Genomic DNA, 265224 nt, shown 5'->3' with positions numbered 1-265224 from the left:
ATATTTTAAGTATAAATATATAAAAAGGAATATCCTTAATTAAATATAAAAATAATTATATAAATATATAAATTTCTTAATAATACTAGCTTAATGTAACGGCTTAGGTTCCTAAGGGATAAACTAGTTATAGTTTATATTAGCAGAACAACTAGGGCAGTTAATTTAAGCAGTTAAGTATTACATTAGTAATAGGTTATAGACCATAACTAAGTAATTAAAGTCAGAGAGTTATAAGTAAAGCTTAGTTAATATAATAATTTATATTAAAAGCTAAGAAGCTAAAGTCTATTTATAAAGTAAATTTAGGGGTCTTTATATATTATAATTACTAGTTATTATAAAGGTAAGTATCCTTAATACTTACTTTTAAATACTAATAAGTATTATATATACTTACTTATAATAATTAAGTATCCTCCTTATTAATCTTATTATACTAACTAATATTCTATGGCTATTATGCCTATGCTGCCTAGCAGCTCCATATAGCTGGCCTAACCTATAGCTTATATACTAGGTTATAACATAATATCCCCTCTCCTATAGTCTTATCCTTAAGACCTAGGCCTTATTTTATAAGTAGTTCTTTTACTCTTTTCTTTTATTAGTAAGTTCTTCTTTCTTTTTATCTTTTATGATGTCCTTTTAACGCTATATCTAGTCATACTATTATCCCTTATACTTAAAAGCAAAAAGATCCCTTATTAAAGGCTCCTTTTACCTTATAAAATAATTATTTAGTTAATTTTATTAAATTATTTAGTTATAATATTATATTATGTTCTTTTTATTTTACCTATGGTTTTTATTATAAGATAATTAAGTATTCCTTTAAGTGCAGGGAATATATATAATAGGGGCGTTCCTGTAATACTTTTAGTATTATAATTAGCTTATATAGGTGTCCTTTTTATATGTTATTATTTTTTACTAATAAGTATCTTTATAGTTAGTCATATTATTTTTAAATTAAAATGTTTAAATTAAGAGGAAAAGAAAGTAAAAAAGTAAATACTTAAGGCTTAGGCTAAGTTAAATAAAGCACTGGCTTATCTAGCATAATTACGCTATTAAAAGTAGTAATTAGTTACTAAGGGTTAATAAATAACTTACTTAGGTCTATAATTACTAGATAAGTTAAAGGAGAAAGAGCATTATAAATCTAAGGCTATTATTAATATATAATCTCTAAGTGCTATTAATATATTAAATTAGAATACTATATTTAAGGATACCTTATTAAATACTACTAGTAATACTACCATAATAGGTACTAGTAATTCTTTAAGTACTTTATAGGTTCCTATATATTTTCCTTATCTTTATAGCTTTTCTATTTAATAAGATATTAATATGTTTTATTTCTTATCCTTATATCTAAGATCTATTCTATTTTATATTTTATTTTATTTATAACTTTAATATCTTCTTTTACTAGTATATTATTTAATGCTTTCTTAAGAAGTAAAATATATACTATAAAATAATTCCTTATAGTCTTTAATAATAAAAGTTCGTAGTTATTTATTAATATTCTTTTCTTAATAATAAATAATCTTAATTTTTTATAGTTTAATTTATTACTTAATTATATTATTTTAATATTTTATTAGAGTAAGTAAACCATATCTCCCTCCTTAAAGATTAATCCCTTTAATCTTTTTTAATTATAATATTATATTATTCTTTTTTATATAAATTCTAATTTATATTACATTTCTTTATATAATTTTTTTAGTTTATTTACTTATAATATTACTTATTCTATTTATAGTCTTTTATATTATATTTAAAATACTTTAGGATTAAATCCGTAATTAATATAGGCTAGTATTTACTTTATTAATTCTAATATTAAGCTATTATAAGCTAATTACGCTATAAGTAACTATTTTACCTAATTATCTTATTAATAATTAATATAGTATCATAGATATTATTTAAGCGTTTAGTTTAATCTTTTTATTTATTTATTTATTTATGAATAATATATAATACTTAACTTATGGTTTATTTTAAGTTATATTATAAGTGCTTACTAAAACTTAGAGGTAAATATACTTCTTTTATCTAATATGATTTCTTTTAGTAGCCTATGATTACTTATTATTATTTATAAGAACATATATATAAGTTCTTTTATATTACTTACTTCTTTATATAGTAAAAAGTATTTATACTTTATAAGTCTATTTATAACCATAAATATACTATTATATTTTATATTAGTTATTAGTTCTTTTAATATTAATAACTTTATAATATAATTAAAAGCTATTAATTTTTATGATTATATTAGTACTAGTAATGGTTATAATTCTTTATATGGCTTATATTATAAAGCCTTACTTTTTTTATATTATATATATTTATTAATAACCTTTTTAATTATTTTCTTAATTCCTAAGAAATCATATTATTATTATATCTTATCTAGTATCTTACGGATTCCTTAATGTCTATAAACTAAATATTTATGTATTTCTTTAATATATTCTTCTTATAACTCTAGTAGTATTTAGATTTTCTCTCTGTGGTACTTTAGGATAATTCTAGGTTCTATAAGATATTCTTTTAGTATATCTATAAACCTAACTTTTTTCTTTGCTTATTATTAGATTTTCTTATATACTAGGTCTTTATCTTATACCTTTAGTATAGCATTTAGTTATTTCTACTAAAAATTACTATCTTTATTAATCTTAAGGAGTTATCTTATTACTATAAGTACTCTTATATTATAATCACTTCTTTGACTTAGAGCGTCTACTTATTTGTTTTTAGATTCTTTTTAATAAATAATCTTATAATTAAATTCTAAAAGATATTTAGCCTATTAAATTTATTATTTATTTAATTATTATATTATTATAAAATAAGAGATATTCTTATGATTAGTATATACCTTAACTTTATATTTACTTTTTATAAGATAATATCTAAATTCCTTAAAAGTATTAATAATTACTAGGAATTCTTTATTATAAATAAGGTAATTAAGTTTTACTTTATAAAGTTTCTTTAAGTAAAATATAATAAGGTATAATTTCTTATTATTATCTTATTATTTAACTTATACTCTTAGAGTAAAGTCTAATAAGTTAGTTTTTAATTCTATTTCCTTTTTTAGGTTAAAGGTTTTTAAAATAGGTTTAAATATAATAAGTTCTTTAATCTTATTAAAGGTATATTACGCTTTATTATTTTAATTTTATTACTTATCCTTCTTAGTAAGTTTATTTAAGGGTGCTACGATTTTATTATAGCTTTTAATAAATCTCTTATAGTAATTTATAAAGCCTTTAAAGCTTTATATATCCTTAATATTCTTTAGTATTAGCTAGTTCCTTATTACCTTAATCTTTATCTTTTTTATTTATATTTTATTTAATTATATTATATATTCTAGGAAGTTTACTTCTTATATATAAAACTTATATTTTATTAGTTTAAGTAATAGTTTAACATCTTATAGCGTTTTTAGTACTATATATATATGTTTTTTATGGTCTTTTAGGGTTTTTAAGAAGATTAATATATTATTAAGATATACTACCATAAAATTATTTAAATATTCTTATAATACACTATTAATTATTCTCTAAAATATTACTAGTATATTAATAAGCCCTATTAGTATTACTAAGTATTTAAATAGTCTAAACTTTATTCTAAAGGCTATTATTTATTTATAACCCTCCTTTATTTAAATTAAGTTATATACTCCTTTTAGGTCTACTGCGGTAAACTAATTTATACCGTGTAATTAGTCCTGTAGTTCTAATATTAATAGTAATAGTATTTTATCTTTTATAGTAATCACGTTTAATTACTAATAATCTATTATTAACCGTAATTTTTTATTTTTCTTTAAAATAAATATAACTAGGTATTTAACTTTTAATATAAATACTATGATATAGCCTTTTACTAATATCTTATTAATATACTTTTATAGTGTTTTAAGTTCTTTTATATTTAAATTATAGATCTTATAGAATATTATTAACTTTTTATTTATTAATTTAATTTTATGATCTTATTAATTATGTTTAAGTAATCTAGTTTTTAATTCTTTTATAAATAATTTTTTATATTTTTAGTATTCCTTAGGGATATTCTTAAGTCTTTTTTTTTTTATTATTAGGCTTTTATTATTTTTATTATTCTTATTTTTCTTCTTTTTTTTAAGTTTCTTATTTATATTTATAAGGTCTTTCCTTAAGGTAGTAATAACCTTTTAAATCTTAGCTTTTATCTTTTTATTATTTATTATTATTTATATTCTGGTTTATAGCGCTATTAAGGTTATTATAGTAGATCTAATCATTCTCTTCTTTATATTTATTATTTTTATATTATTTATTTATTATTATTAGTCCTTAAATAACTTACTTAAAGGTTCCTTTTCTTTAGAACTCTATTTATAAGCTAAGTTATAATAAAATTTTATTCTTTCTTCTAAATTTTATTAATTATATTAGCTTAAAGTCTTATTTTACTTTAATTAGCCTATCCTTTAGTTAATTAATAGGTTACTCTCCTATAACTATAGGTACCTTAACACTAAGTCGTGTTCTAATACGTTTATAATATTAAGTTAAATCACTTTTAAATAACCTTAAATCTATACTTTAAGATAATTAATCTCTTAGTTAATAATTTTATTATTATAAGTAAAAAGTTTTCCTTTAATATTAATTAACTTATATAGTACCTCTTTATGTTTCTATAGTAGTTAGTAATAATTAATAACTCTAGGTAAGATATAATTACTTATTACACCACTATCTATAAGTATATAAACGTAATATCCTATAACTTTAGCGTCTAATACCATCTTATTACTTTATTTGTCCTAGATTATATTAAGGGTTATTAGCATCTTTCTTTTTATACCAGCTTATAGCCCTTTTATAAATAATATGCCTTATTTTTTAAGTTTTTTAAAATAGATTCTTCTACGATTTATTATTTTATTTCTTAGTACTATTTTATAGGTCTAGTTTTATTTTATAGGTACTTAAAGTAAAACCTATTATTAAATATTTAATATAAGCGGTTATAAATTTAGTCTTTTATTTCTTTATACTTCTTATATTTTAGGTTATTATAGTTTACTATATATTTCTTATTATATCTAAGGTTAAACTTCTATTTATTATACCACTTATTTAGTTTTTATTTACTATAATATATTAATTCTATAATTCCCCTAGGGTCTTTATATTTAAGTATATTTAATACTTATTATATCTGTTTATATACTGCTAGTATCCCATATTACTACTTATACTATTCTCTAGCCTTATCTACCATATATTCTAAGTAATTTAGTAGTAGGCATATTATATGGTCTTTTATTTTATATTAAGGTGACTTAAGTAGTAACTCTCTTTTATATATTAAGATCTTTCCCTTATATATATACTAATACTATTACTTATTCTTTATATATATATATAATTAATATATGTCTAATTCATATATATCTATAAGATCTATATAAGCTTAGTATTTAATAGGTATATTTAAATTAGGTTCTAAGATTATTATTTAATTATTATTAATTATTTTTACTCTTTATTTTAAGAGTGTAACGGCTAAGGTTCCCAAGGGATAAACTAGTCGTAGTTTATGTTGGCAGAGCCACTAGGGCAGTCAATCTGAGCAGTTGGGTGTTACGTTGGTAATAGGTCGTAGACCGTAACCAAGTGATCAGAGTCAAAGAGTTGTAAGCGAGGCTTATTCAATGTAATGATCTGTGTTGAAAGCTAAGGAGCTAGAGGCTATCTATGAAGCGAATTTGGGGGTCCCTATATACTACGGTTGCTAGTTATCGCGGAGGTGAGCATCCTCGATGCTCACTTCCAAACACTGGTGAGCGTTGTGCATGCTCACTTATAATAACTGAGCGTCCTTCCCATTGGTCCTGTCGTGCCGACCAATGTTCCGTGGCCCGTCATGCCTGTGCCGCCCGGCGGCTCCATGCAGCCGGCCCATCCTGCAGCCTACGTGCTGGGTCGTAACACGATGTCCCCTCTCCCATGGTCTTGTCCTCAAGACCTAGGCCTTGTTTCATAAGTAGTTCCTCTGCCCTTTTCTTTTCGTTGGTAAGTTCCTCTTTCTTTTCATCCTTTGTGATGTCCTTCTGACGCCATGTCCAGTCGTACCGTCGTTCCTCGTACCCGAAAGCGAAAAGATCCCTCGTTGAAGGCTCCTTCTACCTTACGGAACGATCGCTTGGCTGATTCCATTGAATCGTTTGGTTACGACGTCATGCCGTGTTCCTTTTGTTCCGCCCGTGGTCTTCGTTGCAAGATGATTGAGCGTTCCTCCAAGTGCGGGGAATGCGTGCGGCGGGGGCGTTCCTGTGATGCTTCTGGTGTCGCGATTAGCTCGCGTAGGTGTCCTTTTTGTGTGTCACTGTTTTTTGCTAATGAGTGTCCTTGTAGTTGGTCGCATTATTTCCGAATCGAAACGTTTGGATCAGGAGGAAGAGAGAGCGGAAGAGCAAATGCTCAAGGCTCAGGCTGAGTTGAATGAAGCGCTGGCCCGTCTAGCGCGACTGCGCCGCCAAAAGCGGCAGTTGGTTACCAAGGGTCAACAAATGACTCGCTTGGGTCTGCAATCGCTGGATGAGTTGGAGGAGGAGGAGCGTCGCGAATCCGAGGCTGTTATCGATGCGCAATCTCTAGGCGCTATTGACGTGTTGGATTGGAACGCTGTGTTTGGGGATGCCTTGTTGAATGCTGCTGGTGATACTGCCGTAATAGGTGCTGGCAATTCTTCAGGTGCTCCGTAGGTTCCCATGTGTTTTCCTCGTCTCCATAGCTTTTCCATTTAATGAGATATTGGCGTGTTTTGTTTCTTGTCCTCATGTCTAAGATCCGTTCTACTTCATATTCCGTTTCGTTCATGACTTCGATGTCTTCTTCTGCTGGTGCATTGTTTGGTGCTTTCTCAAGAAGTGAAATGTGTACTATAGGATGATTCCTCATAGTCTTTGGTAATGAAAGTTCGTAGTTGTTTGTCGATATTCTTTTCTTGATAGCGAATGGTCCTAATTTTTTGTAGTCCAATTTGTCGCTTGGTCGCGTTGTTTTGATGTTTCGTCGGAGTAGGTAGACCATGTCTCCCTCCCCAAAGATTGGTCCCTTCGATCTTTTACGATTATGGTATTGTGCCATTCTGTTTCGTACGAATTCCAATTCGTGTCGCATTTCTTCGTGCAATCTCTTCAGTTCATCTGCTTGCAGCATCGCTCGTTCTGCTTGCGGTCCTTCGCGCTGTGTTCGAAATACTTCGGGATTAAATCCGTAATTGGCGTAGGCTGGTGTTTGCTTTGTCGATTCTGATATCGAGCTATTGTAAGCCAATTGCGCTGTAGGTAACCATTTAACCCAATCGTCCTGTTGATGATTGATGTAACATCGTAGATACTGTTCAAGCGTCTGGTTCAATCTTTCCGTCTGTCCATCTGTCTGTGGATGGTATGCGGTGCTTAACTTGTGATTCGTTCCAAGTTGTGCCATAAGTGCTTGCCAAAACTTAGAAGTAAATGTACTTCCTCTGTCCGATATGATTTCTTCTGGCAGTCCATGGTTACTTGCTATTGTTCGTAAGAACACATATGCAAGTTCTTCTGCATTGCTTGCTTCTCTGTACGGTAAAAAGTATCCGTATTTTGTGAGTCTATCCGTGACCACGAATATGCTGTCATATTCCACGTTGGTCATTGGTTCTTTTGACATTGGTAGCTTCGTAATATGATCGAAAGCTATCGATTCCCATGGTCGTGTTGGTACTGGTAATGGTTGCAGTTCTCCGTATGGCTTATGTCGTGAAGCCTTACTTTTTCCGCATTGTATGCATTCGTTGACAACCTTTTCGACCATTTTCTTGATTCCTGAGAAATCGTATTGTCGTCGTATCTTATCCAGTGTCTTGCGGATTCCTTGATGTCCGTAGACTGGATGTTCATGCATTTCTTTGATGCATTCTTCTTGTAATTCTGGTGGTATCCAGATTTTCTCTCCATACATTGGTACTCCTCCTGGGTGGCATGTGCATCCCGTCGGTACGTCCCCAATGTGTTGTATATTGTCTGTTGCCCATTGGTGTATTTTGCCGTATACTGGGTCTTCTTTCTGTACTTTCAATATGGCATTCAGTTGTTTCTGCTGGAAATTGCCATTTTTATTGATCTCAAGGAGTGGTCCTGTTGCTGTAGGTACTCCTGTATCGTAGTCGCTTCTTCGACTTAGAGCGTCTGCTCGTCCGTTCTCGGATCCTTTTCGATGGATGATTTCGTAGTCGAATTCTGAAAGATATTCGGCCCATCGAATTTGTCGTCCATTCAATTGTTGCGTCGTCGCAAAATGAGAGATGTTCTTATGATCGGTATACACCTTAACTTTGTGTTTGCTTCCCATGAGATAGTGTCTAAATTCCTTGAAAGCATTGATGATTGCTAGGAATTCTTTGTCGTAGATGGGGTAGTTGAGTTCTGCTCCATGAAGTTTCTTCGAGTAGAACGCAATAGGGTGTAGTTTTCCGTCATCGTCTCTTTGTCCAACTTGTGCTCCTAGAGCAAAGTCTGATGAGTCGGTTTCTAGTTCCGTTTCTTTTTCTGGGTCGAAGGTTCTCAAAACAGGTTCGGATGTGATGAGTTCTTTGATCTTGTCAAAGGCACATTGCGCCTCATCGTTCCAATTCCACTGCTTATCCTTCTTGGTGAGTTCATCCAAGGGTGCTGCGATTTCGCCGTAGCTCTTGATGAATCTCCTGTAATAGTTCGCAAAGCCTCTAAAGCTTTGTATGTCCTTGACATTCTTCGGTGTTGGCCAGTTCCTTACTGCCTCAATCTTTGTCTTTTCCATTCGTATCTCGTTTGGTCGTATCGTGTGTCCTAGGAAGTCTACTTCCTGGGTATGGAATTTGCTTTTTGCTGGTTCCACTAGTAACTTCGCGTCTTGTAGCGCTTGTAGTACCTTGTGTACATGTCTTTTGTGGTCTTCCAGGGTTTTTGAGAAGATCAGTATATCGTCCAGATACACTACCACAAAATTGTCCAAATATTTTCGTAGTACGCTGTTGATCATTCGTTGGAATGTCGCTGGTGCGTTGGTAAGCCCGAATGGCATTACCAGGTATTCGAATAGTCCGAACTTCGTTCTAAAGGCTGTCTTCCATTCATGGCCTTTCTTTATTCGAATCAAATTGTATGCTCCCTTCAGGTCCAAAGCGGTGAACCAATTCATTCCGTGCAATCGGTCCCGTAGTTCCGATATTAGTGGCAACGGTGTTCGATCCTTCATGGTAATCGCGTTCAATCGCCGATAGTCCACTACTAACCGCAGTTTCCCGTTTTTCTTTGGAACAAACATAACTGGGTATCCAGCTTCTGATGTGGATGCTCTGATGTAGCCTTTCGCTAACATCTCGTCGATGTACTCCCGTAGTGTTTCGAGTTCTCTTGCGTTTAAGTTGTAAATCTTATGGAATGTTGTCGACTTTCCGTCTATCAATTCAATCTGATGATCCCATTGGCTGTGTTCTGGTAATCCGGTTTCTAATTCTTCTGCGAATAATTTTTCGTATTTCCGGTATTCCTTAGGGATATTCTTGAGTCTTTCTTCTTTCGTTATTGGGCTTTTGTCGTCTTTATCGTTCTCGTTCCTCTTTTCTCCTTCGAGTTTCTTGTTTGTGTTCGCGAGGTCTTTCCTTAAGGTGGCAATAACCTTTCGGATCTTGGCTTTTGTCTTCTTGTTGCTTATTGTTGTTCGTATCCCGGTTTGTAGCGCCGTCGAGGTCGTTACGGTGGATCCAATTGTTTTGACTGCTTTTCTGCCGCTTGTTTGTTGTCGTTGGTCCTTGGATAACTTGCTTGAAGGTTCTTTTTCTTCAGAACTCTGTTCATGAGCTAAGTTATGACGAAATTTCGTTCTTTCTTCCGAATTCTGCTGATTCTGTTGGCCTGAAGTCTCGTTCCACTTCAGTTGGCCTGTCCTCCAGTTGATCAGTGGGTTACTCTCCCATAACCATGGGTACCCTAACACTAGGTCGTGTTCCGATACGTCCATAACATCGAGTTGAATCACTTCTGAATGACTTTGAATCTGTACTTCGAGATGATCAGTCTCTTGGTTAATGATTCCGTCATTATAGGCAAAAAGTTTTCCTTCGATATCAGTTAACTCGTATGGTGCCTCTTTGTGTTTCCACGGTAGTTGGTAACGATTCACAACTCTGGGTGAGATATAGTTGCCCATCGCGCCACTGTCCACAAGTATGCGAACGCGATGTCCCATGACTTCGGCGTCTAATACCATTTTGTCGCTTCGTCCGTTCTGGGTTGCGTTGAGGGTCATTAGCGTCTTTCTTTTCATGCCAGCCTGTAGCCCTTTTACAGATGGCGTGCCTCGTTTTTTGAGTTTTCCGGAATAGATTCTTCTGCGATTTGTCGTTTCATTTCTTGGTACCATTCTGTAGGTCCAGTTCCGTTTTGCGGGTGCTTGAAGCAAAACCCATCGTCAAACATTTGACATAGGCGATTGTAAATTTGGTTTTTCATTTCTCCGTGTTTTTCGCATCTTGGGTTGTCGCAGTTTACCGCATATTTCCTGTTGCATCTGGGGTTGAACTTCTGTTCGTTGTACCACTTATCCAACTGTTGTTCACTGTGGTATGTTGATTCTGTGGTTCCCCTGGGGTCTTTCTGTTCGAGTATGTCTAATGCTCGCTGTGTCCGTTTGTATGCTGCTGGTGTTCCACATTGCCACTTGTGCCATTCCCTGGCCTTATCTACCATATGTTCTGAACAATTAGGTAGTGGGCATACCATGTGGTCTTTTGTTTCACATCGAGGTGACTTGAGTAGTAACTCCCTTCTGTGTGTTGGGATTTTTCCCTCATACACATACTGATGCCACTGCCTGTTCTTCGTATGTACATGTAACTGGCATGTGTCTGATTCACATACGTCCGTAGGATCTGTATGAGCTCGGCATTTGATGGGTGTGTTTGAATCGGGTTCCAAGATCATCGTTTGATCGTTATTGATTATCTTCACTCTCCATTCTAGGAGTTCCCATCTGAAGTATGGTGCTTTGATCGGATATCCTTTCATCCTGATCGGAAACGCATCCAATCGTGCCTTGGTTTGAAAGTGTGCCTGGCACATTGCAAACGCGCATGATGCCCATGCTAAACGTGTATGTTCCGCGTGTCTTGGTGAGAGTCTAGGATCGTCTTCCTTCTCTCCTTCCGGAAACCATAGTGTCTGGTTTTCCATTGCCGTGGTGGTGTCCACTGCTAGAATAGGAATTGCGAAATGTTTTCCTGTTGGTGCGGGGAAATATCGCTGTACAGCTTGTTCTTGTGTGGCTGTCAGCCTTGCAGGCGTTTCTTCCTCGCTTCGTTCGTCTTCGGACGCTTCTGGAGTATCTAGGATTGCGTTGTCGTCATCGACGCTCATTTCCCTTACTCTATCTTCCGGTTCGTCGAAGGTGGTGAGGATTTGTGCGTCTTGCTCCTCCCTATATTGTTGTTCCCTTCGATTCTTCCTTGCTTCTGCTTGTTGTCGCACCCAATCGAGAATTTCTTGGTGCGAGTCTTCGTCCAAATATTCTGGCGATTTTGGTTCATGGAGTTCCTTTCGTCCCGTCATTGCAAGCGTTCTCTTTTCCATTGATTGTTCGTCCAGGTCTTCTTGTACCAGTTGTTTGGCTACTTGCAGTCCGTTTCCTATGAAGTTCATAATTTTCTTCTTTGGTTTTCTTGGTTCTTTTGGAAACCATCCTCTTTCTTGTTTGCTGCTCATGTGAACGTAGCAGTTGTCGTCATAGCAGAAGGTCCAGTTGAGGTTCTTATGTTCCACCTCTGATTCGGTAACTTCGATTTTCTGTTGGTTAGTAGAATTGAGTTGTTTCTTACCTCCTTCTGGTACTGGCTTCCATTCTTTCCTGGGTTTCTTGCATTTATTGGCGAAATGTCCTGGTTTTCCGCAGTTGTAGCATTTCTTTTCCTTTTTGTCGTCTTTCTTGGTAGCGTCAAGCTCCATTCGTCCAGGGTTAAGAGTGTGACCATAGGCAATAGGTTCGTCACGCTTTCTGCGTTGATTGGCTTGGTAACTCTTCCCTTTGGCAGGGCTCCAGGTTCCTTTACCCTGTTTCTTCTGTATGCGTCGCTGATACTGTCTGTCGTCGATTCGTACCGCCATAGCGATGTAGTCCGATAAGTTGTCTGGTCTGTTCTCCCTGTAGAGTTCATCTTTGACTTCTTCCTTAAGTCCTTTATAGAAAGCTGACATAAGAGGTTCGTCCTCCCAGTCAAGCTGAGATGCAAGTTGTCTGAAGCGAGCGGCATAATCGGATGCCGATCCCTTCTGCTTGAGCCCGTCGATGTAGTACTCAGCAGCCCTAGCTTCGTCAACTGTTCCAAAGGCCTTTTTGATAGCTTTTTCGAATTCATCGTAACTTTCGAAAATGGTGTTGGTTTCTTCTTCGCGGTCGTCTTTTTCTTTGTTAAGGTAGTCCCTCATAATGGGTTCAAACCATGCGAGTGCCACTCCCGTCATACACCCTCCTGCGTGCAGTACCTTGGCAGAGGATTCTTCCATTTTGGTCGGGAATTGTCGGTGGTAAGCCCTGAGTTGAGTGAGGAATCCTTGAAGCGCACCCGGGGATCCGTCGTACGGTCCTGGTGCCCTGGGTCTAAGGATTTCTCCCAAGTCCTTTTTAATTGTGGCCGCAGTCGTGGCTTGTTCCTGCCGTTCTTCTTCCATCTGTTGGACCCGTTCCCGAAGGCGTATGATCTCAGCAAGCATGTCGTGAGCAGAGATGGTGGTTGGTCCCTCTCGGGTTTCATTGGATCCAGATGCGGTGGTAGTCTCGCGTGGTGCCATGTTGACAGTTATCAGGTATTGCTCAGAGTGACGCGGTAGTAGTCTGAACAAGAGCTTTCAACGTGTAACGGCTAAGGTTCCCAAGGGATAAACTAGTCGTAGTTTATGTTGGCAGAGCCACTAGGGCAGTCAATCTGAGCAGTTGGGTGTTACGTTGGTAATAGGTCGTAGACCGTAACCAAGTGATCAGAGTCAAAGAGTTGTAAGCGAGGCTTATTCAATGTAATGATCTGTGTTGAAAGCTAAGGAGCTAGAGGCTATCTATGAAGCGAATTTGGGGGTCCCTATATACTACGGTTGCTAGTTATCGCGGAGGTGAGCATCCTCGATGCTCACTTCCAAACACTGGTGAGCGTTGTGCATGCTCACTTATAATAACTGAGCGTCCTTCCCATTGGTCCTGTCGTGCCGACCAATGTTCCGTGGCCCGTCATGCCTGTGCCGCCCGGCGGCTCCATGCAGCCGGCCCATCCTGCAGCCTACGTGCTGGGTCGTAACAAAGAGTTCTTATCTAAAGTATAATACTTTAATTAAATATCCTTTTATCTTAATCAAAAATATATCTAGTTATGCCTTAGTTATAAAATATACCTAGCATATTATAAATATATATAATACCTATACTAATTGTATATAGTCCTTATATCTTAGTAAGAGTCTAGGGTTATCCCCTTTTTCCCTCTCTAGGTACTATAGTATTAGGTTTCTTAATATTATGGTAGTATTTATTATAATAATAGGAATTATAAAATATTTTCTTATTAATATAAGGAAATATTATTATATAACTTACTCTTATATAGTTATTAGCCTTATAGGCGTTTCTCCCTTACTTTATTTATCTTTAGATACTTCTAAAGTATTTAAGATTATATTATTATTATTAATACTTATATTCCTTACTTTATCTTCTAGTTTATTAAAGGTAGTAAGGATTTATATGTTTTACTCCTCCTTATATTATTATTCCCTTTAAATCTTCCTTACTTTTACTTATTATTACACTTAATTAAGGATTTCTTAGTATAAGTCTTTATTTAAATATTTTAATAACTTTAGTTTATAAAGTTCTTTTTATCTTATTATTATAAGAGTTCTTTTTTTTATTAATTATTTATTTAGGTCTTCTTATACCAGTTATTTAGCTATTTATAGCCCATTTCCCATAAAGTTTATAATTTTCTTCCTTAGTTTTCTTAGCTCTTTTAAAAACTATCCTCTTTTTTATTTACTGCTTATATAAACGTAGTAGTTATTATTATAGTAAAAGGTCTAATTAAGGTTTTTATATTCTACCTCTGATTTAATAACTTTAATTTTCTATTAGTTAATAAAATTAAGTTATTTCTTACCTCCTTTTAGTACTAGCTTTTATTCTTTCTTAGGTTTCTTATATTTATTAATAAAATATCCTAGTTTTCTGTAATTATAGCATTTCTTTTCCTTTTTATTATCTTTTTTAATAGTATTAAGCTCTATTTATCTAGAGTTAAGAGTATAACTATAAGTAATAAGTTCTTCTTATCTCCTCTTTTAGTTTACTTACTATCCTCTTCTTCTTATAGGGTTTTAAGTTCCCTTCCCTTATTACTTTTATATGCGTTATTAATACTATTTATTATTAATTTAAACTACTATTACTACATAGTCTAAGAAGTTATTTAGCATATCTTCTTTGTATAGTTTATCCTTAATTTCTTCTTTTAATCCTTTAAAGAAGGCTAATATAAGTGGCTTATTATCCCAGTCTAATACTAAGGTAACTTATCTAAAACGTGCTATATAATCTAATATAGATCCTTTTTATCTAAGTTAATCCATATAAATAATTACGGTTCTTACTTTATTAATTAATCTAAATATTTTTTTAATTACTTTTTTAAATTTCTTATAATTAATAAATATTTCTTTTATTTTATCTTCTTAATTATCTCCTATATTAATAAGATAGTCTTATATAATTAGTTTAAACCATATAAGTATAATACCTATTATATATCCTTTAGTATATAATACTTTTACTTATATATTAGTTAACTTATTTAAGTAGAATTAATAGTACACCCTAAGCTAGGTTAAGAATCCTTAAAGTATTCTTAGGTTATTATTATAAGGTCTTAGTGCCCTAGGCTTAATAATCTCTCTTAAGTCTTTTTATCTTAATATAAGTATTTAATATTTAAGGCTAAGTTACTTAACTTATTAGCGTAATTATATAAGTTTATTTATAATATCTTAGGGTCTAAGGCTTTAAGGCTCCTAAGGTGCTAGTGATGTAGTTGCCTTAGACAAAGTAGGTATTATAGGTGCTATTTTAATAATTATTAGATATTACTTAGAGTAACGTAATGGTTATCTAAATAAGAGCTTTTAATATATAATAGCTTAGGTTCCTAAGGAATAAACTAGTCGTAGTTTATGTTAGTAGAACAACTAAGGCAGTTAATCTAAGTAATTAAGTATTATATTAATAATAGGTTATAAACCATAACTAAGTAATTAGAGTTAAAGAGTTATAAGTAAAGCTTAATTAATATAATAATTTATATTAAAAGCTAAAAAGCTAAAGTCTATTTATAAAGTAAATTTAAGGGTCCTTATATATTATGATTACTAGTTATTATAAAGGTAAGTATTCTTAATACTTACTTTTAAATACTAATAAGTATTATATATATTTACTTATAATAACTAAGCGTCCTCCCCATTAGTCCTATTATACTAACTAATATTCCGTGGCCGTTATGCCTATGCCGCCTGGCGGCTCTATATAGCCGGCCTAACCTACAGCCTACGTGCTAGGTCGTAACACTTAAGTAAGCCTTAAATTACTTAAAAACATAATTTTTAATGTTTTTATTAAAATATATATTTTTAAGATAGATTTTTTAGTTATTTTAGCTATTTAAGCGCCTTAATTACTTATCTAAATATATCTATTAACTATAATAATAATAATAATATTATAAGAATAAATTCCTTAATTTAAAAGAAGCCTTATCTTTAAGTTAATACCTTTTACTTATTATTTATATTATAATTTAATTATTATAATAATAATAGTAATTATTACCTATAGTATTAATTCCTTATAGCTATATTAAGCTTAGCTTATATATAATCTCTTTAAATACTTAATATAAAAGGCCTTTAAAATAACTAACTTAGTTATTAATACTTATTTTAATATATAAATTAGTATTAAATATCTTTTTTATTTATTATTACCTTTTACTAATAATTTAAGATAAGTATAAGGTTATAAATTTAAAGGTATAAGTCATTAAGGGTTTAAAGGTTAAAATTAGTTATATTTTTTATAATAATAAGCAGGAAATTTAATCAGGGCTTTACTAAGAGCTTTTATAGCTACTAATAGCAATTAATTTCATACTTTTTTAGTAATATAAGCTTAAGGGCTATTTTCTTCTTTAAAATATAATAAGTATAAAAAAGACTAAATTACTTAATAAAAAAGCTTATATAAGGTTATAGCTTACGTTTTTTAGCTTTATAAGCTTAAATAAGCTTATATTACTTAATTAAAAGATTAATAGCTTTAAAGGAAATTTATATAGGTAGCTTACTAAGCTATTCTTTATAATTAATTAGGTATTATTATTTAACTTTATTATCTATTATATAAGTATAATAATTATATTCTTAGTTATTAAGTATTTACTTAATTTTATTTAAAAGTAATAAAAAGTTACTTATTCCTATAAATAGGTATAATTTTAATAGTTTATAAAAGACCTTTATAAAACTATTTACCTTTTTACTAAAAGTTTAATAATCTTTTATAAAATAATAAGCCTATTATTACTTAACCTTAAGGTATATCTCTTTTATATAATAAAGAATCGTAGATTATTATAATTTATATATATTAATTATTTAGATCTAAGTAGACTTAAAATCATTAATTATATTTATAAATAATAGCTTTTAAAATACTAAAAAAGCTCTTATTAGGCTATTATTAAAAGCTTTAGCTATTAACTTATTATTTTTATTATTATTATTATTTTTATTAATAGCTTTAATAGCTTTAATCTACTTTTTATAAAAGTTATTCTTAATATTTAATAGAATATACTAGATATAAAGCATTTATTATATCTCTAGCTAAATAACTTTAAGAGCGTTTTTTAATACTTTTTTAAAGTCTATTATAATAACCTTAAAAGTAAAAACCTAAACCTTAATATAAATTTCCTTTAATAAGGCTAATATCTAGTAATAGCCCTTTTCTTTTTTAGTTCTAGTAAAGCTAAATATAATATTTATAATTAATTTTTAATTTATAATAATAATTATATTTAAAAAAAAAAAACCCTAATAGTTAGTTTTATAGGTATAATTTATATTAATAAATTCTAAGAAAACCTTTTATTTTTTAATATAAAAAGAATAGGTTTAAATAACACTTTTAAGGCGCTTTTCTTTATTAAATTTCTTTTTATAAGATAGGCCTTTCTCTTTTAAATACTTAATAAATTATTATAAAAATATATAACTAATTAATTTATTTTAATAAGCTTTTTAGTATTAATTATAAATATTTTTAAGTAAAAAATAAAGCTTATCTTCTTTATTATTATAAATTATTATACTAATACTTTAAGGCTAAAGGCTTATATACTTTAAAAAGCATAAAATTTATTACTTTTATTACTTTATAAATTTCTAGTAAATTATATATCTAAAAAAATTACTTAATTTCTTATAATTATAATAGCTTTACTTCTTATAATATTATACCTAATAATTAGAATTATTAATAAATATTACCTTAAGCTAGTAATTATAATTAGTCTTATAAGTATATATTTATTAAATTCTAGCGCCTTTAAAAGCCCTTTAATAGCTATTATAATCATAATTAAGCTAGCTAAAATAAGGCTATTAAATACTATTAATTAAGGTCTTTAAGGTAATAATACTTTTAATAAAAGCTATATTATTTTATTTATTAAATACTTATATAATATTATAAAGGTTATTAAAGCTATTATAGCCTAGTAAAAGTAATAAATTTAAGGGTAGATTTAAGGGGTTTAAGGGGCCTTTATTAGCTATTATAATATATATTATTAAAGGAGGAAAAATACTATTACTTATTAAAAAATTTATATAATTATAACCTTATTAAAAAATCTATTAATTTTTATTAAAGCTTTTTAATATTAAATAAAACTACCATATATTTATACCTAAAATATATTATAGGGCTTAATAGTAAGCTTAACCACCTAAAAATTAAGGCGTGGTAGGGATCCTGCGCACCTAGCAAAAAGTTGCTGCGCCCCGAGCAATTCACACGCCAGGCGACTGGGCAATCGAGATGAGAAGCAGACTTTTTTCCCACCGTCGCCTGCTTGGCGGGCAAGCCGAATACAGTCAAGTTTGGGCACCTCAAAGTTAGCTCAGCCGCCTGGCCTGCAGGACTCAACTACAACTGAGTCGCTGACTCACTGGTAGGGCGGTTGCATGACGCAGGGGGCCGATGAGTTTACGCACTGCGCCGCTGTATGTACGGTGCTGCATGTGTCTCAGGCTTCGTACTTGGCCAAAAGCGGACGCCAGAGAGTGGGGCTGGCCGCCAACATCAAGCCATGCATCACCAAGGTACGGGGTAGCGTCACCTCATCCAGAGGCCATTTGGCGTCAAAAGCTCAACTCCGGCATTGTTCCAGCCGGCAATGTCCTCCAGAGGTGCCTATATATAGCTGGGCACATAGGTAGGTGCACTTAGGGGCTTTGTCAGGTATAAAGATACTGAGGGATTTCTCGTTGTCAAGCACATTAACGTAGTCCAAGGCTCGTCAATGTATCCGAGTGCTAAGAGTAAAGGCACCGTTGCGAGTCGTTCCTTCCACAGTGCAGTGGAACGCCAATTGTTGAGTGCCTCCCGTTGGACAGGAAAAGGAAACACCCCTCTTCGTTGAAGTGCCTACCCCACGCTGGTATATGGCTTGAGCCGAACAATCTTTCGCCATTCCCATGACAAGAACACGATGTTTGTGTTCAAGGTCAATCAGCTGCAGTGAGACCATGAAGCTGCCCGGGCCGACCACGAACCGAAGCACCATCTCCACGGGAGGACTCCTCAAACCGTCCCGATGCTGGGTCTTTGCTGCCGGTGCGTTATGCCGACGCCGGAGGCGCGCCTCGGATACACTACCAAGTCAATCGCGAATTCGCCTATTACTCATCACCTCCGCATTACCTCACGGAAGCTCACGCCGTCTCAGTTCCACTGTGAATAAGCCGCTCTACTGATACCGGACGTAGTCTTGTGAAATGGCACGAAGTCTCTGATATTATTTGACATTTAAAAAAATCAACATCTCAGATTTCCTGACACCATCTGCTTCGTTTCTATTAAGAATACCCAGAACACCTCGACCTCGGCACTAGACACACACACTCCCACAATTTATCATACTCTACCTAAACTCTCAGCTCCTCGGCATCCTTCTGGAGTTAAATACATCTCCCCCCGTCCGCCGCGGCCACCCATGACATCTACTCCCCCTCTCCTGCCTGAGCTTGCTGCTCTCACCAGCGACGACTCAATGCTCACTAGACGTTTTGGCAAGGAAGTCATCAACTACTATGCTGGTAGTCGACTTAACCGCTACTCATTCCTCCGGTCAGATGCCGCCTTTCTTAACAAAGCTGCTACAAGCTCCTCTGCGCGCTTTGTCGCATTGACGGACTTGAACCCTCTTGTGGTCGAGAAGCGAAAGCTTGCGCTGTTAACATACGACGATGTCAAGCCGCTTATCGAGGAACCATTCAAGCTAGCTGATGCACAGAGGACTAAGAACTACGATTCCACGGCGGGACCCTCCGCGCTGATTGTGTTCCTGGGCACAGTGGATGGTGATGATGTGATCTTTGAAACTTCAGAGCACGGAGAGGTCAAGGGCCGGCCGTTTTTCGCACTTGATATAACACCCAAGGGCCAGCGCAAGGACCTAGCAGAGACGTGGCTGAAGACACAGGAGGAAAAGGGGCTGTGGATAGCAACAAACCCAAGAAGCCTGTCTTTGCATTCAGAAGATGGTATGTCATTTCCTACGGCATTACTATTGCCTACGCTAACTCCGGCAACAGCCGCCATGTTTGCCCAAGCCCGCTCAATAATCGACTGGAACGTCCGTAACGTCTTCTGCGCTGGCTGCGGCAACCCCAACCTATCCATTGAGGCGGGCTACAAACGCATCTGTCCGCCGACCGATCTCAAGGGAAGCTCTGAAGCAATCGAACTCCCAGATTGTCCAACACGCCACGGAGTATCCAACGTCTGCTTCCCCCGAACAGATCCAACCATGATTGCAGCTGTGGTGTCCGCTGATGGCCAACGTATCCTCCTGGGTCGGCAAACCCGCTGGCCTCCCTACTGGCACAGCACACTTGCGGGATTTCTGGAACCCGGTGAATCCATTGAGGAGGCTGTGCGTCGGGAAGTGTGGGAAGAAGCTGGTGTGCGTGTAGGTCGGGTGGTCGTGCATTCTACACAACCATGGCCATATCCATCTAGTTTGATGATTGGCGCTATCGCGCAGGCTCTGCCAGGCGATGGGGAGAAAATCAATTTGAACGACAAAGAACTGGAGAGCGCAAGGTGGTTCACCGTGGAAGAGGTCAGGACAGCGCTCGCGCAGACCGCTGGTGCTCTCGGCGCACCTCCTCCAAAGGACTACACGGAAGGTGATTTGAGGGTGCCGCCGCCTCAAGCTATTGCGAATAGATTGATGACGGCCGTGGTGGAGGGGTACTTGTTGGGCAACTCCAAGATTTGATACGTGCGATCCATAGAGAAGCGGACCAGAGTTTATATAACCTTGTTTTTTTACTTTTGTCAACCATGACTTTAGGACCGAGGTAGTTGCTCCATCTCTACAAAGTGAAAACCGTCCACTACCGGCGTAGGTAGCAATTCTTCCCTCCCCTTCTCGTACCTCACCAGCCACACCGCATCTGCATTAATAACTTCCAAAGCCTCCCTCACTTCCTTGTTACTCTCCATTACGTCCGCCAATAAATCCAGAATATCATCAAACATCACCTCGTCAACACGGACGTATTCCACTAATGCAGTGAGCAACGCCACGACCGCTTCCCACGTCTTCACCGGTGAAGCGTGCTGCCCCAAACTTCCAGACGAAGTGTTAGATCCCGACTCTACCGGTTTACCTTTAATTTGTAGCCCGTCTCCGGAGCGAATGGGGATCATGATGCTTTGCCCCTTTTCAGGAATACGCGGGAGACTGTGGGCTTTGCGTCCTTCAGCGTTAGCTTTCGTCTTTCGACACCAGTCGCGAAGCCATTCGCCCCACTCGGTCTTGAATCTCGTGCTGAGAAAGTCTCCTGCTGCGCGGCAGAGACCGACCAGTGCATGGCAAGCCTCGATGCTGATGAAGGGCTCGGGGTCGCGGAGACGTTCAATGACCACCGGCCAGATGGAGTTTATGAGTGGCAGGAAGGAGTCCTCGTCGCCAGCGAGGATGGTTGATGCGGTGGTTAGGAGTTCGAGGAGGGAGCGGCGGAGTCGGGCCGTCGGGGAGGTGAGGTAGTGTTGTGTTAGGGAGGCGATTCTCAAAAGGAGCTGGTACGTTGGTGAGTTGGGTGGCTTTTCAGGCTCAGGAGGTGGACGACCGTCATCGTCGTCTTCTTCTTGTTTGGTTTTGGAACTCCATGGTTCTTTGGGGTGGCCTTTTATTTGGGCAAATGATTTCGCTTCCTCCTCGTCTCGAATGCGTCTTGCCTCTCGCTTATCTAGGTCGTCGAGGAGGGCGTCGAGGCCGAGGATTGGACGTGGTTTTTTCTTGTGGTTTATCATGGTTTTCTCGCCATCGGTTAACAACCGCTCATTGATGACGGATGCTTGGTTAACGATTTCCTTCAAGACGGTGAACAAATTTTCCGCGAGGAGAACATATCCGTGGTAGTTTTCTAGTGCAGCAAAAATGGATTCGACGACATCGTTTAGGTATGGGATTAATCTGGGCCCCGAGAGTCGGATCATCATCGTTAGAACTTGCATTGATGCGGGCGAAATGTCGAGCGAGTTGAGGCGGAGGGCGACGGAGTTGACCATATAGTCGACGTTGTCTATTATTAATTCTGACACGCTGGAGTATTCGCATGCTAGTGCGATGCTGTTTAGAGAGGCTATTGCGTGTTGTTGCAGCAGTGGGTTCTCCGACCCTAAGAACGTCGCAACGGGGAAGAGGACGTCCATCAGGTCAGGTCGGAATGATACGCCACGTCTCTGTGCGGTGTAGGTTGCTACTTCTAGTGAAATGGCTTCCAGGCGCCAATCAACAGGATCTGAATCAGCGTGAGACTCAAGAATTTGGACAGAGTAAGAGTATAGGTCCTCGAAAATGGGCTCCAGGTCATCTGATGAGCCGCCCAGAGCAGAAAGGTCCAGGAATGCATCTGAGCCTGCATTCAAGGCATCGGAAGCCTTGACTAACTCATAACAGAGCCACAGAGATGCGACCTGGTCTGTTGAGTCTGACTCTCGGGCATGGTCCATCATGCTAGCGGCGATGTTGGAGTGTACCGAAGTTGAGGCAATGCGACTTATCAAGTTTGTGACTTCTTGTCTCAGCGTCCGTTGACTTTCGTTTGCCATAAGTACTGGCTCGAATGGCTGTTCGTTGGCTGATTCTCGCTGGTTTTGCGATCCCTCTAGTAATTGCAAATGGATTGCTGGTTGTGCTTGCTTTGAAGATTGGATGAGAGAAACAATACTGTCTCGCAATGCGCCGCCAATTGTGTCCTCCAGAGTCGAAGACTCTATTCCTAAACTTTCAAATAATTCGATTCCTTTGGATAAGTTATGCACCGCGGTTTTCTTGGCCTCTTCTTCTCCGGCTTGCATTATGCGGGCCAGGCTTGACATCCAGCTATATACGGCTGTCTTTATAGCATCACCAAGCTCAGGGTAGATGATGACTAGATGTCGTAAACTAGTCTGCGTGGACAAAGAAGGTGTTGGAGCACTCTCTCCTTTATCCAGCACAATAGCTGTCTCGACCAGTAGTGTGGTGCAATTAGACAGAGAGTTGTGGCACTCGTCCAGGAGTGAAACGCAGAGTCTCTCGAGAGCATCTAGAACGTTTTGCGAAGAATGTGTGCGAAGCTTCATCATATTTGACAATGCCACTTTGACCTGATCTGCTGTTGCCCTAAGCCATGCAGCAGTCAACAGTTTGTCCGTGTCGGAGGACGCCGACTGTTTCTCATCCTCCTTACCGCCTTTCGCTAGGATCGACCGTGTTCGCATATCTCCTAACACCCTGGTGAGGACTGTCTGTACAACGTTCAGACTCTCCGCTAATACCGTGGATTTATGCCTATTTGGAGATGACAGCAACTTGGTTAAAGAAGAAACGGTTCCTGGGAGAAAGCTTGCTAGGGCTGCTTGATCCCGCAAGGAGGTATAAAGTGCGTTCAGTACGCGTAAGGCTTCGAGTTGGATTTGTGGTGTAATACCGTCTACAGCGCCACCGAGCATAACAGTAACCCCATGACCCAACGCCGGCATACTATCTCCTTCTGTCAGCCCAGTCATGGCGCTGGCAGATTGACCTGCCGTGGTAAGCAGAGCCAACTGCGTTCTGAAAGCTTCCAGCTGCAGTTCTTCTGGAACATCCCGGTCTCTTTTCTTCAATCCAGGAACGTCATCGATGATGAAAATAAGGAAGCTGAATATTTGTTGGACCAGCTGGGGCGAAATCCTAGTCTTCCAACCATGTGTGATGAGCAACTGAAGACATTTGACACAGTTCTCGATAAGGCGAGCAGGATAATGTTCCAATTGACGAAAGATGTGGTATAGTGGGAAGAAGACATATTCGGCCAACTTCTCATCAAGGGCCGATGGGTTCTTTTGAATCTGGGTATTCAGAATATCCAGGACTTGAGCAGTTAGATCTAGGAGCTCACGAGCGGCGTCGGCTGAGTCGGACTCCTGGATAGCCAGTTGGCTAATCTTGACGCAAAATGGTTTAAGCTGCGATCCGTCAGCCCACACGCACAGGGTTCATTCAATTTGATGATCGAGGCAGTCAGTGCAGCCCATACCTTTTGGAATACGTCATGCCGTTCCTTGTTTGCGGTTTGCTCTGCCATGTTGTCCACGAGGACCCTAAACGGAATTTCCTCAAAATACCTCGTCACTGTACCATGTCCACGAGCTTTAGGTTTGCAGATTACTTCAAAAACAATTCAGGAAACAAGAACATGTATTGTCTTTGGCGAGGCTGTTCGGCCAAAACTCGGGTGCGTACATGCATGTTGCAGTAGATCCACCACCACAGAACACATTGACACCTTTTTGCTGGCTGCCAGCTGATTCCAGGTTGGCTCGCCATACTGTCTGTCAGCACCACCACACACTGTCTCCGCAAGTGCAGGCATCATGTCGCGGGGCAAACCTCCCCACTGCGCTCTATTTCGCACTTCGCTTTGCTGAGGGCATGTGCATTGCGCCGAATTTCGCACTGTATGGTTGGCCCACGTAAACAGACCAGGCAGTGCAGTTTCGAAATGCGGGCAATGTCGTGGTTGTAATAGTAGTTAATCTCTCAGTGCTTCATTTTTTTTAGAAGACATAACCGGACTTAACAGATTTGTTTCATCTTTGCCATCATGGTTTCGCACAGCTCATTCTCCGTGATTGTACATCCTCACCCATCGCCTAATCGAGGCGCCTGCGCGTATGAGCTCGGATATCCGAACTCCAAAAACGCGCTGGTTTTCATCGGCGGCCTTGGAGATGGGCCTCACACGGTACCTTATATTAGGACCGTGGCCAAGCATTTGGAAACTACAGGTAAAGATCTTGAGTTTTCTGTTTTCGAGCTTCGATTAAGGAGCTCATTCATTGGATTTGGGACCTCGAGTTTAAGCAACGACGTGGATGACATCGCCGCTTTGGTGAAGTATTTGAGGGGTTTGGGCCGAGAGAAAATCGTCCTGTTTGGCCATTCAACAGGCTGTCAAGTAAGTCTGAATTGCTTCGAACTTATGTATGACCATTGCTGATTAGGCTTAGGATTGTATGGAGTACAGCAACTACGTCAAGCACGGCAACCCACCAGTCGATGGCTTCATCATGCAGGGTCCAGTCTCGGATCGTGAGGCGATGGATGGCATTTTCCCCAGTGTTAAAGAAAGCATCGAGTTAGCAGACACATGGATCGCCGCTGGCCGGGCTGGTGACTGTCTCCCCGGCGATAAAGTCCCCACGGTTCTGGCTGCACCAATCTCCGCTTATCGCTTGAAGTCGCTTGTAGCAAAAGGGTAGGTCACTGATGCCTGCCTCCCGTCTTGACGTACTGAAGAACAGGTGTTGACTTTCACTCCCTCCCTCTACCTTTATTTTAGCGGAGATGATGACTACTTTTCGTCTGACTTGGACGATGCGACTGTGGCCAAGTTTTGGAGCCGGTTCAATAAACCGGTGCTGGTATTGCACTCGGGCCAAGACGAATTTGTTCCAGACCACGTGAACCAGGAGGCTCAGAATCAGAGATACCAAAAAGCAAGTCCTTTTGTTAGCTCATTGTCAGGACTCATACCGGATGCTGGGCATACTGTCAAGGAAGAGGCTGCGAGAGAGTGGCTAGGCGAGAGAGTGGTCGGCTTTTTGCGGACGCTTGGGAACTGAGCGCGTGAACCAGCCTGAACAGCAACAGACGCAGCCTGCGAATTCCGTACGAATCACAATGGTCATGCCAGACGTGGTGGACGTGGTGAACACATCAGAATAGACTTGAAGAATACTAGTAGACAGAAAGATAATTATGCTGTGGATGGCGTAAGGTCTTGTGGCGGCTTATTAATAATTACGCCAAATGTGCTCCATACGTACAGACGAGGCGGAAAGTCGGTGAAGATGGTGGTGGCTGACGAGTTTCAGTGTGATAATAAATGATACAGCTTGGAAACAGGTCCGTTAGATGCACAACGGGAGTAAGGCCTACAGGCCCGATAAGCCCGGGTGGTAATTCATGCATACGACAAGACCATGTGAATGGAGGGATGATTTGCTTGCGCGGGTTTACATGGCAAATTCATAGACAGAAGGATTGGCGACTGTTCTTGGCGCCTAATTGCAGCACCGGTCCCACCAGCAGTTTTGTTGTAATTCTTATTGGCATTAAAGACTATTATCCCTTTCCTATTAAGTCTGTTTCTTAGGGCCAAAACTATATTTATAAGAGGCGAAATGTGTTCGGCCAGAATCTGGTAGTGCCTTGCTATCCCGCCCGATACTGCAATGCATCGCAGTACTCCGTACATTAGTGTATAATTCTGGATAGGCAGATAGATTCTGCAATAGACGGTGCCTACCGAGGTACCTAGCAGGTAAGTTACTTATGTAGGGCGAAAGTTGTTCAAGCAGGGAAGTGCCTGGGATGCGCACCCACACTCATCACCATCCGCACTACTGTTAGTAATCCGCAGCGCCTGGCTCGTTGCAGGACCCTTCAAAAGCAGTCGTCATGCACGCTGCCTTGGAGCTGGCCGGACCGTCGCTGCTTCGGCACCATGGTGGTGTTGGAAAGTTTCGTTTGCTACGGTGATCATTTTTGTTTGGACAATTAGATGCATGGTTCCATGTCGGTCCCCCGGTTGTCCAGGCCCCTCCAAGTTCCAAGAGTGGGGTGGCGTTGCCTTGCCCTGCCCTGTCATACCAAGCCCCCCAGCAAACTTAGCGCCGTCGCTGACAAACGCTTGGCTGCAAATTCTACCAAGTACATGGTTACCACGATTCGACGACTCTACACTTCCATATCGTTCGGGTCTCGGATTTAATAATGTGGCATGTTATGTATCTTTTTTATCCTTTTTTTCTTCTTTCGTGCTTCTTCCTCCTCCTCCTTGGCTGACAACTTTTTTTACCTGCAGGGACCCTCCTCGTCCATCGCTGCTCTCTACCCTTCCGACAACAACCACCTCCACCGGTCTCTGATCCATCATCCCTGTTGCTCGGATTGTACTCGGCAAAGACGTCACTGGCTCGCTGGACCCATAGTTTTGATCGAGGCTCGCCGGCGCCGACCACGGAAACGCGCCAACCTCAACTTTCAATCGCAACCTTTACACCTTTGTTCCGCGCCGACGACCCGATTCGGTTCCTTCGCCTGAGCATGTGGTGATTTGCTTCGACCTCACCCTCCTCGCTCTCTCGCCTCACCTAGGACCATGGATCCTCTGGACCTTATGGACCCTTACAGCGAGCAGCAGGTCCGCCTGCTTTCCGGCTCCTTCACCGGCCTGCGCCCGCTGCAGCGCCTCGGCGGTAATTACTTTTCTGTCTCGGCCTTCCAGCAACCGCTCTGCGGCAACGAAGAGGGCTGGGGCCCAATTAGCAAGTACAGATACGACTTTACGCCGTGCTTCATCGATGTTTGGTTGGCAACCGTGTCCGTATATGCCCTCGTCTTGGGACCAGTGGCCCTGTGGTGGCTGCTGACGAAAAAAAAGCCCATGGAAGAGGGCGCCTCCAAGAATGCTCACTTTTACATCAAACAGGTGGGTTCACGGCGTCACCGATGCTCTTTGTGCTAAACAGCTTCCGTTTGCCCATGTTTGATAGCTGACCCGTGTCTCACAGTCCCTTCTCGTCTTTCTCATCGCCGACGTCGTCGTTCAACTCGTCATTCAAATCCTTGGCATGCCCGGCATTTGGTATGGGGACTTTCGCGTGCTGACAACTCTTCTTACCATTCTTTCCTTGTTTGTCATCTTTTCAATTCAATGGATTGAGCACTCCCGCCTGCGGCACGCCAATGGAGTCGTCCTCTTCTACTGGCTCCTCCTCCTCATCTCGCTCACCGTCAAGCTTCGATCTTTGATTTCACAACAAGTATATGAAGGGAACCTGCCTTACTTTATTGCTTACTGCATTGGATTCGGATTTGCGGTTGTTGAATTCCTGGTCGAGTGGCTGTGGCCTCGTCAGCATGTTCCAAGTGGCTACGAAGCCATCTTCGAGGATGAGGAATGCCCCGTGGAATACGCCACTGTCTTTTCTCGTCTAACATTTTCCTGGATGACGCCCATGATGCAATATGGCTACAAGGTCTTTTTGACTGAAAATGATCTGTGGGGCCTGGCCAAACCAGACCAGACCAAGACCACTGGTGCAGCCTTCGAGAAGGCCTGGGCTCATGAGTTGAGCCACCGTCCCAAGTCCCCGTCACTTTGGTTGGCCATGTTTCGTGCCTACGGTGGCCCCTATGCAGTTGCTGCGTTATTCAAGATCGGTAACGACATCGCGCAGTATATCCAGCCGCAGCTACTTCGTCTGTTGCTTACCTGGGTCAAATCATACAACCCTGAGTACGGTGTGATTGCCGAACCGGTTATCAAGGGAGCGGCGATTGCATTGGCGATGTTTTCTTGTGCTGTATTCCAAACTACGATGGTGGTATGTAATTATTTCTGGCTCAGACTTGTTTCTCGGCTATCGTCTGTTCTGGTCGTTTGTAGAGTCTTGCTAACCGTTCCGTACAGCATCAATATTTCCAATTGTCCTTCGTAACTGGTATGCGGATCAAGGGTGGCCTCGCCTCCACCATCTACCGAAAGTCTTTGAGGTTGTCCAACGAGGGGAGATCAACAAAAACCACGGGAGACATTGTGAATTACATGGCTGTTGATGCCCAGCGTCTCCAGGACTTGACTCAGTTTTTGCAGCAAGCCTGGTCGGCCCCCTTCCAAATTATCATCTGCATGATTTCGCTCTATAACCTTGTTGGGTGGTCAATGATGGCCGGTATTGTCGTAATGATTATTATGATGCCAGCTCAGGGATGGGTCGCCAGGATCATGAAGAACTTGCAAAAAGACCAGATGAAGAACAAGGATGCCAGGAGCAGACTCATCAATGAAATTATTACTAACATGAAGAGCATCAAGCTTTATGCGTGGGGTGCTGCTTTCATGAACAAGCTCAACTACGTCCGAAATGAGCAAGAGCTCAAGAATCTGCGACGAATTGGTGCCACCCAAGCATTTGCCAACTTCACTTGGAACACAGCGCCGTTTTTCGTGTCATGTTCGACTTTTACCGTCTTTGTTCTCACACAAGATAGACCGCTTACAACGGACATTATCTTCCCTGCTCTGGCCCTTTTCAACCTGTTGACCTTCCCATTGGCTGTTTTGCCCATGGTCATTACGTCCATCGTTGAAGCGTCAGTTGCTATCGGCCGTTTGACCGATTTCCTAACCGCCGAAGAACTTCAGTCTGACTCTGTCACTGTCAAGCCTGCTCCCAAAGAGATGGGTGAAGAAACAGTGCTCATTCGCAACGGCACCTTCTCCTGGAACCGTCATGAGCCTAAGGAGGTCCTCAAAGACATCGACTTCACCGCCTATAAGGGCGAACTGACGTGTGTCGTTGGCCGCGTGGGCGCTGGCAAATCTTCCTTCTTGCAGAGTATTCTTGGTGATCTTTGGAAAGTCAAGGGTTCTGCTGAGGTTAGAGGCACAGTGGCCTATGCATCTCAACAGACCTGGATTTTGAACGCAACCGTCAAAGAAAATATCGTCTTTGGATACAAATACGACTCTGAATTTTACGAGAAAACGATTAAAGCTTGCGCCCTACTGGATGACTTTGCTCAGCTGCCTGATGGCGACGAGACCGTTGTCGGCGAGAGAGGCATCTCTCTCAGTGGTGGACAGAAGGCCCGAGTGTCTCTTGCGCGTTCTGTTTACGCTAGAGCCGATATTTACCTTTTGGATGATGTTTTGTCTGCCGTGGACTCACATGTTGGTCGTCACATCATCGACAGTGTCCTTGGCCCTCGCGGTTTGCTTTCGACAAAGACTAGAATCCTTGCAACCAACTCTATCCCCGTTCTCAAGCAAGCCAGCTTTATTACTATGCTGAAGGATGGTGAAGTTGCTGAGAAGGGAACTTACTCGCAGCTGATTGCCAAGAAAGGACTGGTTGCCGATCTGCTGAGGACTGCCGGTCAGGACTCGAATAACGGCTCAGGTAGCTCCAGCCCTCCTTCTAGCGAGACCTCAACTATTATTGAGGGTGAACCTAGCTTTACCCAGAACAAGGAAGAAGTTGAAGAGGCTCTAGAAGACGTTCCAGAGATGGAACCAATCAAGGGTGCTACACCTATGGGTAAGAAAACCCGATCAAGCAGCATGGCCACTCTACGCCGTGCTAGTACAGCGAGCTTCAGGGGCCCTCGAGGCAAGCTTACCGACGAAGAGCTTGCCAGCGCCTCGCGGACCAAGCAAACGAAGGAATTCGTTGAACAAGGCAAAGTCAAGTGGTCTGTGTACGGTGAATATGCAAAGGAAAACAATCTAGTCGCTGTTGGAATCTACATTTTTGCCCTCTTGGCTTCCCAATCTGCCAGCATTGGCGGCTCTGTCTGGCTAAAAGAATGGTCCGAACACAACGAAAAGACGGGTTCCAACGATAGCATCGGCAAGTACATCGGCATCTACTTTGCGTTCGGTATCGGCTCATCTTTACTCACGGTCGGCCAAACTCTGATTCTGTGGATCTTCTGTTCTATCGAGGCCTCTCGTAAGCTCCATGAGCGCATGGCCAATGCGATTTTCAGGTCTCCAATGTCCTTCTTTGACACTACGCCTGCCGGGCGCATTCTGAACCGATTCTCCAGCGATATTTACCGAGTTGACGAAGTTCTGGCGCGTGTGTTCAACATGTTGTTTGTCAACGTTGCAAGATCGTGCTTTACTCTGGGTGTCATATCTTTCTCCACGCCCGCTTTCATTGCTTTGATTGTCCCCTTGGCGCTTACTTACTACTGGATTCAGCGATACTATCTCCGCACATCTCGAGAACTCAAGAGACTCGATAGTGTCACCCGCAGTCCTGTGTACGCCCACTTCCAGGAGTCCTTGGGTGGCATTACCACCATTCGTGCTTTCCGTCAACAACAGCGATTTGAACTCGAGAATGAATGGCGTGTGGATGCTAATTTGCGCGCCTACTTCCCATCAATCAGTGCCAATCGTTGGTTAGCTGTCCGTCTTGAGTTTATTGGTGCCGTTGTGATTTTGGCTGCCGCTGGCCTTGCCATCATCTCTGTCTCGAATCACAATGGCTTGACTGAAGGCACTGTTGGTCTAGCAATGTCGTATGCCCTTCAAATTACGACATCGCTCAACTGGATCGTTCGTCAAACTGTCGAGGTCGAGACCAATATTGTCTCTGTTGAGCGTGTTCTGGAATATGCCAGGCTGCCCAGCGAAGCGCCCGAGATTATTCCTGAGAACCGACCTCCGATTGCTTGGCCAGCAAAGGGCGAGGTAGACTTTAAGAATTACAGCACTAGATACCGTGAGGGTCTGGACTTGGTTCTTAAGAATGTCAACCTAGACATTAAATCCCACGAGAAGATTGGCGTTGTCGGTCGAACAGGAGCCGGCAAATCCTCCTTAACACTTGCACTCTTCCGTTTGATTGAGCCAGCTACTGGTCACATTGGCATAGATAATCTCAACACGTCGACGATTGGCTTGCTAGATCTTCGACGCAGACTTGCCATTATTCCTCAAGATGCCGCGCTTTTCGAGGGTACAGTTCGTGACAACCTTGACCCTGGCCACGTTCACGACGACACTGAGCTCTGGAGTGTTCTTGGTAAGTTCATGCCCGGCAATTACAGTGAAATTGCATCACCATTAACTGTATTTAGACCATGCCCGCCTCAAGGAACAAGTAGCAAACATGGATGGCGGTCTCGAAGCCAAGATTAATGAAGGGGGTAAGTCATCACGGCTGGCACTCTCCTCATTTCCCATTCCGTGTGTATTATGTGTAAATTCTGACATGATTAGGCTCGAATCTGTCTCAAGGCCAGCGTCAACTCGTCTCCCTCGCCCGCGCCATGCTTACGCCCTCCAACATCCTCGTGCTCGACGAAGCCACCGCTGCCGTAGATGTGGAAACTGACGCCATGCTCCAAGCTACCCTGCGCTCACCCCTGTTCTCCAACCGCACCATTATCACGGTTGCACACCGTCTCAACACTATCCTTGACAGCGATCGCGTCGTCGTCCTGGATAAGGGTGAGGTGGTGGAGTTTGATACGCCAGGTGAGCTATTCAAGAAGCAGGGTGTATTTTATGGCTTGATGAAGCAGGCTGGCTTGGAAATTGAATGAATCAAAAGAGGAAGATGTACAGAATAAAAAGTGTTTTTATTTTAGCCTTGGCGATTATATCATGTATGTACGTTGGAATAAGAGTTGGGAGGGTGTACATTTGTAGGTCAGCATTATAAATTGTCAATGGGTATACCAAAAAGGATGTCCGTTGGGCATGAATGCTACACGATGATGGAAAATGACTTTAGCTACAATATTTCATTGTGTGACCTAGGACTGTGTGCATGATGCTTGCGCCGCGGACTGAGAAGCAGCTGGGTAAAATGGCGGGCAATGCTAGAGAACGAGGTTGAGATGGGAAGGGGGTTCAGGATGAGGAAATGGCCGTGACGGCGGGCATGGTACAGTGTTGCAACGAATTGCATTTACAATAGACACTTGACCAGATGCACGCCGTGACAAAGGCCGGCGCGACTGTACCGTTTCTAGTTATTTGCAGTCACTGATGACACAGACACGGTGTATATTGTCCCCATAGGCTCTCTACCACGTCGCCTTGAATGCGGAGCGTACAGAGCACAGGAGGGCATCTGCGGGCAAATATCTCAATTAGAACAACTTTTATTGACCGCATCACTGATGTAATGCCGTCTCTGTAAGACCCTTCTTTCTGTCCCTACATGCTTGAGGGAAGCTGACGCACAATACACATCACTCGGCATCGAGATGGTAGCATTCCCGCACAAGGGGAGGAACGCATGGGGGATACCAAGATTACGAGGACGCCTTTTGCTCTGGACTGGCACGCGGCTTGCCGTGATTTACTCTTGTGCCACCCACGACTTTGGTGACGACGCACCCGTCTTCGGAAATTGTCGCCCCGACTTGCCCATCAGATAAGCTTCTTTGTGTGATGGTGCCACGGCGCGCGGTGGGCAGGCGAGACACGCCCGATGTCGTTTTGGTTTTTGTTCATCTCCGCCTACAGCCTGCCCACCTGGTGACCATGGCGCAGTGGGCATGCAGCTTACCGGGCCAGAGGGACAAATGAGAAAGAGAGAGAGAGAGAGAAAAAAGCATTGACGAGACTATGGCTCGGACGGTACGGGGAAGAAGGGGGCCAAGGGGGGATTCACAGGCCGCTCCGTGGCCCCTGTTGGAATCCTCACCGGGCAGCGCCTGGGCCATCGTCTTGGAATCATTGTCCCCACTGACACGGGTATGCCAGCAGGAAAAAGGAACATTGAAAGCAGGAGGTTTCCTCGTGGCGGAGCCTGTACATGTGTACTGGATCTCCTGCATGAAGGCGGAACAAAGATGCAGGTAAGGACTTTCCTTGACAGGGACAAAAGACAGGGAGGAGAGAAAAAAAAAAGAAAGAAAAGAAAAGAAGATGGAGTGAAAACAGAGCCAGCATAAAAGTCGGTACTACAGACAGCGAGTGTGTGGCTTTTGCTTTCCGCGGCGGGCTTGTCGGCTTTGCAGAAGCAGTTTCTTCAGTCCATGTCGCCAAGGGTTCGTCTCCCCACGTTGTGCTTCGCAAGTGCCAAGGATATACATACGCATTCTCTCCATGTTGGTCGCTGGCCGGCATGTCCTCTTCTTGCTTAGCACTTCCTCTGGGCAGAGGCCCAACAAATCTACTGCCCACTCTGCCACTGTTTATTGACCGACCAGGACTGACCGAGGCGTCCGGCTGCCTGGATTGGACTGCTATCCAAGCCTCATGGGGATCAGAAATTCGTTTTTTGACTGTGCCCGCCTTGTCTGAATAGCCGGATCACCGAACCGGCTCCGTCCCGTCCCCCGTCTCATGGCCCGAAACGTGGCTTGTGGTATTTTGGTCTTGTTTTCGACCTCGTGCTGCGGAGTACGGAGTACTCTGTACATAGCGTCGTACTATCCTTGCTTGATGCTGGGGTGAGAGTGAGCACCATGGCCTCGGCCTCAGCCAACGTGACCCTCACGACTTCACTGTTGCCTTTTGCAGGCCAAGATGTTCCACTGGCAGTAACCAACGTCAGCGGCCTTAAATGCAATAGGCTCCGAGTCCGATTTTGTGCGTTTGGGCCATCTGGGGCCCCCTTCATCTGACAATAGAACCGGAGCATCGGGTTTTAATCCACTGACATGCGTTTCTCCAACTTCATATGGGTCCAGATGTTTGAAAGTGGTGTCCTCACGGCAACGCCCTGAGGGAGGGGAATGGGGGCCTTTCCTGGGGGCCTTCCCCCCCCTCCCCTTACCTCCGTTGTTTTGTGCCCCGAGTGCGTGCATGAGACATGGCTGTTCTGCAATTTTGCCAGAAGGGTGCTGTAGAGCGGTGTTTGGCCAGACAAGTGCCACGGAAATGCTGCTATGCACAATGAAAGTGGATATACAAAACCCAGCCATGACAACTAAAATTGTAGATAAAAGAGGTGAACTAAAGAATCGCTGTCCTGTTGGGCGGATGTCATGAGCCTGGCCATGTTGTGCATCGGACTGAGTTATCCGACTTGGTTTGGCCGGTTGTACGGAGTACACATGCAGTCGCTGCGGAACGTCCATGGTACATAGTATGTGCGGACCACGATAATCACAGAGTGGCTCTAAATCCACAAGCGTGAGTATGCATAACAGCGCACTGAATCGTCATTTTGTCCGTGGTAAAATCAGCCCAAAGAACGATGCCACGACTTCAACTTGGACCAGCCGACGCTCCACAACAGATGCTTGTTGGTAATTCCAAGAACGGTGAGGCTTCGAAATTATGATACGGAATACTAGCAGTACCGAGTTACCACTCTGCTTTGACTGGTGAGTCCCATTTGAAGGGGGGTGTTCAGCGAAGGAGCCAAGCCGCAGTGGCCAACCTGTGCCCTTTTGATCCAGTTTGGTACGTGCTGGAAACGAGATGATAGCTTTGTCTCTCATCATTTGAAACGAGTGCTGGCCGATGAGTGAATAATTAGACGTAGACCGAACCATACTCAGTAGAGTTGGTCAAGCCGCCTACATACAATTCCCCGCGGGTAGTATGGTGATGTGAATGCCTGAAGAACAAACGCAAGTACATTGAGCCATCCTCACTGCAGAAGGATGGGGTTTGGCAGCATATACGACTGGTATTACGCAACACAGCCATAGCCAAAGTCTGGAATAACTGTCGCAGGCGGTTCTATGTGTGACAGCCCAGACCAGCCCAAGCAGCGAGTAATGGAGCTGATTGCAGAACGGGCATAGGCGTTGCGCATGGAGTACTAGTCCTCCGCAGTCCGTGGTTGTTGTTGTTGTTGTTGTTGTTGTTGTTGTTGTTGTTGTTGTTGTTGTTGTTGTTGTTGTTGTTGTTGTTGTTGTTGTTGTTGTTGTTGTTGTTGTTGTTGTTGTTGTCATCAAGGCGTTGCAGTTTCTCAGCACGAGCCTCATATTAAGCTCTCGGGAAATTGCAGTGGTCTGCCCGTTATAAAAAGTCCACAGATGGCGAAAAATTGTAAGAATCTACGGGTATGGCTGCAGTATTCATCTCCAGCCTTACACGAAGTATATTCCGTATTCATGGCAAAGGGGCACCTGCAGTTGTCATTTGCCCAATGTCATTTCCGCAAATCCCTGCCCAAGCTTGTCCATGGCAGTTTTAAAATGCCCGACTTCTGGATGCTCACGCACCATTCTTCATGTAGGTAATCCTTGTTGAAGTTGAAGTAGTATTCGCGAATACTCCGTACTACAAGAGTGAAATGCCCTACATAGCCTTGTCTCCATAGACAAATTAGTTATATGTATGTCAGCTGAAACATATTTCGGGGGGCTTCTTTGTGACAGCAATCAAACCGCCATTGCCTATGACGAACACCTGGTCCCGCGGCCAAAAGGCATTGCCGTCCTGGCTGATTTTTTTTTCTTCTTCTTCTTTCTTTTTCATGTACGGAGTAGTATGTATTTACTCCCTCTATCGCAGTCGGTTGAGCGCCTCCTCTCAGCCCAAGATCTCCTTGCATATCGTGGGGCTTCAGAAGCCGCTCCGACTGGTCATAAACCCACGGCCAGGATGAGCCTGGCTATCAATCACGCTTTTGGTTTGACATTGCGAGCTGATTACTCCGTACAGGCTAATAGCTCTGTCATTACCCAAAGCGCATGACTAGATCTGAGATGTGGGAGTCCCATGCAGTCTTTTATCAACCAGTTCCATCATTCAAATCCCTGATCGTCATGGGTCCGTTGGCTGAAAGGCGTTCCGCAGCCACAATGGAGGTGCGGAAATGGCCTGCATTGGAGCCATGGGGGGGCTATGTACAGTAGTGAATTCAAGCACTCTTCTGGCTTGCATCGGACTGAGTAGTGCAGTTTCCCCGAGAAATCTATAATTTCTTATTTTGTTGTAGCTTCTGAGTGAGACATCCCAATTTGCAAATTCATGTCCGCTTCCAACAGCCCGAGGCCACTTCCGCAATTTCTGAAGAGACGAAATGCGTATTCATTAGCCACTGGAGACATATAAGGGCTTTACCTGAATGTGCAATGCGCATTTCGGGCTGGTAGATTGTGAACGGAAGTGGATGACATGGCAACTCGGATTTTCCAACGCCTTGACTCCAATTGTGTGAGAGTCTTGGTAGCAAGGTTTCTGATCCCACATGATGCTTTCCAGCCATGTCAAGTGTTTGACCAGCATCTACGGGTGCACCTTGCTCGCGAGTCTCGTTCGTTGCACCGAGGACAGGAGTACTCCATAAGGTAGAATGAGCATTGAATCGCTGCTGTGCATCTTGGAAATGTACCCTCGTGAAATGTCCTTCCACAGTTGACATTGTTCGCAATCGGGCTGCCAAGTAGATAAAATTAGATCTTGTGGGCGTCATCTGACGCCGCATTGCAGGTTGGTTGATGGGATCTAATACATAGAACTGGGTGGTGTTAGCACCGTCTCGCCATCCCCGACACACCTCCATCACCACACCGTGCTGAACCAATCGACATGGCCGTGGCACGGTGTTCTGAAGTATAGAGTACCTGGTGGTCCCGAAGATCCAGCTCCATACAGTACGTCCCAATGTGGCTGCACTGAGCTCTTGTTGACGAACGGATGAACAATCTGGTCCGTTCAAGCCGGAATAATGAAATTGCCGACCTTACCTTGTGGACCTGTCCTTGCACATTGATGGACCTGCTGCCCTCAGCATCCCAGTGGTATGGGGACATTACGCCAGGCTAGCACTCCGAGCCGTTCCGCGTCCGACAACATTTTAGCCCAAGATTGATTGGAGCAAGTGGCCCGGGTGCAAACTCGGAAATCTGGTTGGCCGGCTATGCAACGGGCCAAGTACATACTACATGTACTATGTAGAAACACCACCCTGGCTCTCGACACTAAACTGCTCCTAACCTCTCCGGCGGAGCTGGATTGTTTGTCCACTGATGGGGCATGAAAAGCCTTTGAGCTAATGGCGCTATTGCGGGTGTTTGCAGCTTGTGCGCTACTAGTATCGATGAGAGGTGTAAGTGGTAATTGGTCTGGTCCCGGTCTCGACTTTGTTGTTACAATGGATACCCGTTGGCAACTAAGTGGACTAGCCGCTTTCTTAGTCGCTGACGGGTAGCTGAATTATGGATATCTGTGTATTATTACTATCGAGTAGAGAGAGCATAGGTGTGCGTGCACTTACTTAGACCTAGTGTTTTTGCAACAATATCTCGAATTCTTGTGGTAGCTAGAACCTATCTTATTTTGTTGCATAGAGATGACAGAACTTACCATATTTGGTTGGCAGGTTGTGGAACTAAACTCTGTGCTCACGTGAGTGAAGATATTAACTTTCCGGACGCATACACAGGTCAACGCCATCGCCCTTAAACCGCAGCAGGGATCAGTATTGCCGATAACACTGATAAAGCATCATTCCATATCTGTAGCCAAACGTATCCTGCAGAGACCAATAGTTAGATAGCCTTTATCATCCGACTATTGGTCCGCCTAGGGAGCTGGCTGCTTGTAGATTTGATGGATTTCCCCCCCTTCCCTTGCCACCTCGCCCATGCTGGTTTCGGGGACAGGTATGAATATCAGGCAACAGTAGAAGCCGGCAGTGATGGGTCCAGTGTTGAAAGTGAGAAACATAGTCGCTATTAATAGAGCATATGTCGCTATATTAGTATCAAATCCTTGGCGAGAAGGTTTTCTTTGTGGTGCGCAACCTGACATCGTACAGTGGCAGAGTTCGCGAGCCGTTGTGAAATATGAACATGCCGTGGTATGCTCAAGGCATGAATGGAGCGCATCCTGACGTTCATTATGTGAGAATCCGTAGGCGACCAAACTAGAAGTGAAGGCGAAGATGATGATGATCCCGTATTGTATATCAACTCTGGGCAGGGCTTTGTCTCACTCGCGACCTGGCAAAGTCTCTTCGCCGTCCGCGATTGTCCATCTTGGAACAAAATGGTAGCAGCAGCGAAACAACGAGCATGGTCAAGCACATGAGATGTCACATATTTTGTAGTCTGGTAATCAGTGACCAGGCCGAGCTATAGAGTGAGACATCATATTAACACAAGAGCTTGAATTTCTGAGAGCTGGAAGAGTGAGAGACGAAGAGGAACGAACGGGATTCAACGGGAAGGGGAAGATAGAAACAAAGATGCGAGTTACGATTCGCAAGACTTTCAGGTATTACCATCATGAGGGCATAGAGTGAGCTATGACTGTTTCCACAGGTGCTTGTTCCTCCAGCTGAGCAGCAACTTGAGGCTTGGTAGGGAAACTGCGAGTGCTCCGTAAAGAAGACCGCTACTACGGAGCACTTCGCACTGAATATTCTTATCCTGAGCACAACAATGAAGAATAGGTGATGTGTGTTCGAATATGTGTGCCGCCAGTTTGGAGTTGGGGTGGCCAATGGGCCTTAGAGCCTTAAGCCCTAGATATCTGAACAACGACACTATTTGCGCATCATATTCCTTTTCCTGCATCGCGATGATCTCGTTCTTTGTATCTTCACTTACTCCGGACAATATGTATGTAGTATACGGAATATTGGTCTTCGATCGAAGTTGTATAAACACAGACTGGGGTGTCCGCTTATGATTGGACCCAAGTTGTTTCTTGACTTGATGATGACAGCCCCCGCTTGCATTGTAAATGCAGGTATGCAGTTAGTGCCTATCTCGCGGACAGACCCCGGCTCATTCCCGATGCCTTGGATACCTCCAATCCAACACCAATTGCCGAGTTGCAGGGGCATGGACAAAGTGGTAAGTAAGCCTGAGAGAAACTTGGTGGGCGCGTTCCAGTGGAACGGACGGGCTATGAGCGAAGACGCCGTAACGGGCCCGTTTGATGCAACCCTCTTGTGTTGGCTGCATGGTGAGGCTGTTTGTTGTCTCCAAAGCTGTGATCACGGGGCGTTCCGAGAGAATTGGTTCTAACTTCTGGCGGACTTTTTGCCTGTGTCTGCAACTCTCGGTTGACTGTTGGAGCCCTAGCCGCTGTTTCGCAACCGACGAAGAGTGCTTCATAGCACTCCGTATCCATGCTGCCATTCATGGCTCATACATAGTCCCCAGACAGGCCCTGGTAACCGGGGCGGGGAAGCGGTTATGATGCCCGGTTGACTCTCCTTGGCTGAATCTGGACCAACGAAGGAAGAAAACGAGGTATTTTCCTGCATATGTGCATACCATATGCACTGCCCCGAAGACCTCACGTACATCTGGTGGGCAGCATCGAGTTCAACATCAACACGCGAATGCTAGTGCAGGCATGCAGGCCTGCGTGGCTTGTATGTGTGGCCTGTGGTGTTTAATCACCGTCAGGGTCCTCCGTAGCATTGTCGCTGGGTCGGATCTAGTTCAATTGGAGGCGTGACGCATGGTAAATGGATTTTTGGGATGCATGTCGAAGACTGCACCGGCTATCCTGGTCCCAGAGAGTGATCGAGGCGGAAGAGGTGCAAAAGTGGAGAGGGGAAGAAATGCAATGGAAAGGGATGAGACTTGGAGCCATGGATGAGTAGGCGCAAAAACAGGGAAGGAGCGATGGTAAAATCAGCAAAGGCATCAGATCGTGCAGATCCTGGTCCCTCGCGGCATACTTCTGCAACGTCTGGCTTGAGCATCTAGTACTTCGTATCGCAGATGGAAGTGGCCGCATCATTTTGGGACATCTGAACATTGAACCTAGCAATACTGGCCAAACTTGGTGCACCGTAATCGTCATCGCTACTGTCCCACCCCACTGCAATGGGTACGATCCGGAGTATACTCCGCCTTGACTGACAGACTGGATATACTAAGCATCATCTTTTTTTCGAGATTCATCTTTCTCGGCCAAGCAAGGTTCGTGCAGCGAGTATCCCTTCTAGACAATTCATCTGACACTTGGGCCAGGCACTTGAGATTTGGTCCCGCGGTCACAAACTATGATTGTTTGTATTCTCCGGCTGGTATCTTGTTCACCGTCTCCTCTTTCCTGTGAAAGGCATGCGGCCTGATATATGGTTGTTAGTCCGCTTTGGTCTTGTTTGCCTGAACCCAAAACGCTTAACCTTGCCGGCACCTATTCGGCCCATGTGCATATCGAAGAGGCTCATCGTGCGATTCGACGTATCAATGGTACTCTTGGAGAGACTGCAGAATACTCAGTATATTCCTCATCATTGGGTATGCCGCGCTCGGTATGCGGCCATTCATCACAATCACAACCATCTGACAACGCAGAAGTATTCTATTCGAATCCTAGTATCAATGCGGGCTACTTCGTGGATCAGTTCACATCATCTACTTATTGGCCGTACTCGTGAATACAACTCTGTCTACATACCGCGCAGACTTGGTTGTCCTCTCAGAGCCGTCTACTTCGATCTCACTGTGGGAATTGCCCCCATCACGTTGCAAAAATGTTGCCTGGACATTAACATACGACGCTTGGTCGACAACTTCCTTTTCTCCCGGCCTGGTTAGGTGTCTTTTATCAATCACGGAAACAACTACTCAGTGTTCATCCGCCTGCTGGGCATTTTTCTCCGTCGCTTCTCAAGGGACAGTTGCATATACCACAAATGTGTTCTTCATGACATAGTATCCCACACGGAAAGGCCCTCCGCCATGTTACAATATCTAAACGTTTACCGTTGCCGCTAGTGCTGGTGCGTATGCTGGTCACCGGCAGTTGGCATTGGCAAGTCGGGATCAAATGCATACGGCACCATTCGCCATCCGAGACTTCTTAATGATGGCAGGATATATTGTAATTCGTAAGGAGCACCAACAGTCTGCATCAGCAAGGAACATCACTGGCCAATTCCTCCATCGACGGGCGTTGCGGCCGCTTGCCGCCTCTCACCAGCAGGACGCCAACACAAAGCCACCCACGCCTGGCGACGTCGTCTTGGTCCCTTTCACAATCGGCGCCTTGTCCCATGTCCGCTAGCCGTTGGTCCCAAAACAGACAGATCTCCAAACAGCTCCAGCTCTTCGAGGAGCTTGTCTTACCACACCCCCTCCGTCTTCACGGTGCTGCCACCCTGGCCCCATCCTCCCCTCCATTCCTAGGTAGGCTTGAGCGTCTTGGACGGATGTGGCCAGGGCTGTTGACAGGGTCCTTGCCGCATACCTTGTCTGGGTGTCCGGTCTCCCCTCGCCCTACACCCCAAAAGAATGCTCTCTCGACTGGCTCGTCCCGCACCACACCACCTCCCTGAGCTATAGTACACAGACCTTGGCGGTGCGGTGCGATGCCGTTCAGATGCCGTTACTGGATGCTGGTCAAGCTTGCGCCATTCACAGCTCACTCCTGTTTCCCGGTCCTGTGGAAGTAGCCCTGTTCAAGGTGGCTTGTGCCAGGGCCGTAATACATGATGTATACGGAGTACGGAGTACACTTCACTGTGCTCTGTACTCCGTATGAAGCACAGTACTGGGCATGTATTCGCTCTCAATACATCTCTCAGGGCTCTCTGCCACACCCTCGCCTCTCTTCGCCCATTCTGTTCAGCGCCTCCACCAGGGCAGCATAACAGGGGTTCGCTACCTGTGAGAACCCTGGCACCCATCATACTTGGTGTACGTTATTGGTCCTCGCCGTGATCATAACCCAAGGGTGCCACCCACAGTTGTTCAAACGAAGAAAGATTGTTCCAGCTCTAGGTGTCGCGTACCAGTTGGCTACCCTCTACCTGTCCCCCGGTTTAGCTATATTGAACGCACAAGGGTTGGTCGGTGCCACCGCTTCACTCGATCGTTCTCCCCCAAATTTCTCCCCAACTTACTTACTCCGTACTCCGTACTCCTCTGCCATATTGAATGCTTTCTTGAGCTTGTTGCGGAAAACTTCTAGCTCCTCGCCCACCAGTGGCAGGCCTCCTCGCTCCCAAGTTGTCCGTAATTGGCCTTGGCAAGGCATTGTGACGGAAACTATCAGTCAGAATTGTCAGTGAGTAGGAGAGCTGGAAGAGAGCAGAGACATTTTCCAGTGCGGGGGGTCTCATCGTTTATTCATTGCACACTCCCAGCTCAGGGCCAACCCATATTGTACGAATACCGGCTCTCTGGTCCTAACCCACCCTTCTACCACCCATCTCGTTATCAGCCATTCCACCCCAAACTTTACTCGACACTCCTTCCTCTCCCTTCTCACTTATTTCACTTGATCGTCTTGGTCGAGCCCGTGCTGCTCTGTTTACCTGGTCCTCACATTCAACAAGCAGGATCCGCCTACCACAAGTCCATCTCAAACGTCCTGGATATTCATGTCATATCAACGACGTACGGAACTTTTGTCACGTTGCCGAGAAACTACCTCTAATCGCGAGCGTTCTATCTAAACACAAGGATACCTTGAAACTCCTTCCTATCTGCGCCACATAGAGCCTCAGGTTGTGATAGTGACTGCATCGACATCGTGAACCCCGACCTGCAGGTCAGCTCACACCGACTACTCATTTCGAAACCCTTGCTGCCATTTGTTCTACAGCCCTTTCACCCAAACGGCAAAGATTGTCTTATACGAGTCTTCCCGATCATCTGGATCACATCTACAGTGCCGCTCCTCTTCGGACAATCGCCATTGCTGTCTGATCAGACTAAACTGAGCATCACGCCCAGACGCAACGTTCAGGTCCCTCTATATCGCCGGGTTTCAAACGATCATGAAATATTGAAGTCATCATATTCAAGCGAGGCGGTCGTTCTATAACTCGAGGCACTAGTTGTTTTCAGACAACAGACTCTGAGGTATCAGGCACGATCAAAATCGTCTTCACGCGGCATTACCCAGACAGAACAACGGCCTGTCCAACCCTCAATACTACCTGCTTCTCTGGTACTCTCACTGGCCTTCATGTCGAGTTAATTCTTGTCAAATGTTACACGACATTTACTGAACACGACTGGCATCCTTGGTCGTCGACACGACAAATACTTCAATCACATTGAGCTTAGGACCCGAACATCACGCCAACCTTTGCACGACATGCGATAAATGGGTCTGCCAGTACCCTGTCCAATTATTGTGTACTGTCAAAGACACTGAGCTCTTAAACTTGTTGTTGGTTTCGGGGTACAATTGACAGCCATCCATCGCGTCGCCGGATTGTTCTCTGCCATCGTTGCACCAAACATGTAAGGCGAACACTGTTCGACGTGTCGTAACTACATTAATCGTCGCGCCGCTAACTCCTTAACATAGAGCGGCCATTTATCAGTTACTCCTGTGGTTTATCGCTGACGTACCAAGGCTGGCTGATTTGTTGTGACGACTGCTCAGTTTTACTGACGGCTCGAGCCCCTCTGCCGGACTCCCATTCATTACCCAACCATGGTTCGACCCCTCCCGCGGGATGAGTTCCCACGCCAGCCGTCGTTCCAGCCATGTTTTCCTCCTACCACAAGGCATGCCTCGTTCTCGCAGGAGAGATATGTTGCCGATGCAGTACAACGACCTGATTCTTTCCTCCAAGACCGCTACGGCGTCGATCCAGGGGACAGTCGCTATCAAGAGCCGTATGACTTGCACCGACGTCAACCCCCAATGGTGAGGCCCCTGTAGAATATTCCCTGGAGTCGTGAATATCGCTAACATGACGACTTGAATCTATACAGGCAATTCCCGAGGCGCTCCGTTCACTGTGTGGGATTGCTGGAAAGCAATACTTCGTTGCCGTTATGAGTGAAGATGGAGAGCCGATAACATATCTCAGTCCACCTCAGAAGCTAGACGCAATCACGATTGGCCAGTTTTTTGACAAAAGCAAATTTCAACAGGTCATGGCTCGAGTTAATTCTGGTAAGATGAAAATATATGCTACCTGGCAAAAGTTGAGGGATGCGCCACACTGGCTTGATGCTGATCATACACCATCCTCTTTTTGTGTAGGCGCTGATCCCATATTGGATAATGGACTGCAACTCGAGGATGCCTCTTTCAGCAGAAGTGGTAGTTTTGGACGTATGCGACCCTCGGATCGACGTCGCAGTTCTATTTTTGATGATTTGGAAGGGCCTACACGATCTGGACGCAAGCGACCTCGACCCCGCCACCCAATCAACGAAGACGACGATGTGCCGATGACGGTATCATCACGAAAAGGAATCAAAGTTGGTGATGGTGATGCAGTATGGAACTTCTACGAACAACGGTTCAAGAACTGTCAACAGACTGCGTGCAAGTTGATAGCCAAGGCATGGGTTAAGGCTGTAGAGCCCAAGAAACAATCAACACATCCATACACAGGCAGCGACGAAAAGGCCCCAGATTGGTGGCCAAAGCCATGGGGCCCTACAAAAGACGACAAGGTCAGGCACAAGGAGCCGGATCATTTATATAAACGAGGTGTGTTCTGTATTTCGTCCTTGACCAGCAAGGCAAATTTCATTAAAAGCTCACATGGCTATAGAACGAGTCCATCTACTGGCGCATATATTGAGGCTTGTAATTGAGCCCAATGGCAGACAGCATAACGATATTCAAAAACTTGGCCTCAATGTGAAGAAGTTAGAAGAAACAACTGCTGAAGCCCTGTCATCATTCTTCATGGACAACGACACCAACGCCAAGAAAAAACCGTATTTAACTGAGATTTTCAAGATGGCCAGACAAGAAGAACGTTTCAAGAACGGCGAGATTGGTAAGCCAACTAACAGTGCCCGCAGCGCTATGAGCAGTTCCAGTTGTCATTTGTATTGAGCCAGGCATTAACACAATCCCTAGACGGATCCACCGAAGTGTATGTGATGGCGGAAGATAAGCTTCCTGAGAACTATGCCTCCGAAAACGAAGACGGAAATTTTCTCAAGGATGAGGAGGATCATGAATTGCAGCGTCCCAAGGCCAACACGCAGCATCACTGCGCGGTCCAAACGCCAACGACTGGTCCTGGCTCAGCACAAACATTGCACGGTGGCCATGGCCCGTTCACCGGTGAACTACCCGTCCGAGGGCATTCCTTCAATCCCAGCATGTTACCCGCAGACATACCGTCTCAGCCACACACCTTCATGGACAGCAACGGCATCACCGTCACAGATCAAACCTCGGTCACTGCCCCTAGCGGGCCCTTAGCCCTGGACATGGTGACCAGCCCCCACGATACCAGCCGACGGCCGTCGGTCTTCAGCGAATACGCTAGCCCAGGGGGTAGCAGCATGTATGCTCAGCAATGGCAACAGCCTCAGCCTGGGTCAACTGGCCCAGGGCAAGGTTCAATGTATGCATACACCCCTACTCAGGGCAATCCTCAGCAACCCCCCTATATAGGCCAAGGAGTTCCCATGAATCCCAATACGCCATTTATAGGGGGCTCATTTGAAGGATCTCCACGACCAGACTATGAGGCAAATGGGCCCCCGATATTCCGAACAGGAGATATGCCTCATGCCCCGGTTAATCAATCCCAAGGGTACTATGTTCCTAACGACGGTAGAAGCGGGCTGCGAGTCATCACCCAAGTGGTAGACGGTGTTTCCAGAAACCAAATGCAATAATATGAGCAAGATATGGCAACTTCATACCACTATGCCAAAGGCATCAGGCATATACACTACGGCGGACACAAATAAAACAAGAAGTGCCAAAAAGAGTTTCGTTCAGCGCAATCATGAAGCGATTGCCCTTTTATTAGGCATCCTACCACAGCAATTGTCACCCAACCTCGAGCAAGATAATTTTGCAGGTGAAGAACTACTATTGCATAAAGCAGCCCATCTAGTACGTGGACCGTGGAGTGAGGGTTGAGCCGGCATGATTCAAGCCATAGGATTACTACCACTACTACTATCCCTTGGCGAGCAAGTTTTACCTCTGGATATTCCCCGGCGCTTTTCGAGGAATATGGATCGTTGTTACTGGAGTGACGTGGTTTGACGGCGAATGCTCTAGTAACTTCGATTGGGTACGATGTGTTGATGTATAAGGGGCTGTGATATACCACAAGAAAAAAAGGTTGGCGATAGGCATTTTGGTCATTTGGTTTTAATTTTGAAGAATATGGCACAATTTTATTTTTACTTCCTGAGAAGAAGAGAATTCACAGCAGCGCAATTGGTATCTTTGTTGCCTTGGGCCATGGCGTTTGAATGGATACATGATTCCGTTTCGGACGGATATTGGGCTCAGGCACGTTTGTTACACGGTAATGATTTACCTGTTGTTGCACCCTGATGACTTGGCGCGAGGAGAAAAAGGCGCCAAAGCTAGTTGCCAATAGTATCCGTTCCGAAGACGGAGGGGCGTGGCAGTCTGTTTAGCGCAACAAGCGGTTCTTTCTCCGGCGCAGCGTGTTTAGCAACTGTTTTTGATTCCTTTGCGTCTACGGCTCATGGTATTTGTCCTTGGAGAAGATTGTAAGCGTTTCTTACGGCTAGCGAGTGTCTGGACAGAGGCCAAGGGCGAGTGCCTGACGAGTCTACGAGACGGGACTTTCATAACGCTCCCTCGCCAGCAACTGTCTGCCATGGGTTGTATGGTCTCAAGACAGAATGCAGTTCCAATACATTTCATGGGCTCATGCATAACCCTGGCATGAACGTTGCATGGTCCTCAGTCGGGGCTTGAGTTACGGACTTGAGTTACATTGCCTCCTTGTTACCTGTCTTGCACTCCTGGATGTATATAAGTGATACGGTGTTATTGTGGGTGGAGTGGTTTTTTGGTTTCTTACGGGCATTTCTTACGCTACCATGACTGAACGTCCTACTGTTTTTATGTTTATGCGAGGCGCATCGGGACTTGTGAGCTTAGCGCGTGGTACCTTGGGAGAGATCCTTGGAAACAAAGGGGCGTGCAAAGACAACTAGGTGGGAAGCTGTCAAGTCAACAAGACTTGGACAGTGGGGGGCTGTAATCTAGGTTGGGATGGCACAGGCGCGTCCCAAGGCAGAATCTCAGACGAGAGGAGCGGGATTTGGATGACGTTTGGATGAGCCGAGCTGAAGGTGAGAGATGAGGGAGGAAGGCGAATATACAGTGCTCCGTATTTACTATTCCACGAGACGAGACGAGACAATGATGCTCGTATCCCGACCAGTCAGCACGAGGGTCTGGGTTGGCTCGGGCCAAGGGAGCAGAGCTGTTTGGGCTGTTGGCAGGAGTGTCGGAAGAACAAGACTAGGATAGGATTTAATGGTGAGCACTGACATATTTGTTGCGGAGCAATGCCCCCAACTCTGTGGTTTCGCTGTGATGATGGACGCCCGGAGCGAATGAGTGAGCGAGGACAAGGCGGCCAAGCAAGGCAGTAGTATACAACACATATATACTGCTATGCAAGGCGATGCTGTGCGAGTTGTCCCTGTTCATCAAGAAGCAGGAAGGACAAGTATAAAGGGCGAGAGAAGGAGAGACGAATCGAGAGAGGAAGATTGCGGTCCACCACGGCCATCTCAGCAACGATACGCAATAGCCAAGTCTTCCCATTCTACACATACCATGCCCTGCCAGTCCTGTGGCGGACCAAGATGCTCATTGACGTGTCACCGGTACTAGTAGGAGAAGCACATGTTGGTCGAGGTGGAGCAGATTCTGAGACGACAATGAACAAGACGCGGCCTCAGCGTCTATGGTTCCAAGCAGTAGGTAGTATTACAACACGGAGTACGGCAACATGGATGAGGAGGAAAGTACCGGGACGGTCCGGATATGAGTTGTGTATGTACATGCGTTTATTGCAGCAGCCGGCCCCCAGGGACGGGTATTCCAAGGCGGATGCGGAGTGCGGAGCATATAATCTACAACTACGTCCTCGTACTACTACATTAGTACCAAGAAGAATGCAATAAACAGCCCCGGCCCGCCTTCCTTGTTGGGTCAAGATTGACCAACGGCAGCAGCCCGGCATATACATGGCAATATCCAAGAGCCCATGGGTTCGTGGCAGAAGCTGGCCTTGCACGGGGTGTGGACTCTGGAGCTGACTGACGAGGAACATAGATAAGACGAGAGAGAGTATAACCCCGGATCCCCGCGACAGCCGCCGCAGGAACGTCCTTCTGGCACGGGCGCGGCGTGCGGACAATTTGTAGGCTGAGCGGCTGATTCCTCGACTATGCGCCGCGGTTGTGACGCCCGGCGGCGGCGAGGGCCTCGCAGATCAAAGATGGGCCGCCGGCGGTCTGGAACCCTCAAGCAAGCATGCAGTCTTGGTCGCTTGGCCGATTGGCATTGGGATACGATTGGGGAGGCACGGGGAGGCGCATGGGGAGGGCATTTGCTGCGCAGCGTGGCCATCTGGGAGGATCTTTTTTTTTTTGTCTTTTCTTTTTCTTTTCCGGCCGGGGGTGTTGATTCCTTACGTTTTGGCCGGATACGGAACATGTATAAAGGACCCAAGGACATAAAAAATGGTGAGACACTGTGGCGAGAGGGGGGCGTTTTGATGGACGCGTGGTGTCGACGCAGGGCCATGATTTGCGACGGACTGTGCAGAACCTTTCTATATGTAGACCTGGAATTGCTCGCCCAAACAACTGCCTGCGGAGCAACACTTGGGATTATCTACACCATCGGTTGGGCTGTGTGTCTCGAATGCTTAGACACGACGAACCAACAAGGCAAGACAATAGTTCCTCAAAGCTCCGGTTTCCATGCTGGACCTGGGAGCAACCCGTTTCTGGCCAAAGCCAAGGTCCGCTGCTCTCCCAACACAGAGCATGTTGGTCAGGTCGAGAGTCGAGACATTCAATCTCCATTGGCCTCCCCTGGCCCCCGAGGGCAAGGTTCAAGGATCGAGGTTGGACCTGGTGTCGGCCGGAACCTTTCTGGCCCACCCTTGAGCAGAGCAAATACATACATACAGAGTACATACATACTACCAGTACTCCGTACTCCGTATGTACAGATGTACATATATATGGTTGACGTTGAGTCTGTGCGGTGGCAAGGCTGGACATGACTTCCTGTTTGGAAGAACAAGGACCAAGACGACGTATCCGAACCGCGTTGCCTGGTGGTTCCGCCCATGCAGGGCAGACATGCTCAGACGTCGTGATACGCGAAAGATGCACATGCGGTTTTTTGTCCCTTTCTTGTTCGTTTGTTTTTTTGGCATGCCTCGCGGTCGCATGCCATGTCGTGTACCTACATCTATCTGGTGCTATTCGACACACCAATGCCACACACCCCCCTCGGCCTGCAACCCAACCGTACTCCTACCCGTACGTACAATCCCGCGGTACGACCAACACGTCATGTACGGATTATGTACGACTGCATTTGCCATACGACCGGGATCAAAGCTTGTCCTGCTGTGTAGCGTGGCCGGACAAGATCCGGGCCTATCGAGCGGCACCAGTGACGCACATGGCTCGCGCGGCCAGGCGGACGACTTCGTACAGTGTAGAGCATCTGCCGAGCATGTACGGAGTACAGAATGCAGTCGTGCTCTGCCGCGGTTTTTGCTCTCCCTCTCTCTCTCTGCAAAGTTGCGGATTTGCGCATTCGGCAGCAAATGCCGTGCAACAACGCAACGTAGTCACCAACAATTTACCATGGCACGAGTCGCGCCATATGTGTATACCATGCGTCACGTCTCACGCAAAAAACGTAACCGGGCTTCAACCTTCAACATCCCTCTGCTGCCGATCCACAGCAACGATTCAGCTGCGGGCGGGAGCGCGGGACTCGTCTTGGCACGTATCGCCAGTGCAACTATCCATCGCCCTTGGGCCACCCCCGTCGGCATCTCCATGCCTCTGAGGAGCATCTGAGGTGTGTCGCTGGGGAATAAAGAGGGGATAGGCAACGGGGGGGGTGCGGAGCAATGCGCACACATATGCAGTCGGCCTCCGATTGAGTTTGGCTAGTCGATGTCTTTTTCTTTCTTTCTTTTTGCCTAAAGGGATCATCAGAACCGTCGAGGGCCACATGAGAAGATTGCTTGTATGTATACTCTGTGCGCCTCACTCTGCGTACAATTGCAATTGGACAGCAGCTGGCTATAGTCGAACAGCCACCGAGTCACACGAGGCGTCTGCTCGGGCGGCCAGGCTTTGCGACGACGACACGGCCACTGGCACTAAGCAATAGTCATGGCACAGAGAGTACGGGTACGGAGTATACATGATGCCATTGATCGACTTGCCAGGGGAGGAGGAAAACGCCCCGAGTTGGTTGGAGTTGGCGCCGTTGTGAGAAACGGAAACCAACTCGGTCCTTCCCCCGCTAAAGTCCAGCGTGGAACTAGCGCGTGTCAACACAGGGTGACGACTTGCGATTGGCCGGAAAGAGCCCTGGATAAAATGGCAACCGAGCTAGTGTCACCAAGAACTACATAATTCAGCTCTTGGTGAATCCGCCCAGAGACATGATTGGGACACGGGCAGCCGGCTAGCAAGCAAGCTATCGCAATACCGAGTATCGACGCCGAGGAGGCGTAGGTTTTTGCCGAAAACGGACAACGGAGAGATACTAGCCGCCTTCTGCCAAAAAAGACAAAATGTGACAGAGTTTCACGCCGCAGCTACAACACGTCCGATCTTTTGATCTCATGCCAGATCAGATTTTGGGGTCGACTATGCCGACAGACCATTGCCCTTGCCCTTGCCCGCCTTCTGCCAGGGGCGGGCGTCTGAACTCTATTTCGTCTCGGCTCGATTTTGATACTGGCAGCCATTCATCCCCTCTGCCGAGTTCCGTTGCATGCAGCCTGGCGCACGCTACAAAGACGGCGGGATTCGCGGCATGTCACTGCGCACGACATATACCCTCCTTGCTGGCATGGTGTTTTGGCAGGGCAGATGCCTTCTTGTCATATATGATACGTGATACATGGTGGTTGATTGCGAATGTACGCCGTAGCGAGTACAGTCTCAAAGTTTAATCTACGACACGTGTCTTTCATCTGAGACTATACTGCGCCCGTACGCGCAAAACCGGGGAGTCGGGGCAATTGTCATGCCTGGCAGACCGGCAAGCCCCATGCCCATCATGCGTATGAAGCATTCTTGGCCATGGACGAGTCGCACATGCCCCGGATGCGTGGTGTTGAGTCAATGAGCTGCGGAAACTCTAGCAGTGGGTGGAATGCGCATGCCGTCGTCTTCATTCCCGCCTGCTGGACTGTTGTGAGATGCAATGCTGGCCATGTATATGTATCTGGCGTTGGCGGGCGTTTTGGGCCATCAGCACACTTTGTCGCTGTGGAACACGAAATACATGTCAACTCCCGTCCTGGTTCATGCTTTCTCCATGACGGCCCTTGGAAACATTGTTGAACAGGCACACTCTTTTCAGGTGTAATGCATAGCAAGGATCTCGTTTCGGAAAATAGGCAACATGGTTCATGGAAGAACCCTACAAGTACGGAGTAGGATAGACAGGGAATGCTGCAGACGCTAAAATTATATCCTCTCCGTGATATGTGATTATCAACTAGAAGGTTAATGGTCCTACATACTGATAATTATCCAAGCCACCGGTCCTCTCCAAGTAGATATCCCTCGAAATGAGAAAAGACAAAATATAGTCCAATACCTCGTTTTGTCGACATCACCCTGGAACTTATATATCAAGTTCCCAAGCTAAACAACTCGCTTGTTTCATACAAACTCTTCAGCTTTAGACAATTTATAAACAGTGACAATGTTCCTCTAACGGCGAGTCTCGTTCCACTCCAAGTCGGCATCTACCCCTGGTCTGTTGTGATACTTTCAAGAACCATTTCATCACATAGCCTGTTACGAGATTTTAAAAGGCGGCCAGCATTGTACCACCGCCATTGTAGAAAGGAGCCTGTGAAAAGGGAAACAAAACCCTACCCACATCCTCCTCACCTAGACTCCCTAAACTACCACCCGTTCTATAAGTTGTCTAGACGTTCTCTAATCGACATCGCATCCTTCCATCTACTCTCATAAAAGGGGTTAGCGAGGCCCCAATACCAGATTGAACTTGTCCTCTGTTCACTTACTCAATCCCTCGCGGCACAAGTGCAAGTCAAGTCGGACCCAACGAAACCATTTGAACCTACACCATCCTGTCCTCCTTACACCTTTCAAGGCTTCTAATTCAGATGACGCCTCGAAGCACAGAAACCCAAAACACCCGTTGTGCTTGCCATCAAAGGCTGAAAACAAAGCCCAGTCTGATTGTCTCCCTTGACGCTTCGCAAAGACCCAAAGTCGCGCGTGACCATGCTATCACGAAATTATTTCGTGCCTACTAAACGTGAATACTATCGGGTGTCTGTCGGTGACGCCAGGGATGTGTAAAGACACGAAAGGCACAGCAAATATTCCAATTGAAATGTGTCCAGGGTCGCCGCGAGAAAGACTTGACCAAAGAAACTAGGACATGGGCTCATCTGTGAATGGCACGCCAAGTCCTCCGAAACGAAGTAATGGGCTATTTACCGCCGTTTTCGTGGGACGTCATCCAGCGATCCTTTTAATGTATTTCCAGGAGAGCCTAAAGCTTGAAAGCTTGGTGACAGACCTTACTCGAGAAGAGAATTCTCAAAATATAGGGAATTGGCTCCTGTCGTTGTGGTTGCCACCAAATCGTCGCATAACAGCGTTCAAGTCTAGGAAGGTGGCGTGGCAAAACGCACCTCGTCATGCTTGCAGCTTAACATGGCCTCTGGATAGAGTATAGACTGCCAGAAAAGCTGAGAAGACCCGTTTCTTTGCTCATTGTCGATTCACATCACTGTTGCTGCCCAAGTCTAATCGTTGTCTTGATGCCCGTTGCTAGAGAGCCGTCGCCGATCACGAAACGTATGGCCACTTCAGTACTCAGTCAGTCAACGAAATGGGAAGCAAATAATAGCAGCCCCTAGCAGCCATTGCAAGACGAGACAGCTACCAAGCATCTGCCCAGAGTCTAGGCCTTCTATGCAAGCTGTGAGGGGGGAGGATTTCCTCTGAGATGTTCCTATGGGTGACTGGAATCTCAAGTCCAGAGTATTCACATTAGACATCAATAGATATGTTCTTTATTCGATTCCCGCTATTGCTGTGTCATTCATCTTCTCCTTAAACTAGGATTACTTTACGCTAAACACTACTAAATTGGCTGCTTTCTTTGTTTCGTCACTCAATATTGCTTATGGGCTTGACTCCTCCTCTGGCTGAGGAGGCTCCAAGCCAGCATTCTGCGCCACGCGCTTCCAAATCTCCAGTTCTCTAAACACCCGTTGGCATTCTTCCTTGAGCTTGGTGTTGCAAGTACTCAGCTCAGTAATGGCCTGATCTGTGAGAAGCTTCTGCAGAGTCCACTTTTCGACATTCTGCTCTTCGTTCTCCCGAAGTTGTGTAATAAAGCTGACCGCACGCTGCAGAATTGACCCCTTATTCTTCTCACAGCCTGGAACGATTTTGGCCAATTCATTGATGCCTTCATTGATAGTCTCGCGCCGTCTTCGTTCAACTTTGAAGATGGTTAGCCAGAGACCTAGCTTGAGCGTTCAGAAGAATATCCAGGGTGCACCACTTGCCTTCTTTGTGATTGTCCTTTCGCATCTTATGCCATTCCTCAGAGCCCACAGTAGGCTTGGGGTTCGACGGGGCCGATGATGTAGAGTATCGATGAGCCGGAGGCTGACCTCCGTTTGCCGGGGTTTGCTGGGTAACTGCGGAGGGATCCATCATATCAGGCTGGGCAATTTCAGCATTGAATGCCGCTTCGGACTGATGATCGCCCTCGGCGGCTACCTGAGCCGCAAACTGCTCCTCTGTCGAAGGAGGGACATGAAGAGTAGGATACATGCCAAGTGCTGCCTGGGCCGTGCTAGTAGCATTCGCAGGATCAGACGCATCGGTGTGGTCAGCAGCCGCGGCCTGCTGCAAGGCATTGAAGTCGGCGACGTTCACGCCATTCGCCGCAGCGGCGTGGGTTGCCTCAATGGCATTCTCGATGAAGGCAGCGGTTTCAGCTGTCATGGCTGCAGGAGGAGCAGCGCGCTTAGCACGTTGGGAGCCGGGACTGTCCAGTTCACGCTTTCTCTTAGAGCCAGGAGAGCTGGTGAGACTGGACAAATCAGCAGGTTCAGTAGCAACCGAATCGGACATGATGTCGAAAAGGCCGACGATGGTGTAGATTGAAGGCCTGGGCCCTTGTGGTAATCAGCGTTGCGGGCTGTTTGAGTCAAGGGCCTCCGAACTGTTGCATAAGAAAATGTTAGCATGTGTTCACCAAGCAGAGACGAATCATGGCGTTCAACATGACGAGGAGGCAGACAGCTCAATTTGGACTATGATGAGTAGGGCCATCTCCGTTGTCGATTCTATAGGCAACAACAAGCCTTCGCCTCGCTCCATGTCAATTCTTGATGAGATGAGAGACGAAGGGCAATCAGGGCTATTCGAATCGAAGAGCGCTGAAGAAACAAAAGGAAATGGATGGATGAAGCGCTTGCTTGACAGAAATGAATTGTTCATGTCGTTCGCTCCTATTTTGGCGCCAAACGCGGTATGTATTGAGAGGAAGGGTGTGTCATATGAGACGTAGTCACGCAAAGAAAGGTCATGGGATCGCGACGGGTAAGAAGTCGCACTCATCCTGTTCCTCACGACCGCAGTGACGATGCGTTGCGACGACATTGGACAACAATCCGCATCATTGCACATCGTCGAGCGATTGTCAATACGTCGCAGCTGTTACCAGCCGCATCTCCGTCATCTCACGATGCATGTAAGTCGTCACTAGACGATTTGGCGCGACGATGAGACGGAATCCATGGCCAAGGAGGATGGTGGCGACGGTGAGTAAAATTCCCTCGCAACGTGTCTGCCTCGCCAAAACGACTCAGAGAACCGAGATTTCCATCAAAAACACCAAGAAAACCATCAAATCGACTTTGTGAACAGGGACGAGCAGGCGCATAGAACAGACATACCTCGCAGATCATGTGCTCTGGAGACTGCCAGATCACGGGTTTTCCAACTCACGTGTTTTGGTCAAAATCTCGTGATATCGCGCCGACCGGGCGTCGAAAATGTAAGTCGCGGCAGACCCGCAGCTTGATTGCACAAAGACACAAAGCGTAACAGTACCGCAGGGCAAAATAAAATGCGAAGAACTGATGCGGGCGACGGGATAATACTCGAAGTGAAGTGGTAGTTCTAAGATGAGAGATTCTTATGTTTTTATTTATAAGAGGCGAGAATCCGAGTAGGACCAGGTTGAGCAGGTCGCGCCTGGGACCAGAGGATCAGAGACAGCTCAGGAAGGGCGAGGCAAGGCACGGCCGGGGTGGTGCTTCGAGTTTGGGTCGCTCACTCGTTCGCTCGTCTCGCTCGTCTGGCGAACAGGCAAGAGTGGGTGGGTGGGCGGGCGGCTGGTCGACTGGCTGGGTCACGCGGCGGAGAAGGATGTGGAACACGTGCAGCGGGAGACGCTGAGTGATGAATAATGAGGGCGGCCAGATGGCGCTTTGCCTCAGGTGGGTAGACTTGCCTGCCTCAGGCATTCAGAACTGTCAGCCAATCACTTGACATAGTTTGACACAATGGGGACAGTACAGCCAATAGGAAATCGTGGCGAATGGGCCCTGGCTGCTCGCAACGACTAGACAGAAGAAGAAAGAGCTGCTTGCCTGCCTGCTTGCAACATCTTGTCGAACCTTGGAAGTAAAGGAAGCTCTCATGGTACCTAGGTACCTAGGCGCTTTGGCAGGCGGGTGCTCAGAATTGGAGTACTTGGGTCTGGCATATAAGCCCTTTACCTAGGTACGCTTGTATTCCACACCTGGCTGCTCGAGAACCGGCACTAGAGAAGGTGCCCCCTCCTCCAGCTCAACCATCTGTCACGGGCAATCACGGCCATCAAGTGTTGGCCTTGTGTCCAACTTCGTCACATCACAGGACGGCACCCGTGCTCAGCCATAAACACCCATTCCTGGAAAGAAATGCGATGGTAATTCCATTTGTTGTGTGCTTGCTGGGCTCTCAAATCCTCACTGCACGTGCCTCTCATGGGTAAGCGTGACGTGCTTGTCTTTCCTGTTTGATGTGGCAGGCAAATAAGGAAGCAGCCATGTCAATAGACCTCCATCTTGCTGCCTGTCAGGTACGGCACTGCCCAATGCCCAATCCGTGCAACCCCCTCCCGGCTTGCATCTTTCAACTAGTATGGAGTATCGTGAAGCTTGGCGAGCTAGGGACAGGTCAAGGTCGATGCCACAGCTCGAGATCCAAGTCATTCAAGGTCCACCTAGTATGTAGAGACTGCTATCAGCACATCACTCGACGGTAGGTGGTAGAGCGCGGTGTGAATCACGCTATTAATTAATTTTTGATTGTTTCGCTCTGTAGTCAAATAAAATTACACACACAATATAAGTATCGTACAATCATAAAATCTAAAACAGTATTAGGCTGTACCAGGCCAAGGACAGTAAGAGACTAGAAAAGTAGACCGTCTATACACGCATCGTAACGCGTCAGACGTACCAGCGCAATTATATGTAGTGCCACGCCACGGCCGCTAGCCAAGGCCATCTCGCGATAGCCTCAGCCGCCATCATAGAGGTAAACCTCGCGCCCGTGACTCACGCCGAGTCACGCCAAAAACCTAAAATGCCCACACACGCAGTATATCTGCGAGGTCTCGCCGGCATTCGAAGTCGATCCTGGTGAAACACGCTATTTCGGGAATCATGTGTTACAATCCAATGGTTTGTCCATGGCGCTTTTATCAAAGCCATAGATGCATGTCTCAACAACGGTAACACGGAAACGATGGTGTGTGCCCGCCTTGGTTGAGTGACAGCCGGTGAATCAAAGTGCAGCTTGTATCGTACGCAGGTATACTATTTTCATAGTATTATTGGTAAGCAGCGTCGAAACCTTTATCTTCCAGTGTATTCATCGGTTTCGTCTCGATCCGTCTGCCCATGGGCGCATTCAGGCATCAGACATGTCAACAAACCCTACACAGTACGGAGCACTCCCTACCATGCCACCAAGGTGCGGTGATGCAACAGATAGAAATAGTTTAACGGACCGCAGCAGCTAATGCAGGTTCGATGTTTTAGTCTTTGATGTTGCGTTTCAGTATAATAAAATCGGTGTTTGCAGTCGTGAGTCACTGTCAGTGCCTCTCTGACGTGCAGAGTTTGTTCTAGGCTTTCGCCGGCGCGTGAGGTCATGAATCACCTCTTGAGCTAGTGGGTCCCGGTGATTAGCTAGTCTTTTTTTTTTTTTTTTTTTTTTTTAATAATAATTTAATAAAATCGGTGTTTAATAAGAGTTCACGTCTGAGTTGGTCGGGGAGGCTAGCTAATGAAGCATATTAGCTACTCGTTGATTAAGCTTTCAAATGTTCACATCTGCATCCTATCCCCTACGCGACCAGAAGCCAGAAAATGAAAACATGTCAAGAAGGAAGACCAACCCAAAGGAAACAAAGCCGCATTAAAACGTGTATATTTTTTGAATAGCAGCTCCAAAATACTTCGCTGCCAAAGTTCCCGTCCCATTCAGGGTAAGCCTCCGGCTCGCCACTGAAGCCGATGCAGGAGCTTCTAGGCTGTGGGGTCCACAAGCACCCGACATCTCCCCATCGATCGACGGTCACGGTCACTGTCGACCTCATCACATCATCGTCGAACCCCCGACCTCGACATTCTTGTAGCCGGGGCCTGTAACCTAGATTCATCAATGGAAATTTCGAATAGTCCGCAGTAGACTCTCCCAGACGCCCATCATGGCCGACTACGAGCAATCCACGCTCAAACACAATGAGCACCTCCTCTTGGTTCGTAGCACATCGAGAACGCTGCAGCCACCGGCTAACACCACATGGCGGCATAACAGGACCAACCTCTTCTACGCCTCCCGCACGAACTTCTCCGCAAGAACTTTCGATCTGCTCATTTCACAATCGAAAAGGACACATCCACGCTCAAGACCCTGCTCAAGGACTCTGCGACGGCTGCCGTGTCAGGCCGAGCCTCACAGCAGGATGTCCTCCGCAACATTGACACCATGATCACCCGAATGCGAGGAGTCAAGCGGAAGCTCACCACGTACGCAGACGAAGAGGCACGAATTCACCACCAAACCGCCGCTCGCATCACACACCTCGACGAACTATACTCCATACGTAGCGTAGACGACGTCAAGTACGAGGCATGGAGTCGACGACGGCTGGACCGCCTACTAGCAGATTACCTCCTAAGACATGGCTTCAACCAGAGCGCGAGCGAGCTAGCTGAGGAAAAGGACATGCAAGACCTAGTCGATGTCGACACCTTTGTGAACATGAGTCGAATTCGAGAGGCGCTCCTAGGTGGAAGCGTCACGGAAGCACTAGCCTGGTGTACCGACAACAAGAAGGAGCTGCGAAAGATGGAGGTATGGCCACACCGACGCCTTTAATATCCCCTGTCATGGAAACTCACATACATCTCAGAGCAAACTAGAATTCATGCTGCGGCTTCAGCAATATGTCGAACTGATCCGCACGCAATCCGAACCCAAGCTCGTCGAAGCCATCACCCACGCCAAAAAATACCTGATTCCCTACTGGAAGACGTATCCCAAGGAGGTCTCCCAGGCATGCGGCCTCCTCGCCTTCCCCCCGGGCGGCCACTCATCATCCGCCTACTCCAACTTCTATAAACCTTCACGCTGGTCCGAGCTAGCAGACCTCTTCACCAAGGCACACAACAACCTCCTCGCACTGCCGTCTGTTCCCCTCCTCCACGTCGCTCTCTCGTCAGGTCTGTCTGCCCTGAAAACTCCCGCATGTCACTCATCGGCCTCGCACCAGGGAGAAGGCACCTCAACTCTCGGGCACGGCGTGTGCCCCATTTGCTCAACGGAGCTTAACGAGCTAGCTAGAAATGTACCATATGCGCATCATACCAAGAGCCACGTGGAGCACGATTTGATGCTCTTGCCAAACGGAAGGGTGTACGGATCACAGAGGTTGCAGGATCAGGCGAAGAAAGCGGGGTTACCGCCCACATTGGTGAAGGATATCCAGACTGGAGAGGTGTTTGCTGCTGAAGGGTTGAAGAAGGTGTACATTACGTAGGTGGTCTTTGTTGCGGCTGAGAATCACTACGTCATTACACAGGGATAACAAACTAGGGAACTGTTGGCATGGATCATGACTTTTTTGTTTTGGCGTACAAGGGCAAGCGAAACTTATGGTTATATGGTGTTTCCTGTTATATTTATGTCACAGCGTTTCAAGAACACAGAATGGCTCAAGACACACAACTCAATGCTACAAGCCCTTTTTTCCCACCTCAACTAGCTGAGGAAAAAAGTGTGCCAAGGGACTTCCAGACCCTTTGTGTACGCACGACGCTACAATACATGATCGCTTGGAAACTATGGATAGACGGTAGACCGGTCAAACCGGCACATTTGTCATTCCAGTTTCCTTGACAATAGACAACCCCGACTTGACAAAGGCAGCTATTCGCTGCAATCTACTCCGTGTGCCAGCCCGACCCTGTTAACATCCTAAACTCCCAGAAATCTCCAGTCCAGGTATTTCCATAAACCACTGGATTCCTCCTAGAATCAACGAGGGATGCCTAACTTTGCTTCCTTTACGCTTTTCGACCGAGACACAACGACCCACAATTCCATGTCAATGACCGATCAGAGAGAGCAAATCCAGGAGACAGCGGAAACTCTTGAATATGTAATAAAGAGTAAGAGGTAGATGGTCAAGCACCTCTTGACCGGACCGACCAAACCCAAATGCATGCGAAACAATCAATATCAAGATAGAATCATTATCAACAACTACATCTGCTACAATTGTGCAGAAAAGGGACCAATCCCATTGATACAAGGAAAAAGAGTGCGTACTAGGTCCTCCGCTTTACGACATAGGCGGCAGCTGGCATCCGTGTGCAGAACCCTATCTGCTGTTGCCGGCAAAGGCAAAGCTTCCAAAGACGCCGCCACCTCCCCCGGGAGTCATAGGACCCATGTGTGCCATACCCCCATTGGAGTTGTGATTCTGTGCAGCTGCAGGACTGCTGATGAGGCTAGCGGGTACTTGGTTGGGCGTGCTTGGGGTGCCGCCATTCTGGCCATGATCGTTGCCACCCTGCTGCATCATAGGGGCCATTGGACCTTCGGGAACCCCCAGACCCCAGACTCTACCAATGTGGTCTTCAGGAATTGATCCATTGAAGATCCTATCTCGCATCTGGAAGAATACTTTCCCAGTAAGAAGAGAATCTGACCCAGCCTGATGCGCTGACCCAATTCGTTTGACTTTGAAGGTCTCGGCAATATTCTCAAGGCCAGACTTGTGCTCGAATTTGTTCAAGATGTCAATTACAGCTGGGTCATTAGGCGTGAGGAATCCTTGGGTGTGTAGACGTATGGCATACTTCATGAGGTGCTTGACATCGTACGTCGTCGGGAAATACAGCTTCATCTTGCTGTCAAACTGGGCCTCGTCGTTGGGCAGCGGTGTACAGATTAGCAGCTTTGTGAGATACCCAAAATCGTACCCTCCATGGAAAGAGATCCATCTAGCTTCGTCAAAGCATACTAATCCCGAAGGAATGAGAAGTGCCGCAAATGCCTTGGGATCGATGCCATCTCGTTCAAGAAGACTAAAGTCAATGCCAGCCTGTTGTAGCGACTCGATAGACTTTTCATTATACATGTCGTCCTTGAGGGAGAACTTGAAGTTGAATTGCCACGAGTACGGGAAAGGCCCCTGGCTGGCCGCCTTCATTGCTTTTGGTCCAAGTCCCAGGTCCGGTCCGGGCCTTGCCGGTGGGGTCTCACCATCCTCATTGAACAGAGTCAGTCCAATTTGGATAACTTTGAGCATGTCGACGTTTGTCCGTAGACATTGATAGTGGTAGTCACTTTTGCCTCTGAATGAGCCCATAGGTCTGGCAACAACTCCGGGAAATTCCGTATCCTGTTGTTTCGTAGCGTTAGCATTCAAAATGTAGAATTGCTGGTTGTGGGGTGAGCATAAATAAAGCGTAATAAGGACTTACCATGGCAATGTACGGATACTTGTCCACAATATCTCTCAATACCGCCATTTCTTCCTCTAGATTATGTTTCCAGACCTCTCGTATTCTTCCCTTATTAGTTTGGGCTCTCATTGTCGGATGCTCCATCAATACACCGTGCTGCAACTGCCCCCCATGTTGAGGTTGTTGCAATCCGGCAGCGGGACCATGCGCAAAGCCCATTCTAGCGCTCTGGCTGCCGAAGCCGGAGTCAGCAAATCCTGACCCATTGAGACCTGCAAAGGCGTTGCCGTTGGCTCCTGCAAAAGAGCTTATCTGAGCATTGGCATTCAGGTATTGGTTACCACCCATCGGGCCGCCTTGAGGCTGTCCATGAGAAGGGAATCCGGGTTGGTGGAAAGGCCCACCAACGCCAGGACCAGCGCCGAAGCCCCGGATCTGTGGTGGCATATGGTAGGAGAGTGGCGGAGAAGCCTGGTTGAAGCTGATAGAAGCCCCGGGTGAAGCCAGTTTCCGCCGCAGTGGTTGTCAAGCAGTGGCGAGTATATTACCAACAGGTTGTTGGAAATGTTCTTGTCGAAGCAGATTGGTCCTCGTTGTTCTTGGAAACGGCCAATGGTCAGTAAGGGATTGTCGACGTAAAGGTTGCGGTCGCGGACGATTACACTATCGACCTCGACGAGTATTCCGTGAGTGACTGCTGCGCTTTGTTTCGTATAACTTGGCCCACTTCTTCACCTCATAAACGGCGAAATCCACTTCGGCAAGACTGTTGATGGAGGGCCCCTTGGCGGTGAAGGACAAATATGAGTTTGTGGTTGTGATATGACTCGATGTCGCAGTTGGATTTGTCGAGATATTATTTGCGAAAGAATTTGATCCCCAGATGGAAGTGGACGTATGGGCGAATGTGGACGAGTGCCTCTGGGAGTATATGGGGATATTCGTCGTCCCTGCTGTCGCTGTTGCGCTTGCTATGCGGATAGGTGTTCAACAGGCTGTCGCATATGCCGCGGACAACGAGGAGCGTTGGGAGGAGGTTGTGGACGTGGTGGTGGCTGTTGCAGCTTCTTCTCCTGCTGCGACTCTCGTGGCAGCTGATTTAGAGGCTCCTGTTTGAACCCCCGAGGTAGTCGCCCTGCTTCTCCCTCTGCTCGCCTGCACGCCTGCGTCCAAACTTCTCGGGTGATAATAGGATATGGATGATGCACCGGCACTTCCTAAAGGTGCTGATCAAGGTTCATTGAGTATAGGCGCAAGTGTCGGGTGAAGCTGTTCCGAGGGAAGACGACGGACGCTCCGGCCTTAACCGTATTCAAGGCACCAACCAGAAAGAGGCACCAGACAAGATGAACCCTGAACGGATCGCGGCAACACGTCAGTGAAAGAGTGGGATGCAGATATACCGCCGCTGTTCTGATTTGAAAATAAGTCCTATTGGTCCGGAGATATCGAGGGATTAGAGTGAAGCTACTCGGTTCGCACGCGTGTGTTCCTTTGGGTTCGCTTGATGGGCGTTAAGGGTACCGTGAGACTGTGGGAGCCGAAGGGCAAAGGTAGCCGCACGTCGATTTGGGGGTGTGCAGTGCGTAGGCTAGCAAAGCTGCGTGGGTTGCGTTTCGTGTGATGCTTGAAAAGCCGGAGTGTAGTTCAAGAAGACCTCGACGGGACCTCCGATTCAAGGCAAGGCAGGCTGCTCAGACCGACTCGGGTTCACTTGGAGTGTTGCCCAATTGCAAGTGGCCCGTGCACCATCTCTGCACAAGCTGGCAGGTACGTGGGGCCCAAGTTGTTTCTTCTCAGAAGGACGCTGCTTCACCAGCAACTACGTTGTTCCGGCCAGTAACGAATCAGCGGCCGTCCATTCTGTGGGATCCTAAGCAGCCGGCAAACCAACCTCCAGAGTGCCAGACTGCGAATAACCTCTAGCCTCGATCACCACGCACTCTCTTCACCACACCGATTCCGTCACCCCCTGGTCGTAGGCGGCTTAATCGGAAACGATGCTTCCTACCAGGTACGATCTCAGCGCAATTGCTGCCTGTGCGAGCGCGCGGGCGACGGCTCACTAGCTCCCCGCGTGCAACGCCTTCCATCGAAGGAAATATAACTAACGCCCGGCAAAACAGAGTACTCCGAGCGGCCCGCGGGTCCAAGGCCAACATCACCGGCTTCAACATGCGAGCGTTCAAAGAGGCCGCCGGCCAGCCGCGATACGATCCCTGGGAACGAGCGTACGTTACAACCCCCCACCCACCACGAACCCAGCGAATTTCGTAATTCCGGCAGTCCAAACGACTCTAAAAACCAATGACTGACTCGATGAAATTCCAGTGAGGCGTGGAGATATACAGGCACATTCTCCCGCTTCAACCGCTTCAAGGGCTCCCTACCTGGTCTGGGCACCGCCACCGTCGCTTTCGCCGGATACTGCGTCTACGAGCATTTCTTCATGCAGGACGAGCATCACGGCGAGGCCCACCATTAAACATACCATCGCGCAGGTTGATCTGAGCTGTGGGAGAAAAGCGAGAATTCGAATCTGAGTGAGACGAGGGAATGTGTACAACCCGAAAGATTGGGGGATGTAGAAGAGGAAATATGTACATATACGAGCGGCCAGGAAAAAAGAGCTGGCTTTTTTCTTTGTTGAACGATTTGCTTAGGCTGTGTATAAGCTGGGCAATAGAATTATTGATGCAAAAGCAGCCTTGGATGTGTTGCTGTTTTCAAGACGGGACTTGTGCGTGGAAGTAGACGCCCGATTACAGGAGATTTTAGGTTTGACGCTCTGGTAACTCCATTCTGCGAGGTGGAAAAAAAGAAAGCCAGTGACTACCATTTATGGAGCTCTTGTGGCATACGTGATGTATCACTGCTTCGGTGCGAATAGTCGATCGATGCTTAAGGAATTCGCTCCAATCGGAACAGTCGATCATTGCCAGTGGACAACTCCCTTCGTAACACTAGAAGTGTGGAATAGGACATCTGGCTCTTGAACCAAGAAGCTGTATTGCCACAAACCACAGGCTTATAATGCCAAAGGTATTCACCATCAAGTAAGCCATCAGAAGATAGTCACATAAATTATCAGGAATACGGGACAGCTGATTGATTTGCACTTAATCATGGGGTATATGCACATCTATCTATCATCATGCGTTACACAAATAAAACGCCTTTTCCATCCAGTCTACCCAGTCTCGTGATGAACCGTCTTCGGTTAGGTCCCAGTCCAGAGAGCATTTTTATCGACATAAAAGAAATAATGCATGTCTCCATACAAGCTTGTTACACCCGTAGGCCCATGACGGCATCAAGTGCCTCGTCAACTGCATTCTCTAGCTCCCCGATTCTTTTCTTCAAACCCGTATTCTCGTGCCTTAGCAAACTAGCCGTATCCCAAGCTATGCCGGCATCTTGGCCCTGACAATTCTGACAAGCTTGGACAATAGCTCGCTCACCATCCCTGCCAGGATCACCAGAAATGCCTTTGAATAGCTTTTGAAAGGTGGACATTTGGGGTTGGGATTGGCGTGTGGCACGAGGCGGCTCCAGCATGGTGGGTTTCGGTATCGGCGGTATTGAGCTGTGGTTGCCGTTGTCGACATAGACGACGTGCGAGTCGGACATACTAGCTGGCAGCGTGGGACTGCGCGACCTCGAAAATACACTGACTTCATCTACACTTTCATCGTCAGTGTCGAAGCCCGCTTCGTCAGATTTGGTAGTTCCGCCACTTCGACGGCGGTATTTCTTCCTTTGGTCGTCTTCCACACCGAGATCCTCGGATATGGTTGACATGCCTGAAGATAAGATGCCGCCTTCTCTGGTGCATTTTTCTTCTGCGCGAAGTCTTTTTTCGCGACCGAGTTCCTCCAGCAGAGCTTGCATCATGGCTTCTGTCTCTGCGGCTTTTTGTGCCATGCCTTCCAACTGCATCTTCAGATGAGTAGCTCGAGTCTCGGCTTCGATTTTCTCCTCTTCTTGGGCATCCTTCTCGGCATGGAGTTCCTGCAATGCCATGGCCTTGTGTTGGTAGGCTGTCTGGAATTTTCGTAGTAGACCGAAGGCGTTCATTTGTAAATTCTTGAAAGCGGCGGGTGAGAAGGATTCGCCGTCGGACGGTGAACCGCCGGGAAATAGAGCTGCGTCAATGTCCATATTCATGAGCTCGTCGTCCTGGAGCACCGAGACTGGAGCGGATGCTAGACCCTTCAAGGTCGAGGCCATGTTGAATAGGGAGAACCGGGATGCTGAAGTAGGCGAAGTGAGCTTTGGCCGAGCAATGTTGGCTGCGGGTGATAGGGCGGCAACAGTGGGAGAGCTGCGTGATTTGGTAGGTGTGGATTCAGATGATGCCGTTTGATCTTCTGCTGGACTCTCTTCAACGACCCTGTTATGTCGTCTCATGCACCAAGCGCCAGGCCGAGCCTGAGATCTGTCCAGTGATTCTCTGCCCCTTCTGTCACCCGTCAAAGACATGGCAGCCCTATTTCTGCGTAGATGACCGAGCGTAGACGGTGAGCCCGGAACTGGAAACACCTCCTCGTCCGAACTTTGTATGTCTCCTGGGACCGTAGACTTCCGCAGCGGAGACTGCCTTGTCGGAGAAGCTGGCTCAGGCCAAGTTTGTCTTCGTGTAGAGGCTGCTGTGGGCAAAGACGGTGAACGAAACAAGCTCTTATCAACACTGGTTAGGGCTGCAGAAGAAGATGAATCGGCAGATCGAAGGGTGCTCAGAGGACTGTTGCAGAACACATCTTGCCCCTGGACGGGGGTTTGACATGGGGAAGATTGGTCAACGACCGGGGATGTAGACGTTTGCATGGTGTTGGAAGTGGGGATTTGTATTAAATCGATGCTGTAGCCCCCGGCCTTTTTGGCGTCTCAATACGTGGAGATGGTCTGGGTGCAAGCTGATGGCTTACACAATTATGCGACGTTGTCCGAAGTTGCCTGTCAAAGTATTTGAATCCGAGGACAGGCGGACTTTTTGATGCAAAAAGGGAGCCAAGAGTAAGAGAGTAAGGAGAAGAAAATGAGGCGGCAGGTGAGGAATGAAGATGCAAGCTCGGGTGGTCAGCGGGGTGACGGTTCAACTTCCCAAGGCGGCGACAATGTCAAGAAGCTTGCCGATATGGTCAATGTCTCCTGGGAGCCCCCACGAGCGACCCAACACGAATGGATGATGTGGAGGCAGCTGCTGTTCGAATGAAACACCGGACCCCTGATGTGAAGGGGGTTTGGGAGGGGGATTTGCTCGTTATTGTAGAGCTCTGGTTTTGGTGGTGAGGAGCCAAACAATGCAAACCGACAACCAGCCCGCTTTGCGGCGTTGCATGAATCAAGGATGCAGCAGTAATGGAGCCAGCTTTACATAAAAACTAGGGAGACAGGCTATGCTAGCGGGAATCGGCTAGAGAGTCGTAGACAATGGCGATGTTCAACGTCAGGTCGGAGACGACGAGGTCGGAGTGCTGGGCAGTGTTTCTTGCTCGTTCTCTTGAAGTTCAGCCCAACGTTGGCATGTGGTGTGTGGGCGGGTGGAATGCAGCAGGGCCATGCGGCCAGTAAGAGGATGGTCGGGCAGAACAGCAGGATGGGAATGGCCGTCGACAGAGGTCAAGGTAAAAGTACATATGCAGTGGCTGCCAATGTGGTCTTGAAGAAGCCCTTTGGAAGGGTTAGAGATGGGAGAAGCAAGGTAAAGTGTTATGGAAAGGAAAGCACTTTGTACGTCTGGTCGTACTGTCTAGCATGTGAATTGGAGTCGCAGCGAGCAACCTTTTCCTCTTCCATGTTGTCACTCTTGCCAAGCCCTTCGCCCACTTGAGCAGCTTGTCAGTTGTCAGTTGCCAGGCAGCCCTGCCCGCCCGGCTTGCCAGCCCAAACAGATCAAACAACATCGAAAACACCCACATTTGTACATGTACGCAGTAGTACCACATGTAGAGGTGGATAGCGACGTGGGTCTCCAGCAAGTCCCACCTAACCCTGGCCGTTTGTGGCTCTACCGGCTGATGTGAGGGCTCCAGTGAGGCCACAAGCCCCACAATACCCGTGTACTCCGTACTTAAGTACGGAGTAGGCAACTGGTAACCTCGGGCGACTTTAATAGCAGCTTAAGTTTTCGTATTATAATATAGCTATTTATAATAAGCCTTCCGATAGGGACTTTAGTTATTACTAAATTTACTAGTAAATACATGTATCCCTCCAAATATAGCTTTATATTAAATATATACTCTTATATATACTTAACTGGAGCTTTTATATAATATAGGGGATACCTCCAAGTACTTCGAAGCACTCCATTAAATTGGCCACAACGGACAATTAGCCTGCAGTGTCCCGAAATAAACTATCCAATAACAGCATACGACACTTTCTCAGATGGATGCCCAAGTGATTGGCATGTGCCTGCCTTCAGCTTCCCGACAACAGTCTCCAAGTCGCTTCCAGCGTGATGGCTGGCGCGCAAGTCATGAATGATGAGGACCCCAACAAGTCCTTCAGTTCTTCAGCGTGGAACGTAGCTTACTCCATGTCGGAGCCTGCAAACTCATCGAGCCAAAGAGAGTTTGTGGTGCTGGATGACTGAAATGCACACATCCTACCGCGCGGCAAGCTTTTCATGGCCGGCAGCACCATGGAACAGGCCCGCCATAATTTTTCTATGCCTTCTTGGTGTGTATGTGGTTGGAGGCCTTGTCTTCTACAAGAGGAATAAACTCGGATGAAAATGAGAATGGATGAAAAAATAAAAAACGATCCAAGCTACGTGCCATTGACCAATGAGGGAGAACACAGTGACAACTCAGCCAGCATCTTGCATGGTGTTCATGGGCCACGCAAGCACTACATGTATGCCTGGGAACCCAAGTACAAACTGCTCGTCGCCATAATAGGCCTTCTCGTAGTGCTTACGTTTGCTCTTGCTGTCTGGTCGCTTTGCCGCTTGTCTTGAGCCAACCGAACCACACGGGGCCAAACCACAAGGGATTCAGCCATGGAGCCAAAAAAGATAGAACGACATGTCGCAGATTCACATCACCTTGGTGACCACGCAAATGGAGAGACAATGTTTGGTCTCAGCATCTTCCACCAGCTGCATTGCCTAGTATATCCACTCGTACCATGGTGAGTGAAAGAGGGCTTGTCGTGGCTTATGCTTGTGTTTGCGTTTTGCCCAAGTGCGTGCACTTTACCTTTACGGATCGGCCTTTACGAGTGGACCAATGATACAAGAGGCAACATTGAAGCAGTACGATTTGATGCCGCCGTGACTAGTAGTTGCTGGCGACATGCACCATTTTACGCATCAACCAGCCCGACACGCCCAAATGCACTAGGTATTATCTATTTGGCCTTTCCATCTTCAAGTATACATGAATGGCCTCTCAGCATCCTTGATGGCATTGATCTTGCCCCCCGACATTGAGTACACGGCGTCAAATTGATGCAGAGACCTGAGTCGGTGCGTGATATTTAGCACAGTGTAGTCGCCAAAGACGCGAAAGATAACTTCCAGCATCTTGTCCTCTGTTTCGAAATTCACGTTAGCTGTCACCTCGTCAAGCAGCAAGATGCCTCTACTGCTGCCCTTTTCTGTATCCGTGTCTCTTGACATGTCGGCTTGATCTCTGCGCAGCTTTCTTGCCACAGCTACAGCAAGACTTAGGAGCTGTTTCTGTCCGTGGCTTAATTTGTCTTCAGACATCAGAGCGTCTAAGCCACCCAAGTCCTCGACAAGATCGTTTAGGCCAACCTCGACAATAGCGGTCCTACACTGCTCGTCGCTTAGGTTTCCATCAGGATCAAGGAGCTGTCTGAAGGTTTCCGTGCCAGGCAGAAACATCAGTTCCTGTGGAACAGCGATGATCCTCTGCCGCAGGGCCTGAGGGCTCAAATGCTGTAGTTGAATCCCGTCGACCGTCATCTTGTCCGAGGTGTCAGGAGTAGTATGGAGCAGCCGCATAAGAAGGAGGAGAAGCGATGATTTTCCGCTAAAGGGAAGTTGGTATTAGTATCCCAGGAACTCTTGTTACGAAGCTGTGGCTCAAGCAAATATCTACCTTCCTGTCCTGCCAATAATCGCAACCTTCTCGCCACCGCTGACGCTGAGGTGAATGTCACGAAGTACCAAAGCGTTCTCAGATGTCTTGCTGCCATAAGCGGCCGAAACGCCATCAATGGTAATTTGTCCTGACGTTGGCCAATCCACTGGAGGGTCCCTACCTTGGTCAGCCTCTCGAGTAGGATTATCGTCGAAATCCTGCAGGCGCTTCACTGCACCAAGAGAGGTCTCCAACTGAACCCATGATCGCACGGTTGCGCATGCTAATTCGCTGAGCGTCATGAGCGACACCAAACTAGCGCCAACAAGTCCGGCATGAGATGATGCCACAATTTGTGTGGCAAAGCAAGTGACTACAACGGCGATGATGCCAACAATCAGGTTCAGATTCAGTGTCAGCCACTGTTGGGCAAGATCGAGCAGATAATCCGGCTGTAAAGACTGGTTCAAGAACAGGTCAAATGCTTTCTGGTATTGATTCATCCACTGAAATGCTCGGATGGAAATCAAACCTGCGACAACGTCCTGGAACCTAGAACTTATGGACTGTTAGCCTCTTAAAGTGAAAATACTAGCCAAAACAAGCAACGACTCACTACAAAGGACTTCTCGCCTCGAGGTCCAGCAATCGAAGTTGTCTCGACGTTTTGAGATAGTAGTTCTGGAGCAAGTACAGGACTCCAAAGAAAAAGGGGTATCCGATGGCAATGTACGGTGTTGCAACAGCGACGACAACTAGCTGCCCAATGACTGTGAATCCTGATAGTAAAGTATTGGAAATAGCAAATACGAGTTGGTTATCAAGCATGCCCATATCTTGCGAGAAAAGGTTCGTCGTTGTACCCTTGTCTACAGAACTAAAATAAGTCAATGGCAGACTGAATAAGCACTTGAGTGCCCTCAAATGGAGCTCAGAACCTGCTTGTCTGGGCATTTGCATCTGCGTACTACCGAGAAAGCCGGCGAGACTAACAAGGCCGAACACTTCGAAGAGGGCGAGAAGGCCAAGGTAGAATGCTTGAGACTGATCATCGGGCCAATGGAACGAGTTTTTGGCCCAGAATCCTACCCACACTGTTCCAAAATTATACCCAAAGCTGAACAGGGTTCCGGTTACAAGAGCTAACACCAAGATTCTGGGACGAAGAGCCTTGATATACTGGGTGTAGACCTTTCCGTCATGCCGGCTTCGGAGTAGTCGCTTGCCATTGTCTCCCTCGACCGTGGACTTGACCACCGGCCGTTCGCCATTTGAACTGCTAGAGGACGAAATGCCGTGTTTTTCTGTGGTATCCAGTATGCTCTCTTCAACAAGGCTAGTTGCCTCGGCATTGGAAGGACCACAACTCTGCACCTTGCCATCCTTTCCTAGAACGATGACCTGCTGCGCGAGCGAGAGGTATTCAGTTGAGTGAGTGCACCAAATGACTGTTTTTGTCCGTAAGATGCCATCTGCCCCAAAAAGCCGCCGAGTGACCTCATTGGACGTTTGCGTGTCGAGGCCGCTGAGCGTATCGTCTAGAACATAGAGAGTTGCGTCGAGATATAAGGCGCGAGCCAAGGCTACTCGCTGTTTCTGGCCGCCACTAAGATTCATTCCGTTGCTTCCAACTAACGTCTCATCGTGCTGCAACATATTTCGAATGTCCACATCCAGTAGAGTCGCCTGTAGGACTGACTTGTAACGCTGTTCATGGAACTTTTGGTCAGGGCCAACGATGTTTGCGCGAATAGAATCATTGGTAAGAAATGGGGTTTGGCCGCAAAAGCCTATTTGCCCAAAACAGGTCGGTCGAACGCTGACTGTACCCTGAACGAAAGGAACTTCACCCAAGATACCCATACAGAGCGTTGACTTTCCAGACGCGACGGGGCCTGTGACGATGGATAACTGAGAGTCAGAGAATGCAATGTTGAGGTTAACTAGCGACCACTTGTCTTCCTGCCAACCAAAACTGACGTCTCGTAATGAGATGACCTGCTCTTGCCCCTTTTCACCGGCAGAACGGAGGGTGCTTCGGTATTCGGCTCGGTTCGGCTTGGAAAGAAAGTCGTAGATTCTCTTGAAGCTCGCAGTAGACGCCAACATTGATGGGACTGTCTGAAATAGCTGAGAGAGCGGGCTTGAAAGTAGCGTTAAGCACGACAGCGAGGCGTAAACCTGCGAGGTGTCGAGACCTCGGCCGATACTAGTGAAGGCAAATGTGATAACAGGGGCAAGCAGCATAGGTCCAAAGGCGACGCAAGTTGAGACGGTGCCAAGGAGACGAAATTTGGCGCCCGCGTCTAGCTCATCTTCGCGAAGACGCTGCATTAGAGCTGCTATCTGTGTGCTCCTGCCTGATAACTCCAACTCCTTGATTTGTGCAATCACGCTCGATGTAAGTTTCACACGGTCCTGCGTCTTCTGTGACCAGTCGCCTTGATACTTTGCGGCAAACTTGCCAACGGCAACGGTGAGGCTAACGCAAATGCCCACAATGATAATTGGTGTCACGGATGCAGTCCCAATCTGTCTCTGCAGTAGCCATGCCGCGAGCGCGACCTCAATCGTGTTTGCCCACAGCTCATGAACGTTGTGAAGACCCCCATAGACGCGATTAACGTCCATGCTCATCACAGTCAAGACGCCATCATCTACTGTGGGTAGCTGGAGACTCTTGTCATAGATGATATGGCCAAGGGTCGCGCGAAACCTGGTCAGGACTCGGTACTGGCAATACCAGTACATGGACGTGGATAAAGCCAATCCAGAGTATATAAGGATACTCGCCCCGATGAGCCCCACGCCAATGCTCCCAACGGATGATGCATCTTCTTGGAGAAAACTAGTAAGCCGCTGAATGAAGAAAGGTTGACAAAATGAAAACCCGATCAATAGTAGCCGTGCTGGGACTGGCTTAAGAAGTGATGGCCCTACGGTTTGCACGAGGCGGAAGAGCAGCGTCACGCTGCTTAAATCAGGTTTCAAGGAGCGACCGGACAAGTTGTTAAAGCCATTGAGCGGGTTGCTCACCGAGAGGCGCTTGTCAAGCGGATACAAATCATCCGACTTGAGAATTTTCTTTGAGCCCTTGTAAACCAGCGGGTTAAGCCAGTAGAAGAAGGCGAGCGAGAATATGCCGCTGGTTTCTTCAGGGCTTGTATCCGTGTGCGTTTCATGGCCTCGTAGCAAGTGGAATTTGGGCATGGCTTCCAGAAGAATAACGGTGAACTGCAAGACAGTCTTGGCCGTCAAGATGGCAGTGTATGAACGCCCGCCAGACTCGAGCCGCCATGTCCTTGTGCGAGCGACATCGAACAAGGTCGTTGGAGAAAGGTAGAGACTGATGAGTATGGAGGGACGTTGGCTCTTCATGTGTTCAATGTTGGAGAGAAGCAGGAGTAGCAAGGCTGCCACGCTAGACATGGCGCCTGCAGCGACTATTTTGTTGTTGACGGGATTCCTTGGTCGCCATGTAGCAGCCAGAGCTAGCATGCCCAGATTCAAGGCGACAAGGGCAACCAGGAAGGCCTTTGGTAGCCGGTTAGCTGCCTACTTCAGGCAACCCGTTCATTGCAAACGACCTGAGATGGAGACTTACTGATTTCAGCCATTGGGTCGCGTGACGTTTCACTTTGGTGTTTTGGCGTTTAGAAAGTACCCAGAGTCGTGGCGTTGCCAAGAAGATGAAGCACGCCGAGGGTAATATCGACAAGATAGTTTCCTCAAAAGTGATGGTGAAGTCAAAGTCACCGCGACAGCCTACGACAGCTGGGCCGATCGAGTTATCACCCAAGCATGTCGACATGATTCGCCTGCCTATGCCGTTGACGAGGCTCGTATCAGACTCTTGAAGTGTGTCGGTCTGGGCAGCTTTGACGTTGGCGGACTTTATTAGGTTCTACCCGGCCCTCGGCCAGGCAAACGGTGCACATGAAGCAAAGCGAATTGAGCCTGGCAGGCAGATGGCGCCACGTACTGACAGGCATTGGAGTCTGGTCCAACGTTCATGTTCCTTTTCTTGTCGTCCCTGCCGCCTCCCGGACATGAGCGCAGCGCAGCCTCGCAGCTATTTTAGGCAGGTGAATCAGCCATGGGACAATAGACAACTAGGTTACCAAGACGATGACGAATTCAATACTGGATTGCTTTCGTGGTTATTTTCAGCGGGTTGGAGGAGGCGGCCGATACTCCGTCCCGCGTCTTGCCCCTGTGATTCTCGGCATGAGCCTCATCGCGTTGCTCGGTGCCCTCGTCGGCTGGTTCGGCGCCCAGAAGCTGTCCATCAACAAGCCAGCCGCCATATCAAGACAGATTCAGCAGGCTCAGGTCATGGAGAAGCCGTGCGGTGAGACACCGGCCGAGGCGCGGACCCGGGGCTGCTACTTGGACGTCATCTCGTTCTGCTGGCTGCCGGAGCGCTGCTACGACGCCGAGCTGTCGCAGCACTTGACCGGGTGAGAATGGTTCATGGATCCGAATCGCAGGCAACCCCTGACACATCAGTAAATCATGACGGGCGAGCATACGGGCCTGTACGTCGATGGGGAATACCGCCCGCACATGCAGTGGGAGAAGATGCATTGCGCCTTGATGGGTCCCCACGAGAAGATGGCCATCGACAAGGGTTCGTATGTGCATACCAAACTTTGCGGCCACATGTTGACGTCGGACAGAGACGTGCAGCTCCGTGTCATCAACACCATCGTCTTGGTAAAATATAAACGTTGAATGATAAAATGATTTGTGTGTGTCCTCGGGTTGATCCGAGAACAATGCAGCCTTGGAATGCAGGACGACCTTTGTTTGGAGCACTAGTATTCTGGTTGCCAAACCCGTGTACCCTTCTGCCGCGATTCCTACGACAGGTGGAACATGAATTTGCTGCGAAGCGCGTCGCCTCGTGCGATGTGATGGCAAGACTCTCCCGGAATAACGGATAAAGAAGCAACTTCTCTCCACTTGGTTGGGATGAATTTACACAATTCCCGGCTACTGAGCACAGCAGGGCCCCCAGATATAGGAGTATGTTTCTGGTTTATATTTATCACAAGGAGGGAGCGCAGGTAATTGTACATCCGGTAATGTCGTAGATACAACACTACACGGAGCCAGGTACTTCTTAGATGCTACACATTGCTGTGATACACAGTCGTTATCTTCCAATATTGCAACAGATATGTGTGTTACTCATCTCCATCCTCACTACTATTATCGTCGTCGTCGTCGTCGTCGCCGTCCTTCTCCTCAACCTCACTTTCCGGGCCCTCTTCTTCACTATCCTCCGCACCGTCTGGCCGAGGAATCATCACATATCCCGCCAAACACGTAATGCGATTCTCCGACTCAAATGTGCCAGCCAATTTCCCAATTGGATTCTCGCCCGTCTTATCCTTCGTAGCGGCCGCAACCAAATCCTTTGCTTGTAGCGTCCACACCCGGACTTTGCCCTCACTGCTTGCTCCCACCAAGTACAACGTCCCCTGGTTAACCTCGCTTGGCAAGACCACGATATCTTTTATCCGGCCAGATATGCCCTCTGCTTTCCCACCTACAAAGCCTACCAACTTGGCACTGGACAGGGTCCCCTTCTTCCCATTGACTTCCCCTGGCGGTGATAAATCGTCCTTCTTGGTGGAAAAGAAGAGTATCCGTCCATCTTCGGTAGCGACCACCAAAAGCGACCTTTCGTCGGCGCTGACATAGGTAAATTGATGGACCTTGGTTCTCTGCCCCGTCATAAGGCGACATTTGGGCACGCTGTCCATCCCAAAGACCACCACGTCACGGTCGAACCCTACGGCAAACTCATCCGCACCATCGACATTTCCCCAGACGACTTTTCTCCCTTCCCCTGTAGAATGCCGTCCCTCTCCAATCTCCTGCAGCATGTCCTTGCCGAAGCCCAACACACCGGCCTTCTTGCCCGTGACCAAATTCCATAAGCGCATGCATTTCTCGCCCTTGGACACACTGATCATCAACTTCATACTAGGATGAATGGCAAAGTCATTCACACCCGAGGGCGTTGCCCCAAATGCCGCCGTATCACCACTCGGTCTGCCTTGAGCCTTGGGAATAGGCGCCTTGATGGTACTCAATACAGACCAGTCCCTTGTTCTGGCAATCGCAATGGTAGAGTCTTCACTGGCAGTGAGAAGTTTTGATCTCGACGGGAAGCGAAGCGCAGTTATTGTCGAAGTATGGTGGAACAACGTCCCCAGTTCTCTGTTCTTGGAATTCTCAAGAATAGGCCGCGGCGCAATCTTGGCGAGAAGATCTTGGTTTTTCCGACTAGGAGGGTGCGCCGATAAATTGAAGATGTTGATTCGCTCGTCCGTGCTTCCAGATGCCAAAAGCACCTTTTGTGTTTGTCCGGGGACCGCTGCGGAGGGAGGCGACACTGCCACGCATCGGATAGCGGAGTTGTGTGCGTTGAAGAGAAAGGTATCTGCAAATTCGGCCTTGTCGTCGGAAATGGTGGCAGTTAAGCCGTGCAGAACTTGATCATAAGATCCGACAATGATCTGGATGGTTTCGGGATGACAGGACGTTTTAGATTTCGGGTTGGTGTCGGCTGCCTTGGATTTCTTGGACGGGACAGGGTTAGCTGCGGCGGAATCGTTTCCGTTCACGGCTTGTCTCTTCCTTTTAGCCATTTTACTGTCTTGTGATTAAATGCTGGTTGATAAACTTGATATAAGTTGGCGATAGGTGGTTGATGGTGCTACTCAAGAAAAAAAAAATTGGGCAGCGTTGATAAGATAAGAACTTAAAATAAAGTGGGCCAGACATGTACCAAAGCAAGGCAAAACATTCGACAATTCAGCATGTGGTCACAACATTTGGTTCGTTTATTATCGAATTAAATGGCATTAATTCGTAAACGTGCAGAGCACTGATTCATTTATATGCTTATGCCATCATGAAAAATACATTTATATTCTAAACCTTGCAGAGGCTGTTCATCGTCGCGATTCACTGCGGCGACTGCCTTGAGATTCCGTCTCTATTGAACTTAAACTGGGAAATCGCTTTGCAAAATCTTCGATATAGTCTTCTTTATCCTGGATTGACATTTCAAGAACAGGTTGACCTGGGAGGTCTACTGCAATGAGGTGCTCGGGCTGGGCATGTTGGCTCTGCTTAATTGGTGACGGCGGACGATGTCCTGTTGGGAAGCTATTTAGATGAGTGGGCTTTTTCTTCGGCGCAGGTGGCTTTTGCCCCGTAGATCTTGGCTGGGATGGTGCTGGCATTGAATGGGATGTAGAAACCGTGATGGACCCGGAGTCATTGGAAGGGGTCGCATTTATTGGTCTGGGAGCCATTGACCTGCGAACGATGCTTGGCGTTGGTTTCTGACCGGAAGGCGCCGCCGACTGCTCATCGGTGTACTTGCCATAACCGTGGGCAGTCCTTTGAACAGGAGATGGTTTCTGCTCCTCGCTGAGCAAGCTCTGCACGCGGCTTTGAATCGTGCTGGCTTTGCGTTGTGAAGCCCCCACGATCTTGGGGCCAGGAACCGGTTTCCCAGATGAGCCAACCCGGTTCTTATATTCAGCTTGAGCAGCAGCAACTCGTTTTTCTTCTTCTTCAAGCCTTTGACGTTCGAGCTCACGCCTCATTTCTGGCGTCATGCTGTCCTCCTCAATATCAATCAGGGCATTGGCACTGGGACCAACAGCTGGTTCCTGCTTCGGTGGAACTTTTGCATCATGGTGAGATGTCGACTTTTGTGGCAACTCGGGTAGCTCAGGCAGCTCAGACTGAATTATACCTACAGATTCCTGAGGTGAAGCGCCTTCAAACCGGTTGAAAGCGTCACCATATTTGCCTGCTAATTTCTTAAGACCAGAAGCTGTTGAGGCAGTCGATCTCCGATTGATATCCGTTTGTTCATCTTGAGTTGTCACTGGGGAGTTCGTCACGTCTAGCAACAGGTCCTCTTCTGTTTGCTTTCTGCCCTCTACCCTGATTGTCTGAGGTGCAGCTGCCGGCCGCCGCTGTGGATTTTGCATTGATGACTGCACTGTCATCCTAGAAGGCTTGGCAGCCAATTCCCTTTCCCGCAGGAAATCCAGAGTGCTGGACTCAAAACTGGTGCTGGCGGGGCGTGGCCGACTGACATGTGTTGATGAGCTCAACGTAGAATCCGTCGACTGGGCCTGAATTCGATGATCCTCCAAAGACGGCCGTGACGATAGAGATGGTCGTCTGAGGTATTGAGGGCGAGCGTGATTAGGCAGCGAATCCTGGTCTGCGCGGGACGGGGTACGTTCAGGGAGCTTCTTCTCTGAATGTTTCTCAAATTGAGGCGTTGAGACTCTGGAAGAAAACTCAGACGTCATCGTTCCAGTCGAGACATATTTTGCGTTAGTCTGAGCCGAAATGGCCTTCAGCTCGGGGTTACTGCTGATAATCGAGGAGGCCCGACTGGGTTGGCTCTGCTCCGTTGTTGTGGGCGCTGATGACGTGTTCAACGGAGATCGGTCAACAGGAGGAGTGGAAAGGTGTTCAGGCTGCTGCGAAGGGGGAGTGAGAGAGTGAGGTCGTGGGGAGGGAGCCGGTTTCTCTGGACTCTGTTGTAGCGAGGCAAATGCTTCGTCGGCCAGACGCTCTGCCACGTGTTGGTCGGCCTCAACGTGTTGAGACTGTGGTGAAATTGCCGATGAGTCGAAGTCAAATTTAGCTCCCTTGTCGTGAAGAAGAGAGAACTGGTCCAAAGTCGGGAAACGCGCAGATAGCTCGTCGGCCCCGAGAGCCTTTTGACTACTCGTTGAATCGAGGGCGGCAAATGGATCACCTACAGTGACTTTTCGCGACGGGTCTTGCTTTTGTGGCCCGGGTGAAACAGTAGGACGGCCCCGTCGCATGGGCACGATATCAGGGACATTGTGCTCTTCTTGCTCGGGTGGCGAGTATACTGCACCCACGACGGCTCCTTGATGGCCTTGTTGAGACTTGGTGGGTGATGGTTGACTTGCAGGTCTCGACTCTCGTTTCGCTTGGCCCGAATATATCTTGAGGCCACGTTAGGTATGAACAGTAACATCATTAAGGGAGCGACTTACATCGTGTATGGGAACTTGTCTGCCCTGCATGGCACATGCTTCCTTTAGGACTTGGTAAATGTTCGGCCGAGACTGCATGTTCTCTTTCAACATAGACCCTTGAGGCTTGTTAGTATTTTTGGCGTAACAAAATCTTGCTGGAAATCAAGACCAAACTCCATACCAATAAGCTTTTTCAGTCTATCCGAGAAGACAGGATGACTAGGATACTTGAAACTGGCGTTCAATATAGCCAACTGTCCCTGATCTTCAAAAGGGGTTGTGTAATAGCATAATTTATACAGCAACACACCCAATGCCCAAATATCCGACTTTTCGTTGAGCGGTTGCTTTCTATATACATCAACCATTTCGGGCGCTCGATATTGCAGTGTTGTGTGTTTCTGAAGGTCCTCGTCCATAAGTCGACACTCGACTACGGTTGTCGGTGCAGCTCGTGGAGGGGCGGAGGATCCGAAGTCGCATACTTTAAACCGCTTCGACGACCCGCGGTTCACAATGAGGACATTTTCAACTTTCAAGTCTCGATGTAGGAGGGCAGGTTTGAGATAATGCATACAAGCAACGCCCTCAGCGATATCGGAAAAAATGTGCAATATCTCGGGTTCCGTCAATCGATGCTGCAAGCGTGTGTTCATAAAGTCAATCAAGCCGCCACCATCACAATACTCCATGAGGAGGAAAACCTCATATCCGCCACCTCTCAGCTCTGAAGCGTGGGAATCGATATATGTTACGATCGGTCGGTGTCCTTTAAGTCGTTTCATGGTCTCAACTTCGGTACGCATACCCCGCAGCGTTTCTTTGTCGGGAACAGCAACACGCTTAAGAACCGCCAGATCGGTACCGTCGATGGGTTTGGAGAGTTTGACCAAGTAGACATGTGCAAATCCTCCTTCTGATAGGTATTTCTGAATAACGACTCGATGACTGCCAACCTGGATCTTGGTGCCAGGGGAGAATGTGCCAGCGGGCGCACCGCCGTGCGACGGCGCAGCCTGCGGCGCGTATCCTCCGTGCTGTGCATGTCTCGAGCCCTGGTGAGGTGCGGTTTGATAGCCGTAGGAGGCCATTATGTCGAGATTCGAGCCGGTGTTTGGTCTCGCAAGCAAATTCGAGATTGCCTGCACTGGAGGGAAGCGAGGCAACTCAGCCAAACCAACAGTAGGATGACGCGGACGGCCGGGCTGGTGATGAGTTCCCTGTCGTTTCAGGAGAGTAGCGTCGAGCCGCACAAGCAGACGATCAAGACATTGGCAAATAGGGGATGATGGAAAAAAGCTGGTGTCGTTTTTCAACACGGGACAGTCTCTTGAGACTGGATTGATGGTGTTGACGTCGACGCACAGAGTTGGGTGTCACGCATGAATGATTGGCACAAGACGCCTCAGCCTCATTGGTCTTGGGGAGCCACAGTTCGATAAGCGTATGGGAAACTTTGTGGACCAGTGGGCGAATTTGCTCAGGCACCAGTGGGCCGGCAACTCGGGGCCTTGAGATAGACCAAACCCGTGGCTAGACCTCCCCGGCCTTGTTGAAGAGCGGGACCTGAAATCTGGAGATGCCAGCTTTTGGAAGAGTTGAAATCTGTCGATGGACTGAGGCGACGCACAGTGTCGTCCAACTTGGGCTTAATTGCCTGTCCATGCAAGTGCCTCAGGTATTTGCTGCGAAAATCTACACTGGGGGAAAAAGTGCCCAGGAATTTGACCAGGTTAGGTACCTCCCAAGACCTAACTACTTACGTACTTATCTATACGTCGCGCTCTACATTCTACTATTGACACTACAGTATGTATATTAGTGTATATCGACTTCTTGGTCGGCAAATATATTCTGCCGCAGCCTGTGGTAACAGTTGATGAAAATGAATGCAGCCAAGGCATCGATGGCACTTGCCTCACAACTTCCGAGCTGTCAAGTGATCACGGCAGCTCACGTTTGTCGAAAGCTTCACACGTGACTCGCCTCTCCCCATTCATCTGTCGCAACCTCGTGAGTCTCATGAACAACTACGCCAATCATCTTGCCCCCTGAGAGACATTCGTGCTCTTTTTTAGCTTTGAAAAGCCTCCCACGACCATTTTCCTGCAATTCGTATCAACTAGGGGCCTGACTATGCTCCTTACACAGCAGGCCGCGTCAATGTTTCCCTGATACCAAGTGCACATTACGTTCCAGCTCATGAAATGATAACTCAATCGTCCGTCATCATCAACCACCTGGAGGATAGATACTTCAGCCTCCGTTTTCAAATCTCGGTAAAATGCATAGAGGTCTATTGGAGCCATGGTGGACCTGATATGGCGCTTCACGTTTATTCACCAGCTGCAGTTGTCGTTATAGTTGCCTCTGATTAGAGCTCTCAATAGTTGGATATCAACCATCGACAATGTGGCGCAGAGGATGGAGTAGGACTGGAATCACAACGATGAAATTTTCTCAGGCTCTCGGCCTCCGTCACAACTTCTCTCATCCTATTCTTCTCTACCGGTCTGAACTTGAACAGCAATCCGTGGCTCTTTTTTGACGTCGAGCTCTGCTGCTCTAAGGTAGACAACAACATACTCTCCAAGTTCCACCCACCGCTGGATTTCCTTGCATCTCTATCTCGGCTGCCCCTGAAACAATGTTGTGAACAACCTTGTTGAGCGAATCGTCACCTACGAGGACGTCAACTTCGTCTGGGGCCAGTTCGCTTTCCGTTTTCACAACAGCTCGGCAACTATAACAAAATTGGCAGAAGTTTTGATGCGTGGGTGGTAATGGCATTCGACAGGTCCTCAATGTTCGCCCGAATAGGAGATAGACTTGCCTACCCGATACGGTTTGTGCTCGAGTGAGTTGTGCCAGCTTGACCCTTGCATCATTCCTGCCCTTCGTAGAATGGCGGTTGAAAATACGGGTATTGACTGATCACAACTCACCCTCTAGGACACCGTGAACGAACGACTCATTTCTGTTATGGTCAATGACACTGTAGTCCCCTTGGCAGTGACTGCAGTAGGAATGACATGGGCAATATATACTTTGATCTCACTTGTCCGAGTACCGCCGCGTTCCAAAATGGTCTCGCCGTACTACCACCAGGACTTACGCCATCAATTCGCCATTTGCACAGACGACAACTTTATTTCAACGCCTGGCAACATTTTCCTGGCACAAATCGATGACAAAACTTAGGCAGCATCAACAGGAAGTTGTGGCGGAGGGAGCACCAGGAATGCTAATAAATAATAATGGCATCAGGAGCCGCAGAAACGGAATTGATGGCAGCAAAGCCATTATTGGTGCCATCTCCGGCGACACGGTCGAGGGCATTGCCGTCATCGATATCGACATCCTGACCATCTTCCACGCCTCTCAGAATAGGGAGAAAGGGTAGTAAGAGACTCGGAGTGGTTTCACGTAACGTCGAACCGCAAGGCCCAGAACAGGGCGACTACATGCAACCACCACTGCCACCAATGCCTTAGCAGCCCATCCAGCGGCAGTACTCCGTGCCAGTCATGCCGATTCTGCAAGACGTGTCTAACAGCCTCACCAGCCATACGGGCCGCAACCCGGACATGGGATGCACATGGCAGTTGGTCACAATGCCGGGTCATGATAAGGATCTAGGAATCCTGTCTCCCATGGCACTTTTCGGCTTCCTTCAATCCCCGCCCCGTCTCCTCATGGGCAAATTCTTGATGAGGCTGGTGGGTAGATACGAGAACCATTGTGATTGGATGCATAAAAGCCTTGAGAATGGGCGGGTTTCTTTTGGCATTTTGAAGCTTGCGGCTGAGTTTCCTCCAAGGATGCGCCTTGATGACATGTCGTAATATCAAGTGCTGAGATGGCTGTGTGTCTATTAACGTCGTAGTATAGCAAGGGCTATACATACATATGTAAGGCGATTAGAGGCTTCTCCAAGTGGCTTTGGCTCCCCCCATGGTAAGCTGGCTGCTCAACAGGGCTGGCCGTTACGTTAAGCCGATGTGACACATCGCATTTATCGATCTAAAGCGACGATTCACAAACCTGGAAATCAGCAGCCAGGGGGTCTTCTCGCAGGACCGGACGTCTTTTCCGCCTCGACGTGATTCGATACCGCCATGCAGTTGCAGCCGTTGATGCCGTCGACTTGTCATTCTTTATTCACCAGAATTTTGACTCCGTATTAGGACAGCTTTTCCATTGGTACCTGCAATGGAAACGTCGAAAGCGCCAGACCGCAAATTTTCTGGCACCGACTTTATTTCTTAACCACTCGACTCCATGCCCCGTATAAGTTGAGCTCCGAATGCTACGAAGCCTCTTTACAACCTTCAACATTTCTGAGCCACAAAACCTTGACATGATGAATTCAAAGCAACCGTCAGGGGAAGGACAATTACCCATCTGCCCAAAGCTATCGGTGTATGCGCCGTCCGCGCCGTCCAATGGCCAAAGTAACTGGTCAACTCCGCCCCGTGCCTTCATCAGACCCAAGCGGGCGATGATCAGTGTCGCATGCCAGAATTGCAGGCGACGAAAGGCCAAGGTGAGTTGGCAAAACTTCCCATATACTGTTTCTGAGATACGAGTGGATGCTTAGAGAGGTAGTGCAATGGCTCTAGACCAACCTGTAAACGCTGCCACAGTAGAGGCGAGTCGTGTACTTATGAGCTTGAAAGGGGTAAGGCATTGACTAGCGTGCTCAAGCAGAAGCGAGACGACTTGATGAGTGAGAATGACCAGTACAGGGAGCTATTTCAGCTGTTATGTACTAAGCCCTGGGATGAGGCGTTGGAATTGTTTCGTCACATCAGAGAGTCTGGCGAACCCTTCATTCTCTTTGAAGCTGTGAGACAAGCTGAGGTGCTGTTCCCGAACCCTTCACCGTCCGAGACTTACGGCAATTATCAGCTGGAACGGCTGGATCGCCTGGCTCTGGATGGGAGCATTATCAAGGTTCCAGCTCGACCGTGGACGATTGTTGCGGGCGACGGGCTTGTGTCTGAGCTCATCACAAATCTGTTTCATTTCAATGGTACCTATCTTCTCCCTGTTCTCGAAAAAGACGTCTTTATCGAGGATATGAAGTCTGGACATGTAATTGGTTCTAGATATTGCACACCGTTCCTAGTCAATGCCATCTGTGCGGTTGAAAGTGTTAGTTCCCCTGATTCTGATACTAGACCATTGAACTAATTTAACAGAACTTTTCTGAGAGAGCAAAGCAATTTGGAGTCATTGCGAAACAAAACCTCTCAGATCGCTTTTTTGAAGAGGCCAAGGGGCTATATGAACGGGAACAAGGTTGTGCGTCGATCCCCAACATCGTCGCCCTCGTCCTTATGTACCTCACGATGGCCATCAAAGGTAGAGACAAGATATCCCGAATATATCTTTACACGGCGTATGCTCTGCTCAGCAGGCTGTCGTTGGAGGAGAAGTTTCAGGCCCTTGAGAGCAGACCTGGTAGCCAAAAGGAGAAGTGTATCATTAGCCGCGTGCTTTGGGGTTTGTACATTATGGAAAGGTGAGTTGTAAATTTCGCGAAAAAAAAAAACCATGAGCTAAGTACTACCAGTCGAATTGCCTTTTACTATTCCCATCCGTCCATTTTACCCGCGCCAAAGGTGCCTAAACCGCCCGACGAATTTGGTACTGCCAACATGGATGTTTTGGGCCGTTTGTATGACGAAGCCACCAGTGCTGTCCCCTTGGTTCCGGGAATCAATACCATAAATTGTAATTTAACTGAGCTCTGGAATGAACTGATGCAGTACGTCTGCGAAGGCGCCATCACCGGAAGTGATAGCGACTTGCGTATCCGCAAGAGCTTCTACTGTAGGTTGTTGGCTTATGTAGCTCAACTACCGCCCAGGTTTCACTGTTGGAGCAACATGACACCGGAAACATGTATGAAAAGGTATAATAAATCCCAAAACACGCACTTGTATTTCCTTAAGCCCTAACTCAAAGCTCTCAAGAATGCACGAAACGGAAATCATCTTCACCATTCTTCGCGACGTGCCCCTCGACACACCGTTTCACAACCTCTACGATCTCCCTGGGACAACTGTCAGAGACATATTACGCAAACGCTGCATCGCCGACGTGGAGCTCATAGGGGTCTACATGAACAAATGGCAATCCCTGGGTGGTCTTGCATATCGCCACATACACCTTTGCATGTACGCCCTCATCCCGCTCCTGGATGATTCGGCCACTCATCCGGCCTTCTCAACAGCCTGTATGATTGCCCAGCAGGGCATTAACCGCATGAAGGTCTTGGGGTACCTGCTGCAGGGCATACAAGCGTTTGCATGGGCCATGGGGAAGACCATTCCCGAGTCTGCGCGGCGGTACCTCCACGGCTGGGGTGTGGAAGCCATAGAGCCAGACTTGCCCGTGTCGTTTGTGCTTCCGCAGCCAGACAATGTCAAGGAAGCTCTTGCGAGGAATTCGGGGCCGCTTTTGGAGGAAGTGGAGGGCCAGCTTGGCTCGTTGATTGAGCTGTGGGCGAGGCTGGGGCAATAGCTGGGCAATTGGAGAGACAAGTACGAGTTCCATGAAGAATGTGTACGGTGGTGAGAACAGGCAGCATCATGCAGCGACTAATGATTATGTTTTATCTGCTTACACATGTCGTCATGCGAGCCTACACTTATATAACAATCACTGTTGATGGGACTGCGTGACTGCGGCAATTCGGCTCTGAAGTTCTGGGCGAACCGGGATCGCCAGCGTATGCCTGCTCCTTACAGCTTTACGGATCCGATGTTTGCAGTCTGACAACGGTACGGGGCTGCAGCCAAAATATCGAAGACATTGAGCGCTCCATTGACCATCTCTACCAGGCGTGCTTCGCTGCCGGACCAGAGTGTGCCCTACAAAGGGACACAGAAAAGCCACGTCACGACAGCGAGTGCCGAGTACACGCTCTGATTGAGCGCCTCGACACAGATGCCGTCCCCAGACCGACGGAGGGCGGACTGGAAGTGGTCATCAGCGACGTATACGTCCCAGCTTCTCGCAGGTTGTCTAGTGGACTTTTTCGAGAGCCTCTCCCCGACGCCTGCGCAGGCCATATACGTTGTTGGCCAGGCGGCGGGGAGGCAGAGCCAGCCTGGAGAACCTAATGTTCGATTTATCAACGACGGCCGGCTGTTCTTCCTTCACGGCATCGCCGGAACCAGGAACTGATGCGTTATCAGGAGGCGCTCACAAGGCCGTATCATATCCTGGGAAGAGGTCCCGGCGGGCTACCGTGGTTCAAGAAGACTTGCTTGCCACCTTGCCCTCGTTGGTGGCTACTGTGTTCCTGTCGTTCTTTGTCCGGTTTCTGAACATGGCTGGCTGTTCATAGGGGAGTCGTATGTTTACGGCGCGGCGCCATGCATGGCGAGCTGTGGTCCTCTGACATGGCCGCGAGCTTGTGTGGTGAATGAGAAAAAGTTGAACACGGGCGCAACCCGTGTTGATCTTGGTAAGAACTGATGGAGAGGACGGGGCTGCTTTCATTGCAAGCGAGCTTGTGATCCCCCCTTCCGTCGGCGCTTTGTTCCTGTGCAGGACCCAGTTTCCATCTGATGCAGACGGGATGTATGATGAAGCACCAAAGGACGAGGTCTGCTGACCATTTGATTATGCTCAGAGTCCGGTGAAAATCGACTAGGCCCAGGACTCGTTTGTGTCGCTTCTGATGTTTTGGAGGTGGCCCTTTGTTCAAACCGGTTGCGTGGTGAGGCTGTGGCTGCGACGGCGGATAGTTGATAAACAGCATCTGAACAGGGACAGGAGATGTCATTATTCATGATTTGATGCAGCTCCTCACTCTGCCCTAAGGCTATGAATATTACTGGGGATTCAGGTATATAAACCTCGACGGGGAGCCAGACCTCGGCTCATTCTTCATCTCCTTCATCTTCACCTTTGCTTTCAACAATTCAATAAACCTTGGTCTAGGATTCGAGTTTCCCTCGACACAACCTCACACAGCCTACAGCTTACAGCCTGCATTTGCGCTGGGTCTTCCTGCTCTCTATCGTCCACTCTCGACGGATATTTTTGGTCCGGACTGACGCAGCAACTCAGCTGGCTCTTTCTCACCTTGGCGTCTACCACCAACAAACAAAGGCGTGGCCATCTAGTGCCAGGATGAAACCCAATAATGAGCATCATGCAACTTTTGCGGAAGCCTTGAAGAATCTGGTCGCCAAAAACTTAGGTGGTGTCCTTTTTTTGAAAGCATATGATGACCCTCATCATTCGGCATTGTCCTTCTTGGACGGATACTTTCGCGGCCTGCTGGCGAACATTGAGACGGACGACCCTCTCCCCGTAAGTGCCAACCCCAAACTACAAATAATACGTCAAGTCGATAGTGCCACTATGACTAATGGCGTCTACAGGTAGTCCGCATCGCAGAGCGGGTGCATGTCATGCACGGAACCGAAGTGTATCAATGTATCAACAGGGCGTTACTTGACTCTGTAAGTACTAATTTCAGTCATAATCGTGCTTTCGACCGCAACATCGTGGTACTAATCTCGTCTAGATTCACCTGCTTAAAGGTCTAAAAAGGAGAGCGGACGGAGCACTAGAGGGCGAAGAACTGGAGGAAGGAGAACTGGAGGACTGGGAGGACCCAGAACTCCGTGCTATTAGGAAATACCTTTTTCAAGGGTTCATTGACCGGCTTAGGAATGACAGCGATGAGCTGCTGAGCAATGTAAGTACCAAGTTCAAGTACGAATCTTGCTTTTCCCACCGCAGCACGGGGATACTAATCCCGTCCAGATTTTCTATCAGTTCGCACATGGAGTTCCCCGCCAGATTAGGACTTTAAAACGTACACTGGAGCAGAAGCAGGAGCAGAAGGACTCCGAGACTACATATACCGCCCCGCAAACGAGCTTTGTAAGTATTGACTAATGCTACGTAGCAATGTCGAGTTGCTGTGCCTTCTTACCGCAGCATAGTGGTACTAATCCCATCCAGACACCAGAACATTCCATCGATCTTCAAGGTGAGCCCGATGTGGTAGGAATGCTATTTGATGAGATTCGCAAATTGCGACCCAATGTCGATCCATCACGACCAAGACTTGCAGTTTTGATATCAAACCCTGCGTATCTAAGAAAATTTGCGAATCGACGCCAGTGAATAGGGTGACACATACGATCATGCTCGCATCTCTCAAGTCCCTTCATTTTCGACGCCATGTCGAAAGAGACAATGAATCTGTCTAGATGTAGCCTTCGCATCATGACTTGCTCATTGCTCATACCGGGGAACATACGGAGGGCCTGGCTCGCTGCTCAGAGCCCATCTTTCGCATCGTCGACTCCCTTCCCGAGCACGACGAAACACTTGCCACCCAGCACAAAAGGAGATACCTCCGTGTTGGTCGTTGTGCACATTTTGAATCATGCATTTCTTTCTAACATGTTGTCGTTTATACTTTTTTGTCCGCGCTATATTGTGTTGGCTGGTTGGTTGGTTGGGGGCGAGACTGCTCACACCATGACGACATTGAGTTTACATACGAAGCTCCGGTTCCATCGACTTTGCTTCCAGGGGAGATTTATCAGAGTGGCAGGACACGTATCTGTGTATCTGTGACAAAAACCCGTCTGGCCAAAAAGAAGTAAAAAAAGATTGCAAAAACCGCCCGCTTCGGTCCGAAATATCACCGCATCCTCCACCAGAATTCACCATCGATTTCTTCAGCACGCCTGAAGTTTACAATGTGTATCTATGAGCCTTGTGGCAACTTTGCACCGAGCGCTCGCAAGGACCAGGAGAATGTGAGCGGGATGGGGCATATAATACAGGGACGGTTTGGAGCCGACAGCAACTTGGGACTTTGTCACACGTCTTTCTTTATTATTCATGTTTTGTTTTTGAGACTCTTTGGTTTTTGCAACGAAATAAAACCGACACTCATTTGGCTTAGCTATCTGGTTCTTGAATCTTGGCTTGGTGTTTTCGACATGGCTCCAACGCATACAGTTGACGGTAATGGTGACTCCAGTCACTGCCCAATAAGTATCGCTTTCCGGGGATTTGTGACATGTTCACCCGTATATGTATTCATCTTGATAAAGGCCGATCGTGTCGCCCATGTCTTTCGGCACCCATCTTTCATCAACTTGCCTGGTATATTCAAGCTTTGTTGTCGGCATGCAGTCAATTCGAAGGCGTAACAACCCAGTGCCACAACTAGCAACAGTATTTCTATACACAGTTTGGCCGGAAGAACACCTACGCCATGTTTTGAAGTTGGCCAGGCCGGGACTGCCGTTCACTGTAGGGCATGAATTCGAGGCCAGCAGGCACCGAAATCTAGCCCGCGCCCTGGCTATCTTTGACGGACGTCGAGGTATGCCCGACAAGTAGAGGAGGTCTCACCTTGCGCCCAAGGCTGTGTGAGGCCCAGTCAATAGAATCTTTCAACATGGACTCTGGGGCCCCAGATTTCCCCAAGACGCTCCGTAGGATCAATAGGACTTCGTGCCATTGGTGAAAAAAGCCAGCAATTTGAGACGCAGAGCTGATGACTGACGGGTGATTTCCCCTACCGGATAGTCTACCCGAATGAGTGGGACGCATGTCGATGGGTGGCAGAAGGCGTAGAGTTTCGCGTTACTATAAAAAAAGATATGTCTAGTTCAAGAATCAGTAAATGGCTCCCAACGGTCAGACGTATAAGAAAAGACTTCGGGTAATGAATGAAACCAATACCAAGACCATAGCTCACGCTCATACCTCAACTTGGCCACTCACCTCATTCGTACAACTCACAGCCGCCAAAACCCGACATCTCCCAACTCCTACAACAGATTTGCCGCACCCATCGTTGCGCAGTAGTAGAAGCACCAAGCCCCCAATCGCAACGTTCTGTCAGCGAGCTCAAAACAATCCCCATCCAGGGCGGCTAATCAGAGGCTTGCACCCTTCCTCCGTCATCAAGAGCAAAACGCATAAACGCCCTCGGAAACCGGCCGAGTCCCATGCCCACAGACCGGCCGACACGACCGTCTGGCCGGCGCACAACGTAGTCAGCACGACTCATAGCCACAATGACAACGCAGCACCCGCAAGTCCGGGCCTTGTACGGAGTACGGAGTAACCAGTCATGATTGGACATGGACGCGCACAACCAGGATTTTGTTGCTCCTGGATCGGCCAGGGACGTGTCGTGCACGCCTCCTGCGCTCCGAGCCTTTTGCCCGCCAAACCCAAGCCCACGCCCAGGGTCAGCGTCCGTGGGCCGGGACCGCCAGACTGTCGTCACCGGCGCCATGATGGATTAGGAAAAGGGGGAGGCTTGGCCGGTGCCGATGTTCCGAAAGGCCCATGGGACGATGGCAGGGGGCGCGAAAGCCCTGGACGTCAAAACCTCCAATCTGTGGGGGAACAATAACAATATGCGACACTCGGCATCAAAAAAGCAAATGGCTGTCGTGGACACAGGGATAGGAACAATAAGTCTGATGGCTCGTTGCGTGTGTGTGTGTGTTTTCGAAACTTGAAACAGGGTCGTTGGCAGTTGCGACGAGATATATCAAGAACCATGCGGAACCATCATTGTCCATCCGCACAAAAAATGACAACCATCGCGTCCCAAACGTGGCTTCACCCCACGATGCCACTGGGCGAATCGTCGGCCCAGCTTGAGCTCCCGCACCACCCTGCTCCCTCTTGAAACGGTCAAGGGACAAAAGGCCGATTGTTGCGAGTGTGTGCACCAACACAATGATGCGTCTTCTCCATAAATATTCCGTCCCATCACTCTTGGAGCTGTACGAGCTCGGCAGTCTTGTGCCGACGCCACAGCACCGCCATGGCCAGAACCCATCCTCACCTCCCGTCATCCATGTAGTCCCGGCTGCAATTGGCATCGTACAGAGCAGAGCTGATAAGCCCCCGTACGAGTACCGATCGCCAACCGAGTCTGGCAAGTCTGATACGTAGTGGTACCAAGCAGGCTGTGTCGTCCCCAACGGGAGGCGCGACGCCGCGAGTCGAAGCTTGCCGCCATCCTTTCCGTCTTCCCAAACCAGACGCGAATAGTCCGAATTACGTAGAAGGGAAAGGGCCCCTGGCCAATCCGACCACCCGTTCATCCAGCTTTCTGATGTTGGTTTTAAAAGGCCCGTCATCCCACTCCCGCGCGCTGCTTGTGTGCTCGAGTCTCCAACATTCATACGTCACGTCGTCATCGCTGCCCCTCCGCTTCCCAGACGCTCAATATTATAGCATCGCTCGATAAGCCCTCATATCAAGCCAACTATGCCTGCTACGCAACAACAGATGACTCAGGAGCCTGCTCCCGCGGTCGTTCCCGAGTCCCGAACTAGCACTGAGCAGCCCGTACGTTCTGCGCCGCGAGCCTTGTTGTTTTGCCCGTGCCATTCATTGTTGCCAAGTCGGCTCGTCCCGTTGGCCACATGAATAGCTATCAATTTACACCGTGACCACAGCATCTGTTGCGAACCCTCCGCTGACAGTCGACTTTGCAGCGCCCTGTTGAGCCCATGTCTGCTGACTCCATGCGCCTCCGAGGCGGCGGCGAGGAAGGCGAGGTAAGCTTATCCCATCTGTCTCGTCCGTGACGCACTTCATCATCGCCTTGACCAGCCACGCCCGCTTCCACTTGCGACTGACTGCGGCGTTTCCTTGTGCAATGCCTGTCGGCATCCCCTTCCCCCTAGAAAAAAAAAACATCGCGCTTGAGCCTTTACTTGAAGTGCGAATGGGCCAATGCTGACCCAGAAACAGGCCATCTGCTGCGGCCTTTGCGCCGGCCTCTGCTGCTTCGAGTGCTGCGAATGCTGCTGCTAAAATTTGACTTTGATTCCGATATCAAGATGCGAGCTGAGTGTGGGGTTCCGGGAGTCGGCACTGGGGAGTCGCTGTGGCGAGAGGAGAGGACTCGGGAGGGGCTGTGCAAATGCCAGATGCATCATGTCTGCCAGATCTCAACCCAGGTCTGGCCCAAGGACAGAGGCGAACGTTGCTTGCCCTTCGCATGACGCCGGGGCAGAAGAAACAGGATGCGGTTGATTATGCACTGAAATTATATCATGTAGCACCAATCCCAAAGCATCACCTAATTCACCTGACTGCTCTGGACCCAAATTCCCGAGTTCCAAGCTCTGAGATCCACCTGCACACTGCACAGACAGTCAGATAACTGACAGCGGTGCTTTGATCCGGTTCTTCCGAGTTGGGCCGCACATCGAGGCCCTGTAGGAATTCTCGTCATATTATTATGAACATGGCTATTCCGTTGAGAAACGAATAGCGGCATCACAACCAATTGCCAGCTAGTCTGCATCATTCACGCCCTAGTCCTTGGATGCGTCCCGACTCCCTACACCGCAATCTGCCCAAGTTTTTTGACAACATTCTCGTAAAATGTTGTCGATAGTTTCTCGGCCGCATCTTCACGCCCTTGGTGAAGTCCGAGTCTGTTCCCCCCACCAAGACAAGTCCTAACCGCATCCTCAAACTTTTCGCCCATCTCACCTCCAACATCTGCCATTCGCTCATCACCAAGCAACTCGTCTTGAATTTGTCGCAAAATTTCTGGCTTGCCCCGAGCCCTTCGCATGTCGATCTTAAGGACCTTGTCAACCGTCTTCCAATGAGCCAACTCGACAAAGATAATTCCCAGACTGTAAATGTCAAAGCATTTCTTGGAGCGCTGCCTCTCCTTCCTCCTGTTTGTCTGCGTATCCGGGTGTCTATACAAGTCATGCTCTGCATCATCTCCAGGCACGTCTGTCATCTCGTCCGAGCCCCCCGGGCGTGAATAGTCAAACCCAGAGAGATACGGTTGACCATAGTCGACGGTCCCGGTGCGAGTACGGAAGAAGAGAATATTACGGCTCCGAAGGCCCTTGTGTAACCAGTCGACTGCATGAAGGTATAGGACACAAGTACTCAGTGCCGTTGCCAGTCGGGCCCGTTCTGTTACGCGTGGTTTTCGAACACGATCATCTTGAAGAAGGCTGTGGAGGGACACTGGCGGAAGTGTGGGATGCAGTGAATCATTGCAAGGCCGCTCAAATACCAGACCCAACCGCCTATCAAGAATATCGACATCCTCAGCAGGGATATCGGGGTCAGCTTTATCGAAGAACCCGAGACAATGTGGTGTTCTGAAAGCCTTGGGCTTCGGACTGTGACTCAGTAGAGATGCCAATTTTCTCACTCGATCGATAATGTCCTCCTTCGATAAGGAGTCTTCGCGCAGCCCAGTTGTATCGTAGTCTTTCCACTCTATCCAGACCTTCTTCCTACCTGCGGGTGTTTTCATGAGCGCTTCACAGCGTGAAGCTTCCGATTCATCTACCTCTGAACCGAGCTCTATTAGATAGCGCGGAATCTGGATATTGCCTGGCTGAGATGGGTTTGCAAGTTCAAGGAATTCAGCCGCCGCTTTGTCTGCCTGAGAGGGCCTTCCAGTCTTTGGATCAAGAGTTTCGTTAAGTGCCTTGAACTTGGCAAGTTTAGATAATTGCATCAAGGCATCGAGACTTGCTTCCCTTTCCAACTTTGACAGGGGAGAAGCGGTCGGGAGTGAGGCAGCTCCCGCATCTAGCTGCGATTTCAACGCCAGCACAAGGTGACTTAAATCTGCAACCTTGTGATGCAAAAGCAAAACTCCCCTATTCGTGTCTTCCACTGTGTGTCGGATTTCTACCTGCAGTGAATGATCCAATATATTGGTCATGTTGTCGTTTAAAGCGGAGAATTTGGACAATACCAGTTCAAAAGCGGCTTTATCGAATGACACCCATCGAAGCCTTTGATACCCCTCTTGGGATTTTTCTTTCCAAGCCGTCATCGCTTTTTTGATAAAGTCTCGCTTCCTATCCGATATGGGAAAGTTGGCCTCTTTCGCGTCTTTATCTGGCGCACCGACCAAGTTTTCGTCATCTCGATCCGTTTTTAGATTATTGTGTCTGCGCTGGTGACTAGTGAACTCGTCAAACAAGCATCGGATTTGTACCAGCATGTCAAGCACTGTTTGGCGATGCAAACTGAATATGTTTGAGTTGAGGATCTTATCATGATTTTCAGATTCTAGATCCAACAAGCCCGAAGTTTCGCTCCAAGCAAAAAGACGCTGCTGTTCCATCCGAAGCCTCAAGTTGAGGTATTTACACTCGTCATTGTACCCCAATGCAGTAACCAACAGCTGTATGCCTTCAAACGGCGACGACAAGGTGTATCAGTGTCTCATTACTGTTTGAGTACTAAATCTCGTGGAGACCTGTAGGCGACTCGTACCTTGGATACAACCAGTGTACACCTGGAGACCAAGTGATGCCACACCGAGGGCCAAGCCAGCAACAGAGACTGGGTCCATGACCGTCCGGGCAACGAACGGGGCGATAATGTCGTCAGTTTTTACAATCTGGGTCGGCTCTCGGGTACTTTGCCTCCTGAATGCATGATGGGGTGTGGTTGATGAGAAGCTGAAAGCTGAACTCAGAGCCAACAACGTGCAACAGGCTTGCTAAAAGCACGAAACATGCTCCAGTACGCAGAGAAATGAGTCTGTTCGTAGCCACGTGGGCTAAGAAGTAGAGAGCAATTGTGAGAGCCCAATACTTTCAGCTTGAGGTGTTGTGCTTGTGTCGCTTGATGAATGGTGTCAGCACTTGGGTCTGGTCTGGACCCCAGCAGCTCTGATGATATCTCATATTCTGATTTGCGATAATGCTACTCCGTAATGCGGAGTACGGGAGGGCTATCCGCAACCCCGCGCGCACCTCGTCCAATACCGCGCATACGATGCCATGGCTCTGTTTTTTCTTTGTGCAACGTATGTGAAGTAACCAGACTGCCGGGATATGGAGTAGAGCCCTTGCCAATGGAAATGACTCTTTGTGGCTGGGGCCCGGAGACTCGATAGCCATTCGATACGTATCGACGGGATGGCACTATTTCCCGCGTTCGAGCTGCAGTATGGAGTACCGTATTAGACTTGCAGCTGGGCTGAAAGTGACGGCTATATTACCAGACAAATTAGCCCCCACGGCGCATCGCCTATTTGTAAGCGAGGCAAACGGGAAGGAATACGGACGCTGTCCTCAATATTTGATTCAGGTTCATTGCTGTCTGCCCCCTCGCATGAAGACTTGGAAAATACTACTCTCGTGGGCCGTCCAACAAGAACAACTGTTGCGTAGCTATGCGGGTGACAGGGCCTGGTTGAGCAGCGAAATGAATAGTAATAGGGTCCCCGCCAAATCATTCATTTATCGTCTTGCACTCCGAAATAAGCAGCAGTGACCCAAGGAATGCGCGGTAAAAGCACCGAGTATGCAGCGAAAGTCAGAAATGTCAGAGGTACGAGCAAGGATCATGGATACTGCTGGTTCTGTACCCCGTACTCCGTAGATCTGGCCACATTCTGAGACATGCCGTGTTTTTTGTTTAGTAGATCTCACCTTCGTCATCTGTAAGGCCGAAATGAGTGTAGCTGTCACACTGGCGAGACAAGGCAGTACCAAAGGAAAAGAAACTTAAACTCAATAGGCTGCTGCACAGAAGCGACCTTTATGCTGTCAAAACAGGACTTGGGGTTTCATTTCATGCGATGCGGGCGATGCGGCTGTTGTGTAGAACACCCACTCTTTTGCGCCTGGTCCGCCCAGTGTTCAATCTAGATTGTGGGCGAGGACAGAGCAGGGAGCTAGGGCCGAGATTCAGAAAGAGAGAGACAAAGAGAAAGGGGGTCTCAGTTGGATAGCAGCATGGGCCATGTTGGTTGGCACGGACTGCAAATTGCATTTGAGAGAAAGGAAAAATGAGATTGGAAAGGTTTGGGCGACCCAATGGATGTAACGAATTTACCAAGCTGACATGAGGAAGGAACGTTGGACGATTGCCTATTGTCCGTCGCCCATCGGTGTTTCTCATCAAGCTGCATGGAAGTTGGATGGTCGCCAATGAGCAGACGGCAAGACGGGCAGATGGCCTGATGCGCCTTCCTCGTGGCTCAACGACGTTGACCGGGTTTGGATTTGACTCAAGCAATTGGGAAAGAGCGACCACCATGCCGCACAGAGCACATATGCAGCATACATAGCAGATGCTCACGCCCTACTCGTTGACTGCGTCCGCGCAAGCCTGGCAATTGTGTATTCTCACTCCATGGCTCTTTGCCGAGTATTCCGTATACTGTACTCCGTATTGTTCTCGTCTCATTGCTGTGCAATTTGCTGTCAATTGTTCGAGTTACACACTGACCAGCCACACAGACATCCACACCTTCCCACTGACTTCCACCAGCTCCTGCGCTGCAGCCCGGAATCCCAGGAGTCCAGGACATGGTATGGAGACGCCTGGCCCTTCACCAGCCGGTGAGCAGCCAAGCCAGCCTTTGCCCAACCCTCTCACTCACACAATAATAAATAGAGAACTCAACACCCCGTACGACGCGTTCCTGGGCCATAGATCAAGCCAGGTGGCCACGATTCCAAGTTTATGGCAAAGCCAGAGAACAACCTACACGGCCTGGACATTCCACATGAACACATCCAAAACGGCCAAGACAAGGACACAACCGCTCGCATTTTTGGGGGGACAAGCATGATGATGCTGTAATGCAATGATGCACAAATGTCTACTATAGTTGAGACTCCGCCGCCACAAAATTGCTTCTTTGCTGCCGCCAAACCTTCCCCACCCATCACAACCTTGGATCGACACTTTGTGGGAGCCTTACTCTTTGTGGCAGCACCCAGCCCGTAGGAAACCACAAAGCAGACGATCCGGACTAGTAGGAAATCCCATCCTTTCGTTCGTCTATCGCTCACTCGTCTCCTCTTTTGACACTAATCACCCAGCCTACGACGCCTTTGGCAACTTCAACACCTTCGACACGTGTGGGTCGTGAGCTTGTGGATATTCTTGATTCTTCCTGTACGATTGCTCTCTAGCACCAGGATCCTGAGTTTTAGATCCAACGGCGTGGTTATGGCTGTCAACCCTTCAGTTTCCGAGCCGGATGGCAGCTCTTTTTCAGCGTTCCAAAACCGGGCAGCTTCCATGTCTTCCGCATCATCGCCTAGCTCTCAGGCACAAAGCACAACCCCCGCTGCTGGTGTTGCAGATGCGGAGAAGAGCACACCTCCTGATATGAGCAATGACGGACGCTCGCGAGAATCAACTGTGCCCGCCGCTTGCCTGGCATGCGTAAGTTCCCATGACCCTTTCTGCCTCGTATTGGACTGCCCTTTTGTGGGCTTGAAGCATTTGTTTCCCACTTTGCAACTTCCTCAACGGCGCATTCCTATAAGCCTCCCGCGTTGACCACCTATGCTAATCGTTTTACACTATTAGCGCAGCAAACATCTCAAATGCGATGGGCAAACACCATGTGCCCGTTGTGTCAATACACAGAATGAATGTGTCTATGTTGCTTCCAGGAGAGGATACAAAGGCCCTCGTCGTGGCACAGTTCAGAACCCCAACAAGAGACAGGCCACGTCGCCCCCTGACCTAAGCCCAAGCAGTTCGGATTGTCCAATGCTACTCGGAGCACGAACCGGGTCGGCTAATATGCCCACGGTTATGGGCAGCACGTTTGGTCCGCCGGGTATTCCTGCGCAAGATACCCAGGCCACTCAATTCCCCCAGGCGCAGCCGCCTACTAACATGCAGCTGTACAAGTCTTATTGTGCAGTTAATGGAATAGAACCTTCGCCGTGGGCAGCAAACCAGAACGGAAGTCGACTTACTATGCACATCCCTGTTCCTACCACAGAGGAACGATGCTTCGATTCGTTCTACCACCACTTTCATGCCTCTCATCCGTTCGTCCTGCCCCCGAACTTCCTTTCGCACATATCGAAGGAGGCCTCTTTGAAACCAGTATTAGCAGCAATGAGATGGATCGGGTCTATTTTCCTCGATGTTGGTAGCCCTACTCGAGAACGACTGTTTAATGAAGCATTCAGCCTCATATGCGGCCCCAATCGGTCCAAGGACGGGTTTCTAGTTCAAGCTATGATGCTCCTCATTGTTGGTCTTGACGGAAGTTGTCAGCAGGACAGGGCAAGGAGTATTTTGAGCGAAGCGGAGACCTTTGCGCTGGAACTGGGACTGAACACGCGAGAATTCGCTGCAAACCACGGGCGTGGCATTCCCGTACTGGAGGAAAGCTGGCGACGCACTTGGTGGGACTTATTTGTCATTGACGGAATGGTTGCTGGCGTCCACCGTGCAACTAATTTTCTCCTGTTTGATGTCACGGCTAGAGCCGCACTACCCTGCGAAGAAGACCAATATATGTCCGGCGTGAGTGCGCAGTTTGTTCCCTTTTGCTTTCATATCCCCTTTAAAGCTCTCTGCCTTCATTCGAGCTAACCAGGAGCTGTAGCGAATACCTATCCCTCTGTACTTGGACGACCTTGAAGATCAAGACTTTTCTGGAGAAGACCGCGAATTTTCATCCTTCGCATATCGAGTACTGTGTGCTCGGAATTTAGGAAAATTGATGCGAGCCCCTCCTATCTTTGGACCGGAAGACGAAAATCTGGGGAAGATCGAAACACTTCTCACAAACTGGCGGCTTCATCTGCCGCAGTCGAAACGAGACGCTTTGCAAAAGAATGGACAGCTGGACGAAATGATGTTTCAGGCACACATGATGAATCAAGCTACTTCCATCATGCTTCATCAGCCACACTCTCAACTGGACTCATCTCCAACCCAAGATATCAACTCATGTGCTCCTCATCAGGCTATCCCTGCCGGCGACTTATTCAATTCACATACCAGACATACTATCGAATCTGCCAACAGCATCAGTACAATGATAACCCACCGCGTATCGTTGCTTTCGCATACTCACTTTTTCACATGCGTTATCACGCTGTCATCGATTGTCCATCTGAGCAGGTGGGCTTTGTTCTTCATACCTCACGACGACGACGACCTTCGGCAGCAAATTCGCCTAAATATTGGGGCACTGAACCGCCTCTCTGAGGTCTGGGGAGCCGCTGACCGTGCCCGTGGACAGGTGAAGGCGGTAGCACAGGAAATTTACAAGGTGAAGAAGCAGCAGCGGTCTAATTCACAGTTCTGGCTGGGACTTTCCCAGGAGGAAATGCTGAATACGATTGCCACGGACGATTCGATTATCAACGAAATTGAAAATTTCGAGCCAATACCCAATCTCCTGGGGTGAAGCAGGAAGGCAATGATGACTGGACAGACAAAGGAAGGGTTTTCGAGGTCAAGGCGGCGCGATGCGGCGTGCGGCGCAACATGTTACAACACTATGCAAAAGCTATTCTTTTATGTATTCACATCTAGTTATTTGAGTGGTATTTTCGGACCGAATCATGTTTAGGTGACACAGTTGGCCAATCGGAATTGAAATATATGGCATGAATACAATGGGTTTCAAAGCATCGTCTGAATAAACATGAGTGGCTTTCAGGTAACTTGATAAGGGGTCCTCGGCATTTTTGGGCCAGCCTACTCGGTAGGTATCATTGGAACTTGTGGTGCTCAGGTGCTTGCTTGCTTGCTCCGCAGTCGTTGCTTGAGGTGGATGCGTCTCTTTTTGTCCTCGTTTACTGTAGCACATGGGGAGACGTGAGACAGACTCAGGATACGGAGTAACCACAGGCTCGGAGATTTAAATCCCGTGATGAATGTGCACGGAGCATAGAGCAAAGGGGGAGGGAGGGGGGATGCGGGAAACAACGGTCAAGGTGCTGTCTGCAGCCCTACAGCCCTACAGCCCTGTAGGCCTATGTACATGCTGTCATGTCAACATGGCTACATGCGTGCATCCTTGTGAGGTTGGCCGTCTCCCAATGGATCGGATCGGATCAGCAGCTAGGCTGCGCGATCTCACATGAGCACAAGGGCCCGGAAGAACAAAATAGATGCGAAGGGGGGGGGGGGTTCGGGAGGGGACGATGGACGCGCAGGTGTGCCGGTTTCACACAACGTCTTGACATCTCCCACGTGGGTTAGGCGGCAGGGCGGGTCTTGGCCGCCGACCTTTTGGATACTAGAACGAGTACGGAGTAGTTGATGATGGTTCGGCGACCATGGACGAGGGCCGATACGCGCCGCATACTTACGGAGTCGGCCGTCGAGCGTGTTGCTTGGTTGACTATGAAGAGGCATTGGTGGCGGCGAACGAGAGGACAGAGCGCAGACTGCTGCTGCTGGGCTCTAGCTTGGCGGGCGGAAGGGAGGCGTTTGCGTACTCCGTACAGCTGAGACGAGGAGATGAAAGAAAAAAAGCTAAGCAAGCCTGACAAAGACGGCGACCTGGCAACGGCAGTGGCAAGCCGCCAGCATATGTGTAATGTTGGTATGCAGACGTCAGTCGTCGGCGACCAAGGCTAGGGAGGCTCCCGAATTTCAACTTGGCAGAGAGCAGAGGTGTACTCCGTAGCACGGCGGGGTGGGCCAACGGCCACGGCGCAGCCAATAGGGCAATTTGCCCCGCCAGTTTTCACTAGGTGTCAGAAGCCACGGCCAAAATCTAAAATGCCAAGGCACCAGCCAGTTGAGACGCATCTGGGAGTGCGGAGTAATTGACGTTATCAAAAAATCGATGGGTCCGCACACGGTGGACCCCGGATCCCCGACGAGGCGCAACCCGACACGACAGGCTGAAGCCTCAGGCGGGCAAGCAAACATTTTGACAGATGGCACGTCACGTCGATTCTGTATGCTAGCGCAACGCGGCGCTGCCACGGGCCCTCGGGCGCGCTGGGATCGCATAGTAAAGTATGGCAGTTCGGGCAGCCGGGGACCAAAACTCTGCCACTCGCCTCGCGGGTCGCAAACCGTTACATGTACATACAGTACTTTGACGTATGATGTATCCACCACGGCAGCCGCACGCGCAGAGCTGTGTATGGAGATACGTCCTCGGGCTCTGCCAGCGTATGTATCATCTATCAAAAGATAGGCGGATGGGTGGACGGACGGATGGGGGATCGCATGTATATAAATATGGCACTTTCTCTCGCCGCCACGTTATACCAATGTCCAAGGAGCAATAATTTCCTAATTTCGGCCATCTCCCCCCCCTCTTCGACGTCGTACACCAACCGTCGTACCAAAACTGACATCGCGCTGCATATATTGCTCACGGGTCCGCCAGGATCCCTGCCTACAGCCTGCGTCTCGCCTACCAGCTTTGCACTCCCAATACAAAGAGCTGGTGTCTTCCCCGCCTCCTGCCCGAATCCTCTTTTTCTCTTTTCCAAAAGCGTATACCCGGAATCCTGCTCGTTTTGTTTTTCGTGGGAAGAGGAAGACGGGAAAAAAAGGACGTATAAAATACGTCGACGCAGACATGGCCCAACAGGCGATGGGTTGCGAGAAGCCCGATCCCCCGCCGGTCGGCATCAAGACGGACCCGGAGCAGCAGCCCGTCGCGGACAGGCATCTGGACAACTCGACCGTCAAGAACATCACCTGGAGCGGGGTCACCGTCACCGTCAAGGACAGGGAGACGAAGAAGCCGAAGAAGATTGTGGACGACGCGGCGGGCGCAGTCCAGGCTGGTGAGTTTGAGGCCTTTGTTTGCTCGTCACATATACGGTCAGAGATGCGTGTATACATTGGCGTATACACACGGATGTGTATACATGCATACATGCGTCCTCATATGTGCACACGTTATACACATCCATACCTATATACGCATGCACACACACACAAACACACATGTATAAACTCATAGCATGGATATATACATATACAACGCTTCCAACGTCATCCCCTATCTACAAGACAGTCTTCACATACTAACACCTCTGGCCAGGCGAAATCTGCGCCCTCATGGGCCCCTCGGGCTGCGGCAAGACGACGCTGCTCAACGTCCTCGCACGCCGGCCAACCAACGCAAGCGACGTCCAGGCCAAGGTGCTCATCAACGGCAATCAAGTGTCGCAATCGGCCTTTCGCCAACTGACCTGCTTCGTGGAACAAGAAGACGCGCTGATCGGCTCACTGACGGTGCGGGAGACGCTCGAGTTTTCCTCCCGTCTCGCCAGCACGAGGTTGTTCCCCCCTCCTCAACACCAAAAGACACAAGGGCTGACATGAAAGCCACAGCTCGCTCCCCCGGAAAGAACGCATCCTCCGCATCGACTCCCTCCTGGCCTCCTTCGGGCTCACGGCGCAGGCGTCGACGCTCATCGGCACGCCCATCCGCAAGGGCATATCGGGCGGGCAGAAGCGCCGCATCGGCGTGGCCAGCCAGCTCATCACCAGCCCGCGCATCCTGTTCCTCGACGAGCCCACCTCGGGCCTCGACTCGGCCGCCTCGCGCGAGGTCGTGAGCTACCTGCGCGCCGTGGCCCGGCGCCACGCCCTCATCGTCGTCTGCTCCATCCACCAGCCGTCCACGGCCACCTTCAACCTCTTCGACCGGCTGGTGCTCCTGTCGGCCGGCAAGACGCACTTCTGCGGGCCCGTCGCCGCCGTCGTGCCGCACTTTCGCGCCCTCGGCGCCGCCGTCCCCAACTACACCAACCCGGCCGAGTTCCTCCTCGAGCTCGTCAACCTCGACTTCTCGCACGATACCGCCAGGGCGTCGGCGCGCCTCGACGCCCTCCACACGCAGTGGCTCGAGTCGCCGCAGGCCCGCGAGGCGGCCGCCCTCGTCGCCGACCTCTCCGCGACCGCGCACCCGCTCGACCTGTCCGAGATGCGGAGGCCGTCGCCCCTGCGCCTCACCCTCACCCTCCTGCACCGATCCTTCATCAAGTCGTACCGCGACGTCGTGGCCTACGGCATCCGCATCGCCATGTACACGGGGCTCGCCGTCATGATGGGCACCGTGTGGGTGCGCCTCTCGCCGGACCAGGAGTCCATCCAGCCCTTCATCAACGCCATCTTCTTCGGGTCGGCCTTCATGTCCTTCATGGCCGTCGCCTACGTGCCCGCCTTCCTCGAGGACCGCCTCCAGTACGTCAAGGACCTGCGCAACGGGCTCTACGGCGCCGGCGAGTTCGTCGTCGCAAACTTCTTCATCGGCGTCCCCTACCTGTTCTTCATCTCCGTCCTCTTCTCCGTCATCTCGTACTGGCTGTCCAACTTCCAGCCCACGGCCAAGGCCTTCTTCACCTGGATCATGTGGCTCTTCCTCGACCTGCTGGCCGCCGAGTCGCTCGTCGTCTTCATGTCCTCCCTCGTGCCCAGCTTCGTCATCTCCCTGGCGCTCGTGGCCTTCGCAAACGGCCTCTGGATGTCCGTCGGCGGCTTCATGGTCCCCCCGACCATTCTCAACGCCTTTTACAAGTACGTCTTTCACTACTGGGACTACCAGAAGTACGTCTTTGAGGGCATGATGGTGAATGAGTTTGCCGAGCGGACGTACGCCTGCGGGGAGGGCTGTCGCTGCATGTACGAGTCGCCATTGGCTGATCGCTGCGAGATTGCCGGCCAGGCTGTCCTGGACCAGTACGGCTACTCGACTGGCAACATGGGCCAGAATGTCGGCATCATGATTTCCATTATTGCCGGGTATAGAATCGCTTCGTGGATTGTTTTGAAGCTGCGCAAGTAGAGGGCCGTATACACTTCCGGAGGGGATATAGAGGATGATAGATTGAGCATATGAGGGTATATTTTAATAGACTGGATTTTGTTCTTTCGGCCACATACTCCGTACAAAGGTTAAATGTGCGAGACGCCTTCCGTCTCGAACCATTGTTTGTAGTACCGCTTGAGGGACATTTTGAGGGATCCAATGTGAGGTTTGACTCGATGTTCCGGCGTTGTACCATGAATATCATGTGGCAAGAGAACACGGTGAAGTGATGAAGTCCAGATCTGGTGTGATGCAGAGGAACAAACTGAAGATGCCTGGCATGTGGGGCGGTGCCTGCAACAGTCCCTGGCTGGTGTAGTCCGTGCATAGGTCCTACTAGCATGAGTTAGTTGACAGTTCAGTATTTCAATGTTGCCTCCATCTTCACTTCTCTGCGCGTCTCCAGGAATACATTATACAAGTCATGGATATGGAAAATTCCAGCGAGGGCCACGTAGATTCATCATCTTTACTAAAAATTTCATCACATTCATTAATAGGCTATTTTTAACACTTCTGCTAGTGCGTATGCAGCATGCGCCAATCCCGCCATTACCAACTGCTCCCTCGGCCCTCACGATGTCCCCCTCTTACACAACCGCCTTGGACCAGTCGCGAGCCCTGATGTTCCTTTCAAATAGAAGATCGACCTCGGCAGGGCTGCGATCCTTCGTTTCTGGCAGGCGGAAGAAAGCCCAAATCAGACAAACCGTGGCTGAGCCCGCCCAAACCAGAGCTGCCTTGGTCCCGAGACCCCATCCAACGGGCGCATTCTCCAAAAGGTTCGGAACGAGGTACAAGTTCGCCACGGAAAAAACTATGTAAATTGCACGGGAAAGCGAGTTGGTCGCAGCCTTGAGTCTAGTAGCTGGCGTTTCCGCCACAATCGTATAGCAAACCGGTCCGATTGTAAAGTTGTAGATGGCCGCATATAGAATCAGGAACGTAGCAATGGCCCAGGGAAGCCCCGACTTCTTCTCATCGTGCTTGTCGAGAAAAAACGACAAAGTGCCAATGGCGCCCAGACACATAATTTCGCCAGATAATCCCCAAAGCCACAAGCTTCGCCGTCCCCAAAATCGCATCGCCCCCATCGACGACACTGTTGATATGATGCAAAGACCGTACATGCCAATAGTGAGATACAGTGAAGAAGCCTGCGATAGACCGCCTTTCTGGAGGACCTTGACTGAATAAAACATGAGAGGCGTGCCAACCCACTGCTGCGTAACATAACTAACTACAGCAATCTCCGTTCGTCGCAGGTTGATACCGTGGAAACATCCCGTAAGCCCCATATCTGTTGATGTCTTCTTCTCGTGAAGATTGACTGCGCGGATCATAGCGAGGGCTCCATCTTCGTTGAACAGGGGGTCCTTGTTGAGTCGCCGGAGAGTTGCTCTAGCCTGCTCATCTTGCCCCTTTCGACTCAGGTAGAGAGGGCTGTTAGGCGCCTTGAAAACAAGAGCCAAAAGAGGAATTAGCCAAGCATATTGAATAATCATTGGGGTTTTGACACTCCATTCCAAGCTGCCAATCGCAGACGCACCGCTCATGACACTTGCTGAAATCATCTGGCCAATAAGCCAGAAGACATTGATCATGGTCGTTGCCGGGCCCTTCAGCTTGAGCGGTGTGATATCAGAAACATAAGGAAGCGTGATGCCTTGAAACATGCCCCAAGGCACGCCCAGACACATTTCGCCAATCAGAAACACAGCCAAACCACGACCTGTGTCCATGGACCAAAAGCCAAGCATGAGAAAGAGCCCAGCACAGATGAATGCGGCGGCGCTGCAGACGCGGTATCCCTTATGGTTGACGACATGAGGTGCCAAATAAAGGCCAGCAAGTTGACCAAAAGAGGCAGCCATGGTGATACCAGATTGCCAATAAGTCGGAATAAAATATTCGTCTGTGCCAGGCTTCCTGTAACCAAATATTTTCTGAAATGCCTTGTAGGAAAAGAACGTTGGCACCATTGCCGTTTCGTAGGCTTCCATGATGATTGGAGCAGCCATCACAGCAGCCCAAACTATGGCGATGCTGTAGTATTTCATGGCGTATCTCATGGACATATTCTGTTCATGGTCGTTGGCAGTCTGGGCGGCATGATTCCCTCTGAAGATGTCATTGTCGGCTGCAACTTCAAACTGACTGGCTGCTATCGTCCCCTTGTTGCCACCCTGAGTGAAATCTGGCTCGTCTGTCGCCATTGCAGTGGAAGAACACGCCTCGCAAGAGATTTCGGAGAAAGTGGGAGTCATGCTGATGATTGAAACGAATACTCGGTTGCAAAAAAGATACCCGAGGTCACAATGATACAAGCGAATAATTCCAACAAGTAGATGGGCCACTTAGACCTGATCACCTTGAAGAGCTTAAAAAACAAACAAAAGAACCAAACGGGCGCCATGCAAAAGATTGCCTCGGGATTTGTGTGTTGTGGTTTCCTTATCGAGAGGGCTGGGGCGAATTGCAGGAGTGACTGCAGTTCAGTCGGCTAACTCTCCTTTCCATCTGCCTCCTCAATGTTCAGCCACGCGAGATGTAGAGAAGAAGTGGGAGTAGCCTTGGAGCTTGTAGTTGGTAGTTGGCATGTCAGAACCCCATCTCTATCAGCACATTTCGACTATTGTGCCGGTGCACGTCACGTCGCCTCATTCAAAGTTGGGCAAGTTGAGGAGCTGAGATATATCCCAGTTGACGAGATCACCTTGCAACTAATTGTGAGAAATTAGAGACAAAAGAAAGGGTTTATTTAGAATTCACGCACCATGGTTAACTCCATCGACATTGTCGTAATCCAATGGCCGCACCCAAAGAGCCAGACCTTATCTTGACTGTTCCGCAGCGGCATCATCCTAGTTGTATTGGGCTGCTGCCCCCTCCAAGCCGCGCTCTTCTCGACAACCACCAGCATATTGCTCGGATAGGGCCTTGGGCCTCGCACGTCTTCCCGTAACCTCGTCAAACGGTCCAACATTATCATGCAAAAGCGGCGTGGAAGGAGCAGGAGCAGGAGCAGGAGCAGGTGTCTGTGGCGTGGCGGTGGTTGTGCGAGCTGGGCAGGCAGAAGAGATGAACCTTCACTTCCTGTAGCAACAAACGAAGGTGTCTGGCATCAACTCAGCAGAAACACTTCGTCATGCTTTCTGCCCTTTACATCTCCCGCATGGAAGTGACCTGTCACATCGAAGTTTACAAGCGCGGCAGCATGGCTCACAGGATGTCGCAGGTCGACGCCTCCCACGAGGACCAACCGAACTAGATCCGTTCATTCCGGCCGAGTGAATAATTGAGGACAACGGTCAACAATAATTGTCGGTTGACTGGGAAATAACAGGGAAGAAATGACGAAAGTTGGGGGAATTGGGGAAGATTGTGGTTTGTCCCCAGCGAGTGTGAATTTTTGCTAAGCGGCGACAGAAAATTTGCCGTCCACAAGCCCTCATCTCTCAATTCACGACAACAGGTCGAGTGTAAGTCATTGCAGCTGACGCTGACGACACCTAGTGAAGATGTGCTCAAGTCCAACATGGCGCATCGATATTCACCTTCGTCAAGAATTCTCCGAATCATGCCAGTATCTGTGGTACACTTGTCTTTGATATGTCAAGTGCGGCTTGCTCTCCACAGTAATTGTTGGGCAGGTTGGTTACAGCCTTAAATTAAACGAAATATCTGGCCGGAGTGTTTGCCATGTCCGAACCCGGTTTGTGTCCGAGACCTGTTGCAAGGCAGTGAACAGGGCCAACAACATGAAGAGGTGACTGCAATGTCCGGCCCAACATGTGCGTGCTTGTCGAGAATCACCTGGCTTCATCTTTTTGTTCCACCCTTTGCGCTTTTGTTCCCTAGAGTTCTCTCCCCCCATCCCCTCCCGCGCTTCCGCATAGACACAGGCATACGAATTTCGAAGCATTCACAATGGCCCAGCAGTCTGGACAAAGTGCCATGTTTCTGGCTGACAGAATGGAGGCTGTGGCACGGCAGCTTCTGTCTTCTGCTGACACTCTCCGTGTCAATCCTACGGCCAAGCAAGACCATGCCGGCATTATTGAGTCTACATATTCTTTGCTTGCTAAGCTCAAAGACCCTCTGGACAATGTAATGGACCAAATGGTCTGTCTGTCCAAGTTTGTCGCCATGAGGCTGTTCATCAAGTGGGGATTGTTCGACAAGATTCCTACCAACGGAACCATCTCGTACCAAGAACTGGCGAGCGGCATTGGAGCCAAAACAGGTTTGATCGGTATGCCATCAAAATTCTTCATAGATCAAGTTAATTTTGTGTGGCATTTGCTGACATGGTCTCTGCAGCTCGTTTCGGGTCTGCATTGGTAGCAAATGGTGTTCTTGAAGAAACAGAAAAGGGCACAGTTGCGCACACTGCACAAAGCAAGGTGTTGCTGTCTGGCAATCCGATTAATGCCCTCATTTGCCTGGGGTAAGACGTCTTCAAACACCTCCCAATGCAATACTGAGTCTCTCATAGGAGCGCGGTTTGTTGATTGACTGTTTCATATAGTTTCGATGCCCATCTCAAGACCCTGGCCAGGCTGCCGGATTATTTTGACAAGTTTGGCCTCGGCGAGCCTATAGGTAGAGAAAACACTCCAATCGCCTTCACAGTCGGCAATGCCTCTCTCACCATCTGGGAGCACATGAACCGCAGCCCGGAGATGAAGAGGACCTTCATGCTAGCTATGCAAGCCATGGCCACCAGACACGGCATTATCGGTGACTATAGCTTCGAGTGGGTAGTCGACAAGGCTGCTGAGTGGCCAGATCGACCACTTGTTGTAGATGTCGGCGGCAGCAAGGGCCATGCGCTGGAAGCAATTGTCGAGGCCACCGGCTTGCCAATGGAGAGATGTGTGCTTGAAGACTTGGAGCCCGTACTGGAGATGGTCAGGTCTCAAGCTGATGGTCCTATCAAGCAGGCCAGGCTTGTTGCATTGGATTTTCATACCGAGCAGCCTGTCAAGGAAGCTTTTGTGTACTATATTCGGCGGTGTCTGCACGATTACGGCGACGCTGACTGCATCAAGATCCTCAATCAGATTTCGAGTGCCATGGCGCCCGATAGCCGCATTTTGATCGTTGAGAACGTTTTGGGAGACCTGCCATCTCCTGTGTCAATTGGAAATGACATCCTGATGATGCTGCTTGGTGGAAAAGAGAGGACGCTCGAGGAATTCAAGAGCATTATGGGCGAGGCTGGTTTGGAGGTCGAGAAGCTGTGGAGGTTCAAGGGCACGGATTATGCAATTATAGAGGGGAGAAAGGTAACGGGGAAGGAAGTAAAACAGGCTGGGGTAAGGTCTGGAGTTTAGGATGTGTCTATCTTAAGGTGTAGGTTTCCAGGCTGCACGTAGTAACAATCAATCTCTACTCAGTTTAATACCTCTGGTAGGTTTAAAAGTTGGTATTTTTTGGGATGGGATCATGGTTTCGGCAGCCAAACCTAGTGTGCAACCAGGCACTTGACGGTGCCGAGCTATTGACACCAATAACCGCCGCAGGTGGGGGCGTTCTTCTGCACTCACCCGCTGTCACCCCAGAGCCCCACTGCTGTCAGTTGGAAGGAGCACCGTCAATGACTCCATGTCAACGGCTTCAAGGTCAAATGGTGAATGAGCTAGGGGGTTCGTGGCCAATCAGATAGCAGCAGTTGAGAAGACTTCTAGTAAGGGGTATCTGAGAGTCTGAACCTGAGTCCAATTTAGCTTGGTTGTTGAGGAACCCCACAAGCTTGATTTCTGCATTTAATAGCGATAGTGATGCAAATAAATGCAATACTATTTAGCCAGAAATAATAATTAACTGAATATTACGGAGTAATAGTACTTCAATAATTCTAATGCGACCATCGGCAGAGCCCCCAGAGCGGAAAATAAAGAAGAAGCTCTAGGAAATGATGCTAGCTGTGACAGGGGCTAACGGCTTGGAATTTCATGACTCAATTCATCTAATAACGGTCTTTGGTACTAAAGTTCCTTGGCTCGCCTCATGGCGTAATTGACCAAAAAGATCTATTTACTTAAGTATATTAGGAGTGGCCGAGCCTTCTGCCCTAAGTCCCGTGATCGTAGCCCTCGTGTAACAGTGTGACAACAGCTGCCAACCGTGACAACTTTTGATATGGCATGCTTTATAGCGGATACCATTTTCCCCGTTGGTTTTAATATCAAAGCTTGCAAATAATAAGAGAGTACCGCACGAGCCGGTTTGTGGCCTACGAGCTTAATCTTTTGATTGCATTCTGAGCTACCATCCCCCGGACAACAGAACCAAGACTCGAGAGACGAGAACCCTCTTATAGGCAACGACAGCACAATACGACAGCTTATCTATCCTTTGTAATCATTTGTCTGCAATGATTGATAATCTATAGTCTTGCTACACTTGTCAGTGAAAGCCGCATCCAAGCATTTATAAGGAATCAAAGACCCCTTACAATGCTTCGCACTCTGCGGGTTCGGCCGCATCTAGTCCGCCTTTTTCAAGCGCAAGCGCTACAACAACGCTTCATAAAACGACATGGAACGCAGTCGACCCCAGGGAGCAGCAATGTTGGCAACGTTATGAGATACGTTTCGACTGCTATTGTTCTTGCTGCCATAGGCGCTTGGTGGTCGCTAGCTACAACCGATCCTGCACCACCTCTGGAGAGCCGACCAGGCCAGCATCTTCTCGTCGAGTCCGATCCCTCGAAGGCCGAAGTAACGCGAATTCTTTCACAAGATGCATATTCTTTCATTGTTAGAAACGTGGCTGGCGTTGGGAGGTATGACGGGGCTCAGCTGGCTTCTAATAGCCCGTGTGAAGACCGCTTCACCCATGGCCTCGTCTTCCCCTGGCACAATGGCAGTCCATGGGTTGCTCTGGCTCTATTTGATGGACATGCAGGCTGGCAGACAGCCGAATTTCTGGAGAAGAACCTACTACCTTCCGTGCAACAAAGCCTAGGCCTAATGAAGCCACCGTCAAACGGTCAAGTTACGCCGGAACGAACAATCCACGACGCCATCATGAAAGCGTTTGTTGATCTCGATAACTCCATCATCAAGAAAGCTGAGGATGCCTCCGAGAGCGACCAGTCTCTGCAAGAAAAGGTGCGGAGATTTGCCCCTGCTTTTGCTGGTTCATGTGCTTTGTTGTCTCTGTACGATCCCATGACCAGCGGACTGCACGTGGCATGTACGGGCGACTCCAGAGCGGTTCTTGGGCAACAGAGCCCAGACGGCAAGTGGGAAGCAGTTCCACTATCTACAGATCAGACTGGTCGGAATGAGGCGGAAGTTGCAAGGTTGAATGCAGAGCACCCAGGCGAGGAAGGCCTAACTCAGGACGGCCGTGTTCTGGGACTCGCAGTTTCACGGGCCTTCGGGGACGGGCGATGGAAGTGGCCCTCGGAAACAATGGAGAGCTTCAGCAGGAGATTCTGCGGCCCCGGAGTCCTGCCACCAAAATACAGCATCAGGACACCACCGTATATGACGGCCGAGCCGGTTGTGACAACGACTACGATTAAGTCGGACAGGCCTTCCTTTCTGATACTAGCGACAGATGGTATGTGGGATCGCTTATCGAATCAGCAAGCTGTTGATCTCGTGGTGGCGTGGCTGGATTCAAGATCCCAAGGGGCTGGCACGGAAGAGCCGACATCATATCCACCGTTCGACTTTGGTTCTTTCCGGGAAGGAGTGAGCCCGGGCTTCGTTAAGGAAAGGACAATCGTCCAAGACGATAATGCCGCCGTGCATTTGATGCGGAACTCCCTTGGTGGAAACCATTTCGAGATGGTAGCGGGAAGGCTTGCTCTGACCCCTCCGTACTCCCGGAACCGGAGAGATGATATAACGATCCAGGTAGTATTCTTTAACAGTGACACAGCTCAGGTGAATAAGTAGAAGAAAAAAACGATGCCCAGATGTGATTTTTCTAGTTTGTCAACTGGCGAAGGCAAAGGGGGCCGAGGTTGGCTAAGGCATTTCATGACTGCTCATACGACTCTCCTCGAAAGGGTGAAACTTTTTGGGTATTGCGTTTAGGCAGCGCGGTATCCTCCCAATGCAACATTAGAGAAGACGATTTAAATTGGAGCCTAATAGCCCAATCATCAGATTGGCAGCTGGAGCCCCCTTATACGCGATTCAATTGAGGGTCACTCAATTGAGTCGGGCCTAGAATTGTAAGTATCCCACAGTACCATCATGAGATCAAATATAATTAGAGTCACGCCCATGCTCAGGCATACTTGGGGGCGGGGGAACTTTGAAGACATGCTAGTGGCGGAGTCAGCACATGCAGGCAATAAGTCTGACTGCATGTTGCAGATGGTCGCGTCTCATACTCCTTGCCTCAAACAGCACTCATTACCTACAGGCCAAGATCTATTTAGATGTACATGTCCCTCGAATGAGCCTCGACTTGGTTCAGTACTTGGAGAAGCGAATACCATCGTCAAAAGGGGAAAATTAAACGATCTTCCTAGAGCCTTTTTGAGTCGACAAGATCTATAGGTAAAGCCTGGCCTGTGTCCTTTGTCAAGTTTTCCACAACTGCATGAAAGAATCCAGGGTAAAATCCACCTCTACAGATCCCATAGCTGTTAATTGGGACACAATGCCTCAAGGGTGACCATAAATTCGCCAACTCAGCCACCAGTGATAGTCCTTTTAGGCGAGCCAATCTGTCATAAAATGAGCGACAGTAGAAGTTTGTAGGGACTTCTCCTGTAGTTTGACATGTAATGACATCTACTATCCGGTTTCACCTTTGGCAGTACATTATTCTGGGCTTTCGCTACCTGTCGTCAGATTTTCAGCCAAGCGAACTCTGAACATGTCACACGACAGCTGGCATCTTAGCTAGGTAATACAAGAAATATGTATTAATACAAGTCTTTAATTAAGCTATAAAAGATAGAAGAACAAGCGCCCCTTGGAATATTGTACGCAATTCGCATTACAACGTCCGCTTGTTAGTTCCCCAATGCAGCTAGCAGGATGGAGCTCGGTCTTGGCAGTCACGACTGTGGGGCCGCCCCTGCCAAAATCTGGGGTCCAGGGCGACCAAAGACGACGGGAGATGGGCGTGTCAAGATGCACCGGCACCCCGAGCCTCGGCAACCCCAAGCTACCCCATCTCAAACCGCACCCAACTTGGCTTCACGACAGGGCTGATGCTCCGGCTTTACCGACTGGATGCCGCCAGCAGTCAGTATCCAAATCGGCTAATGGAGCTGGTGCTGTGCTCCTCCAACCTCATATAACTTCTATTCCCAGCATCTGCCATCTGGCTCTCCCCCCCCGGCCTCTCATCGCCTCGACCAAAACAACCACATCTCCAGCATCTCCACCGCCAAAATGCCCGTTGATCCCAAGCTTCACATTGACGAATCCATTCCCTGGAGCGAGCCGGCGTGGCTGCGCGGCGTCCACTCCCCCTACTACACATCCACACACCGCGAGTTACAGCGCGCCGTCAGGCAGTACGTCGACACGCACCTCCTCCCCTCGGCCCTCGACTGGGAAGAGAAGGGCGATGTGCCGCCGGAAGAAGCAGAGCGCTTCTGCAAGTCCGGCATCCCCTTTGTAGACATCCCCGAGCCCTACCGACCCGCAGACATCCCCAACATTGGCGGCATTCCGCGCGCCGAACTCGACGCGTTCCACTTTCTCATCATGAGCGACGAAATGTCCCGTGTGGAGGGGGGCGTGGGCATCGCGCTGGCCGGCGCCTCGTCCATCGGTGCGCCGCCCATCGTCAACTGCGGCACGGAGGAGCAGAAGCGGAAATGGCTCCCCGGCCTCTTCACCCGCAAGACCAACTTCTCCCTGGGCATCACCGAGCCGTCGGGCGGCTCGGACGTGGCCCGCATCAAGACGACTGCCGAGAAGACGCCCGACGGCAAGTTCTACATCGTCAACGGCGTCAAGAAGTGGATCACCGGCACGCCCTGGGCCACGCACATGACCACGGCCGTGCGGACGGGCAGGCCCGGCATGAAGGGCGTCTCCCTGCTGGTCATCCCCATGGACTCGCCGGGCATCATGCACCAAAAGATCCAAAACTCGGGCCAGAATGCGGGCGGCGCCTCCTTTGTCTACCTGGAGAACGTCAGGGTGCCCGTCGAGAACCTCCTCGGCGAGGAGAACGAGGGGTTCATGATCATCATGAAGAACTTCAACAAGGAGCGCTTTCTGCTGACGGTGGGGTGCAACCGCAAGGCGCGGTCGTGCCTGGCCATGTCCTTCCAGTATGCCATGAAGCGCGAAACCTTTGGCAAGCCCCTGATCGAGAACCAAGTCATCCGCAGGAAGCTCTCGGAGATGGCGCATAGAATCGAGGCCCATTGGGCGTGGCTGGAGCAGCTGGCGTACCATATCAAGTGCTCGGATCTCGGCTGGGAGGACCCCCAGATTGCGAGCAGAGTTGCGCTGTTGAAGGTGCAGGGCGGCCAGTTGATTGAGCTGGCCGCCAGGGAGGCAGCGCAGATCTTTGGTGGCGCGGGCTACATGAAGGGCGGACCGGGCGCGGCTGTCGAGCAGATTAACCGGGATTTGCGGATGTTGGTAAGTACAAGATGTACACCTTTTGGGGAAGTGGTGGTGGTTTGTTTCCAAGAGCGGTGGCTAACTGTGTTGCAGGTTGTTGGTGGCGGAAGCGAGGAGATTATCGCCGACTTGGCAGTGAGGCTGGAGCTGGCCATGATGGGAGGGTTGGGAGGAGCGAAATTATAAGTCGGATGGTGTGCTATGCTCGTACGTGGTGGATTCGATTCGTACTTGTAATCATATGGATACAGTGATGAGGTAAGACAGAAGTTGCAAGAGGGAATATGAGGGCTTGCAAGTTGTAGTTTGAGGTGAGCGTTACGGCTTTTACAAGGCCAGATAAACTCGATACTCACGACATTCATATAGCGTTATTATACACAATTGTGACTTTTTTTCTGGAAACAGTCAAAGGAATTACGCTGTACAAAGATTCCGCGTAAATGGGACCCTCGCGTTTGACAATTAAATCGCCAATTCAATGCCTTGTCGTATTCCCGGCTACTACCGAAGCTAGTCAGGTTGACGTAGCCTGCACTTTGAACGTGACAATGGACCAACTGACCACTAGAAGATGCTTCCAAGCTGAGAGAATCAAAAGAGTACTAGGTATGAAACATGCCTGGATCAAGAGCTCTTCCCCTCACGCTCAATTCTTCACATCATCCTGCGCCCAGGTAATCAATCTACAACCTTTATAGTTATTTACATCGATTGCCTTTTTAGGCTAGTGGGGCGCGCCAACTCACCGCTCCGCTACGGGCCCAATACGCAAACCCTATTGGTGGGCCGGCCAAGATCTGCGTCGTCACCCCGCGCAACCACGCAGCTCCAGCAGCGCAGTTGGGCAGGGAAAAAGGGCTCAAGCTGCCTCCCATGTGCTTGGTGTTGCATCAATAGGCTTGGCCATCTAGGACTGGCTGAGTCGCATGTATGTTTCTCTTTTTCTCCTGCATGCCTTGTGAATCTTTCGTGTTCCCATCCATACACTCCAACCCAACATCAACTTCCAGTATCCATTTTCACCTCTGCCTAAACGTTTTTCGAGCCCGTTCCCAGGGTCCGCTCAAAACAAGCGGTGCCCGACTTATATCCTGCCGCATACCAGATATCGACCACCACCCCGGGCTCGGGCGTTGCCGCATTCCTTTGACGTTGTTTCGACCCGTCGACTTTGTTGCCCCCCCAAGCGGATGGCAGAAAACGGCCTGTTCCGACATCACCAGCAAAGAAGACAGTTTTGCTGAGTAAATAATTGCGGCTCGCGTTGCCGCCGCCGCCGCCGTTATGGCGCCTCAAGGAGACCAGTTCTCTGCGCCTGGCTCCGCGAGCTATGGATCGGGCACCATGACTGTTGGAGATGGAACATGGGAGTTTTCAAAGAATACCTTTCTGCTTCCTAATCTCCAGGGCGTCAATTTCGATACGATGCGGTACAATGGTAGGATGCCCCGACCGGCTTCATTTGCTTCCTCGTTGCCGTGTAACTAACTTGCTCCTGCAGGCATGGGTAATCGTTTCGCTACTCTTCCCCAGTATCATCGAATCGTCTTAGCCCACGGCATTATTGGAGCTCTCATATTTCTCCTCTTTGTCCCCGTCTCGGTCATGCTAGCCAGGTTCTACTCGCGAGAGCCGGGTTTCGCAGTCGTATACCATGCCCAGCTCCAGGTCTTCTCTGGACTGATGCTTCTAGCCGTTTTTATCTTGGGCTTCTTCGCTGTAGGCCCCGAGCGGAATTTGACAAACCCCCACCATGGAATTGGCGTTGCTATTTTCGTCTTATTCATTCTGCAGCTTGTCGGAGGGCGACTGGTACGCCACATCACTAAAATCAGATCACTTCGCATTACTATCCATCAGTGGTCTGGCAGAGCAATTGGTCTTCTGGGCATCGTCCAGGTTCCCCTGGGCCTTACACTATATGGATCACCCAAGTATTTATTTATTCTCTACGCCCTCTGGATGAGTTTCCTGTTCTTGGTGTACTTCATCTTGAGCTATCGAGCCGAGGGTCGCCGCGAAATGTACCACGGCGGGGCTCGATCTGAAGCGGGCCACACGCGGGTGACCGAGTCTGAATACTTCTCGCAAGAGCCAAGACATGAACGGAGCAATTGGATGAAGTGGCTCGGTCCTCTTGCAGCTGGTGCGGGTATTTGGACCTTGCTGCGTGGGCGAAATAAGAACAAGGAGCGCGACCTCAGTCCCAGCAGATCACGTTCCTTCATTAGCAGCCGTGGCCCCGAAGTCCTTCCTTCGCGACGGGGCTCAGAAAGTTATATCAGCGAAAAGTATTCCGAACCGCCCAGGAGGAGTGGCGGCGGGTTCATGAAAGTGTTGGCAACCACAGCTGGTGCTATTGGTGCCGGAAAGCTGGTTTCTGGCATGATGAGTCGACGAAATGATAGACGAGACGAGGAATACTCTGCTGTTTCAACCGAAACGCCTCGGCGGCATAGGTCTGGACGAGGAGACACCACCACCCTGAGCGAATTTAGTAGTGATTATACGGACTATCCGCGCCGACCAGATGAAACGCAGACATCGCTATTGCCCCCTTCAGCAAACCCTCCGGGCAGAGGTGGCCCAGGACGGCCGGTGACTCCTCAACCACTTCATTCCCGCGGCCGTGGCGATTACGAAGACTCCGACTACTCGTCGTATGTGAGCCCATCACGACGACCACGGGATGACCGGCACGGAGGCGGCTTGGCGAAAGGTATCCTTGGAGGCCTGGGAATGGGTTGGTTTGCTAAGAAGCTTGCCGATAGACGAGCCAGGAAGGAAGAAGAGAGATATCAGGACGAGGAAGACATGAGGTCTGGGGTTTCTGGCTCTCGGTTTACTGGCGATGGATACCCGTCTCCTTCTCGACGGAACTCTCGACGGCCGCCTCCAGTTAGGCGAGGCACTGGACATCCTGGAGCGTCAGCCTTATCAGACATGACAGATCTGACGGAGTCGTCAGTCGACACACGGCCAATAGGGAGCTCATATACTGGTCCTACTTCAACACAGACTGGAACCGCCCCTCCAATCGTTCCAGTCTCGGGACATGGCGGCCATTCCAGATCACGGTCACGATCACGCGCCAGAAGTGGATCTGTTTCCATGCCATCCATGCCTCCAGATCCTCGGGGCATTTTACATTCAGAAGCCGAGTCCCAGTCGCAACTGTCGTCGGTCGACAGCCGCCCCCAGAGACGGCCATCTGAGCGGCGGAGGCGGGCCGGAGAGCGAGCTGCGGCGGCGGCTGCAGCCAGAGCAGGCGGACTTGCTGCCTCAGAAAGAGATCGATACGGGTCACCCTCTAGCCAGCCTGTCAGCGTCAAGGTAAAGATGCACGATGATAGAGATAGAAATGTTACTTTGCGTCGGTTGACTGAAGAAGAACAAAGAGCTGCCGGAGGGCAGAGAAGCCGAGCAGGTTCAGACAGCAGCATCTCAGGCTTGGAATCGCCTAGTTATGGCCGCGGATACAGACGAGACTCGAGCCAGAGAAGAGCAGAGCGATCTGCTGAACGAAGGGCGGAAGCACAGGAGGACCAGCTCGCTCCGTTGTCTCCCCCCAACCCTGCCTTTGCCAAGGGATCAAGGAAGAACAAGGACTCAGCATACTACTCCGGGCAACCGCAGCCAGGACCATCGGGATCTTCTCCAATGGCTCACGAAACAATGTCCAGCTTGGGAAGCCCGGGCAGCCATGCCACATGGAGCCAAATGACTCCCTCACCAAGTGGCCCTGGCAAAGGTAGCGACTCGGCGGCTGCAGAAGATAGAAGGCGTCGACGTCGACTTGAGCGGCGAGGAGCTGGCAGTGCCAGTGCCCGGCCATCGGAACTGGATATGTTTGATTAAAGAAGGACTGGATTCATTCGTCACGATGAATAATTCATACGCCGTGTTTTGGGAATCATGATGCATCGGTTGGTTTGATTTGGTTGAGCTTTTGAACGAGGTCTGGGTTTCTTTTGCGAATGTGGCTGCCAATTATCGCAAATGTGTATATATGGTAGGCGTTTTTGGGGGGGGGCAGAATGATGCCTATTGCTCATATTCCTGTATTTAGCCAGCTGCAGAGTATATATTTGTTAGACTTGGACGAGCGCGATGCCACGACGGTGGTCTTCGCTGGCGTCTGTTTGAGGCAATTGCTGGGGAAGTTGGGACCTGCGACGGAATGGCATGTAATTTGAGACTAAATGATGGGATGGCAACATTGAATGTTATAAAATGAACTAGAAGACAAAACCAGTTTCCCCCAATCCTCTTTGACGTTGGCCAGGAAGGTGCACCAGCCCTTAGCGGTGACGTCGACGGCTCACATGCAGGCTGTGGATCCCCAGCTTGATCTTCGTAGTGAGAAAATCCACGTCAAGAATCCACCCAACTCCCTGGGCTGGATTGGATATACTAGCCGGCGCCACTGGTATTGCAGGTCATTTATTACCCTTCAAGCTCCACAGACAAACTCTGTGTCCCTCTGGAGCAGCTGTCTTCAGTCTTCGCCAACTTCTCCTTTCCTTTTTACGTCTGTCAGAGCTTCAGGGCCGCCAATGGCCATGGGATTGACGCGCGGAAGCCAATAGACCAAGATGCCGCAACGGAGTCCCAAGTCCAAGGCGAGGGCCACGCCACAGCCGTCTGCACCATCGCCGCCATCGTCGCAACCCCTCCAAGCCGACTACAAAGCAATTGCGGAACAATGGGCCAGAGCGAAGCGCATACAAGCAGCCAACGATGCAGAGGCCGAGGCGCTTGGCCAGCCGAGCCAGCGAGAAGCTGCGCAATCCCTAGAACGACAGCGCGAGAGGCTGAATGAGGCGCGGCAAAGGTCGTACGAAAAACGGTGGTGGTGGACCGTCGCCTTCTGGACGTGGTTGCTGGCGATCCATGCTGTCGGCATTTGGTTGTTCACAAGCGGCTTTCTGTTGACTCGACTGGTGCTGGAGGACAAGTCCAATTGCACGATCCCGCCCATTGAAAGCAAATTAGCGCCCCTGGATATTGGCAAGGGCTGTTGGCATCCCAAGACTTTCGATCACGCCGTAGTGGTTATCATCGATGCCCTTCGGTACGATTTCACGGTCCCAGAGGATCCTGCCAAGCAGCAGGAATTTCATAACGCGTTCCCATTTCTATACGAAACGGCCCTCAAGTCACCTCGTAATGCATTCCTGCGACCCTTCATTGCCGATCCCCCGACCACGACGCTGCAGCGATTGAAGGGACTGACGACCGGCACCCTACCTACATTCATTGACGCAGGTAGCAATTTTGCAGGGTCAGCGATCGATGAGGACAATATTCTTATGCAACTTAAGACTGCTGGTAAGAAAATTGCGCATCTGGGAGATGATACTTGGTGGGATCTGTTCCCAGGGTACTTTGAGCCAAATATCAGCAAGGCCTACCCTAGCTTCAACGTCCCGGATCTGCATACTGTCGACAATGGAGTGATTAGCAACATCTTCCCGTTGATGGAGCCCGGCAAAAAGGATCAGTGGGACTTGCTCATCGGACATTGCTTGGGTGTTGACCACGCTGGTCACCGGTTTGGTCCAAACCACAAGCAAATGAATGACAAGTTGAAGCAGATGGATAGATTTATTCGCGACCTTGCCGCTACCATCGACGACAATACACTGTTGGTGGTCATGGGCGATCATGGAATGGATGCCAAAGGTGACCATGGTGGTGAAAGCGACGATGAAGTGGAGGCTGCACTGTGGATGTACTCAAAGACACCAATTTTTGGACGAACATTGCCGCAACATGCAATACCTCCTGCCACGGCCAAAATTAGGCCCGTCAATCAAATCGATTTGGTGCCGACGCTTTCGCTTCTGTTGGGCATCCCCATACCGTACAATAATCTAGGTCGCCCCATCGAAGAAGCTTTCGCTGGTCCCAAGGGCAATGACTGGGCAAATCTCGCAGCCGTGTCTCGCATGGCATCTGCTGGGATAGAGAGATACCAAAAGTCGTATTTCGAGGCTCGTGGAATGTCGCACAGCACAGATGCCAGTTCTCCCGCTGGCCTGTGGACAGAAGCCATCTCGGTGCGGAGCGACTCCCACCAAGATGCTTACAAAGCCTTCATCAGGTTCCAGGAGGAGACTCTCAGCGTATGCAAAGATCTCTGGGCGCGGTTTGATGTTCCTCGCATGATTTTCGGTGTCATTGTCGCGGCGATCGGCGTTGTGCTGCTTGTACTCTACTCCTCGAGAACTGAGGAAGACGAATTCGTCGTCATGAATGACGTCGAACTAGACTATGCGGAGAAGAAATTGGAGGTACTGGACTTCAAGGGCGAAGCCGAACTTCACGTTGATCAATTCTATCATAAGAATATGCTTCGTGGCCTATGGGACACCCGCTTTCTCTTTATTATCGGCACCTTGATTGCCGCCGGTCTTTATAGACAGCAACCGATGGACCGACTAGCCACTCTCGTTGTGGTTCTCATGATGACCGCAGTTGGCTCCTCGCTCCATGAGAGCGGGAAGACAATCATGAACCTCCTCCCCAGGACATTTTGGGGTTGGCTCTCTGTGGTATTTGCTCTCAGTCATTCCATTGGTTTCGCATCCAACTCGTATACCATCTGGGAGGACCAGATTCTTCTCTTCTTTGTCGCGACTTTTGGTCTCGCATCGGCGATTTCTGCGTTCCGCCTCGAGTCCAAGGTAGACCGCACAATGGCTATCTACCATTCGGTTGTATTTATCCTCCTCGGCCGCCTTGCGTCCTATTCCAAGCTCTGCCGCGAGGAGCAAATGCCCTTCTGCGTGTCGACATACTACGCCACAGGCACTTCGACAGTATCACCCTGGCAGCTGATCGTTCCTTTCACTGTTTTCATTGCTCTCCCTTCAATCATTAAATCTTTCCTTACACCTACTAGATCATACGAAGGCCTGGCTCCCACTTGGATCGGATACGTGTTCCGTGTCGGGCTGTTCATGTCCGCCATTTACTGGACCATTGACGCCACGAACAACGGTCGGTGGCTCGCTGGCAAGCTATCCGAAGGAACACTCAAAAACATTGGTGTTTACTTGGCCCAGACCATTCTTGCACTCGCCTTGGTTGCGGGCACAACAGCGTTCATTTGGGCGCCGCCCAGCGTTTCCATCGTCTCGACGGCTTCGAGAACAGGCCAAGCACGAGTCGCCATCCTCGGGTACAGCAACGCTTCGGGCTCCCGCTATCTTCTCCTGCCCATCAACATACTTGCCGCTTGTCTCCTTCTAACCAAACCCATGGGCTCCGGGGCCCTCGCCCTGATGATGTGGCAGATCCTATCGCTCGCTGAAATCGTCGACCTCAATAGCCTTAGAAACGAAACCATTGGCCCTGTTATGCTCGCCATCCTCGGAAATTTCTACTACTTCAAAACCGGCCACCAGGCCGTCCTGTCCAGCATCCAGTGGGACAGTGCCTTCATTCCCCTCTTCACCATCCGGTACCCATGGACTCCCATCGTCGTCACCCTCAATACATTCGGTGGCCAGATCCTCGCCGCCGTGTGTGTTCCCCTCCTTGCGCTGTGGAAGGTCGGCCCGAAGCAGAAGGGCGTATTGGAGACAGTCACCCGCAGCCTTGGTGTATTTATTGCCTACTATGCCGTGGAGGCGTTGACGACAATGAGTTGGGCGGGCTGGTTGCGGAGACACCTAATGCTGTATCGGGTATTTTGCCCGCGGTACATGATGGCGGCAGTCTTGCTAGTAGTGCTCGATTTGATCGTCCTGTTGGTGACGCTGACTGGGCTGAGGAGCAATACACTCTCTATCGGTGAAGTATTCGGCTGGGCAGACTAGGCATTTCCCCTTTTTATCGCGTTATATCTCGGGGGATGGCGTTTGTATCATAAAGGCATGGGACAGTGGCAATTTGTCTTGAATAGATCTACATGTTTCGCTGAATGCGTAAACAACCCCGAGTAATACAACATCTACGATCTACGTGTCCATCACCGCCTTCCCCCGAACAGCTAACCCCCCCTCTGGCCCTTCAACCCAGACATCCCAGCCGCCCCCATTATCCGGCTTCCGCACGCAAACCGTCATCTCCTCGTTAACATAGAGCGGCGCGTGATTCCTATACGATATCCGCTGCACGCCGCCCCCCAGCACGCTCAACATGAGCGCCAGCGTCAGCGGCCCATGCACAAGTAAATCCCTATGGCCGTCCGTAGACCGCGCATACAAAGGATCAATGTGAATCGAGTGCGCGTTGAACGTCAGCGCCGAGAAGTGGAACAAGTGCGTTGGCGTTGGAACAAGCTTCGCCGACCAACTTGCCGCATGGGGAACTAAAAGAAAAACACCATTAATAATATGTTCACCGAGGACACAGAATAACCCACGGGGACGCAGACTCACATGTCGTGGCTCGCCGAGGAGCGGAAGCCAGCTGCCCCTCGGTATTCCTCATAAACACCAGCGTCCGCCGCTCTTCAATGTCCCACTCCTGCTTGGCGCCGTACCTCCTCCACACATCTACAAATACCTTCTCCTGCCCCTTGTCTCCCTTGACCCTCACGTCGCCTATCTCCTCTTTGCAGCGCCAGGGCCGCCCGTCCATGAGGAGGCTCTCCCTCCATCCTTTGCGGAAACTCACCTCGCCGCCGGCCCACATTCGGCGCGGGAACTCGGGCCCGGGGGAGTGGTCGAGGTCTGCGCCGTCGGGGGCCAGTTTTGAGGGCGCGGTTTGGATAGGGAAGTAGACTAGGTGGTGGCCTTGGGGGAGGACCTCTGGGGGCGATTGTATCGTGGGTGACGAGGGGGTTGGGGCGTGCAGAAGGTCGGATAGAGTTGTGGTGAGGAGGTGCGAGGGCATGGGACTGAGGTAGTCGGGGATGAGTTTGGGCGGACGGCTTTGCAGGTCGTTGGTGATGCGGGAGGATGAGGTTGGCGAGGGGTGGGAGGGTGAAAAGGGCCGCCGTTGGGGGAGCACACGGCGCATAGTGAGTGGCGGTATTGATGGGTGTTTTGGTAGGCGTTTCATTTTGGCGGGTTGTGCTTTTTTTGTGAGTTTAGTGTTGGTTGGTGAGATGATCGAGTATATGTTGAAGACGCGCGATGACCTGTGTGTGATGTGTGGGTGTTTACTCGGCCGATTGTGTCGAGTTGTCCGAAGCCCCACGGTGCCAACTGGAATCAATCCCGACAGGCCGGACTACCAGCGGCCCCAGATCCCCATAGAGAAGGTAGCTGGGGTCGATATAAGAATGTGCTCGGTGACAGCGATTAGATGATTCGTAAGGAGACTTTGTTTGCAATGTGCCTGGGTTGAACAGCAAGGCCGCCACACAGAATGCGTCAAAGAGACCATGGCATCACCGCACGAGACACATCATCAAACTATGTGCCAAAATATCACCATTGTGCCATGACTTGGGCAACATAGCACAGAGTGGCTGAATTTAAATGCTATGTCGACTGCGGACCATGTCTGTGGCGTTTTTATTTTCTTTTATCTAGTCTCTACGACTTAGGAATTGCCCCAGCCACCGAAACAAGTCCAGTTGAAGTTCCCAACCCCGACATATATTAAAAACTTGTTTACTGAAAACACCGCACTCTCGATACCAAAATAGCGTCCAGACGCCATTTTTTGACGTTCACGCAGGATTCAAACATGAATATCAGCCAGACCGTCTCACCTAAAATAAATTCGGGCTCTCAGCAAACAACACGGCATAAGAGCTGCAGCGGAGCCCCCAATGCACTTTTAGGAGTGGAAGTCGGTGGATGAGGCCACATTATTCTTGGCAGCCCAGGCCTTGAGGTCGCCCTTGAAGTTTTTGAGGCCGCCAGACAAGGCGAATTGCGAGTTGATTCCCTCAACTCGGTGAGTAGAGTTGATATTCTTGACAAGAGTAATCTGGAAGCAGGTGGCAGTACCCTGTCGTGAAGCGATGGTAGAGTAGGCAAGGAAGTACTCCCAAATCTATTCACTCTCAGGTCAGTTTCAAGCTCACATTTGTTTGACGGTGCGTCAAGACTTACACGGAACCATCGCTTGCCGTACTTGGCCTCCACCTTCTCGCGGTTGGCCATCCAGTTGCGGTACCATCTCCAGAGAGTGGCAGAGTAGTGAACGCCGATGGTATCAACACCCTTGATCTCGAAGCCAGCGCCCTCAAGCTTATCAACAACCCAGCCCAGAGGAGTCGACGCATCGGCACCAGGAAAGACGTACTTGTTCATAAACAGGCCCCAGATGAGATCCTCATACTGCCAGGGCTTCCGGAGACCGGCAATTTGAAGGAAGAATACACCATCGTCGTCGAGCATGTCGTAAACCTGGTTCAAAAAGCTGGAAAAGTGGCGAACACCAACATGTTCAGCCATCTCAAGACAAGTAATCTTGTTGTAGCCTCCTTCAGGTACGGGGATATCCCGATAATCCATGCACAGAATCTTGCTCTGAGCCTCTGTAATGCCAACCTTGCGCATGGCACTGTTGCCCCAGGCAGTCTGGTTGCGGCCAAGAGTTACACCAGTAACTTGGGCACCATAGTTTTCGCTGGCAAATCGCGCGAGGGTACCCCAACCACAACCAATATCCAACATCCTCTCACCAGACTGGAGGCCAATTTTCTCGCACACAATGGCGAGCTTATTGTCTTGAAGCTCTTCTAGGGTCTCTTCCTTCTCAATGTCTGAAATGATACCAGAAGTGTAGATCATGCGAGGGCCGAGGAACCAGCCGTAGAAGTCATCACCACGGTCGTAGTGGTCGCGAACCTGCTCCTCATCTACATGCAAGTCAGCATATGGGTATCGACGCAAATGGATTTAGGTAACTCGGTCTTACCTTGAGAACGAGTGTGCATGATCAGCTCAGGAATCATGCCAAGCAGGAAAAACTTGATCAGGCCAATGGTAAATCGGAAGCTGGCCCAGTCATGACGGTATTCCATGATCTCGAGGCAGTCGCCCTTGAAATCAACATCTCCATCAAAGTACATTTCATGGAAAGTCTCCATTGGGATCTTGTTCAAACCACGGTACTTGGCACGATCAGCTTCCTTTTTAAAGTCGAGGTAGAATTCAACCGGACGGCCGGGAAGCTTCGCCTTCTCATTGCGGCGAGGGCTAATCGTAGAAATGACGAGCCACCACGCGGCCAGAAGAGGAAGATCGACGAGCAGAGCGAAAAATACGAAAGTCTTGAGCCCACCGCCAAACTTCCATTTCAAATAGTATGGTACTCCGAGTAGAAGGGAAATGAGAACAGTGTTGCTGAACGAGTCGGAGCCTGGGCCATCGGCGGGAAGAGGTGCATTCTTGATGGAAGGGTACTGCAACCAAAAAAGATTAGTCGAGGCTGGAAGGCGTGCAAGGAGGGCAGCTCAAATAGTGAGATGAATCCCGACAGGCAGCAGCAGCTGTTGTCATAGATCAGATCATGGCCCATGGCCAGATACATGAACAGTAGCCCATTGATCACGCCGAGGATCTGGAGCGGCATTTGGAGGCATCGTGGGGTTGAGCTGCACCAATTTGACGCTAAAGTTTACCTTGGTAGTGCGGACACCGCAATTCTCTTCCTTCTCGAATGAGGGAGGAGTGGCCTTGGGCGTCTCGATGAACTCGAACTCGCTCTCACTGCCGTTGAGACTTGTTGCTTTCGACATTTTCGCGAAATCTCCGTCCCCTAAAAGCCAATTGGAACTTTCCGCAGAATCGCAGTCGCACGAAGGTGTGTTGGAGCAAACTTGGAGCAAAGGGAGGAAGCGAGGAGAAAATCACTGTGTGCTTGTTCCTCTGCCGCACAGGGTCCCAGAGCGCAGCAAATCCAGGTGCCACAGACCGAGGCTTAAGCCAGCTAACCCGGTCTATGGGCTACAATTCAGGGTTGACGCAGTTCTAATAATGTTCTGTGGGTACATATGTAGATAATGAGCTGATTGATTGGCTCCTTTAGCATTCATGAGCCGTTACTCCGTATGGTTCCCGTTAACGACCCGTGTGGAAGGGACCCAGGGAAAAAAAACGAGGGGACCCGGCTAGGGTGTGTTGGAGCTTCGGAAGGGTCAAGTTTGTTTGCCTGTGATTTTACACCGTACAGGAGAGGCGAGCGGGCAATGCAGCTAGATGTTATTTCGCTAAATAATCCTTCGACGCGATCAAAAGCCTGTTTGAACATAAGTTGCGAGAAATTGGCCGATTCGCCAAATTTGCAGATCTTGGCCCGTCACGTGTGTCGTACTAAACTGCTGCATGCCTCAAGGAGGCAGGAGCGACCACTTCTGGCTGCGTCATTGTCACGACACAGAGATTGTGAAATTCATTATTGGGGCCTCCAGGCCCTTGCATCGAGCCACACGCAGCCTTTCAATTCAGTTGAAGAGCGGAAACGCCAGGCACGCCGTCGATCAAATAAAGCAGGCGGGGCAGCGATGTGGCACCAAATCCATGCATAAGGTCGAGTCTCGACTGTCAGTTGAGTCAACTCTAGCAACAGGTGCTTCCCTTGTAGACTCCAGCAGGATCAATTGTCCATCGCTAATACACAGACACGCCTAGGAATATACAGGCAAAATGGGCATTCTGTACGATGTGACTGTAAGTCATCCTATCATCCAACCTGTTATTACAAGGTTATCATTGTGGCACAACGGTATGCAAAAATACGGCAGTACTAACTTCATGCTGTGCCATGGCCTGGCAGGATGGGTCGAAACATGGGCCCGGGGCCAAAACCGGCAGGTTCCAGAGGTCAGAAAGCTCTGCCAGCAAAACCAACGTGGGTTCTGGAAGTATCTGGCCAAGCATGGCCCTCGGCTTGTTCAATCAACTCGATCAGCACATCAATTGATTGATGTCTGGTGCAGTCTTCTCCTCGGCACTCTGCACGACCCAGAAGCTGCTGCTGGTGGCTCCACTGTGCTTCAACTGCGACAGAAATATGGAGTCTTTTTTTTCATAATATAAGCCCGTGCCTCGTTCTATTCTCCTGGCGACCATGTCTACACGCACTTGCCCGCGATCTGGCGACATTGTACAATGAAAAAGAGAATTTCGAGCTCCTGTGATGCATGCTCATTCCGCAGAGTGAAGTGTGATGCTGAGCGACCCTGTCGTGAGTGTCTGATTCGGGGTCTAGACTGCACCTCTCTCCGTACCAGAGGCAAACGAGGCCCCAAAGGCCCACGCTCAGCGACATGCCACAAGATAAAAGAAGGTTAGAGGCTATAATTTGGCAACATCTCGACTTGTGTCCCTCTAGGAGGTTTTGGCACTGACTGTGGGCACCAGGTGTCGGCCGCTTGACGCGAAATTCTGTTACCCCCAGGCCCTTGACTGGCTCTGGCTCAAGCCCCGGATCAGCATCCAGCCACGAGGCCGCTTCAAGTCTTGATTTCATGGCGCCGACATGCCCGAGGCGGCTGCCCATTGATGCGTACTGCAAATACTTGAGTATTTTTCGTGATCGGTTGTATCCTGTTTGGCCAGTCGTGGATGTCGATGACTTGATCGCAAAGCTCATCCTCGACGTTAATGATCTTGAGTCATACGCCTTGGCAGCATCTGTGTGTGCTGCATCTATCGCTCAACTTCGGCTGCCAGAACATACAGAATTGTGCGAGGCGACCATTTCATCCTACCAATTCGCCAGGGACGCTCAAACTATTAGGGAGCAATACGATTATCGGGAGTGCCAAAAGCTATCATCGATACTGACACCATTCTTCCTACATATATACTTTGCAAATGCATCAAAGATCAGAACCGCGGCCGTGTATCTAAGGGAGTCAATATCATCGGTGCATTGGTTCGGGCTTGATCGGCAAGAGACATATGAATCACTAGAACAAAAAGAGAGGTCGCTAAAGCTGCGGATATTCTGGATATTATTCATATCGGAAAGGTGAGTTTCCTGACCTTGCGCGATCAAGGACACACACTTATACAGGGTAGGACGTTTTGCGCTCAAAACTGCTTTCCGGCCTTGCTGGTGCCCATTGACGAAAGGCCACCATGTGAAGAGACAGATAGCGAATTCGGTTTCATTACGCAGGCTTTTTCATCTCTCACCCATCTCTTTTCGCACCTAAAAAGCAATATCATGGAAACCTCATCGTCTCATAGACCGGTCCTGGATCCCGACAAAGTGGCCATTGCTCAGTCGGACCTCTGTGCCCTTGTACTCAATTCGTCCTTCACCGAGGTACAGCAGGTGGATTTGTTTGTAACACGGCAGTGGATTAGGCTTCTCATATGGGAGTACACCATGAGACACTACAAAATGTCGCGCACCTCATCAAATCAAGCGTTTTCATTGCTCCTCCCAGTAATGATCGCCCGAGAGCTCCTCTCCCTTTTCCTGTCCGTGTCGGCAGATTCAATCTTTGCACACGGTTATGGAATGGTAGGTGATTCAAAATTCTCTTGACGTGATTCGACTACTTACTTGGTGGACCCAGGAGCTCAAAGTATTCAGAATGGCCGATGCGTTGCTAGATATTCTGGCTTGTTCACCTGGCTCAACAAAAGAAGGTGGTATATGTGCAGGAATGGGCGATATTCTACACGGATTAAAAAAAGTTCTATTGGATATTGGGGGCCTCAAGTCGAGGTTTCTCGATAACTTGCAGATTCGCATGTCTAACTCGGAACTGGCAAAACGGCCATGGCCATATCTAAGCATGCGATTCCCGGGTAATGAGGCTGCAGGACAAGGCGGGAATGCAGTTCGCGAAGCGGATAGCCACCTGGAAACAGAGTCAGATACCTTGAAGGTTGTCCCAATTCAGTAGCGGATGGTTCAACCACCATTTGTGATGAGACGGCACTGGACAACCTCACTTTGGAGGAACCGTGGTCCCAGGGCCATCTGGCTTGGCTGGTCGAAGGCTGGATGGACTGGACCACATAGGATGGCTCCCGAAATGGCCACACGAAGCCACATCAAGGTACCCGAAGGCACACAAAGGCACATGAAAGCCAACCATGGCCATCGTGCCTGCACATCATCATTGGCAAAGTGGAGATCTACAGCCACCGGCAGATCCAACCGCCCAACCAAGTTCAACAAATCTTAACAGCCTGACGACGGCTCTTGTTCCCAGAATCTCCCGGATTCTCCTAGGTGCCAACTTGAGGGGTCGAGGACCCCCACAATAGCTCCTGGTGCTACTTGACTCCAAGCGCCACTTCAAGTGCGAAGCTCCAAGGAGGCTGGTTGTTCATGAACGCTCAGCATACAACTTGGAGCATACACATTACATTCCTCCTTTGCAACAGAAAACAACGGATTCGATTTGAAACAGCAGCTAATTTTCGGCAATCCTCTTGTCATCATACCAGTCTTTTTTTTTTAAAGCCTCGAAGCTGGCGGCGGTAACCTTCCCAGTTTTCTTGCAACCACCAATTGCGGCCTCCATGGATAAATACGCATTTCCTTGCGACCCCCTTGCAAATCCGGCGGCGGTGATATCGGGCCCTACATACCGCTTCACACTCCTTGGCGAAACCGTTTTACGATATGAATGGGCGGAAGATGGCGTCTTTGAAGACCGTGCCTCGGCTTTTGCTATCAACCGCAACTTTACCCCGCCAGAGTTTACTGTCAACGACACCGAGAAGCACGTCGAGGTGGTTGCTCACAACTTTCACATCACATATGACAAGAGACGGTTCAGTCGAAGCGGCTTCACCATTGGATTCCCAAGTAAAGTTACGCTCTGGGGGGCCGACTGGCACTATGGAGAGACGGCAAAGGATAACCTGGGCGGTACGGCCAGAACACTCGATGAAGTCGATGGGCGTTGTGACATGGGCGACGGTATTTTATCGCGTTCAGGGTTTGCCACGCTTGACGATAGCGACACCATGCTCTTTGACGGGCAAGGTTTTATCGCACCTAGAAAAAGCGGTGATCGTATCGATGGATACATGTTTGTCTACGGACACGATTACAAAGGTGCTATGAAGGCTTTTTATGATATTTCCGGCCGCCAACCTGCTCTGCCACGGTGGGCATTAGGAAATTGGTGGAGTAGATATCATCCGTATTCGGCAGATGAGTATATCCAACTCATGGATACGTTTGCGAAGCGTCGTGTCCCTCTGTCTGTTGCCGTCGTGGACATGGACTGGCATCAAGTCAAAGGTGATCATATCCCGCACGCTGGCTGGACAGGGTATAGCTGGAACAAAGAACTCTTCCCTGATCCTTCTGGGTTTGGAAAAGCCCTCCATGATCGTGGTTTGAAAATCACGTTAAATGATCATCCTCACGGCGGTATTCACCACCACGAGGACTTGTACGAGACCATGGCCAAGGCCATTGGACACGATACATCCAAAAAGGCTCCGATTTTGTTCAATCCTACTGATCCGAAATTCATGGACGCCTTCCTGAGTGTTCTCCATCGTAGTATTGAGAAGGAAGCCTGCGATTTCTGGTGGATCGACTGGCAGCAAGGCCCCATCTCCCGAATTCCCGGCCTTGATCCGCTCTGGTTATTGAATTATTTCCATTTCCAGGACCATGTCAACCAAAATGGCGAAGGAAAGGGCATCATATTCTCTCGATATGCAGGGCCAGGTAGCCATCGATATCCGGTCGGCTTTTCGGGAGATTCCATTCGAACATGGGAATCGCTCCGGTTCCAGCCCGAATTCACAGCTACCGCTTCTAATGTTGGCTACGGATGGTGGAGTCATGATATCGGCGGCCACATGGGTGGTATTCGAGACGATGAGATGGCCACTCGATGGGTTCAATATGGTGTGTTCTCACCGATATTCCGGCTACACTCTTCTTACAGCCAGTGGACATCCAAGGAGCCGTGGAATTTCCGCGCAGAACATTGCTACGCAATGGAACACTTTATGCAGTTCCGACACAGAATGGTTCCCTACCTACAGACGACAAATCTCCTCGGCGGCGCTGAACCTCTAGTTCGACCGTTGTACTGGGAGTATCCAGCTCGTAGTGAAGCGTACGAGAAACCCAACGAGTATTTCTTCGGGCCGCACTTGGTTGTCGCGCCGATTGTTCATCCAAGAAATCCAGCCACCAACCTTGCCAGCGCGAACGTTTGGGTCCCACCAGGCCGGCATGTAGACATATTCACGGGGGCAATCTACGACGGCGACCGGGAAATTCTAATGTACCGTTCGATCGAGACGATCCCCGTTCTCGCGCCTGAGGGATCAATTATCCCCCTTGAGGCAGATCTGTTCCCACAGAACGGGTGTATGAATCCGACTTCTCTCGAAGTTATTATTGTTGTTGGGAAAGACGGGGGCTTCGCCATCCTGGAGAATCCACATGACGATGCTGATGCCGAGCCGAGCCGAGAAAATGGCGATTCTATAGAGTACCGCAAAATCAAACTCGATTACAAACAATCCACGGGACGTCTGAGCGTATCCGAATCTACAAAGACGTGGAAATTCAAATTTCTCTCTCTCATGAGCATTCCGCCCGCGCTGAAAGTGCACGTGTCTGGTGTAGTCACTACTTGCAAAATTCACGTGGAGGATATGCCTGACACGCCAGGTCTCGTTGTAGAAATTCCTGCCCAAAACCCGAACCACAAGGTAGATGTGCAGATCACGCTGGGTCCTGAGCCACAACTCAGCATGTTAGATAGATCGGCCCGTTTGAAAAGCTGGCTACTTGATTTCCAGATAGAATTTGCCGTGAAGGACAAGATATTGGCTGCTGTGGAGGGCAACAAGTCGCTGGCTAGCAAGATTGGGGGATTGATGAGCTTGGGGCTGGAGGCGGACTATACCGGTCCTGTGGTGGAGCTGTTGACTGGGGAAAGTCGATGAGTTGTTTGTTAGCGCACATAGTTTGCGGTTGAATTTGTTGGCTGTTGCTTTTTTGGGGTTGTAGTATCTGATTTGCGAGGCTGGATACTGATGGCGGTTTTTGCAGAGAAGTGCCGAGAACTATAATTACCCCTGAGATCTGACCTGGCTATGAAGTCGACTTTGACGACTGCTGATGGAATCCATGTGTTTGTCAAAACAACCAGCATTGCTCTTGTGGGAGTAAAATGGTATTTAGATGAACCTATTTAGGAAGAATTATGTCAAACAGTTCAATGCTAGGGTAGCTTAAGGGAGATATTTCTGGAAACAGCGTCAAGTATACGCAGGTAGTTTTGGACAACTTTGACAAGGAACTACTTGCCACATGGCTAGATGAGACAAACTGTTATAGCTTCAACGGAAATACCTTTATTTCTGCGCTTTTGTGACTCGAGGTTGATCCATGCTAAGATAGCGATTAGCAACAATAAGTTAACAAGTTGTGGGTAGCGCGGAGAAGTATATAACCCTAACCCTTATTAGCCCACCTACCTTTAACCCTACCGTGTTCGCCGCGACGAACGTAACAGGCCTCGCATTTGCTTCCGTCCTACCGCGATCCATACTATTCAACGAGTCGCTTACGCCGCGTGTAGCTCTGATGGCACCGTCTCGGTTGACCAGGCGGGAAACGCGTACTCGTCAGGCTCTGGCTATCAAGGCCAGCCTGGTCACAGCTCTGGCGACGACGTGAAAGGCATGCGGCGCATCAGAAGCACGACTGTGAATGATGGGTGATTGACTTGGGCCGGAGCCGGCGTCCAATTTCCCATATTCGCGGGGTCTACTGTGAAGGGCCAAATATTCTTATCACTCGTCGTCGTCGTCGCATCCCAAGACACGAGGACTTTTCTCGGTGACAGAAAGGGACAAGAGCGGCAAGGACCTGGACGGCGTTGCCTACTGAAGCGCTCAAACTCTAGTTGAACAGTCATCTGTGTAGTGACACGGACACTCTCATAGGTAGAAGAGTTGCTGCAGAGTAGCTACCCCATGCCCATGCACTGTTGGTTATACGAGTTTTATGAGCGCTCTCCCAGAAAGCCAGCGGTCACGTCGCGGTAAATGGCGCTGAAAGGAGGAAAACGAGGAAAAAAAACATTCCTATTGACGACTCATGGCTCTGTATCCGCCTCCACATATTAAAGGCTGAAGCTACTTGAGTTTAAGTAGGAAGTGGGCAAGAGAGTTCTCGACATAGTTTGCTCTGGGGCATTCTCTGCGCAAACGTCATGTTGAGCACATCGTGCTAAGTTAGCACAGTAAATAAATGGCATAAAATGGTTTCGTGGGTAAAATTACATGTTCAAGTGGTGTTCCCAAGGACTACAAACTGCATGTGATGGTTGGAAGCGTTTCAGACCGGTGGCAGAGTGCGTCACGGAGCGCAGTGCGAACAAGGCATCTACCTGGGTGTTGCTTCAAAACATGGACAAGTCAAGAAGCAAACCCCGCATTTTCCCAAGTAATCGATTTGAACTGCGTGTTTAGAAATGCCGTCCAACGATGCTAAAGCCACCACACACCGGCTGAACAGCAGATACTCAACAACGCAACAATGGCACTCCTTTCATGCATGTGTATTCGCACGCAGTCAGTGGCAGTCAAACTACGTAAGCAGAATATCTCACCATTGATTGCGAACACAGATCTCTGTCTGTTGACAGACTGTCCTGAACTCGAAATGCCCGTCTCTCTCGTCTATAAAAGCTCAAGTGCGAGACATGCTGCAACCTCAACCAACCTCGGCTTACCATCGCCTACTTGAGCCTCCAACATGAAGCTGTCGCCGGAAGAAATCCAACGGCGCCTCCCCCGACATGTCCTGACGGACGGGCACACCAACTCTCTGGGCCTATGTCTTCTCGAAAAGGTCGCATTCGCCTGGTACAAGATGGCGGAGCGTCGTCGCAACCCGATTCGCGAGGGCCATTACAGGGTCTACCACATCGACGTCAGTATGCCCTTGTCCGTGGCCGCACAAGAGACAGGATCTAACCGAATGCCAGGGCGAGGGACGCTTCCAATACCAGGACTGGGATCCAACAGACTGGTCGACATGCGAGTTGACAAACCGCGTATCCAAGCATATGCTCCTGTTGCACGACTCTGCCGAATTGAGACAGAAGCGCAGAATACCACATCGCTACCAAGGGGTCGAGCGGTTGTTTGCGGCGCTCACCCTTGCTTATTACCTGGTGGCGACGTATAGGCTGATGCTGGCCGTGTCGAGCCCAGGATTCCACCTGGAGGAGATTCTCTTCGTTCTACTTGGTTTCGTTCAAATCGATCGCGTCTTCTACAACTTTCGTGCTACTCGAATCACCTCGGAACGGACACAGAGCGCGGCGAGGCGGAGCTAAGGAGGAACACATGTAACCTGGATATCGGGGGCATTCGGGCAAGGGCCGCTATTGCTGCCTCTTTTTTTCTTCTTTTCTTGGCTCAACGGTCATGCTTAACAACCGTCGTGGGTCCGCGTTTGAAAGACTATCGTCGAGTGCTGGTCAGCGTACACCGGTCAGGATGCACTGCTCATAAGGCATCAGGGGCCTGGACTGGTGTTTTACTCTCAACCGTTGTCAGATCTACTCCAGCGCGCCATCACATCAGCAAGTGTACTGCGCGGCACACTATAGGGTCACTTAGATAAATTTTTACTTTATTTCTCCTACTACTGTATTTGTGAAATTGGCATCTTTATCGTGAGGAAGCGCAGATTTCCATGGCAGCGAGACATTTGGGTCTTGTAGATTTAAAGCGTTGAGCATAAGAGCCCATCTGTTCATACAGTCTACTCTTCAACACTAAGCACCAAGTGTGAAAGAACTAAACCTGACGCACACCCAGCCAAAGAAACTCGCGGGAAACTACCGTCGAGAAAACCCGTCACACGTAGTGTTTCCGCAGTCTTCAGCGCCATCACGCTGCTGAAGTGCCATACTTCATGAGTATAATTCGCTCCAGCGCAAGTCAGCCACCAAGCACCACCAATGGGACATCTTCATAGAGTCTGTAGAAATGGCATACGCTACATACCCCAACTCAATACATGGCAAGAAAGCCTCGCTTGGACACGCCATGAACAGCTACCAATATGAGCGGTGCTTTAGCACACGACTCAGATAGACTCGGCCAATGGGACAAGAAGCCAGAACGCCATGTCGACACATGAACAATAACCGTAGACAAGAGGCTTTTGCAAAGAACACGAGGCATACAGGACCGAGCATAAGCCATGTACGCTCCCTAGACAAACTCGTGAACCACCATCGCGACACCACCAGTACCTGTTCGTAAATGTCAACGAAACATACAGCTCTTACACAAGCCAGGGGTTAGAAAAGTCCAACTGAGGAAGCATTAGCCAAAGCGCGATATTTCCAGTTGGTCCCGTCTTGTTGAGTAAACCGCCGCATCTTGGCCGGAACAGTCGAGGCACCGAACCCAACCGAACGTGAATACGGCCAACATTGCTCCGCCGGCATGCACGCCGACTTGTAAAAACCAACACGATAGACAGGCGCCGGACGACTAGATATTCCGATACCGGTAGAACGTGTCTGTGCATTGGATATGCAAGTCACGCAAAATACACCACGCCGTACTACCCTGTGCTGTGTTGACTTTTATAAGGTTGGTTCGAGACATCTTAAGCATAGCTGCTCCGGCTATCGAGTTGAGACGCAGCCAGTCCGGGAATATAAGTGAAACCTCTCCCACCCCGGACTCGGATCATATGTAAATTTACTATGTGAACGGGTTTACGCTCGACGCATAGAGAACTTGTGCGGAACTAATAAACTTGCAGTAACTAAATCATCTTACAGCACATAAAGATATATTTATTTATTTATATACGTTCGCTCTGGCATATACTAGCCTAGATGTCTAAAACTTCTATAACTCTTTTAGGGAACGGCGTGTATAGGCATAGACAACTGCATGCTATATAATTATATGCACTTGCTATTATAGGCAAATAGATTCTGTCATGGACTATACGTGCGCCCACATCATGCAAAGCCTATACGGCTTAAGAAACGTTTGATAAAACCTGTAGAGTGCAGGAACTCGCATGAGATTTAAATTTGAGCGGTACACAAACCGAAACAGAATCCTCCCCCAAGGGCTAAAAGATGATATTGTTCATTTGGCCTCCAGCACTCGAACTCCCTCGTTGAATGTGAGCCAAGCCGCTCACACAGTGCATAAACTGAATTTCCGTCAATATAATAATAGACCAAGTGAAACGTCAACCCGCAGGTCAGCTCAATGCTGGGGGCAAGCCAGACACCATTTTCAACTGCTAGCCAAGCCACTATCAACAGGCGTTATATGGTCGTAGATTGTTTTATATGGTCGAAGGAACGTGCGCCGAGTCCCGGTTCGGTTTGTATGTACATATGTACATATGTCCTAGCAGATAATAACCGGAAAATTTAGCCCTGTCTAAGCTATAATGTCCGACCAAATTATTCCCCTCCCAGATCTCCCTGGGCACGGTTGTCTGCTCACCAGTTTAGCCGGTAAGCCCATCAGGGGAAATGACGTCCCACCTTGGCCTTTGGCGGATGGCGCAGCACTAACCATTTTTGATGTCGAATTTCATACTTCCCCTCTGCGCAGTGGCTGGTATTAAACTCAATTGCCTTTGCACAGGGACGGACGAATAGCAAGCATCCTCGGCTCCTCCATAGCAAAGCGCATGGCCCCTTGTCCGCCTCTGCACAGCTGAGATGAACAAACTGCCGGCGACTGTCGGGCCACGGACAGGAAGCGGGCCAAGCCGAAGCACCGGTTGACGTCGATGCCCGGCGGCGCTCAGGGCATGCAGACGGGCGGAGCAAAAGTTGTCCGACGGAGGGACCCCCGACAAGCCCCCTGACTCAGGCCCCGATGAGCTCTTGACATTTTGCGCCATCACACGTTCATACTGGCTTGCGAGCAGATTCTTAGTGCCGGTTAGATGGATAAAGGACTGGTGGCGCTTCATGTGCCGCCTAGCTGTCCATGGATCATATTCGGGGAGAGGCCCTTGACGGCGTCAAGGAGATGCTTGAGATTTGCCACCAGGAACCCCAACCACACCCAAAATCCAAGAAATGTTGTGCATGTTTCGCGAGTCATTCGGAATTGGAAACGATGTCGCTCACAAGTGCGGGCGCGTTCAATACGTTGCTGTATATGCACAGAGAAATTCTGGGCGAAGGGGTGATCCTTACTGAGCAAAGACTTGCGATTGGAGAGCAGGCGCCCCCGAACGCAGTCAGCACCCTTGTCCGAGATCGTGATTCGTAGGATCTTGTTGATCTGATTCGCAACGCTTCCACCTGGAACCCTAACTTGTGCCCCAACAACAGCACTTAGAGCCAGCCTTGCTTTGTTTCCGCATTGACAGCACATCACATGTCGGCGAAAGGCCTGATCTGGCGGGAATTTCCTAATGGATGCTCAGCAGACTCAGCAGCCGGGCAGTCGCTTCCATTCCTCGTGGTTGTCATGGCTCGGTCCAGCCGAGATGGCGTCTCAGGCGCTCTCCCAAACCATATCCTGGCAGATACAAACGCCACTGCCAATCACATTGACCTCGGATGGGATTGCAGAAATCATGTCCGAATGCACCGCTTCGAACGACGCGGCCCGTACGTCGGCTACTGAACCCAATCGCAGTGCCATAGTACTGACTGACAATGGTGGTGACACCTGGGTACTCCGTACATGCGCTCTTTTACATTCGGGCTGCATCTTCAAGTCAAATGTGTCAGAGGATACGTCAGTGGTTATACCTGCGGCTGGTCATTTCAACCGATGCCACCCCAGCTGGGGGATACATTCTGTCTCCTTCTTGCGCCCCAGTGTCCCGCCTGGCTTGGTAGTGGCCCAAGTTGCTCCAAGTCTCATGAGAAATCTGGAGCACAGCACACTGCAAGGAATTCGAAGCAGTTCGATGACGTGAGACGTACCTGCACTCCCCCTCCTACCCATGGATAGCAAATTGGGGCGGTAGGGCGTTTCCTAGCAACAACAACTCGGAGCTCCCTCGCGCGTCTTTTTGCTGATATATCACGTAGTTCCAAACTATCAATGCGTCCGGTGAGCTGGGGTTGAGACCAGCCAAGGGCAAATATTGATATTGGTTTTTGTGACACCATCAATCGCCATGCGCCATGCAGTTCCTATGGCCGGGACTGGAGCTGCGGTAGGCATTGGGGATATATCAGCCTGTTCATACTCTGGCTATCGTAGAAGCATTGATCATAATCACAGCGCCGCCATCAGTTCGCCGAGGGCATCAGTGATCCATTAGCGCCCCCCTCCGCTGATAGGCTGCAACTTGAGATGAATGAGTGACGTTGCCGTTTTTGGATGAAGCTCTTTGACATCCCGGTGCCCCGGCATTGTCTCTGACCAACCGTGCCCTGTGGCGTTGGCAAGGGCTAGGTTTGCTCACCTTTGATTGTAAAGATACATGAAGCCTCGTGTTGTTGCTGCTCATGACTCTTGACTCTGGTACTGCGGCTGTGTGGCAATACATTGTACATGCGTGGGCGACCCGACCCGACGAAGCGTTACCTTCCTAGTCGGCGCAAGTCTGTACATACAGCCCAATATCCTATCCACCTATCACTATTGGGGCCATGAGTTTGCATGCAGCAGACGGACCGCGGACGCATACGTGAGAAAGGAGACAACAAATCTTGTGCACGTGTCGCACAGTGAAGACGCTGCGATACGCCGTGACCGGGGCCAATCGCGCCATAAGTCTGAAGTACGGCGTGAGCCATACATACCAGTGAGGCAGGAAAGGCTAGGGCCCGAACACCTGGGTATTCGCAAGTAGCATGAATAGGACAGGAGCCAGGCATGTGCAGCAAGGCGAGGCGAGGCAAGGACAATAAGGATCTAGCCGCAGACCTTGTGGGAGCCAGCTCAGGACCTTGTCCTACCGCACCGCGTTTTTGGCGGTGCCTGCGGCGTTCGAGCCCCGACGCACTGCAATGCCAAATGTCGGATGCCTGTGTCATGACTGACGCGCGCTGAATTGTGCGCAAAATGAGAATGCGTTGGCCGCGCCCCACGGCCGTGACTCCGTGAGTTCTTGTTCGGAACCTCACAGAGCAGGGCAGCCACGCGAGATTCCCACCTTGGCGCATGTGCAACGTACCAATTCCATCCATGTTGCACTGGCCCGGTGGCCTATTTACCATTAGACACGGCCACGCCCGCAACGTGGAGGGGCGTGGCTAGGTGAGTTGAACGGGACATGTAGCGATAGCCTTGACGCACATCGTCACCCCGGCTATTATCAACCTTTCAAGACATTGGCGTGTACTAGCCCGAGGCGAGGCGTCAATTGACTTTCCACCACCAACGGCGGCTCGCCCATTGCTATGCTCGGAGGGCATTGGACGTGAACTGGTGTCCCCCAGTGCCGGGCAAAAGGGCAATGCACCGCTGGCGGCTAGTTGCTTGCTGGCTGGCACATCCAACAATGGTCGACTAGAGGCCATAAGTCAGCAAGGATTCTGAATCTGCATATGAACCAGAGCGTGCGACTTGCAATGCAGCCTCGTCTCCCCACTATTGTATCCAGTCATTCTGCATGCAATGCCAATGGCCAGGACCTCAAAAATCATCTATCAGATTTTACTTTTTGTCCGCCCGGCCCTTGCTGAAGAGGAAGCGGTCCCTCAAATTTGTCGAAAAGAGAGCGGTGCGTCATTTGCCGTTTGCCGGAACAGTACTTTCCCCTGATCTAAACGAAAGTGACGAGGTCGGTATCATGGTCAGGCTCTCATACTTGGGGATTGAAATAGACGGCAAGGACACAATTAAAGTAGTCTGATATCTGTCGCTAGCCATCCCACAGGATTTGACAAGCTTTGTTGCGCCAAGGCCAGGGACAGCTACTGGCACTTGCGAAAACTTGCTGACCACACAGAGTGAGTGGCCCAGGAAAAGAACTCTGACAGCTTGTCGTCCTCCTTTCTTGCGATGCATGCTTCGTGGCCCCTCCTATTGTTTATTTGGTCTGAAGGAGCTTCGCAATAATAGCATGGCGTGCGGCCGAACCGACCGAAGTGAAGTGTAATAGCCGTGGCAGGGGCCAGCCCAGCAACCTACCTTTTTTATGACCATCATAATGTTTGAAAGCGGGATGGAGCACATGATACAACGTTTTCGTGTCCTGCAGTCTGGAATTACACACATCTCCTGCTTTTGCCTTGTACACACCCTACATATCATGGGATCCCAGTCATGGTGTATCCTCTCCGACTACCCCGTTATGGCGATTAGAAGGGATATACTCCCTAACGTTAGTTCTCGCTCAGTGTTGAGACCGGGCAGGTGAAGACAAAGGCATGAAAAGCACAATGCGGGGCCGGCGGTTTTGCACGGGGCGTATTTTGATGCAATTAAGCTGTAAAGCTGCATCATTCATGTCTTGCCATTGCCAAATTATGCGTGTACAAGTCCTGCTCACGTCGTATAAATCGTAATACATTTGTACCTCTTGCTGCTCTCTGTATGAGGGTACATCCAGCATGTAGCTCCAGCATCACGCCCTGGGTGCCGTAAAGAGGTGGGCCGGCCGGCAAACACCAGTTCGCGATTGGGAGGTGCCGCAACATGTCGTGGCGAGAAGGCCGTATTATGCGATTCAACGAGTGGTTACTGTTTTGAGAAACATCCCTTGTTGACTTTCAGCTGGTCTCGCCTTGTCTCGCCCTTCTAGAAGAGCAACGCGAGACATGACGGGCGGCGTGGACCGCCGTCTCGGGATAAGTCAAAACGGTGTGAACCCGTGTCTGGCATCTGCTAGGGATCTCCCAGGAGTACGGAGTACCCCATAAGTACACACCCTCCCTAACTGTCGCGCCCAACACGCCCCTCGCTGAAGGTGTGGCCACGGTTCTGTCGAAAAAAAATATGACGAAAGTTGGAATGAGTCGGGCTTCTCTTCCTCTTTACTTTCCATGCGCCCACTCGGTCCGGTCAGTGAAATGCTGGGACGGCAATTGTTCAGAATCTCGTCATCCGAAATACACGTACCGCCATTCCCGCCAAAGATCCTCCTGCCGCCTTGAGACACCCAGCCCGACTAATAGAACCATTAGGCCAGGGTTCTGTGATCGAAGACGACTATTCCAATCGTCTTTGACCAGGGGAAATTCCTGGGAGTCGGTTCCCATCCTATAAGCATATATATTCTGCCCTTCATCTTTCCACCAGAAGCCAACCCGTGTCGAGATAGTCCTAAATACGCCGTGAGATACAAGTAACTTGTCATATTTCAAGCCTTTGGCACAGATACGACACTACCATCAGACGTTGACTCAACAGCAGTAAACACGTCGTTGTGCAAGCCCTGGCGGATGAAATCAGAAGTGTCCCTGCAATAATTCGCAACGATGAGGGAGGCTCTCCACGGACAAATGAACAAGACCATGGCTGTGTTGCCGTTCAGCTCAGTGGACCTTATGCCGCTCCCTCCGTCACAAGACCGACTACAGATGTACAGCCTCCCAGAGATGATATCATTCTCAAACAAGAAGTGTGCTCATGCTCTGACACACCAATGTCCCTATCTTGCGGACTCAAACTCGAGTCTCTGCGCACCTTGCGCTTTGGCGGTGGCAAACGGCCAGCCTTGTTCATAGAGCTGAAATATGACACTTGTCTTCGGGACACAGCGACGAGAATCTCTGCTCTCATCTTCAGTTTCGAGCGACAGCACCGACTTCCGCTCAGATATATTCTCTTCCTTTTCCTCGTGGTGACAGCCCCGGCAGGGTCCCACCACAGCACTCAAGAGTCAGATCGGGAACCACAGCGCCTAGACGATGAACGTTAAGTGAAGAGAGAAAACCAATTGTTGAAACTGCAAGGAAAGGCGGCGGACAACACTTGCAAAGGTAGCATGCTCTATAGGAGCAAGCTATCCATTGGACAAGGAGCAACGCTTATGAGGGGAGAGTGGGCGGTGTTAATGAAGGGAAAGGCTAATGATTTTGGAAACCAGAAAAGAAGGGCTCTGGGGAAGAGCGAAAATGTGAGGACTTGATTTTGAATGTACGATAGACAATGAGAAACTCGAAGAACATTGATACCGTTCGGGGAGCCATCCATCCGACATCAACCTATACTACCTCGAGCTAGTCAGCGAAGATATACTTTGCAACGGGAAGAGCCGAAGCCCTCATTTTGGCAAGTCTCATTTGGCCTGTTACTCCTCCTCGGGAACCAGTATACCCTAAATGGAGGTGGGACCTCTTGAGCTGATCGAGATGTAGATTACCTAGATTGCAGGAAGGTGAATGGCTCTGGCGGCCCACGAGACGGGCACCACGCCGCAGCATCTAGAACCATAGGGGTCTGGTTAGTGCATCCGATACAACCTCCGGTCGGGGGACACACTCACACCTTGGTTAAGGCTGGGGGAAATGGGCTGATTTAGCCGCAAATGGCAAAGAATGAGCAAAAAAGCATATACGATAAGTAGCCGAAGCGTAGAGATGAATGATGTGCCTCCATCTTACCACAAGAAGCTGCCCCTACCCACAAGGGAAGGAGCAACCATGCTAGGTTAGTAGGTCGAACGGGAAGAGATGGCCACGTGACGTAATCCGCGGTACGGCAGTGGATCTTGCAGCGGGTTAAAATGCTCAATTCAGGCCGGGGCGCACGATGAGGGATATCTAAGCTTAGCTGTGTAGCATTTACCGAGAATTTTACATCACTATAAGATATGGACAGTGTATGCCACATTGAGACGGCATAAATAGTCATTTGACATGAGCTTTCATTTAACTGTTCGTCATAAATCCACATATAAATCATTCCCGTGTCTTGGTAGTGGACGGGCTTGCCGCTGCAAGCAGTTTGCTCGCCACATAAAACAAAACTCCTTTCCAATTTGGTATCTTTGCGCCATTTCTGAAATGTTGGCAAGCTTCGGCAGACTGCGTAATGCAGCCTAGCAGTGGCGGGTGCCATAAAAACAAAGTCCCTCTACTTTGTTCCCAAGATCCGGTTGATAAAGGATAAGGGGCCTCCAAACATCCATCCCCTTGTGAAAAAAATCCTTTTATAGGACCAACAGAAGTGAAATATTTGTATCAATGAAAGATGTCGAAGAAGAGAAAAAAAAAAGAGAAAATGGTGGTTTAAAGCTAGAGGCCACCAACGGTGATCACATGAACTCAGTAGCATGGCGTGCAAGGCCTAATAGGCCATAGCAATGACGGCGGCGACGACAGCGGCGACAGCACCGGTCTGAACATGCAAACTATTGGCGGCAGCGGTAGGAATCACAGCAGGTCCAGTGGGAGTTCCCGGGACGGTAGTAGATCCCGTTGGTCCAACTGGAATGGTGGTGTTGGAGGCGGGGTAGAAAGAAGAGCTGGAAGGAGCGGGAGGAACCACCGAGGTCTTGACAGTTGTCTTGACCACTGGGGCTGAGGTGGTGCTTGGAGAAGTGCTTGAAGTGGTGCTTGAAACGAAGCTCGAAATGGTGCTTGAAGTGACGCTTGAAGTGACGCCTAGAGTGGTAACGACAGCAGAGGTCTTGCTCCCAGGGCAGTCAGTGACAGCAGGGCCGCAGTGAGTGACGGTGAGAAAACGAGTCGTCGTGCTAGTCTGAGTAATGATGTTGGGCTCAGTAGCAGCCACAACAGAGGCACCGACGGCCAGAAGAGTAATGAGAGCTGCGGAATGCATATTGAAATCGTGAGATGTCTAATTCGAGGTGGATAGCTGCCAGAGACAAAGTGGGTACGGCGACGTTGGGTCTTGGTTGTGAAGGAATGGTCTCAGGGTGCGCGGCACTATAATGATCGTAATATTGCAAGCGATAGTTGGCAAGAGAGCGATAAGACGTTTGGCGTCCGGAAAAAGAATGAGTGACAGAAGTGTGAAGGAAACAGACTGGACGCCCGGTGGGTGGCGGCGACGAGGCACTTATTACTCAGATTCTGAGAGAATAATGAAGCCCAGAAAAACTCTGACAGGTCGGGACTGGCAAAAAGCCTCACCAACGACCATGTTCACCCGCTCGGGGCGGATGGCGTTCAACCGGTGTGGAGAATAGCGTCTATGGCGTTATCAGGCACCATCTCTGATTGGATCTTGCCTCGGTGGCCGCCCAACGGTGGATCACGGAATGCGCCGTGGACTCGTCTGACTGGTGGTACCTGCATCGTAGCCCGCTTGCCGGATTCGTCCCTGAACGTCTTCTCGTGCCTTGATCGCCAACCATTTATGCAGAGGCCTTGAAGTGGCCAACTGCCATCGTACAAGCGGTGGCCAATCCGACACGGCCGTTCCTTTTGCTGCCTGCGGCTGCCCGACTGCCGCACGCTGATAGAACAGATATTCCGAGATCTGGCTCCACGTTTGACCGTTTGCATCTGCGACAAGCATGGCTTTCCCGCACCCTGATAATTTTGCCATTGTTGTTCGGCCCTTTGCTAGCCTATTGCAGATCGAAGCCATGGGCATCATGCGGTCTGATGTAAGTCCAAGGTCGTTCCCCAGCTTTTGTTCTTTGTTCTCGGTTTCCGTCTAATTTCCTGTTCGAACATCGGCCCATTTTCACCATTTGATCCCTGCTTGATGTTGGATGTTTTCAAGGTCAGTGAAACGTGCCAGGTACGTGTGACGCTTCTCTAGCAGCATGGCAAATTGGGCGTGTTTGAGCAGCCGCCGACCTTTGCCATGGCCAAGAGGTGGTACATACACCTTCAGCCACCCAACCTCATATGTATTCCAGGAGTATGAAATTGGATGGCAGCATTGTTTGACGTGTGTCGTGCTGACGGGCCGAAGAGGTGCATTCCACCGGCATTTCAATGGCTGGCATCACTTCGGTGTCACGCCGTATCACTTGACCTCGTGGCATCGTGGAGAACCAGTTCCGACAAGTTGTGACGAAGCGTTCCGCGGAGACGCTCCAGTACAAATATTGACACCCAGCCGAGGCACCCTTCATGCATTTTGGGGCCAGATGGGATTGAAGAGAGACAAGGTGTAGTCATAACGCCCATTAACAATCAGGTGTGCGGGTTGCCGCGGGCCCCTTGTTTCTCAGGTGAAATCGCATGCCGACCGGCGACAGCTCGACGGCAAATGGAGCTTGAATCAAGTGATGCTGCTTAGTCATCAATCGACAGTCCTCCAGCGGCTCATGCACAAAGGGATTTGTTTCGTAGTGGGCATACCTCATGGATAACTTTGAGTACATCGTTCCTTATGATGTACCGAATGCCGGTTTAAAGAATGCACATGTTGCAGCGACCTATTAGTATTCAGATGTGTAGGTCGGTAGGTAAGTACCTACGTAGGTAGGTAGACCGTTTCATTGCAAACTCAAAGTTGGTGGGCACGGGACGCACCCTCTAGAGCTGATTACTACTTTCTCGCCGCCAGAACCAGCTGGCATCAGAATATGAATGTTCTTCTCAAAATAGTCTGCCTCGAATTGCATGCTGTTCTGCATTATTGATCGAGTTGGAACCGCTCTTCAGCCACGCACGGTGACACATAGTCTGGTTTCGGTTTCTGCCCCGCCCCCGCAGTTAGGCTACGAGAACACTCGAGCTTCCTGATGATTGTGCAACCCCTTCCTTGTTCTCCACTGGAAGGACAGCATATGCATCACCTGCGGCAATACGGTCGTGGCCATAGGCGAAATAAACACAAAAAATACATCCTTAAACCTATCAGGCAATCTAGCTGCTATCTAGAGACTTCATTGCCTTGCCAAGCCTCCCTCTTGGGCCAGCCGCAGCCACCATGACGACCTACTCAACCGATCCAGCTCTATACATCTTCACCTCCCTCACCGCCGGTTCGTCACATATCGTGACGGCTACATCGCGACTAGAGACTATCTTGCGAGCCAATAGAATTCCTTTCAAGGCAGTTGATATCGCCACGGATGAGAAGGCACGCATGCTCTGGGGCCGAAGGGCGGGTAAGGATGAGGGTGGCCGTCTGAGGAAGCTCCCTGGCCTGGTGCAGGAGGGCTTGGTATTAGGCGTAAGCTTGCTTCCCGTCATTGATTCTGTGCTGCCCCTTTACCTTCCAATGGCTAATCCATCCTTCCGCCTTTAGGATCTCGTCGAGATTGAGGACTGGAACGAATATGGCGAACTCAAACAACACGTCAAGATTTACTACGACGAGCACACAATCCCCAATATCCATAATAAACCTCCCGAGCCAGCGAAACCTTCAAAACCGGCTGCGAAGCCCGCTGCCGCTAGTAACACCACCGTTGCTCCCAAGGCTGCACCGCCCATGCCCGAACCTAAATCTGGCCCGGAAGCTGCCACAAAAGCCAAGCATGGCCCGGCCGAGTCCGGCAAGGAAACCACACTACCGATGCGGGCCGTCGCCGATGAAGCTGCGCAGAAGGCAAAGGAGCTAAATCTGAAAAGTCTCCGCGAAAAAGTACACGGCACAAGGGTGAATGATGGCTCGCTAGAGTCGTCAAGTGAAACCGCCATAGCAGATTCTAAATCTAGGACCGAGGACGGAGAAAAGACGACCGATATCAAAGAGCAAAAGCCACCAGGATTACAGTCTCCTACCAGTACCGCTTGGAAGAACAAGTCTGGTGAGGATGCTCTTCGCGAAACTGTGCAGAGCCCAACCAGCGGTAGATGGCGACCAAACTCGGTAGATGCGGCCGGTGTCAAGACCCATAACGGGGCGAGGGTCGTAGCTGCCAGTCCAGAGGAGATAAAACAGATTGAGAGAGAGCAAAAAATAAAGGAGGAGCCGGAACTGGAGGGGGGCGATGAAGAGAAGGATAAAGTTGCCCAGAAGGGAAAAGATGATCTAAAAGATGGCGCAAAGAAAGACGAATCTAAGGAAAACGAGGACGGAGATAATGAGGACGATGAAGGGGAGAATGAGAAGGAGCGGAAGAGGAGTGAGAAGGCCGAGAAGTCGGGCAAATAACGACAGAAATCAATCAGAACAGCGAGCACTTCAGTTTTATACGAAAGTAGCGGAATAAATGAACCTCCAGTTACAGGCCATGACGTCCTCAAATTTTGACTCAAGTAATGATATGATATACATTTCCTCCATAAGGGCATCTTGCAAGAAAGGGTATTGTATCAAACACAATGCTCTCACGCCACGCATCCCTGTTATTTAGTACAATCCGTCGTCATCACTGGCAGTCCCGTCTTGAAACCCCATGACAGCCTTCCCTTTACCCTTTGACCGACCATTGATGGTACCAACGGGCGTAGCGTCCGAGTCGTCATCATACTCGTCATCGCCATCGCCATCCAGCGCAGGAGCTTTGCCTTTACCCTTGCTTGGTGCAGGCAGCTTGCCATGGGCCTTGGCACTGAGCTTGCCCTTGCCGGACGCTCTATTCTCCGACATGGCGACGCTGGCTTTGGGTTGCTTATCACGGCTTCCCTCAAAGGTTGCGCGGACTTTTTCGTAATGCGCCAGTTCGCCGGCGCTAACACTAGGAATCAGCTCGTCGTTGGCGGCCAGGAAGTCTGCTTCAGTAACCATGACGGCGATATCTTCCTTGGTAGCGAAGTGGTCAAAGAAATAGGCCGTGGAGATTTCAGATTTACCCGCGCGCTCGGCGTTGATGGCACGGACTTTGGCATCCACGGCAGATGATTGCCGCGTGACTGCTTTGAGCATGGCGTCGCTGCATAGGGCGTAGAAATCGGCACCTGTGTACGTGAATGGCAGCTGTTGGGCAACGTTCCGCAGCGAAACTGAAGGATGAAGCGTAAATCTATATCAACAAGTTAGCTATATATGCCAGGTCTATAATGATGCCGGATGATACATTGGGATACTCACTTTCGGGTCAACGCTTCCAAGATGGTTTGCTGCTTTTCGTGAGTGTCAGACACCCCTAGGTAAAGCATCTTGTCAAATCGGCCAGGACGAAGGAGAGCTGGATCCAGAAGGTCAGGTCTGTTGGTGGCTCCAACAACGAACACACCACCTGCGTCATCTCCACCAGACATGCCGTCAAGTTCGGCCAGAAGCTGAGAGACGATTCGATCCATAACACCGCCACTATCACCCTGATTACCTCTTTTTGGAGCAACGGAATCTAATTCATCAAAGAACACAACACAAGGGCGAGCGTCCCTTGCACGTTGGAACACTCTCCGTACATTGGCTTCAGACTCACCAATGTACATGTTGAGCAGTTCTGGTCCCTTAACACTGAAGAAGTTGAGACTGTATTCTGTGGCAATAGCCTTTGCCAACAAAGTCTTACCGGTGCCAGGTGGCCCGTAGAAAAGGATACCTGATCGCTTCTTCATGCCCTTGGCGAAGAGTTCAGGGCGCTCCAGTGGCAATTGAATCGTCTCAGTGACTGCATCCTTGACGTTGCTGAGACCACCAACATCATCCCAGGTGACATTGGGGATCTTGGGTGCCCCAATGGAATCGGAGAAGTTCTTGCGAGCAGCTTCTACAGCGACTTCAAAGTCCCCAGCCGTGAGAGACCGGGCAATTGGACCTCCTGCAACTTGAACATCTCGGATCGTAACAACAGTGTCGCAGTTCGTGTTCTTGGAGGAAAGTGCTTCGAGTCGCGCATGCTGAGCCAAGGATGCCCGCTCAACAACATCAACTAAGTCGCCAGCGACCAATGCAGCGGTCTTCAATGCGACTGAATTCAAATCAATCGTCGGCTCCAAAGTGACACCTCGGTCGTCGACTACGTTCCTCAGAATCGCTTCACGTTCTGATTCATCTGGCGCCCCCATCTCCAGCTCATGCGTAAATAAAGCTCGGACACCGTCTGGAACTTGATCCACCTCATTCGTGGTTGCGATGAGAACTCGGGTATCTTCTAGAATTTCTTTCATCGTAGACTCGATTCTATCAGCAGTGAGGGCCTCGATGTGCTGGATAAGAAGGGCACAACAGTCTGGACCGCAGCTGCTAGCTCTCTCGGCACGCGTTCGGAGGAAACCTTCTGTCTTGACGTCACTTCCACTCCCGCCCCCTTCACTCAAGATATCATAGGCGTCAATGGTGTACGTATGAAGTCCGATATCAGCACAGGCTGCCATAGCCAGTGTAGCTTTGCCAATGTTTCGATGGGTGGATGTTAACAAAATGGCAATTGGGGGCATCTTGAGATGGATTGCCCTGGGGCTGGTCCCGGCCGCGAGCAGTTCGCGAAGCTGCCGCCTTAAGGGCGGGACAAACTTTTCCCTTTGATCTGATACAGCTAGCGGACTAGCATCAGATGAACGTCTTGGGGCTTTCTTTAGCCCGAGATAATATGGCCATGAGCTCTGCCCCATTCCCGGTACACGGCTCGTCTCAAACCCAGATCCGTGCATACCGACAGTCGAGCTGTCAATGCACGTCACCGAGCCCCAGAAAGCCTCGGCAGTGCCGTCCTCGTCCTCGTCAGATTTTTGGATTTGAATATGGCCGACCTTGAACCAGGCAACGCTGTCAATCCGCGTAGACGGTTGACCGGGCCTTGCCTCACCAGTTGTTAATGCCATCACGTCATCTACCTCTGAGCCTCCAGCGCCAGTAGCTTCCTGTAGTGCTCTTCCCAGTTGGGCATCGACTGGCACTGCAATCAGATCTCCAGACCGTACCAGGCGAGTTTTTTGAGCAAAGTACCGTTTCAATCCGCCCAACACAGCGGTCTGGTAAGCTCTTTCAGCTGAAACGGGAGTTCGAATGTGGTGAATGGCAATATCTTTTGCGTAGGGCGGGCGAGATGCGCTGGTGAAGCGAGGCAGAGTCCCTTTGCCTTGGTAGGCAGATCGTTTAAGAGCCGAGACACGCAAGTGCGTAGCACCGTCCAGATTAGCAATCAGAATAGGTGATGCGTATGCGGCAGGACTTGTAGGTCGCTGTACTTGAGATTCAAAGAAAGACATTCTCCTCTCGCCTGCTCGGGAACTCGGAATCCTCGTAACTGGTCGTTGAGAATAACCTTCTGGAAGGCCAAACACTCGGACGGGGCGCCAGTTTGATGCTTCGGACTCCGTGTTGCCAAAGCTGCCCAGTCCAAAAGCACCGAATCCGTTCAAAGGCGGCTCTTCCGCCACCTCGATTCGAGCCCAGTCACCGGAAAAGCATCCAATTTTGGGCAAGGAGGTCATGTCGACATATATTCTCGCTTCCTCATCATCTTCGGGGGCTGGCTTTGGGTGAAGCAGATCAGAAGGGATGGGTTTCACCAATCCATGTGCTCTAAAAAGTCGGCCTCTAGGTCGATCAGGTCGAGCAGTAGCAGAAGTGAAGTTGGAGAAGATGGATCCAGGGGTTGCGACACCGTTCGTTTTTCTGCCGCGGAGTGTTCCAATCGTCATTGGAGTGCCGGGCTGCATCGTGCCGAGTCCGCTCATATTCGTAGTGGGAAGCATTGGAGCCTCGAGAGTGATCATTTCATCCATCGAATCGTCGGACAGCTCGTCTTCCTGCTCTGTCGCGGACAATTCCGTCTCCGTTTCGGTCACAGTCTCGTCAGCTTTTGCATCCGTTCGATAACGCTCTTCTGCAGCTGAGAAAAATTGGTCTGTATTTCCGTCCTCTTCCTCCTCGCCCACACCATTAAGCCGATGGCTAGCGGTCATGGATGCCGTCCCTCGGCTGTGTCTTGTGTGTCTCCCACGCATGAGAACAATTTTTGTTTCGTCGGTCAAGATACCTTGCGCAACTGGCTCACATAGCATAATTTTGCCCGGATTTGGTGGCACATGAGTAACATGATGTGGTGCCAGCGGCAGAGCAAACAGGTCGCCGGCGTGCGCAACTCTAAGGCTGCTAAGAGACGATCGGATGGCGGTGATGAGTCGCTCCTCGGGTGTCATATTGGCAACATTCTTCCCTCTGGGATTTTTCGGGTGCTCTCTGAAAAATGTGCCTTCGCCATTCTCCAAGCGTTTCGTCGACTCGCTCTCCAAACTGACAAATACGGTCTCGAGGGGTATAGGAACCACATCCAGTACCAGTACCTCTATGCCGCTTCGGCTATGACTAGACAACTTGGACGGCGCAACTTCCTGCAATGCGACGGCAAAGCTCTGAAGGGCTGAGGACGAGGGGGAAAATTGCACCGTGGAATGAGCCAGTGTAGAAGATCGCACGACGGGGACAACGGACCAGGCAGTCTCGGCTGGCGCGGCGTTGGGGGACCATGGAGACAACGCGATGTGGTATGTCTGATCTGGGAGGTCGTCCTCGGAGCCTGTACGTGACACACAACATGTCAGCAATGGCGCAAGACAAGAGTGCAGAGTAGATGAGTCCGCGGGTTATCTATAACATACCATCCCTAAGGTGCGGAAAGAGGTCAGAGAAGAGATCTTCCGATATGATGCCGACATCGCTCTTGATACGGTCATCGAGAACAAGTCGCGCCGAGATGGCCGGCTTGTCCTGCCGCCGCCTACGCATCGTACTCCTCCGCAATGGAGCCCTCGCACCATCGGAAACCGCCATATCTTGGATGCCGCTGCGCGGTTGCAGGTTTCGGAGCCGTCGGAGCGTGATGGGAGCTTGAAACAGAAATACCGTCTGGTCAAGCTTGTCCACCCCGCAATCACAAGACCATCGCGCGCAGGCACGAGCTTCAATGCGAGGAGTTTGCTAGAGCTGGACGAGCTTCGAGCGCGTTTAGAAGCCCTTCCAGAATCGAACGCAACACTCAATGGCTTGGTGCAGCGGAGTGCTGCAAAGGTAAGGGACACCACAGAATTGAGGTCGCAAAAGTCGTCAAGCTCGGTCAGCTTGCGGCAACGGACGGGATACCAGCTGCCGTTGGCGGCTTGTCGGGTCACGGACTCGCGGCGTACGTCCGCAAATCAGGTAGGCCTCGGCTTCAGTGTCCAGGCGCAGGGGTTTTCGAGGATCCACCAGCCGACCACTTCCAACTTCAATTCCAGGCTCAGTCGTCCAACCCCTGAGATTGGGATGGCCAATGGGACACACCGAGGTCAGCGACTGTCGGCGCGTTTGCCAAGTTCTCCTGGATACACCATACGGCGAACATGAGGCTGGTTTGCGATTTTGGAGTTGTTGAGGGCAGGTGCAGTCGGCAGTCGAGGACACAACCACCGTTCCTTCCGCCAGCCAGATTCCTCACACCCCACGTCTCTCCATGTCATTTTGTTCAAGTATCCTTTCAACGTTACTATTGCCAGGCATATCTTTGATGGCAATGCTCAGCACCACCCCGTTAAACACCAGAGTCCAGACTCATCCTGAAGTCCAGTCCCGCCTTTCACAAGGCCTAACGCACAGGCAAGAATCCAAAATGGACTAATTTCACATGTCTTGCGTGGCTGACCCCACGACTCCCCCACAAGCTTTGTATCATCGCGTATGGAGAACCCCGGTCAGCAGTCGAGGGGGGATGAACGTGACATTTCAACTCTTTGACCCTCTCCAAAACTGGCCAGGCATTCTTCCTGAGAGCGCAATTTTCAAATGCTGGATTTCTTACCGGTATAAGTCTCCTCCCCCCCTCTTCTGTTCGTGTATCGTGCACTTCGGTATGCCAAGAAAACAACGCACCTGTACACGATCTGACGTCGCGTGTAAATTGCCAATGCCAATACCACATGGCGAAACCATCGAGATCCAAGAAGCCTAGAGGCCAAAAGGTATACGGAGCGCCAAGTCATGAACTAAGGCAACTTGGGGTTCAAACCAAAGGCCAAGCCGGCAAAACTACGCAGCAGGATCATACGGGACGGACAGGGTCAGTGTCCATGGCTGCAAAAGCCTTGTTTGCCGGTCCTGCCTTGAATTCTCTTCAGAATAACGGTAAATTACCAACTTTTCCGTTGAGAGCCACGACCAGAGTGGCGGATGAGGCCAATGGCTTTGTGCCAGATGGTGAAAGCCATGAAAAAGGCGCAGAAGTAGAGCATGCTGAGGCGCCGTCTTCTCTCAATAATGGAGTTCCGGGGTTGCAAACGTCTGCAAGACTTTATTACAGTGCAGATGAAGAAACGCGTCCAAACAACCAAGATGATCATTATCCGTCACAAGTCAATCCATTATTTCCCCCGCTGCCACTCTACAGCCATCCCTCGTTCAAGAGAAGGCTGCAATACCTTCTTTTCAGGTTCTCGGCTGCAGTTTTGAGCCTTTCATTCCTCTGTTTCATTGTGGTTGGTTCACTGATCACAAGTATCCCGAAACTGATCAAGAAAATCATTTACAAGTCGACACAACGAGACGTGAGAAAATTGCGACCTTTCTACGAAGAGGAACTTCGTAGAGAAGACATTCGCAAACAGAAGCAAAAGGCTTGGGATCATCGAACCTCGGCTGAGAAGATTGGCGGTGATCAAGAGGGAACTGCTGATGAATATCCACCGACCGAGGGAGGCAGGGACAAGATTGTCTGTGATGTTGGATACTACGCGCGACGAGTAGGACTTGACGTTGACATGTTCAAAGTTCGCACGGAAGATGGTTTCCTTATCGACCTCTGGCATGTATACGACCCGAAAGAATATACCATACTGAATGCCGATGCCGAGAGCTCTGGTACAAATAGCCCCAGGAAGATGTTAAGGCCCAGCGATAAGAAGACAAAATTCCCGGTGCTTTTGATGCATGGTCTGCTGCAAAGTTCGGGAGCTTACTGCAGTAATGACGATGATTCTTTGGCATTTTGGCTCTGCAAATCCGGGTTTGACGTCTGGTTAGGCAACAACCGATGCGGATTCAGCCCTGATCATGAGTCTTTGTCTACAACCGATCCTCGTATGTGGTGTTGGAATATACGACAAATGGGCATTTTCGACTTGCCAGCGTTGACGGCACACGTGCTTGCAGAAACTGGCTTCGACAAACTTGGACTTGTATGTCACTCGCAAGGCACGGCCCAGACCCTGATTGCTCTCTCCAAGGATCAGTGTCCAACGCTCGGGGAGAAGTTGACGGTGTTTTGTGGCCTGGCTCCAGCTGCCTACGCCGGGCCCGTCATCGACAAATTCTACTTTAAATTTATGCGGAAAATTTCGCCGTTCTGGTTTCAATTCATATTCGGAATACACTCCTTTATACCATTCATGATGCAAATGCATTCATTTATGAACCCCACAGTATTCGGTTGGCTGGGATACAAAGTCTTTTCCTTTCTTTTCAACTGGTCCGACGCAAGATGGGATCGGGGATTGAGGAACCGTCTCTTCCAATTTGCTCCGGTATATGTCAGTGCAGAAACCATGCGGTGGTGGCTCGGCCGAGACGGCTTCGCCAGGCACAAATGCATCCTGTCAACGGAGAAGGTTCTTCAATTTGAAGAGCAACAGGACAACAATGGTTTGCACAATGGCTCATTCCCTGCAAGTCGTCAATGGTACAATGAACTCGTTCCGCCCTTTGCAATGTGGGTTTGTGGGAATGATCAGCTGGTCGATGGCAAACGACTTCTGAGACGGTTTACCAGTGGGCAAGAGCCGCATGTGAAGATGATACACAGCAAGGTGATAGAAGACTACGAGCATCTAGACGTCATTTGGGCCATCGACGCTGTGGAGCAGGTTTTTGTCGAGATTCGCGAAGTTCTCTGGAAAACATGCCATGCCCGAGACAGATGCAGAGTCCCAGAAGGCTGCGAGACAATACCTGCATGGGCTCCAGAAATAGAGTCAACGACAGCCGTCATATGAGGATATCAACGATATTTGAATGACGGATATGCATGACACGGCGTGGTGAATGATGCAAATTAAGCAGAAGGCAAGTCAAGTCAAGTGATACAGAGTGGTATAGATACTAGATACACGATATACGTTCAGGCCATCAATTCAATAATATAGCGAATGACAGTTGATGGGGGATTGGGAATAGACATACATACCAAGGTCTTTGATAGTTTGATTGGGCATCTTCTTTTCTCAAAAGCTAGTCTCTTTTGTCAAGTTTTTCGCTGTTGACACCGGCTGTGGTATCTTTTACCCTTTGGGTCTCGTTAGCTTCAACCCTTGAAAGTTGCAGTTGTGCTATTTGGCATTTCAACAAAAAACTCACCCTCCTCGCATCATTAGTTTGCTCCCACGCAGTCGGTGCGCCGCGATGAATTACTAATCGTGCAAGCGTCTATTTCGAGTTTCGTTCTCAGCTACCCTAAACACCCGAAAAGGGTTTCACCGCGGCATGTGTGGAGTTTTGCGGTGGGTGGCAACCAAGCATTAGAATTCCACGGGGAAAAAGTCCGGTCTGGTGACATCACGAGGGCGGCAGCGAAGACGCCAGGCCCTTGCAACAAATCTTTCCGTGCTGAGCCCGCGCAGCCTTGTTCCCCGCATAATGCATTCGACGTTACGGGATCAGCTAAATGGAGATGCCCCCAGTATTTCAAGGTCTCCCCAACTTCCGCGGCAAGGCCATCAGGAGCCTGGTCCGGTTTTACCCCACGGTGTGGAGCCTTGAGCATTTCACCTCGGTCCAGGACGGGGCTTCGTATCACGACGGACCATTGACAAGTTGGATAAACAAATGGTGGTTGCATTGCCCACAGCCCGAGGGTCGGCTTCACCGGCGCTTCTCGGACGGAAATAAACAGTGATCTGGCACTGAGAACCACCAGTGCAGTATTGGGTAAATCGGGAGCGCGGAAGCCGGCATTGGACTGGCCCTGGTCGACGTCTCTTTCGAGTTTCGACTCGATAGACGGCTGGTTCGTGGTCTCGATTCGTCGGCGTTGTGGTATTGCGCCGTGCCCGCGGTGGCTTGCGGACTACCCTTTAAATCACCCCTGGGCCCCTGTTGCGTCAAGTCGAAAGCTTCGACTCCATATGCTTTCATTCAGACGTGGTTTGCGATTCCGAGATTTGTGCTTGGGTGCTATTTGCGATTGCGTTGTGCGGCACACTGCTGTTTAGCCCTGCTAGTAGAGACCATCGCGATAGTAGACTTCAGATTTCCAAGCCACCATCAGCCTTTCACCGACCAGCAAAGATGCCTATTCAGTCAGAATGGACCGCGGACATTCCCGATATTGACGTCTGGTCCATGTATTTCGAGCAGCCAAAGGAATACCCAGATAACCACGGTTCGTTCCCTCTACAGCCTGGCCTTGGAGCTGGCTGGTGAATCGTATCAGGGCCGCCCTTACTCACAAACACGTCTCTGTAGTTCTCTTTACCGATGGTGACACGGACCGCTCATACTCGTTCAACGACATCAAGAATGGCTCGATCGCGTTTGGCAAGGGCCTCAGACACATGTTCAACTGGAAAAAGGGCGATGTGCTGGCCCTTTTCACACCCAACTGCATAGATACACCCATTGTGACGTACGGTCTTCTCTGGGCCGGCGGCGTCTCGAGCCCTGCCAATCCAACCTACACCGTGGACGAACTTGCGCGCCAGCTGCTCGACTCCAAAGCCGCAGCTCTCGTCACCCAAAAGCCCTTCCTGAAGACGGCAGTACAGGCTGCCCAAAAGGCCAAGATCCCGCTCGACAAGGTCATTCTCATGGGCGACGGGAGAGACGAGACGGGCAAGTACAAGCACTGGACTGAAATTACAGCAAAGGGCGCTTGGTTCCAGCCCAAAAGAACCGTGCTGGATCCCAAGAAAGACCTGGCTTATTTGGTGTACAGCTCTGTACGTTGTTGCGTGGCCACTTGCAGCTCAGGCCTTGATCGAGACTGACTAACGGTGTATTAGGGAACCACTGGCCTGCCCAAGGGCGTTATGCTCACACACTCCAACGTCGTCTCCAATGCGTACCAGACCTCACGGCTCGATGCCAAGGTGCTGAACTGGGATTCGGACAGACACCTCGGTGTGCTGCCCTTCTTCCACATCTACGTAAAACCGCCCTGACCACGAAAACACCAAAAAATCCCATATACTAACAACCGCGTAGGGGCTCTCTGTCATCATGAACGTCACGATGCAGACCGGCTCCCAAATGATCGTCTTGCCCAAATTCGACCTCGAAAAGGCGTGTAAACTCATCGAAAAGCACTCCATCACATTCCTGTACGTTGCGCCGCCGATTGTCCTCGCGCTGGGCAAGCACCCCATCGTGGACAAGTACGACATGACGTCGATCCGGTGGATCAACTCTGGCGCTGCGCCCCTTGGCGTGGATCTCGTCGAGGCAGTCTGGAAGCGCCTTAGCATTGGCGTGAAGCAGGGCTACGGGCTGTCGGAGACAAGTCCGGTGACCCATTCACAATTGACAGACGAGTGGTGGAAGTTCCAGGGCTCCGTGGGACGTTTGGTGCCGCTGGTCGAGGCCAAGATTGTGGATGAGAATGGCAAGGAGCTGCCCAGAGGAGAGGTGAGTTTCATTTTTTTTTTCGGGCGGAGCTGTCAAAGTCGTACAGCAAGCAGTGCTAATGGGTATAGGCTGGTGAAATCCTCGTCAGGGGCCCCAACGTCTTCCACGGCTACTGGAATAGACCTGACCTGAACAAGGAGACTTTCACGGAAGACGGGTGGTATAGGACTGGCGACGTGGGATATGCCTGCAAACGCGGCCACTTTTACATCACTGACCGCATGAAGGAACTCATCAAGTACAGTATGTGTTTTGTCCTGTCCCCAAGTTCCCTTCACTGTTTAAAGAGGGATGTGCTTACACAAAACAGAGGGTTTCCAAGTGCCGCCCGCTGAACTGGAAGCCAAGCTCCATGGCCGCGAAGACATCAACGACGTCTGCGTTGTTGGCGTTTGGGACAACGAGCAGCACACCGAAGTGCCACGTGCTTATGTCGTCGTGCGTCCCGGCGTCGAGGAATCCGATGAACTGAAGCAGGACATCATCAACTGGCTGGGCGAGAGAGTCGGACCACCTAAGCGATTGCGCGGCGGTGTGCGGTTCGTCAAGGAGATTCCCAAGTCGCAGGCTGGTAAGATTCTGCGAAGAGTGTTGAAGGATCAGATTAAGAAGGAGGAGGGCCAGGGTACTAGGGCGAAGCTGTAATGGGGAAATGGAAAGGCTGTAGGTTTATAGAGTGAGTTTATTGAGCTATTTTGGGGGCTCTTGTGATAAGCGCCTCCTCTGTCGTGCAAATCTGTAAAGCAATCTCCTAACCCTGATGGCAACCCTACCGGGCTACAAAATTAATGTTTCACTTTTCCTATTACCATACAGTCACTCCTGTTCATGTCCGCGTAGCCATCGCTGCAAGAAAACCTGCCAACCCTTCTCCGGTTAAATAAAAAAACTCTAGTTTTGAACTCCCTTTCGAATTTCTAAACTCTGAGCGGTATGAATCAAGTCATGTCCGTCCTGGTAGCTCTCTTACCGAGCATTGTGATCAAGCGGTCTCTTCTCGACCGAAGCTGTCGGTGGACAAGCATATCCATCAAGTCCATCGCAAAGTTGCCATTGTCTCTCACAAGATACACAAAATCTTCAATTTTCCAAAGCCTATCTACAAGGATAGCTGCGTAATGAGCAACGATTTCTCTTATCTCATTAGACAGGCGGTCTTTGTCATAACAGTACTCAAGAAGTCTGATGATGTCGACAAGTCTCTGGTCATGTGGCTGAAACCTGGCCAGTGATTGATGCAACTTATATTTTGCTAACACGGCCAACGAAGGGTATTCCTTTTGGGACAAAAGATATATGTCGACATGCCGTTTAAAGATATTCTCGTAGCTTTCGTACGGATTCGAGTTTGGTCGTGAATAGTGAGCCGCGCTGGAAACCCTTTCCTTTAGGATAGAAAGCGCATTTCGGAAACGCTTCAACAAAACTTCATGACAACTGCTGCAGAAATGTTTCTGCTCGGCTGCTTTGGGGCTATCGTTTTGATTACTGTTGTTGCTCTTGGTGGTTGGCCTGGGGGGGCTGTTAAGGTCGTTGCTATCGGTTTTGTGAGTCACCAATATGGGCTCAGGGCTATCGTAACTTCCTGTATATATGTACTGAAAGAATGATTCAAATTCCACCTTGGTACCCTGAAATGAGAATTCAACTTCCTCATTAGGGTTGGCTTTTCTTCGTGCTTCTATCTGTGTTTTGATATGAGGGAACCGTTGTAATAAGGCGTGCTCATGAATTTTGCATGTTGTTGTGTCATATGAGCAGACGAACACTATTTGCTCGAAGGAGGGGACACTGCTCATCAAATTAGCACTTCGAGCAACGTAGCCAAAGGATGAGCAACGCACTTGGTAAACGTGAACTTTGCCTCGGGCGCCATGGAAAGCTTTTGTCTCGTAGAATGGAAGTCGCTGAGGGTTAGAGAGAAAAAAAGACATTAAATAAATGTTTAATGAATGAGAACCAAAACGAAAAAAGCTCCTCCTAGTGAAAAGTATGGTGTTGACCTGGTATTTTTGCTGCCAGTTGCTAGCTGCCAGCTGTTGGCACTGCCTAGCATTAAGTGCTCATCTTGACCATGAATTCAATTTGTATGAATTATATGGATGGAATTGTAAACGGGGAAAATTTGGTGGCTGGGTGTCTTATACAACTTTGGCATGCGTCAGATTCGTTATTCGTCCGGTAGGCCAGTCACAAACAGCATAGATGTAAAAGACCTCACCACATCACAACACATATATGAATACCCAGCTCTAAAAACTGGAGAAGTTTCACTTCATCTTCACATTGTGCTCACTTGAGCTTACTTTTCCATATTTTAATTACGCTACACCTGGCAATATCTTCACTGAACACCACGAATCACCCCCTTGCTGCCTCACCCCCAAGACTGTAAACTCAAATCCTGCAATTTTCCAACAAGCCCCAATCCACTCAAGCACTGTAATTTATAATAGCCGTTATAAAATTCTGCGACAGCTCACAGTTAGACCCCACGAGATCCACAAACTCACGATTTCCCCAAAGCAGCTCAGCATGACACGCCGCATAGTGAACAACCACATCCCGAATCCCAGAAGCATGTTCATTCTCATAGCACATCCTCAGCAGCTGTACCACGTCACCCATTCTTTCTTCAAACAGCTTAAAATTAATCAGTGTCCGGTGAAGCTTATCATGAGTCAGCCTCATCAGCGGCCGCAGCGAGTGTTCCTGAGCCAACGCAAACAGTTTTGCATGACACAGAAAGACATCGACATAGCTCTGCTGCGGAACAGTGTTTGGCTCCACGGGGATGGATTCCTTGTCCGCGCCATCGGACAATGTGTAGTTCAGGCCTTTGAATAGGGTCCACAGAGCGTCGCGATCGAGGGACGCCACGCCGGTTTCGACTCGGTCATGGCGGAAGCGGGAGTAGGCCGCCATGGAGAACCAGTTTCGGTATCTTTGGGGCCCCTTTGTCGGCTTCTTGTTAAGATCAAGCGTGGCACCCGGTGCCTTGTAGTTGCCGGAGTAAAGGAACTCGGCGAAGCGGCCAAATGTGGCTGTGTCGATATGCTGCCACTCATACACGTCTTCGTTGGGACAGTATCCAAGCAGGGTCCCGCCAGATAGTTCCATAGGGTTTTCCGGGTCCTGCCAGACCATCAGATTCGGAAACCATTGGCGGATTGCACCGCTGTGGAGTGTGAAGCGGTGTTCATCGCATCCGACTAGAAAGGTTATTAGGGCAGAGGATGTGACTCTGCAGGTTTGGTGAGAATCGCAGCTGCTATTTAGGTAAGGGGGGTTAAAACTCACGATTCGTAACACGTCTGGATCATTTTGGCCTTGTCAACAGAAGTTGGTTGATGTTTGGATTGACTTGGAATATCGGGAATGAAGTAAAAGCGGAAAGTTCTCTGTTAGATGCAAACATACTAGTAATCAATGGGACAAGAGTGAATATGAAGGGAGTTTAGTGGAACAGTCGCAGGTAAAATTTCCTCTGCCAGCTGTCTGCCAGCTGGGATCTCTCGTCTGTCTGACCAAGGTTTGTTTTCTAAGCTTATGAATCGTCCATGATCATGAGCGAGTATAGGCGCAAGATGAGTTGCGGAGCTCCATCTCTACAGAAAGACATAACTTTATCATTCAGCTGGTCCTGGTATCATAAAGCTATTGAATTCGAACTAGAATTAGAGTTGGAAGCCCTGGAACAAAGTTCAGTTGGTCGATTTCGCTCTTATTTCGATAAACCTAACAGCGGCAATCTATATGATGACTGAGACTGGCGATGAGAACGAACAGTGCCCCTTCATTTAATGTATATGCATAAGTATATATATATATATGCTGCGATAAGATCAAATCAAGCCTATGATGGGAACAAAATATAGTGTTTTTTGTCTTATCCCAGGCGCAACACCACGCATGTGCGATCAACTTCGAGGCGAAAGCACATTCCGTCATGCCGGATGTCCAAAAGGCTTGCTACGATTTACAAAGAGATAAAACAGCTCAGTCTATCTAGTGTACAAGTTATACAATCGGGTAGCTTGTCTATCCAATCCTCTCCGCCTCTTCAAGCAGCTTTTCAACACTAAATCTAGAGTCACCGCTCCCAAACCACTCCACCAGCTTCTTTCGTTCGTCGGCTCTCTCTTTCCTTGAGCCGTCAAGCTCGGCTTCGGTGCTTTCCCAGGCCCCGTAGAATCGCTGGAGGCACATGACAAGCCATTTGGCGTGTTCAGGTTGCACACCCCGGTCTTCCATGGTCTGTCCCTGCATCAATACGAGGCCCTTGTCTTCAACCAAGTCGAGGTGGTGCGTCACCGTTGTGTGAGGCTGGGCGAACTCGCCGCGGGTTTTGAACTCTGCCAGCTGAGTGAAGAGCACGGTGCTGGTGTTGGACGCGGCATCGAAGGTCCACTGCAAGAAGTGAATCTCGGCCCCCTGGCTCTCGTGAGGCACGGGTAAAACGAACTGGGGTGACTTGCGTGCCATTTCCTCCATGGCTTTGTAGGAAGATGTGGGAATGACAGCGCAAAGTTTATGTGGTGAGTTGGCGTGGCGAAGTCTCCAAACTGCTGTCAGCTCCTTTTCCGGGAGCTCACGGATTTTCTCAACGTCCACAATCTCGTCTAATGATTGCACAGCAGCTTTGCCACTTGGGCTTGGTGGTGCGGATGCTGCATTGGCGGTCTGTTGGGACGGAATTGGCCCTCGATTCGGCTGCGAAATAGGGGTTTCCGGAGCTTGGGGGATCGTGGGAATCGGATATTCAATGGCGTCTCTTATGCGCTCGGCAACGATTTTATCGGCATATGCAGATTTTAAGTCGTCAATGCTGCCATGCCCCTCGTCCTTGGCCTTTTGATTGAGCTTCTCGCGGTACTTGTCAAGCAAGGCTTGCGGTGGTTGCTTGGTGACTAGAAATCTGACATCATGGACCTGGGCCCATCGACGCTGGGTTTGCAGGCGCGCGGCAGACCGCAAGGGGTAGGTCGCCAAATGACGGAGTGCTGGTATCCTTACAGAAGCCATGATTTGTAAGTATGCATCAGACCTACGGCGTTGATGCGTAGATTGGCCGTGTCGATGCAGGGAAGATGCAAGCCAAGTGACTCAAAATTCTAGGTTGGCCTCTCGATACGATCATGGCAATGCCAGACCCACAACAGCTCAAGAACCGTTGGTGGGGCCAAAGGTTGACCCCACCATCAATTGCATCCCGACCTCGGGCTATCAAACCTTCAAAATCCATTTCTAATATTTGGACGACTATTGGGCTACCAGTTGCAGCTCACGCTTCCGCTGGGAATATTCAAGAGGGTTCAAGGCCTTGCTGCACTGCGGACCGCGAGACCGTCCAGTTGTCTCTAGTTGTTTGCGTCGCCAATCGTCAACTCTTGCTGCCCCTCTCACTTTGCGACTCAATACCCCAAGGAGAACGCAAGCGCATGCTGGCAGACAAATCCGTCGCATAACTCAAAAAATCAGGCATCTTTCAAAGCACAGGCAGGTTGATATTGCCAGGGCAGCCGGTCGTGCGTCACGCACCTCAAGGCATGGCTGATTTTCGCCAGCTCGCTCTAGACTTTGTTCTGGAGGACAACAAGGCGAAATCAGTCCGCTTTGCCCAGAAAGCTGCCAAGGGTTCGTATTCTTGCTCAAAATGTATACGTATTCAAGTTCAAATGACTGATTTATGGACAGAGATTGAAGCCGCCGCCCCGAATTCCAACCCTGTAGCACGATGGGTTGAGTCTGTTCAGCCATGGATGCCTGACAGCAATGATGACGATGTGATGCGGGATGCCGGCGATACACCAGACTGGACCGCCAGATCAAGAGGTTGTGCCGCTACATTTATTATCATAATGTTTACTCTCACTAATGCTTAGCAGCCTTGGAGTTCTTATCCCGGACATTGCATTACCTGAACCCGGAGGCCCTCAAGCCCAGCCAGGGTAAGTTCCCATAGCCACTGGTCGATGCACTGCCCGATATCTTACAGTATGCAGTCAATCTCCTGGTCGCATTTTTCGGAGCCATGTTTGATGTCGATCACAAGGCTGGTATTCTACCGTCGGCGACTGCACTTTCGCGAATTATTGCCATGAAGTCATTTCACCCGAACAGTGGCAGGGACATTATTCTAAAGGTGTGCACTCTTAAAGAGGACTTCCCTCGACAGATATCGAAAACTCGCCTTGCCGTCTACGAGCTGCTGAGGTCGCTAGTCAGCAATCCAGAGGTCGCTAAGGACCTTCAGCAGCGGGACGGTAAGGATACCGCATTTATGAAGGATCTTCTTCATCTTTGTCAAACTGAGAGGGACCCTGATTGCTTAATGGTTTGGTTTGATATACTTCGACTATTTCTTTCAGAGTATCCGCCATCCAAGGAAATATTAGAGGAGATTTATGGAACATTCAAGGCATACTTCCCCATCACCCTACCTCGCACTGCGCAGAGTGGCGTGACGCCTGAGGAACTGAAGTTGCAGCTGCGCAAATGCTTCTCATCAACTTATCGTCTTGCTTCGCTCTCTCTACCTTTTCTGATTGGTAAATTAGACCAAGGAGATGGTGTGACAGTCAATGTGAAGGTAAGCTGAAGCTGACCCGGCCCGGTACTGTTTAGCTTACAAGTGTTACAGGTAGATGTTTTGCGGACAATAAGGGCTTGCCTGGAAGAGTACAAAGACCCAACGGAATCAATCACACCATATACAAACAGAATATGGACCAGTTTGAAGTATGAAGTCAGAAACGGAGAAATCGAAGACACGATTTGGGCAACGCTGGAAGTACTGAAGTCTCTTACGACAAGACTGGCCGGTGATGACCTGCGCGACTACACACTGACCGTTACGAGAGACTGTGTAGTTGATTTAGCAACGCCAATGTATACTACCGCCGCTGGTCGATTGCTTGTTAGTGTGCTCAGCGCCAACCCAAGCGCCTTTGTTCTCATAGTTGCACCGGCAGTTACGCACATCAAGGAGAATCTTCGTCACCCGAAATCACCAACACATAGCCAGGATCTTCTAAAAATTTTGCGCATCATTCTGGAAACCCGTTTACTACTCACAGATGTGGAAATGTCAGAACATGATAGAAATGACTTCGCGGCGGTGGATGGAGTTTTCAAGACTCTATATGCTGATGTCTACAAAGGGCCTTTGGAGCTGCCCGCAAAGCCCGCCGCATCTGATGAGGACTTCAAACTGTCTACAGAGGCAGTGCAAGGTGTTGGCGCTCTTATTGGGCAGAGGGAAGTCAAGTCCTTGGCTTCCGATGCAGGGCACAAGACTTCAGACCTGGCGTTGCTACTACCCATATCAACATGTGCTGAAAGCTGCGAGACCCTGTTTAACATTTCCACACAGCAATGGGACGAAAGGTCTAGGAGAATCGGCGCCGATGAGCTGGTCAATGAATCCGTAAAGGCTCTACAGAGGATAATCCAGGCATATCCTGGAGGCTTCCTGTCGATAGTTGCTAAAGCCTCGTCTATCCTTCGACAATCGATTGCCAACCTTACGCATGATTCATTAGACACAATCCAGTCACTGGGCCCGCTTCTGGCGTATATTGGCTGCTCATCTCTGTCAGCAAGCTTAGAATTGTCACTTAGACAGTTTGTCCAAGTCGTGAGGACTATTGAATTGGAGTTGTTGGCGGCTATTGACCAGACAACTAGCCCAAGAATATGGTGTTTTTTGGTTGCCGGAATCCACTCAACTGTGAGATATTTCAATGAGGCCTGCTTAGAAAAGGATGCAAAGGCCAGTGCAGTGGAGGAGGGGACTCTATCTTCGGACCAAATTGTCGTTAAGTATCCCCAACTTTCCTCAGCGACCGCCTTTAGCGAGCCTGCCGTACCAACAGTTCAGTCAACCTTGACCTCTGTTAGTGAAGCTCGTACCGACGCTTTATTGATTGGTCTTCATATAGTGGGCTCACTATATCGTCGGGCAACGCAGTCAACCGAAACTGGGGGCCAACTTGCGAAAAGCAGCGACTTCGATGGCTCAGAACCACACCCGGAACTCCGATATCTTTCTCTACTATCTGAATTGGCTGGTTTCATTGTCCATGAATTCAATGAGTCTCAGCAGGCTTCCCTCGAGGTGGAGAAATATGCACTGAACCTCTTCCGCGGAGACGAGGTCAATGTATCAGGGCCATCATCTTGGACTTGGTTGACCTCTGGGTATTTGGGCATTCTGTCTCTCGGAATACTGGAGTCTGTGCGGCCTTCTAGAATAGCCAAATTTGTAAGTACGCGCTCGTTGAGTAGACCTCAATGAAACTAACATGACAAACAGTACGAAACTGGCGTGGCACAACAAATCTTAACTGAAGGGACAGCTACTGGTAGCTCTGTCGGTGAAGTCGCATTGCGACCTGTGAGGAGATCCATCCTTGCGATATTGGCGAATAAACACAATATTGAGACGCTCGACTCCGTCATGGCGAATGTGGCAACCAGCTTGCAAGATGCTTTGCAAAAGACTAGAGCAGACAGTGCCAACGGGCCGCTGGCAACAAATCTGGAAACTTGCTTTTCCATATTCTCCTTAATAGGAGGACTCTTCAGACGATACAGTGGCAACAAAATTCAACCTCTGATTCAGCTATTACGCACAGCCCCGAACGATGTCCAGTCCGGCTATCAGCTCGGACGAGGACTGGAAATCATCGTTGTCCCTCAGAGATTTCTAACAAAAGAAAACTTCGCTGTTGTTCGACTCCTCTGGCTCCAGAAGATCTACATTGAGCTCATCAAACCCATGCTAGAAGTCGCCTTAGGCAAAGACTCTAGCATTACCGATCCCGTCATCAGGACCAACTTCAGCATATCCGTGCTACTCATGGTCAAACACTTGGACTTTTCAATCTACGAGCAAGACGCAGACAAGATTCTACGAATCGCTATCGCTATCGCACAGAATCTCGGCATCGGAACCGACGGCATGGCTGCCTTGCAAGTTATTAAGGATATCCTTGTAGAAGCTTCCGAACAAGCGGAGGACCACATCCGCAGCCTTATCAAGATTTGTGCCAGTATTTTCGCAAACAGACAGCAATCAGCCGACCGACCGGATTGGTTGCCCGCTGAATACGGAGACGCAGTTCCCAGTTTAGAAGTACAGGCTGGCTGTGGCAAGATAGCATTGGAGATTGTAGGTGGACTGCCGCGAATGTTTGAGTCTCGCCATTTGTTGGCGTATGAGCCACAGGTCCAGCGAGATTTATCAACTGCGTGTGGTCATAGGGTGCGTGAATTGAGGAGTACGGCGCGGTTGGCGCGGGGTGCGTGGGCAAATGTGAAATAGATTCCAGCATATGGGGGTGTTTGGAGGATTTTGGATTGTGATTCCACGGGGTAAATGTGATGCTTTATAGATTCATCGAATGGTTCACACGACGGCTTACTACTGTCAGAGTTACTCATAACGAGTTATTCTCAAAGAGGATTAACTGCTTTTATACATCCAGGATAGTGCTAGCACCTGGTATCTTGACTCTTTTGCAAGATCAACGCCATGCCAACTCCTCCCCTCATCCCATGTCACAGCTCAGACTTCACCGGGCATCCTAAATCAAGCCTTTCTCCGCTTACCCTTCGACTCAGTCGCATTCGCACCCGTGGCACTACCAGTAGCCCCAGTCCCCGCCAACATGGCATCCAACACCTCGGCATTAGCACCATACACGTCCTGTGAAGCAGACATGATCTTCTTGGGGTCCTGCTTGCCAATAGCCGGGACGGAAGTAGCCAGGAATTCCTGGAAGGGCTTAGGGACGAAGCGACCGGTCTCGTCGAACCATGACGCGAAGGACTTTGAGATTTCGAGCGTCTTTGGCTCGCCGGTTTTTTGTTCCGAGATGACAGTTACGTAGTACGTCGGGTCGTTTTTCTTTGTGTTTGTGCGGATTGTAATCTACGCTTGTTAGTAGATATCCACCGAAGAAATGAAGGCAACGTCTGGGACAACTAACCCGCTCCCCTGAAGGTGCCGTTCCTTGGTACACGGTGCCCTTCTCCACAGTCGACGTCCAAAACGTAAGGAAGCCATTCAGCAGGGTGTATATGGCAACAGCCGCAGCAGTGTAGTACTTTGTGTTTTCAAAGCCGAATTTGTAGTCCCATCCGAAACAGGCGGCGGCGATGGCGAATGCGCCGTAGCCCAGGGCCAGCCGGACGTCGGTCAGGAAGTGGGATTGTTTGAATTTGAGGGAGTTGAGGTAGTTGGGGAGAGCGTCATCGGATGTATTTTTGAGGTCTGACATGCGTTAGCTTTCGCGAATTACCTGGGGATGTCATGCTGCCATTGATGGTGGGATTTACCTGCAAGATTGTACAGACTGATTTTTTCTGCAGCCATAATTGAGGTTGAATCGGCGAACTGCTCGCGGTGCAGGAAGGGGAATTCGAATTGTTGAACAAAAATATGGTACGGCGAGGTTTCCTCCAGATGACAACTGGTCCGATGTATCTAAGTCGACCGTGGGGCTGGAAGGGATCTGGAGAGCTGGCCTTAGCTGTAGCCTCAGCAAGCGGGTGGTGTGACCCCTATCGGGAAGGCGGTGGCGGCAGAAACCAAAGCTCCGCCAGGAAAGCTGATGCTGTTTGTTCTGTGCGTAATTGGCTCGAGGACCCAACTGCTTCCAACCGCTGACCACCTCCGTCTCCGTCGTTTAGGCAGTCGACGAGCGCTTAGGATCGCTCAATTTCTCCTCATTCTCTCTTCCGCGAGCTGCCGACTGGAATATATTGACGATGGCGCAACTACCAGTGCAGACCCTCCACCGGGATCCCCAGCTATTGTATGCTCGACACCTCCCGTCGCCAGTATCCAACGTCCCGATAGATATTAACAATGTCGCAGCTACTGGATCCTGATCCCCATCACCGTTGTCATGGTTCTTACCGGAGTCCTTCGTCATTACGCTTCCGTCCTCATGGCCACCGCTCCCAAGAAGCTCGATGCCAAGGGCATGCGGGAGCAGCGCGCCTTGGCTCACGGCGTCACGCTCCGGTCAAACTATCACGTTCTCTCGCAAAAGGCCTTTGAGCAACGCCGGGAGACTCTGTGCGCCGGGTACGAGTCGGGTGCATACCTCAAGGAGCCGGACCGCAAAGGTCAGCCGCCGGCCAACCCGCTCACGGACCCTGGCGCCATGGACGGCATGATGGGCATGATGAAGAACAACATGGCCATGATTATTCCGAATACACTTATTATGAGTTGGATTAACGCCTTTTTTAGTGGCTACGTCATCAGTATGTTTGACTACTAATGGGAGAACGGTGTTTTGCGGGAAAGCTGACTCGGCTTAGTGAAATTGCCTTTCCCTATTACCATCAAGTTCAAGAGCATGTTGCAGGCTGGTGTGCAGACCAAGGACATGGACCCCCGGTGGATGTCAAGTATCAGCTGGTACTTTCTCTGCATCTTTGGCCTCCAATTCGTTTACGTATTTCTCCTTGGAAGCGACAATGGTGAGTGTCGGTCGTCGATTTGCTGTGGCATATACGTGCTAATATCTCCTAGCCGCTAGTCAAATGGCACAACAAATGGCGGCGCAGCAAATGCCAATGAACCCTATGGGCGGCCCTGGGCAGGACCCCGACAAGCAGTTCAAGACTGAGGCCGAGAATCTGGCGGTCATTGAGCACTACTCAGTATTGGACGACGTTGAGGAGCGTCTGCTTCAGGGTATCAAGTCGTAGATTCATGCTAGATGGACAAAACTTAATGTACAAGACTCCATGTCGGCGGGTGTGCCTACTAGTGCACTCCGTGAACCTATCATGCGCCATCCCACCACAGACACGCACCAAGACCTTCACGAGCCATGCTGCCCTTGATCCTATAAGGCGTCTTGGCTGGGGTTTCTTCCCCTTGCGTTGGTCCGGCCGGCGTCTGGTCATGCCACTCCTCGTCAATGACTTGAAAACGAACCATTTCGTGATTATCGTAAAATAGCCTATCGTCTTCAAGGTTCCAGATCCAAAGCTGCTCACTATGATTACTGTCGGCCGGTCAGTGAAACCATTCTATGCCGCTTACTAGCCCCAAAGCATCATCAGCCGTCGCAGGAGGCACTTACTACTCCGCACCCTGTGGCAGCTCCTCAAAGGGAATGAAAATGTCGTCAAAGAAATCCGTCCTCAAGTTAATGCCCGCTGGCGTAGAGCTCCGTATCCTGCCGAGCATGACTTCGCCCTTGAACGGACGAAACACCACCATGCGGAACTCAACTGGTTTTGATTTCGTCAGCGGACCCTTGATAGACGCGATGAGTGGCAAGTTTTCCCATACCATTGACGTTGACTAGTCCCGTCCCGTGACCTATCAAGCCTTCGGAGGACCAGAGGATATCGTACAGACAGATACACAGTCCAATCTTCTGAATGACCTACAATAGCTAAGTTGGCATTTTCGCTTTCTGAGTCGAGGTGGGATTGTGAGCAAGAGTGTACCTTGTTGGCATATTTGGCATTAATGTTATCTTCAATGGCGACTATGCTGTGTTTTGAAAAGTCCTCTGGAGCAATTTGCACCAGGTCTGAGATTTTGGTCTTCATAAGACGGGTTAGTAATGGTGTAGGGTGTCGCATCGAGGGACAATGGCTTACCAGGATGAACATTGTCACGGACTTGTGCTTCAGGCTCCGGCCGCGAACAGAAGCGGATTCTCAGCTATATAGCATATGCAATAGAGAATGCCTCTGTCCACCGGCAGTCCACACAGTCTGTTCAATTATTTGACAAGTCTGGTCGTGGTACAGAAACTCGTTTGCGCCCAGCCAATCAGGTCATGGATACGCCAAAATTGAGAGATTGTATTCTGCCATGCAACTCCCAGACCCCAGCCTCACCGCCTGCTGCGTGTGTATGGCATGCACCAAGACTCGGGACCCACTATGCAGGCCGTACCAGCCCCAATAGCGAAACAGTTCTGAAAGTTCAGGCACGAGGCTTGACTTGTCCATCTTCTTGTCGATTCCATCTTGTCGCGGCGCTCAACCTCTGACCGCCTCGACATCTTGCCACCTGGTTACTCTTTACTCTTTTCTTCCACCCTTTCTTTCCAACTAGTCTACTTTTCAGTTTATACTTGCATTCTTGCTTTTTTGTCTAGTTCGGGTTCATCTTAGAGTCTTTGTGTCTTTGTTGGAGTCTTTAGATTTGCGGTTGCGTACCTCTTCTTCCAAGATTGGACCGTCTACGCGCTCTTCATTACTCCAAGCGGTGGTTCGAATATCAACGACACAGATACCCTACTTGATCTCGTATCGGAACCCTTGCGATGCAATTGCTTGAACCCTCCGTTCAATACTGATATACAGACAAGTGTTCTGTCGGTAGCGCCGCAAGCTGCAGCTACTCCAACCGATCCAGTCGTCATGTCTGGTTACGGCTACGGTCCGCCTCCTCCGCCTCCTCCACCGTCAAGTTCCGGTTACTCGTCGCATCCGAGCGTTTCATATCCTCACAAAGGTCCAAATAGGGGAGGCGGGGGATTTCAAGGTTCTCGGGGTCGCGGCGGCCAGTATCCCCGTTCTCGAGACCATCATGGACCTTCTCAGGCTCCGTTCGAATATTCGCGTCAACCCTATCCACCACATCATCAGGCCTCCTACAGCGGCGCACATGCTCCTGTAGGCAGTTATCCGCCTCATCCGCCTTATCCGCCACAGTGGCCTGGTGAACATGCCGCTCATGCACCTCACGGCACACATCCCCATGCCCCTGCACCCTTGTCTACTTCCAACTACCACCCAGGTTATGGCCCTCAAGCATATCCAACAACTTCCCAGCATGCGCAACCGCCATCATATGCCTCCACACAACCATATGGGCAGCCATATCAGGTCCACCCAGTTCAAACTCCTTCGCATTGGAGTCCACAGGGTCCTCCTCAGCCCTCACATTACCCCAACAGTCGCGGACGTGGAGGGTATGGCGATCGTGGAGGCCCAAAGCCGCCCGGGACGGAACATGTTCGTCATGGGTACCTGCATGATCCTTTACCACCGGCTGTAGTGCCATATGACCAGTCATACCCTCATAATCCCCGTGCTCCTCGTGTTCCTCTATCGCCGTTTCCATATCCCGGCCATCACCCAAGGAGAGGCCGAGGCGGCGGGAATAAAGATGGCTTCCGCGGCCGCAGTGGTCATCAATCCAATCACTACAATAAAAACCGCACTGGCAAGCAGCACAACAGTGACAGTAATAAGCCTAAGACAGATACTCCCTCGGTTGGAAAGAAGAAGAAACGTAAGGTGAACACTCTCGGCCTAACTCCAGGAGTAGAATCAGAAACCGAAGATGATGAGGGTGAGGAGAAGATCCTCACAGATTTGATTGGTGCAGAAACCCTTCAGTAAGTCAAACTACCATCCTGCTGTTTTCATCATGTACTAACAGTCGAACAGAATTAGTGACGTTGCTGCGTTCTTGGCTGAACGACGGAGGAATTATCCTACAAAAGCGCGAATGGAGGCAAAGAAAGCTGCCGAGTTGGCGCAAAAGGACCAAGCCAAGACGGCAGAACTCGAAAAGCAGGCGGACAAGCTGAGGAAGCAGCTCCGTAAGGTTGAGTTCTCCATCAAGCGAAAGCGAGAGCAAGGGGACGAAGGAGATGAGATGAGGGACCCATCTGATGACTCGGACGACGAGAAGCCAGAAGTTATGTCTTCTCGAGTACAGACCGCACAACCACCCCCTTCTGCCAAGAAGGCGGATATAAGCCGTCATTGCAAGTATTACTCCACTGGCGGTACATGTGGGAAGAAAGGCAAGTGCCGTTTCGTTCACGATCCTGAGGTTAGGGAAGCAGCGATCAAGGAGCGTGAGGCCAATAATGGCCGCCTGACCATTCAGCAACGTTTGATTCTGAATGACAAGGACCAGGAGGACCTAGCCGTTCTTCAATCCATCAATTACCTGCGACAAATGGGTATCATGGCATCTACATCTAATGGAGCCGATGAGAAAGAGGGAACCCGGGAGGAAGAGACGGGGCTGGACAATGATAAGGACGGCACCCAGACCAACGTGGCGCCAGTGCCTGCGACGTCTCGGTCAAGTCTACTTCCTGCTGCTCCAGCCTCTTTGCCCCCTCCACCTGCCAAGAGAGAAACTACGCCACGTCAAAATAACCCTCAGCCTGCAACTCTCCCTAGTGCTGACAGTGCCAGCGATCCAGGGGTGAAGCACTATGAAGGTTGGCTTTTACAACCGTACGGTAGTTCGAATGGTGAGAAGTCCAAGACGGACGATCTACCTTGATGTAGATTATGTATTATTTGATAACCAAAGTGTGTTAATGGTATTTCTGTCATGTCTGTAGAGTTTCTCGGTGGTTTTACGTGGATCCTGATTATAGCAACTGCAATATGGATGTACCCATGTACATACATGCATACGCTCATGTATGTACGTATATCCCTATACAAGTCAGCGACTAAGGGGACGGGCCACTAAGTTGCCAACGGGTAGTAGTAGACACTCTTAATTTGGACGCCCAACTTCAGTCAGTGGATGAAATCTCGTGCCAAAGGTGCAGTTTTGTTCTTCTGAAGCAGACACACGAGGATAGGAGCCATGACTTGTCAAATGTTGTCATTCTACTATCTTAATCCAACCGCTCTGATATCAGCCCTCATGAATGCTAGCTTAAAGTGATGATGGATAACAAACTGAGAAATTATACAAAACTCCGTCGCTAATGACTATGCCACCAAAGACGTTGCAAAGGCCCATCTGAAACGCCATCTTGTCCAACTTCCAACTTTCACACTTCCTAGTTGTGAATAAACAAAGAAAGCACTTTGATATCCTGCGGAAATATCACATTGCTCCATCGTCCGAACCTACCGTCTCCTTGCGCGAAGTGCCTCGAGGGCTTTACGTTTCCGATCTTCCTTGGCTGCTTTGAGAGTCTTCTCTAGACGCTCTTCATCTTGGTCCTCCCTGCGTCCGATGAACTCGGCGCGGCGTTCTTCCTTGTCGAGTTCATCTAGGCCGGCTTCCATATCGGAGGAACCTTCCGAGTCGTAGTCGTACCGAGGACCCCCTTCGTCTTCCTCATCGTCGTACTCGATGAAATCGTCTAGCTCCTCGTCGTAATCGTCTTCATACGAGTTCTTGGAAGTGCTGTGTCGGGTGGCGTTGAGCAACGCTCCACCGCGAGGTACATCTTTCTTCCGGGCTGGATTTCCTGGCTTCGGCCTCGCCGTTCCTGTGTAACCTGTCGTGGCTTGGGCTGCCTTCTTGACCTTCTTGGCTGCCTCTTCCTCTGCTGCAGCAGCAGCGGCCGCTTTGCCACGAGCTGCAGGGACACGGGCACCGGCGCCCGGACGGGTGTCTATCGGACGACCTGGCGGCCGTTTGTGGCCGTTGACGCCATTGCGCTGACCAGGCTTTGATGTTCCGACGTATCCACCCACGTTTCGTCCCTTGGAGGACGTCGCGGGGGGTGGTTCGTCCCGAGCCTTCTTGATAGCGCCCTTCTCGACCTTCTTGTGTTGGATCTTGCCCACTTGCCCCATGGTAGCTTGAGCCCGTTGTCCACGGGCCAAAATCTCGGCAAATGATCCCTTCTTCGGCGGTGCTTTGGGTGCGGCGGCCGCAGGTGATGGCGCAGGTCGACTTGGAAGACCCGGTTTCGTGGACTTGGGTGGCTTGGATGCCGAACCGGCCACTTTGCTGCCAGGCGTGTTTCCCGGCCTTGCACTTCCAGTATACGGCTGTTGAAGGTTCGACCTGTCACCAGACGACCTTGATGTCTGACCAACACCACCAGACGAGGCCATCACACGTGATGTCTTTGAGCCATCTCCACGCAGATCGTCATTAGGTTTGCGTTTACTCGGAATCGAGTCGGTCCTTTTGAGTCCTGGGCCGGACGCGGCAGTCGACTTGCCGCCGCTGATTTGGGCTAACAAGTCTCCGATCTATATTTTGAAATGTCAGCTGAGCTGTCCCATGAGAAATCGAGAACATCTTGGATGGGGTGGAGCCTACCGGCATTGTAGCTGCCTTACCGGAAGTTCTCCCAGGTGGACACGAGCCAGTAGATGATAACCTGGCCTCTGTCGTAAGAGACTTGAATGTGATGATATTATGTGTCCCTCTGCTCTCTTGCCTTCTCTCCCGCAGCAGGCAAGCGTTGGTATTTATGTAACGCGAGGCATGGAAGATGTGGCGGGAGCCAACAAGTCTAATCTCGTTAAGCCAGCTGTTGGGTGAATCAACCTTTCTTAGTAAACCAAACGAATGCGAGGGGTTGGCAAAGTTCGGGTTTCAAAAACGGCGACGCACTGCTGCAGTAGAGAAAGATTCAGAAAAGGGGAGGATGTCGGTGCAAGCTTCGATAAGCCACACTACAGGAAAAGGAGAAGCAAACAAAAAGGAAGATGCGCTGGCAGAGAGCTGCAGCAGCACGCTCCATGACAATGCGCTTGGGGGCAAAAAAAAAAGGCGAATAAAATACGCCACAATTCTCGGACGATAATCGGGCACGTGATGCCTGACTCTTTGTGAGGAGATCGGGATGTCTGTGGCGGTGTGGAGCAAGATGAAAATGTGGCTGGTGAGAAACATGCCCATCATGGGTTTTGGCCAGTCAGGTACGTACCGCTATCGGCGCCCCCACATCAATCCAAGTTCGCCCTAAGAATTTCCTCGCTAATCACGTTTTTGTCGCCCACAGGTTTGCAAAATTGGCATGCCACTTTTGTGCGGCTCCGCCAACCTTTCAACTTGTTCAACTCCAACCATAACCTCACCGAACTCGAAGGCTTCAGTCTCCGCCCAACTTGCGGTTAAATTGATTGATTTCTCGTGTTTCTTTGACACTTAACCTGTGAGTCCAAACCGTCCCAATATAGCACGAGTCCATTATCAATTCTGGCGCATTGCTCCCCTCGCGGTAATCACATATTGCTTGAAAGTCGAGCTCAAAGTCTGACAAGTTTTCTATAATAGTCACCACATTCAAAATGAAGCACCTCGCCGCTTACCTCCTCCTCGGCCTCGCTGGCAACAACTCTCCTTCGGCCAAGGACATTAAGAACGTCCTCTCCGCCGTCGGTATTGAGGCTGACGATGACCGCCTGAAGACTCTCCTCTCCGAGCTTGAGGGCAAGGACGTCTCCGAGGTATGAACCAATTCTTATATGCCCTGGCACCCAGTTTAGCCATGTTATACTAACCATTTCCACAGCTCATTGCTGCCGGTTCCGAGAAGCTTGCTTCCGTTCCCTCTGGCGGTGCTGGCGGTGCCGCCGCTGCTGGTGGCGCTGCCGCCGGTGGTGCTGCTGCCGAGGAGAAGGCCGAGGAAAAGGAGGAGGAGAAGGAGGAGTCCGATGAGGACATGGGCTTCGGTCTCTTCGACTAAGCGGTTTCTGCGGACAAGCCTGCAGGGTTACGACGTCGCACGAATTTCGGAAAAGTTCAGGTCGGGGAGTGCCACGGTTCTTCAATGTCTCTGGCGTAGGGGGATTGGGCCCGTGGATTGGGCTGGCGTGCGGTTTTTATAACACGGGCGTGATAGACCTCGGTCCATGGAATTTACGACTGGCAATTTTCTGAAATTATTTCCCTATTTCGATGCATGTGATGAAACCTATGTGATGATGATTACATTCTGCCCCCCTTTCCCCCAATATTAAGGTACCGTGCCAGATGAATCCCAACGCCTCGCTAATGCAACAAATTAGATGCAATGGAAATAAAAATACAATCAAGACTCTCCGCTACCGCTTCATCCACGATGACGGCCGATAAGACGCCTCCTCCTCTCCTGTCCACGAAAATCTCGGCGGCAAATGAGCATCTGCCATGGTAGCAGGATAACTCGGCAGCGGCGTATTTCCAGGATCTGGCGTCGTGGGTAATTCTGCGGGCGGCTGCCACTGCGGAGCGCCTTGATGGCCCTGCATTGTCGGATATCCCACAGGAGACATGTACGTGGCTGTAGGCGAAACCTGGCTGTAAAGCATGTCAGTGACTGGGAACACCAATATCGACAATTCACCGGGACATAACATACCAAGTGTGCTGAGCGCCGTCCCATGTCTGGGGGTCCATTGGGGAGACGGCATCGTTTTGGCTGTTTGCCATGGTGCTCGTCGACGTCCAAGACTGCCCCCGTTGCAGTACCGGGACTTGCGGCTGCTCAGGCTGCTTGGGTATCTTGAGCAGCCAAGGGGGATACGCCTCGTACACCATTGTGGACTTGGGCCATTTCTGTTCCTCCACGGCTGACAAGACGTTTGTCGTGCAACGCTTGCACCTGATGCAGAAAACTGCCACCGACGCAACTACCAGAACCACTACGGATGCTGCCACTCCCACGGCGATGACCACCAAGCAAATCCCGCCATACGAGTCTTTTCTCTCACTCTGCGGGTTGAACCAGGCGTTTGCGGCGGTGCCTACCATGCGCATGCTCGTGTGCCTTGGCAGCAGTGCAGGCGTTGTCAGAGACCCGGCCGCGTCTCGAATCTGTATATACTTGAGCGGTTAGTAACAGGCCCGAGACTCTCAGGGATCCAAGTATCTCACCTCGTTCTCTAGTATTCTGCGTGGCACAACATCGTATGTTGTTTCTGAAGCCGGCAATGAAGATATTAAAGGTAGCAGGCTTGTATGTGATACAGAATGGTCACTTGTAGACAATCCATTCGCATGGGCCGCATCTCCCAGCACAGCAATGGAGAGCAGCAACTGCACGAGTAAAGTAAAAGCCGCCATGTTGCTCCGCGCCAGCGCCAACTATAAGCGACCTGGGTATGGGTTTTGAAAAAATGAGACTTGCTGAAGGTAATTAACAGAAGAGAAAAACGCACAAAGCTACACTCTCGACGCGGAATCCAGAACCGCCATCGTGTTGGCAGCAAAGCAGACTTGGACTTATATAACCTCAACGCTCTCTCGCTTAATCCACCATCCCCCTCCCCTGGTCTTCCTCGAGGCATCCAGATTCCCAGAGAGAGGAGAAATCCACATGGTCAACGCGCAGTTTCACACCTTTGATTGGTTTCAGAGTCCCCAAGTACATGCATATGAAGCCCTTCCCAACGGTCGCCAGGAACCAGTGCCGTGGGGGAGGCAACTCATCAGCCTTCTTCCCTTTGTTACGGGCCCTAGTCGTGAGGAAGCTCAGACCAGCAGCCAGCAACAAAGCCGGAAACGGCAAGTCGACTAGCCTCGTTTCGAGGCGTCTTAATTCCCGCGTGGGCGCTTGTTCAGCCAGGACGGATACATACGTACGTACGTACATATGCGCAAGCGGGACCGGTGCATGGCATGAACCGCGTGGAGAGGGACCCGGGGGGAAGGGAAGTGGGCTTTGCATTGCATTGCAGCCACGGCTCCATGGATCGTGAGATTGCCGGATGGGGGTTTTCGAGGCCCCATTCGAGACGAGGGGGCTGGGATGAATTGCGCCGCGGGACAATGTCTGGTGTTGATGGGATCGTGATACGGGGTCTCAGGAACAGGCAGGAGGGGGACGGTGATGGGCGACATGACCAGACGCGCGCAAGTATACGGACAGCCTCGTGGCCACGGAGGTGCCCTGTCTACGAGTATTTGATATCACCGTAGGCTGTATATTCCACGACAGCCTCGTCTTCCGTTTCGTCACACCACCACGGACAAGCCTGCACGCTGGACATGGCGAACCAACAAACGACATAGTGCCGCATCCCGCTGCTATTACGCCGGCCACGCTCCGAATCGTCTCAACCCCCATGCTCAAACCTCCACGAACTCTCTCGGCCCCCGGGGCGGATCGCCAAGATCAAATGTTTCATCCTGCAACCAGCAACAAAGGCCTGCTGTGGAACAATCCTCACATCTTCAATCTAGGCAAACACATTGCCACCCACGGGAAGGGGGTTCTAGACAATCTGGCAACAGGAAACGCAAAGGCTCACGTTCCCAAACGTCGCTGGAGCCGAAGCCAAGGCTGAGGTTGGACGTGCCTCATCCGCCGCCACTGTGGACATGCGTCCCTAAAAATACAGGAATTTGGGCTTCTATCCCTCGACGCCTCTGTATGGGAAAACAATGCCGCGTCCCACCTCGTCCAGACAGCCGCCAAAGCTGCGAGCACTTTATCTTGCCGCGCCCAGATCACCCAGGGGCCCCCGAGCCGACAGCCCGGTTACGGGGGAAACCCGTGGGAGCAGTTGCAGGGATACTAATTAATTGCCCGAAACGAGAAGCAATAAAAAGAAAGAGGCGGGGATCCCCACGAGACAAGTCTGGGAAGTGCGAAATGGGAGCATGTCTAGGCGTGGGAAGGAAACTCGTTGTAGGTGAAGCCGCCGTCTTCATGTGGTCATGTTGGTCGTCGAGCTTCTTTGTTTGGCGAGGCGAGTGTAGATTATTTTCCGAGGCCCTTGAGGGATTGCAGACAAAGAAGATTATTCGATCCGAGCGTGGCCCTCGTGCCTGCGCCATCAAGTTTGACATGCTGGGACTCGAAGCGAAGCAACTTGGGCGATTAGCCTGGATCGCGGACGAGACAGAGTGTTTGCACACTCGGCTATACTGTTGTAGCGGCTGGATTTGCCTTATGCGGCGGAAAACTAGGCGATTTAAAATATCACATCCTGTGAATCACTGTTACTTGCGGAGCCTTTGGTTGCAGGTTCTCGGATAGGCCAAGTTGTGCGTACACGCTGGAGTTTGAAAGAGAATCGCAACCAACACTTGACGGGACGAAAGTGTTAGGGTCGAAGCTGTGTACCCCATAAGACAAGTTAGTGTGTAGTATTCTGTTCAACACATTATTAGCATCTCAAGAGTCTTTCGGCATAATTTGCCACGCAATGGCTACCAACCGAATTTTATTGCAAGTGTCTATATGTCACCTGCTCTATCCTCTATATGATATTCATAGTACAACGAATTCATTGCGTCTTCGTCTTTGGCGACTGCCATGCCACAAGGCCACTGTCTACCAGCAACTTCCAGAAACACCACAAGTAACACAGCATAAAACCGGCGCAACCGACACCGACATTGGCCACCACCCATAGATCCGGTTTATCAGCGGGCGGGGGCACAATGGCGTTGACGACATGCCAAACGCCCATGAATATATAGAAGCAAGAATGAATAATAGCAACTGCCCACTGCTTGGGCGCAGGCCCGGCCTCCATGAACGGAGCGGTCCAGCATGTCGGGGGCAGTCCGACTAGGTATGCCCATAACAGCGTCAAAACAGTATATGGCACGGCTAGATCTACCCTGCTGAGCAATGGGAACATCGTCCAAGCCCCGAGAAGGTTGGCGAACCCAACCCATGATCGCGTGTCGCCGTTGAGTCCCTGTTTTCCAGCCAGCAGCAGAGTCATTGGCATCAAAGGAAGGAGGACACTCTTCTCATGGACTTGGTAGCTGAACAAGAAAAAACCCCAGGCAGTGGCAGCAAACGCCAACGGCAGCAGCTTCTTATCTGGCCGGATAAAGAGGACCAGATTCGGTGGGATAATGGACAGGAGCGTGGCACCGAGAGCAGCCTTCTGCAACAGGTCGGTGGGGAGATTGCGAAGTTTAACGACGACATTCATAGCGCACCAGAAATTGGCTACTTTGTCCTCGAACAATCCTCTGGAGAAGGGGAAGATACGGTGGACCATCTGAATCATTTGCTCTATTATAGCATAAAGAGCAGAGCGGGTATCAAGATATTGGGCAACAAAAGGGAACAGTGGAAGCGGTGGCGGCGGTCCGTCCACATCAGGCCATGAGTCGATTCCTCGGTGCCTATCGTACAGTGTGCCGATAACCAGGGGCAGGACCAGAACTGCAAATGAGGCAATCGTAACCAGACCAATGCCAGTGAGTCGCATTATGTTGATTCTTGGCTGGACACATTTGCCCAAGAGGTAGGCAAACACGGAGAAGGCATAATAAAGGGCCATTTGTTTGAAGCCAAGCGCGGCCACAAAAAAGACGGCGGCCCATTTGTATCTTTCGGCCAACATGCTGTTAATGCTGGCGAGAACAAGACCCAGCATAACTGTATTGTATTGAAAGTGGACATGGTCAACGAGGATCGTGGCGGGCTGCATTAAAATAGCAACAAGGGCGACGGAACTGGTCCAGGTAGCCACGCCACTCAGTCTGCTGTATCGTCGAGCAAAGACGACAGCGGCGGGGATATAAATAAGATATTCGGAGATGATGACGGTTGCCCTCATGAAAATCTTGAGGGTTGGGTCATCGGAGCCTCGAGAGGTAAAGAGTGCGAACCAAGCAGGCTCAATCAAGCACCCAATCTTGCCCATGAGCCAGCTGTGGTATGCCGTAAGAGGCGGATAATCGAGCCCCCACCATTGCAGGTCGTGGAAATACCACTGTGAGATGGGAAGGTGAGCCGTCACCTCCATCCAGTGTCGTTGCGCTTCGTAGTCACCGAACATGGGAGGGCGTTGGAAGCCTGCGCAGTTAGTCTCGCACCACGCGGGTTCAACCATGTAGTTTGCATTGCGTCAGCTCACCAGAATACCCCCAGAGTCCTGCGGCCCATCGAAACAAGCCAACTACCATCAAAATCACCGGCAACACCTCCCATTGTGTAGACGACGTCCGGGCCGGCCACATAAACGCCGCCAGGGGGAAGGACGGCGCTCGAACCAAAGCTTCAGGTCTCGCCCGGGCAGGCTTGTCGCTGCCATTGCCCTGCTTGAGCTTGCGCCTGGGCTTGTGAGGTGAAGGACTTGCCCCTGCCATGGTGACGGCGACGGCGCAGACGGGGTCAATGAGGGACGGCACTCGTGATGCTCATCTGGAGAAGGGGTGGTGGTCGGAGCACGATGAATGTGGCTTCATGGATGATTGATGTGGGTGGAGCTCGTGCCTTGCTGGTCTTCAAATGCCTGGTTGGATCCGGTCCTCTGGTCAAGCTGTTCAATGCGCGCCGCACACAGCAGCAAAATGTCCGGTGCTTCTAGAAGCAGCTCAAGCTCCGGACGACGAACGACGTAGTGCGCATAGTGCGAGCTGCTCCCCCAGAAACGGTGCAACTCGCATCAATCCTGAGAGGCCAAGACTTTGCATTCCCACCACGCCAATAGGAGACCCTTTGCCTCGCCTTCGCTCTCGATGTTGTCCGAATTTCTGAGCCTCGTTAACCACCGGCAGAGGCGCCCTCCATAAATCTGCCTCGCCCAAAATGCCCTTTCCCTTTGTTCTCCCCACGACATCCTCATTCTCTTTCTCCTCATGTTTCAGCTGTGATTCACACCCCTCGCTGCCATTGACCGCCAGTGGCCAACGAGGGGTCGTGAGAGATGCCCTGAAGAAGCACAAACGATCGCCGCCGAATACACGCATTCGAAGTCTAGCCGCCGTCATCTCCAGCATCGACGGCTATCTGCCGTATCTGCTCGCCGTGGACGCCGGTGTGAGCTCACAGTGCTTGGACGGTGGTGAGGTCATAAGCGTTGTCTTGAAGACGGCGCCATCCATCAGCTGGAGGCCAACATTGTCCGGCGACATTGTCCCCGGTAGAGAAAGACCCCGTGTAAAGATCACCTCGTTGGAGTATGAAATATTTTTTGTCTTGTCTTCGCTGGCATATGCGTATACCTTGACAGCCAGGTCGACGTTGCAGCCGTTGTACATGACCACGACGAGTTTCTTGGGCACCAAAGAGAGGACAACTGCCATCACTGCGGCTACAAAGCACCTACTTGACGCCGCGTCAATCTACGACTACCTCTCGTTACGGAGCGAGCAAATCTCCAGCACGGCACCATGCGCAGATGTTGCGCCTACTACCGCGGGGGCGCTGTCGTCGCTAGCTCTGGCAGAAGCGACACTGCTAGCCGTGCTCAAAGATGATCCGTATCCGGCAGCGGTAGCCCAGGACCGTAACAAAACGGATAAGGAGTGGATGTTCAAGGCCCCCGATATTCCCAAAGTGCGAGCCCATCTTTTTGCTCGCCTTTGTCTCGCCGCGTCTGACCATGCAGCCAAGGCCTCCTCACTGCTACAATCTGCCGGCTCTGGCTCCAGCAAGGTGAACCCAGTGCTTCTGAAATACCTGGAGGACCTGCGTCGCACAAGTAGAGCAAAGGCCTGCCGATTTTTCGGCATCGACGCCGACCTAGGTGGGCAGACCGCCGAAGGCATTGGCTGGCTGCGGGTTGGTTTGCAGGAATTAGGTATCGAGGCCAAGGAGGCGAAAAAGGGCTTCAGTCTGAGCCGGTTGAAGAAGGATATAAGTGAAAAGCGGGAGGATCGTCGTGTGGAAAGGGAGACGGATTGGGGTTCGGATGCAGGTAGGCTTGAGGAGGCGAGGATCATTGAGTTGCTTGACGAAAAGTGGAACAAGATCAATGACACTGTCAGTATGCCACAGAAATCTTATCATTATTCGCGAGCTAACACGTTCCCTAGATGAACACCAAGGCCATCCCGCCAGTCAGCACTCTCCTGCCCAAAATGCCGTCTGGCCGAGAGATCCATACCGTCAAATCATATCAACCGCCTACGCTGGATCGAGATGTTTTGGAAGCCATGCGGTCATTGCCCGACAGAGAAGATGATCTCGGTGATATGAGCTCGGATGATGACGCCAAGGGACCGTCCGCACCGGCTGGCGCGTTCCCAGGGACATCAGCAGATTATGGCGTGAATCGCAGCGGCAGCGGGAACGCATACTATTAGCCATAATATCAGGGCTAACTTCACCTTACTCGATTCACTAATCATCATCTAACTATCCTGGCACGGTTCAACCCTTCGTGTGTTGCCACCACTACTCCTCTCACCAACCCGTCATCCACACACCATCCTAAGCATCAGTTGTAGCCGCCACCCGAACAGGCGCACTTGAGGTCCTCATCAAGCTTGGACGAGGTTTGATAATAGTCGAGGCCGATAATCGGGGGCACACCTAGACTGCTAAGCTGGGAAACAACCGTCTTAATAACATCTGCCCGCCCCCGTACCGCACGCCACATTTATTTTCGGCATCGGCGCAAATAGTCAGAGTCTTGCAGTCATCTACATCCCGGCAGTAGGCTGCGCGGAAGGAATGGACATGTGAGTTTTGGGCATGTGAGGTTTGGACGTGCGAGTCTTGGACGTATGAGTTGTGGACGCGCTAGTTCTTCGAGTTGTCGTGCATTTTGGACCGACAGGCGGTTGCTGATTGCATGGGTCATAACACCTTCATTTGGTCAGCCAAGTTGAGTAAATAGCAGGAACAGGAAGAACGAAATGTGTGATAACCCAACAACATATAAATGCTCTTATTTGGGACAAACGAAGAAAAGAGAAGGAGAATTCTTACTTTGCCCACATCTGTCCACAACCGTTGACCCCTTCAATACATACCGTGTTACACCGTCGTTGAGGACTCTCTGCATGGGGAGACGCGGCAACAACGCCTCCCAGGGCCAAAAGCCCTAGAGTGCATGTAAACTTCATCTTGTGTGGTCAAATCAAATTTTGTAGTAGCACACAAATGCATCAGAAAATGGGGTGCCTGGCACAAAGTGCAGGATCGACCAGACTTATATATCTCCCAGGGGCGAATCTACTATCAGACTCCCCGGACCAACATGAGCATCAAACTGGCTACACGCGCCGCAAAAACCTAAGAATCATCACATAACTAAATGGTGCTATGCCAACGAGTGATTCATTATCTGGGCCTCGTGTCTAGGCCGCTCAACCTACTAAGTAGCTTGTAAGCTTAATGTAGAAGCTGGCTAGCGAACTTATCTACCTACCTAAGGTAGCTAACAAATCTGTCCTTTCCAATTGTCACTTTCCAAGGTGGGTGGGTTCAATCGATGACATGTCCATATTCATGCCATCCATAGCTTCCAATCTCGACATACATACCACGTTGTAGCACGTGAACCAGCAACCCGAGTCCCGACTATTTCTTATCAAAGGGTGATCAAACAAGACGCGCCGGTTGCCCAGTCGATAAAGCGGTCCCGAAGCGGCGGCAAGCATACATATAGGGACGGAAACAACTCTTCGACCCTACGTCCTGCACGGTGATGATCGCACCTTTGTAGACATGTTCCACTGCGCGCGCGTGCTTCTTTGTCGGCGACGGTTTCCTCTCTCATCGCGCGATATTTCGATGAACCAGCTAGATTGTATTGCACAAGCCGTCAGCAACAAGAAGCGTTTCGATGCCAGATTTTGTACATCCACCAGATAATCTTGTCTTTTACTGCAATATCGTGTCAGACTCATTGCCACCTGCGCGGGAGTTGAGAACGACATCGGGAGCATACGGCGTTGAAGCGACCTCGTCTGTTGCCACACCGTCACCTCCTCAGGTGCCTCTGAGGAAGTACCTAGTGCGTGGGCATATTTTTGGCCTTTTTCTGTCAACATGGATGTGGCTATTGGCGGCAACACTTGACATATACACGTCGCTTAAAACAATCAAATGTGCTACCAACAGCTCACTCGATACATCTGGGACGCTTGTCTGCCGAGACTGCAGACCAAGGACGGCGAGGCTCGTAGGGCAAAAAAAGACGTGCTGGTTATATGAACACGAAAAAAAAAATTCTCCAAGTTGCTGCTGCCTATCGACATAGACGTACACTACTCATGCTTGTACACAGGGGCTATGTTTATCCCCTCCTTATACCGCCACATCTACGACCGTTTTGATTCCGCCGGAACAGCCCTAGACACCTTGACAAAGTGAAAATAAATGAAGCCTCCACCAATTCATATCCATTCAAGAAGAAACCTTCGCACCGCTTACGCGAATGCCATCTGTTTCTTGATCTCGGCGATAGCCTTGCCGGGGTTCAGGCCCTTGGGGCAGGCACGGGTGCAGTTGAGGATGGTGTGGCAGCGGTACAGGCTCATGTTGTTCTCCAGGTTGGCACGACGCTCGGCACTGCGCTCGTCGCGGGAGTCGGCCAGCCATCGGTAAGATTGGAGCAGAATAGCAGGTCCGAGATATTCCTCTGAGTTCCACCAGTATGAAGGGCAGGATGTTGAGCAGCAGGCACAGAGAATGCATTCGTACAGACCGTCCAGCTTCTTTCGGTCCTCCTTGCTCTGGCGGTATTCCTTGCCCTGGGAAATCGTTAGCCAAACCAATTCTTTTCCCCCACGGCTGCCGAGAAATTCAACCTACGTCAGGAGCAGGAGTGTCGCGCTGCAGATAAGGCTTGATAGACTTGTACTGCTTGTAGAAGTAGGTCAAATCGGGGACGAGGTCCTTGACGACGTAGGTGTGAGGCAGTGGATACAGCTTGACGTCGCTAGAGCTCTCGGCGGGAATTCGGCCTGTACAATGGTGGTCAGCTTCATTATGTCTGCCTCCTGCACAAGCTGAGACAAGTCTGGGATATTATGAGTGCAGCACATGATGTGGCAATACATACACAAGCAGGCCAAGGTGTTCTGGCCGTTAATGTTCATGGCACAGCTACCGCAGATCCCCTCACGGCAACTTCTTCGGAAGGTCAAAGTAGGGTCGAGCTCGTTCTTGATACGGACGAGGGCGTCCAGGATCATGGGTCCAGTCTTGTTCAAGTCAATGGTATAGGACTGCATTCGAGGCTTTTCGGTAGGGGTGTCGGGATTCCATCGGTAGATCTGGAATGTCTTCATGTTCGGAGCCTTCTCATGAGGGGCCTCGCTGACAGATGCCATTGAGCGTGTGAAGACAGCGCCAGGGCGCATGGCTGTCCTGATGGACGAGCCAAGGATTCGGGAAGAAGTAGAGCGGAGAGCAGCCATTTTCGCGACGTGGAAAAGGCAAGTCGGCGAGCGACGAGAGAAGAGAGCAGAGAGCAGAGAAGAGAGTTGAAGCGACAACCGCTGCTGAAATTGGGACGGACTTGTTCAATTGGCACCAACGATTCCGGATTTCCGCCGCTCGTATCGCGCCGTTGGAGCTGGACAGAGACGTAGAATGTTGGTGTGTGTTCGCCCATGAAATTGGGAGTCGAAAGTACTAGTAGCCATCCTCGGCTACTGGGACGCTGGACCGTAAAGTATCCGGCGGCCAATCAGGGCCGCGACATTGTCAATTCGGCTAAGAAGGAGAAAGCCGGGAAGAGGCTTGTGACCGCCGGGTGAAAGGCGGGTAACAAATTTCATGGCCACAGCACCCACGGTAGGTCTTGGGGTCCGGGGTTCCGGGGAAGTGGCATTAGGTAAGGCAAGTCTGCAATTGGGCCCCACTACGAACTCGCAAGGTTGCACGGCATGCTCGATGGGGGGTCGACCGACTGACGCCACGTGCAGGCAATCGCCTGGTGATGTCAGGAAGGAGGCCTGTAACCCCCCAAGCGGTTCCCTATCCCATGACAGCAGCCACCTGTAATCCCTGGCCCCCAGGGCTTTCCAACCAAGTTACAGCGCCGACGCAATCAATTATCAATCGACCAGCCAGACAAGACCACTTCAACCAGACAGTTGATATCTCGCCTCCCCAGATTTTCCTAGCCCCTGCGCGCGCGACGTCGATGCAAATTCTCACCAGACCCATCATGGCGGTTCTTCTCATCTAAGTGCTTGCAGGCAGCTGGGCAATCGCACGAGCATATCCTTGTTGTTCCAAGGGCTACGCCGTCGCGCATTCCCACGCCAAACACTTGTGCGTCAAAAATCTTCTTACCCAACCCAGATGGCTGCATTGAGCGCCAGGGTTGCGACCGCAACACCATGGCGGGCATCACTTAGAGGTAACGGCAACCGAATGTGCTTTTCTCGTGTTTTATGGTATTTTCTTCGATAAAGATGAACCGAGCTGACGCTGTCTGCGGTTTGCCAGTCTCTCCTCTTACTTATACAACGCACACCTACGCGCTAGCCATGCGCCAGCCAACACCAGACGCTCCGCGAAAATCGCCATACTCAACATCCTCAGCATCGTTCCCAACGTCCCCCCGATTCTCATACCACATCGCCGCCTCCTTCATCGGCAAAGACCGACCTTACGACCCATCGACCCACGTCTTCCACTTCAACCCATACAACCGAATCCAACCGCCCCGTCACCGGCGGCGCTCCTCCCGGCCAGACTCGGGCCACGACGCCTTCTTCGTCAGCCGCATCAACGACTCTGGATCCGTAGCTTTCGGTATCGCAGACGGCGTCGGCGGCTGGGTGGATTCGGGCGTCGACCCGGCCGACTTCTCGCATGGCTTCTGCGACTACATGGCCGCATCGGCATACGAGCACGATCCGGCGAACAGCCCGCCGTTGACAGCGAGGAGACTCATGCAACATGGATACGACGCCGTGTGCAACGACCGCTCATTACAGGCTGGAGGTAGTACGGCCTGCGTCGGAATAGCAGCCCCAGACGGAACGCTGGACGTAGCCAACCTGGGCGACTCGGGGTTCCTACAACTTCGTCTCAACGCCGTAAACGCCTACTCAGAACCGCAAACCCACGCATTCAACACCCCGTTTCAGTTATCCCTCATCCCACCAAGCGTCGCTGCACGAATGGCGGCCTTTGGCGGCGCGCAATTAAGCGATTTGCCTCGCGACGCAGACGTTTCCCAGCACTACGTCCGCCACGGCGACGTGCTCATGTTTGCTACCGACGGCGTTCTAGATAACCTCTTCAACCACGACATTCTCAAAATCGCCAGCCGCGTCATGGTCTCCAGCGGCGCCTGGCAAATGACCCCCTCCGGCGGAGTCCGCGTCGCCGACTCCATCGATTCACTAACGAGGCCCGCGAGCCTCGCCGAGGCTGAGCCCAACGGCAAGCCCCCTAGAACCGTTACCTTGCAGAGTCTACTTGCCACAGAAATAGTTGGCGCCGCGAAGACGGCTAGTATCAACACCAAGGTCGACGGGCCGTTTGCAAAGGAAGTGCAGAAATATTACCCACATGAACAGTGGCGCGGCGGCAAAGTCGATGACATTTGTGCTGTGGTGGTTGTTGTCTCAGAGGACAACAGCGGATCTCGAAGCAAGCTATGATTATGCCGAAGGATTGCATTTGGTTTTTTTTTCTTTTACAAAAGAAAATGAATGTGTATCCTTTGTTTCCTTTACTTGGTTTGGTCTGGATTTGGGCATGGCATAGAACTATTATAGAGGAATGCGCAAAGCAACATTTAGCTTGGTTAATGTATGGTTCGGCGGAGACTCGCATGGGACTTTGGGGCAGTATGCGATGTGAGCGTGTGTCGGGCATAGGTATTAGCATGCATATATTGATTGATGGTAATGACTATTTGGAGACGTCTCGTCGTCTTATATCGATTGTAGTCTGGTGTTGTGTGGTCCTGCAAGTTGATGATGTCATATATCGACCATCATCAACACCACCTGAACTCACCACCTCACGGCGCTTAACCACCGTGAATAGACATATCGCACGTGCATAGAGACAGCTACGACGTATTTTGCAGCAGGAAAGCCATGGTATAATGGAAATATACGCCGTACGCGTCCCAACTCTACCGACTCAATACACACAATCTAACGCCTGCAGGCCGGCGCCGTCGCCGCATTCACCGTCGACGTCCTCGTTTATCCGCTTGACACCCTCAAGACCCGGTACCAAAGCCAAGACTACCTCTCAGCATATGGGACTTCCAGTCGGAAAGCACTGGCCCCCAGGGGCTTGTACCAAGGGATAGGGAGCGTGGTCCTGGCCACACTCCCGGCAGGTATTGCCCCAATCCACGCTCACCCTCATCGAACACACATACTTACCTTTGCAGCCGGTCTCTTCTTCTCAACGTACGAAAAGGCCAAAGCTGTCATCGGTAACCTGCCCCTGCATCAATCCCTCGTCCATGCATCCGCCTCGGCGACCGCCGAACTGGCATCGTGTCTGGTGCTTGCCCCCGCAGAAGTCATCAAGCAAAACGCCCAAATTCTCCGTGAGGACCGTACCAAGTCACGCACGTCCACGTCCCTTCAGGCCTGGAGGCAGCTTGCCGCTGGCAACGCACCGAGAAGGCTGTTCACGGGGTACACGGCGCTTGTAGCGCGCAACTTGCCATTTACAGCGCTGCAGTTTCCGATTTTCGAGCACCTGCGCTCGTGGGCTTGGGAGAGGAGACGTCAGCGAGGCAGCCAGGAGAGGGGGGTTCTGGAGACGGGTTTGATCGCGGGTGCGAGTGCGGGGGCCGCCGGGTCTGTTGCGGCATGGGTCACCACGCCGAGTGATGTTGTGAAGACGAGGATGATGCTCACGGCGGCGAGGCCGGGTTGTCGGAGCGGTGAGGGTGGAGGGAAGAATGGGGGAGTGGCCTCGTGGACGGTGACGAGGCAGATCTACAACGAGCGAGGGCTCGTGGGTTTCTTTCGCGGCGCGCTGTTCCGTTCCGGGTGGACGGCGTTGGGGAGTTCGTTGTACTTGGGGGCGTATGATGGTGTCAAGCTGTGGTTGCGGCGGAGAAAGAGCGGCATGGATGGCGATGATTTGGCGGCGTTGTGATGGTTGGACAATTGTGACTTGGAGTTACAGATAATGGGGCGAGAAAACACCCCAGCCATATGCCACTTCTACTCATGCTCCCGTAGACGTTGGAAGAGCACCCGCCAAAGGGAAGTATACAAGACAAGTTGAGAGATTAGCGATGTTACCCTGACGCTACTCAGTGTTGAAGTGGCTCGAATCACATCGCACCATGTGTCTGCACCAGGATGTCAGTCGATATGTGAGCATTGGGCTCGTAGCTGTATTCGAGGCACCTAGAGGTATTGCAGAAGAGGCTAAATAGGTCGGAAGGCTCCATGTGACAGGGTCAAGATGCCAATGTGCCAAGGGATTCACATGATGGATGGACCAGATCTCGAGAACTCCGGCAATTCGAAATGGGACCATTATCGTGTATTAGTTTCTAAAGTTGGCTCAAGCTTTCAGGTGGCTGCCCCGCAAAGTAACTTGGCGGTGTTTTTGCTTAAGGCTCTTTGTTGCACTTGAAACAACGGAGTAGCGCCTTATGCAAGTTGCTCTTTGTTTCCGGTTTCCAGAGCCAGTAACGTTATTCTTTGTTATTCTTGTCTGACTTCTGCAAAGCAGTATACAGGCGACAGATTACAACACAACTATGCTATGTTATTAAACTTTGGACCCAAGGAGGGGTTGTAGGTACTCAGACATACCCATATCAATTCGTTCTTGTTATTCGTCATGCTCGTCATACGTGTCCGTGAGTTGAGACTGAAGCCAGGCTCAACTAAGACATCCGTGCTGATCGCCCTCGACGATCAGCATGAACCGGCCGAAGCCTACTGACAACTGATCGCAAGGGCGGTTGAGATCGTCCAACTACCCATGACTCAAATTGAGCCGCCCAACCGCCTAGCTAAATCCTCGATGATGCCTTCAAAATGTCCTATTTCCGAGAAGCCGCCCTTGGGGTTGTGGCGCTTAGTCTGAGCCCTCGAGCTCTGTCATATATCATGAATCTCTCAGCGTCAACAGTCCCGCAAGTGTGGTCAATCAAACAAAGGTCCAAGGTATCCATCCCTCACTATGGGGTATAATTTTTACGTATGTCATGGATGGGCGCTTTGTTTGCATCGTAGCTTGGTTTTGACAGGGAATGGTAGTATTGGCCGGCACAGTCATGGTCGGTTTGAGTCGATCCATTTTGTCTTCCATCTATCTCTCCTTAGCGTGGCCTCGATGTACAGCTTCGCATTTTGAAACAGAACAAAGCATAGTTCGAGACAGCATCGCTGATCTGTGTTGACTAGAGATGCTGTAGTCGAGAGGCCATCTATATAGCTGCCACACGCTTCATTCGAACCGCAACTTCGCTCGTCTAAATTTGTGAAGCTTTTTGTATCGTTATCCTCCTTCTCAAGTTCCATATATTCTGAGATCCAGCCTTCCACCTTTCCACATGATGTCAAAGTGTTCAATCACAGGCTTAGCCTCGTACCTAGCCCTCGCTTCTTCCTTCTTCGCCAAAGAAGTGCAGTCTGCTACCAAGGCACAGTATACCCGGGAAGCATCCACTGCCATCAAGGCTCTCAACAGTAACTGGTACAAGCAAGACACCGGTTTGTGGGATGATGCTTGGTGGCAAAGTGCCAATGCCCTCACAACCCTCGCTGACTTTGCCGTCTTGCAGCCTGGCGCCGCAAAGTCACTGGGCATCGCCAACACCATAGGCAACACAGTAAAAAATGCCCCCAAAAAGTTCCCTGGTTTCGTTAACCAGTTTTACGATGACGAAGGCTGGTGGGCCTTGGGGCTAATTCACTCGTATGACGCAACAAGAGATGCGAGCTATCTTGAGACGGCGGCCGACATTTTTAATACTATGCAAACCGGCCGTGGTACTCCTTGCAAAGGCGGGATTTTTTGGAACAAGGATCGCGAATATGTTAACGCAATTGCCAACGAACTTCATATTACAGTTGCTGTTTCATTGGCTAATCGCATTCCTACCAACCGAACGTACGCTCAGATTGCAAAAGATGAGTGGCACTGGTTCCAGAAGAGCGGTATGATTAATAGCCAGAATCTGATTAATGACGGTCTCGATTCAAACTGCAAGAACAATGGCTCACAAACTTGGTCCGTAAATCAAGGTGTAATATTGGGGGGGTTGACCGAACTTTCGAGAGACTCTCTACTGGGCGCCGGCGTCCTTGACACTGCCAGAACTTTAGCTATGGCAGCCATTCAGGCGCTCTCCAATAAGGACGGCATCCTGGTCGAGATAGATAAATGCGAGACGCAAAATGAGGCCTGCGGATTCGACGGCAAGCAATTCAAGGGAGTCTTCGTCCGAAACTTGGGATATTTGAATCAGGCTCTCAAAGATGGAGATATCAGGGCTTTCATCTTGAAGAACGCTGACTCAGTATGGAACAAAGACCGTGATGACACCAACAAAATGGGCGTTGCGTGGACAGGACCTGTCATTGCTGCCAATGGCGCCTCTCATGGGAGTGCTCTGGATGTCTTGGTGGCGGCAGTTCGAGTTGCCTAGATCTCATATCGACCCTCGGCATGTACTGACATCATTTCGGCGTTTCTGTGTTGAAACTAATTCATGCTCTCATGGAGTCCGATCGACACACGTTCGAGAATATGAGGGTATAGCTGAGTCCAGAGTTTGGAGTCATGGCGATAACATGGAGACTGCCGACCGGAGAGAAGAGTGCAGAAGAGAGCGTGTGGCAATCTGAAGATGCCCAAGGGGGGAGGTCAGCGTCAGCCTTGCGAATTGATGAAGGATGAGCGAAGGCCTCGGAGAATTTCATGCTGCATGACGCACTGTAAAAATTTAGAACCGCTCGTAAGGACATCTGTATGGTCCGTTGTTTCAGTTGATAGTACTTACGTTTCTATTAGTGTCTCTTATTAGATTCTCGCGTGGCTTATGCAATTGCCTGTTGTGAAATGGTGCGGTGGTGTGATCCAGGGTCAAGTGTCGTGCCGGCGGCAGGACCCACAAGGACGGAAATCTAACGACTAACTAGGCCTGGGGCAATGAGCCGGCCACGCCAGCGTGCAGGAACCCGGTCCCCGGGCTTGACGTTTGTATTTGATCGGAATTCTGTAGCCGAACCTAGATCCGTTATCGCTGGACGAGGTAAAGAGCACTCGATAGGAGTAACAGAAGATATTGTGTGTTCGCCGTATCCGTCGCTCATCGTTATCCAACGGCGACGGCAGTTCGCACCGGTGTCGGCCGGAGGACTGTTTCCACCAAAAGGCGAATGTGACTGACAGCCACTTGACTCGAGTTTCATGGGGGATCCGCCAAGCCACCCGGCACGGATCAATTTTCTTGGCTTTGCTAGTCCGAGAATTGCGAAATATTCGACTCCGACGTCCTCATCGGTACTGAGACTCTATCAGCCACGGTGACTGGTCAGCTGATACAAAGTTAATCCTTGCCCCAGCGCCATGCGGGTTGACACCGGGAGGTTTGCTGACATGACTGAGTCCTAGCTTCTCGTGTCGTTATTTCTGACGAGGATTTGCCATGCCAAAGCGGTGTGTGCCCAGAAAATGTTAGTACTGCCAGTTGCTGCTGCCAGCTATCCCTCCTTCCGTCTTGCTTAAATGGCAGGAGTATTTCCCACACATTTCCCAATGTCTCTCTCTTTTTTCCCCTTTCCTTGTAGACCATTCGTTTAGTAGCCTCTACCAGCGTTCGGCATAACTGCGTAGTCATTCTTTCATCATTATTGACTCCTCCCCTAAGGCCGATCCCGTTGTAAAAGTCGCTGCTGAAACACCCCGCTCTCATCAACATGGCTGCTCAAGGACTGAAAGCTGCACTGCCCGCTGACGTTCCTAGTTTTACCAAGGAGAAGGACGCCATTTCTGCGCTTCGCAACCATGCATTGACTGGGCAACGGTTTATTGTTCAGTCTCCCTATGTTGACACTGAACATCTCCTAGACTTGGAATCACTCGACAGTGAAAACGCCTTTATTTCGCTAGCCTTAGCACGCCTCCAGGCTGTTCGTGAGGACTATGCAACTGCGCCGTACACTGAGTCGTTCAACTGGCCAGAGGTTCTCGACGAACTGAAGCAGCTCGTTCAAAACTCCGGCAAGGGTTTCAAAGAGACATCATTCTATATCGTCGCCTTTCGTTCTCAGATCAAACCCAGCACGGATTACAGTCATCTTGGTGAACTGGATAAAGCTGCACATGCCGAAGCTGTTGCCAGCGGAGGCTTCCTCAAGTGCGTCTGCAGATCGCTGAAATCCACCCGTTTCTCATCGTCCCAATGCTGACTTGAAGATAGATACTGGTTTGGATCACCTGATGCTGAACTGCGAAACCTGGCTACCTGTGTCTGGAGATCCCGAGAAGATGCTTTAGAAGGTGGGAGGGGTCCGGCTCATCGTAAGGCTGCTAGCGCCACGCGTTCTCTTTACGCCTACTGGAAGATTGACCAGCACCGTTTGACTGTGCGCGACAATGTTGACGGCTGGGAAATCACCGAATGGGAGTAAAGTTGGAAGCTGCATCACCTAGTTAGTGGTGCAACAGCAACAAAGAAAAGGGCAGTGCATAATGATGATAATGAAAAACTTGGAAGTTAGCCAAGCAGACGTCACGATTGAGATGTTGATTTATTGCACATAGCGGGCGTCTGCGATGATTTTCAGCGCATTCTGTAGTGAGCATGGATGGAGTAACGGTTGCGCTTTCATCGACTGCAGTACTGAGAAACTTGACTGATTGATGTATATTTGATAGAAAGAGATATCCTATTCGTCTATGGTTAACAGAAACTGATGGCAGCACTTATCTGCAGCTAATGTCGTATGTCAATTTGATGGCCGCAGCTTGTAAGTTCGTTGGTGCCCTGAACGAGTGACGTGAAAAGTACAAGCTTGCACAGCAGCTGCACCGAACTGTCGAGGCTGACTCTACCCAAGTCTGCCCCCCACCATGTTCTGCCGGCTTTCACCGCTTCCAACCCACAACGCCCACAAATCGGACACGCGAAAAGTTCGATATTCAATCCACGAAGCGATCTCGCCATTATCTAAACCGCCCGCATACTCGCGATAGCTCCTGCTCGTGACCTACGGCATTCGACACGTGTCTTCAGATAAATCGGACAAGATGAGCGACGCTTTGAAAGATGCGCCTTTCCAGACCGTCCAGGTCGAGGCATTGGTAAGTTGTAAATTTCCCAGCGAGCCCCACCTCGCTCATATGCTGCATGCTGGACGACTTGCTGATTCCGAGGGAATAACAGGTGATCATGAAAATTGCCAAGCACTGCTCCTCGACGTTTCCCACTGTTGCGACAGGATCTATTGTTGGTATGGATCAAAATGGTGTTCTCGAGATCACCAACACTTTCCAGTTCCCTACCGTCGAAGGCGCTGTAACCGAGGGCCACCAAAACGATACCTCCCAGATCGCAGCCGCTGCTCCCCGACAGAAGGCCAACATTGCCTACCAGAATGAGATGATCCGACACTTGAAGGAGGTGAATGTCGACGCCAACAATGTTGGATGGTATACCAGTGCCACCATGGGCAACTTTGTCAACATGGGCTTCATCGAGAACCAGTACCACTACCAAAAGGACAACGACCGAACCGTCGCGCTTGTCTACGATACTAGCAAGAGCTCTCAGGGGAACCTGACTCTGCGGGCATTCCGTCTCACCAGCACCTTTATGGCTGCATACAAGGAGGGCAAGTTCACAACTGAGAGGTATGGATATTACCAGATAATCCCAAAAACCCCACATTGTGTTGCTGGTCAAAAATACTAATCTACGAGTACAGCCTTCAAAAGTCAAAGCTCACTTTCCGCGATATTTTGGCTGAGCTGCCTATCAACGTGCACAACTCTCACCTCCTCACCTCGTTCCTCCACCAGATCCCTTCTCCTCCCGCCGAAGAGGAGATTGAGCAGCCCAACTCAGTTTCAGACCTCAAGAGAGACGCCGTCAAACCTCCCCTGTATCCCTCTATCGACAGCCTCGACCTCTCCATTGATCCTTTCCTCGAGAAGACGTGTGACTTGCTCCTTGAGAGCATCGAGTCCCACTACACCGACCTCAATAACTTCCAGTTCTTTCAACGCCAAGTCACCCGTGAGCAGGCCAAGATTTCGCAGTGGCAGGCGAAGCGGAAGGCTGAGAATGCTCAGCGTGCTGTGGCCAAACAGCCTCCTCTGCCCGAGGATGAGTGGCAGCGACTGTTCAAGATGCCCCAGGAGCCGAGCCGACTGGAGGGTATGCTGAACGCCAAGCAGGTCGAGCAATACAGCAAGCAAGTGGATGGATTCACCTCCAACGTGACAACCAAGATGTTTGCCGTACGGGAGAACCTGATGCCGCAGTAAATGTGATTGGAAAGGGCAAAAGGGAAATGAAGTTGGGACTATATGAAAGAGTAGAGGAGGACAATTGGGAAGCAAATGGCACCTTTTGGCGGGTAGCATTTAGCGGCGTTCCGGATACTGTGGGAATGTAATGAAGTTTTCTTTGTCTAGATTTAGCGACAAGAGAACCATTTATATGGTGTTTTATTTTTATTTTTATGCAAGTTTCTGTTCTCGTCGATACAGCCGCCCATAATGATGCCTCAGCTCTCGCATGCGGTTATGATGTATGTCCAAGTTCCCGGCAGGGCAATGGGCTGTCAAGACATGGTTGTTATAACAGCCTCTGTCAGCAGGCAGAGCATGCATCTCACTGATATCGAATCAACATTTCGGACAGAAGGCTATGGGGCCAGGTTGCTGCAAGCCACTGTGTCAAGGCGGTTAGAGATGCAAATGGGGCAAAAGTCTCATTCCTGACACTTGAGAATTCAATGACAAGCGAGCGGTTAGCAAATTCAGGACCGGGCTACGATGCGCTACAATTAGCAACCGAAAAATACCACACAGGAGGTGACAGTGTGCAAAGAGTTGTATCCGGGCCGGACTAAGTCTTCATCAACGTAGTAGGATGGCTGTCCTGGGGTTGTGGAACTCGGACGACTTTGACGGAGCCGCGAAATGTCCGAAACGTTGCTGTTTGCGAGGGGGAGGCTCGGAGTATGTTGGCGCACTGCTTCCGGCGGAGGTGGGCGGCTGGGGCAGCGGCAGAATCAAGCGCTCGAGATACGCCGCCCTGTCCGAAATATTGCCCTGGCATGCAGAGGGAAAAAAGATATTAAAATGAAAGCCAAGTCTCGACAGATCAACGACTGATATGGGATGGGGAACCGCGTCATTCATCGGCCTTCGTGGCGTCGTTGCCGGGGACACAAGTGAGGTTTCAGAGCAGCTGGCTGCGAGACTTGAGCTTTGCCCCGCTTCTTCAAAAAAAATTCAACATTGATCAATGAATGAATGGCTGCCCCTCATTACTGGCGTCTGGTGGGTTGCGCAGCGGCGCACACCGCCCGATGCCGACGAACCAGCGAACCAGCGGGCCGTCTGTGGCCACACTTGTCAACTGGTGCAGGCGAGGTCTGACTGAAGTTTCTGACTGCGGCGCTTGACCCCTCCAAGCCCCGCCACCCTCCTCAAGTGCTTGGCTGAGTTCGGCCCCTCGTCCTCATACCTTGAAGGCCTTGAAGGAACCGGCTCGACTGTTTGGTCAGGTCAGCACCACCTAAAAACCTCATACTTATATTCTCCTCTCCTCTCCCTCCGTTTCCTCCTCCTCCTTCCTTATCCTCCATCCAAGTCTCCCCTTCCTCCCATCCATCACCACAATCCTCACCACTACAATGGCTGCTCCCGCTCAGAAGTTCAAGGTCGCTGACCTGTCTCTCGCCGCCTTTGGCCGCAAGGAGATCGAGCTCGCCGAGAACGAGATGCCCGGTCTCATGGCCACCCGTCAGAAGTACGCCCAAGACCAGCCTCTCAAGGGCGCACGCATTGCAGGCTGCCTGCACATGACTATCCAGACCGCTGTCCTCATCGAGACCCTGACTGCTCTTGGTGCCGAAGTCACCTGGACCAGCTGCAACATCTTCAGCACTCAGGACCATGCCGCCGCTGCCATTGCCGCTGCCGGTGTCCCTGTCTTTGCCTGGAAGGGAGAGACTGAGGAGGAGTACAACTGGTGTCTCGAGCAGCAGCTCCTCGCCTTCAAGGATGGTGCCAAGCTCAACCTGATCCTCGACGATGGCGGTGACTTGACCAGCCTTGTCCACACCAAGTACCCTGAGATGCTCAAGGACTGCTTTGGTGTCTCCGAGGAGACCACCACTGGTGTCCACCACCTTTACCGCATGCTCAAGGATGGCAAGCTGCTTGTCCCCTCCATCAATGTCAACGACAGCGTCACCAAGTCCAAGTTCGACAACTTGTACGGTTGCCGTGAGTCCCTTGTTGACGGTATCAAGCGCGCTACCGATGTCATGATTGCTGGCAAGGTCGCTGTTGTGGCCGGTTTCGGTGATGTCGGCAAGGGCTGTGCCATGGCCCTGCACGGCATGGGTGCCCGTGTCATCGTTACCGAGATTGATCCCATCAACGCCCTCCAGGCCGCCATGGCTGGTTACCAGGTCACCACCATGGAGAAGGCCGCCAAGATTGGTCAGATCTTTGTCACCACCACTGGTTGCCGTGACATCCTGACTGGCGAGCACTTCGAGGCTATGCCCAACGATGCCATTGTCTGCAGTAAGTTCCACGTCATAACCCGACCTACGCTCCGAATACGTGAAAGCCACTAACTGACATGCCTCTCAGACATTGGTCACTTCGATATCGAGATTGACGTTGCCTGGTTGAAGGCCAACGCTGCCTCTGTGCAGAACATCAAGCCCCAGGTTGACCGCTTCTTGATGAAGAACGGCCGGCACATCATCCTGCTGGCCGAGGGTCGTCTCGTCAACCTTGGCTGTGCTACCGGCCATTCCTCTTTCGTCATGTCTTGCTCCTTCACCAACCAGGTCCTTGCCCAGATCATGTTGTACAAGGCCAACGACGAGGCTTTCGGAAAGAAGTATGTTGAGTTTGCCAAGACTGGCAAGCTCGATGTTGGCGTCTATGTCCTGCCCAAGATCCTCGACGAGGAGGTCGCTCGTCTCCACCTCGACCATGTCCAGGCTGAGCTCAGCACCCTCAGCAAGGTCCAGGCTGAATACCTTGGCCTCACCGTTGAGGGTCCTTTCAAGGGTGACATCTACCGCTACTAATTTAATGTATTCATACCCAAGGGTCCTTCAACTGGATTCCTACGTGTAACGACTTGCGCCGTTGTTCAATCACGGCAATGGGGCAAAATTGTGGATTCAACAGCATAAACTTGCATGGCATACAGGTTGGGAGAGTTTCGGTATTTTCGGTTTTTTTGGTTTTTTTTTTTCATATTTGATGAAATTTTGTTGCTTATCTGAGATCCTCATCCCTATTTATAAAGAAGACGGGGACTCATCTCGCTGGGCGGACAGGAGGCGGCAAAAAAAAGATGTGCTTTTTCAACAAAATGGCGTTGGCTCTTTTTGCTAGATATGATATCCCCCCATGGCGAGGTTCTAAGAGGAAATGTGTATCGGAAGGGAAAGGAAAAGTCTCGGATTCGAGGCGTGTTGGCGGAAACAGGCCCGTCAACCGCGGCCAATAGAAGTTAGTTGGTCTCGTCAATAATAACAGCAAGCCTCACAACGATGGCTTAGTATGCTGAACAAGATGCCAGTATCATCGTCCCATCTGTGAAATGAGCTATATGTAATCTAATTGCGTCTTTGCCATTGGGGTCTGTCTATATGTACACTAGGACCGAGGGGACCAATACCTTTGTCGCCAAATCGAATGACATCTAGGCCATATCCTTTTGCTCGGGGACAATGCTCTTCAGGGCACCTTGTTCAAGTGCCAGCTTGACATTGCTAATAGTCCACTCCTCCATCTTGGTTTGCGTCTCGACTGTCCACGTCCCCATGTGCGGAACAAGAAGCACGTTTGGATTGTCAATCAGACCAGGGTGAATCTTGGGCTCTTCCTCGTACACGTCTAGACCCACGCTGGCGACTTTGCCGGAATCCAAGGCCTTGACAAGCGCGTCCTCATCCATGACTGCCCCGCGGGCCGTGTTTACAATAACAATACCGGTCTTCATGAGGGCGAATTGGTCCGTGGAGATGGTATGCCGAGTGTGAGGCTACGACCGTTTGTTTCAGCGCCCAAACGGCCCAAGAGGCAAATCAAAAGAAGGGGGGGTAAGTCAAACAGTTCACTAATGGGCAAGACTCACGTTTAGAGGAAGATTGAGGCTCAGGACGTCGCTCTCGGCCAGGAGCCTCTCAAGGGGGACGTACTCTGCGCCGTCTTCCAGCTCGGGCGACAGCCGGGAGCGGTTGTGGTACCGAATCTCCATGCCGAAGGCGCGCGCCTTGGCGGCCACGTTCCTACCGATGCCGCCCATGCCCAGGATGCCGAGGACTTTGCCCTGCGGGTCGTGGCCGAGTCTGGGGAGCGTCGTGCCGCGCCAGTCGCCGGCGCGGAGGGCCGCCATGCCGACGGGGAAGTTGCGCAGCGCGCCGATGAGCAGCCAGATTGTGACGTCGGCGGTGGCGTCGTCGACGGCCGTGGGTGTGTTGGACACGCGGATCGAGTGGGCTGTGCATGCTTGGATGTCGACTTGGTCGTAGCCGGCGCCTTGGTGAGGGCGTTAGGAGGGGCTTTGTGAGGGAGTTGAAAGGGGGCGGTCATACCGTTGTGGCACATGAACTTGAGCGTCTTGGGAAACGCGTCGCATAATTCGTTGTCAATCTTGCCTGTTATGCTGAAGGAGTCAAAGGTTCGGAAGGCGACGCTGACGCCGTCGAAGGCGCCGGATTTGCATTCGGTGATGAAGGCTGTCCGGTTGGTGGCTTTGGGGGTGAGGACGGTGGCGATGGATGCGATTTGGGACCATGCGGTGTGTGCACTGGGAAAAGGGGTGAGCTTGGCTTGCTTGCGATTGGAGATGTAGAATGTATTGCTGGTGGAATGGATTGGAGGGCAGGCGTGCTTACTGTTCGATTTCTCCTAGGAGGAGGACCTTGGGTTTGCTTGTCATGGTGAGTGTTGGGGAGGGGCTGATGGTGTTGCTGGGTCAATTGCTCTGGAGGATGTTTGCTTTTCACTATGAATACGGCGATGTTTGATCGGTGTGTGCTTCAGGATCAGGTATAACATGAAGGTCGAAAACTGGGAGATAAGATAGGAATGGCATATTATATGTCATGACGTGAAGCATTGATTCTTCTGCCCTTGTTTAACAGAGCCCCGCGCCCTCTCCGTCATCGGCGGGGTAGCTCGTCCCTGGCGTCAAGTGCAGTCCGGTTCAATATGGCGGGGGTCGGCGAAGGACGCCCAGGAACATTGCCCGAAGGGGTGCGTGGCGGCGACATTGACTTCATAGAGGGGCCGGCAGGATCAGTGCGACGAGTAGTGACACCGACTTATCCATTGTTCTGGTAAGGGCTTTTCAAAGGCCTGAGGGCATACAGGCGGCGGCCGTGGCGGGTACTCTGAACTGCCGTGTCTAAGTAGGATATTTAGGCATTCGCGTGGTCAAGTTTCCAGATGCCGAGCCAAGGTGCACGGAAGAAATATCAACGCAGCCTACTGCTAGACTGCAATTTCTGCATATGCTTAATTAGTTTTATTTTACCGTTGTTGATGACATATGAAAAGCCTGCCGGCGGGCAGGTCAGCCGTGTACAACAGCCAAAGGCGCACCACTCAACTCGCGTCGCTGTCTATCTCTTCCATGCTCCATCGCCGAAGCCAACTCCGCCAACCCTCTCAGCAACTCAAATGCAATCTTGTGCACGAAACCCTCGCAGTCCCGTCACCGCGGCCGCCTACATGAGCAGTCTCCAGGCACCCAGCATCAGCGCGGCGAAACCCGTACAAACACCCATCAGCCACTGCAGCGTCTGAAACTTGACCTGCTCCAGCTTCTCCCTCAACGCCGCCACCTCCTGCTCGATCTTGGTCTCCGTCTCCTTGATCTTGAGCTCCTGGCCCACGGCTTCCTCGCGGATGCGGCCCTTCTCCAAGTTCAAGTCGAGCCGCACGCTGGCCTGGGTCCGCGAAATTTCGTCGCGCAGCCGGCTGCTCAGCTTGGCAATGTCGTTTGTGAGACGCTCGTGGGAGCTGCGCGTGGTGTTGGTCTCGGTGCTGTCCGCAGAGAGGAGCTCGGAGCGGAGCTTGGCAAAGTCGACTTTCTGGGTGTACGTTGCCTTGGCGGCGTCTTCGCGGAGGACCATTGTGCGGGTCAAGTTTTGGATGCTGCCGGCGCTGGTGTCAGGAGTTGCGGCATCTACGGGGTCGGCGTGTGTCCGCGGCTCACCTTTCTTCAATGACATCGTTGAGCATTTTCATCATGGCGACCGACTGCTCCTCTGTGAAGCCCTCCCCTTGTAACCGCTTCACGAATTTGAGCGTGTCGAAGTGGTGGTCCCGCTGTCGCTGGGCGGTCGCGTGGAAAAGACGAGAAAGGACCGGGCTGGGCTTGGCCGGCGATGGACGTCGAGGCGACGATTCGCCGTTGAAGCTTGTCAGGGAGCTCTGCCATGGCGGAGCGGTGCTGGCTGCTCGCAGGGCGGCAAATGGCCGAGTTGCGCGGGAGGCAGTGAGTGGTGCGTTCCAGCTCAGCCGGGGCAGTAGAAATCGCGGTAGCATCTCGGTGGCCATGAAGCTCGACGTGGCTACGGTTCGTGGCACAGAGAGCTTGGATTGTTGCGAAAAGTCAGTCGCTGGTCAGGTTGAGAAGTTAGTCTGTAGGGCGCAATTCAAACAGCGTTCGGAACGTATCGGCCTAAGCAGGGCAAGAGGGAGTTTCATGATTGGCTGCGTGTTATGTAAGTAGACTGCATGCACGGAGTACTCCGTAAACAGGGTCTAATTGCTTTGCACTGGGGCCTGCATCCAAAGAAAAAAAGTGGACACTGCTGACCCTATACCCTACACTCCCATTTTTACATGGACGGTTTGGGCGCTCGAGACTTTTTGACAAGCCATATCACCAATGGGCACGCGGTCATGAATTTCTATGAATATTTCTCATATATTGATTATTGACGTGCGGCTTGTGTGAAACTTGGATCTGCAACTTGTCCACAGATGCGTCTTTGTTGAAGTGACAGCTTTACTATAAGACGGAGACTTCTGTTAGTAGTTCAGCTGAGCAGGAAGACAGGATACCTGTGCCCAACGAAATCTGCCGAGATGAGCCGAGTGATGGGACAAAGGCTTCCCGCTCACTTCAAACGGCTAGGAGGCATTGACAGAAGTCTATATAAACGCAATAGTCCGCTCTGCGACAAGGACAAGGCGCAATACCGACTCATGCATCATAATCTTGATGAAGCAAGATATAGGTGTGTGAAAATAACATCCTGCCAAACATGTGCGAAACCACGCCTCCAGTTCCCACGGCCCACCTCGAGACTCTCTTGAGAGACAAGAGAATAGCCTGTGACGAATTATTTAAAAAATGCCTCGGCGACTCGAATGCCTGCGAAAATTACATTGACTTTCAGCAGCTCCAGCTACAGTCCCAACAGAAGCTGTTCAACAAGTGGACAGCGAGTTCGAAGGCGATGAGACAGGCCCCATGTCTCTAGACTATCGCCTGCAGCGTAAGACAGCCTTGTGAGATGTTGTGGCGGCTCTGCTTGACTGCCTGATGGATGCCCTCTCACGGCGCCTTGATATATGTAAGTAGTCTTTTTTTTAAAAAAAAAACAAAGGGTGAAGAGGGAATTTTGTTTTGGCTGACCACCGCCGTTGAACCAGCTGTCGACGGCGATGAGACTGACGCCGAGTCTCTCACCATGAGCATTCTTCGGGAGGAGTGCTACATCGACGTAAATCTTCAAATACTCCGTGGCATCCTGATTCCGGTTCGGTTCTCGAGAGATGATGGTTGAGAAAGCCGTCGTAGAGTTCTTTTGCACTAGACGGAATCCATCGTGTGCCAGACTGTCTTTCAACGTCGCCGCAGGACGATGAAGTAGTCCGGTATGTCAGTAGACCATGAAGAGACGGATGGTCCCCCCATATCCAACTAATTGACTGCCAACGGACATGGGCATGTAATTAATTTAGACCTCCAAGTCGCGTCTACATGAGAATATCGGGGAATGAGTCTTTATTCACCTACCCAGTTCCTCGTGCGCCCATCTTAGATGCGGCTACAATAGTCAATAAAGCAAATGATGTAAAGGTGTTTCTGGCCATTGCCCAACTCAAAATTACATCCGACCAGACCCCTTCATAGTGCTCCCGCAAGTGAAGGCGCGACCTATCCCTCCGACCATCATAGACTTTGCTACAGCAATCCACACATGGCAAGGACGACCGAATTCGACCCGTCCTCGGCATTTACGTCGCCGACATAGCCCAGCTTTCCTTCCCCGACCTTGGCCAGTGCCACGGCGGTTTCTCCAGCCACTTTTGCACTTGTTGAAGGGAAGACCCTTGACTGAACCTTTGAGCCGTCGTCGGTTTTGTACCACATTTCCTCTGCTGCGACGTTATTCACAAACACAGCCTTCTGGCTGTATCTTTGCGGCAGCGTCTGTGTGTTGGCCACCCCAACCGCGGATAGGTTCAATGCCAAGGTCGTCCTGTGGTAGGATCCAACTCCCCAGTCCAGACCTGCTCGGGAGAAGAATGGCTTCACACTGTCCCTCTTAACGAAGGAGGGGAAGAGGCCCATGATGATTGCCGTGCCTCCGCGGCGGACATAAGCCAGAACCGCTTCCCAAACGGAAATGTTGTCCTGAAGAGTCAAGGCCTCGTCTGTAATGAGTATGGCTGAGGGCTCTGGACGCTGTGACAAAAACTCAATGGCTGACGTCGAGTTTTCAGCACGCTGAAACTCTGCCTTTGACTTGAGGGCCGTGAGAAGCGGGGCATACATGTCGTCAAACCATGGTTGGTTGTGCAGAGAGATGGCAAGAACTCGAGCAGTTTTCGATGTCATGGTTGGGATACTGTGAGCGTGACCGCGTAGCAATCTACCAGACGGACTTGAACAGATTGATCAGACTCTTGGAATGGTGAACAGCAGCTTTTTATGAGTGATGTTGGGCAGCTGTTGGGCTTGTAAGGTCAAGGTGTAAAAATGGGTGCCTCGTTGGTATCCAGGTTTTTCTTGTGTTATGCGTGGGCTATCCATTTTCTCATAGGATACTTGGGTTATCCGTGGGTACCCTATTATATGATGGGTAATCGTAACTACCCATGATATGTATCAATAAGTTATCACGTATAATTGATTAGGTGGATAAGGGCTTAGGTCTTCAATGGGTAGTACCTACAATTACCCAAGATGATCAATGGATACATGTAGCTGTGGGTAACCCAGATTCCCCAACGGATCTGTTTGTGTCACGTCGAAATTCACTACCAGTTGACCGTGGAACTTGCAGTGCTTGAAGCGGGGTTCTGGACATCAGTATTGGATTTGCTGCCACGTTGACGTGTGACATGTCATCGGCAATTACCATGTGTCAGGCTGTGCAGGCTATCGGCAGAGGCTGCGGCGTTGAGTTCTTTCTCAACCTCAATAAAAAGTATATAATTGAAGGTAATAGAAATGGTGACAACGTTACACTTCTTGCGTCTGGTTGGCAAGCTGTTCCACTCCTTGCGCTACTTGTTAATAGCTCGCTACTTAAGTAGTTAATACTCAGGGCATCAAAGCTTAATATAACATTCTTGGTTCCATAATGAGGGGTGGAAAGAATAATTTCCGTGCTGCTCGCCCCGCGGGTCTTCGTCTTTTTAATAGCTTTATAATGGCACAAACACGATTCATTTGATTCCTGAATGGACAGTTGATCAAAAAGGCCCTGGAGAAGAAGAGCCTCGCGAGCGCAATAGACAATGATACCCCTTTGAACAAGATGTGCCGGGACACGATGGTGTCAACATCTCACAGCGGGTTCAAAAATGCAGGAAGCTGCTTTTGGTGCTCTCGAAAGCCAAGGCAGCTATTTGGGGTCGCAGGCATCTACGCATAGGAAAAAGCAATTATCGTGGGGGTTACGGAGTAGTTATATTGCACAACAACTTTCTCGACGAGCGACTTGAAGTTGCACCTTCACATCAACCAGTTCTGTTCGAACGTTGCAGGCTCATAATCCAACAACCCAAGCCAGTTTAACATGTCTGGCTTAACCAACGCATGCGATGCTGAATCGACAACCACGAGCTCCGCGACTGGTAACGGCGTACCGACGCCCATCACTGACACCGCATCACTCGCAGACCACTCCGCGATGGACGGATGGCTGGACAAGCTCTCGTACGACCAGCCTCAGGCCTCCGGGGATGGCCAGGGTAGCTCAACCGCCCTTTTTGGGTCACTCCGTGTCACTCGTACTTCTCACCCCATGGCAGACAGTACGTTCCTCATCATCGACAAATCCCAAAATCGTGCATTGGTGTGCCACAATGGCCATCTGCATCTCGAGGACATAGACGCCGTGAACTTTGACAAGCCTATATCTGGGCACTGGCAATGGTTGTGCACGGAAAGGAATGGCTTCAAAGGGTTCCAGAACGTTGCTGAGCTGGGCTTCCTAGGCCATGATCTCTGGTGGGATTTCTATGCCAAAAGCCATCGTCACGAGGGATGGGAGAGCTTCACGGTCAATAGGCGTGAGGGAAATTACTACTGGATTCAGGCCCTAAAATGGTGGACGCATTGGCAACTGTCGGCTCGCGCTGACGGTAGCGGTCTTTTTGCAGAAAGAGATGGAGGTACGCTTTGGGAGTTTGTCGAGCTTCATTTGTAGGTCTGCTCTTGTAGCTGCAACGCCCGTGAAAGACGGAAATCTTGATCGTCCTTAGCTAATCACCGTCCATCTTTACTCGGACGAATAGAGGTCTCTGCATGGAGGAGGGTTGAATGTCCAAGTTCACATCGACCGATTGCTGTGCATGTTATTGGTAGCAACCCTTCTATGTAACTGGCACATTATTGGTGACCTCCCCTTCCATATTTGCGCAGTCCGTAGATTTCCCATCCTAGTTTAGCTTGTTGTGTTTGAGGCCGCGACCCCTTTATCAACCTTATGAACTTTATCATTGAGGGGACCGCCGCCCAAATAGGCAACTTTTTCGGATTTCGGGTTTCCTTAAACCCCGACCGCACGTAGACTCCGCACAAGTCCAACCATTGCGCCGGCAAAGCATGGCTGACTCAGCGATGACGCGGTATTCGCAGCAAGAGGCATCTCAATTCCGGACTACAAGTCTAACAGCACACCCCCAACCGCACGTCTCAGATGCATTCAATTCCGACTCAACTCCATGCCTTGAATAACGGCCATATCTATACCCCATGTGACAAACTTGCTCAACACCATACAAGACCGGACTTCAATTGCTGTGGTGCTCAAATCCACCAACGGCGCCCCGGCCGGGTTTGGCTGTCGAATCACCGGAACAGCTTCACGCCAATGGCACCTACAACTATTGGAAAGGATTCCGCCGACGGTGTTCCTGCCGGGTACGGCCGTTCATGTACTAACTGTTCTCGGGCAAAATGCAGATGCATCCTGCGGTCCGGGGGCGGTAGCTGTGAAAGATGTCATCGGCTTGGCAAGGATTGCCACCAGATTGACACGATGAGGAAGCGGGTAGCCAAGAGGACGACATCTTCACGTACTGCGCAACTTGAAGAGAAGATTGAAGACCTGGTCTCAATGTTGAGAGCTACCCATGAATCTGGGACACGCATGAACCACTCTTATACCCCATTATCTAACACACCCTCACAGCCTTTTACCAGTCGATTGGACTCGTTGGCGGCCGCCGCTACAGCGGATCCAACTCGGTCACAAGCACAGGGAAAAGCCAGTTTATGCGCGACTCATGAGTGTATCACATCGGGTCTGTCACCTAGCCGGAATACATCGACCCTTAGTGAGGCGGATAGGCGGCCAGAACCAACCCCAGAGGAAGCCGAGGCTTATTTTGCCAAGTTTAGACAGTGGCTGGAGGCGATGCCATTCATGCACATACCCATGGAGATGACGGCTGCAGCCCTGCAAAGAGAAAAGCCATTTCTGTGGACGTGTATTATGAACTTGACATCCATGTCGGTTCCACAACAGCGTATACTGAGGGAAAAGATTCGGCGAGAAGTTGCCGATAGATTAGTCTTTGAAGGGGATCGAAGCATGGATATGCTACAAGGCCTGGTTGCCTTTCTAACGTGGTAAGTCTAACTTGACACAAGCCTAGGCTGTTGATTGTAGCTGTCGGCGGCTCCGTCTAACTGAGCCGGTAACAGGGCAACAATGAATGCGGGTCCCGGAATGAAGCCATTCTTAATATTATATGCGACTTTGGCACAGTCAATTGTATTTGACATGGGACTTACCAGATCCCCTGCTGAAGAGCAACAGTCTACCATGTATTTCAAGATATGGAGTGCCCGCCCCCCTCCACCGCCCAGAGTGCGAACCATGGAGGAGCGGAGAGTCGTACTCGGTCTCTGGCTGGCAATATCAATGTGAGTTGAGAAACCCTTTGCAGTCATTCAGTTATGCGTGCTCACAACAACGCAGCTCCACGTCATTCATCGGGAAAATGGAGACACTTGCTTGGACAGCTCATATGGACGATTCCCTAGCAGTCGTGGAACGCGAGAATGAGTATTCATCAGATGCCGTTCTCGTCACCATGGTCAAGATCCAACTTGTTGGAGAAGAAGTCCAAAAGTTGATGCGCAGAAAAATAAACGAGAGCAACCAAAATCCAACGTACATTTTCAAACAGGGCTTGGTATCAAAGTTAAACGAAATTCGCAGCCAGCTACCAGATCGCCTGGCCAACAATCGTGCGTTCAGCCCTCAGCAACCCCTTTCATGTTAACCCGAAGCCCATCACACGGCAGAAGCTAATGCAAGCCGACTCTCAATAGGCCATATTCTTCTGCTACTTCACTGCACAGAAAGCCTCGTCCACTCTATTGGCTTGTTCACCGAGCAAGGCATCCCCGAGTCAGTTCGCATTAACAGCATGTACTCCTGCACCAGACACGCAAAGACATTCTACGACATTTTTTTTGCCATCCCAGCGTCCGAGGTTGCTGGACTACCGTTTGCGGCGTATGTGGAAATGTCCCATATTCAGGCTAATCTCTACAGACTGACCACTGCCGAGGACAAGGCCTGGGATAAGGACATTTTGAAAAGCACAGCCGACTTACTGTCTCTCCTGGACAAAACAATTGAGCTGTTTTACAGGGTGGATGAGGTGTACCCAATTAGAACGGATGATCATGATGGCACGCTCTTCACCAAGGGAGCCAAGATTCTGCGAAACTTGCGAAACTCGTGGGAGCCAATCTTGGCGCCGTACCTCCGCGAGGTGGCGTTGCCTACGCCGCAGAGCCAGGGTCAGGTGGTCAATACGGCGATCAACGATATGGATGAAGCGGGTGCGCACGCGGGCTTGATTGTTGACGGCGTGGCGGACCCAACCGCCGGGCTGGACTTGAGCGATATGAGCTGGATGTCGGATATATTTGGGCCATGGGACTACTAAAGAATTTGTGGACGAATTCTACATGATACCACGAGTAAGCATGAAAGGGACATGGTCACTTTACGCCTACTTGAAGTATTCGTCATTTTGCCATGTCCGCCCTGGGCTGAGACGTGATCTTTCGTGTCCGTATCACGGTGAGGGCAGCCTCTCGCCATGGGTAACGCTACCCATCTCACTTGCATGCAGCCTTCCACTGGCCATGAAATAGTTGCTACATCCCCACAGAGGAAACCGGGCTCGCAAGGATTCCGTCGCAAAGCGTACGACTCGACGCGGCATCCCATCATATCCCGTGCATAGTTCATCTCTGCAAGAACGTCTCGATCCCGGCGGAAGGTCCTTGCAGACTCTTCCAAAAGCAATAGCCAAGGCCGCTGGCCTCACAAGAACTAATCTGATGGCAACTCTCGCCCTCAGGAACCTGTTCCCGCTCATTTGTCCATTGCGGAATACTTGGACGAAAAATTCCAACTAGGCACCTTGCCGACACTGGAGTTTGACCCGGCGCACGATGGAAAGATCGAGAGCAGTGCTCGACGGAAATGGACATCTTCGGAGTCATTGTTTACGGAAGCTGATGCGAAGGAGAAAGAAGACTTGGGGGTGGAGTACGTTCATGGATGGAAGTTGTCCAGTTTGATGGTGGCCGTAACGCCGGCGACGTTCGTGGTGTTGCTGGACATGTCCATCACTTCTCAGTTTGTGGTTGAGGGAGGATTGCAGATGGAAACTGCGGCCGACTTTAACAACGCCATTACACGAATCACTATGTATTTCGTTCGCTGCCTGATGTCGGGTGGTACGGCGCTGCGTATAATTTATCGAGGTATGTGCCCGTGGGACTTACACGGGGGGCTGGACGTGACTGACTTGTAAGTGCGTCGCTTCAACCCCTTTCGGGCAGATTTTACACCTGCTTCAAGACAAAGGTACAATTATTCTCGAGATGGTGTGTAAATCGCGGACAAAGTTAGCAGGTTTGGAAGTGGATATTTCTCACTTTCTGCTCTTGTTCCAGATTGGGTCCTTGATATGCGACATCGCCGGCCCCTCAACCATGTTCATCCTCGGCAGAGCAGTTGCCGGCCCGGCGAGCGCCGGTCTCCAACACGGCGCATTTACAATCATCAGGCACAACTTCGACCTCCCGGGCTTCGGGTTCTTCGCCCCCTCGGCAATCACGGCCTTGCTCGCTCTCGAATATGGCAGCTCGGCCACTGTCATCGCCCTGCTGGTAGGTGGCGTTGCTACCCTTGGTGTCTTCGTGTGCCGGGAGAAGCGGGCAGGTGACAATGCTATGATACCGCTGGTCATTATTCGCAAGCGGGAAATCTGGACGGCGTGCCTAACCATGGTGTTGCTATTCACTGCTATTACCTGCCGATTTGCTTCCAGAGCATACAGGGCACTAACTGCCCTTTGCCGTCGCTTTCGCCGTCATCGTCACCATTGGCAGCGGTCTGCTCGCCACTCTCGACCCCTTCACCCCGACCGCGCAATGGGTAGGATGCGAGGTCTTTGTTCGTGCCGGATGCGGGCCGGGCATGCAAATTGCACTCATAGCGACCCAGGCCAATACGCCTGCGCGGTTGGTTGGCATGGCCACGGCTACCATGGTGTTTTGCCAAACGTTTAGCGGAGCCATGTTCATCGCCATCGCAAATACCATCTTTAACGGCACGCTGAAGAGGGAGGTGGCGAGGACTATCCCGTCCATGGGTATATTCTTAATATACAGCGCTTTACATAAAAGAAGAGTAATAGTAAAGATGGCATATTAAATTAATACATCCAACTTATTAAATTAATACATGCAACTACAGTGTCCATTGTGGCCCCATAGTTCATCATGCGAATTCTGTTGTTAATCAAGATAACCCTGGTGCATCTACACTTGTGACACGCCAGGCAACCAATGGGTTAGGGTTAGGGTTAGGATGTGGAGAAGAATGGAGCTGGGTGTTCAGCTAGCCAAAGCTTTTAGTTGGGACAGCTTCAATTGTCCACGCCGTCGACTTACCAAGCTACACACCCTCTACCAACATTCTCCAGTGGCAGGACTTAATCATCCGGATAACCGTCTCCTGTGGTCTGCTATGAACAGGCCCAGAAATCGCCAACCGCGTCCGCCGCGCCAGGACGAACAAAATGCACCCGGCCCTGGTCCTCCATCGCGAGGCTCGTCGCGAGGCTCACCCGCCACGCCCCAACAGGCGGCGGGCACCGTCCCTACCGTCCAGCAAGTCATCCCAGGAGCCTCCGTCTTCATCATACTGAAAGAAGACCAACCCACTGGCAAGGAAACCGCCGGCGTGGTCAGCCAGCTCCTCACTCGAGGCAACCACCCACGCGGCATCAAAGTGCGCCTGAGAAACGGCCAAGTCGGACGAGTTCAGCGCATGGGCACTGCTTCAGAAGCAGTCCCTGAGGTTTCTGAGAACTCCTCCAGACCCCATGCGCCGTCGCGTTTCACCCACCGGTATACAGATGTCCGAAACGACGACGACTTCCCTTCTGAGCCTCCGCCCAGGAGCCTGGCAGATTTCCTGCCCCCTTTACCGTCGGATAATCACGCTGCTCCAGATACGAACCACGGTCCAGATGCCGTGGTAAGCTACGTGGCCGTCAACTGCCCGATTTGTGATTCGTTTGCGGGGGACGAAGCCGCCGTCACTCATCACATCGACCGCGAGCACTTGAGCTGAGCTTTAGCCGGCGCCTTTCCCCCCTAGCCAGCCCTGCCCCTTTGGCGTTGGATATCCCGGTTCCTGCTGGAGCGTTTAAAATCTCTTGGCGACTTGACAAGCACAATCACGGGAGGGTGGCTAAATATGGCACAGATCTACGAAAAATCACGGGGGTGGACACCCGCGAACCAAACAATCAAACCATGCTTCCCAATGCAGGAGGTGGCAGCAATCTCGTCCATTGGTTTACGGGTGTCAACATTGCCTTATAAGCTTAAATTGCCAAGTGCCGGGGTGATTCTGCTTGATTTGGCTCGTATCCCCGGGGCCTACTATGTACAAAACTAAGACTCGTTGACTTTCCACTTCGGGAAGGTCGCCGGTTTGGCATAGGATGTTGCTACGTCCACAATTGGCAGTTGATTCTTGGCGGTAGTAGATCCGAATGTTCAAGTACAGTGGGAGGCAAAAGATATCTAGCCAGTCGAGGTACCTGGTTTATCACGCTCTATGATGCGCTGTGCTACAGTATACCAGTGTATACTTGTTGCTGGGGCAGATATATCCTGCCATAGACTATATTATCCAACGCCCACGATTCTAGGCCATGAGGGAACCCGTTTCTCTGTTGCAGTCGGCATGGAGCTCTCGAGGCAGCTCCCAGTTGACGATGTCTTGGATCTTCCTAATATGTCAATTCATCCGGAAGATGTGGATAGAAGGTTGAGTTGCCTTTCATGGCAAGTCATTATCTCAGTGCCTCGATCAATAAGATAAAAGGGCTAGATATCGCAACCTCTCGAGAATAAATCAACCCCCAACTCAACAGTCCGACACTCTCGCTTCAAAGCTGCTAGCTTGCTCCATCTGCTAGGATTCATTGCTCCGTATCTAAAGCCATCTTTCACAGCTATTCCGCCATCACGGGTAGCCAAACTACACAACATGCTTCACAGTCTTGCAATCTCAAGCCTTGTTGCGCTGACCACGGCGCTCGCCGTCGACAAACCCCTTGACGTGTGCGGTACACCACCGCCGAGCGAGGGGCTCGTCGACGCCGTCAAGGAGTTCCGTCTCCAGGAGCAGGAACTTCGCACACAAGGCCTCGTCGCCCAAGCCAATGTTGTTGTAGACACCTACATCCACATTATATCCTCGGATGGGACCCCGCAAGGAGGGAATGTGTCTGTAAGTAGCACCAACGACGGCTTGGCCAACACGAAACTAACAGGCCGTGTTCTTCGTACACATAGGACGACATTGTCCGAAGGCAGATTGACGTGCTTAACCAGGGCCTGTCCGGCACCGGCTTCTCCGTCACCCTCAAGGGCGTTGACAGGACCGTCAACGCCGCCTGGGCCAACGACAGAAGCGAGGTCGCAATGAAGAGGGAGCTGCGCAAGGGCTCCTACAAGGACCTGAACCTCTACTACCTCAACGCGCCCCAGGGCAGCGCCAGCATCGGAGGCTACTGCTACTTCCCCGTGCAGGGCGCCCGCCCGGGATCCGACAGCTTCATCAGAGACGGCTGCGTCATGCAGTTCGGCAGCATGCCCGGGGGCAGCCTTGGCAGCAACAACCTAGGAAAGGTCACGGTGCACGAGGTCGGCCACTGGTTTGGCTTGTTCCACACGTTTCAGGGCGGCTGCGAGGCTTCCTCTGGCGGCGACCAGGTTGACGACACGCCTGCCCACGTCGCACCTCGCACTGCGTCCGACTATCAGTGTCCCGCCAACTCCAACATTGATACCTGCCCGTCGCTGCCTGGTTCGGACCCCTTGCACAACTACATGAGCTACAGACAGGAGTAAGTTGTTCCTAGGCTTCCCATTTTGCGACTCCTTGACATTGAGAGTTGTGCTAATGTATGAGTAGCCGCTGCTATACCGAGTTCACTCCAGGCCAGATCAGCCGCATGGTCAGTCTGTGGAGGTACCGTGACTCCAGTGCTGGGTGGTCAACCGCGTCAATTAATTGAATGTGTATACGCTGATATACTGTGGTGTTGTGATGGTATGTTGTAGTGTAGCATGGCGCGCGGTCGCCAGGTACCTGGTGGTCGGGTTGGATGACTTTTTGGCTTCCTCTGTATATATCCCCCTAGTTGCCTGGCTGATGGCGGAATTGGAGTTGAGGCGTGAGTGGAAGCGGACGGTGCATCGGGGCGGCGAAGACTGGCGAAACGGGCATGGTGTGGCAGAAATAGCGTGGCGTAGCGTGAATAAGAGGTTTGGTGTTGAATCGCAAAGTCTGACGAGATGTTTGAGCTGGCTGTCCAGTCCATTGATGTTGCCTGGGAACGCATACGAGATGTAAAGGCATAGCTCGTGGTACGCAGGTAGCAAGCATCGAAGCAAATTGCCGCCAGTCCTTGATCTTCACCCTGTGGCGGTTGTTATGAATGAAACTTGACTAGATTCTTTCCTTCTTTTTCGAGCCAGCCACTATGACTGTAGCAGACTCGTCCATATGGACGTCGAACCAGGTCAGGACATGGAGTTGCCATCGAGAACGTACCCCAGGTGCCGGTGAGGCCTTCCCGGCGCTCTACAGATACATTGTGGCATTTGGCAAGACACCATCTTGTCAAAACAGATGATATCAACGGCGTTTACGGAGTACTAGAGAGACAACTTTTTCCAGAAACACGGCTCTGACAAACGCACCGAGTAAAGTAAGACGTTGCTCAACTCGTCATCTACAGCAAATCTCGGCAGAACGAAGGGTTCATGCACAGTGCCTGTTGGAAGCCAGCAACGCACTTTATTCTGGAAAGGTGTGGCGGATAAGTGCGTCCGACGCGTTGGCTGTGTTGGTCGACTCGTCAACTTTCGAGACCCAATGCCGGGCATGACCTCCATTATCTGTAAGCTCAGGCCAACCTCTCTATCGGGCGGAACGCTAAAGGCCAGTCGAATTGTATAGGTTGTTTATACAGATGTACGTCAAAAGTTTCTTGTGCCGTTTGCAGAGTAGTGTCTAAAGCATGCCGACTTATCGCGGACAAGCTCCTCTGCTCAACGTCAACCGGCAACTCTTAATGACGGGACGGAAATTGCCTGTGGAGTTTCCCATCATGTTTCGATGGATTGTACGTGAATTAAAGTTGTACAATGACTGACTGGCGCAGCCGGAGGGCCAACTCCGGCCCGTGTCGAGTCTGGAGAAACGGGCATCGAATCTTCACCCCGGAAAATTTGCAGACTCTGTGACCTGTCACTTTTCAACGGTTGTGCGTTTTCTTGGCACGGTATTTGGTTTCCTCGGACTGACAGTGGTGTCTCGACAGCATTTCCGTTAGACGAGTTGGGCGGCAAGGCTCTGCCGACACGGGGCGTCCTAGAGTCAGGACTCAACAACCAAAGTACACTTGGAAGTTGGCACATGGAAATATTCGGCTGAGGCCGCTTTTTCTGGATTCTTTGGCCCCATGATTCATTGGTCTAACCTAATAGCTATCGCGACACCTGGTTCTCCGTCCCGGTCACAAAACGAACAAGAATAGGGGGGATATGCATGGACTTCCAACAGATCCGTTCCCACCGCCGCCTGGTGCTTGAGAGATGGTCATGAAGATTTGCGTCCATTGAAGAAAGCAGTGCGTAAACTGAAGATGAAATCCCTGTCTGGCAGGGGCTGGCCTCCTTCTTTGGGGCCTGTACGATAAATCGAAGGATATTGGAGATAGCTTTTGCGTCTCGTACCCGGTACTTGGGCAATTGTCAGAGAGCACGGCGCAGTGGGTTGACTGGGAGTTTGGCATCATCTTCCTCAAGAGTCTTGGCTTATAAACGAGGCACGGTGGCTGTGTTGCTAAAGACAAGTCGCTAATTACAACGAATTCCTGCGTGTATACGGGATATCCCGAAGAGAATTCTGAGTGTTGGCGTGTGCAAAAAGATATAAAGAGTTCGAGATATGTCTACCACAAATGCTTTCTCACTTTGCCAAGTCGTATCTAGTATACTTTATTCGATAGCCTCTTTTGCCTCCTATATACTGATCAAGGACAGCCAGAAACAGGATTTAACCAGGCAAGGTATGCCATCACCATCTATTCTATAATACACCAAGTATACTAGAGAATGTCATTGCATACAAGATATACAAGGACATCCTGCTACTGACCTTACAAACCCGCAGTAAATCACTGTACAGCGCCGTGGTACCAAGACCCCCGACTCTGCTCAAGTCGACCATGCTCACATCCGCCATCCTGGCCAGTCTGGCCGCACTCGCTCTCGCGACTCTTCCCACCAGTGAGCCCGTTGAGTTCGCATGTGGCAACGCCCTGCCCAGCAAGCAGTTCCTAGACACATCCAGCAAGCTACGCGCCGCAGAATACTCCCTCACCTCTCAAGGCGAGCTCGCCGCAGCGGAAATCGTCATTGGCACCCACGTCCACATCGTTGCGGCAAACAACACGGCAGACAGCGGCTACGCCTCAGTAAGTGCCTCTCTCTAGAGTCTGGACAATCGAATACAAACACGCCCTCCGCCGTCTCGCGATTCACCCAAGTCCAAGAAACTAATGCCCTCGTCGCCACCCGTGGCGAGAAGCCATCCACGACCAGATGGACGCCCTGAACAAGGGCTTCGCGAGCAGCGGCATCAGGTTCGTCCTCGAGTCCCTCGACCACACCATCAACGCCACCTGGTCCAGCGGCGTCGAGGAAGAAGCGATGAAGAAGGCCCTCCGCAAGGGCCGCTACCACGACCTCAACCTGTACTTATCCAAGCAGCCCATAGGACGCTTCGGCGTCCTGGGCTGCTGCACGCTCCCCCAGTGGGCGCCCCGGGGCTCTGACGCCTTCGACAGCGACGGATGGGCGCGCGGCTGATGGGTGTAGTGTTTGTGTGCTGGAGTTTACTGTCGGTCAGGTTAATCATATGAAGAGCTTCTGGGAGCTGTATCGCAGAGGTGCCTAGTTGGGTCGTGGTGCGGCTTGAGTTGAATGGGAAGAAAGACGAGTAGGTGCGGCTGTTGGTGATGGATCTGGAAGACGGAGATGAAAATTTGGCAAGTACGGGGAGCTAGTTTGTAATTAGGGCGTAGATGTACGTTTCTACTTCAATGGTGGTATAGTCTGGCGGAATTTGCCCACCAAGAGGTATATATGGATATACTGTAATATAGTATAATATTGAGCGCGATAGCTCTGCACCGGGTTTGTTAATGATGGCTTCTTATTATAGTCTTGAGATCGATTCGACTACAGACTAATATACATGAGCATACTACCATATATCATGATATAGTGCGTGGCAGCCGATTATCCCTTCTGCTTAATACTTGGTTGCTATATATTGTACATCTTGAAATACAAATAACGGCCACCATGAGACTCATCAAGCCAGGGTTATCGTTCGGAACAATAGAAATACAGCCGAGCTAAACCTGGCCCGATTTGCATACTCCCGGCCATCAACACTCCTTTCAAAGCAAAATTAGTGTCTCCGCGATGTTGAGCTCGTAAAGTCTCTCTGCACCCGGATCCCCTGTAATGGGATATCGTCATCGTGGCTTCCGCCGCCCTTTGCCGTGTAACTTTTCACAGAATGCCCATACCCCTTCTTCATGTCTGGGCGGAGGCTCGGCTCCAACGCTGCCTCTGGGGTTTCGCTTCTCGAGTCCACGGCGTGCGAGATGACGCTTTCCGATTCCGCGTTGTCCGGCAGGCGGCAAAAGGGGCTCTCCTCGCCTTGGTGACCATCGTCATCGCCGTCCCGGGTGCTAAAGTTGGTCAACGTATTCAGTCCGCTCTTCAACTTGGTCTTGTTGCCGCCGGAACCACCAAATGTCGGCGGAGCGTTGGTCTCCCTACTGGGCACACTCGCGGTTCGTGTGAAGCCGAACGCTCGCGCGCAGCAAAGCGCAATGGGGAGAAGGGTAGGCAGGCATGCCGACACGATGCCGGCCGACATTTCAATGGCTGTCCATCCCACCGTGGGGGCGAGTGTGTATGTCGGGTCCTTGGCCGTGTACGTGAAGAGGACGCTTGTGCGGTAGGCCGACGCAAATACGACACTGCGAAATGGACAAATCATGTCAGAATGGTAACACCATCTTAACAGAGCGTGGCGGAGAAGTGGTGAAGTCAGGGGGGGCTTACAAGAAACCAAGGCTGAAGGCGAGTGTGAGACCGATTTTCTCGGTTTTCCGCAGCTGGAGCTTCCATATCTGGGGAATGGGCATCAGCAGGATGACGAGGTCGGTGAAGATGGTGGAGGCGGCGTTGGATATCCAGGTGCCGACTTGGTTTATGCATCTTCCGGGAATCTGCGGATACCACAACTTCTGAACCGGTACGCAGATGAAGATGAATAAGAAGGTGATGCAAATGACCCAGGCCCAGACAAAGGCCCCGACGACCCAGGCCATCTTCTTGAAGTACGGCAGGCGGAAGATGCGATAGTACATGAGCAACAAGCTCATCTTGGTCCAGCCTAGATTCCACGCATAGAGAACCTCGGCCACGACCAACCACTTGGCCATCATGACGATGTCGGCCGGGTCGACCTTGTCGGCATGCAGGCCCATCCCGGACGAATACATGGCAAAGATGAAGCCTACAACAACCAGGTTCCAGCCCTGAAGGAGGGGTTCGATGTGAAAGTTAGCCGTACATGTTTGGCAATGAAATGCCTCGGCCAGAACGTTGTTTGCGGGCTCACCATGGAGAACATGATCATCTTGTCATCCAGCCATAGTTGCTGGTGTTTGATGTGACGACTGAGAAGACGCAGTCCGACGGCCGCCAGCGCCAGGACTGTCACTGCAACAACGACTTGCACAGTCCACGGCTGCAAATTGTGTGCATCATAGCCCGGGAGCCCAGGCAGCTTGGACTGGGAGTTGTCAGATGCCATCAGTTGCCATCCAAGGGTAACCAACACCAGAATGTGATGTTATCCTGAGAATGCAACACTTGACGGAACAAATGAAACTGTCTGGTAATATAGCCCCAGCTTTATGTTAAGAACCACATTGCCGTTTTCCATCCCTTCCCCTTCCCAAAACTCCTCGTTGTACTCCGTAGGGACAATACATATTTCTGCCTGTCAACCGGCACCTGGATTCGTCCCGGCCCTCCCCTGAGCGACTGACTAGAGCACTTTTGGTCCCTGGCGGCCATGGGATCGTCGTCACCTATCACCACCATGGAAGCTCGGGAGACCCATATTTGGAGGCTTGACACATCATTTTTGTCTGCCCAAGTCGGGATAGCGGGCCAAGCGTGATGGACAGCTTGTTCGTGGCAGGATGGGAGTTGTATCCGCTTTTGGTGACATACATATGCCAGGATTCGGCCCAGCCAACTCAAGTCTATGCTGATATCTTGTCTGCCTGCCCAGTTGTCCAAGGTAGTAGTTACAAGTCCCGCATGGCAGTAATATGTATAATCCCCCGGCTATGGCACACTTTGGTTGCAAAGATGCAGCCACCTGCGCCGGCAGTTAGCTGCCAACTTGAAAACGACCAAACCCAATTGATTTCTTGTCCAGTGCCGCTAGCGGTGCGTGCCGTCCGCTCCCGTGATTAGGATCAATGAGAGAGAAATACTAGTCGTAATATCACATTGGCGCAACAAGTGGAGTGACGGCAGCAGCACTAGTCATGGCTTGCCTCCAGAGCCTGTCGAGTTATGAGGCACCACCCCCTTCATCTGGTGGCAACCACGTCCGTCCAAGAAAAGAACGCACTTGGCACTGTGCAGGGTTGATGATGTGCCTGCCTGCCACACCACAATATGTACGTCGACGTACTCCGTACAACGTTGTACAAGACAGGAAATGTGGTCCGAAGCCTGCCTTGGTTCAGAACTTCAGACCCTGTAAGAGACCCTGCAACCGCCACGGGCTTCGATAAATCTTATTCAATAGATGGTGGATCGGCCAACAAGCCACGAGATGCTTAGCCGTTAGATAAAGTCGCCAGGCCTGGCCACGTTTTCTGTCATGTATGTATAGCATCAGGGATGCATGCCGAGGTCGCCGGATTCGGTAAAGAGGTGCTGGTTTCACAGGGCGGCAGTTAGCATCATTAAGAACGAAGCCCTGCCCAACGAAACCTCTTGTCTTTTTTCTTTCTCCTCCGTCACATTTCCTGCATCGCCATGGCGGCAACCACAACCATCAAGGTCCCACATCTCGGGGGCATCGACGCTGGATATCGACTCTCCGACGGAGCCATCGATGCCACCAAGCCGACCGTTGTGCTCATCAACTCCATGTGCACCACGTCCTCGCTTTACAATGTCCAGTTTGAGAACACGACGCTGACGGATGCCGTCAACCTGCTTGCCATTGAGCCCCTCGGCCATGGCGCCACACGCTCTGCCTCGGAGCACTTCACATACTGGGACACGGCCACCATGGCCCTCCAGATCATGGATGCGCTCAAAGTCAACAAGGCTTTCGCCGTCGGAACAAGCCAGGGCGGATGGGTGGTCGTTCGCATGGCCCTCCTGGCTCCAGACAGGGTATGTTTTGTCTCCCCACGTCCAAGGTCCGCTTTATTCCTTTGCCAGCGTTTCATTCCTGATTCCCAAAACGAAAGAAAATCACAACATGCAGCCAAGATGTGACAATCAAGTTGAACCATTCCTAGATCCTTGGGCTGCTTCCCCTCGGCACTTCCATGGACTCCGAATCAGCTGCTTCCCGAGAGAAGGGCTGCTGGGACCCCCAGAGCCAGCTTCTTCCCTTCTATGATAGCTGGTGCAGCGCCACGCCTACTCCTGACTTTGTCGTGGATGAGGTGTGGCGTGGCATGGTTGCCCAGCTGGGCTTCTCGGGAACTGTTCCGCCAGAGATCTTGTCGTTCTGGGACGAAACTCTGAAGAAGGTCTACTCTGGGGATGAGGGGCGCAGGAAGTTGCGCATGGCCTTGGTGTGTCTGCTGGAGAGAGATGGCTTGCTCTTCCGGTTGCGAGATGTCAAGTGTCCCGTCCACTGGCTCCAGGTATGTTTCAATCATTCATCTCAGATCTTTGGATCTTTGTGTTTGTCCGCTGACGCCGAGTGACGCGTAGGGTGCCAAGGATCCGGTGTTTGGTGATGTTGTGCCCAAGGAGCATATTAAGCTGTTTACGAGTGCGCCAGAGGCGACGTTGACTTTTGTTGAGGGCGGTGGTCATTACTTGAATGCCACCAATCCCAACGAAGTTGATGAAGCCTTGCTGAACATGGTCAAGGCGTATTCTTAGATGACATACTCCGTAGATACGAGCTTGTTTGATCTACAATTGGCCCGAGAACTTTCCTTTATATACGTATATCTACGTAGACTCCAAAACAATCTCGCCATTATTATGCTCTGAGCTGTTCGCAACCCCAGGCTGTCTCTACCTGTGAGGGTTAACAAATGCAGTAGCAGATGCTGGACACTTCCTGTCATCGAGGCAACCTCCGACTGATAGACTGACTTGCAATAACAGACACCAACATTTTTCCACGAGTAGCCTGCGAATACATGTATTACGGGAGATGGACTCACTGTCATGGTCAACGACATCTACAACTTCTCCTGGGACAGACGACAACAGGTCGAGTTGACTGATGTCGTTGGTATCTGACGTGCCCACAACTTTATAAGCGAGGACCATCAAGTGTTCATGACGTCTCCACTCCAAGCAGAGCTGTGGGAAGCAATCAGATCTCTTAGGCAGCAGTGACAGCGCCCGATAGCTCTTGGGTGTGGGCAAAAGAGGGGAAGATGGATTCATTGAAGATAAAGGGGATGCGACAGGAATATTTTGTGTGCAATTGGTGAGTGAGACTGGCCATCGCACGAAAACATGCCCAGGCACGCGTAAAAAGTTGTCGACTCCTAAGTTGAAGCTGCAACTTTTGTGCCATCCGCGCCTGCTTGATGACGTTTCACGTGCCAGATGGGACATTAGCAGCATTTAGCATTGCATTTACGAGAAGCTATTGGCTTCCAGTGCGCTGCTGGAGCGGAATTTCTTTGTTCCTGCAGCTCTCAATTGGCTCACCCCAGGCCTGCGCCCCCACATGGATGCTGTTGGACTGCTCGACCTGCCCAGGTTCGTGAAGAACAGATGGCCCAAAGGGGGACCTAACCTTTACCTCCTTTACCCTCTCTGAACAACGAAATCATCACCACTTTCATCTCCCTCTACGAGTCCATCTGCTTGCCACCAGCAGTTCACGGACGCGACTCCCACCCGCACTCTTTCTTGCTTCTACCGGTCCTTTACTCGTTCAATTTTTTTCCGGCTCACGTTGTCTCGTCCTGCAGCTACTTTCCCGCTTCCCGCTCTTGCCGTTTGGCGCATGGAAGCTTCCGTCAACTTCTCCTGAGGTCGTTGCTGAACCCACATTGACAGCATCATCGGGACATCGGCCACGAAACAGTGGATTTGCGACAGATTACTCGCATCCATAGCTTGAGGCTTCGAATTTTATATCCAGCCTGGTTCAACGTGACGTAACAGCTGAACTAAGGCGCAATGGCGCCTCTGCCCATCAAGTTTCAGGAGTTGGTCCAACTCGCCAACGTTGGAGTGGACACGCAATCAATTGGCTTCAACTCCTGCGTAAGTACCACCGACCACCCGCATCTCTCTAGACTAGCCAGCAGCAAAAGATGGAGCAAACATGGCATCAGCGGCTAACAGAACCCGGCCTTGATCTTAGACACTCGAATCCGATTCATATGTGTGTATCCGTGAGAAGAAGAGCGAGGCTGCTCAACCCGAGGTCGTTATTGTTGAGCTTAAAAATGGCAACAACGTGACGCGAAGGCCGATCAAGGCCGACAGTGCCATCATGCACTGGAACAGACAGATCATCGCCTTGAAGGCCCAATCACGGACGTTGCAGATTTTTGACTTGGAACAAAAGAAAAAATTAAAGTCATGCACCATGAACGAGGATGTGCAGTTTTGGAAGTGGATCAGCGAGTCTACTCTGGGCCTCGTCACGACCACCAGTGTTTACCATTGGGACGTCTACGATGCCGGACAAGATGCGCCTTCCAAGGTCTTTGAGCGAAATGCCAACCTCAATGTTCGTTTCATGAAACTATCTCCGGACAAGACAGTACAGTATGAACTAATACTTGCGCAATAGGGCTGCCAAATCATCAACTACCGTGCTAACGAGGACGGCAAATGGATGGTGGTGGTTGGTATTTCATCCCAGCAGGGCCGTGTAGTCGGTGCCATGCAGCTGTACTCCAAGGATCGTGGCATCAGTCAGGCCATTGAGGGCCATGCCGCATCATTTGGGTCACTGCGCCTTGAAGGGGCTCCTCAGGACACAAAGCTCTTCAGTTTCGCCGTTCGAACAGCCACCGGTGCCAAGTTGCACGTTGTCGAGGTCGATCATACCGAATCCAACCCAGTCTTCCAGAAGAAGGCTGTTGAGATCTTCTTCCCTCCCGAGGCAACCAACGACTTTCCTGTAGCCTTGCAGATTTCTCAAAAATATGGTGTCATCTTCATGGTCACCAAATATGGTTTTATCCATTTGTACGACCTTGAGACCGGTACTTTGATCTTCATGAACCGAATTTCCAGCGACACAATCTTCACCAGCTGTGCCGACGACGAGTCATCCGGTCTCGTGGGCATCAATCGTAAGGGCCAGGTTCTTTTCGTCACTGTTGATGAAACCACAATCATCCCTTACCTTCTCGAGAACCCTGCCAACACCGAGATTGCCATCAAACTGGCCTCACGGGCTGGACTGCCTGGCGCGGACAACCTTTATGCGAGACAGTTCGACCAGCTGTTCAACTCTGGAAGTTACCTGGAGGCTGCCAAGATTGCCGCCAACTCCCCACGTGGCTTCCTCCGCACCCCCGAGACGATTGAGAAGTTCAAGAGGCTCCCCGCCCAGCCTGGCCAGATGGCATTCACCCTCCAGTACTTCGGTATGCTCCTCGACAAGGGTGGCCTGAACAGACATGAAACCCTTGAGCTCGCCCAGCCTGTTCTGCAACAGAACCGAAAGCATTTACTCGAAAAGTGGCTCAACGAAGGCAAGCTGGACTGCTCCGAACAACTCGGCGACATGGTTCGACCTTACGATGTCAACATGGCATTGACTGTCTACCTCAAAGCGAATGTGCCTCACAAAGTGGTCGCCGGCTTTGCAGAAACCGGCCAATTTGACAAGATTCTGCCTTATACTGCTCAAACTGGCTACCAGCCTGATTACATCCAGCTCTTGCAGCACATCATCCGTAGCAATCCCGAGAAGGGCGCTGAATTTGCTACGGCTCTAGCAAACAATGAGCAAGGCTCGTTGGTTGACTTGGAGCGTGTTTGCGACATCTTCCAGGGCCAGGGCATGATCCAACAGGCCACGGCCTTTCTTCTGGATGCTTTGAAGGACAACAAGCCTGAGCATGCCCGCCTCCAGACCAGACTCCTAGAGATGAACTTGATGAACGCCCCCCAAGTTGCAGAGGCTATTCTGGGCAATGACATGTTCACTCATTTTGACAAGGGCCGCATCGCCAACCTCTGCGAGCAGGCTGGTCTTCCTCAAAAGGCGCTTGAGCTGTACGAGGACCCCGAGGCTATCAAGCGCGTCATTGTCAACATTCCCGGCGCCACCAACTTCAACCCCGAATGGTTTAGCAACTTCTTTAGCAAGCTTTCTGTTGAGCAATCGCTTGACTGTCTCGATGCTATGTTGAAACACAACATTCGCCAGAATCTTCAGGCTGTTGTCAACATTGCAACCAAGTACTCTGAGCTTCTTGGTCCTGTTCGTCTGATTGACTTGTTCGAGAAGTACAAAACCGCAGAAGGTCTCTTCTACTACCTCGGCAGCATTGTCAATCTCTCCGAGGACCCCGATGTCCACTTCAAGTACATCGAGGCCGCAACAAAGTCCAACCAGTTGAATGAGGTCGAACGAATTTGTCGTGACAGCAATTACTACAACCCTGAAAAGGTCAAAAACTTTTTGAAGGAAGCCAAACTGCCAGAACAGCTTCCCCTCATCATTGTTTGCGATCGTTTCAACTTCGTCCATGATCTAATTCTGTACCTGTATCAGAACCAGCAGTTCCAGGCCATTGAGTCCTATGTCCAACGTGTTAATCCCGGCAGAACTCCTGCTGTAGTTGGCGGCCTTCTCGACGTCGATTGTGATGAGAATATTATTAAGCAGCTACTCGGCACCGTCAATGCTCAGCAGATCAATATTGATGAGCTAGTCTCTGAAGTAGAGTCGCGCAACCGATTGAAACTCCTTTTACCCTTCCTTGAGGCTACCCTCCAGTCTGGTAACCAGCAGCAGGCTGTTTATAATGCTCTGGCTAAGATTTACATCGACTCGAACAACAACCCCGAGAAGTTCCTCAAGGAGAACGACCAATATGATACACTCACAGTTGGTAAATACTGCGAGAAGCGTGACCCCAACTTGGCATACATTGCCTACTCCAAGGGCCAAAATGATCTAGAATTGGTCAACATCACCAACGAGAACTCCATGTACCGTGCCCAAGCGCGCTACCTCTTGGAACGATCAGATAGCGAGCTGTGGAACTTTGTCCTCAGCGAGAACAACATCCATCGTCGATCTGTCGTTGATCAGGTCACTGCTACTGCTGTTCCGGAATCAACAGACCCTGCCAAAGTGTCTGTTGCTGTCGCCTCCTTCCTTGAGAACGACCTCCCGCTTGAGCTCATTGAGCTTCTTGAGAAGATTGTACTTGAACCATCTCCCTTCAGCGACAACCAGAACTTGCAGAACCTCTTGCTATTCACTGCTGCCAAGGCTGATAAGGGTCGTGTTATGGACTATATTCACAAACTTGACAGTTACAATGCGGACGACATTGCCACGTCGTGTATCGATGTCGGTCTGTTCGAAGAAGCCTTTGAGATTTACAAAAAGGCTGACAACAAGTCTGCTGCTGTCGATGTTCTTGTTGAACATGTTGTCAGCATCGACCGATCCCAGGCTTACGCTGAGGAGGTTGATATTCCCGAGGTCTGGAGCAAAGTTGCCAAGGCTCAGCTTGACGGGCTCCGTGTACCCGATGCTATCGACTCTTACATCAAGGCGGACGACCCCAGAAACCATGCTGAGGTTATTGAAATCGCCACCCACGCTGGCAAAAACGAGGACCTTGTCAGGTATCTCCGCATGGCGCGCAAGACTCTTCGAGAACCTGCCATTGACACCGCTCTTGCTTTCTGCTATGCTCGTCTTGATCAGCTCTCCGAGCTTGAAGACTTCCTCCGAGCCACCAATGTTGCCAACATCGAAGAGTCAGGCGATAAGGCCTACGAAGAGGGTTTGTTTGAGGCCTCCAAGATCTTTTACAGCAGTATCTCCAATTGGGCCAAGCTTGCGACCACTCTCGTCCACCTTGGAGACTATCAGGCCGCTGTGGATTGCGCCCGTAAGGCTAACAACATCAAGGTCTGGAAGCAGGTGCATGAGGCATGCGTTCAGAAGAAGGAATTCCGCCTCGCCCAAATTTGTGGTCTCAACTTGATTGTGGATGCTGAGCAATTACAGACTCTCGTAAAGGAGTATGAGCGTAATGGCTACTTCGATGAACTCATCAGCCTTCTTGAGCAGGGTCTTGGCCTTGAGCGTGCTCATATGGGCATGTTCACAGAACTTGGCATTGCTCTGTCCAAGTACCATCCGGAACGTCTGATGGAGCACATCAAGATCTTCTGGTCAAGAATGAACATGCCCAAGATGATCCGGGCGTGTGAGGAAGCCAATTTGTGGCCTGAGCTGGTATTCTGCTACTATCACTACGACGAGTTTGACAACGCCGCCTTGGCTGTTATTGAGCGACCCGAGAACTCTTGGGACCACCAGCAGTTCAAGGAGATTGTAGTCAAGGTTAACAACCTCGAAATCTACTACCGGGCTATCAAGTTTTACGTAGAGCAACATCCTTCATTGCTGACCGACCTCCTGGCCGCCTTGACTGCTCGTATCGACGTCAACCGCGTCGTCAAGATATTCCAGAAGAACGACAGTCTGCCTCTGATCAAGCCATTTTTGCTCAACGTCCAGTCACAGAACAAACGCACCGTCAACGAGGCTGTGAACGACCTTCTCATCGAGGAAGAGGACTACAAGACTCTAAGAGACTCTGTACAGAACTACGACAACTACGATGCTGTCGAGCTGGCTAGCCGTCTTGAGAAGCACGACCTCATCTTCTTCCGTCAGATCGCCGCCAATATTTACCGTAAAAACAAGCGCTGGGAGAAGTCAATTGCCTTGTCTAAGCAGGACAAGCTTTTCAAGGATGCTATCGAGACTGCTGCGATTTCTGGCAAGGGGGATATTGTTAACGATCTTTTGCGATACGTAAGTTCTGGACGCACCCCATACCTTCTAATTTGCAGAATTGTTCACTGATTCATTCCTAGTTTGTCGATATCGGTCATCGCGAGTGCTACACTGGCATGCTATATGCTTGCAACGAACTCATTCGACCCGATCTTGTATTGGAGCTGTCATGGCGTCACGGCCTTCAGGACTTCACCATGCCATATATGATCAACATGTTGGCTCAGCAAACCAAGGAGATTGCGTTATTAAAGGCTGACAATGAGGCTCGCAAGGCCAAGGAGAAGGAACAAGAGAAGACTGAAGATAACACGCCCATTCTCGGCGCTGGCCGCCTCATGATCACTGCCGGACCTGGCGGCAACATGGGCAGCTCTTCCCCCGCACCATACCAGCAGTCAAACGGCTTTGCGCCGCAACCCACCGGCTACGGATACTAGATGCAAGTGCCGGTCTGGGCCTGGTTTCCTGCGTTCTGAACGCCTTATCACACATGTCAAATTGCTGATGTGTGTGCATATTATAGCATGCAGAAGGATGCTGCGCAGGTACCCAGTGGAACACCCTCAGTAGAGGAGGGTGATTCAGGGATGTTATTGAATTCATGAACCCGTAATCATTCATGTTTAACGCGGTGCCTAGAGATAAAGAAAGAAAAGGTGACAGGGCCAGATACATCAGGAGGACAGCCTGGCTGGTCTTTTTTTTTTTGGCTTTTAATACTTCTTTTAAGAGGCACAAGGCGGCAAAGGAGCGAACTTCGAATCTGGCACGATTAGTAATTAGTTTTGCTACAGCTAGACTGGAGCCAGACATTTGGAGTTAGATGAAGGCTCGGGAGTAAATCCGAAGCTACTGTATGTTGTATGATAGTAATCAATTTGCATTTTTGTTGTCAAAGGTGCATTATCTGTGAACTCGGTTGCTCATCTGTCCTATCCATGCAGAAGGACACCATATGTATACATCGACAAATCGACGAATCGACGAATACACCCGCATGTTGTTATTGTGAGCACCTAGTGGGTAATCGCGCTTCTATTCCAAGTACTTTAAAGATCCAACGCCAACTAGCAGTAACATACACTCGAATTCACGCCTAGTCGGCTTGCACGCTCTAAACATCCCAATGTCACTAAAAATTATGATACATGCCGCCTCTTCTTGGTGTCAATAGGCTTTGGGTCCGCTATCTTGAGCCATTCGCCATTGAATGCATTGACGAGCCAATTGTTTAGTCCTGACAGGTTAGCGCGGGTTCAACATCCAACTGTATAACACGTCGATTCAGACTTACTATCATACACCATCCTGTTGGCGCCGTGGAAAGCAATGCCATGATCGCTGTCTGGGAACACGTGCACGTCGTAATTCTCTATGCCTGCTAGATCCAAGTAATCGAGTAGCTTGAGGGAGTTCTGGAAGTGGACATTGTCGTCTGCGGAGCCGTGCATGATGAGGAAGCGCTTGTTCATGCCGAGAGCAGTGGCGTTCCGAACAGCTGATGCGTCGTAGCCGGCGGTGTTGTCTTGCGGCAGACGCATGTATCGCTCCGTGTAGATGCTATCGTAGAAGCGCCAGTCGGTGACGGGGGCCACGGCCATTCCGTAGGAGAATGTGTCTCCGGCGTCGGCTTCGAGCGTCTTGAGGGTCTGGAAGCCGCCGTAGGACCAGCCCCATATTGCGAGGCGGGAAGGGTCGACGTAGGGGAGGGAGGAGTAGTGCTTTGCGGCGGCGATGTGGTCTTGGGCTTCGAGGACGCCGAGCTGCGAGCGGACAACGACGCGGTGCTGGCGGCCGAGAAAGCCGGTGCCGCGGGGGTCGATGGTCACGACGAGGTAACCTAGTGACGAGGCGACATAGGACTGGAAGTCGACGGCGAACTTCTTGGTGACGGTCTGGGATTTCGGACCCGAGTATTGCTGAAAGAGAATAGGGTACTTCTTCTTGGGGTTGAAATGCGGGGGCCGACGCTCGAGGTAGTTTACGGTTATGCCGTTGGGCAACTGGAGGGTGCCGTATTTGAGGATGGGGAGCTCGTGTTTTTTCGCCTTGTCTGCGAGATCGGCGTTGTCTTCGATGGTGCGGGAGAACTGGATGGGAATGGAAGGTGTGGAAATGACCTTTTGGTATGGGATTTTGGGGCCTTTGTAGGAGAGGAGGGCGAAGCCAGAGCGTGAGGAGAATGACACAGTGTAGTAGCCTTCGGAGGAGGTATTGGTGAGGGGTGTCAAGTTGGTGCCGTCGAGTTTGACTGAGTAGACGTGGCGCTGGATGGAGGACTCCTTAGTGGCGACAAAATAGACGAGGTTGTTGTTCAGGTCAACTGCTGACGGGGCATCTTCAACTTCCCACGAGCCGGATGTGAGCATGATTGGCTTGGGGTTGTCAATGGGAGTGAAGTAGCCGATGTGCTCGTAGCCCTCGTGAATAACTGTGTCTACGTAGCCGTCTTGTTGGCGGCCTTTGCTGGGATCGGCAGGGATGTATGTCATGGTGTGTGAGATTTCGAACCATCCGCCATCGATTTCGGCAATGTTGATGCTGTTGACGATTTTGGCTTCACGCTGTGAGGGGTCGACGAGGATGACTTTGAGGAAGTCACCGATGCGATTGGACTGCTTGAGCAGGACTTTGTTGCCGGCCCAGAGGACATTGGAGATGATACGGTCATGGTCGGGAAATTCGTCGGGGGCGGAGATGGAGAAAACATCGCCTTTTGAAACATCATAGTACTGGACATCAACAACGGGGTTGTGCGCTCCTGGTTTAGGGTACTTTATCTTGCGAATCTCCGGGTATGCCTCCTCGCCCACGGCGGGTTTCTTGCCCGACGGACGCTGGATATAGTACTCGATCGCATATTCGGGCACAGCCGTCTCATTGGTTCGCAAAAATGCAAGGTACTTGCCATCGTCGGACCACCAGGTTGCTGAGCGGCCGGCGAAGACTTCTTCTTCGTAGACCCAGTCGGGAATACCATAGAAGTACTCTGGCCCTCCGTCCTTGGTAATTTGCACCACGTCATTGGCCTGGTTCAGTCGACGGATGTAGATGTTGTTGTCCATGGTGAAGGATATGGCATCACTCGTGGGACTCCAGTTGGCCAGCTGAACCTTGGCGTTGACATTGTCCGGCACAAGAGGCTGAACTTGGGCAGTTTCGACGTCGAGAATGAAATAGGTTGCCTGGAAAGAGTGGCGCCAGTTCTTTTCGCGGTTGACGGCCAACAGAACCTTTTTCAGGTCCGGGCTTGGCTCGTTCCAGTCAGGCCGCTTGATTTCATCATTATACATAAAGTAAGGGTCCTTCATCAATACTCGCGGCTTGGCAGGCTGAGTGTCGGCGGTTTGATGGGCGTTGGTATCAGCGCTTTCCTTGTCGGCACGCACATCCTCTACAACCAAGTAACCGTTTGCAGTATTGACTTCGAGCAAGAGGCCATCACCGCCATCAGGATCTGCTATCCAGCTGATGCTATGGGATCTGGCAGACCAGAACCCCCCAAACACTTGGTCCATGGTGACGGCCTTGCCGGATCCTCTTGAGTTGGCATCGGGGTCATGTTCTGAGTCGCTCTCGTGTTTATAGGAGCCGGACAGTACAAAGATTCCCAGTCCGGCAAGCCAAGCTCCAACAAAGACAGCACCAATTATTATTAATATTCGTCGAAAACCCCTATCCATGGGCTGGCGTTGCAATGGGACGCCTGGCGGCCCGAGGAAAGCGCCCGTCTCGGAGGCGTTCTCGTCGAAGTCGCCTTCATCTTTCGTTGCCGGTAACGAGTCTCGTCTAGCAGAGCGGAGAGCTGAAGGGTCCTTGTCCATCTCTTCTTGGATTCGATCGAAGACGAGGCTCGTGGTTGATACGGAGGAGAGTGAGTCTTGGGAAAAGCGCGACGTCGACGGCCGTTGGCTCTCTGGATCGTCTGTGAATGGTGGCGCCATGACTGATTGGCAAATGCAGTGACGGCAACAATGGCAATAGCACCGCGGTTCGCCGGTAGCTTATAGCCTGCTGCAGCTCGATGCGAGGGCGGTTTATGCAGCGAGACCGGGGTTCGCGGGATGGATGGAGGCGTAAATCGGCCTTTGCTTTTGGGAAGTTATTCACAATGGCAATGGCAACATGGTGTTCCCCACGTAGCAGCACACTTATGGCAATGGCGCAAGCTAGATGTGGACTTTGGTCCGGGACGTTGATGTTTGTTTGGATCCTATTCAAAGGTACTCGATTGAGGCCAGCACGGGTAGCGCGAGACCAAGGCTGGCGGTTGCATGCTCAAGTGTCCTGTTCGGGGTCTCAATAGGTGATGTGGCGTTATTGGCTTTCCCGATGCGATGGGGCGAGACAGACGGGGCAGGTACCTACGTACGGAAAACGGAGTGCGGAGTACAAAGGCCAGAACCCAAAGCCAATGCGCTCCCTCGGCGTGCAGAGGACCGACGAGCAGTCACGAACAGTCACGAAGCCTGCATAACGTTTCCTGGCATCTCTAAATACACAAAACCTGCTTTTCTATACACGACTTGCTCTGCATTGCTATGTTTTGCGTTCGTGCATGGTTGCACATTGTGTATAACGCTGTGCCATCAAGTTCCCACCTTCGTCCTCTCCAGGTCCCGCAGCTTGTATGACTGATATTAATCCCTGCTCTGATGAAAATGCCATCCGTTTCAGAACAAGACCCGACAACTTACATAGAGAAGACAAAATCCCAACAGATAAATTGCAAAGACAATTACAAAACCGCTATGCCATCTCGTATTACCCATGGCTCGGAGCCAGCCGCAAACCCTTTCCCAATCAAAGTCAAGGGTAGGCCGGTGACCGGAGTGGGCCCGCAGATAACCGTGGTACGGAGAACTTGGAGCCGATCAACACCGTTCAGGTCTTGCAGCATGTGCACGTCGCGACCCAGCTAGCCTACTCCGTACATTGCGTACGGCTCACATGTTGAGCGTGCAAATAACGGCCACAAGGCTCCAAGGCCTCAACCCCCCCTCACTCTTCACTGTACGTATCATCAGTGGCCTACTGCTGATCCGTCAACTAACTGCCCAGCATTTGACCTGGTGGGGCGGGGTAAATCGACAGCCCGTCGTTTTGGCCGAATCGGACACTCGTTCGTACATACGAAGTGTAGGAAGGGCGCTCCTTCCTCCGTTACGTACTCCGTACTGCCTACCAGATACTTGCTGGACCCTCGCCCTCACACTCGACCTTGCTATTGGTTCTGCCCGTTGGCTCCTTCCCACCCCCGGACAGATAATCTCCAGCACTTTCCTGGTGCGCAAATCTTCGTCATATCCATACTGTGTACTCCGTACTGCCACCGCGATTGCACCGTAGCCACACAGTGCTGAATCTACCGTATGACACAAACCATTTTTTGACCTGTGCTTTACGCAGCGTCGGCTTTTTAGTTTTCCTTGTGCCTTGATTGGCCCGTGGTGTATGACGAGCGCCGGTGCCCGGACATGTTCGGCGTTTTTTATCAATCTTGCTGAGTGCTCAGTGCTGCTCTACCACACACAAGCGCCAGCCAAGCAAGTCCCCCAGCATCCCTCTGCTCCGTCCGCTGTCGCCACCTTCATAATCTCCATTTAATCTCTTTTCCTCACATTTTCGACCTCGACCTCACAACCACGACAACCCACCTGTTGCGCCATCGCTCATCGCAGTCGGACGCATCACACATACACATCGCAATCAAAATGTTTTCATTAAGAGCGCCCTTCCGTACAATCCGGGCAATGCCCTCTCCCATCGCCGCGGTAGCGGCAACTCCTCAGCTGGCCGGGCGCCGATTCTACCACGATAAAGATAAGTGGTCATCCCTGAGTGCAGCATCGCATCAATAACCTTTTTCTTTCTTTCGCATTTTTTCGCCCCTTTTCGCGTACATTCAGCTAACATGCTCGGCTCTACTGCTGGACCACTACAGCCGACCCCGGAACCCAGGCTCCATGGACAAGAAGGATCCCGCTGTCGGCACTGGACTCGTTGGCGCCCCAGCATGCGGCGACGTTATGAAGCTGCAGATTCGAGTTGACGAGGCCACGGGAACCATTACTGATGCCAAATTCAAGACGTTTGGATGCGGTTCCGCAATCGCAAGCTCGAGTTATTTGACCGAGTTGGTCAAGGGGATGCGATGTGAGTTATATCCAATTTTGCAATGCACCAGTCGAGGAACTTCTCTCTCGCTCGAAATTTCAAATTGGCGCAAGCTGCAAATTGCTAACCGGCCAATGATACAGTGGAGGATGCATCCAAGATCCGTAATGTCGACATATCAAAGGAACTCTGCCTGCCACCCGTTAAGCGTACGTACCTCCATAGAGCTGCGCAGCTGCATCAAACGTCTGGTGAATTTTTTTTTTTAAATCTGACCCTCTCTCAGTTCACTGCTCCATGCTCGCAGAAGATGCCATCAAGGCTGCCATTGCCGACTATCACGGCAAGAACCCCAAGGCCAAGATTACCGATCTCGCCGGCACCGCCAAGACGATCAGAGAGACCATGCAGCAAGCTGCGTAATTTGTAACAATACGGCGAAGAATATTCAGGAGTGGCGAAACAGTGGACGAAAAAAAAAGGAACTCAGTTTATTATAAACCTACAAAATATCGCCGGCAATCAAGTAGTGGCGAAACATCTCGTTACCGGTCATGACAAAATGCATGGAGTAAGGGAGTCCGAAGGTGATACAGGCAGAGATGGGAATTGCCAAGGGACGTGATTAGGGGCAGATAAACTGCCTATTTCGCAGAGGGAGAACCTCAAGTTTTGTTTTAATGTACGTTGGTGGAAGCTGTGGATTTCAAATCCACTAGCATGGAGAATGGAGACACAACACGACATGTTTCTCCGTCTGGCATCCAAAAATGGTTTTGTTTGGGCGCATCCAGTTGCTCTTCTTCTCTCTTTGCCTACGGTTCTTAATGGGGGTGAATTGATTCTGTATGGATATTGTCAATGTGAGGCACGTTTGCCACTGCGACAGGGAATGAGAACCCTCTCCAAATAAAACACTTTGTTATGACATCTGTGCCTTGTTCCTTATATCCGCTTCCAATATTTGTGTACAACATTCCCCACCTCTGCTTCACAATTCGTCACTGTTACACCAGATCTACAAAGCTATCATGCCCTTCCAGATACCGTGGCCTGAGCCGTATTTGTCTTCCGCTTTTCTTCCCTGTTACTGCTAACCGGCAGATGCAATGGCTTTATAGTCCAAACCCAAGATAATGCCAAAACCTAGCCTCCAGAAGGCCCTAAAGTCTGCTCGGTAAACACATCTTTATAACCACCCAGGTGACCCGAATCGCACTTGGCCTTCGGCCATCCAGTTGGCGAAACCATGTATACTTGGGTCTGTAGGCAGGTATTCCCTGATTTGCGTTCTTGTTAAGTGATGCATGGTACATTGCGCATCCGATACCACACCCCTGGAGACTGCATTCATCTTGGTGAAGCGACAGAGAAAGTGCGTATATAACTGGAAGCAAAACTTTTTCATTTGCCTGATGACTGGAGGCTCAATGCTTGGTTCCGAGCCTGAACCTAGATACTTCGCGAGCGGACCGTTTTGAAAATAAGTCCATATTTGAGTGGCTTCACAGATTGCAATACGTCGGCGGAGTGAATGTAACATCACGCCTAGACATCTGACGACTCTGACGTTTTCATCCACTCTGCCTGGAACTAGTTTCTGCTCCAAGCAGTGATATGCTTCCAGTTCCATGTAATGCCGAATTCGTTCGAGGGAGAGCATCGCGATGAAATATAAGCTCTTCTCATTTTCGTCTTGAAGATTGAGTGGTCGTGCCCTGGATGCAATTCCAGACTTGCGAATCAAATTGCATGATACTGGGCCTGAAATTTTATCCAGCCTCGAAAAAGCTTTCAACGGGTCATCCCAGCTGTTCTCTGAGGATGGCATCAACAGAAGGGCACGACAATTCAGAGTGTCTTGCCATTTGTGTTTATTGGTAATAAAGTCTTCCACCGTACAATGATCTTCTGGATCGTTGTAATCCAGTTTTGCTTGTTGCCAATGCTGTCGACAGGCAACTAGATCGAGATCACACCATGCTTCCGGTGATTGCAAGCGAATAATATTATAAGATCGGCTGAAGTAATCCAGATAGCAAAGATTTCTTGTGAAGTCTATGTTCTGAGTCAACCAGGGTTTGATCATGTCTGGTACCAATGCCGAATTGATCAGAAACAGTCCTAAATCAGCTGTGAGTCACATGTTTATAGGTGCTTTTCTCGAAACTCTGTATCGAGATGACGTACCAAACTGATATTCTGGCCGTGTTTTCAGATCGCGGGAGAAGAAATGTTTAACGCATGGCAACCCCTTCTTCCTGCACGCGTCGCATGTCTCAAGAGCTTCAGTTCTGTTGCACTGCCCAGGGACGGTTAGTTCGTTGTAGGGATTGTTTCGACAATAAAAAAGAGACGAGAGACAAACATGTACTTTGCGCAATTTACAGTCCGCACAGACGGACTGCTGAATCCTGGTTTCCTGTGCTTGCCGGTTTCTCCTTGGGTCCATTGGGCCATTCCGCTTACCCCTCCTGGATGGTCCTGAGCCATTCGATTCGTGACTGAAACTGGTTTGGGCAGAAATTGAGCGAGATAGTGATGGTGCTCGTCTGGGACCCCATCCTGCCGTCCTCGAAGGAATGCTGCGCGTCTGCCGAAGAGATGATGCAGCCGTGAGGCTGGACGAGGAATTTTCATGTTGAGACCCAGCGCCACTGATGGATGTAGACACTTGAGACGGCGCGGTAGTTGGCTGCGGGCTATAGAGCATTCCGCCTGTAAATACCACGCCGTTGTCAATATATTGAGTGTAAGGAGCATTGAAAGCCTGTTGAGAGCTGGTCATAGTTGCTAGCTCATCTTCGTAAGGCTGAGTGTAGAGTGATGTGGAGGTCAACCCCGACAGTGCAAGAGGATTGTTGTAGGAGGGGGAAGTTATAATCTCATCTAAACTTCCGTCATTATTATTATCATTATAATGCAGATATGAAGCCCTTAGCCAGGAACAGTCACTCGAGTCAGGGGGCCAATTTTCTGTATGGGAGGTTGGATAAAAGGGAGCTGCGAGCACGTTTAGATGCGAGTTTGAACTTTCGTGTTCATTGTTGGATGAAACACCGAAAGTCGGATTGTGCTGCAATAGATTGTCATAGAATGGTGCCTCGACGTTACCAATTACTGAATCTCCAACAGCTGGCCCTTCTTGCGCAGCTTGAAGTGTCAGGCCAATATTGTTTTCATCATATAATTGTTGAAAGTGTGAAGGTTGATTAGCAGACGTTGCCGATTGGGTGCCATGGTGTTGATATTGTATATTGTTAACGTCATTGACGAATACTTGAGTAAGGTTGTCGGTTAACCGCTGGGCTTGTTCCAGTCGTGCCCTGATTCGATCGTGTTGTGGCAAGCTCAATGTATAATCTGAGGAAAGTTGTGCTTGGGATACACTAATACAAGTGTTAGGAGATAGATGGGAGTGGCGCTCATGGCCTTGGCATTGACGGACTACTTACTTATGTTGGGTATAGTCGTCGAAGCAGTTGATATTGCCCTCAGCGTGATATGTAGCAGCCGGATTGATTTCGAGACCGGCAAGTATGTCTTCATGATTGTTCAAGAAGGATCCATGGTCTTGGCTGGTCATCGTCACTAGTGTGGGCGGATACGATGGGGCCCAAGTGGAGGGAGTGGTGACAGTAGGGCTGGTATATTAAGTCGCTTGTCGCCGTTGGCTAATAATACTGCAAGCAATGGTCCATCCGGCAACTAAAGATAAAAAAGAAAGGCCAAGAAAGAAGACCTGTCGATTCAAGCTTTTGAGAAGCTGTCACGAGTGGGAGAGGGGCACCCGCGGGGCCACAGAAATGCTGTCCCTTTAATATGCCGGTCCCAAGCCTTCTTTGCCCGCACTCGACCTACATCGGGCACCACTCAATTACCACAACTGGTGGTTAAGCACCTGATTTGAGCCGCTACAGGATCCAGCCAGCACACATGGAGAAAGAGCCTCTCGGTACAAGTGGAGTCGACAAGTTGTTGGTGCTGCTTAGCCTCCTTTCGACGACGTCTCGCATCGCCGTGATGAGAGTGACGAATGAAGTCACTACCCTCTGCTTCCCGCGGAAGACACAGCCGGGGACGGCACGACCAAGCAGAAGCAGAAGAAGAAAAATTCAGCAGCACCATGGAGCTTGCTACCCTCTGGGCTGTGGAAGACAAAGCTACCCAAAGGTCTACTTGATTTCCACGTGTATCCGGGCCATCGTGGTGGCAAAGGAGTTGCAGTCGTTCATCGTTGCGGAGGCGTAGAGCAAATCAATTCACATGAATTAAAGACTATGTGAGATTGGGACATGTAAAGAGGCAAAACATGGGCGTGCGTGGACGTAAAGGAGGCCATCGAGTTGCTCTGGTTGGGGCTGGCCCATGAAGACAGTTGGAGTATGCAGTATGGAGTACTAGAGAGGTGTACCAGACGGTACAAACGGGCGACGCCACCATGCGGGAAGAAGGAAGGAGCACCCCGCTGGCAAGCCATGATGGGGGTGTGTCGTGGATCAAGGTGACGTCCGCACTTCGGGCGAAAGTGGTGGGTTGGGCATTGACAGAGCCATGGCGGTGGTCATCCTCTTGCATGCGGCAAACACACATGTGTGTGCACATACATACTCCTCCGTACGGAGTACCTTGGGGATTCAATCCCGCAGATGCAGTTCCAGCTCCAGCGCCACGGCCCGGTGCCCCGTCGTTGCCCGTTCTCTCCGCGTGTTACCAACGCAGCGTTCTGCCCATCACTCCTCGTTCAATGTTTGATAGACATGGTCGCCAATTTTGTCATGCGGGTAACGAACCCCTGCAACAAGGTAGCCACCATCACCGAAAATTCCCTTGCCGTGCAAAAATGAAAACGCAAGCATCCCGCGATGACAACGAAAGGCAATCTGACGATATCCAGAAACTGCCCGGGTGGCCAGACACGGGGGAGGTGAAGTTGGCATAAGCACAATATGTGACGCGCGGAATGCCGCGGGCCTCAGCGGCATCAAGCCCATCTCTTCCGTACATTTGGTCCATGCCATCTGTGTCCATCTTCAACAACCCCATGATGAGAAATCCATAAATTCTTTCATGTCCGAGCATGTCGGTTTGAAAACAAGGCAAACAGCGCATGTGTGCTGTCTGGTCGCCTTGAAGAATTCATTCCGAGGACTAGGACGAACGGGGGTAATATTGTATTTGAAATACACCACAGGCGGTGAGCTTTTGGCTGATACATCCGTTAGATGGCGCTGAGAAAAACTGAGGCTGTTGCTAATTGATTGGTAGGGGTGGTGACACTCTTGCCCAGGATACCACCCCCATCCCGCAGATGCCAACCAGGGTCTGAAGATGTCAGGTTACAGGGTTCTGCAGCGCTGTACGTATGTATGGCCCGCTACTTGGTCGGACCTTGGACGCTGGTTGTGGGTGTCTAAATCAATCAATGTCTTTGAGAATGCGCTTGGAGGATTAGCGGTGGTATACCGAGGGATTCGGCACGACACTTGGCGTTTGAGCAGTTGAGAATCGGTCCAATGGCCAGTTTGTGCGTGGGAATATTGGACTGGGCATTGTTACCGAACTTTCAGCATGGGCGATATACACATTTCGGAGTCTCAGTGCCATATACGCCAATTGACTCTGTCGGAACGATGACAACCAACCAATATTACATGGTTCAAGCAAGCTTCATCCAGAGGCGCTCATGATGTTTTAGATCACCGGCCACCTGGCGAATAAGAAGGAACTAGAGTCGACATGCCGTTTGGTAAGCGACCAACCCAACGGCACACCTTCAACCCAATTGATGGCGTCTCGCCGGGACGCAGCAAAGAGCGCTTAGTTGTCCTGACCGGGAAGGGATTGCAACTGAAACCGGTGAACTTGGGCCAAGGCTGTGCAGCTTAAATAATAGTCTCCAGATCAACTCGTCCAAGGGTACCGTGGATGCACAGCCAACGTCTGATGCGGTGCAGATATGACGGGATGCCACAACAACGTCCCGCTTCAGATGGAGCGACATTACGGGCCATTCTCGTTTAATTTTCTATGTGCCGAGCACTATTGACGAAGTCGGGAATGGCTGACTGAGCCACTGCATGGCCGAATGGGCTCGGCATCAAAACAGGCAAGTAAGTTATCTAATAGTAGTACTCCTAGTTATGTACTCCGTACTCCGTACACTCCATTCCTTGGTTTTCGGTTGGCTGAGTTCTAAAGTCGGTTGAGAGCCAGCGTCGACCCCACTCGCGCGGCTCGCAGGTGCCGTGTCGCCTCGATACGACGAATACGTGAGCTCAGCCTCAGTGAAGCACGTCAAAAGAGCCTCAGAGCCATCCCAACGCCTGTCGCAAACGGTCTCAACAGCCAGGTAGCCACCGCCGCCACAGCTGGACTGTAGTTGACTAACTCGTCGTCCATTACGGAGAAGTTGCCCATTGGCCACGACGCTTCCATGAGAGGCTCGCTGTCAGCCACATCTTGACTGAAACGGCAAAATACAACGAGGATGACAACCCTTATGACGACTGCATTTGCCAATTCTCCCGTTAGTATAAATAAGAGAGTTGCTCGCTGTTCAGCTATTTGGATTTTTCTCTCCTAGCGTGGCATATGTCCCTATAAACTCTCTACTCAAAATACATTGACCAACTACTGGGACAACATATCTTCTCGGCCTCTCATCCGATCCATGACAACCACATTTATAGTATAACTTGACACCTTCGAAATGGCCGGACGCAAAGAAAAGCAGGCTGAGGAAGTTGCCAACATCCCCCCTCAGATCTCCGACCTTCACTGCTTCACCGAAACCGAAGGCGTCATTACGACAAGTAGGTCTCTCGCTGGGCGGGCACACAACCAATCGACCACAACACTGACGCACCTGTATAGCTATGATGGATCTCCCTGGATACCGAATCGTCCAAGTTCTCGGCGCGGTTTATGGAATCACTGTCCGCAGTCGGAATATCGCCGCCAGTCTCGGCATGGTATTCAAGAGCTTTGCTGGTGGCGAACTCCAGTGGTTCACCTCCATGCTGTACTCGTGTCGAAATGACTCTATAAGCCGTGTGGTGGAAGAATGCAAGCGCCGGGGCGGAAATGCGATTATTTGCTTGCGATTCGACGCTGGTGACATGGGCGGGTTCGCGCAGACAGCGGCATACGGGACAGCCTGTATTGTGGAGAAGATTGATGACCAGGTCAGATCGCCGCCTCAGCTGAGTGGTGCGAAGGCGACATAGATGGGAGGCCTGAGGAGAAGGTTGGATCTATGTACTGTCTGTATGTATACATGTTCGAGTCGAATTGGATACCCCTGTCACTGTGATTAGTATTAATTCTCCTCAGTATGGACACATTGCCGTGTGAAGAGGCCTTGGTCGTAATCAGACGTCACTGGATGCACCCTTTCATCATCGGCCTCATCAACGCCGCCACGTTTATTTCCTTTCTCATCCACACCATCTTCGCTTAAGCCACGTCGGCCGGGTCTACAATACCAATGAAACCCGCCTTGTTCATTTGCCTTGACTTGATCATTTTCCGTTTGCCACGACTTTACAGACCACTTCTGCTTCTGTTGTGTATTCTGGACACGAGATCGACTCAAGATCCGCAACCGGAGGCCCAGAAATAGCCTTACTCCTCCACCAAATCACTTTACCACACGCGTGCCTCGGTGGAGGGCCCCGGTCCTAACATGCCCTCAAAAACTTGAACCTGTTAATTCTTCATGTTGCCAAGACCCACGTGGGCCATGACCCTTGAGCTCACTGGCACCAAGGCAGATCATTGACAGGGGGCACAGCATGTCATCGCATTAGCCTGCGGCTCTAGATTGATAACTCGCATCAAAGTTTACATCAAATGGTACCACTCAGCGCAGCACATTGAGCTGCTCTGGAAATCCTTTGCATCTAGTTTCATGCGCTAAAAGTGTGTGATCCGGTGGGCGGCGTGTCTTGATTGCCACTTGTGGAGATGCAGATGCGATGGTATTAAAGAGGGATTCCCGTGCTGCATGACATGTGAGTGAGCGAGCACACTATTCCTCCGTCTGCCTTTGTTGTAGCATTGTCGAGAATGTATGTCTTGAAACTGTTGCAAGCGGTCCTCGTGCCTCTGAGCGCAGTCGGTGCTGTTGCCCAGAATGACGGCTCCTATACACTCCGAGAGGTTGGCGCTAGGAACACAGTTGTAAGTCGCTTCACGCAGAATTCATCCCTTCATGTACATTGTTTGACGCAATGAGTTGACGCTGTGGGAAAAGGACTGGAGAGTATGGCTGCAGAAGGATGGATATCCCGTCTCGCCTTGGCACGATGTGCCTTTGTACCCGGATAACAAGCCTGGGCCGGTCATCAACTTTGTAGTTGAGATTCCCCGATGGACCGACGGCAAGATTGAAACGCAGCGCAACGAGCCTCTGAGTACGTTGTAGTCAATGTATTTCTAGAGTTGGAAAGACTTTTGCTAAATTGTCGACAGACCCTCTCTTCCACGACACCTCAAAGAACAAGCCCCGGTTTGTGGCTAGTTTCTGGCCGCACAAGACGTATCCCTTCTTGTATGGGTCGATTCCACAGACGTGGGAGAACAAGAATGTCAAGGACAACTATACCGGCCTTGTGGGAGACAATGACCCGGTCGATTTATTTGACGTCAGCTCCATTTCGTAAGTTGGGCATATTTTGCAAACGATTTTGCGACTCTTGTTGCTGACAATGGCTAGGCCAGGATACACGGGCGAGGTCAAGCAGGTCAAAGTTCTGGGAGGTCTTGCCATGATTGACGTATGTTGCCCGCTGTATGTGGAAATATTCGATAAAACAGCGGTCCGCTAAGGAGAGAAAAAAAAAGGATAACACGACGGACTGGAAAGTCATAGCTATTGACGTCAGGGACCCTCTCGCCAACCTCGTCAGCTGTAAGTCGCCCGCCGTCGTAGTACCAAACTATGCCAAAGCGCACATCTAAGTGGTTTAGCCGTCGAAGAACTGGACAAGTACCGACCCGGCCTCAGCAAATCCTTTCTTGACTGGTTTATTGCAAGTCACACCCTTCTCCGTTTCCCCCCGGACACGTTTTTCACTAACACCATCAAGTATTACAAAGTCGCTCGTGGCAAGGGCCTCAACCCCATCATCGGCAACGAATACGTCAATGCTCGCACCATGAATGCCAAACTCGCCGAAAGTCACCAGCATTGGAGTGATCTTGTTCTCGGCAAGGAGGACCGCGGCAAGATCAGCATTTGGCAGACTACCAATCCTCGTGCTTGCAAGACCTATGTCAAGCCCGAGGATGCGACCAAGAAGTTTGAGATTCCGGAAAAGTCCAACATCTTGCCGCCAGCAGCTAGACCGGCGCCGTATGACAGGTGGTATTACGTTGATGAGAAGTTTACTTTGATTACGGTGCCGGGGGATGTCATTGAAGTTGATTAAACGGCCTCGCCGTTGGGCAGGCCTGTAAACATGTCCGCATTTGGGTGGTTTTGTCGATTTCTATATCCTTCGTCGTGTGTAGCTGCATGCCAACTACAGAAAAATGCGTAGCTTATGAAATATTCAGTGCGGTGGTCATTCCTCTCTTTCGTTTTGGTCCGGCGCCGTGTGTAAGCTCTTTTCTTGATCTTGATGGAAATCAAAGGTGGATATAGATTGGTTCAGTGCGAAAGCACGACTGGAGGAGCTTTGGCCTCCACATGAACTGGCGATTGTATAAACTGAAAACTATATCAAACGCCGCCTAGATGCTTGTAATGACATTTCTCCTCGTCATATTGTAGGAGTCAAGTTGGCCGGCTGTAAGTGCAACTGACATCATTGGCCAGTGGTCTATACCAGTGGGCCCATATAATGTCGGTTCAGTGCTTCTAAACTTGGCTCTTGCATCAACACATGGCATCCCTTCAGTCTTCAAATGGGCCAAGGCCTGGACACGCAGAGCACCCGTAGTCCCTTTGCGTTTTCCCACTGCTGGGCTTGACCTTGTCCGAGACACATTACTCCTGGAGCAAGAACAGCTCGATAGGTTCGCGACCAGCTAGTATTACCCCATCAACATGGGCGATTATCAAGTCATTCGGAGACTGGGCTTTGGTACCGCGTCGACTGTGTGGTTGGCCCGGAAGCTCATGTGAGTCCCTCAGGCCTCGAGACACTCTTCTATTTTGAATCTAACTGCCAGTAAAATAGCACCCGTGGACATGTTGCTTTGAAAGTATACACCAGGGATAGGGGGAATCGAGAAGAGTTCCAAGTTCGCAAATCCATCACATCCCGGCTGCCGCCATATCAGAGCCGCACTTGACATATTCCAGCTTCACCACCCAGGAGGGGGCCATTACTGCCTTGTCCAACGTCCAATGTTGGAAAGATATATCCACTACGTCAACAATTTGGCCCCCTGAACAGGTAAACAGACAAGCCCTTCACAAACCGGTCGGCCAACAAGACGCACTGACAGACTGGAAAAACTTCATGAACAGATTTTGCATATTGATCACTACAGTTGACATGCAGACTTCACGGCTTACACCAATATACAATGGATGAGGGGACGAGATCAAGATGATTGTCAAAGAGAGACTTGGTATTTTGCTGGACATGTACATGGGGGTTTGAAAATATGTAAGTTGGAGATACATGAAAAAGATTGAAATACCCCCGAGACTCAGTATAGCCCCATATCTCAAGACAGCGTCAAACGATGTTTGTCATGCCAGTTCCTCAGTGGCAGGCGGTAGTAGCCAGAGTCCAGCCAGTCAGGCGGTTGGCAATATCAGAAGCATAGCAAGCCGTGCTTCCCATGCCAAGGTCGAGGTTGGCATAGTTGGCCGAGCCACTGTTATACAGACGGGCCGCGGCGTAGTAAACCTGGCTGTCGCCGCTAACAGTTCCCTTAGCCTTTGCAATCAGCTGCTGGAGGCCATCGCCAGATGAGGTGCCGGCCACGCCGTCGTGGACCATCTGGGTGATTTGGCTGCTGGGGCAAGGGTCGACGCCGGCACAGGTGCCAGAGCCGTCGTGCGACTGCATAAGGCCGGGGTTCACGACGCCGTTATTGGTGGTAGGGGCGCGGACGCAGCCCTTGCTCTCCTGCATCAAGACGGCGAGGATGAAGCGCTCGTCGACGCCAGTTTGATTGGCGACGTCCTGGATGGCACTGCCCACGGCGGCGATCTCGTCGCTGGAGTCGTCCTGGCCCCAGCCGTTCCAGGTGCAAGTATTGTTCATCAGCCCCGAGTTGGCCTTCCAGAGATCGTCCCAGGAGCCCCAGGAGTCCATCGACGGCCATCCGGCGGCGACGGACCCGTCTCCCTGGTAGTAGGTGTATTTGTCTTGGATGCCGCGCTTGGTGGCCGGTAGACCAGCTACGACGGCCGCGAGGCAAGCGGATGCGAGAGCAATGTTTCCGAGCATTTTGAATTTAAAGGAATTGTAAGTATGTGTGAGAAGGGAAGAAGATATATATGTCAATATATATATATATATATATACAATAAAGTATAAAAGGAAAGTAAAGTAAAGAACTGAAAAGTCAAGGAAAGTAGTCCAGCTTGTTTAACCAAGTTACAAGAAAAGGAGAAGAGAAAAACGGACGAGGTGAGCATACATTTATATACACCAAAATTCTTCTCTTTAGAAATCAGACTCGCACAAAATTCTCCTCCTGCGTCCTGCCGACTTTCCCGTCGCCACGGCCCAAGGTCAAGCCATGGCTCACGCCGGCCAGGTACAAGTGCGGCATTTCTGAAGACTTTGCGGAATATACACACCTGGATGATTTCTCGAAGCGCTTCCGGGACGATTTGATAGGTTCACGGAAAGTTCACCTTCAGGCACAAGAAGGAAGGTCTCTTGGGAGTGGGCCAGAATGGCGGCGCCTCGCGCAAGTTGGTGTTGTGCAGTTGGGTCGTGTGGCAACCCATGAATAAGACAATACAAGATGCGTGAAAAAAAAAAGGGAAAATGGGAAAATAGGGGCTTCTAGTTGAGACGATTCAGACCAAATTTCTTGTCTTCTTTCGCTTGGATGGTTCGACTTACGGAAGCAGCTGTCTACACGATCTCTAGAGTCTATACTATGCGAAACACGGCTTACATTGAAACGATATAGTCGACTTGGCTTGAGCCGCTTTACAACCCGGCAGTTTGTATGTAGACAACTTTTTTTCTTCCCCGCCAGGGGTTAACAAGCTGACTCGTGGCTTTCGAAAAGAGAGAATAGCGATTGCCTCATTCGGCAGGAGAAACCAGCCTCTTGGGTCAGGGCACGCACGAGACTGGCCGCCAGGCCCGGCGCCACATCTCCATCACCAGATGCTCGCCCATTGTCTGCTGCCAATCATTTGCGTGGCGGCAAGCCATGGGCGAGGGTCACGTCGACCAGCTTTGACGGGGCCCAAACGCGACTCGCTGGTGCCTCGAAACGCTCTGACTCGCCGCGACTCCCGGCCTCGACCGCGACTGGGGCCTCTCGTCAAGGCGTCGGCAAGTTTTCTCGTCTGAAGACCCATGGCATGATTTCTACTCCGTACGCGGGCACAAGTACCATGGCAGCATGCGGGATTTCGCCCGCCGCACATGTCCTTCGTTTTCGCCGTGCGGAAAGACGGGGAGCGGATGCCCCGAGCAAGTCATATCACCGCGGCGATAGCGGGCCAAGTCAAGTAGTATAGTAGCAACGATGATACCGAGAATACTAATCGGCAGAGTTTTTTTTTTTTAACCGCCAGAGGCGTTTGTGGCAACCAGTCGGGGCTGGTGAAGTCGAGCGTTGCAGTCGACGGCGAGTGTAAGAGAGACGATCCCGCGCTTGTTAGTGGACTGATTCAGGGGCATTGTCTGCTCGAACTGAGGTGGCGCGCCGCGTGATGACAATTGTTGAGCGTCGAAATGGTTCTGCAGACTTTCGCTTGTACCGCTTGTGCTTGGTTGCGAGGGAGGGCGTTGACATCGGGCCCAGAGTCGCCGGAAGCCCGGGGAACTGTCATGGTCGTGGCCACGACTGCCTTTGCCGTCCCTGCTTGCTCTCCGTCTTGTCGGTAGCTTTGGGTGATGCTCGAGGCGCCAACTCTGTGCTGCTGGCTACAGATGGTCAGTCGGTGCGGTGGTTTGCCATGCACGTCTCACCAGCACCCGTGAGCTTGCAACATCAGCATTGCTGTGGAAAGCGCAGGAGTAATAGAGACATGGTATCTAGAATCTCCGAAACTAACATGTCCAAGAAAAGAAAAGAAGAAGGAAACTTTTGCCATCCGGGAGGCTCGGAGCTTGTGGCTACGCTGCAGTTTGGGCAACATCTGCATCCGGATGACGATGCAAAATGCGTTACTCCTGCCCGTCGCTGAGAACAAATCGAGGGGCTGTCCAGGCTACAATGATGGACAAGTATTCTCTCCTTTTCAAAAGACGCCCGCACCTGATGGTTTGAACTTGTCCCGCTCGCGACCAAAGGGTCTGCTGTAATATTGCAAGGGGCGGGCGGGATGCTGGCAGCGTTTCATACATGGCGAACATCCTATGCGGATCAGAGCAAGAGCATCTACCTTTATCAGTAGGGATCTGAATATCATCAAGACCATATCCCCGGCAAGACGAACCACAAGGTGCAGCGATGAATCACGCTTGCCGGTGATTGGGCCTTGATCTCGAGTCCTGTCCCAAGCGAGACGAAATGAAAGGCCTGCCCGGTTCGAGACGAGAGAAGCGCGCGGTGGGCTCGGCCTCTTTGTGAAGCAGGTTCCAATGTTGCTTCCATGGAGCGATGCTCTTGTTGCCGCAACCCTGTCATACTACTGCAGCTATATATCCAGCGACCAGACAGGACAGCCTCTCTGGCTCGGCTGCCAAGAAGGTCACAGCAGCGGCGCGTTTTCGTCACCGGCTCCTTCAGCCACCGAAGTCCGTCTTGGGAAAAAGCAAAAACCGTGCGAAGCCGCCGGGCTCGACGGAAGCTATGCCGGCGGTCACCGAGTCACAAGTCACAAGTCACAACCCTCAGGCGGGAGCAACAAGAATAGCATGTAGAACATAGATACTACTCCGTACTGGCAATCAAAATCCCAAAAGAGACCCCGGCATCGTCATCAATGCAGAAAGCCAATCGGCCCGGCAGTGGACATTCCGGAACGCACCCTACCCCGGACGCCCGGTGCAGCCAATGCCGCGCAGCGTCGAGTCTGGGGGCACCCCAGCTTTTCTGCTGGGCCTTCTGCTCCATGTAGCCGGTGGATCTGTCTTGAAGATTTCGATGGCCTCGTGGCCGCGGTTGCAGGACTAAGCAGACTTGGGCAAACCGCGCCGCTCGGGCTCTTGGCTCACGGCCAAACTGTGGGTTTGGCGTCTTTTGTGGATGTATGCGGCCGGGGCTGTTTTTGGTGCGTGTGTTATTATTTCCCCCCTTTTATTACCGCACTATTGGTGTCTTGTTGACAGTTGGGGTTTGGATTTGGCGGTAGGAGTCTGGTTGCCGGGGCGCGGAGGAGGCATCGAGTCGCCAACATGTGTGTTTCCAGAAAAAAAAAGAACACACGGGGTGAAGAGACGGCCGCGGGGAATGTTGCAACGACTGGCTTGGCTTGGGGAAAGGGACGTCATCTCTGTGTCGGCAACCAATGCTTCATGAGGAGATATGGCTATGTTTCATGGCTTTTGCGCAACGGTCGATGATACAAGACAACTGACCCATGGACAGCTTCGAGCTGGACAGGTCAACGGCTCTACCGCGGCGCCTAGGAACACATCTAAAACTAATCATGACATGGGCCATTCTGACAGGGATGGGCTGGAGTCGGTAGCCACGCAGCCGAGTACCAAGGGGTGGGAGCCGGAGTTTAATATCGCAGCCACATCGCCATGGCTTAGATTGACAGCGAGATTAACTTCTTCCAAGGCCATTGATGGTGCGTTCTGTGTCATCAATGCCTCTGTCACCTGTGGTTGCAGCAAGGAACGAGTCCATGGCTCGCTCGACAGATGCTTGCCCCCTTGATCCATCATCCATCAACCTTCAGCCGAACCAGGCAGCTCTCACGCGACAAACAACATGGACGAGTCATTCGCTGCCCATGTGAGCAAACATCAAGGACGGCGGGCGGGCTCCGAGATACCCACATCTCTGGGCCAACATTGACGTTCGTCGGCAAGTTAACCTCGCAATTAACCTCCTAATAGCGCCGCCCAGCAGACCCCTACAAGCATGAGCCAAGCATTATATACGGAGAAGGTCCATTTGAGCCGCATGTCCATCCATGGCCATTGGGACCATCTCCACACTTTGATTGCCCCCATGCCTCTTGGCCTTCGTCACCCCGGACGAACAGAACTCGCTGGGTTTCGTTTCGCGAGCAGAGGAAATGACGTGTCTCATGTTGTCATCCCTTCTCATAGCTCCCATGTTGGCATGGGTTAGCCATGTTGAGGGACAACCTGGGGACCGGATATAAAATGGTGTGCTGGTCTATCCCGACCTCGATGCCAGGACCGGTGTTTTGGGACCTGGTCTATCATTGCCCAAGACTTGAATCCCGCTGGAAAGGTCGCTTTCTGCTTCTTGGCCTTGGCATTGGAAAACATCTCGGAGCATCATGACAAACCTCGGGCGTCTCGCCGCCGTCCTGGCAGCAACACCGGCCGTCACGGCAATCTACATCAACGGATCCGTCACTGCTCCATGCGACTCTCCCATCTACTGCCATGGCGATCTCCTCAAGGAGATTGAGCTCGCGCGGCCCTTTGCCGACTCCAAGACCTTTGTAGACATGTAAGCCACCTCCCCATGCCCCGATGCCACGTACCAGTTCTCAAGCCCTCGTCCCGACAGGCCGGCTCTCAAACCTCTCGAGGAAATCCAAAGCGCCTTCGCCAAGCTCCAACGGCCCATCACCAACAACTCGGAGCTGCATGACTTCCTCACAACCTACTTCGCCGACGCGGGCCACGAGCTGCAGGAGGTGCCCACGTCTGAGCTCAAGACCGACGCCCGGTTCCTCGCCTCCATCAACGACACCGTCATCAAGGAGTTCACCCAAAAGGTCATCGACATCTGGCCCAGCCTGACGCGCTCCTACAACGCCTCGGCGGCCAGCACGTGCGCCGACTGCCCCAACAGCTTCATCCCCATCAAGCGGCCCTTTGTCGTGGCCGGCGGCCGTTTCCGCGAGCCGTACTACTGGGACTCGTACTGGATTCTCGAGGGCCTCCTGCGCACGCGCGGCTCCTTTACCGAGATTGCCAAGAACACCATCGAGAACTTCCTCGACTTTGTCGAGCAGTACGGCATCGTGCCCAACGGCGCGCGCGTCTACTACCTGAACCGCTCGCAGCCGCCCATGCTGTCGCAGATGGTGAAGCTCTACATGGACCACACCAACGACACCAGCATCCTGAAGCGCGCGCTGCCCCTGCTCGTCAAGGAGTACGACTTCTGGATGGCCAACCGCACCGTCGAGGTCGCGTCCGGCGGGCAGACGTACACGCTGAACCGGTACGCCGTGGATAACACGGAGCCGCGGCCAGAGTCGTACCGCGAGGACTACGAGACGGCGCGCAACTCGTCCTACTACGCCGAGTCGGGCATCATCTACCCGGAGACGCACAAGCTCAACGCCTCCGAGTACGAGGACCTGTACGCCAACCTGGCGACGGGCGCCGAGAACGGCTGGGACTTTAGCTCGCGCTGGATCGCGAACCCGCAGGACTCGGCGCGCCAGGTGTACTTTCCGCTGCGGACCATGAACGCGAGGAACGTGGTGCCCGTGTGCCTCAACTCGATCCTGTACGGCAACGAGCTCGCCATCGCGGGCTTCTTCAACGCCAGCGGCAACGCCTCGGCCGCCGCCGCCTGGGAGCAGCGCGCCGCCGACCGCAGCGCCGCCATGCACGCCGTCATGTGGAACGACACCCTCTTCAGCTACTTCGACTTCAACCTCACCTCGTCCAGCCAGAACATCTACGTCTTTGCCGACGACGACGCCGCCTCGGTCGACGCCGACACGCGCGGCGCGCCCCCCGGCCAACAGGTCCTCTTCCACGTCGGCCAGTTCTACCCCTTCTGGCAGGGCTCCGCGCCGGCGCACCTCCGGAGCAACCCCTATGCCGTCAAGACCGTCTTCTCGCGCGTCGCGGCGTACCTGGCCAGCCGCAAGGGCGGCATCCCCGCGACCAACCTCAAGGGCGGGCAGCAATGGGACCAGCCCAACGTGTGGCCGCCCCTGATGCACATCCTCATGAAGGGCCTGACCAACACGCCCGCCACCTTTGGCGCCGAGGACCCGGCCTACAGGGACGTCCACGGCCTGGCCGTCGCCCTGGCCCAGAGATACCTCGACTCGACGTTTTGCACGTGGTACGCCACGGGGGGCAGCACCTCGGAGACGCCCAAGCTCGACGGGCTCGGGGACGACGACCACGGCGTCATGTTTGAAAAGTACAGCGACGAGTCGACCAACGTGGCCGGCGGCGGCGGCGAGTACGAGGTCGTCGAGGGGTTCGGCTGGACCAACGGCGTGCTCATCTGGGCCGTCGACGTCTTCCGCGGCGAGCTCAAGAGGCCCGAGTGCGGGGACCTGAGTGCCGCCCGGCACGACGGCGCCAAGGAGAAGAGGGCGAGGAGCGCGGTTGAGCTGCCTGCCGGGGATGCCAGGAGGGTCAAGAGATTTGGGAGGAAATGAGGCGGTCGTGTTTGGACCTTGTTCGACAGTGTATATATAACCCCTCACCCTTTTTGGCAGCTCTTGCTGGTGACAAGACACTACCGCTGGTGTTGGGGTACCCGAGACGAGACGAAAATTGTGTCGCTGACGAGAAAATTTTGTGACGCCCTTGAATCCTAGTATATAAAATAAATATATATATGTACAGTACAGCGGGTGTGCGCAACTATGCCAAAGATGTGTTCAACTACCCACCATGTATTTATTCTCCTTTTAATTCCTCATCACGTCTTGACCACCCTGCCTTGTCTACGCTACGCCCTGATGGCCTTGGGCATGGCCGTCGGCCGCAGAGGCCCCTTTCTCGGCTCATCACCCTTGCTGAGCCTGTACTTCAACTTGACACCCATGGCCGCCAGCTCGACGTCCAAGTACTTCAGTGCGCCGGGGACTACCACCTGCGTCGTGTGCTCGCCGCCGACCCAGCAGTTGCCCTGGCCGTCTTCCCAGATCTCGCCCTGAACCTCGGTCAGGTCGACGCCGTCCGTCTCGTCGAGCCTGGTGGCGCAGTTGCGGCAGCGCACCGTGGTCGGGGCCCTCTTCTTGCCCGGGGCAAACTGCGAGACTGTCGGCTGCACGGACAGGAACGAGCCGCAGCGGCGGCAGATCCACGACTTGGTGTAGTCGGAGCAGTTGAGCAGCCTGTCCTGGAGCAAAAAGGCCGTGCCGTGCGCGAGCAGGGCGTCGCGCTCCATTTCGCCGACACGGATGCCACCGCCGCGTTTTCTGCCCTTGATGGGCTGCCCGGTCGTGGGCACGACGGGGCCCGTGGTTCGCACCTGGAACTTGTCGTTGACCATGTGACGCAGACGCTGGTAGTACACGACGCCGATGTAGATGTCGGCGCCGAGCTCTTCGCCCGTGATGCCCGAGTACATGGGTTCGTTGCCGTGGTAGCTGTACCCGGCTTTCATGAGCTGGTGGCCAAAGTAGTCGACTGCCGTGTTTTCTTCGTCAAACTTGAACGGCGTCGAGTCCTGGGCTAGGCCGTGGAGCGCACCCGCCTTGCCGGCCAGAGACTCGACAAACATGCCAATCGTCATTCGGGACGGGAACGCGTGCGGGTTGATGATGACATCGGGCTGGATGCCGGACTCGGAGAAGGGCATGTCGACGGCGGGCCATTTTTGAGAAGCGACACCCTTTTGACCGTGGCGAGAGGAGAACTTGTCTCCGATGATGGGGGATCGCGGGATGCGGAACTTGATGGAGACGGTTTGTAGGGTTTCGCCGCCTGTGTCTGCGCCAATGAGACGGACCTCCTCGACGAAGCCGGTTTCGCCGTCCTTGTACTTTTCGTAGTGGGTGATGCCGTCCAGGTTGACGAGGTTGCCGTTGTAGTCAGGGGTCACAGTGTGCCATGCACAAATGACGTCGCCTTCCTGGACGAGACGTCCCACGTGAGGGAGGCCGTCGTCGTCCAGCATGCCTTGGTACGAGGCGCTGACGTAGCTGTGAGGCGCGAATCCGAAAGCCTTTGTGACACTCTTTGCCGCCCGAGTTCTTGAATCATCCTTGAGGGTAATCTTCTTGGTCTTGTAAATGGTTCCGTGTCCAAAACCCCTCTCGTGCGCCGACTTGTTCAGTATCATAGCGTCGTCCATGTCGTAGCCAGTGTAGGAGATGACTGCAACAACGGCATTCATACCGTTGGGAAAGTTGTCAAAACCATAATCGTTGTGCAAGGGCGCGCGGACAATGGGCGTCTGTCCAGTCTGAATTCTGTACGACTTGTTGTCTGTTCGATATCTGATGGCGGCGCCGGGGGTACCCATCGTCTGCTTACCCATCTGACACTGGTACATGTTTCGGGGGGACTGGTTGAAATCGGAAAAGGGCGTCATGTTGGCCAAGATGGACAGCATATTTGTGGGGTCGAACTCGACATGAGTAGATACGCCGGATTCAATTTCTTGTGGCAACACGGCGATGGACATGTACGGCTGCTCATAGGGTCCGACAAAATCTTCCTTTTGAAGAGGGAGATATTTCACGGGTCGTACCATCCGTGCCGGGGTCGAGGTAATGTAGACACCGGGATACGAACCCCCGTTGGACACAGGGACATATCCAATCTCTAATTGCAGTGGCACGCCGTGCGTACCCTCGACTTTCCAGTATCGCAGACAGTCGGCTATCCTAAGAGACTCCTTTGGTGTGCACCAGCCGAGGATCTTGCCATCCATCATGACGACGACATTGTCGCTTGTGAGGGCGGATGATGTGTCGACAACACCTAGTTCTTTGACAAGCGCTGGAAGTTCGGATACGTCAACGTGGTCCGTCACGATCTTGCACTTGTGGGCCAAATGGTTCAGCAAACCACATGGTGAACCATCAGGCGTGTGGACAGGACACATGAAACCCCACGACTCGGGGAGCAGCTTTCGCACAGCAGTGGTCCTCAGCTGAGCAAAGAAGGCGCCACGATGGACCATGCGGAAATGGCTAATGAATCGGAGGAAGTTGAGTTTTTCAGCCACAACAGTAAAACCAGCTGTTTGCTGCAGGTCCAATCCTGATGGGCTCTGCAAGTTTCCGGTGGACAAGAAGTATTCAAGGGCATTGCCCAAGTTTTCATTTGCCTTTTTGAAAATCGCGCCCGGGAACTCCTTTCTGAAATCCTCGGACGTGAAAGAAGCTTCGGGGTGTCGTCGGAGGAAATCACGCAGAGACAAGCGAACGCCAACGCTCAGGAATTCGTCGAGTCGTTCCTTGAGAATCTGGCCATACAAGAACCCACCCAGCAGGATTTCCTGGTTTTGAAGAGCATCGGGGTTGTCAACGGCACACTCGCCAGCCGCCAGGGCATACAGCTTGCGGACCATGAACAGCAGCATCCGGAACTTGTCAAGATCCTGTTCCTCAGTCACGTTCACATTGCCCAGGTGAACCAGAACGATCCTTCTCAAAAACTCTGTACCAACTTCATAGTCGGACATTGTTTCTGGAACGCCAAGCACAACCCGAAACTTTTCTCCTAGATACGCTCTGGTCTGCGATTTGCTGTAGAGTCCATAACTCTTGTATGTTCGTAGCAGCAATTCGACTCGATCCGTTAAGAAAGTATTCTCGGTTACTTTTGATCCCATCGGCCCAATCAATCCCTCGAAAATTTCTCGGTCATTTGTCTCTACCAATGCTTTAAGGATCATTATGACAGGAATCAAGTACTCGTTCTTACGCCATGAGATTCGAAACGTGATGTTACCGTCATTGAGGTAATGAAGGACATTGGTCTGAGAAGTCTCGTCGGGTCGAACGGATCGAACAATAACACCGTACGAGGTATAACCCGCGCCTCGGGTTTGAAAACTAGGTCGATTGATGGCCATTGGAAAGTTTCGCTTGTTTACTTGCAGTAGTCTAATAATTTTCTCAATGCCGTTGACAATGAAATAACCTCCGAGTTCCTCAGATTCCTCTTTTCGCTGAACAAGTTGAGCAGGAGAGTTATTTTCGAGATGGCATCGATTGGACTGCAACGTAATAATGTTAGACAAGTAAGGCTTTGCGCCGTGACATTGAATTACCATACCTTGATCATGATGGGGACCTGTCCTATTTCTCGTACAAATTCAATAGGTTCTCCGCCATTAATGGAGTACTCGAATGTGGCCGAGAGTCTTCCTCTATACGAGACATGTCGTTCTCTGCACTCGGCAGGCAGGATTTCTCGGTTTCGTGCCATCTTGTTCGTCGGAGGAACCTGGGGCTTTTGCAGGCTCACACCCTTGATTCGGATACGAAGACGATTCTTTCCCTCGGGGCCAGATCTTTCATCACCATCGAGAAATGTCTTGGTACCAATATCCGTCAATCCATAGTCAAGAAGCCCTTTCTTGCCATCATTTCCGAAGATGCGATTGAAGGACTCGATGTGTGGGTTCACGGCCAATTGAAGGGCGGGATATGCAGAGTGATCTTTTGGCGGGTTCTGGAAGAGGTCATGACGCCGCAGGGTGTCATATTGGTGATCCCATTTTGTACTCGTCGCCGATGGAGCCATTGCGGCGACCTGTTAAATGTGCGCAGCAACGGGACTGCACCAGGTTCACAATTTCAGAATTGTTCGTGGTATAATTGGATCGTCGGTGAAGAGGTCTCTGTTAGAAGAGACCTAGAGAGCTGTGACTGATGGCCACCGGCAGTTTTCCGACACCATACACGCTGGAAATGAGTGGTTTTGTATGGCAGGCAAGCTCCGGGAAAAAGTTGAAGCCATACAAAATTTCCACTCCAGCCCGCTACAGACGTCGAGCTTATCGCAAGGCAGAAAAAAAAAAAAGCTTCGCGATAAGAAACGGTCACGTGGGTCTATCGATAGAGCACAGATTTGTGGAGAAATTCTCGCTACGCGGGACGTACAGAGATGCAGAAGCAGTGGAGCACAGAAAACTTGGGGTTTCAAGTTTCTCCCAGTTGATGAGACGCGACCCGCAGCAACCCCCTGTGACCATGGCCGAGTTTGGAGATTTGCAGAATTTAGATTGGTCTGAGCAGCCTCGGGACATCAGGGACTCGGGGGGCTCTGGGGAAATCTGGCGACCGGAGGTCTTCTGGACGAAAGGGGACGATGGCGGGAGACATGCAGCCCCATGCCTTGCAGAAAGCCACAAAAGGATGAGGTGCGCCATGCATCGCCTCTTTGATATCACAGGAACCGCTCTGGACGGCCGACGTGGAACTAGCTATGTTTGCATCGTTCATGTTGTTTCTTCCTTTCTGGGCATTGCCATGCTATGCTGAGCTTCTCTGTGCTATGCTGGCCCCTGGATCCTGTGACGTGAACATCCAATGGCGACGTGTTGGACGGTGCCCCATGCCATTGCCGGCGCTGTGCAATACAGTCAAGTAATCTGCTGCAAGACGGTTTTGTCTCAGTGTGTCCAGATGGTAATACTGCTACAGGCAGGAGGCCGTACTCGTCACCGAGTCATCGTGAGTGAGACAACGGCCATAGATGTCAGGTATGGATTACCAGGTCGGGCAAGTTAGCGTCACGTCATGGATAAACTTTCTTGTTTCATGTGGCCAATCTCAAAGTGTCGCAATCTTCTATCAACCATGGCTGCAAGCTTATGACGGATGAGGTAGCCAATACATTAGGCACGCGACTAGTCCACCATGGATGAGCTCAACTTGGTTTCTTGCCAGAGGACGTCCGGATGTCACTTTCACTTCCATCTCCGTCTTCACTTTCCTTGACGTGCTGGCAGGCTTGGCAGGCAACCTGGGTCACCAGCACAGATTCAAGCAACTCGTCAACAAGTGGCTGAGTCGCCGTCTCCCTTTTCCCGTTCGTCCCGGACACGAGCAAACTTGGACTGGCAGTGCGCCCTTGTCCCTGTTTGCCCCCTTGGTGCCACATTCAACCATCACGATCGAGCCACGGCCTCCATCTCTGCCTCTGAGCTAGGCAAGCTAGGCAAGCTGGACAGAGCTGGGCGTACTGGACCACGCGCCGGTTGTCGGATGTAATGTTTGCATGATGGTTTCCCCTCTGGGATTCAAGCGGGGGCTTTGCCAGGAACTAGCAATACACAGTGCCGGTTTTTGTGGCTCGCGCCGTGTACCAAGTGGCATTCATGTCGTGATGAGAGCCCAACATTGGATTGGCAATATTAAAAACATGGACCTGCGGCATACACAAACTTGAAACCCTGGGGAACCACCCGACGTGCCAGGCGAAGCGAAAGGAAGATCAATGCGTTCTGGCAGAGCACACAGAGGCAATAAGGCACAATGCGATTGCTGCCGAGAAAAGAAAGAAGTGGCTGGCTAGTGAACTAGTAGTACTAGTAGATGGATTTCTTCGTTTGCGTGACCGAAGAACGCATGACGGTCCCCAAGGGAGGAGAAAGGCACCAGGTGAGGAACACAGCTTGGGTAGCGGCACCGGCCTCTTTTTGGCATTCCAAGGCCATGTTGACGAGAAGCAGAAGCACCGGACAATTCTCTATCAGAAACACATCAAGGTGATGCATCATTGATCCCAGATCCCCAGACCAGGACCTGCAGACGCCTCAAGCAAGCCTCAAGCAAGCCCCAGTCCCAGTCGACTGCCAGGGACGTCCCAAGCAGGCAGTACAACAAATAGATATCGCAGAATAATATAGCCAGGGGCCAGAGAAGCATGGAAGCCCGACGAACCCAAGCAAAGGACGACGGGGACCCTTGCCGGGAGCGCGCCCAAATGTTCACGGGCTCGTGATGGCTGCAGACGCATGCAAAAAAAGAGGTTGAAGAAAAAACTAGAACATAAAAGCGGGGCCGGAGACAGGATGACTCGACCAAAGTTGACCAAAGTCGACATGGCCAACGAGCCCAACCAGACGTGGGGAATTTTGCGAAACCGTGGCTAAACCTTCAACACAAGCCCTCGCCTTCTCCCGCTCGGGAACAGGCCACACACGCCGTCTTTTATTCCCCGAGGAGAAAGCGAAAGGGGTCAGCAAATCTTGCCATCCTTTTGGTCCCGTGCGGTCTGGAACGAAGCCGCTTGGTCTGACCTCCGCACAGTTTGGCCTATTCACCGTACGTGCCTAGTATTTGGTCGGGGCACGTGGACGCCGACATTATACATACAATTTCGAATCCTCTCGTCTCGTCCCGTCTCCCTCGGTCCCTTCGGACTGCCTTTTGCTGTCTTTTGCTACCTTGATCACCAGCTAAGGAAGGAGCAGATGCTCGATCTTAGGTAGCCAGATCTCGTGCCAAGCTCCGACATGGGAGTTGCATGAGCCATCAAACTAGAAGAACCAGGATGGATTGGGCGCTGTGGACCAATGACTCGCCTCCTTCTCGGCGGCTCGGTGCGCGCTGGCTGCCGTTAATATTAGAACATTGACGACATGGTGGCGGCCTGGCCATCTTGAGCAGCCGCCCATGCCTCCAACGGCAGTCCCGAGTATACGGTGCATATATGTGCGGATCTACTATGCCAGTTCAAACTTTACACCAAGGGAGCCATGCTTTGGCCCTGCTCTGGCTTTGCCATGGCCACGCTCTAGCCAACGTGTTACGTGTTGGGTATCGTGAGGTCCGGTCAAGGAGGAGAAAGAGGAGACGCAAGGAAGCGAAGGATGGAGGGAAGCAAGCAAGAGCAGGAGTGTAAAAAACGGCAAGAGGGGCTTGGGCAAGACATGATGGGCATGGGGACGCATCACATTCGGCTCTCATCCGTGTCGTTCCAGAGACAAAACTGTCTGTTTCCACATGCCTTTGACCATCCAATCCTCAGATTTCCCACAGCTTCTACTCCGTACCCTTCCTGTAAAGCCTGCTGTGTAGTCACTTGCGCAAAGTCTGGGCGAAGCTTTGCCGCATGGGGTATTAGTCTTGGGCCACGTTCGCTTGATCACCACGACTGCCGCGAGACAAATCCTCTTATTATTCTGCCCTTCCGCCATCTTTTCGTCCTTCCACCAAGGCATTTGTCTCGGCCTCCACACTTTGTTCTCGTCTCCTACCCTTTTGCCATTTTTGAGAGGACCGACTTGGTTTTCGAGGGCCAATGGCCTCGCCGTCGGAGTCTGCTCAGGACGTTCCTGGGTCTGATGCTGGGTGCGAACCAGACCCGGCTATACACCACCACACCTATCATCACGTTCCAGCCGATGATGCTGACAACAGTCACAATGTTGTCCAAGACCCAATTGCCACCTCTCCCAGTCATCCGCCTGCTGCCCAAGTAACCACGCCACTTCCTTATCCTCCTCCAGCCTCTGCTGATACGGCCGAGGCTGCTGCTGTTGCTGCCGCAAGGCGAGAGAAGGGTCGTGTCAGATTCAACAGTAATGCAACGGCCTCAAAACCGCCCGTCATCAACTTCGAACCTCCTCCACGAGTACCCGAGCGCTCGGCTACGCCTTCTCCTAAGCTAAGGCCATCAATTCTGCGAGCAAATTCGTCAGGATCCGTAGCAACAGCTGAGGATCTGGGGATCAATTTGGACGCTACTTCGGAAAAGGCTATTTCGGCCGCCGTTGCTCAAGCACGAGCTCAGCAAGTGGCCGCCAAGGTTTTGCGCGACTCTCCGCCTGGGTCCAGAGCTTCCATGGACTCTCTAGCCACGACAGCTGCCAGCGATGGCGGTCTTCTTCCCAGTGATTCTCACATTCCTCTGCGTAACTTGGCGGCTGATGGCACAGCTGTAGACAGTCAGCCACAAACTCCCGAAAACGAAACTGACGAGGCTGCGTTGAAGGAAGAGGCATACGACCTTGTCAGAACCCACACTCGCCGTTTTGCCTCGGCCACAGCAAACACTCTCCCCGCAGATGAAGAGGTCATTGTCAGCTCAGCAAACGTCCAGCCTAGCCACGTGAACGGTGGACTGTATGATGGCGTGTACAACGTTCCTCCACCAAAGCGATATCGAGGAAGCGTGCTCTCACAGCTCTTGAAGCTGTACAAGCCAACCGAGCCCAGCTTGCATGGAGCGCATTCCCGAAATTGGAGCTCCTCCTCCCCAGGTGCCGTTACGCCCCCGAGTCTGGAATCTGGCACAGCTACACCCACCAGCTCCCGCAAGAAATGGTACGAGGTGAATCGGTCGCAGGACACGTTGGCAAACCTTGTGGAAGCTTCCACACGCCTCGCCAATCCAAACAAACAAGCCCCGGAGCCGAAAAGTCCGGGGAAGAAGCGTCCTGGCGCCAAACGAAGAACCAGCAGCAATCGACTAAGCGGCTTCTGGCAGAAGGAAGAGGCCCGGATTACTGTACATATTGCTGAAACTCTCTCCCGCCAAGGATATATCATCAAATTGTGTCGAGCACTCATGCTTTTTGGTGCACCCACTCACCGTCTGGAAGAATATCTAACCATGACGGCACGCGTACTCGAAATCGACGGCCAGTTCTTATATCTGCCCGGCTGTATGCTTGTCTCATTTGACGATAGATCAACCCATACAACTGAAGTCCGGATCGTCCGCATCACCCAAGGCATTGACTTGGGAAAATTAAAAGACGTACATCACATCTACAAGGAGGTCATGCACGATGTCATCGGTGTGGAAGAGGGTACCCGTCGACTGGATGAGCTCTTGAAAGCCAAGGACAAGTTTCGAGCATGGATCCGAGTCCTCGTGTTTGGATTGACGAGTGCAACGTGTGCCCCGTTTTCATTTTCCGCTCGACTTATTGACTTGCCATTGGCCTTTTGTTTTGGCTGTTTGGTTGGGTTGTTGCAGTTGATTGTGACACCGAAATCAAACATGTACAATAATGTGTTTGAGGTGACGGCCACCATTGTTGTTAGTTTTCTGGCTCGAGCATTTGGAAGTATCAATGAGGGAAATTTGTTCTGCTTCTCGGCCTTGGCTCAGAGCGGAATCGTTATGCTTCTCCCCGGATACTCGGTCTGTAAGTTGGCCCAAAGTTCACCCTCGCCTCCTTGCTACCTCGCATCGACCCATCTCCCAAGGATGGTGGATGTGTTCGTCCGTTTATAATGAGTCTTCTTCTTTCTTCGATATTGAGCCCATGCTAATCTTTCTTGCAGTGTGTTCTGCCCTGGAGCTTCAGTCCCGCGCTATTGTCCCCGGATCGATTCGCATAGTGTATGCCATCATTTACTCCCTCCTCCTTGGCTTTGGCATAACGGTTGGTGCTGCTCTGTATGGCCTCTTTGATAACAATGCGACATCGGCAACCACGTGTCAAAGTCCCATGCCGTCGGTCTACACCTTTATTTTCGTGCCGTTTTTTATACTGTGTATCAGTATTCTGTATCAAGCTAAATGGCGGCAAATGCCAGTCATGGTCTTGATTGCGTTTACGGGTTACATTGTCAACTTCTTCAGCAGCATCAAGTTCGTGGCCAGTCCTCAAATAGCCAACACATTGGGTGCCTTGTCTGTGGGCATTCTTGCCAATCTATACTCTCGCTTGCGCCACGGCGTAGCCGCTGCCACTCTCATTCCCGCAATCTTTGTGCAAGTACCAGGTGGCCTGGCATCGACTGGAGGTTTGCTGAGTGGTTTGAGTACAGCCAATCAGCTCACCAACTCATCAACTGTGATCAATGGTACGAGCACGGTAAGATTCATCCAAGGCGAGTCAATGAACACAGTCGTGTTTAATGTTGCTGCCTCGATGATTCAGATTGCGATTGGCATTGCGGTGGGATTGTTCATGAGCGCAGTCGTTATCTATCCGTTGGGGAAGAGACGAAGCGGCCTGTTTAGTTTTTAATGTTGTTCATTCTGGTCCATCATCTTGTATAATAAGGGGTATGTCTGGATATGTATTCATTTCATGGCGATTTGATTTGAAGCGATTCATAGCGAGGGGTGTGCATTTTCTAGTATGTAATATTTGGCGCAGATACTTTGGGGCGGTGAAAAATAAATGTCTTGGTCTGGTATTGATGTCGCTGTGCTCCGTGCAAACCAGATCTTGTTGATGTCGCCTGGACCAAGTCTGTCTGTAGCCACAACCAGGACCGAGATGTCAGGCTGGGGATTGGCGCTACGGGCCGCCAATTAGCTCCCGCCTATTCCCGCGCGCCATTATTTTCAATGCTTTGCAACTTGAATGATCGCTGCAATTGCCCATGTTTGAGCAGCCGTTGACCTGGCTGCATGGTACCCAAGGTAGGTATTAGCTGATATGTATAGACGCCTTGCTGCGACTGACGCGCCTTGCTTGCCGCCGAGGCTAGAGGTCATTCAACGTTGCGCCACTGACGACAGACGACGTCTGGATTCGATGCCTCTGGCGCCTGCTGCTGCAAACACGTCGTTCCTCCACATACTCAGAAGTGCACTTCGCAAGTGCTTAGATAAGGTTGAGCAGATTTGGGAAGCCAAGCCAGGGGTGGTGGCAGTGACACGATGCTGATCCAGCGTTGCGGCGCCGCAAAGAATTGTATCGAGGCAGAAAAAGTGACCAACTAGGTGATCCAACGAGCCGCTGGAGAAGGCCTTGCGGTCTCGAGAGCACAATATGCACCCCGTTGGCCTCATTGACCTCGTTCAGGAACAATACCTGTCACCACCCATGTCGGTCTGTCCGGTTACAACATCATCATCTGCCGCATCTACAGCCGGCCCCTGTCCGCACTTGAACGCAAGTACGAGTATTGTGATCCATGATCTTTCCAATGTAGTAGTTGTAGCCGTCGAGGCTGCCTGGTCTTCCTTGAGCTAAAGCGTGAGCCCTGCAAGACGTGCGAAAACGCACTTCACTTGGCGTGCTCTAACAACATGGCGCTGGACATGGCTTGCATGCCGAAGCGCAGCACGTCGTCTTAGTTGAAGTCGAGGCAACCCTTGCTGGGCTTTTGATCGCGGCCACCCTGGCTCGGCAGACTGATGAAACGCTAATAACTAATGGCCGCAGAGGAACCAAGTAATCCTTATTGGCTGGACGTCTGGTGACTCCTTGTCGATGGACACACCACGCACACACCCACACCCTCGGCTGTACTCCAAGCAGGTATACAGAAGACGGAATACATGGCACATACGCCGCATTTGCCCAAGCTTGGAGTCTGGGCCGCCGCCATGGCCACCGCCCTCATTGTCGTTGTTCTCGTCGTCGTCGTCGTCGTCTCCCCCCCGTCGTGAAAAAACACAGCCAGCAGCCAGCACCGTCGCAGTGGTAGTGTAGCTGTACCGGCGGCAGGGCAGCAATATCCGCTACCACACAACATCATCTGCTCGCCAAGTCGAGCACAGAGTACCCCGTCGCACTTCTGCCATACGTGCTGTTGGTTGTAGTACTCGCTGTGCTTCCCGTATTGTCTTGTAATCTTACTCCGTACCTTGGCCCGACCGAGACCTCTCTCCCCCACAGCCTCCCAACCGCCATCCAACACTGGAGCCGCCGACACTACACCATCAAGGCACGGGTCGTCCCCGCTCCAGTCCCAAGTCCAGATGTCCACAATTCAGGCTCTACGGTGTACATACAATGAACGGGCTTGCGCTCTGCTTGCTTGCTACCTTGTCAACTTGTTACTTCGCTACCCTGGCGGCCTGGCTTCTCTGAGCCTGCCATCCCGCCTTGGGTGGGGTTTCTAGTTGTCTTGTCCTGTGTTCTGCGCAAGGCATCTTGCTCGTCGAGACCTACTCCGTACTGCTTTGAATGTCCTGTCCCGCACAATTCTTTGTTTTGCCGTGGCCCCGCTGGCTGTGAATTTACGAGTCTGATCTCCTTTGCTCTTTCCTCTCTTTTCTTTCTTGTTGTGTTTTCCGCCTGTTGTCTGAAGCGCACGCGCTGCTGAACCGGTTGCCGCCTTGCCTCTAGGCCGAACTGTCGTCAACCTCAGTCGCACTCCGTAGAATGCTCAGAGACATCACACTGCACTGAGCACTGGTTCATAGCCCCACCTTCCCACCACCGACCGACCTCATTTTGCTTCCTGCATCGGCTGCTTGTATCTGCGTCGTTTGCTCACGGCTTGTCACCCACGACGAGATATACCTTTGCCCTCTCCAAACGAAGCGCTTCCCCTTGCTTTAATAGAAGTCGTCGCCACTAGCAAGCTGAGCGGGGCACGCATGAGCTCTCACATTCCGCCCCTCTGCGAACATCCGTCCACCATATTCACACCGGCCAAGAAGAAAACCCTGGGTGAAAATGGCCGGAATATTTAAAAAGGTTTACGACTGGCTTCTGCGGACATTTTGGTAAGTCAAGGCTACCCAGAAATCTCACGCAGTCTCCCACGACGTAAGGCGGATTCGGCCCTCTTGGCCCACTTGCAACTTGCCAGACTATGCCAGAAACTGCTCGATACAGGTGCTGATAAGGCTGTTCTAGGGCGATGGAGATGGAGGTTACGCTCGTTGGTTTGCAGAATGCCGGCAAAACGTCGTTGTTGAGAGTTCTCGCCGTAAGTTGACGGGCCGGCAATTCCCTGGAGCAGTAGCTGACAGAATGCGTGGCAGGGTGGTGAATTTACTCTCGAGTAAGCAAGCCTTTTCCTTGCCCGTGGTCTCTCGAAGTCCGAAATTTGCGTTAAATCGAACATCAAAATTTCCATCTCGGGAACTCGACGAGACGAAACATGACTGACCGCATAATCTCCTTCAGTTCGATACCGACCGTCGGCTTTAATATGAAACGCGTACAACAGGGCCATGTGACTCTGAAATGTTGGGATATTGGCGGCCAGCCAAGGTTTCGAACTATGTGGGAGAGATATTGTCGCGGCGTCAATGCTATCGTCTTTATCGTAGACATCGCAGACGTAGATCTCATTCCGCAGGCTAAGGATGAGCTGCATTCCCTCATGAGCTATCCGACATTAGCTGGAATTCCCCTTCTGGTGCTTGGCAACAAGTCTGATTTGCCTCAGAAACTTTCCGTCGATGAACTGATTGACGAATTGGATTTGAAGCTGATTCAAGGAAGAGAAGTCTGTTGCTATGGTATCAGTGCCAAAGAAGAAACTAACCTCGATGCTGTGGTTCAGTTTCTTGTGAAATGGGCCAGCCGATGAATTGCCCATACCCTGATGCGTACGAACGTCCGGCGCTGAAATGATCCTCTGACGACGATTGACGACGATGACAGATTGCAGTACAGCATCGTACCCCTATGCTTTTCCAAGTAATGCCATTTGTTGTGTTCCGCTGGTGGAAGGAGAAGCGTGGGTGTTCGCGCCGCCCACTGCTTCCGAGGCTATCCAACCCTTTTCTTTTTAACGATTTGGCGATATAAATTTCTTCTTCTCTCACGAATTCACGAACACAGGTTGCCGGGTAGTAGTTAATTATTGGCGATCCGGTTGCTGCTTGGTTTACGTTTTCTTGTTCTTTGATTCCTGCTTTTCCATTGAATTGGGGGCATAGCGAACATTGCCGAGCGGGAGTAGAACAGGGTCTGGGGCTTGGGCCACAAGGCATACAGATACTTGCCCAATATGTGGATTTTTGTTTTCTATTCCTCTCAACTTCTCATTGTCCATATGTCCAGCTTATCCCTTTGAAGCGTATTAATTGCTGCGTGAGGCATTGTATGTATAGCACAGATAAGACGTATCAGGACTTAGGATGAAAAGAAGCGAGGTGCTCTGCATTTGGCAAGTAGCGGCCCTCTGGGTGATGGCAAGAGAGGTGGTTTGTGTTGCTAGGTGACGTACAAATGCTGCCAGGCCCGAATCAGCCTTTTTCCAGGTTGAGCCTAAGCAAATCCGGAAGAGTAAGAGTCGTCACGTAGGTCCATTGTGAGTCGACCATAAGTTCGATGGCAGCGATGTGGTTCATGTGAAGGAGAACAGCCCTGCTCATGGCGCGGCAGGCACTGAAGAGTTAAGCTCTGATGACTCGCAGCGAAGAAAGCGACCAAGTGGGTTTGGGGGGAGAAAAACTGGCCGGCCTGGGAGAAGGGGAAATGAAGAGAAAGAAATACTAGATAGATGTAGGACACCCATAGAGCTCGGTGGAAAGGGAGGACACAACGAACGACGACTTAACGGCACCTTATTACTGGCTGCATGGTGCTGTGTTGTCGCTGCACACGGGCCACTTTGATGCGTTGGCCAACTCATCATTGCAGCTTGCCCGCAAGCACGCTGCTGGTCCTGAG

The 265224-nt window shown here is 50.5% G+C and overlaps 77 protein-coding genes across 77 annotated transcripts; 48 read left to right on the top strand and 29 right to left on the bottom strand.

Annotated features, from left to right (window-relative positions):
• Window positions 1-6704: 6704 nt before the first annotated feature.
• On the bottom strand, window positions 6705-12910 carry Tf2-12_14 (Transposon Tf2-12 polyprotein; the record flags this gene model as incomplete). Its single annotated transcript, XM_066131285.1, has 2 exons — window positions 6705-10355; window positions 10988-12910. The coding sequence occupies 2 exons, from the start codon at window positions 12908-12910 to the stop codon at window positions 6705-6707; spliced, it is 5574 nt and encodes a 1857-aa protein (XP_065987266.1).
• A 6524-nt stretch (window positions 12911-19434) lies between these two features.
• NUDT12 (Peroxisomal NADH pyrophosphatase NUDT12) lies at window positions 19435-20724 on the top strand (the record flags this gene model as incomplete). The annotated part of the gene is made up of 2 exons (XM_014685700.1): window positions 19435-19984; window positions 20036-20724. 2 exons carry the CDS (start codon window positions 19435-19437, stop codon window positions 20722-20724), a joined length of 1239 nt encoding a protein of 412 aa, XP_014541186.1.
• A 71-nt stretch (window positions 20725-20795) lies between these two features.
• tti1 (TEL2-interacting protein 1) lies at window positions 20796-24067 on the bottom strand (the record flags this gene model as incomplete). Its single annotated transcript, XM_014685699.1, has 2 exons — window positions 20796-23948; window positions 24020-24067. 2 exons carry the CDS (start codon window positions 24065-24067, stop codon window positions 20796-20798), a joined length of 3201 nt encoding a protein of 1066 aa, XP_014541185.1.
• Window positions 24068-24586: 519 nt separating this feature from the next.
• On the top strand, window positions 24587-25607 carry G6M90_00g086270 (uncharacterized protein; the record flags this gene model as incomplete). Its single annotated transcript, XM_014685698.1, has 3 exons — window positions 24587-24940; window positions 24993-25240; window positions 25325-25607. 3 exons carry the CDS (start codon window positions 24587-24589, stop codon window positions 25605-25607), a joined length of 885 nt encoding a protein of 294 aa, XP_014541184.1.
• A 1541-nt stretch (window positions 25608-27148) lies between these two features.
• Window positions 27149-32112, top strand: abc2 (ATP-binding cassette transporter abc2; the record flags this gene model as incomplete). Its single annotated transcript, XM_014685697.1, has 5 exons — window positions 27149-27478; window positions 27561-28376; window positions 28463-31589; window positions 31645-31713; window positions 31787-32112. The coding sequence occupies 5 exons, from the start codon at window positions 27149-27151 to the stop codon at window positions 32110-32112; spliced, it is 4668 nt and encodes a 1555-aa protein (XP_014541183.1).
• Window positions 32113-41227: 9115 nt separating this feature from the next.
• Window positions 41228-41464, top strand: G6M90_00g086250 (uncharacterized protein; the record flags this gene model as incomplete). The annotated part of the gene is made up of 1 exon (XM_066131284.1): window positions 41228-41464. One exon carries the CDS (start codon window positions 41228-41230, stop codon window positions 41462-41464), a length of 237 nt encoding a protein of 78 aa, XP_065987424.1.
• Window positions 41465-43849: 2385 nt separating this feature from the next.
• On the top strand, window positions 43850-46014 carry G6M90_00g086240 (uncharacterized protein; the record flags this gene model as incomplete). The annotated part of the gene is made up of 5 exons (XM_014685696.1): window positions 43850-44065; window positions 44134-44317; window positions 44408-44863; window positions 44928-45158; window positions 45242-46014. 5 exons carry the CDS (start codon window positions 43850-43852, stop codon window positions 46012-46014), a joined length of 1860 nt encoding a protein of 619 aa, XP_014541182.1.
• A 7553-nt stretch (window positions 46015-53567) lies between these two features.
• Window positions 53568-54531, bottom strand: CBF1 (Transcriptional regulator CBF1; the record flags this gene model as incomplete). Its single annotated transcript, XM_066131283.1, has 2 exons — window positions 53568-53890; window positions 53958-54531. The coding sequence occupies 2 exons, from the start codon at window positions 54529-54531 to the stop codon at window positions 53568-53570; spliced, it is 897 nt and encodes a 298-aa protein (XP_065987334.1).
• Window positions 54532-58168: 3637 nt separating this feature from the next.
• On the top strand, window positions 58169-59503 carry FYV10 (the record flags this gene model as incomplete). Its single annotated transcript, XM_014685694.1, has 3 exons — window positions 58169-58219; window positions 58279-58818; window positions 58877-59503. The coding sequence occupies 3 exons, from the start codon at window positions 58169-58171 to the stop codon at window positions 59501-59503; spliced, it is 1218 nt and encodes a 405-aa protein (XP_014541180.1).
• Window positions 59504-60346: 843 nt separating this feature from the next.
• On the bottom strand, window positions 60347-61883 carry CNOT7 (CCR4-NOT transcription complex subunit 7; the record flags this gene model as incomplete). The annotated part of the gene is made up of 2 exons (XM_014685693.1): window positions 60347-61372; window positions 61455-61883. 2 exons carry the CDS (start codon window positions 61881-61883, stop codon window positions 60347-60349), a joined length of 1455 nt encoding a protein of 484 aa, XP_014541179.1.
• A 436-nt stretch (window positions 61884-62319) lies between these two features.
• G6M90_00g086200 (uncharacterized protein) lies at window positions 62320-62553 on the top strand (the record flags this gene model as incomplete). Its single annotated transcript, XM_014685692.1, has 1 exon — window positions 62320-62553. The coding sequence occupies one exon, from the start codon at window positions 62320-62322 to the stop codon at window positions 62551-62553; it is 234 nt and encodes a 77-aa protein (XP_014541178.1).
• A 1058-nt stretch (window positions 62554-63611) lies between these two features.
• Window positions 63612-63921, top strand: G6M90_00g086190 (uncharacterized protein; the record flags this gene model as incomplete). The annotated part of the gene is made up of 2 exons (XM_014685691.1): window positions 63612-63667; window positions 63768-63921. The coding sequence occupies 2 exons, from the start codon at window positions 63612-63614 to the stop codon at window positions 63919-63921; spliced, it is 210 nt and encodes a 69-aa protein (XP_014541177.1).
• An 803-nt stretch (window positions 63922-64724) lies between these two features.
• G6M90_00g086180 (uncharacterized protein) lies at window positions 64725-65918 on the bottom strand (the record flags this gene model as incomplete). Its single annotated transcript, XM_014685690.2, has 1 exon — window positions 64725-65918. The coding sequence occupies one exon, from the start codon at window positions 65916-65918 to the stop codon at window positions 64725-64727; it is 1194 nt and encodes a 397-aa protein (XP_014541176.2).
• A 2896-nt stretch (window positions 65919-68814) lies between these two features.
• On the bottom strand, window positions 68815-73304 carry FUM19_1 (ABC transporter FUM19; the record flags this gene model as incomplete). Its single annotated transcript, XM_014685689.1, has 4 exons — window positions 68815-69442; window positions 69512-70051; window positions 70110-73027; window positions 73098-73304. The coding sequence occupies 4 exons, from the start codon at window positions 73302-73304 to the stop codon at window positions 68815-68817; spliced, it is 4293 nt and encodes a 1430-aa protein (XP_014541175.1).
• A 416-nt stretch (window positions 73305-73720) lies between these two features.
• G6M90_00g086160 (uncharacterized protein) lies at window positions 73721-73957 on the top strand (the record flags this gene model as incomplete). Its single annotated transcript, XM_014685688.2, has 1 exon — window positions 73721-73957. The coding sequence occupies one exon, from the start codon at window positions 73721-73723 to the stop codon at window positions 73955-73957; it is 237 nt and encodes a 78-aa protein (XP_014541174.2).
• A 725-nt stretch (window positions 73958-74682) lies between these two features.
• pak1ip1 (p21-activated protein kinase-interacting protein 1-like) lies at window positions 74683-76155 on the bottom strand (the record flags this gene model as incomplete). Its single annotated transcript, XM_014685687.1, has 1 exon — window positions 74683-76155. The coding sequence occupies one exon, from the start codon at window positions 76153-76155 to the stop codon at window positions 74683-74685; it is 1473 nt and encodes a 490-aa protein (XP_014541173.1).
• A 306-nt stretch (window positions 76156-76461) lies between these two features.
• Window positions 76462-79643, bottom strand: ppk30 (Serine/threonine-protein kinase ppk30; the record flags this gene model as incomplete). Its single annotated transcript, XM_014685686.1, has 3 exons — window positions 76462-78519; window positions 78571-78668; window positions 78734-79643. 3 exons carry the CDS (start codon window positions 79641-79643, stop codon window positions 76462-76464), a joined length of 3066 nt encoding a protein of 1021 aa, XP_014541172.1.
• A 2150-nt stretch (window positions 79644-81793) lies between these two features.
• On the top strand, window positions 81794-85083 carry G6M90_00g086130 (uncharacterized protein; the record flags this gene model as incomplete). The annotated part of the gene is made up of 5 exons (XM_066131282.1): window positions 81794-81951; window positions 83232-83709; window positions 83757-84079; window positions 84131-84472; window positions 84534-85083. 5 exons carry the CDS (start codon window positions 81794-81796, stop codon window positions 85081-85083), a joined length of 1851 nt encoding a protein of 616 aa, XP_065987419.1.
• A 426-nt stretch (window positions 85084-85509) lies between these two features.
• On the top strand, window positions 85510-85749 carry G6M90_00g086120 (uncharacterized protein; the record flags this gene model as incomplete). Its single annotated transcript, XM_066131281.1, has 1 exon — window positions 85510-85749. One exon carries the CDS (start codon window positions 85510-85512, stop codon window positions 85747-85749), a length of 240 nt encoding a protein of 79 aa, XP_065987285.1.
• A 954-nt stretch (window positions 85750-86703) lies between these two features.
• G6M90_00g086110 (uncharacterized protein) lies at window positions 86704-87711 on the top strand (the record flags this gene model as incomplete). Its single annotated transcript, XM_066131280.1, has 5 exons — window positions 86704-86886; window positions 86958-87038; window positions 87104-87277; window positions 87346-87465; window positions 87547-87711. 5 exons carry the CDS (start codon window positions 86704-86706, stop codon window positions 87709-87711), a joined length of 723 nt encoding a protein of 240 aa, XP_065987431.1.
• Window positions 87712-91927: 4216 nt separating this feature from the next.
• Window positions 91928-93931, bottom strand: G6M90_00g086100 (uncharacterized protein; the record flags this gene model as incomplete). Its single annotated transcript, XM_014685683.2, has 2 exons — window positions 91928-93768; window positions 93853-93931. The coding sequence occupies 2 exons, from the start codon at window positions 93929-93931 to the stop codon at window positions 91928-91930; spliced, it is 1920 nt and encodes a 639-aa protein (XP_014541169.2).
• Window positions 93932-96549: 2618 nt separating this feature from the next.
• Window positions 96550-98764, top strand: G6M90_00g086090 (uncharacterized protein; the record flags this gene model as incomplete). The annotated part of the gene is made up of 3 exons (XM_066131279.1): window positions 96550-96768; window positions 96916-97872; window positions 97955-98764. The coding sequence occupies 3 exons, from the start codon at window positions 96550-96552 to the stop codon at window positions 98762-98764; spliced, it is 1986 nt and encodes a 661-aa protein (XP_065987332.1).
• A 2142-nt stretch (window positions 98765-100906) lies between these two features.
• On the top strand, window positions 100907-103126 carry ABCG15 (ABC transporter G family member 15; the record flags this gene model as incomplete). The annotated part of the gene is made up of 3 exons (XM_014685681.1): window positions 100907-101117; window positions 101378-101615; window positions 101671-103126. The coding sequence occupies 3 exons, from the start codon at window positions 100907-100909 to the stop codon at window positions 103124-103126; spliced, it is 1905 nt and encodes a 634-aa protein (XP_014541167.1).
• Window positions 103127-103740: 614 nt separating this feature from the next.
• On the bottom strand, window positions 103741-105366 carry MAL61_1 (Maltose permease MAL61; the record flags this gene model as incomplete). Its single annotated transcript, XM_014685680.2, has 1 exon — window positions 103741-105366. The coding sequence occupies one exon, from the start codon at window positions 105364-105366 to the stop codon at window positions 103741-103743; it is 1626 nt and encodes a 541-aa protein (XP_014541166.2).
• A 1714-nt stretch (window positions 105367-107080) lies between these two features.
• Window positions 107081-108489, top strand: fsa4 (Methyltransferase fsa4; the record flags this gene model as incomplete). Its single annotated transcript, XM_014685679.1, has 3 exons — window positions 107081-107405; window positions 107474-107600; window positions 107682-108489. 3 exons carry the CDS (start codon window positions 107081-107083, stop codon window positions 108487-108489), a joined length of 1260 nt encoding a protein of 419 aa, XP_014541165.1.
• A 1125-nt stretch (window positions 108490-109614) lies between these two features.
• G6M90_00g086050 (uncharacterized protein) lies at window positions 109615-111069 on the top strand (the record flags this gene model as incomplete). Its single annotated transcript, XM_014685678.1, has 1 exon — window positions 109615-111069. The coding sequence occupies one exon, from the start codon at window positions 109615-109617 to the stop codon at window positions 111067-111069; it is 1455 nt and encodes a 484-aa protein (XP_014541164.1).
• A 1458-nt stretch (window positions 111070-112527) lies between these two features.
• On the top strand, window positions 112528-113904 carry apdG_2 (Acyl-CoA dehydrogenase apdG; the record flags this gene model as incomplete). Its single annotated transcript, XM_014685677.1, has 2 exons — window positions 112528-113736; window positions 113812-113904. 2 exons carry the CDS (start codon window positions 112528-112530, stop codon window positions 113902-113904), a joined length of 1302 nt encoding a protein of 433 aa, XP_014541163.1.
• Window positions 113905-115005: 1101 nt separating this feature from the next.
• G6M90_00g086030 (uncharacterized protein) lies at window positions 115006-117579 on the top strand (the record flags this gene model as incomplete). The annotated part of the gene is made up of 2 exons (XM_014685676.1): window positions 115006-115159; window positions 115223-117579. The coding sequence occupies 2 exons, from the start codon at window positions 115006-115008 to the stop codon at window positions 117577-117579; spliced, it is 2511 nt and encodes an 836-aa protein (XP_014541162.1).
• Window positions 117580-118316: 737 nt separating this feature from the next.
• Window positions 118317-121547, top strand: GPI13 (GPI ethanolamine phosphate transferase 3; the record flags this gene model as incomplete). Its single annotated transcript, XM_014685675.1, has 1 exon — window positions 118317-121547. The coding sequence occupies one exon, from the start codon at window positions 118317-118319 to the stop codon at window positions 121545-121547; it is 3231 nt and encodes a 1076-aa protein (XP_014541161.1).
• A 141-nt stretch (window positions 121548-121688) lies between these two features.
• meh (Mesaconyl-C(4)-CoA hydratase) lies at window positions 121689-122694 on the bottom strand (the record flags this gene model as incomplete). Its single annotated transcript, XM_014685674.2, has 2 exons — window positions 121689-122041; window positions 122112-122694. The coding sequence occupies 2 exons, from the start codon at window positions 122692-122694 to the stop codon at window positions 121689-121691; spliced, it is 936 nt and encodes a 311-aa protein (XP_014541160.2).
• Window positions 122695-123462: 768 nt separating this feature from the next.
• On the bottom strand, window positions 123463-125374 carry MT2 (Sphingolipid C9-methyltransferase 2; the record flags this gene model as incomplete). The annotated part of the gene is made up of 4 exons (XM_066131278.1): window positions 123463-123681; window positions 123741-124492; window positions 124552-125038; window positions 125165-125374. 4 exons carry the CDS (start codon window positions 125372-125374, stop codon window positions 123463-123465), a joined length of 1668 nt encoding a protein of 555 aa, XP_065987513.1.
• A 1731-nt stretch (window positions 125375-127105) lies between these two features.
• On the top strand, window positions 127106-128500 carry G6M90_00g085990 (uncharacterized protein; the record flags this gene model as incomplete). Its single annotated transcript, XM_014685672.1, has 3 exons — window positions 127106-127611; window positions 127662-128112; window positions 128168-128500. 3 exons carry the CDS (start codon window positions 127106-127108, stop codon window positions 128498-128500), a joined length of 1290 nt encoding a protein of 429 aa, XP_014541158.1.
• Window positions 128501-129125: 625 nt separating this feature from the next.
• Window positions 129126-131531, top strand: G6M90_00g085980 (uncharacterized protein; the record flags this gene model as incomplete). The annotated part of the gene is made up of 1 exon (XM_014685671.1): window positions 129126-131531. The coding sequence occupies one exon, from the start codon at window positions 129126-129128 to the stop codon at window positions 131529-131531; it is 2406 nt and encodes an 801-aa protein (XP_014541157.1).
• Window positions 131532-133350: 1819 nt separating this feature from the next.
• On the top strand, window positions 133351-133936 carry G6M90_00g085970 (uncharacterized protein; the record flags this gene model as incomplete). Its single annotated transcript, XM_014685670.2, has 2 exons — window positions 133351-133527; window positions 133583-133936. The coding sequence occupies 2 exons, from the start codon at window positions 133351-133353 to the stop codon at window positions 133934-133936; spliced, it is 531 nt and encodes a 176-aa protein (XP_014541156.2).
• An 8866-nt stretch (window positions 133937-142802) lies between these two features.
• G6M90_00g085960 (uncharacterized protein) lies at window positions 142803-143297 on the bottom strand (the record flags this gene model as incomplete). Its single annotated transcript, XM_014685669.1, has 1 exon — window positions 142803-143297. One exon carries the CDS (start codon window positions 143295-143297, stop codon window positions 142803-142805), a length of 495 nt encoding a protein of 164 aa, XP_014541155.1.
• Window positions 143298-145370: 2073 nt separating this feature from the next.
• G6M90_00g085950 (uncharacterized protein) lies at window positions 145371-146543 on the top strand (the record flags this gene model as incomplete). The annotated part of the gene is made up of 2 exons (XM_014685668.1): window positions 145371-145616; window positions 145692-146543. The coding sequence occupies 2 exons, from the start codon at window positions 145371-145373 to the stop codon at window positions 146541-146543; spliced, it is 1098 nt and encodes a 365-aa protein (XP_014541154.1).
• A 198-nt stretch (window positions 146544-146741) lies between these two features.
• On the bottom strand, window positions 146742-151013 carry PEX6 (Peroxisomal biogenesis factor 6; the record flags this gene model as incomplete). Its single annotated transcript, XM_014685667.1, has 3 exons — window positions 146742-147354; window positions 147423-150804; window positions 150887-151013. The coding sequence occupies 3 exons, from the start codon at window positions 151011-151013 to the stop codon at window positions 146742-146744; spliced, it is 4122 nt and encodes a 1373-aa protein (XP_014541153.1).
• A 1316-nt stretch (window positions 151014-152329) lies between these two features.
• Window positions 152330-154246, top strand: YEH2 (Sterol esterase 2; the record flags this gene model as incomplete). Its single annotated transcript, XM_014685666.2, has 1 exon — window positions 152330-154246. One exon carries the CDS (start codon window positions 152330-152332, stop codon window positions 154244-154246), a length of 1917 nt encoding a protein of 638 aa, XP_014541152.2.
• A 1291-nt stretch (window positions 154247-155537) lies between these two features.
• Window positions 155538-157517, top strand: G6M90_00g085920 (uncharacterized protein; the record flags this gene model as incomplete). The annotated part of the gene is made up of 6 exons (XM_014685665.1): window positions 155538-155631; window positions 155715-156187; window positions 156251-156394; window positions 156453-156872; window positions 156941-157115; window positions 157183-157517. 6 exons carry the CDS (start codon window positions 155538-155540, stop codon window positions 157515-157517), a joined length of 1641 nt encoding a protein of 546 aa, XP_014541151.1.
• Window positions 157518-159305: 1788 nt separating this feature from the next.
• On the bottom strand, window positions 159306-160195 carry G6M90_00g085910 (uncharacterized protein; the record flags this gene model as incomplete). Its single annotated transcript, XM_014685664.2, has 2 exons — window positions 159306-160116; window positions 160173-160195. The coding sequence occupies 2 exons, from the start codon at window positions 160193-160195 to the stop codon at window positions 159306-159308; spliced, it is 834 nt and encodes a 277-aa protein (XP_014541150.2).
• A 718-nt stretch (window positions 160196-160913) lies between these two features.
• ATP11 lies at window positions 160914-161897 on the bottom strand (the record flags this gene model as incomplete). Its single annotated transcript, XM_014685663.1, has 1 exon — window positions 160914-161897. The coding sequence occupies one exon, from the start codon at window positions 161895-161897 to the stop codon at window positions 160914-160916; it is 984 nt and encodes a 327-aa protein (XP_014541149.1).
• A 524-nt stretch (window positions 161898-162421) lies between these two features.
• Window positions 162422-166200, top strand: MMS19 (MMS19 nucleotide excision repair; the record flags this gene model as incomplete). The annotated part of the gene is made up of 6 exons (XM_066131277.1): window positions 162422-162509; window positions 162570-162707; window positions 162761-162823; window positions 162878-163464; window positions 163516-165138; window positions 165190-166200. 6 exons carry the CDS (start codon window positions 162422-162424, stop codon window positions 166198-166200), a joined length of 3510 nt encoding a protein of 1169 aa, XP_065987450.1.
• Window positions 166201-166467: 267 nt separating this feature from the next.
• SPC2 (Signal peptidase complex subunit SPC2) lies at window positions 166468-167253 on the bottom strand (the record flags this gene model as incomplete). Its single annotated transcript, XM_014685661.1, has 3 exons — window positions 166468-166809; window positions 166868-167151; window positions 167217-167253. 3 exons carry the CDS (start codon window positions 167251-167253, stop codon window positions 166468-166470), a joined length of 663 nt encoding a protein of 220 aa, XP_014541147.1.
• Window positions 167254-167648: 395 nt separating this feature from the next.
• On the top strand, window positions 167649-168602 carry G6M90_00g085870 (uncharacterized protein; the record flags this gene model as incomplete). Its single annotated transcript, XM_014685660.1, has 4 exons — window positions 167649-167695; window positions 167758-168152; window positions 168210-168371; window positions 168424-168602. 4 exons carry the CDS (start codon window positions 167649-167651, stop codon window positions 168600-168602), a joined length of 783 nt encoding a protein of 260 aa, XP_014541146.1.
• Window positions 168603-168681: 79 nt separating this feature from the next.
• On the bottom strand, window positions 168682-169523 carry POLR3H (DNA-directed RNA polymerase III subunit RPC8; the record flags this gene model as incomplete). Its single annotated transcript, XM_014685659.2, has 5 exons — window positions 168682-168904; window positions 168983-169133; window positions 169195-169291; window positions 169356-169454; window positions 169512-169523. The coding sequence occupies 5 exons, from the start codon at window positions 169521-169523 to the stop codon at window positions 168682-168684; spliced, it is 582 nt and encodes a 193-aa protein (XP_014541145.2).
• Window positions 169524-170282: 759 nt separating this feature from the next.
• G6M90_00g085850 (uncharacterized protein) lies at window positions 170283-172173 on the top strand (the record flags this gene model as incomplete). The annotated part of the gene is made up of 2 exons (XM_014685658.1): window positions 170283-171265; window positions 171318-172173. 2 exons carry the CDS (start codon window positions 170283-170285, stop codon window positions 172171-172173), a joined length of 1839 nt encoding a protein of 612 aa, XP_014541144.1.
• Window positions 172174-172757: 584 nt separating this feature from the next.
• G6M90_00g085840 (uncharacterized protein) lies at window positions 172758-173916 on the bottom strand (the record flags this gene model as incomplete). Its single annotated transcript, XM_014685657.1, has 2 exons — window positions 172758-173840; window positions 173911-173916. The coding sequence occupies 2 exons, from the start codon at window positions 173914-173916 to the stop codon at window positions 172758-172760; spliced, it is 1089 nt and encodes a 362-aa protein (XP_014541143.1).
• A 971-nt stretch (window positions 173917-174887) lies between these two features.
• RLA2 (ribosomal protein P2) lies at window positions 174888-175285 on the top strand (the record flags this gene model as incomplete). The annotated part of the gene is made up of 2 exons (XM_014685656.1): window positions 174888-175046; window positions 175112-175285. 2 exons carry the CDS (start codon window positions 174888-174890, stop codon window positions 175283-175285), a joined length of 333 nt encoding a protein of 110 aa, XP_014541142.1.
• A 358-nt stretch (window positions 175286-175643) lies between these two features.
• Window positions 175644-176643, bottom strand: G6M90_00g085820 (uncharacterized protein; the record flags this gene model as incomplete). Its single annotated transcript, XM_014685655.1, has 3 exons — window positions 175644-175878; window positions 175940-176394; window positions 176455-176643. The coding sequence occupies 3 exons, from the start codon at window positions 176641-176643 to the stop codon at window positions 175644-175646; spliced, it is 879 nt and encodes a 292-aa protein (XP_014541141.1).
• Window positions 176644-178811: 2168 nt separating this feature from the next.
• G6M90_00g085810 (uncharacterized protein) lies at window positions 178812-180639 on the bottom strand (the record flags this gene model as incomplete). The annotated part of the gene is made up of 2 exons (XM_014685654.1): window positions 178812-180346; window positions 180408-180639. The coding sequence occupies 2 exons, from the start codon at window positions 180637-180639 to the stop codon at window positions 178812-178814; spliced, it is 1767 nt and encodes a 588-aa protein (XP_014541140.1).
• Window positions 180640-181081: 442 nt separating this feature from the next.
• PALC (pH-response regulator protein palC) lies at window positions 181082-182580 on the top strand (the record flags this gene model as incomplete). Its single annotated transcript, XM_014685653.1, has 2 exons — window positions 181082-182257; window positions 182311-182580. 2 exons carry the CDS (start codon window positions 181082-181084, stop codon window positions 182578-182580), a joined length of 1446 nt encoding a protein of 481 aa, XP_014541139.1.
• Window positions 182581-184653: 2073 nt separating this feature from the next.
• SDH2 (Succinate dehydrogenase [ubiquinone] iron-sulfur subunit) lies at window positions 184654-185646 on the bottom strand (the record flags this gene model as incomplete). The annotated part of the gene is made up of 3 exons (XM_014685652.1): window positions 184654-184977; window positions 185039-185190; window positions 185289-185646. The coding sequence occupies 3 exons, from the start codon at window positions 185644-185646 to the stop codon at window positions 184654-184656; spliced, it is 834 nt and encodes a 277-aa protein (XP_014541138.1).
• Window positions 185647-186726: 1080 nt separating this feature from the next.
• PTC7 (Protein phosphatase 2C 7) lies at window positions 186727-187851 on the top strand (the record flags this gene model as incomplete). The annotated part of the gene is made up of 1 exon (XM_014685651.2): window positions 186727-187851. The coding sequence occupies one exon, from the start codon at window positions 186727-186729 to the stop codon at window positions 187849-187851; it is 1125 nt and encodes a 374-aa protein (XP_014541137.2).
• A 452-nt stretch (window positions 187852-188303) lies between these two features.
• On the top strand, window positions 188304-189322 carry SAMC (S-adenosylmethionine mitochondrial carrier protein; the record flags this gene model as incomplete). Its single annotated transcript, XM_014685650.1, has 2 exons — window positions 188304-188318; window positions 188369-189322. The coding sequence occupies 2 exons, from the start codon at window positions 188304-188306 to the stop codon at window positions 189320-189322; spliced, it is 969 nt and encodes a 322-aa protein (XP_014541136.1).
• A 1420-nt stretch (window positions 189323-190742) lies between these two features.
• DFG5_1 (Mannan endo-1,6-alpha-mannosidase DFG5) lies at window positions 190743-191837 on the top strand (the record flags this gene model as incomplete). The annotated part of the gene is made up of 1 exon (XM_014685649.2): window positions 190743-191837. One exon carries the CDS (start codon window positions 190743-190745, stop codon window positions 191835-191837), a length of 1095 nt encoding a protein of 364 aa, XP_014541135.2.
• Window positions 191838-193110: 1273 nt separating this feature from the next.
• G6M90_00g085750 (uncharacterized protein) lies at window positions 193111-193824 on the top strand (the record flags this gene model as incomplete). The annotated part of the gene is made up of 2 exons (XM_014685648.1): window positions 193111-193550; window positions 193614-193824. The coding sequence occupies 2 exons, from the start codon at window positions 193111-193113 to the stop codon at window positions 193822-193824; spliced, it is 651 nt and encodes a 216-aa protein (XP_014541134.1).
• A 619-nt stretch (window positions 193825-194443) lies between these two features.
• Window positions 194444-195682, top strand: eif3h (Eukaryotic translation initiation factor 3 subunit H; the record flags this gene model as incomplete). Its single annotated transcript, XM_014685647.1, has 3 exons — window positions 194444-194497; window positions 194580-195046; window positions 195121-195682. The coding sequence occupies 3 exons, from the start codon at window positions 194444-194446 to the stop codon at window positions 195680-195682; spliced, it is 1083 nt and encodes a 360-aa protein (XP_014541133.1).
• Window positions 195683-197061: 1379 nt separating this feature from the next.
• SAH1 (Adenosylhomocysteinase) lies at window positions 197062-198480 on the top strand (the record flags this gene model as incomplete). The annotated part of the gene is made up of 2 exons (XM_014685646.1): window positions 197062-197962; window positions 198032-198480. The coding sequence occupies 2 exons, from the start codon at window positions 197062-197064 to the stop codon at window positions 198478-198480; spliced, it is 1350 nt and encodes a 449-aa protein (XP_014541132.1).
• A 623-nt stretch (window positions 198481-199103) lies between these two features.
• On the bottom strand, window positions 199104-200345 carry G6M90_00g085720 (uncharacterized protein; the record flags this gene model as incomplete). Its single annotated transcript, XM_014685645.1, has 4 exons — window positions 199104-199445; window positions 199539-199942; window positions 199999-200213; window positions 200302-200345. 4 exons carry the CDS (start codon window positions 200343-200345, stop codon window positions 199104-199106), a joined length of 1005 nt encoding a protein of 334 aa, XP_014541131.1.
• A 790-nt stretch (window positions 200346-201135) lies between these two features.
• On the bottom strand, window positions 201136-201970 carry FMP32 (the record flags this gene model as incomplete). The annotated part of the gene is made up of 2 exons (XM_066131276.1): window positions 201136-201565; window positions 201627-201970. The coding sequence occupies 2 exons, from the start codon at window positions 201968-201970 to the stop codon at window positions 201136-201138; spliced, it is 774 nt and encodes a 257-aa protein (XP_065987382.1).
• A 1639-nt stretch (window positions 201971-203609) lies between these two features.
• G6M90_00g085700 (uncharacterized protein) lies at window positions 203610-204266 on the bottom strand (the record flags this gene model as incomplete). The annotated part of the gene is made up of 1 exon (XM_014685643.1): window positions 203610-204266. One exon carries the CDS (start codon window positions 204264-204266, stop codon window positions 203610-203612), a length of 657 nt encoding a protein of 218 aa, XP_014541129.1.
• Window positions 204267-205452: 1186 nt separating this feature from the next.
• G6M90_00g085690 (uncharacterized protein) lies at window positions 205453-206085 on the top strand (the record flags this gene model as incomplete). The annotated part of the gene is made up of 1 exon (XM_014685642.1): window positions 205453-206085. The coding sequence occupies one exon, from the start codon at window positions 205453-205455 to the stop codon at window positions 206083-206085; it is 633 nt and encodes a 210-aa protein (XP_014541128.1).
• Window positions 206086-206919: 834 nt separating this feature from the next.
• On the top strand, window positions 206920-208846 carry himD_3 (Transcription factor himD; the record flags this gene model as incomplete). Its single annotated transcript, XM_066131275.1, has 4 exons — window positions 206920-207512; window positions 207588-207809; window positions 207865-208136; window positions 208221-208846. 4 exons carry the CDS (start codon window positions 206920-206922, stop codon window positions 208844-208846), a joined length of 1713 nt encoding a protein of 570 aa, XP_065987276.1.
• A 1060-nt stretch (window positions 208847-209906) lies between these two features.
• On the top strand, window positions 209907-211554 carry afoB (Efflux pump afoB; the record flags this gene model as incomplete). Its single annotated transcript, XM_014685640.2, has 3 exons — window positions 209907-210351; window positions 210413-210568; window positions 210902-211554. 3 exons carry the CDS (start codon window positions 209907-209909, stop codon window positions 211552-211554), a joined length of 1254 nt encoding a protein of 417 aa, XP_014541126.2.
• A 927-nt stretch (window positions 211555-212481) lies between these two features.
• G6M90_00g085660 (uncharacterized protein) lies at window positions 212482-216377 on the top strand (the record flags this gene model as incomplete). The annotated part of the gene is made up of 6 exons (XM_014685639.2): window positions 212482-212724; window positions 212790-213343; window positions 213412-213454; window positions 215550-215575; window positions 215680-215983; window positions 216111-216377. The coding sequence occupies 6 exons, from the start codon at window positions 212482-212484 to the stop codon at window positions 216375-216377; spliced, it is 1437 nt and encodes a 478-aa protein (XP_014541125.2).
• A 607-nt stretch (window positions 216378-216984) lies between these two features.
• Window positions 216985-218406, bottom strand: SAT4_7 (Satratoxin biosynthesis SC1 cluster protein 4; the record flags this gene model as incomplete). The annotated part of the gene is made up of 3 exons (XM_014685637.1): window positions 216985-217564; window positions 217650-218128; window positions 218212-218406. 3 exons carry the CDS (start codon window positions 218404-218406, stop codon window positions 216985-216987), a joined length of 1254 nt encoding a protein of 417 aa, XP_014541123.1.
• A 1247-nt stretch (window positions 218407-219653) lies between these two features.
• Window positions 219654-220745, top strand: G6M90_00g085640 (uncharacterized protein; the record flags this gene model as incomplete). Its single annotated transcript, XM_014685636.1, has 3 exons — window positions 219654-220019; window positions 220148-220501; window positions 220572-220745. The coding sequence occupies 3 exons, from the start codon at window positions 219654-219656 to the stop codon at window positions 220743-220745; spliced, it is 894 nt and encodes a 297-aa protein (XP_014541122.1).
• A 1266-nt stretch (window positions 220746-222011) lies between these two features.
• On the top strand, window positions 222012-227288 carry G6M90_00g085630 (uncharacterized protein; the record flags this gene model as incomplete). The annotated part of the gene is made up of 4 exons (XM_014685635.1): window positions 222012-222098; window positions 222199-222570; window positions 222634-226866; window positions 226929-227288. The coding sequence occupies 4 exons, from the start codon at window positions 222012-222014 to the stop codon at window positions 227286-227288; spliced, it is 5052 nt and encodes a 1683-aa protein (XP_014541121.1).
• A 702-nt stretch (window positions 227289-227990) lies between these two features.
• Window positions 227991-230795, bottom strand: G6M90_00g085620 (uncharacterized protein; the record flags this gene model as incomplete). The annotated part of the gene is made up of 2 exons (XM_014685634.2): window positions 227991-228088; window positions 228146-230795. The coding sequence occupies 2 exons, from the start codon at window positions 230793-230795 to the stop codon at window positions 227991-227993; spliced, it is 2748 nt and encodes a 915-aa protein (XP_014541120.2).
• A 2022-nt stretch (window positions 230796-232817) lies between these two features.
• ISU1 (Iron sulfur cluster assembly protein 1) lies at window positions 232818-233391 on the top strand (the record flags this gene model as incomplete). The annotated part of the gene is made up of 3 exons (XM_014685633.1): window positions 232818-233007; window positions 233112-233177; window positions 233255-233391. The coding sequence occupies 3 exons, from the start codon at window positions 232818-232820 to the stop codon at window positions 233389-233391; spliced, it is 393 nt and encodes a 130-aa protein (XP_014541119.1).
• Window positions 233392-239680: 6289 nt separating this feature from the next.
• On the top strand, window positions 239681-240197 carry G6M90_00g085600 (uncharacterized protein; the record flags this gene model as incomplete). Its single annotated transcript, XM_014685632.1, has 2 exons — window positions 239681-239783; window positions 239845-240197. The coding sequence occupies 2 exons, from the start codon at window positions 239681-239683 to the stop codon at window positions 240195-240197; spliced, it is 456 nt and encodes a 151-aa protein (XP_014541118.1).
• An 841-nt stretch (window positions 240198-241038) lies between these two features.
• On the top strand, window positions 241039-242402 carry ipp1 (Inorganic pyrophosphatase; the record flags this gene model as incomplete). Its single annotated transcript, XM_066131274.1, has 6 exons — window positions 241039-241152; window positions 241226-241385; window positions 241444-241630; window positions 241688-241748; window positions 241816-241882; window positions 241942-242402. The coding sequence occupies 6 exons, from the start codon at window positions 241039-241041 to the stop codon at window positions 242400-242402; spliced, it is 1050 nt and encodes a 349-aa protein (XP_065987497.1).
• Window positions 242403-243689: 1287 nt separating this feature from the next.
• On the bottom strand, window positions 243690-244382 carry G6M90_00g085580 (uncharacterized protein; the record flags this gene model as incomplete). Its single annotated transcript, XM_014685630.1, has 1 exon — window positions 243690-244382. The coding sequence occupies one exon, from the start codon at window positions 244380-244382 to the stop codon at window positions 243690-243692; it is 693 nt and encodes a 230-aa protein (XP_014541116.1).
• A 4169-nt stretch (window positions 244383-248551) lies between these two features.
• On the top strand, window positions 248552-250636 carry treh (Trehalase; the record flags this gene model as incomplete). Its single annotated transcript, XM_014685629.1, has 2 exons — window positions 248552-248727; window positions 248788-250636. 2 exons carry the CDS (start codon window positions 248552-248554, stop codon window positions 250634-250636), a joined length of 2025 nt encoding a protein of 674 aa, XP_014541115.1.
• Window positions 250637-250932: 296 nt separating this feature from the next.
• acr-2_2 (DNA-directed RNA polymerase I subunit RPA2) lies at window positions 250933-254687 on the bottom strand (the record flags this gene model as incomplete). The annotated part of the gene is made up of 2 exons (XM_014685628.1): window positions 250933-254157; window positions 254217-254687. The coding sequence occupies 2 exons, from the start codon at window positions 254685-254687 to the stop codon at window positions 250933-250935; spliced, it is 3696 nt and encodes a 1231-aa protein (XP_014541114.1).
• A 3507-nt stretch (window positions 254688-258194) lies between these two features.
• On the top strand, window positions 258195-260880 carry G6M90_00g085550 (uncharacterized protein; the record flags this gene model as incomplete). Its single annotated transcript, XM_014685627.1, has 2 exons — window positions 258195-260049; window positions 260189-260880. The coding sequence occupies 2 exons, from the start codon at window positions 258195-258197 to the stop codon at window positions 260878-260880; spliced, it is 2547 nt and encodes an 848-aa protein (XP_014541113.1).
• Window positions 260881-263271: 2391 nt separating this feature from the next.
• On the top strand, window positions 263272-264136 carry Arl8 (ADP-ribosylation factor-like protein 8; the record flags this gene model as incomplete). Its single annotated transcript, XM_014685626.2, has 4 exons — window positions 263272-263321; window positions 263455-263527; window positions 263583-263602; window positions 263728-264136. 4 exons carry the CDS (start codon window positions 263272-263274, stop codon window positions 264134-264136), a joined length of 552 nt encoding a protein of 183 aa, XP_014541112.2.
• Window positions 264137-265224: the final 1088 nt, after the last annotated feature.

This window comes from Metarhizium brunneum, chromosome 5, assembly GCF_013426205.1.
Source record: "Metarhizium brunneum chromosome 5, complete sequence".
Lineage (NCBI taxonomy): Eukaryota > Fungi > Ascomycota > Sordariomycetes > Hypocreales > Clavicipitaceae > Metarhizium > Metarhizium brunneum.
Note: the sequence above shows the minus strand (reverse complement) of the source record. Positions and strands in the feature narration are given on the sequence as shown.